Source organism: Lemur catta, chromosome 16 (genome assembly GCF_020740605.2).
Source record: "Lemur catta isolate mLemCat1 chromosome 16, mLemCat1.pri, whole genome shotgun sequence".
Classification (NCBI taxonomy): domain Eukaryota; kingdom Metazoa; phylum Chordata; class Mammalia; order Primates; family Lemuridae; genus Lemur; species Lemur catta.
The window spans coordinates 55,354,130-55,642,487 of record NC_059143.1 but is presented as its reverse complement, the minus strand read 5'-3'; the positions used below and the strand labels follow the sequence as shown (position 1 = coordinate 55,642,487).

Below are 288,358 nucleotides of genomic sequence, written 5' to 3'. Positions count from 1 at the left end.
ACAGAGCGGCCGCCTGGAAGTGGCAGCTGTTTTCTGATGACGCCATTTAGAAAGCTCCAAGTGCCTTTGCAGCGGTGCTGTATAGAAGCTGCAGAAGCTTGGCAATGTAAGAAACATCTCACTGTGCGCCTGCCCCTCACAGCACCGAGTGATCCGCACCGCGGTGCCTTTCTCCATTTTTAGTTTGTATGTGTGAAGAAAAATGAAAACGTGTCACCGGGGGCCCTGCCGGCACCGTCCGGTGACTCACACGCGTGTGCATTTGAGGTCTCGGTTTCCTGGCAGAGACCCAGGCTGGGCTGGGCTCCGGGAGAGGCCGCGGGCGGCTGTGGTATGAACGCACATTCAATCATCTTACATTTAACTTAATTTTTTTGGCATGAAGAATTATAAATATGATGTGCTTCACATATGTGGTTCCAAATTAGGTTAGTGAGCCAGCGGCTGTCTCAGGGATGGATAGTGTTGAGACGGAGCAGAGGAAAACACGCGACTACCACGCCTCCCTGGAATCCTCCTCCCAGGAATCCTCCTCCCAGGTCTGCACCGCACAGCGCTGAGGACAGAGACCTGCATGAAAACCCGGACACACGTCGGTGGCAACATCACTCACAAGCCACAGGGACCGGCCGGACGCCGTCAAAAGACAGTGACTCCAGGCCTCGGAACGTGGTCTGTGGCAGGAAGGAATGAAGCCTGGACACAGGCCGCAACTCGGGGACCCGAGAACAAACGCTAAGGGCAGGCGCCAGACACAGGGCCATGTGCTCACGCTTCCAGCACACGCAACATGCAGCGCGGGGAGAGAGACACACGGCTCATCGGTGGTCCCGGGACGGGGAGGGAGGAACAGCCATAGTGGGTGTGGGGTTTTCTTTTGGGGTGATAAAAATATTTTGGAACTAGATATAGGTGGTGTTCACACAACCTGTACTGCTGAATCTCGTGCTTTAAAATAGTTAATTTCACCTTACTGAATTTCACAATTACAAAACCCAAACAGCTGACGGAGGACTTCTCTCCAAGACGTCCTTTTATCTCAGCTTCAGCTCAGCTTCCTTCCCACAGTCTCTGCTCTGCAAACACTGAGTCCAGCGCAGCTTATTTATTTCAACACGGGGCGTCTTTCACGACAATATTCTGTCAGCACTGAGAACAGCCTGTGTGTGCTGCCACTGCTGGGGACACTGTCCCCGGAGGCCTGGGAGCGTGGCCGGGCGTGTCCGGGGCAGCAGTGCTCCTGGGAGGGCCGGGGAGCAGTGGGCTGCAGCCCCGGCTGTTCACGCCATGAGACGCCCTAAGACACAGAGTCGGGCCTCACACGCTGGCCTCGTGCGGCTGCCCTGGGTTATGAGGAGAAATCTAATATTTTCAGATTTCTTTTCATCCCACACAGTCTCAGATTCGGGGGTGAAGCAAACATGGTCTCAGGATGAGTGTCGGAAAACGCGTCTGTCCCCCCGTGACTTCTGCGGCCGAGGACAGTGTCTCCAAGAGAGGCCAGTGAGCACCGGGAGGTGCCCGGCCCGCCATGGTGAGGCTGGCGTCCCTCTTAGCTTTCCAGAAGGACGCACTCACAGCTCCTCCCGACGGCAAAACCTCCTCAGAAATCAGCGACCGGGTGCATTTCCCTTATTACCCAAACCTACCCAACAGGCACAGTAACTCAGTAAATCTGGTCATTCACAGAAGCGCAAATTCTTTTGCATAAACCATCCATCACTTTATAAATTTATATTTTTGGGATTGAGAGAAACAGGGGTTTAAAAAACTCACTTTGAAGCTAAGAGCTTCCGGCAAACTCTTGGTGGCAGAAATCGGCAGCCCAGGCTGTTCTCGGCAGAGGAGGTGATGGGCCCCCCACTCCTCCAGGTCTGACTCTCCGGTGTCTGCAGGACCCCGGCCGGGCCCAGCCACTCACACCCGGGGCTGGTGGCACCTCCCTGCTATCACGGCACTTCCCTGCACGCCGCGAGGGCCCCACCACTGAGCCCTCCTCAAACACCGCCAGGTGCAGAAACTTGGTGGATTGGCACCACCTGCCAACGGTGATGACGATTTCCTTAGCACTTCAGCTCAACCTGCAAACCTCTTAGCAAAAGAAACGGGAATTCTTGCATTTTATAAAGTCCTAAAAGAAAAACACTGTTTCTGAGAGATAAGAAGGACGATGCCCGTGAGGCTGCAGGTCTCACACTTGACTCGCGAAAGGCCGGAGACTCTCTTCCCAGCGCGAGGAGAGAGCTGGGCGGGGCGACGCCCGCGGCCCAGCACACACATTCTCTTGCCCACGGGATCTCCCATCGCGTGTGAGTATGTGTGTGGCCAAAGCCTCACCCAGGATATTTCTCGGAGCAAAAATACTTGGCATAAGCAAAAGTTCCTTCTCCACCTGGATGGATGAACGTTTCCGAAGCGCTTTGTTTAGACAAGGGCCTGGGAACTGCCACACACTCGCCCGCTTCCACGGCAGGTTTTCCTTCCAGTGGGAGAGGAAGAGGAGCTGCCGGCAGGGTGCGCTTCCGTGCTCAGCGGCCGTGCCAGCGGCACAGACTCACCCACCTCCAGCACCTCCCCGGACGATCACGAGTGCGCACAAAAGAAAACACGCTTAAGAACAAAGGAGACTTTTCTGCGCCTGCCACGAACCACTCTCAGACCGGGCTGTCCAGCAGGAAAGTGCTGCTTTATTGGGTCTGCTTCTAACTACAGAGACAGCCGACATGACACCGGACCTCCCCTGGCGTGACAGCCACGGAGAGGTGTCCCATGCAACTCCTACGGTGCTAAGTACCGGGCATATGTACACGCCACCACACGCCTTCAGCTCTTCACAGTTATGTGCAAGTGTTACAGACATGGCTTTCAGTTTTTGTTTCTTTCTGTGAGTTAAAAAAGTAAGACATCATCATACAGAAGAGTGTCTGATACAGAATTCTTCCCGCGGAGCGTCCTGTCCTGACTGCTCGGTGACTGGTGGCCGCGGCCCCCCGCCGCCGCTGCCGCAGTGCAGGCATGTTCCACCAGGGGGCATCAGCTGCTAAGGCACAGTTATTAGACGTGTTTAATTAAACCATGCTTTTTGGTTACATGAAATAATAGGTCACTGCTAGTCATAACGTGTAATAAGCGGTTAATTGTACAAAATGCAGTAGTCAAGCCTACACTAAGCTATCTATTAACAGTAACTAATCTGGAAACATTCTATACACTGCTGCATATTAAAACGTTGTTTTTGGTAATTGTTTTCTTAGATGAAGCAGAGCGCTATAAGGCTTCTGTGAACTAATCATCTTACAACTGAACAAATATATTACACTCCTTCTGTGACGTTATTTACAGTTACTTCCCGTCTGGCCGTGTGGTCAGCTACGGCTGTTCGGACGCACCTCTCCTGGCTTTGTGAGGTGCTCGTCTGACCCGTGAGACGAGAACATGCACAGCTGTCCGGGGATGGGGACACACCTCGCAGGGGGGAGCTAGGAAGCCAGGTGTGGGGTCCTAGATGCACTTTCCAGAATGATGCTGGTTATTGCTGATGTGGAAGCCCTCGCTGGGCAGTCATCACCACCTCTGTCCCTCATTGTTCAAACCTAAGTATGTCTATATGTGCACATACATGCAAATGCAAGACCCAGCCTGTGACAGAGTTCCTTGTCTGTCCAGTAACCTAGCTTGTGCTATTCAACTTACTTGTGCTATGTTCGAAGCCAGATTAAAAACAAAGATCCTAGCATGCTACTATTAACAATCCTGCAGTCTTAGGAACAAGTATATTATGAAAGAGCTGAGATGACAGGTCGGAAGGTTTCCAAAATGTACCGGGTGAGGTGCAAGATTGTATGTTACAGCCCAGGAAAAGCTGAAAAAAGTAAGAAACTTATATTAGGTTTCTCTGACCACCCTTAGCTCAACAGTATTCTCCGAATTCATACAACGGACAACAATTCACAATGAAAATGTCCTGACAGCTTCTGCTCCTACACACATTCTCACGGCAGCAAGTTCAATGCACAATTCCACGAAGCCCTGAGGGCTGGTTAAATAAGGCACTTCCAGTGTTGAACTCCAGGGGTGCCAGGAGGGTGGCTCAGGGTCAGACTGTGTGTCCAAACGTCTGTGAAAGGCACGTGCTCCGCCACCTTCTGTGGCCACACCCTGCCGGCCACCCTCCGGCGTCTCGAGATGACTTTTCCTTCAGGAGATGCAATGGTCTTCCGCCTCGTCCCGCCTCCCAGCAGACAGCTGCTCCTCTGTACACAGAACCTAAACCCTCGGCTCCAGCAGGCAGGCAGTTGGAAGCTCTGAGTGGTACCAGGTGTGTGTTCCATTTCTTTAGACAAAAGTCTCTGCTGAAGCTCAACTTCCGCATTGAACTGTGCGAACTCCAGCGCGGCAGCTACGAATGGGTGTTGGCGCTGGAGAGGTCATTCCGTATGATTTCATTTACTGCAAGAAAACACAAGTTGAGAGAGTGTTAGGGAAGCAGGACTCTACGGCCAAACACCCGTCCGTGACACAGACACGCTAAGGAGTTACGCTCGGCCGTGACGCGGCATCTCCCAGGGGAGCCTCGCTCCGCTCCCTGCTTGGTTCCTGCCCGCGAACCGGAGCCAGTGCCACCCGCTCCCCAGCGCCTGGCCACCCCGGTGCAGGACCCAGCAGTCCCGAGAGTGACCGTGTCTTCCGCAGCACGGTGCGGACGGGTCTCTGACGGTGCGGTGGTCCCCTGCCCACGCCCAGGCGCCGCCCGCGGCCACAGTGCTCGTCTGCTGCAGGGCAGGAGTCCACACGCTGACTTCTCCAGAAGTTTGCAAAACAGACAAACCAGCACGACAGCGTCTCTGAGGCCGCCCCGTGGCTGGGAGAGACGGAGGGTCTTCCTTCCCTCCCATCTCCCTACGGGGGCTCGCGTCACGGGGCCCCCCACACTGGCGACGTCCACTATCAGCCTGCGATTCTGGCAGGCGGGGAGGAAATGGGAGGACTCGCAGTGAGCTCCTCTCCCCCCACCCCTGCTTCCAGCCGCCACCTGACCGGCCCTGAGATACGGGAAATGTCACCAGGCAGGCTGTCACCACGTCCCGTTTTCCTAACAGAGTCTGACGTCACGGAACTGCCCGGCTTCCCTTTGCCATGGGCTGGGGCGCCCTGCGCCCAGATAAATTCCACGTGTTTCTGCAAAGGCCCCGGCCTGTCTCAGGGCAGCTTCCTGGAGCAATTAGTGGGTGTGCATTTCATCACCCCCCTCCTGGCCCTCAATTCCCTTTCAACAACCCCCATTTTTAAGAATAACAATAATAACATGCAGTCGGGGGAACCAGGAACTGTGTCATGGGAGCCGACAGCAGGATGCACCGGACGGAGCTCCAGAGGGAGCCTGGCTGGCACGGCAAACGCCTGGACCACGCGCTCGCCCAGAGGCGCCCTGGCCAGACCCAGCCGGCTGTTTCTCCCCACTGTGGCACCCACAGAGGACAAGGGGTCCTGGCTCTTCACAAAGGCCAAGGGGCACACGCGGCTTCCAGCCAGCTTCCTCAGGGGCAGCGCTGAGTCCCCGCCCGTCGTGGGACTGGCTGTTGAGCGCAGGACGCGGCTCAGAGGCGCTCGGGCTCCCTCCCTCCCCAGACACTGACAAGGAGACGAGGCCCAGGTGCTCACAGGCTGTGCTGGCCGAGCGCTCAGGACTCGACTTGTCCCTGGAGTGCACGCGGGCAGCGCCTTAGCTCCGGGCACTTTCCATGACAGTCGGCGGCAGCTGCTCGGCCCCTGCACAGCCCTGAGAAACCCTCAGCGCAGGTGCCGTGGAGGAGACAGGGAGGCGCTCTGCCCTGCGCAGTGCGAGCCGCCACCCTGCCTGAGAGCCACAGGCCGAGCGTGGCCCTCTCGGGCCTTCACTGCTGTGTGGGGCTGGGTTCTGCGGGCACAGGCAGGAGCGGCCGGGAATGGGAGCAGGTAGAACTCCGCTTTCGAACTGGACGGGCTTAGGCCTCTGAAAGAGGCACATGTCTAACTCACACTTTGCCACATCAAAGAACATTCTGACAAAGAAAAATCATTGAATCTAGAGATTCTGTAAGGTCTTAGCTGGGAAGGCTACAATCAGGGCTACTCCATACCAAGCCAAGAGGGTTTTCACATCCTCAGAGGAGCTGCAGAGCATACAGCAGGGAGGCCGTCCTCTGCTAAAGAGGCCGCACGCACACTCGGGACAACACCCTGCCACGAGGCACAGCACCGCACCTGTGCCCCTCTCGACAGCTGGCAGGCGGGGTCCGGCTGGGCTGCAGGGGTCCGTGCCAGGGTTAGGTTGCCGGAGGAGGAGGACGCTCACAGGAGCACCCCCTGCGCCCCTGGTCAGCACGCGTTCGCAGACTGGGCCCTGCACAGGCACCCGGACCCCGACCACAAGGGCGGGAGAAATGGCAGGACTCAGGACACCAGAGGAAACCAAGCGCGTTACGACGACTCTGGCCATCCCCATTTGAGTATCAACAATGAATGACTACCAAAAACACATTCTACTACCACCTGGGACAGGTGGGAAGCAGTGTGAGGCGTAACAACAGTGGATAGAGGGAGGTTGTCGGGTATTAATGATGTGATGAAAGGTCTGAGGTAACAACGATGTACGGAGGGAGGTCTGAGGAAATGACAATGGATACAGGGAAGTCTGAGGTACTAATGATGGGATGGGGGAAATCTGAGGTACTAATGATGGGATGGGGGAAATCTGAGGTACTAATGATGGGATGGGGGGGTCTGAGGTAATAATGATGGGATGGGGGAAATCTGAGGTACTAATGATGGGATGGGGGAAATCTGAGGTACTAATGATGGGATGGGGGGGTCTGAGGTACTAATGATGGGATGGGGGAAATCTGAGGTACTAATGATGGGATGGGGGAGGTCTGAGGTACTAATGATGGGATGGGGGAGGTCTGAGGTACTAATGATGGGATGGGGGAGGTCTGAGGTAATAATGATGGGGGGGTCTGAGGTAATAAGGATGGGATGGGGGAAGTCTGAGGGTAATATTGATGAATGGAGGGAGGTCTGAGGTAAAAGTGATGGAATGAAGAAGGTCTGAGGTAATGATGATGGGATGGGAGTGGTCTGAGGGTAATTATGATAGAATTGGAGGGAGGTGTGAGGGTAATCATGATGGGTTGCAGGGAGGTCTGAGGTAATAATGATGGATGGAGGGAGGTCTGAGGTAATGATGGAGGTTGGAAGAAAATCTGAGTGTACTAGTGGTGGACAGAGGGAGGTCTGAGATAATTATAATGCATGTAGGGAGGTATGAGGAACTAATGATGGGTTGGAGGGACACGTGAGGTAATAATGATGAAATCAAGGGAGGTCTGAGTTTAATAATAATGGGATGGAGGGACTCTGAGGTAATAATGATGGTCGGAGGGAAAGCTGAGGATACTAACGGTGTACGGAGGGAGGTCTGAGATAATAATGATGCATGTAGGGAGGTATGAGGTGCTAATGATAGAATGCAGGGAGGTGTGAGGGTAATAATGATGGGATGGAGGGAGGTCTGAGAATAATGATGGAAGGGAGGAAGTCTGAGGGCAATAATGAAATGGAGGGAAGTCTGAGGGTAATATGATGGGATGAAAGGAGTTGTACGTGTAATAATGATGTGATGGAGGGAGATCTGAGGTGATATTTATGGAGGGATGTTTCAGAGTTATAATGATGGATAGAGGGAGGTCTGATTGTAACAATGATGGGATGGAGGGAGGTCTGAGGGTAATAATGATGGGATGAAGTAGGTCTGAGGGTAATAATGATGGAATTGGAGGGAGGTCTGAGGGCAATAATGATGGAGGGAGGGAGCTCTGAGGGTAATCGTGATGGGTTGGAGGGAGGTCTGAGGGTAATCATGATGGAATGAAGCAGGTCTGAGGATAATGATAGAATTGGAGGGAGCTCTGAGGGTGATAACGATGGGAAGGAGGGAGGTTTAAGGGTAATAATGATCGGAGGGAGGGAGGTCTGAGGGTAATAATGATGGACTGAGGGATGTCTGAGGTAATAATGATGGAAGGAGCAGGTCTGAAGTTAATAATGATGGGACAGAGAGAGGTCTGAGGGCAATAATGATGGGGTGGTGGGAGGTCTGTCTGAAGTAATAATGATGGGATGAAACAGGTCTGAGGTTAATAATGACGGGACGTAGGAAGGTCTCGGTAATAATGATGGGATGAAGCAGGTCTGGGGTTAATAATGATGGGATCAAGGCAGGTTTGAGGGTAATAATTATGGGACGGAGGAAGGTCTGAGGGTAATAATGATGGGATGGAGGTAGGTATGAAGGTGATGATGATGAACTGCAGGGAGGCCTGGGGTAATAATGATGGGATCAAGGGAGGTACAGGTTTAATAATGATGGGATGGAAGGAGGTTTGAAGTGATGATTATGGATGGAGGGATGTCTCAATGTTATAATGATGGATGGAGGAAGGTCTGATTGTAACAATGATGGGATGGAGGGAGGTCTGACGGTAATGATGGAACTGGAGCAAGGTCTGAGGGTGATCATGATGTGATGGAGGGAAGTCTGAGGTTAATAATGATGGAACTGGAGCAAGGTCTGAGGGTAATGATGATGGGATGGAGGGAGGTCTGAAGGTAATAATGATGGAATGAGGGAGTTGTGAGTTAATAATGATGGGATAAAGCAGGTCTGAGGTTAAAAATGGTGGGGTGGTGGGACATCTAAGGGTAATAGTGATGGGATTGAGGAAGCCTGAGGTAATAATGATGGAAGGAGGCAGGTCTGAGGTAATTATGATGGATATAGGAAGGTCTGAGAATAATAACAATTGAGGGAGGCCTGAGATTATAACTACTGTTGTAGGCTGGTCTGAGGTACCAATGATGGCATGGGGGAAGTCTGAAGTACTAATATTAGGATGGGGGGAGGTCTTAGGTTATAATGATGAAAGGAGGGAGGTCTGAGGTAATGATGATGGAATTGGAGGGAGGTCTGTGGGCAATAATGGTGGAAGGAAGGATGTTTGAGGTGATAATGATGAATGGAGTGAGGTCTCAGGGCAATAATGATAAAAGGAGGGAGTTCTGAGGTAATGGTGGGTCCAGGAAGGTCTGAGGTAATAAAGATGGGATGGAGGGAGTTCTGAGGTAATAATTATCAGATGGGGGAGGTCTGAGTGTAATAGTGATGGAATGGTTGGAGGGTTTAGAGCAATAATGATGGTAGGGAAAGTTCTGAGGGTAATAATGATGGAGGAGTGAGGTCTGAGAGTAATAATGGTGAATGGACTGAGGTGTTAGGTAGTAATTACGGATGGAGGGTGGTATGAAGGTAATAATCATAGCACAGAGTGAGGTCTGGGGGTATTAATGATCGGATGGAAGGAAGACTGAGGGTAACAATGATGGATGGATGGAGTGTTAGGTGTTGGGGCTGAGTGATGTTCTGTGCAGGGCAGGATGCCTGATGTCATAGTTAGTAGATGTCCCGTGTTAGTAGCAAAGTGGTGAGAATCCTCTAGTTAGTCATGGTGGTCCTGACCACAGGCAAACAACATCTGCCTGTGAAGGTGAAAGGGGAAGAACAGCAGCATGGGCTTCCCCCGCAGCCCACGGGCACCTGAGCTTCCCGGGGAGAGCCCCGGTGGGTGGCTGGGAAATCACTCAGCATGTCCCCAGCCCTCCAGGGTCACCTTGGTGGCCATGCCATGCACCACACAGGTTCTCTGCTTCTCCGTCTGTTTTGGGGCTGTTACTGAAAGCTGGGAGCACCAGCCGCCCCCCACTGCTGTCAGGGCGTTCCAGGTGAGACACCATGTGGTGCCCCAACACCGAGGGCTGCAGAGCTGGGGGGCAGGAGCGCTCTCCTCCCAGCCTCACAACGTTCAGATGTTGCAGGGACGTCCAGCACGAGCCCTGACACCACCTCTCACGCCCTGGGGGAGCTTCCCTAAGTCCCCCGTGACAGCAGCTGACAGAACGCGAAGACACGAGCACGACACCACCGCACGATGGCGATACCCACACAACTGTGTGCACAACTGAAGGCGGTGCCGCCACACGACCGTGCAAGGGACGGCGCTTCACGCAGCTGTCTGCACACCACGGCTGGCACAGCAGTAAAGCCGCACTCTGCCCGCACGGTTGGCGCCACACCCGGCATGAAAGCCACGTGTGCTTGGCAGGGAAGGCTGCAGGGCACTGCTGAGGGGCAGGTCTCAGGCCGCGTGGCCACCGGGCGGAGGGCGAACACAGGCCGGGCGCCCTGCTCCTTCCCCTCGACCACTTCTCTGCCATGAGGTCACGGCTCCGAGGCCGTGTGCGGGTTATCTGGGGGTGGCTTTCTCTCTCCGGGACGGCGGCATCTACAGTTTCCCACACCGTCTTCTCTCTGCTGATAATTTCCATCTTCTTATTCAGCTTTTCCACCGACACACGCTGTTTCCTTTAGAGAAGTATTTTGAACTCAGGTAACATGTGGCCTTCATGACTCGTCAGAGACCCGAAAGAGGAACCTTTGCCCTGCTCGGCGTCAGATGTCCCTGCAACAGGATGTGGTGAGCTGTTATACCACAGCTTAATTTAATAAGAAGGGTTTTTTCCCTTATATTTGATTTTTCTCTAAAATGCTCCTAAGATGGAAACTATTGTTTTTTTCTAACACTCGTGGTTGGCAGTGTGAATCCTTGTTTTGATCCGGGATGTGTGCGTGTGCAGGGTGCGTACGTGCACCCCTGTCCCCCACATCTGCACCCCCACAATCACACCCACCGCTATGCACATATCTGGAATTGAGTGAAATGGGAAATCAGTATTTTTAAAAATATAAAAACTAAGAAGTACATAGCACAGGCAATGGCTTGTCACCTATATGCCATTACCTGTAACTTTCCTAACACTACAGGTGACCTCTCAGCGATTCACGAATGCACCACGCAAATGAAATTGTAATGAGAAATGTTCCTTTCTAAAGTAAAATATTTGTACTTTCACATAATCAGTTTCTTCTTTTTGATCATCGCATTATAGTGAAATATCTACAGTTCATCTCTTAGGTTTCACTCATGGGTTTTTATATGACTATACCGTGAAGAATGCAAACCAAAGGACCGGGAGAGTTTGAATATTCTTTCTTCTATCTTCCCTCTCTCAAAGTCCAGCTTTTAAGCAACGTTTCCCCACATTTCTGAATTCTTGGTTCCTGAGAGCAATTAAGGATCTCAGACTTTAAGGCATGAGCAAACTACTTATTCACCCAACATTCACTCGGCACTGCGTGGCTTCTGAAGCACCTGCTCACACGCTGCGTGTGGTCCATGTGCGGTGCCGGGAGGGGGTACAGGCCGGTGTTGTAATTGCCAGTTTGTCCACGGAGAGATCACGGAAGGCCCAGAAAGTGGGAACAGCCACCCACGGTCCTGGAGCTGATGGGATGAGGCCAAGAGTGAACTGGGCTTGGGGCCAGCCCCACCCTGCACCTGCTCTGCCAACCGCCCCCTGGCCCTTCCGGACTGGTGCCTGGGGGTCCCCCTGGCAAATGGGGAGTAAGACGTGGCAGGGCTGGGCGGGACCCCTGGCTGGTGCCTGGGAGGGAGCAGGGATGTGGGACATGAGGACTCTGGCCCTGCCCGGCAGCCCCCCGCACTGAGCTCCCGCCCTCCGTCCTGCAGTTTACCCACCGCCCATCCCTCGTCTCTGTCCTCACGGCTTCCGCCTGCCAGGCACTCGGTGCTCACGGTTTGGTGTCACTGAAAGGAGGAAAGATTAAGGGGTGTATTTTTTGCTACTTTCCTTTTCTGTGGTGTGCCTCTCTTAAAACAAAGCAAAACACCAGCACACACACCCCCTCCACACAAACGTGGCATTCTCCTGTTTTGACTAAATGACTATTTTTTCAGTCATTTCTCCTATACTAGCTTTCATGTGCTTTAAAAATCCCTTCACAGGGGAGGGGGCTGAGGAGAATGAAGCCACCAAAGGCACCGCACGGGTCCGGGTGGCAGCAAGGACAGAGGGCAGTGGGCACCCCCTTCGCTCTGAGACAAGCTGCAAAACAGGCCAACTGATCTTCAAAGGCCAGAGGGTTTTGCTGATATTATCTCAGAAATTTCATTCAAGAATCCCAGCAGCACGTAGGTAATTCTAAGGCTCTCATGTGAAAAGGGCTGGCGGAGGCTTCCGGCGAAGGCCCCAGGCCTGAGGGGGCTCCAGCAGCTTGGGTCCCTTTGCAGACCCGCTGTCAGAGTGGCACCTCCGTCGCCTGTCAGAACGTCTCCCCTCCGGGCTGCGGCCCCCGGCCTGCGCTTCCGGCCGGCTCTGCTGTGGCCTGGCCCACGGAGCTCGGCCTGGGATCCCCCCATCGACGACCCTGCTCCCCACCCAGGTGCAGAAGTGTCAGTGACAGTAACAGCAGGGACCCTCCACAAAGTGATAGCACTGTCACTTCAGCTGCCACAGGAAGGGATAACTACAGACGCAAAGCCCAGGACGTCTGCGGTCAGAATTAAAACACGAACAAACACAGAAGAAAGAGCAATTCCTCCAAAGGTGGCAGAAATGACACAGAATCTCTAGGTGGTGTTTGCTTTAGAAACTGCCTGACTCTATTTCCCAGGACAGCCCCACTGAAGCCAACATCTCTGAGGGTTTTCCGACTTTTCTCAGACTGAAACTCCACCTTCCTGCCACATTGTTCAAGCTGTGGCTCACAAGTTTGTGAGCCGCTGCCGATGGGGCAGCTGGTGGAGGCTCTGAGCCCGTTTTCTGCAAGACGGAACGGGAGGGCTCTGCCCGGACCCCACAGAATAAAAAGGGAGCATGGGCTCTGGTCCTCCCGTCCTGCCACTGAGTCCTCCGGGGCCCTGGTCCTCCCGTCCTGCCACTGAGTCCTCCGGGGCCCTGGTCCTCCCGTCCTGCCCCCGAGTCCTCCGGGGCCCTGGTCCTCCCGTCCTGCCACTGAGTCCTCCGGGGCCCTGGTCCTCCCGTCCTGCCACTGAGTCCTCCGGGGCCCTGGTCCTCCCGTCCTGCCCCCGAGTCCTCCGGGGCCCTGGTCCTCCCGTCCTGCCCCCGAGTCCTCCGGGGCCTGGCAAGCCCTCCCCCCGCTGGGCCTGGAGGCAGAGTCTGTGATGGGGCTTGACTGGACCCCTTCTTGCTCTGCGAGTTGGGGGAGAAGCCAGCTACTGCACATCAATCCCACCAGGGAAACAAGCTGCCTCCGGCACAGGTGCACCCCCACCTGGTCCAGAGGCCCCCAACATGCTCGAGTGACAGCTGAGTTCCAGGGGTGACAAAACATGCCACCTGCGGGGCGACCTGCACAGCTCCCTGGGGAGACGGGTTTCTTCCTGGCCTCGTTCTGAAGACGGATCAGAGCGGTTGGGAGCCGGCCAGTCCCCACATGGAGCCCAGCTCACCGCACAGTGCCGGGGAGTGCGGTGCTGCCGGATGGGCCCCGGGTGCCGAGTGGCAGCTTCTGGGGGGACCCGAGGCTCTCCCAGGTCCATGTCCTATTCAGCAGAACTACGTGCTAAAAAAAGTCCATCAACCCAATACTCTTAGATGCTCTGAGTCAACCTTCTCATAAAAGAAAGATACGCGCATGGCCACTAGCACTTCCTGGTGAACTTTCAGTTTCCAGACTGTCGGGGAAGACGACGGAGTCATGGCGGCCGAGGGGTCTGAGGCTCACGCGCAGCCCCGGGGCAGCACCGGCCGACAATGGCTCTTCTTCACACGGCAGCTTCCAAATTTCCTGCAACGTGCGTGCATTCCTGTCGTTACCAGAGAAATAATCTGCATGGGGTTTTCAAGTTAATGCAAACACTAGCTTTGCCTTTCCCCTCTGTCACAGAGGACCAACCATGCCTCTCGCCGGACGCAGCCACGAGTGTCGACCAGCAAAACAGGGGAAAAATCTGTTCCGACACAGCTGAGCTGCCTCTGCTGGTCACCCAGGCGCCGGGGGCCTGAGGGGTCGGCTCCGACCCTTTCCCACGGCAGGACCCGTCCTGCCGAGCGTGGGTGGCCACCGGCCCACGTCAGGCGCACTGGGCTGGGTGGCCTCCTGCAGGCTGCAGGGAAGCAAAGAACCAGGAGGGGCAGCCCTAGAATTTTCTTAGGAACCAGATTTGAGCTTACCAAGTAAGAAATATGGTTCAGCAATGTTAACCCAAACCCACTATTTAATCCTTGTATTAAAAAGTTAAATTAACTGGGATAAAACCATACTTTGCAAAAAAATACTTTGAGTCAATTTTTAAAAGACACGTTTGTTGGTCTAGGTACCTACTAGCTTAATTGCATACAACACAGTTAAAAGCATCTTCCTCTTTTCCAACAGGTATGTCAGTTCCAATAAGGAAACCAACTGTACCATGACTTTTAACTCTAAATATTTATCTGCAACTGCTTAGCAAACTGGCCAGGGGGACACAGTAATTTTTTCATCTCTGGTATCAGAACACACTATAACGTCGCTCTTTAATAAACACAACTGTCATTTTCCTTTAAACCAAAGCAGTATGGTTTAAGGGGCTTGGTGGTTCCACTACAGGGGTCCAGCCAGGATTCTGTCCCTGTCACCTTGTCCCGCAGCCACGCCCCACACTGTGTCACGTCCCACCGATTCTCCCCCGAGCTCACAGGTCACACGGCACCAGTACCCACGTGGTGCAGAGGCAGCTGGAACTCGCCTGTACCGCTCTCTGAGACAGAAAAGCGCATACTCCTTACGGATGACAAGTCCTCAAAACTATTATATTAAGGGAAAGCCAAAATAACTTTTTGAAGAGCAAAATAAAACAAGCAGGGCATTCTTTCCAGTCCTATAAAGAAACGATAATTATAAAAAGTATTTGCTTAACCTTCCCGGGAAACACACCTTTAGCTACGGTTGGTCTTGTCACCTAAGAGGACGGTAATTTGGGCAGACACAAGTACAGCCAGAAACATCTCAGGCCAAATCCTGTTCTTAAATAACTAACTTCTAAGAAGTAACCAAACTATGGTTGCCGTACTAACTTTTACAGCATCTAATAATTCTTGGGATAAGAAAGCCATTTGACGGTGGTTGAAAATCCTAATGAACATATAGATTTTCAATGCTGTGACTTTCGTTATGAAGGGTTATGATAGATGTATTTGCTCACTCTTTTGTGGTTTCAATGAATTGCTGAGTACATAGCTTTCAATTTTTCCATTTGATATACACATTTAGACTTATTTGGTTCTTACTCAGGTATTGTAGTAGATGTGAGCTAAGCACATAAAAATAGATCAAAGCCACAAATTAGAGATAAGAAAATACGAAGCAGAGAAGAAATGCTTTTGTTCCACTGTGAGCACATTCGTTCTGATGCAGAGACGGCTCGGGGTGAGCGTCAAGAGGCTGCCTCTTGTGCGTGGGCTTTCTGGCTTCTAGAGAAGAGGCCACCTTTAGAAAGTGCCACACATGCGTCCCCTTCACAAGTCCACGTGGATCTGGCAGTGCTGTCTGTCCGCCATGGCCTCGCTGGGCTGCCCTGGCACTGCCAGGAGCTGCCCGGGACACGGGTGGGAACAGCAGAGATGCCACCACGAGGTGCCACAGCACCGTGACTCTGAAAGTGCAGAGCCGCAACACCCAAATCCTGCCTCACTTTCTGATTGTTTTCAAGGATGCTCTGTGAGGCAGTGGAAAATAACAGTTTCTCAAGTTTCACTAAAAAGTAAGTTTTCGTGTTACCTTGGGTGTCCTGGACCTGCTTCAGCTTTCACTTATTTTTACCTTTTTATCATAACAAGCCGCTGCCACAGGGCCTGCTATTTTTGGAAGGAGAGGACGGGGCAGTCGGGGGGAGTGACAACAAGTCACGGCTTTAATGACACCCGGCCTTCCGTCTGGATGTGGGGCCGGCCGAGCGCGGTTACGCGGCGTCAGCAATTCGGCCGAGCAACGTTTGTGCCGAAGCTCCCACTTCCGTATTTAGCCGCAGGCCCGCGAACAGCGCAAACGCCCAGTGGAAACTCCCGCCGCGGGCACTGGGCCGCCCCCCGGACGGAGCGGCGTGTGCCCGCCAGGATCACGAGCGCCAGCAGGCATTTTCCCAGCGCTCTCTGCGTGCCCCACATTCAAACAGAATTTACAGAATTGAAAAAGTAAAAGATTGTAAAGCCCCTCTGCATTAAAATAAAATAAATGGACAGCGAGAAGAATGACCAGTGTGGGTCTGGTGGAGTTTGCTCCTCCGTCCGCGGCTGCCGTCTGGGCGCGGGCAGGGCCTCCTCCTTTGCAGGGCGGCCGAGCGCCCCCAGCTGCCCCCAGCCACGGGTGTCCCGCACACAGGTGCCAGGTGGCAGCGAGGCCACCCACTGCCGCGCTTGTGGGACAGGGACCTGCTTCCCACCCCAGAACTACCAGCAACTTGGTCAGGTGTGAAAATCGCACTGCGACCCTGTAAGAAAATGGCTGCCTATAGAAAGGTGTGCGCATCTGAGGTCTGTAGGGGTGAAAGGTCGGGGATTTGATTTTTAAACACCTGTCAGCAAGGACAACTAAAAGGGCACAGTGGGTGAGCGTGGCCGCGCGAGGGGCTGAGTGGGCAGCACGTCTGTGGGAACCCCTCACGCTACTGCTCCACTCTGCACACGGGAATGTTCACGCCACCTGCAGAACAGGGACCCGGGCCCAGGGAGAGCTGGGGACCAGCAGGCTCTGGGGTGGGACACGCGCCCCCAGAAGGGACTGAGGATCGGCCCACAAAGGACACATGGGCCCTGCACACGCTGGGGCTGTCCTGGACCTGGGCATCCTCTCGGCCTCCACGGACCACCGCTGGCGTCACCTGGCGTGTGGCAGGATGCGGGCGGAGGCTCCCAACTGGGTGGAGCCCCAGGAACGGCCGAGAAGCCGGGGTTAGCTGGGGACCAGCCCGACACCCAGAGAAACAGATGAGGTCGCCTCTAAAACGGCTTCTCTGGTGCTGCTGCATTTCGGACACGTCTACGTCCTGGGGATGGGAACCCCGATCCCCCCACCGTCACAACACTCTAGGATCAGCACTCAAGTCTTTAACAAGTAATTTCATACAACTTTTAAAAAAACCGAAGACATAATAGCAAAAGTTTAGGGGCAGCACGGAGACTCTCAGGAGTGCCGTGGGGTGACGTGGCCTGGGGGTGACGTGGCCTGGGGGTGATGTGGTACTGGGGGCAACGTGGCCTGGGGGTGACGTGGCCTGGGGGTGACATGGTACTGGGGGTGATGTGGCACTAGGGGTGACGTGCCATGGGGTGACCTGGTACTGGGGGTGACGTGGCACTGGGGGCGACGTGGTACTGGGGGTGACGTGGCACTAGGGGTGACGTGCCGTGGGGTGATGTGGCACTGGGGACTCGGGTATGGAACTGAGTGGGAAGCGGACAGAGAACAATGCCGCGGCAGCCGGGTCTGGGTGTTGCCGGTCACACAGGCCTGCAGGTGTGGGGCAGCTGTCACCTGGCTCTCCTGAGGCTCGTGTCCCCTTGTGTCCCCTCAGAGCTGGCACAGCGGCTGGGGTGGGGGACAGGAATTAAAATAACACCCTCAGAGATCTCCGATTCCACTGTCAGTGTCGGCAGTGACACGGGTCTAACGTGCTGTTAGGCCATGACATAACTGTGCACCATCGCCAGGCCCGGATGCTGGGCAGGGGTCGGGGGGGCAGTTGTGTCGGGGGGACCCACGGTCCGGACCCCACCCCGGTGTCCACACACAGTATCTGCCAGTTCAGGGACACAGTGACTCTGAGTCTGTCCCCGAGGCACGCAGGGAGCACAAGCCCCCCAGACCCTCCCCAACCAAGGGTGACAGAGAACTTGAGAGAGGGGTGAGACGTGGCCCCCACGTGCCCCAGGGCCATGCTCTGCTCCAGGGCACAGGGCCACAGCCTCTCCCGCTGGAGGACAGTCAGAGCAACACGAGCTGAGAGCCAGGGACGGTCTCGGATCTGCTGGGGCCACAGACACCGCCGCTCCCGCGGTGCCCAGCCGGGAGATGCCGTCCCCTTCGGAAGGCTGTCTAGAAACACCCAGAGCCAGCAGACCCTCGGGGCAGGGGCCTGTGGGTGCGGGAGGGTGGGCTTTGTGCTGGTGGGTAACTGAGAACTAGCCTGACGTTCAGGAGGCGGAAGAGGTTCAGGGCCAGGCGGGGCCCAGGCTTCCGCGGCAGTGAACGTTTTCCTAGAGCAGTCCACGGCATCCAAACGCGCGGTGCGGCCCCTCAGGCCACACTGTGTCCCCCTGCCGCCCCCGCCTGCCCCCGTTCCCGCCAACACTGAGGGCCGCTCCCCGGGCTCCCTCTCCTGGCCCAGCTGTGGCCCCGCAAAGCCCCGACAGGGACCTGGCCCCCAGAGGCCTGCCCCCTGCAAGGGCCCTGCCGCACCTGGTGCCGGCTCAGGCCCCACAGACAGCTGCGGGCTCTCTGCCGGGTCCCCTCCTGTCCTGCCTCCCCCACTGCTCCCGGAGCCCCCAGTCAAGTCCCGAGTCCTGCCAACGCCCCCGTGGGTCCTGGACGCCCGTCCATCCACTGCCTGGCCACTGCCGCTCCCAGGTGCAGATGCCACCTGCTCTCACGGGGTCACCTCCGCATCTTGCCACCTGGCTCCCTGGGGCCTATCCTGAGTCCCACTCATGAGCTCCGTGTTCTGCAGCCGGAGCAGGCGTTTCCGGAGCGGCGTCCGAGCCCCACAGCCCTGTCCTGCAGGGCCAGGCCTCCTCCCGCCTGCGCCGTGTAGGCCGCACCGTGACGCTGTCCCCCACGCCGCAGCACCTGTGTCCTCCCGGCTCTCAGCATCCACCCCCCAGGGGCGGTGAGGCCGCCCGAGGGTTGCCGTTACCAACGGGCATGGATGACAGCGCTGCCAACGGCAGAACCTGTTTCTTTACTCTGTGGAGACCCGACTAGAAACCCACAGGGGCGGAAGGAAAGCGTGTTTGTGACCAGCCGAGGGGCTCAGCTGCTGCCCCAACTCCCAACCCCGAAAGCGGCCGGATGACGGAGGGCGATGGTCAGGAGAGCAGGTGGGCGGGACGCGCCTGGTCCTCAGGACACACCGACCCGTGAGGAAAACCTCGAGATTGAATTTCGGTATTGATTATCCAATTACTGATCCTTACCGCGGCCGTTCCAGCACTGCGCGTAATGAGCCATTCATCAGCCGGGCTCAGGTGCCAGGAGGCTGCGAGCGGCAGGAAGGGCCGTGGTCTCTGCACCCGCGCGTGACCGCGGCCCCGGGCCTGCATCGGGTGGGCAGCGCCGCCCTCGCGCAAGACACGCTGACTGCGCGGCCCACGCGCCCCCCGCTGCTGCGACGCCAGGCCGTGCTGCGTGACCGCGGCTTCCGAGACCCCGTGCAGCCCCCTCCTGGGACCGGCCATTTCTGACGGCAGGCAGCGGGGCAGGCAGGAGGAGGGTGCGGCGGGGCGGGGCACGCTCTGTGGGACGTGGCCGTGTCCCCGTGCGCCTGCTGTGTCCTGCAGGAAGTTCTCTGCCCAGCAGACCCGGGACCCGGCCTGGACGCACCTCGCCTGCGGTGGCTCCGCCTCCCCCGCTGCGTTTCCCGGGGAGACCAAGCACAGCGAGAGACCGCCCCAGACGCAGCCCACCTTTGTTCCCCTGAGAAGTGCTGCCGGATGACCCGAGGCCCCCGAGCCCTGCTGGTGCCCTGTGTTCAGCCTGTGACCGATCGGGCCACCTGGACTGTCTTTGCGCGGGTGACATCGCTGCCTCGGTCTAAACTGGTCCCCTGCAGCTCCTGAGGGGTCGGGGGGTCGGATCCCTCGCGCACCACCCGGGGCAAAGCAGCCTGTGGGGACCGGCGGGTTCATGCTGCCTTGTGACCGTCTGGGCGAGCTCGGAGCCGGCTCTGCTCCAACAGACGCAGTTCTGGGCTCCAAGCACCCGCCGCGCAGGGCGCAGGGAGATTCCCGCCCAGCAATTTGCATATTGTCTTGTGTTTGTTGAATTTCTTCCCTTTGGGGGGCCATGAGCTCTCTGTTTGGAAAATTAAGCATTAATTCCTTCTCTGTTTACCTAATTTGGTTTCTTAAGAGGGCTTAAAATATGTCTTCAGAAAAAAGACCAAATATGTAGACAACAAGCTATTTAGAGATGTTTGTTCACAGTAATTGCTAACTCGGAGGGAAGATGAAAGACGCTGTAGCTGCATCGGCACCTTCGCTGCACTTCAGGGTGAATCCTGGCCCATTTCCCTAACGGAGCGCGAGGAAGTCAGCGCAGACAGAGGCTGGGACAGGCTCTCCGGGAGCCAGCGGGTGTCCGGCCCCACGCTGAGACGTGCAGCTCACCCGTGTGCAGACCGAGGGCTTGTGTACAGACAGCACACTCGTGTGCAGACCATGCTTAGACGTGTCATCAGAACACTGTCCTGATCACGTGGAAATCACCGACATCAAGAAAGTGATCGAACTGGGTGAAAAGGAGCCCAGCGGAGACACGGTGTAGGGCAGGGCCGGAGGGCCACAGCCCAGCCACGCCCGTCTCCAGGGGCTCGTCACACTAATCAACAGTCTAGTTTCCATCCACCGTTCTCTGCGATGCTTCAGTCCTACGGCGTCACGGCAGGAAGCCGCACGGAGGACGGAAAGCTGGCGTCTGATCCCGGGGAAATCACCCTTTCCGTCTCAGCCAGAGAAAGAGAAACATTAAAAATCAAACATTACAGCTGACAGTGATGAGAGACAAGGTGGGGGGGGACAGCGACACAGAGGCAGAGAGGGGGGAGGACGTGGGGCACAGCCCCCCTGTTCCCAGCCGCGCCGGAGTTTGGACAAAGTCCTGGAGGACAGGCAGACTTGTGACTTGTGCTTTTAACTTTTCTTTTACCCCAGCACAGACAGGCTTTAACAGACACTTTTGAGCTCTTTTCTTACATTAAAATGCATGAAAAAGCGCCTGTGTGCCACACCCACCCTCCCACACACGCCGCCCCCGGCCTCCCCTCCGGCCTCTGCCAAGAGGAAATGGCTCGCTGCAGCCCGACCCGGGAATCCCAGAAACCCGTCTGAGAGGCACTTCCACGGAGCTGCTCAGCTCCGTTCTGACTTTTATTACAATGTCAACAAGAGTTTAATTTGTTTTAAAGTTTAGGTTCTTAAATCTAAGTGATGGATGGATGGCGGTTTACGCACGGCTGGCAGCAGCCACTGTGGGAGAGCAAGGAGACGCTGAGTGTCACTCTGGGCAGGCCGCTCCCGACCAAGCTCCTGTGGGGGGTAATCGAAGGGACCCGTCCTGAACGTGGCTTCTCGCGGAAAACCACGCGCACACGCTGATCGTGCCACTGATGCTGGGAACACCTAGAGAGGGAGCAAGAAGCCAGACCCCAGGGGTCTTCAGCTACTGACCCCCAAGACCTCTTGTCACCCACGCCGGGGAGGGCTGTCCCCTGGGCTCTGAGAAGATGAGCCGGGAAGGGCCACCTGGCTGTGTGCAGAGCAGGCTGGCGCCGGCCTCGCCACACGGGGCAGAGGCTCCCTCCCGAGGCTGCCCCCGCTGTCCTTGCTGGGTGGCCTTCTGGGCCCGGCGAGGTCGCTGGCGCGGGCTCGGGACCTCACTGCACAGGCAGAGCGAGGGCTCCACGGCCCAGGTGACAGGCCCCTCTGGCTGGTGCGCTCTGGGGCACATGCCGCCTGGTGCACACGGCCACACTGGCCACGGCCCCCCCACCCCTTGCCACCAGACGCCCCCTGCCACCCCCTTTCCTCCTGCCCCAGCCCAAACTGGCTCTGAGGGGCCAGGGCCGAGACTCAGCCGTCCTGAGGCTGCAAGCGTGGCTGTGTCCAGGCCTGCTTCCTGCCGTGTCTGAAACTGCAGCAGCTGGGCGGCCTGATAGAGCCCTCGGTGGCACTGCGCCCTGGGGGGAGGCAGGTGATAACACCCCGCTCGGACCCCCCACAGCCGCAGCTCCCCGGTGGCAGCATCTGCCCACTTAGCACAGGAACACGGGGGCCAGGAGCACGGCCCCCCGTCCCGCGTCAGACCCGGAGGGGCTGGGGTCCCCAGGGCCTGGCAGGCGGGTGTTCAGAGGGGGCCACGCTTTCCTTGTCCTTTAACAGGAACAAGTGTCCAGCTATAGTTGGGGGGAGGGAAGAACCTGTTTCAAAATTCAGACTGGAAAGGGTAGGAGGATTCTCCAAATTCCATGCCTGACCCCGAGTCACATAACCGAGCACCACCCGCTCCTGGTCAGAAACACGCAGGCCGCGTTCCTGCCAAACGGCAGCGCGGACGGGAGCTCACGGCACTGTCTGTGTTTCCAAAACTAATCCTCAATGTAGCTAAACAGCAATTCACTGGGAAGCTTGCATATTTCATTCCCTAAGAGAAATCTGCCGTCAGCGCCGTGTCCTCGTCATATAAAAATAGAACCAGAAATTCCTCCTCACACTCCCTGGGGGAAGCTGTCCAGGGACCGAGCGTGGAGGGGCACACGCGAGCCTGGAGCTCTGGAAGCCTCGTGTCTCTGGTCTCGGGCATTTCAGACCCGGTTGGGCCGACACTGAACTGCACCGGGCCCCACACCTGCGTGGGCAGAAGTTCCTGCAGCTGCGCCAGAGCCGGGCGGCCCTGAGAGGAAGTGACCGGACCCCGCACACACTGCAGCCGCGGTGGCCAGGGAAAGGCCGAGACCCCAGGACGGAAGATCCAGGTGACAAACCTCTGGGCGCCTTTTCTGGGGACACAGGAACCGCCCATCTGGGCGGCTGCAACGTGTAGCTCACGGAAAACCCGGCCCGGAGCAGGCCCGCTTCCTCCGAAACTGCGGCCTTCCTCCCGCGTCGTGGCTGACGGCATTCCTGTGCTGCACCAGACTCACAAACCTACAGCCAGCGTCTGTCCCACCAGTCTCTTTTCTGGCGTTGACAAAACGCTTGGCGCTCACTGTGAGAAAAGTACACAGGGCGCTGTGCTGCCAGACCCTCCCAGCCCCCTTAACGTGCAGCTTTCTGAGGCCATATGTCACATAACACGCAATCCTCCCATTTCGAGACAATTCCGTGATTTTTTGGTGCTTTTACCAAGTTGAGTCTTAGAACATTCCATCGCCCCTGGAAGGTCCCTCTGCCAGTCACGGGGACCACTGTCCCAACCTCCTCCCTGCAGGCCGTTCCCCAACTCGAGAGCTTGGCCTCCCCGGGCTCTTCACACACAGGCAGACGCGGTTCCACGGTGCTTCGCGGACAGCACGCGTCGCACACGTCGGAGTTTGTGGCAACCGAGTCAGGCAGGTTTCTCGGCAGCACCACTTCCCAGCAGCCCATGCTCACTCCGTCCCGCGTCACATTTTGGTAATTCTCACAGGATTTCAAACTTTCTCATTATTATCATATCTGTACTGGTGACCTGTGATCAGTGATCTTTGGTGCTATGTTGTGACTGTTTCGCGTGCCACGAACGGTGCCCGTGTGAGACGGAGAACTCAGTGGTAAGTGCTGTGTGCTCTGCTGCTCCACTGATCGGCCGTCCCCCTTCTCCCTCCCCCTGCTCGGGCCTCCCTGTTCCCTGAGACACAGCAGTATCGAAATTAGTCCTATTAATAACCCCACAGTGGCCTCTAAGTGTCCAAGTGGAAGGAAGGGTCACAGGCCTCTCACTTTAAATCAAAAGCTAGAAATGATTAAGCTTAGTGAGGAAGGAATGTTGAAAGCCAAGATAGACCAAAAGCTAGGCCTTTTGTATCAAACCGTAGCCAAGTTGTGAGTGCAAAGGAAAAGCTCTTGAAGGAGATTAAAAGTGCTCCTCCAGTGAACGCACAGATGGTAAGAAGGTGAAACAGCCTCATTGCTGATGTGGGGAAGGTTTGAGTGGTCTGGACAGAAGATCAAACCAGCCACCACATTCCCTTAAGCCAAAGCCTAATCCAGAGCAAGGCCCTGACTCTCTTCACTTCTGCAAAGGCCAAGAGAGGTGAGGAAGCTGCAGGAGAAAAGTCTGACACCAGCAGAGGCTGGTTCATGAGGTTTAAGGAAAGAAGCCGTCTCCACAACACGAAAGTGCAGGTGCAGCAGCAGGTGCTGATGTAGCCGCTGCAGCAAGTTGTCTAGAAGATGTAGCCGAGGTCACCGATGAAGGTGGCTACGCTGAACAACTTGTAGTGTGGACGCAACAGCCTCATCCTGGAAGAAGATGCCATCCAGGACAGTCACAGCTGGAGAGGAGAAGTCGATGCCTGGCTTCAGAGCGTCACAGGCCAGGCTGACTCTCTTGTTAGGGGCCGATGCAGCTGTGACTTTAAGGTGAAGCCAGTGCTCATTCGCCATCCTGAAAGTCCTAGGGCCCTAAACCTACTCTGCCTGTGCTCTAGAAATGGAACAGCAAAGCCTGGGTGACAGCACACCTGTTTACAGCATGGTTTGCTGAATATTTTAAGCCCACTGTTGAGACTTGCTCTGGAAAAGAGATTCCTTTCGAATATTCCTGCTTATTGACAAGGCACCTTGTCACCCAAGAGCTGTGGTGGAGACGTACAAGGAGATGAATGCTGTTCTCATGCCTGGTAACACAACGCACACTCTACAGCCCGCGGATCAAGAGTAATTTCGACTTTCAAGTCTTACTATTTCAGAAAGACATTTTGTAAGGCTAGAGCTGCCATGGACAGTGATTCCTCTGTTGGGTCTGGGCAAAGTCAGTTGAGCACCCTCTGGAAAGGACTCACCATTCAAGATGCCATTAAGAACATCTGTGATTCACAGGAGGTCAAAATATCAACATTCACAGGAGTCTGGAAGAAGTTCATTCCAGCCCTCATGGACGACTTTGAGGGCCTCATGACTTCAGTGGAGGAAGTCACTGCAGATGTGGTGGAAACAGCAAGAGAACTCGCATAAAAGTGGAGCCTGGAGGTGTGACCGAATTGCTGCAATCTCAGGGTAACACTTGAATGGATGAGGAGTTGCTTCTTATGGATGAGCAAAGAAAGTGGTTTCTTGGGATGGAACCTATTCCTGGTGAAGATGCTGTGAACACTGTTGAAATCACAGGATTTAGAATGTTCCATAAACTTAGTTGGTAGAGCAGCAGCAGGGTCTGAGGGGACTGAGTCCACTTCTGAAAGAAGTTCTACTGTGGGTAAAATGCTCTCAAACAGCATCGCGTGCTACAGAGAAATCTTTTGTGAAAGGAAGAGTCAATCGATGTGGCAGATTTCACTGTTGTCTTATTTTAAGAAACTGCCGCAGCCGCCCCCACCTGCAGCAGCCACCACCCCGGTCAGTCAGCACCACCCACATCGAGGAAGACCCTCCACCTGCAAGATTAGTATTTGCTCAAGGCTCAGGTGATTGTTAGTATTTTTTAACAATAATGTATTTTCAAATTAAGGTATATACATTGTTTTCTTAGCCATAATGCTGTTGCACACTTAATATATTGACTACAGTATAGGGTAAACATACCTGACCTTTATATGCAGAAGGAAACCAAAAAATTCCTGTGACTTGCTTTATTATGGTGGTCTAGAACCGAGCAGTCTCTCAGTGTCCCTGAGGTGTGCCCGTCCAGACAACCTGAACTAGCTGTGGTGGTTTCCCACGTGCATGGTCTGGGAGGTGCCAGAGTCCTGGTGTCTGAATTCATCAGTGAAGCTCTCTGGGCCTGGGTATTTCTGTGTGGGACTATTTTAAATTATTAATTCATTTTCTTTGCCTGACATAAGCCTATTCATATTTTTCTATTTCTTCTCAAGTCAGTGTAGGTAATCTGTATCTTCCTAAGAATATTTCCATTTCATCTAGGTTGTCAAATTTGTTGGCATAAGGTTATTTATAGTATTCCTTTATGATTCTTTCCATTTCTGAGGGCTCAGTGGTAATATCACCTCTTTCATCCCTAATCTTTCTTGGTCAATTCTGTCAGTTTTTGTTTCATGTATAATGGGGTTTTGTAAAAATATGTTTACAGCTGTTATCATCATCCTGTTCAACGTATCAATTTTGTAACGATAAAAGGGGACATTACCACTGACCTTTGTCTCTAGCAACATTTTTTGTCTTAAAGTTTACTTTGTCTGATAGTAGTACAGCTACGCCAGATCTCTTCTGATCATTATTTTCATGATTATCTCTTTTCTATCCTCGTACTTTCAACCTATTTGTGCCTTGAAATCTAAAATATTTTTTAGACAGCATATAGCTGGACTCATTTCATTTTGTTTTTTAAATCTAGTCTCATAAACTCTACTTATTTTATTGGAGTGTTTAGTCCATTTACATTTAATTATCAACGTGGTAAGATTTATTTTTGCCATTTTGCTATTCCTTTGCTACATGCCCTGAGCAATTTTTGCTGCTGTTGGTTGTTGTTCTTCATTACTGCCGTCTTTTGTGTTACATGTATATTTTCTAGCATATGATGTAAATGAATTTTTTGTCTTTTATTATATCTATACAGTTGTTTTCTTAGTGGTTCCTTTGGAGATTATAATATACATCTCACTCAAAACAATCCATGTCAGACTAATACTTAGTTTGGATAACATATGGGACCTTTGCTTTGATATAACTTCCTTCCCTACCCTTTTGCGTTATCGCCATAGAAATGACGTCTTTGTAGACGATAAGCCCATCCGCACAGTTCTGTAATCACTGTCTGCCGCAGTTTTCTTTTACACCAGTTAGAAGCAGCAGCGTTTGCAGCATATTTGTGTCTTTTTTGTTGCGCTAAGTAATCACTTCCACGGCGCCTTTTATTTCTTTGTGTGGGTCTGAGTCACCCTCAGCCTGGGGGACTCCCTGTAGCATTTCTCACAGGTCAGCTTCACTGGCAACAAATTCCGTGTCTCTGTTGATCTGAGCGTGACCTCCTTCCTCCTCCATCTTTGAAGGCTGGTTTTGTCGCATGCGGGGTTCTTGGCCGACAGGCGTCTTCCTTCAGCGTTTTGAACGTGCCGCCCGCCACCTCCCGGCACCCACGGCTCCCACGAGAGGTCAGGTTCCCACGAGAGATCAGCCGCCCGTCTCACGGAGGTGTCTGCGCATCGGGGCAGCTGCTTTTCGGGACCGTTTGGCTGTGATGTGTCTGCGTGTGAACTGCTTTTAATTCACCCTATTTGAATTTTGTTGACTTTTTGGATGCACAGAATAACTTTTTGATCAAATTTGGGACGTTTTTGGCTATTACTTCTTCAAATATTTTTTCTACCCTCTGTCCCTGTGCTCTCCTGACGTCCGTCACGCCCGTCTGGTGCTTCACGATGTCCCCGAGGCTGTCATCTTTCTTCTTTCTGTTCCTCAGACCGAACAGTCCCCCGACTTGTCTTCAAGGCTGTTTAACCTTTCTCTGCCAGCTCAAAGATGCTGTTCGCCCCTCTAATGAACTGTTCATTTCAGTTGTTGTACTTTTCAACTCCAGAGTTTCTACTTGGCTCTTTTTAAAAAAAAAATTTTTTTGTCTCATTAATAGTCTCTATTTTGTAAGACATGTTTGTCGTACTTTGCTGTAATTCTTTAAATATAGTTTCCTTTGGTTCTTTGAATGTATTTATAATAGCTGATTTAAAGCCTCTGCTGCTCCATCCATCTTGTGAGCCGCTCAGTAGCTGTGGGTTTTTCCCTGTGCACGGGGCACATGTGCACATGTGGGGGGGGGCACATGTCCATGTCTGTGCACATGTGTGGGGCATGTGTGGTGCATGTGAGCACATCTGTGCACATGTGTAGACGCTCTGGTTCAGAGCTAGGCAGGACAGACAACGTGTTGTAGCAACTCTGGAATAAACCCCCACCCCTCCCAATAGGATCTGTCATTGCTTCTGGCCCCACCTTTGTGCTTATTTGATTAGTGACTTTCCTGGACTAATTCTGCAGCTTACTCCTTGCCGTGTGTGGACACCGAGTTCTCTGTTCTCCTTCCTAAAAGACATCTTGTTTCTATTTTAAGCTGGGCTTCCTAGGGCTCACCCTCAGGCTAGCAGAGTTTAAAAGTCCGTGAGTATTAGTCAGGAGGTTTTCTTAAATCCTTCAGCTGTCGAGCAAGTCTTCCACCTTTCACCTTCCACCTTTCACCCAGGACATGTGTGTGAGGGCCTCGGGCCCACCTTCCAGCAGCAGCAGCCGTGGCTTTCCCTCTGCCCGTGTGTGGCTCCAGGGTCAGCCAGGTGAGTGACCAGGGAGGGCCCTCTCGATGCCCAGGAATATGCCAGGACTTCAAAGTCCCTGGTGGTCCCGGCTCCCGTGGCCCCAGCTGAGTTCACAGCCCCGGGGAGGCTGCGATGACCGTGACGGCAGGCAGCTGCGGGTGTTTCCAGCACTCCTGGGAACGGGCTTCTCCGGGAGCCTCACGACTGGTCACGGTACCCGCTGCGCTTTGGGGATGGGCTTTTGCACAGTCTGCAGCGCTGTCGGCTGTTCATGTTACTCCACCGAGCTGGGACGGGGAGGAAACAGCTCCAAGTCAAAACACTACAATCCCCTTTTCTTATCAAGGGGATTGTTTTTGTTTGTTTTTGAAAAAATGCTTTTCAATTTGTTCTGTCCTTTTAGTTAACTTCCAGATTTTGAAATGGTTGATTTGATAGCTTTACCAGTATTTCTGTTGCTTTTGGGGGAGAGCTGCTTCCCTGAGGTCCTCTCCATCGTTTCGGAAGGCCCGCCTCTCCTCTGATCCTTCTGAGGTTATCGAAAGGGCCTCAGTTCATACTCGGAAACTCTGATGAAAAAGAAAATACGTACCATGGTCCTCTTTGGCTTGCAAGGCAAACTCGTATTTAAAAGGTAGAATATTTGGGTAGGAATCTTTTCTCATCACATCACTAATGGGAAAAAAATAATCAGTAGTATATTGAGAATGATTTTAAAAAAAAAAGGAGAAGAAGCAGTCAGCAGCGGAGCTCGGCCTGGGCCGTGGGCTGCGGCTGAGCTCCGGGTTCTGCAGCTTGGCAGCTGCGCCGTGAGCCAGTCAAGCAGCAGTTCTCTCCCAGCCTCCGCTCTCTGCGTGTGAGGAGAGGTCAGCGGGCAGCTTTTCCTTCCCTCGGGACTGTCGGAGGGCGAATTCCCCTCGGAAAGCCCGAGGCCGTGTGCCAGGGGCGCGGCCCACTGCTGCCACCGGGTTTCTGTCTGTCGGCGATGGCCCGTCCCGGTGGATCGGGAATGACTTTTTCAGCACTGGGGCAGAGGTAGGTGATCACTGCAGCCCCAGTCGTGCATGTCCGTCTGCGCTGGGCTTGGCGGACATCCGCAAGTCCGTCACTCCCTGCTCCGCAGGAATCCCCGGGCGAGAACACGGGTTTGTCTCAGGAAGACACTGAGAAGCAGCCGTGCCCAAGCCAGCCCCAGGGGCAGGGGAGCCCAGTGGCTGGCGCAAGCGACGAGGCCCTGGCCGCTCTGACAAGAACCGTTTTCTGGCAGACGCAGGCAGAGCCCCCGCGGCCCCGTCCCCTTGTGCCCAGAGAGGTGCCGGCTGTGACAGGCCCTTGGCAGCAGGGCTCTCCGCACGTGGCTGTCGCGCTGTAGCTTCGTGCTCCAGACACGGCTCAGAAGCGTGTCACCTGCTGGCTCACAGGTCAGGTATCTGCAGAGAGGCTCCCTCCTACGTAGGAAGCCCTTGGAAACGTGTCAGCTTTAGAGAGAGAAACGCACGGCGGCAGGACAGTGAGACGACCGGGTGGGAAACGCAGACGATGCCACTTAAGGTATTTCCGTAAAGACTTTAACCTGTTTTCAAGAGGAAAACTGAGTGTATCCACACAACTGGCATTTCCATAACGAGACACTCATGCACCGACACCGCGCTGTTCCACAGAGCTCGCTGTGAGGAGCGACGCAGTGTCACAGACACGCCCCATGTCCCTGGACGCTGGGTCACCTCGGAGTGTCGGTTCTGGTGTCTTTGCTTCTGCTGGTCGTGACTTCCCTCTGGCACCAAACACACCCAAAAGGTGTTTCTAGCTCTGCCCTTCGCTTCCCTTCCACCCCACCCCTACTTCCTTCCCTCGAATCAATAATTTCAAACAACTCTCTGTTTAAAGGGGAAACGAGCTAAGACCCATTTTGAAGGAGTAAAAGGCAGAAGGTTAATAATAGCTGGAAACAATACCACTGAATTTCCCCTCTAAGTTGACAGAAAATAATCGGACTGTGGAAGGGTATTTTCATCAGAAACAGCGTGTAACAAAGCATTCCACGTTCACACCTAACGTCTACACCAGGCAACTGACAATGGTGCCAGAGCCCAGCAGACACAGGGACGCCCCGTCTGTGAGCTGCACATGCCCCGGTCAAGGCCTGTCCTCCTGCCTCAGCCTCCCTGCCCGGGTGGGTGGAGGCTGCCCCAAAGCCACAGGTCACCCCAGCCCGTCGTGCAGCCGAGGGCCTGAGCACCGTGCAGGCTGCAGCCGGCAGACCCAGCACCCTGTGGACCTCGCAGTCAGCCTGCGTTTCCGTGTCTTCCTCTACTGAGGGGCAGGTCACGGCTGTGCCCGAGTTCAGCAGTGACAGGTTTTCGATGTGCTGACGCTTTCCCACCAACAGTCTCTCTGGTGGTCACGGGCCGACACTCGGGTTGGATCTACACGAGAGAAAACATCTAGACAAACACTGACACGCTTAAGCCGGCGTCTGCACACTTGTCTGACGCGCTGCTGGGGCCTGGGACAGGCTGCCGCGGCTCCCCTGGGAACCAGCAGTCAGAGTCTTGCCCCGTGAGCAACGGCTCAGCCTGGCGCTGGGGCCTCACTGACGCCAGGAGCTCCTTCCTCAGGGGCCCCGGGGAAACCTGCTCTCCGGCCTCCTCGCCGACGGCAGGCCCCGCGCGGGGTGATCTGCCTGCCTCGCCGCCCGCGGCAGGCCCCCCGCACTGAGGGCCGAGCTCAGCGAATCGTCGGCGCGGCTGAGCTCACTCCCTGTCTGTCACGGGGTAGCCCCGTCCACAGCGTCAACGACTCCGCGGCTTTGACGGCTGTGGTGCAGACTCCTTCAATCATCATTAGCAGTGGGGAAGGCCTCAGCCCTGGGCGTGGGGCCAGCTTAGTAAAACTTTCCATGAGGGAAGCTTTTTGTTCTCTCCGGAGCAGTCGGCTCAGGAAGGGGCGGGAGAGGGAGCCGCTCACCCCCCAGACTCGGGGCAGACACGCTCCGGGCCGCCGCGTCTACCTGCTTGTTGTTTTAATGACATCTAGACTCTGGAAACCAGGAGCTCGTGAGGAACTGAAAGGCCTGATTGTGTCTGTGGCCAGCCCAGCGCCGCGGGGCAGTCGCCTCCCTGCAGGGCTCGCAGGAGCCGCTGCCCGAGTGCAGAGCGGCCGGCCGGCACGGGCACGCGTGAGCACCAGGGCAGATGCCACGCGCCTCAGTGACGTTTCAGAAGACACGTACTGCAAGGTGCGTGGAACGAGACCGTGTGCACATGCGTGTGCATGCATGTGTGCATGCACGTGTGTGTGTGTGTGTGTGTGTACACGTGTGCATGTGTGTGCGCCTAAGCTGCCCAGATATGTGCCCGAGAGGATCTGGAGCCAGAGGGCATCACCCAGTTTGGGTCCCACAGTGAGCAGAGAAGTGGTACTGTAACAACAGCTCATGCACAACTTTATAGCATGTTTTTACAATCTACATTTAAAATAACACGAGGTCCAGAAAAATAGTATTTTTAAAAACGCCCCTCTGTGGTTCTGCCGTGCTTGAGGAGTCTAAACCGAAACCTAAATCTTATGAAGACTGTTGGAACAAAGAAGGAAATTCACGTGTGGGGCAAGCACTTTTGAGACAAACTTAAGAGTAGAAATAACTGAAAAACAAAGGAATCCAAAAAAGGAAAAAACCTGGGATTCATTTTTCATTTCGAGGCGTGAATTCCGTGAGAAAACGGAAGTCTGGGAAGCGCCTCCCCTTTTAGCTCATTCGCCGGCCTGATCGGGGGCCCACGGCACACGCCGTTCCACGCACACTGCCCCGCAGACCCGTGACGTGCACACGCTACCGACTATTGCCTTTTCCACGCTACATCCCAGAAAACCAAATCGAAACCCAATTAGAAGAAATGAAAGGCCAGCGCACACAATAGATTCTGACTCCCCCGGGCCTGGCGGTCGCCGGCTTCGCCGTGAGCGAGAAGCCCCGGCCTGCGCCGCCTCCGCGCTGTTCAGACCAAGGAGCCGAAACCCCGAACCGCCCGCGTGGACGCTGCAGCCGGCGGTGCTGAGGGCCGTGGGGTTCGGCCAGGCCGGGTCCCTGTGGCGTCCTTGGTGGTGCCATGTGCTGCGCCACGCCGGGGGGACCCCCAGCCTGTCCCCGCCCTGGAGGTGCCCGTCTGTCACGTTCCCTGCCCGGATCCTGGGAGGCTGGAGACTGAATCTGCCCCGTGCCCGTCTCGGCCCTGGGGTCTGGTCACCAGCACATGACATGGGGCACAGGACTGCGCGGGGAGCCCCACTCACAGATGCCGTTGAGGGGGGTCCACAGCCACACACCGCACCCCCCTCAGCGCCCGGCACCGACCCTCAACCCCTGCTGTGTGAACGCACAACTCTGAGTCTCTCTTTTTACCCACTAAGGAGCCAGAAATGTGTGGAGTTTCCTTTTGCTTCAGTCTTTGCTGCTGTTTCCATGTCCCCGGGTGCCAGGGCGAGCGCTCCTCCCGGCAACGGGGCCTGTTTCCCACGCGGGACACAGCGCAGGGGACGGCAGAGGCTGCAGGGCCTCCCTTGTCCTGAAGACGGGAAACCGGTCAGGATGGTGCTGAGACCCCCCCCCAGTGAAGCTGGCTTTGCTGACGGATGAGCTGCGTGGTGAGTGGGCAGGGGAGGTGGGGAAGCCGCAGTGGGAAGTGGGGTGGCGGGGTGTGGCCCCTCCCAAGGTCCTGCCGTGATCATGTTCTGGGACATTCTCCATGTGCAGGGACAAGCGGAGCCCCGGGGCAGCCCCATCAGCGCCCCCCGGGCCTGTGCGGACTGGGATGCCAGCCTTGGACACACCGAGGGTCACTAACGTCCCCCGGAACCTCCCTCTGGGGTGAGCAGGGGCTCCGATGTTGTCTCTGAACCAGGGAGGACACTGGAACGGGGGCCGGCGAAGGATGAGACCCCGGGTCTGGCTCGAGCTGTCCAAGCCCTGCAAACATACTCTAAGCTCCGGCCCACTCCTGCCGTGAGCCCACCCCGCTGTCCCCACCAAGCAGATGCCAGCACGGGTCCCCACACGCCCTCTGGGTAGGGCCCCACCTTCTCCAGGCAGGACGCCCTGCCCCAGTCCCCACCCCATGGACGCCACAGCCTGTGTCCTGCTCCGAGGACCTGGGCGGCAGAGGTGGCTCTGGCCGTGTCCACTCCTCACGAGGACGACGTGCGGGGGCTGCAGGCCGCAGCCGTCCCACGGCCACAGTGAAGGCAGAGCAAGCACTCGGGTGGGCTCTGCCCAGGCGGGACAGAGGCCTGGGGCGTGTCTGCACCCCAGCCGCCCCCTCCACAGCCCCCCGGGCAGGGAGTCACCTGCTGTGCAGGGAGCCCCCGGCCCCATCCAGAGCCCTCCGGGGAGGCCTGGCCTGCGAGACGCCCCCGTCTCCCTCCCTCTGGGACGAGCCCCCCCACATGCGGCCGAGGACCCGCCCCACCCGCCTCCGAAGGGCCCTTCACCCCCTGGGGACAGGAGATTAGGGCCACGTCTGCACAGGGCCACAGCTAACTCGACTCATCTGCTTGAAGCTTCAGCGTGTGGTTAGCCGGGTGCCACCTGCATCCGCCTGTGCAGGCAGCGTGGAAACAGCGGGTGCCCGTGGACACGCTCCCGGCTCCACAGGGGCCTCGCCCGGCTGCCCGGATCCCCCAGTGGCAGCGCCTGGATCTCACGGCTGACACTGGAAAGGCTTCGGTCACAGCCGGTCCAGGGTTGTGCAAACTTAACGGAAACAGGTTTGTAAGCTGCTCCCACAATGGAGGCAAAGTCTCACGCGTGAAGGGACCGGCCTTGGGTCTCTTGAGGACGTGAGTGGACATGATGCCTCCTGGCCCGGGGCTGGGCGGCGGGGAGGCTGCAGCCGGATGCCGAGGCTGCCTCTTCTCCGGCAGCACAGAGCCACCAGGACTCTGGGACACGGACGCGACTCTGCAGCTCCCAGTGGGAAGACGACCGGGGCCCGAGAGCCAAGGAGGAGGTTTGGGGAGGAAGGACGGGGCCCGGCCAGGAGGCGGCCTCACCGCGGTGGGAGGTCGGGAGTGCGCACGGGGCTGTCCGCAGGCGTCTGGAGACCAGGGCCCCCAGGACGTGGGCCGGAGCCTTCCTGAAGGGGCTGGGCAAGGGTCTCGGCCTCCAGGCCCCCGCGGCCAGCCCAGCAGGTGGGGAGGGCCCCGAGGGTGAGGCAGAGCCGGGTGCCTGGACAGACGCTCCAGCCTCAGCTGGCCTGTGCCCACCCCGGGGGCACACACAGCAGAGTGAGCCACCCGTCTGCCTCCCCACGCCCACGCACGCCGGGCAGGCAGGCCCGGCACGGTGTCACATGCATGCCGCTCGGGTGGGCGCCTGGCCTGCGTCTCAGCAACGCGTGGCCAGTCGGCCCCGGGCCCAGCTCGCTCAGCCCGACCTGGGGACCGAGCTCTTGCCACAGCCCAGGGCACCGGGCTCGAGGCTGGCACTCCTGGGGCTGAGTCACTCACACACGTCTTCCTCAGACAGCTGCGGCCTCCAGTTAGGGAACAGCAGGGAAGCCTCCGGCGGGCCCTGTCCCCTCCTGGGTGGACGGAGGTCCTGGCCCTGAACCAGGGCCGTCCTCAGGCTCACGAGGAGCTCCCCAGGTGGCCACGCCCCAGCCAGAGTGACGCGGGGACCGGGCACAGAGCACGTGCGGCAGCCACCTCTGGGCGCTCTTGCCAAAGGGTCCCCCAAAACTAAAGGGCCGCTTGGAACACGAGGAAAACTTAACGTTTACGCGACCACTGCAGTGGCAGGAAAGCCAATGGCCGGAGCTGTCACTCTAATGGAGGCGTCAGGGAAAACTGCCCAACGATGCCCACCGCCCAGGCAAACAGCCCATGCAGGGCAGGGACACTGAGTCGCCGCTGGTGAGGTCACCAGGCTTGGTCACGGGTCTGAGCAATCCTGTGGCTGGGCGGCCGGGACTGTGTCCACAGTGCGTGATTCAAACGCGGACGGTGTCCTGTTACCACCCGCAGGATGGCAGCAGCGCTGGGAGGCGCCTGGTCTACGTGGCCACGGACATCCACGGGCCTCCCCTTCCAGCATCCCCGTGCAAGCCTCATCCGTGGGCCTCCACACTGACCGGCCGCTGCACCTGGGCTGGCATCGCAGCCGACGGCCCCCCTCGCGCTCTGCCCACGGAGCTCCTGGCGGGGCCGCCACAGCACCTAACACGTGTGTAGCTGCACAGAGCACAGCGAACCACCTTCAGCTGAGCCGTCACCCAAGCACTGTTCCCCAGACTCGAGAGGCTCTTACGTGCCGTGAACCGAGGACCTGGCTGGGCTGACACTCGAGGACACAGGACTTTCTGACCTCACGCCAAGGAGCTCTCTGTCCAGCGTTAGCACACCTGGGCACCCGCGTTTGGGCCTGAGGCCACCCGGACGGGTCTCACGGAGAGTCAGAGCCAAAGACCAGCCCTTGCTGACCAGAGCCGCACTCCAGTGGCAACGCCACTGGCTCACACGCGTGCTGCCAGGACACCCCAAGCACCGTGCCCTGCATGCACGTCAAGCCGGCTCCCGCGGTCAGCTCACCCGCACGCCTCTCCTCCAAGAGCTCTGGGCGGCGGTGCCGGCTGGGCGCGGCGCTGGGCGGCGGGCACTTACCGTCATCCAGGTACAACTGGTCCAAGTCCTCGGGTTCCCGCTTGACCGTTACAGGAATAAGGGCCAAATTACGGCCACTGTCCTCACGCACCTCTGGCAGGGACCGTGGCCGGGCGGTCGGAGACGCGTCCCTTTGGACCTTCGGCAGGGGGTGCTGCTGGCGGCCCATCGCGGGCAGGTGCGCCGGGCTGCAGGGCTGCAAGCAGGGTGGCTCCTGGGTGGCGGGCGGAGGCGGGGCGGGGGGGCTGTCGGGACAGAGCGTGCGCTGCCGACCCAGGGGGCAGCTGCTGCTGGGACGAGGACTCACCTGCGGCTGCGGCACGGCGGGCGGCGGCTGCTGGGGGGAGCCCGGGTGCACGGCCAGGGGTCTCGACACGTCCTGAGCGGCGGGGACCTCTCCAGCCGGCTGCGCAAGTCCCAGGTGACAGTGGGCTGGGCCGGCGATGCCCTTGCTGTAGGCGGCGGAAGAAAGGTCGTGCAGCTTGGGGCTCGCACTCCGCGGCGAGGGTATCATGGCGCTTCTCTGCGGGCAGAGCGGGAACCCGGCCACGAGGCAGGAGCTGGGGTCGGGCGGGGCGGCCAGCGCCTGGCTGTAGTACGGTCGCGGGAGGGGACTTAGCCCCTGGCTCGCCGGTCCACAGGCTGCAGCGGGCTCGTAATCGTCAGACGGCTCTGTTTTTATAACGGGAACTGCGTGGAGAGAGAAAAAGTTAAGTCAACAGGGTTGCAGATGGTCGAGGGGCCGGGCTGCGTCTGGGACGCCCTCGGCAAGACAAACAGCATCTCGACGGTCCCACGTGGGCCCGGCCCTCCCCCCAGTGAAAGAGCAGCGTGAGTCACGGCTCCGCGGAGCGGCAGCTGGTTCTAATACTGCGGAGCCTGTTTTCCTTGGACTCCGCGCCAGCACTGACACGCCGTGAACCCCGTCTGCAAACGGCAGCGGCGTCTGGGCCCAGGGGCCTGCGGATTTGCAGTCATCAAAGCGAAATCGTAGCCTGGGTGCACCACTGCGTCTCGGCTACCGACGCTCTGTGGCTAACGTCTGCGCGTTTGGTGAACTTGAACACAGCAAGGTGGCCCCTGGCGGTCAGTCAAACCCGGCTGAGGAGATCAATGACTGTTGCCCCCGAAGAGAAGCCGTCAGTCAGGACAGAAGCACAGCGGGTCTGCGTGGGCCAGAATGTCCGCCGCCCCCTGCCTGCCTCCTGGACGGGTGGCCCACGCGGAGCCGCCAGGCCCCCGGCAGCCCCGGGCGGAACTCGGAGCTGTCTGCTGTTTCTAGACCTTTCTCCCATCCATCCCTCGAAAGCTGAGGGCACAGGAGGAGCCTGGGGCAGACGCTGCCTCCGTGGCTTGCACCGGCCCATCCTCACTCTCCGCCAGAGCCCGCCTGCCTCCGGGCCTCAGTTTCCACAGCACTGTCAGGAAGACACGGGCAGCGGTGCCAGGGCGGGGGCCCTCCGGGGACCCCACAGAGATCCTGCCCCCGCTCCATGCCAGGCTGTCGTCTCGGCCCCCGCGCCGCTGAGAAGACGTCTACATGTTTGAGTGACGCTGAGAGCAACGCACAGCAGACGCGGCTGCCTCCACACCGCCGTGCGGGTGACTGTCCTCAGACGCCTCCAGCCGCATCTGCGCCTCTCCGTGCGCTGCACGCAGTGGGTTCCGGCAGCCACAGGAGGAAAAGTGCCCCCGTCACAGCCCTGGGACCTACGTGTGGCCCTGGCACAAACGCACGTCCGTGCGTCGGGTCCCCACTGTGGCCCAGGGCGCCCGACAGCTGTGACCGCTCAGATGGATCTTCCTGAAGCTCGGCCTGGGCCAGGGCCTGTGCCGTGGCCGCTGACGCCCCGTCCCGGAAGCCGAGTGAGCTGGGACAGGTCGTCCGCTTGCTGGCGAAGGCTCCTTCCCCCAGACGCGGGTGTCACTGGGGACTGGACCAGACAGGGCCCGTCCTGGCGGAAAATCTGCTTGGAGTCTCCCTGCAGAGACGCTGCCGGGGGCTCCCAGGGACTGCTCTGTTGTTTCCACGCTGGCATTCCCGGCCCCGTTTTCACCACTCACTCGCATCTGCGACGCGTCCTCCCTGCAGGCCGAGCGTCAGGGCACCAGCACGCCACCATGGGGGCCGACCGTGTGCCTGTTCAGGAAGCTCCTTCTCCCACCCAGGGTGTGGCCACACCTGGCTGGGCCCCGCCACGGCTGAGGGTCCCTCCCGGCGTCCTGCTCTCCCCCCGGGGCCAGTGTCCCTGCTCTCGGCAAGGACAGGTCCGGCCGCAGCCTGGTGAGCGCCGGCAGGAGGCCACTGAGCGCGAGGGCAGCGCAGACACGTGGCTGGTCTGTGTCGTGGGCACGCTGACCGCCCGCCATTGCTGCCGTCCCGGAGTGGGTGCCGCGTCCCCGCCAGGGCAGACCTGCCTCTCGTGCCCGCCAGGGCTCTGGAAGACGGAATAGGGTCACTCAGGAATTGTACCCCAAAACACAGCCCACGAGACGCCACGGACCCCTGGCCACCCAGGGGTGACGTAACGGTTTGGCCACCACACGGTGACGCCAGGCAGGTGCCATCTGGAGCTGGCACTGACGCTGTCTCTGGGCGGAGCTGCAGGGCAGAGACGGCGGCAGGTGAGGGTGCCGTGGCGTCGGGAAGAGTGCCACGTGGCCCACACTCTCCCGTGGGCCACCCCAGCCAGCTACGGAGGGAGGGGCCCAGAGAGCCGGCCGGGCCACGGTGGCCACCTTGGCGTGGGACAGCCCCCGCTCCAGCCTGCAAGTGCAGACTGCTCGTGGCTCACTCGGGCACAGCCCTGAGGTCACAGCCCTGAGGTCACCCTGCGCTCGCCAGGGGCATCCATCCATCTTGCAGCCCGGATGTCACCGTCTCCCCCAGCCCAGAGCGGGTTCCTGCCGTGAGGATGCCACGGGCGGCCGCAGCCTCCGACACAGGCCTCCCTCTGCAGCCCGTCTGCTGCGGGGCTCTGGTCCCCACGCTGCCCGCCCTGGGGCGGACGCGCCTTTTTGGTGAAGTCTCTGGATGCGTCTGGGTCTGTCAGCCCCGAGCCAGATGCCAGACGCCCTCGGGAGCAGTGTGCACGGCCCCCACCTGCACCCCGCCATGCCCTTCAGCGCGGGTACAGCCTCCTCTGTCCCCCAGCTTGGGCTCCGAGGTCCAGGCACCAGCCTGCAGTTGGGGACGGTTTCCCAGCAACCAGCCCAGCGCTATGGAGGGAGGGACGCTGCCTCCCGCCCGGCACTCCGCAGTGGCCCTGCCGCCTTCTGGCTCCGCCCTGGTCCCTGACGGGGCAGCCGGGCAGGTCCCGAGGGACGAGGGGCCACTGACAGGATGAGCTGGGACGTTTAGGGATGGTGCGGCCTGGCCCACCGCAGAGGGGAGACGTGGGGGAGACCTTTCCTCTCCCCCAGGCCCTGAGCTCTGCGGCCTCCCTGCTACAGAGAAAACCAGAAAACACAAAAAACACCTTCAGAAACTAAAGCTCCACACCCGCCGGTCCCCGGCACACGGTGACAGCCGTGTCTGGACCTCAGTTTGTGCGGAGCTCGGAGAAAGGGCCCCTGCTCCACACCAGCCACGCGAGCCGCCCACTTTCTGCGCGTGGGGAGGTGAGGGTGCGCCCTGTGCACGGGCGGGGGGCCCTGCATCTCTCGGTGGGGAGGGGCACAGGCCGGTCTGTGGCCACTGGCAGGGGACAAGGGGTGTCACCGGGCGTCACTGGCCGCTGTGGCCGGGCGTAGCTGCGCGTCAGCGGCAGACGCTGTCAGCGCTGCGGCAAGGGGTGCGGGAGGCTGGGAGCCGAGGTGTGTCCCCCCCCCACCCCCCAGCACCCAGGCACTCTGCTCTCGACCCGCAGGGCTGCGTGTGCGGCTTCAGGCCAGCGCGGGACCCTTGCCAGGGTGCGAGGGGACGGCTGGCACAGCGAGGAGAGGCACCGTTACGTAGCCCTAACACTGAAGGAAAACCCCAAACGGGGCCTGACCTCACACGTCTGCACACGGACGTGGGCTCACGGCGAGGTCGGAGGGGCGCGTTTCTGTCGGCGCCTGCGTCTCGCGACCGTGCAGGCACGTGCCCGCCCTGCTGTGCCCACCAGACTCCGCACACCCGGGAACAACATGGAGCTCACAGAGCAAAACCCAGAGCGGGAACGTCGGCAACCTCACAACTGGGGTTTGGAGAGAGAAAAGCAGCAACCCGAAAATAGCTGAGAATTGGCCGAGGCTTCCAGACTAACTGTCCCACCCCCGCCCGCAAAGCACCACCGACACTGCGACGTGGCCCTGGGACTTGGAGCTGGTGGCTCTGACCGGGGGATGGGGGAGCTGAGCCTGGTGGGAACCGTCCGAGCAGGACCCCAAGACACGGATGGGGACTCGGGCCGGGAGGCCACCGCAGCGTCCCACACAGCCCCAGAACTGCGGAAGGCGGCCGAGGACACCACACTCAACACGAGGCCTGAGGTCCAGTTTCCATCGGTCCCTTTATTTATCTCAAGAACCAGGTATCCAGAGCCGCCGTGCACTGGGCTGCTCGACGCCCGCGGCAGCCTGGGGTCTCTGCGCGGGAGCTCAGTTGGTGACAGCAGCCCGCGGGGCCGGGCAGGCACCTGGGGCCTGTGGCGCTGGAGAAAATGTCCGGAGAGGAGAGACGGGGGCCGCAGGGAGGCAGGGCCAGGCGGGAAGTCCCCAGCTGCAGGTGGGCTGTGTCCGGGCGGGTGGCGGCCGGACGGTGGGGCTGGATCCAGCGAGACGTCCACTCGGAGGACGGAGGCAGGAGGCTGCCGGGGACCCGGGCACCACGGGGCTGGTGGGGCTGGCCGGCGGCCGGCGGGTGCTGGCGGGTGTGACAGGAGCAGGCGGCAGCAGGGGCTCGGCCTCGGGGGCTCCACTCCCACCCGGGAAGGGCTTTGCAGGCCACACCCAGGCCCCTCTGCCTCCCACACGGGGACGAGGCAGGGACGGCCGCGTGCCAAGTCAACGGGAGAGACGCTGCTGCTCGAGCTATGTTACACGCTGCTCTAGAAAGCCATCTTCCTCTATGAGGCCTAGGTTTTCTCTAAAACATTCAATTTTTGGTCAACCATGCGTGAAGTTTAATTAGGACACAATCACTACATTTCCAAAAAAGACTAAGTATCTTCTTTTGTGAGCTACGTCAGCCCATCCTCATCGCAGGGATGGACAGGACGCATGGCGTGTGAGTGACACGGACCACATGGATCCCAGACACGAGACCTGCCCTACGTGCACATGCGTGGAGGCCACACGTCATTTCCATGGCTATCTCACAGACACGGTCACGGCGTGATCACGTGCAGCAAAATCCTAGTACTCAGACCGTGAAAGGCACTTCCAGTACTTTTCTGATAAAACAGTCAACCTAACAGTTTAATACAAACACAGCTACTCTAGAGCTTTCTTATTCTCTAGTCTACTGTAAATGCCATTTCCATGTAAGGAAAACTAAAACCTAAGAGAAACATCTTGATTTTACTAAGGTAACAAAGTGGCTAGTTTTGTGATTCGTTTTTAGTGTGTAATTTCCCTCTTAAACTACATGCATCTCAATTTTTTTTTTAAAAAGCAACAATGTAAACAGATTGTTGACACAGCAGAGCTTACCCAAAATACAATAAAATTCAGGGTGACAACGGATTCTGTCCCATCTGAACGCGTGCCCTGCACACCAGGACAGCAGCGTGTGCCCAGGCGGAAGCTCCGGACGCCGTCGAGACAACTTTCTTTTCTACTGGTTTACACAGTGAACTAACACACTTAAAGGTATTTTCTTTCTGAAAACAGCCTCACAAGTTAGAAAGGTAAGCTGGGGCTTGGAGTGAAGGCGCCATCCCCAAAACCCGTGACGAGCAGCGGGGTGAGCAAAAGGCACTTCAGCCCGAACGCCCGGGGCTGCGGGAGACGAGATCGGGCGTCAGTGTGAGCACCAGGTCACCGTGCTCCGGAGGGTCACACCGGCACAGCCGTGAGGCTTCACAGCAAAGGCTGATTTCCAAAGGCACCTGCAAAACAGCTGCGACTACCTGCGTCTTCCCCCCGGACAGCTGCAGAATTGAACACACACCCAGACTCCTGCGTCTGCGAGTGCCGAACAGCCACGCTGTCCCCGCGGTGGCCACGTATGTGCAGGGGGCCAGAAAAGTGACCAGGGATGAACCAATGTGCAGCACCCCCCACGGTAGTAAACGGAATACACAGAAAGCTTCACTTTTTTTCTTCTTCTTTTTTTTTTTTTTTTTTTTTAGGGAACTGATGACTCGGCCTCACGAGCAGCGCATCACACGGTGCAAACACACAACACGACCGCGCTGCCTGACGGTGACAGCGCCTGTCACTTCCGCACTTTTCAGAAAAAGCAGCCCACGTGCCCGGGCTCAGCGCTTAGAGCCAGAAAGGCGGCATTACCGTTGGCGGGAAGGTAGGTGAAGTGCTGGTGTTGGCTCCTCTTCCTCTTCCCGTTGCAGACGTAGAAGCTGACTTGGACGGGGCTGGTGATCCTCTGATTGCGGAACGGCGGGATCTCGACCACCAGAGAGTTCTGGAATGAAATGTCGGACAGGAAGACGACAGTTAGCGTCCCTCCAATGAGAAATGCTCTGCACAAGGGCAGCCGTGCAGACGGCCCCTCTGCCCAGTGTCACCCGCCAGGTTTCCCGCACGGGAACTGCCAGCCCCCACGTGACTGCCAGGTGCGGCTGCGTGTGACACCTGCACACGTGTGAGCGGCCGGGCTCTGTCCCGTGTGCTCACAGGGAGAGCCGAGCTATCTCCTTGCCATGTGGAAAGAAATCTAGAGACGAGAAACTGCACATGTGGGGGGAGCGTCCGCCCGACAGCGGAGGCCACTGCGTGGTCCTCAGGAGACCACAGGCAACTGCGGGAAGCCCCACGCGGCTGAGGCGTTGACGGCCGCGCCTCCACGGCAGGAGCACCTGCTCAGGTGGCAGCAGAGCAGCAGCAGGGGGTGCCCCTTGGGGACACTGTCTGCCACACTCGACAGTGGTCAACACCCCGGGCCAGACACGAACTCAGGCCACCCGAGGAGACCCTCGGTGGCAGGAGCAGCTGAGACAAAGGCACAGACAGAGCAGCACTGCTGATATAAGAAAACGGGCACGGTGCCGTGTGGGAAAGTCTCAGGCTGGGCTGGGGACACCTGACCCCCGCGTCCCTCTGGGCCGCACGGACGCTGGGCCCCAAACAGATCCCAGGGATTGGGTGCAGCACACCACAGGCGCACGCACAGCCACCAAGTTTCCTTCATGTTTTTTTAATCATCTGATTTCAGTTTAACAAGTAGGGAAAATGTATAAGAAAAATCCATTGTATTACTTCTGTTGCAGTAATCAATTGTAGCTTGTTACTCAGTCTAATAGCAAAATTGATTAAATCATGTCAATAACAGAATCTCAGGTGTTAAACAGAAAACTCAAGGTAACTGCAGATGAGGAAACCGAGGCAGGGGAGCTGCTGCTGTCTGCTGGGGGCCCCACGCCCCGGCCCCAGACCACACGTCTGCCAGGTGATGAGTGTCCCCTGCGTTGTCACCTGCATCTCGTCTGGAAGAGGCCACGAGCTCAGGCATCCTCTGCCCAAGCCCTCAGCCCTCGCCCAGGACAGTGGGAGGTACAGAGCCCTCGCACCGAGGAGGGCACGGTGAGCTCACCCCCAGGGCCATGCTCCGGCTGCCCCCGCCCGCGGGTCTGACCGGGACCTGCAGCCGTCCCCGAGGCACAGTCCCCATGTGTTCGTGGACGGAGAGGAAGATGCTTCCTCTGAGGTTGGGCCACGGGGGCAGGGGCGCTGCGGCCACAACTGCGCCGGCAGGTGAAGGAGGGTGACCTCGGCGGGAGAGGAAGTAACAGAGGAGACAGGAAGGAAACATCCTGCTGAAGCCGGGATGGACGTAAACACGAGCCGCGTCGACACAAGCGGCTGGGACAAGGGCGGCGGGAAGCCCAGGGGGACAGGCTCCAAGCCATGGGGTTGGCTTTTGTAAATCCCACGTGACCAGCGGGCCACAGCTGATCCACTTCGACTCTCAAAGCAGACAAAGTAATAACTAAAACGCCATCTCCATGGGAGCCCTGCTAGTTAAACACACAGACAAGGAAGAGATAAGAAAGATGCAGAAGAAAACGAAGTGACAGGGAACCCTGTCCCTACAGGAAAGGGTTAGTGTGGCACCAGCACACCCACGGGACTTGCTCTAAGATGCCCCCGTTACGGCAGCACACGGATTGCAGACACAGCACACCCCGCTCTGTTCAAGAACATCTGCAGGCCCGGCGCGGTGGCTCACGCCTGTCATCCTAGCACTCTGGGAGGCCGAGGCGGGTGGATCGCTCAAGGTCAGGAGTTCGAGACCAGCCTGAGCAGAAGCGAGACCCCGTCTCTACTGAAAATAGAAAGAAATTATATGGACAACTAAAAATATATAGAAAAAATTAGCTGGGCATGGTGGCACATGCCCGTAGTCCCAGCTACTCAGGAGGCTGAGGCAGGAGGATCGCTTGAGCCCAGGAGTTGGAGGTTGCTGTGAGCTAGGCTGATGCCATGGCACTCTAGCCCGGACAACAGAGTGAGACTCTGTCTCAAAACAACAACAAAAAAAACCAAACACCAACGTTTGCAACATGACATCATGTGTGTACAAACGCTAATGTTGGTTGTATCTAAATAGTGAGACTAAACTAGGTTTTATTTATTTTTGAAAATACTTTTTTATACTTCCCAAATTTCTACAATGAATTTGAAATTCCTTTATAATTAGAAAAAATATATATGAAAGTAGACTTCATTTAAGAGATAACAACAAAATTGTAAACTTAAAATATATGACCTTTCACATGTACTATTAAGTTTCTTTTAAAACCTCCGTTTAACTATTAAGCTGCCTATAAAATATGCAATTGTTAAAAGTGAAAAAGAACATGCCAGCTTGGCTGGAATCATTTTCAATCCAGAAAGGTCCATGGTTTCTCCTGACCCCTTCTCCTGCCCTGGGGGCAGGGCGGGCAGGCGGCCGGGCAGCCTGGCTCTTACGACCTCTGCCCTGCGTCCAGCGCACAAGGGGACAGGCACAGCCTCAGGGGGCCCCGGAGAGAGCCACGGTCAAGGGAGGGCGAGAGCTGAGTCCACAGACCCCCCCACTGGTGGGAGAGGACTCAGCACCAACACCCACGAACTGATGGCGCCGGTGCCCTGGGCACCTCGGGCCACGCAGCCTGGGCGCCGTGAACGCCCTGGCCAAGGCGGTGCCACCACCCGGCCTCTCAGGCCAGGCCTTCACCTGGAGCTTCTCAGGTGGAGGGCGGACAATGGCCTCTCAGAGGGAGCTGGGAGCCGGGCTCTGGGGGCGGCCGGGCACTCCTGGAGGTGACTCACTCACCTCCCAGCACAGGCCGTGCCCCGGGGCCAGGGAGGACTCCCCGCCTGACACCGTCTGCAAAGGCTCCCGTGAATGGAAAAGGGCGGGAGATGGCGGGCGGAAGATGCTTCTCCCTGATAGAGCACAGGGAGGCAGGTCCCGCAGCAAACGTGAGTCAGACGCCCGAGCCCAGAGGGCACTACGCCGGCACCGCCCTCCGTGGGAGCCACCTCCCCTCCACCAAGATGAGAGGCCCCCGAAGGCCTCAGCAAGACTGCGTCCCCCAAACCCCTCCACCGCACTCCATGCCCAGCATGTAAAGGTGGCCCGAGAGGAAACACTGAGTTTCTGAATACCTGAACGTCCGCTCGCACACCCTGGGCACAGGCAGGAGCCTCCCCCGCTGCCCCAGGCGCACGAGAACCGTCCAGACGCCCCGGCAGCGCTCGGGGACGAGCCACAGGGCCTGGGAGAACCCTGGATGTCTTCAAAGACCTGCCGCCAGCGTGTTGTATTTGATATTGGCCTAAAGATTCCTATTTTTCTAGGACTAAATAGAACACTGAAAAAATATTCCATGGTAGATACTAACACAACTCTATCAATAATCACTCAGAACATCAACGGGCTAAATATACAACTGCAAGACAGGGACTGTCAGAGCGGATCGAAAGCAAGACCCAAGTAGATATTGTCTCCAAGAAACCACTTTACATACAAAGATGGATTAAAAGTAACAGGATGACAAAGTTACACCAAGCCCACGGGCACGAGCAAGTGGGAGTAGCTACAGTCATCTCAGACCACAAACAGTCTCCATAGTAACCAAACCCAGAAACAGTAACTATTGTCAGGTGCCCACCACGTGTGAATGCCACCGAGGACGCTGGGGCAGGGGGCCTGGGGCCAGCGACAGCCGTGACTCGCATAGACGAGCCCACAGGCTCCGGAGGAATCAGGTCAATGACCTGAGAGGCACAACCAGGTTTGTCCCCAGGTCTGTGTCACACCCAGCACGAGTGCCTGCTCAGTGACTGGAGCCCGCCAGGGACGCTGCCGAGGCCGTGTTGCGCTACGCCGCGGGTCGGGTCAGCCCGGCCGCCCAGGAGGCTCAGGCCCGTGTGGGGACAACAGCCCCTGCCGGGCGCCCGCCCTGGGGTGCTCCCGCCCGGCCGTGGGACTCAGGCTGAGACGGCGTCCTGGCCTCTGTGAAAAGCTCCTCCTGCGAGCTCCGTGCCTGCAGGGCCACTGCCCCGTCCTAGTCCCCCACCTGGTCCCCCACCACGACAGCACCTGCTTCACTGCACGCTTTACAGCTGTGTTTTATCACTTGTCCTTTCACTCTCTTTTCATTAGTTGTTAGTTTAACAAGCGGAGCCCCGGCCCGAGGGCCCGAGGGCCACTCACCGGCTTGCACAGGTCTCGGTCGGTCTTGGCCTCCATCTCCCAGACGTGGTGCCCGTCTGCAAGAGAGCACAGGAGACCCCGTTACCCTGCGCGGTGGGCAACGCCACCCCAAAATCTCCCCCACCCGGTCACGGCAGGCCCAGGGCGGGACAGTCCTCAGGAATCCACCCCGGACCATGTCCCCAAGCCCCTCAGTGGCCTCACACGAACCACAGGGCTTCTGGCCCCGTCTCTCCAGGACACAGGGACATAACTGAGACACAGCAAAAGCGGCTGTGCGGCGCCCGAGCCCCAGTGCCCATCACCCCCTGCCCTCCCACGCCAGCCTCCCGGGAACCGTGCGGGAGGACACACGTGCACGTGAGAGCCCGCCCAGGACGCCACGGTGCTGCTGGGCAAAGGCCCTGAGCTGCTGGGAGCAGAAGCCTCTGGGATGAGAGGCCCCGCCCGGCCCTGCCTCTGCTTGGAGCTGCCGGGCAAATAAACAGCCCTTCTCTGCACCTCTGGCCACATCGGCTGCAGAAATGCAAAACACACGGTATTTTTAACCTGGCCCAGTGGCCATTTGCATGTTGAAAAAAACGAAAAGGCTCCAGAGGGGCCGTGAAAGGACTTATTGTTCTCCTGCCCGTGTCTGCGAGTCCCTCTGGACAGCACAGCGTCTGGGCCTGGCCTGGGTGACAACCTGGACTAACAGAGCTTGCTCTCCTGCAGACGTCTCTGCCTCCCTGTCACCGTCCCCCGGATATAGTCTGTTCCCCATGTGGACGACAGGGCTCCGTACTTAGCTTCTGCTTACGCTGCACTTTCAAAGGAGAAACGTGTCTGTTACAAACCCCAAATTATCGACAAATTAGACAAAATCTTCTTTTTCTTCCTCATGGGGGTGGACAGCGGGTGCAGGACCGAGGCGGGGGTTGGGGGAGTCACGCTGGCCCTGGACGCCCCAGGTCCCAGCACAAACCACCCACCAGATGGACCCACACGGATGAACGCAGACTGGATGAGAGGTCAGCAGCCTTCTCTCCTCTAGCAAAAAAATAACCGGAAACTGAGAACACACTGAGTTGCTCTTCATGGGACCCGAGTTCTGCAGAGCAGCGACCCCGGGGCAGGGCTGGTGGTGGTGGTGCAGGGAACAGCCCCGCCCGGGTCACCAAGGTCAGAGCTGCTCCTTGCAACTCGTCTTCTGAAGTTTCAGCAGCACAAAGCCCGTCTTCCCCCCCACGCCCAGCTGGAGGCCTTAACCCCGAGCTGCGGCTGTGTGGTCTCCCCGGCATGGAGGCCGAGGCCACAGCTGGACACCCAGGAGGAGCGGTGCAGGATGCGGAGGCTTCGCTGCCAGAAAGGGAGGGTGCGGCCGGCCCGGCGCTCAGGGAGGGGGAGGCGGGGGGCGCTCGAGCCCAGAGCCGGGGGCTGCAGTGAGCTGGGGCTGCGCTCGGCCTGCGGGACAGAGACGGAGCCTGTCTCTGAGGAAGGACCAGCCAGTGCGCTGGGGGAACTGAGGCACCCGAAGGGCCGGGTACTGTGCATTTAACAAACCCTGAGGAGGAGACGCCATTCCCACAGTGCAGGTGGAACAGCCCGGCTCTGTCCTGACGTCTGGTGACAGGGAGGAACCCACCCGGCTCCAGGAGGAGCAGGTGCCTGCAGCTTCAGACAAAGGGAGGCAGGCTCGGGGCAGCGTGGGGGCCACCGTCTGCGGGACTGTGCACGGGGACGTCTCTGACCCCGAGAGGGAGCCCCGTGGGTTGCCCGTCTGCACTCCACACAGCTCACACCTCTCACAACACGTCAGTCAGGCGACTTCATGCAGAGCCGAGCAGACATGTCCAGACACTGCACTGAAAGTGTGACGTTTTGGACCCACCACAATGGCGTGTCACTTTCAGAGCCCCCGGCCACCCAGGCAGGGGGTGGAGACCCCCCACGGCCCGACACTGGGGGGCTTTGCAGCCTGCGGGGCAGACACTCGGCTATTCTCTCTGCCCGGGGACCGCAGGCGAACTGCCGCCTCTCCAAGGCCAACGCGTATTCACGGGAAAGGCCCAGCCCCAGCTGCTCCACACGGCTGTAACCGCACGCGGTCGGGAGGTCACGAAAGCCGTCCGTTCCTCCAACTCTGGCGGGAACAGCGTGAGCGGCCGCTCCGTCATGGGAGGCTGAGGACGCTGCCAGGTCCGCGGACAGACTCCCCCGTCCCCAAAGTGCCTGTGCCACACGCAGGGCGGCCTCGCCGTGCGAAACTCGGCTCTGGCCGGGAGACGCCGCCCTGAAAGGGCCTTTGTGTTTCGGGCTTATCAGGAGCTGCCGGGATTCTCAGTAGGAAACCGTGCCCAAGTCCAGAAGTAAAAATATTCCAAATCACCAGGGAACTCCCTGCAGCGTGAGTCATCGGAAAGGCTTCCCCGCCACACCCCGAAGGTTTCCACGCCGACGGCCGCGGGGCTGGAGCAGCCTGCACAGGCCGCGCTGCTGCCTTGGCTGAGCCACCGTTTCCGTGCAGGGAGCAGCGGCGGGTCCCTCCCTTCCACGCCGCGTCTGCGTCCACGTCGGCGCCACTGACCGGGCATTAGCACCCACTAAGCGGAGTGGCCGGACGGCCACACAGGTCAAAGGGCAGAACTGGAAGGCAGTGCACGGTCAGGAGGAGCCGAGCGGTGTTCAGGCTGCCCACGCCGGGCCCCGCCAGGGAGGAGGCTCCCTCGGTCCGAGCCGCACTGGGCCAGGCCGCAGCCACGCAGACCTGTCCCCGCCTCGGGCTGCCTGCTGCCTTGGGAGCGTGCTGTGGCGTCCGCGCACAGACGTCCGGGCCGAGCCTGCGCCCGACGCGGGAAGAGCCCAGAGCAGCAGACGCAGCCCCGACGCCTCCAAGCCACGCCCCCGGCGGGGACGGAGCAAGAGCTGCTGCTGGGGCGCAGCACAGGGCCTGGCCGGGCTGCAGGGTCTGGACGTGATTCTCAGAGGCGGATCCCGAGACCCCAGGGCGGGGAGCACCTCTGCACCCCCCACCCCCGCCCCCTGCACCGCCAGCCTCGTCCTGCCCCGCAGGGGACTCCCGCGTGAGCCGAAGCCATCAGCCGCGCGGAGATCGGCCCACAGCTCCTGCGGGTCGGACACGGAGCAGCTCGACTCCGGGGCATGTGCGCACGGAGCGCACGGGAACTCGCACGCAAGTGTGCGCACGGCTCTACGCGTGACAGCCAGCACAGGTGGCCAGCCCAGGCGTCCGTCAACAGGTGAGGGGACACAAGGTCCCGGATGTTCCGCAGCCACCAAGAGGGACGATCGGCTGCACGCGCCACACGCGGTGCTCCCCGCGGGGCCTCCCGGGAGACCTGAGTCCGCGCGACGCCATGCGTTAAGAGGCTGGGGGGGGGGCCCTGGCGACCAGATGGGAGAAGCCGCCGTCCCAGCTCCAGCTGACCCGCAGGTTGCGGTGGCCACAGACACGACTGCCAGCAAGCCCAGCGGAAGAACCGCCCGCTGCGTGTCGCCAGCGAACGACGCAGCTGTTGCTTCCCCAGTCCGAAACTGTTGTCTGCCATCAGCTGTGCACCCACGTCCCTGATGCAAGGCTGTCTCCACCCTGGGGGCTCCCGCACAGCGCAGGGAAGGGCCTGGGGGGGCATCACCATCCTCTGGTAGGAGTAGAGCTGCACAGCAGTGACCCCACCCACCTGCCTCGCCGCCCACCTGATCCGCTACCCGCCCCGCCACCCAACCCACCACCTCCTGGGAGCAGAGGCTGCCATGGCCACGGCGGCAATCGGCTCCCACTCGCCAAAAGCAGCCCGTGAGGTGGGTGCAGAGCTGTGCCCTGGCCCTGCCTGGGGAGCTCCTGCCTGAGCCGCTGCGGGGGAGACAGTGGTGCCACCCCCAGGTGCCCCGACACCCAGTCCCCAGCCCTGGGCAGGGCGGCTGTGCCCTCGCAGTCCGAGTCTCTGGGCGCCACGGACCAGAGCAGGGGGGGTGGCCCGGTGGGGATGCAGAGCAAGGGCGGCACGGAGGAGCGGTGGGCGCAGAGGTGCTGCCTGGGCAGAAGGAACCGCGGACGCCGAGCCATCGGCACAGGCCCCGCCCGCGAGCCAGAGCCTGGGCGAGCGAGACCCGGCGGCCCTGGGAGGCAGAGGGCAGGGCAAGGCGTCACCGACTCTCCCCACAGCTGAGACTCCGGAGGTTAAACCTTCAAAATTAGCCCCTCTAGGGAAGGGAGCCAGGCAGTGCAAAGTCCTTTCACTGTCACCACCCTCGGCTCAGCGTCCTCCACAATTCAAAACGCACTTTCCAATCATGCGCGCGATTACACAGGCAAGCCCTTTAAGCCCACGCGGACTGAAGCACTCAAGTCTCCTGCGAACACACAAAATCAAGCCCCATTACGAAGGCTGAATGCCGCAGCGGCTTCCCGCGATCAGAGTAAGTACAGGGCTGGCCGCTTTCAGGGAACTCCAGCTGGGGACGGCAAACAGGAAAAGGCCACAGATGCCACCTTCTGGGGGCCGCGCCTCGCTGCCCTGGGGGGAGCAGCGTCAGGAACCCAGTTCCAAACACACCACTCCACACGGTCTGCACGGAGAGTGAGGGCCACGCACCCCCACCTGCCCTCGGTCGGGGGCCACGCCGGGTCCCCTGCGCCGCACACCTGCGTCTGACGTGCCTTTGCTGGAACCCAAACGTCAGCAAGCGCGACGCTGCCTCTCCGCCTGAGCACACAGCCCACGAGGTCCCACCACCCACACGTGGCTGCCCAGACCGGGCTGCTGGTCGGCGTCTGAGCGGAGCTGACCTGGAGCTGCACCCTGTTCACAAGCCCCCCTCAAGCAGGACAGCGGCCCCATGGGGGACTCAGGACCACAGACGCCACGGCCTCACGGGGGACACGGACCACAGACGCCACGGCCTCACGGGGGACACGGGCCACAGACGCCACGGCCTCACGGGGGACTCAGGACCACAGACGCCACGGCCTCACGGGGGACACGGACCACAGACGCCACGGCCTCACGGGGGACACGGACCACAGACGCCACGGCCTCACGGGGGACTCAGGACCACAGACGCCACGGCCTCACGGGGGACTCAGGACCACAGACGCCACGGCAACACGGGGGACACGGACCACAGACGCCACGGCCTCACGGGGGACACGGACCACAGACGCCACGGCCTCACGGGGGACACGGACCACAGACGCCACGGCCTCATGGGGGACTCAGGACCACAGACGCCACGGCCTCACGGGGGACTCAGGACCACAGACGCCACGGCCTCACGGGGGACACGGACCACAGACGCCACGGCCTCATGGGGGACTCAGGACCACAGACGCCACGGCCTCACGGGGGACTCAGGACCACAGACGCCACGGCCTCACGGGGGACTCAGGACCACAGACGCCGTGGCCTCACGGGGGACTCAGGACCACAGACGCCGTGGCCTCATGGGGGACTCAGGACCACAGACGCCACGGCCTCACGGGGGACACGGACCACAGACGCCACGGCCTCATGGGGGACTCAGGACCACAGACGCCACAGCCCCACGGGGGACACGGACCACAGACGCCGCGGCCTCACGGGGGACTCAGGACCACAGACGCCGCGGCCTCACGGGGGACTCAGGACCACAGACGCCACGGCCTCACGGGGGACTCAGGACCACAGACGCCACGGCCTCACGGGGGACAGGGACCACAGACGCCGTGGCCCCAGGAAAACAACATTCGTCAGGACGGGCCGCTTGCCTCCCCTCCAGAGGCCCTGGGGTGGCTCCAGGATGGGCGGCGTGGGCACAAGGCCACGCTGAGACTGGCAGAGGTGAGGTGGCTCGTCACTTCCCAGGGACTCCTGGGGTGACCTGGGCTCTCCACAGGGCCTGCGGGCACAGAGGTCACTCGCAAGAGAGCCCTGTAGCACCTGGGCCCTGGTGCCCATGCGGGATGCTGAGGGGAGCAGAAGGGCTGTGTACTGCCCACCCCCGGCGCCCGCTAACCGGCTGTGCCTGGCGCTCTCGGCCGGCTCTGAGGAGCAGCCGCCACCCAGGCGCACATACCGGGCAGAGGACCCACAACAAAGCCGGCACCGGCCTATCACAGACGCCCCGGTGCCCCCACTATAGGCAGCTTCCGTGCCGGCGTCACGTCTGCGAGAACGGGCCCCGGGCGGCCCAGGAACATGGCCGCCCACCTGTTCCCTCAGCGGCACACGTGGGGGCACTGCCCACTCACACTGAGCTCCCCGCGGTCACACGCGGGCCCTGCCTCGCCCAACCCCGGGCCGGCACACGCGGGCAGCGTGGGAGTGGCTGGCTGCGCTCGCCAGCCAGGACCCGCCTGTGGTCTGTTCCCAAGTGTGTACCTGGAGCTTTCTCCACGAAAATGACCTTGGAGTCTTGCAGGAAGTTGTGCCCGGACAGGACCATCTTCTTCCCGCCCATGACCGGGTAGCTGTCGGCGCTCTGCTTCTCCACCAGGGGCAGCTCCTGGGCCGAGCGCTGGGCTGCGTCAGAAGGACACGGTCAGTGAGCGGCGCCACCCCGCCGGCCCCGCCTGCCTGGCCACCCGTGTCCCCCGCAGGGCCCGAGAGCCGACCCCGGAAGACGAGCACCACGAGATGCTCCTCTACTCGCACACGAGACCGAAGTGCAGAACACACTTGGGCCTGAGGGTTTTCAACAGCGTTTGGAAGAAACAGTCACAATACGCTCCTGAATGGGATTCAGCCATTTTTACCCCAAACCACAGGAATTACAAACAGGTGGAGGTGAGCCACGTGCTGGGACAGCTCTCCTCACTGCTTTGCAGATGCCACGCTCTCCACAAATGGAAGGTCTGTGCACACCTACATACAGCACGCGAGTGTGCACCTACTTACAGCACTGGAGCGTGCGTCTACATACAGCACTAGAGTATGCATCTACTTATAGCACTCCAGTGCACACCTACATACAGCACTCAAGTGTGCACCTACCTACAGCACTGGAGCGTGCATCTACATACAGCACTGGAGTATGCATCTACTTACAGCACTCGAGTGCACATCTACATACAGCACTCCAGTGTGCATCTACTTACAGCACTGGAGCGTGCATCTACATACAGCACTAGAGTATGTATCTACTTACAGCACTCCAGTGCACATCTACATACAGCACTCGAGTGTGCATCTACTTATGGCACTTCAGCATGAGTCTACTTACAGCACTCGATTGGGTTTGAAGCGACCTGGAGAGACAGCGTCCTGCCGCTGGGCTGTGGGATGTGGACCCGGAAAACCAGCCTCACTCTGGTGTTCTTCCTCCCAATGTCTGTCTCTCCTTTTCGCAGTTCAATGTCAGAGTTTCTGAGTTTCAGGATTCCAGCACAGTCAATGCTGCCCGAAACAAAAGTCCACAACTTTCTATTAATCACTGACACACGACACCGAAGGTCCCACCCCACCCACCCCTCCGGCCCTCACCCCGGACCCGGACCTGGGCTTTTAGGTGTCATATAATTTCATTTAACTTAATAATTTCATAGAATGTTATTTAAAATGACTCCACTAAAATAGCCTGTGCATAAATTCTCAACAGAGTAACAACCACTGGTTTTCCTTCCTGGAGAAGCTACGGGAGGAGAGGAGGACACAGGCTCGAGAGCGACTACCACCCTTAGGTGACCTGGGACCGGCATTTCAGCACACGCCGGGCGGGCCCTGGGCACACCACACACGGCTGCACAGGACAATGCGGTGGCATCACCACCCCCTGCTGCCCAGTGGGCACAGGCCCATCCTCTCGAACCCCGACCATACCTGGGGCCTCGGGAAACGTGGGTGACAGCTCGCAAAACAAACCCCACGGTTTGGGATGGATTCAGAGAAATCCACGAGATGCTAACATGGAGAGAAAGCTCCCCTTCTGTGCCGGGCTCGGGCTCTGACAGGTATGCAAACCCCACACAAGGTCCTCGGCCACACGGCCCCACCCCTGCCTCATCTGCGGGGTCCCCGCCAGCGTGGCCCAGAGCAGGCCTGGCTCCCGGGACCTCCGCACACACTGCTGGGGACGCCGCCAGGGCTGGCTCCACCTCCACACACACGTCACCTCCCGGCTCCAACGTCCCGGACACTCAGCACAGAGCCACGTTTGCCTCCGCAAGGCGGCCTCAGCTTCGCCCCTGGCCCTTAAAGTCAAAATGCCACCCACACGTACCCCTGCTCTAATGTTTCAATTGTGCGTTTTAGCCGTTGCTCTGACGTGCACTGCCGTGTTCAGAAACAAACGTGTCACGTCTGGGAGCCGAGTACAGGCCTGGAGGGCGGGATTCACCGCTGGGTCACTGAGGTGTCTGTCTTACGTGGCAGCACACAGCGGCCGAAGCCCCACAGAGACAAACCTACTGTCAGAGCATGGCTGACGTCCCTGGGAGCAGCCTGGCTGGCCGGGCCGGGCCGGGGCGGGGCGGGGGCAGGGCGCGCCCACCCCAGGGCACTTACGTGGCCCGCATGTTGTTCTCCGGCAGCAGCGGGATCTCCAGGACCTTGGTGCTGCAGAGCACGGCCTCGTGGCTGGTGGTCGACACCGTCTTCCCCGTGATCCGGTGCACCTGGTAGAAGGCGTGTGGCCGCAGCAGGCGGTCGTCCGCCGTCCCGATGAACAGCTGGAGCGTGAGCGGCTCGTTCTCCAAGTAGCCGTGCAGCTGGCGGGAGAACAGAAACCCCGTGACCACCGGGAGCACAGACGGCGGGGAATCGAGAAACCTCCACACGCACACGCCAACTCGGAGCGCGAGACAGGTGGCGGCGAGACCTGGCCACCCCCTCGTTCCTCTGCAAGGTGACGCTGGTGTCTTACTGGACGTGCGCCGGGCGACACCTCCTCACCCCACGGCCCCGGGCACTGGGGTTGTGGTTTGAACACTCCTGTCGCTCACTTTCCAACGCACACACAAAACACATGTGCACACACACACTGACCCTCCTGGGTGCAAATGTGTGCGCCTGTGTGCACACTCTCATGCCTGTACACGCATGCACGCAATGCACACATGTGCATGCACACTGCACACGCCCACACCAGCGCCCACCACAGCCAGAGACGCTCCCCCAGGACAGGCAGGTAGGAAGAGCGTTTGTGGCTCTTCCGGCAAAGTCCGTCTCCCCAGTCTGGCGCTGTCTCCTCAGGCAGCTCCTTCCCCACCTGCATCGTGAGCAGCTGTGGGAAGAGAGACCCGCCGGCACAGGGGCCGCCGCAGGAGGGGCTTCACCGCCAGTCAGAACGCGGAGCCCACGAGAGCCACCCGCAGGGAACCCAGACACGGCCCCCCGGGGACGGCGCCCATCTGCCTGCGCTCGGCCTGGCCCCGGGTGGTGTGCGGCATCCACTCCTGAGCAGACACCAGGCCACCTCTGGACCCACACCTGCGCCCGTGGCGAGACGCCACCTTCCCGCCAGGCTGGGGCCCCTCGGCCTCCAGGAGCCCTGCAGCTCACCGCTGGTCGGTGGCTGCCACCCCCAGGGACACGCACGCAGACATGAGGATGCAGAAGTGGCCCCAGTTCCCGACTGTGGATGCACATGTGCACGTGTGTGCCGACACAAACACGCCTCGCACGTGTTCCGGAACACAGGAGCCAAGTGGGCAGACTTTCTCTCCGGGCGTGATTTCCACATGAGGGCCCCGTCTCCATCTTCCTGTCTCTGACGTGGTCCAGGGCACCTTCGGGCCTGGCGGGGCACAGACCCCACACGCAGCCCCGTCGGCCACGAGCCTCCCTCGCTTCGAAGCGGTCGTTGCCAACACCGTGTGATTCTGCAGGAACGCACCCTGCCCCTTTCGAACGACACGCTCTTCTCCACGAAGCAGCGTTTATGGGGATGGGACAGCGAGAGCCGCCATCCGGTCACTCAACCCGGGAGTGCGGGGTCCGTCTCTCCCGACTCCCTGAGCTCACTGGGAACCTTCACACTAGACTCAAGCGAACACTTTTATAACGGGAAACGTAAGAAGAAAGCTATAACAGGTAAATTTTGCCACTCGGTATTCCATATTCTGAAATTTGATACGTAGAAATTTAATTTACATAAAAATATGTAAATAAGTCTGACCAAAATCACCTCTTGGGCGGGCGAGGCACCTGCCCCCGACGCCCGTGCCCCCGCCCGGCTGGGCTCAGGTAACGTTTCAATGACCTGAAATCCCCCCGGGATGCGGGCTGTTCTGACGGGGTGTGGACTGCAGGGAATTTGGGGTATAACTATCTTTTTAGAAAATGCCATTTCAGTGAAAATGCGAATATTTAAGGTTTAACCTGGGAGGTAAACATCTATTATTTAAAACGCGAAGCTCATTTTACGAAAAGTGATTTAAAATACTTCACGTGTTCTGCTGTGCGGGTTCTGTGCCTCTGGCACGTTTTAGCATCTGTCAAAACGACACTTATAAAATCACCTGTCATGACAATGACCTCTCTTTGCTTCAGCCTGAGCTAAACAATGTGCATTATTCCACTTTCCAGGCAGCAGGGCGAGTGCGTTTCCACGCCTCACAACGTTTGTTTTTAGCTCCGTGCTTACCTCAGCACCCACACGGCGGGCGGGCGGGCGCGGGCCGGCCCAGTTTATTCGGGGCTGGAATTCCGTTAACATGTGCACGCATGCACACGCGTGGAGGGAAGCGGGGAATGAACAAAGCCAGTTAAGTGGTGGAATTCTCACCCTCCACCTGGTCATTCCCGGTTGCACACACGGGCTGAGCAGACGAGACGCCGCTCAGGAACCGACGGAAGGGAAATGACACGTTTAAGGCCCAGAAGTGAAACTTGCGTTTTTCACAAAGCCTCGGGGAAGTGCAGGGAGGGAAAAATCCGGGTCACTCCCGCCCTCTCGCTGTGTCAAGCTAAGGGACCATGTGGTGTCGACCTGTCACAGGGGACACGTTCAGCCCCGAGTCCTCCCAGCCCGCGCCTGGTGAGCCGCCTTGGCCCGCAGACCCACAGGGCCGGTCAGGAACAGCCGGGCCACTGCGTCACCTTTCAGCGGCCTATGAATTATTCACACAGACCCGCTCCTGCCACCGTGAGATCCTATCAGCAAGTTGTTCTGGTAACTTGGTAAACGGAGCTGACTCCCTTAGCCGGGTCGGGGATCAGACTCCAGCCTCGAGCCGCACGTGCCCCGAGGGGGGACGGCTGCAGGGGCCGCAGAGGGGGCCGGGGCTTGGTCCGTCCCCCACCATGAGCACATGAGGACACTGGCCCCCGGGACAGGGGGCCTGGGCGTCGGGTGCAAAGCTGGGCCCTAGAGGGCAGGAGAGGAGAACAGGGGCACGTCGTAAACACCAAGAGTGAAATAAGCAGCTGGGAGTCTCCTCTGAGGTGGGCTCCGGGCTCCCCCAGGGACTGGGCTCCACTGCGGTGACAAACACGCTGCAGGGACACAGGCCTGTTCCTGGAGGGGGCGGAAAACGTGCTTATCTCTCGACAGTACATTTTTCAAACACGAGAAAACGCCGACTGGCTAACGGTGGCTCCGAGTGGGGAAGGCCCACGGCGCCGACCCACCGACCACGGTGGCCCGGGATCCAGCCCTTTTCCCGACTCATCAGTGATCCGTGGCCTCCCCTGCGAGCCCTTCCCGGCCAGCGCGACACGAGGCATCTCTGGAAAGGGAGGACAGGGCTGGGGTGCCGAAGGACACGCAAAATAACCCAACGGCACAGAGGACTGTGGTCACTGAGCTTCCATGGCAACCGAGAGTTTTCTGTTTCACTGTTTCCTAATCACGTGCAAGTTCTATTCTTACCCAATTTGTGGTCCACCAGCCGAAAGAGAAAACAAAACCCGTTTTCACCTCCCGACCTCACCCCTGCACAGACACGAGCTCCCTTCGCCACGGACTCATCAGACTCTCTGGACGCCGACTTCTCACCACGGTGGGTGCTGGGGGGTCCTGGCGTTTCTGCGCGGGGGACCGTCCCCCTCGAGTCTCCGCTGTGGGCTGTCTGTCCCGCCACACACGTTGCCGGCCGGTCCTGTGTGACCACGCTGAGACCACGCTGAGCCGCGCCGACCGTTGATGTCGAATAATTTTCAGGAAATTGTTAAAGACGTTGTAAATTACTCTTTCAAGTGTCACAAATCCTCCGCAACCTCTCCATCCTTTCCGCGTCGTCTGCGTGGACGGACTAATGCCGCGCCCTGTGCCGGGGTGGAGGGCTCCGGGCTGCCTGACTGGGGACAGGTGCCGCCCACACTGCAGCCCGGTGGTGGGGCCCTCGCGGGTGGGCTGGGCCATTGTTCCTCAAGTGCTCTGTTTCCATCCTTTAAACCTTCCCCGTCGAGCAGCGAGGCGCCTGCACTCAGCGGGAACCGGCCAGAGAGGGCAGCAAGTGCCTGCGGCTGTTTAGCCAACTACGCACAGGCGCAATCAGACCTTCCCCACCTGGCAAGGCCGCAACGTTAAATGTCAAGCGGCTGCCTTGCCGGCACACCGCCGGCCTCCCCTCGCATCATGCAGCCGACAAGGCAGGAATTAGCTGCCGTCGTGCACAGGCACAAACACCAGCTCAGCACGCCCACGACGCCGCTGGGTCCACAGCCCGGACTGTCACGAGGCAAACAGGCCTTGGTCTCCACGGCCACCTGCCCTCGAAACCTTCCTGCTTCTCCAAACGGAGTAACACGGAGACACGGGGCCGAGCTGAGTTGCCCTGCGGCGTGGGGACGCGGAAACTGTCCCCAGCGCCCAGGCCGCAGCCCGCACAGGCGTCTGAGGCTCGGCATTGACAGCCAGACACGGGGAACGCCTGGCATCACGGACAGCAGCCCGGACGGCACAGCCAGCCTGCGGGGACAGGGGCCGGGCTGAGGGACAGACGCCGCCCATCCACATGGCTGCCAAGGTGCCGCCTGGCCACAGCCACGCCACACTCCTGCCACGGGTCACGTCCCCCAGTCAGTGCGAACCTGGCCAGGGAGCAGCACCCAGAGCCACCCCTGGGAGCCGGGCCCAGAGGGGACGTGGTGGGCGCAGGTGCCCCATGCCCAGTGCCTCCCCTTCGGGGTACCCATGGCGTCCCCTGTGCCCCACGCTGACCCTGCACCCGGCTCTGGGATCCGGCAGGGCTGGGGGGCCCCAGCGGCTGGAGAAACAGCCCAGAGGTGCGAAGGCTTCGGGGAGTCTCAGAAGAACAGACCACCCCGATACCCGCGCCGCGCAAGCCCCAAAGCGCGAGAGCCGACCCAGCTGCAGGAAGGGCCGCTCCAGGCCGCGCGTGTCCAGGCCAGGCCGGGCCCTGACCACAGTTTGCAAAAGGTAACTTTTAAAACAGGGAAAAGCTGCTGCTCGCAGTTGCCTTTCGGCACAGAAACACCGCGGGGCTCGCAGAGTCAGCGCGCGGCAGCCCTGATACCTGCACGACGGGGTGTCCTCCGGCCGACGCCTTCACGGCCCCCCGGCTGCCTTCTGTCTCGTAGTGGGCTCGGTGGTGGGACTTCGGCTGCACCTCGATGCGAAGCTCGTAGGGCCCCGAGTGGGATGGCAGCTGCCAGTCCAGGGCCGGCAGGGACGGGCTGAAACGACACACAGCGGGTTAGAAGTGCAGACACAGCCGTGCCACGCTCTGGGCATGGCCCCCTCCACCACCTCACGCGTGGACCGTACGGCGACGAGGATGACCTCCCCACACGAGAGACGGGGAAGTCGCGGACGGCACGTGGCTGCGGCACCCAGACCCGCGGTCACGGCCCCGTCAGTGCTTCGTCACCGAGACGGAAACGATTTCCAAGCACGGCCTTAAAATACCTCCCTTCCTGCGTGACAGCCTCCTACAAACTCTTTAATCTGCCCAACAAGACAGGTTCCAGAACTTTTCAAAGTCAAAAAGGCCGGTCTAAGAACCAGGAAGCCCTAATCTCTCCTTGCCGTTAACCAGCTCGTGGCGGGTCTGGGGGACGGTTTGCAGCCATCGCGCCGCACACGCCGCACGCACACGTGTGAGCCGGTTTATCGTGCCTCACGGGGCAGAGCGACACGGCCAAGCAGGTAGCAGGTGCAGGGCCCTGTGCCCAGAGCACCCTCACAGGCGGGGTCCTGGCTGAAACCCGACCCGTGGGACCCCCAGGACCCCCGACAGCTCGCACCCCGGGTCCTCCTTCAAAAAGCTAAAGGCTTAACGTGAAAGGTAAAGGGAAACCCTGCAGGGTCCTGGGGCGTCACTGTCTCCACCAGGCGGCACTCAGGCTCTGGCCCTCCCTGGACGGCAGCGAGCGGCTCGTTGCGGCATCTCGGGTGGGACGCGGGACCTTGGGGACTTGGGGAAGGGGAGAGGCGGCAGGGCTCTTCCGTGAGATTATCCAACACTTCAGATCTCAATGCTCAACTTGAAAATCTGAGCGTAAAGCCATGAAGACTGAGATTACTTTATCCCGTCCAGAAACACAGACGGGCGTAAGGCCCCCTTCTCCCGTGCATGGCTAGTGACAGACACACCACATGCACCCACGTCCACAGCCACCCTCTCGGGTCCCCACCGGCAGCTCCGGGCTGGTCTTTCTGGTCAGAACCGCAAAGCTCGTCTTCCACGTCTTGACCGTGAGCTCTGCCACCCTGGAAACAAACTGTGTCCGCAGGAAGCTGCGGCTGCCGCAGACTCTGCAGCCAGGTGGGAAGGAGACGCCAGCCAAAGCCACGTCCTCACAAAGCACGTGGCTCCGCGTCTGCATCCGTCCTGCGGCTCCCCGGGTCCCGTGCACAGTGCGGGTCTCATGCCGACAGCGCAGCACCAGGGTCTGGGTGCGGCCCTGTGGTCCACACAGCCTGGGGTCCGCACAGCCTGGGGTCCACACAGCCTGGGGTCCACGGAGCCTGGGGTCCGCACAGCCTGGGGTCCGCACAGCCTGGGTCCGCACAGCCTGGGGTCCGCACAGCCTGGGTCCGCACAGCCTGGGTCCACACAGCCTGGGGTCCACAGAGCCTGTGGTCCGCACAGCCTGGGGTCCGCACAGCCTGGGCCTGACGCCCAGCTCTGTGGGTCGTGGCCTGGAGGCCCAGGACAAGTGACCTGACTGTGCCTTGGCTGCATCCGTGGGCGGGTGGCCATCCAGAGACCCGAGCTTCCTCGGCTGCAGAGCGTCGCTGGACACGGACGGGGCGTGGACTCTTCCCACGGCACAGAAAGGCCCCGCCCTGACGGCGCCCGTAACCACCCGACTCTGGACACGGGACACAGGTGCCACGAGACTCCTCCCACCCCACTGGCAGCACACGGGTCCTGAGCAGGGTGGGGCCAGGGTCACGGTGCGCACCATGGAACATCCATCCTGGGTCGCGGGACCCCCGTTCGTCCTCATCCTTTCAGAGCCTCCTCTGGACCATCTGGCGCCTGGGAGCAGCCGAAGTCGCCACCGTCGCGAACATCAATGCGCCTGCAGACAGGCTGTGCTCACCTCCGACACGCGGACCTGCCTGGTCTGGCAGCCGGTCGAGAGTCTCCCAGGCGCTGACTCCAAGCAGGGCTCCCCGTCGACAGCAGAGAAGGTCACGAGGACCTGCCTGCACCCACAGGGCCTGGGAGGGCTTGTGAGGAAGCCTGTTGAGCCCTGAACTACAGGAGGAGATGCCAGAGCGGTCTGGACTCGCGCTGCCCTCACCCGCGTCCCAGATGGCCACGAGAGCCCGGGGAAGCTGTTCCCTAAACCGCGAATGTCTGGACGGTCCGGCTTGGCCGCCAGAGCCTGGAGAAGGCCCCTCACCCCAAGGCCTGGGGGCCACGAGAGCCGGAACCTTCACTGACCCCCTGCCCAGCGCCACGCCCGCAGAGACCAGGGTCCCGGGAGCAAAACCGCTGTCCACATTCCAAGGAAATTACCTAACGAGGCTGGGAGGGGGTTTGTGTTTGGAGAAAGAGAAGACAGAGGTTTCCTTGTTACTGGTCCACAGGCTTATTTAATCTCATTCCAAATTAAGACGAACTCTGAAATGTTCGCATAATTTATACAACACAAGAGGGGTTTCATCAGACCTTTCGTAGCTAACACTTCTGCGTAGCATAAAAATTACTGATATTCCTAATATCTTCAATATCGAAGCCAAAAACCTAAAACAAACAATGTCTGAAATACACTTAGTTGAACACATAGCTATTTTGGATCATCCGAACCAAAGAGACTCTAAGTAAAAATTGATCACTAAGCCTATTTTGCCCCTTGGAAATTTTACTTCTTTTTAAGGACTTAAACCAAAAAAGCAATGTTCCACGTATAGGAATTTAACTCAACAAACGTGCTGTAAATGTTACAAAGAGACTCATGTTAAAATGCTTCTGCCTTTCCAAAACTGGTTTCTTTTTACCTGTAAATTCCTCCTACCATTGTCCCTTTAAAGGCAAATTCAGGCCGGGTGTGGTGACTCACACCTGTCATCCCAGCACTTTGGGAGGCCGGGGCAGGAGGGTCACTTGAGCCCGGGAGGTGGAGGCTGCAGTGAGCTGTGATGACGCCACAGCCTCCAGCCTGGGGGACAGGGTGAGACCCTGCCTCTAAAAAATAGAACAAAAACTTTTAAGACATAAAGGTGAATTCAGAGATTACGCTAGCTGCAAGTAGCTAATAGAACCTCGAAAGGTGAAACTGTCCATGAGCCTGTTCTAGAAGGAAAAAAGGACGCTTGCACGGACAGCCCCGAGGGAGAGGCGTGTGGACCACAGCACGTGCTCGATGGGACCTGGCTGAGGGATCGAACAGTGAAGGAAAAATCATTTAAACTGTAGTTTCTTTAGGTTAATACCAAAATCTCCAAAAGCCACCATCTGAGAACTGCCATTTAGAAACAACCCCATGGAAACGGGCATCTCCTAACAACACTCGAGCCAGCGGCACCCGGGTTGGCATCACCGTCCCCGCTGGAAGGAGCAAGGTGGGCAGGAAACCCCGCATCTTCCTGGAGAGACTGTGGCCTTCACTCGATGCTGGGACAAACAGCTCAAACCCTGGCGCTGTCACTGGGCGGTTCTAGCCAGACCCCCGACTTCCACGCCAGCTCCCCAAGCTGCGACGGCAGAAGCATCTTCCATTGAACTCGAAAATAACCTAAACTACGGAATTCTGTCAAATACTTTTATAGTTGCAGAAGCATTTTAACTTCTTCACCTTCAGCAAGACTTCAGTGTCGTTCCCTGAAGCCCCGCGGGCCATCAGGGCTCCCACAGCCGTGGCAAGACGGGCCCTGGGCACAGCTCACGAGGAGGCTCCTCCCGGCGCTGGGCCAGGACTGACGAGCAGCCGCCCACAGGGAGGGCGGCCGGCTGTGCCGCGACAGGTTCTCCACCCCGAACTCCGCAGGTGACTGAAACCACGGCCCTCCAGCTGCGCACCCCGCTGACGTCACCGTGCCTGCCGGAGCCCCTCACGTGCGCGGACCGAGAGGTGTCCGTGGGGAAGGAAGCCTGGCCCCTGCGTCTCACCGGCACAATAACCCAGCAGCGCATTCCTGCCGTGGCTTCCAGCTGCCCCGGAGCAGCGGCTGATGAGATCGCGTGGAAACCTATCTCGAGGGACCAGGAAACACATTTTGATGTGGAACCAAAACAGTGGGAAAGGTTAAGGGCAAACCGCTGGAGACAGCCCGCGCGTTCCCAAGCCTTGTTTGTTTGTACAGCGCACAGGAATGTCAGCACAGCACGGCTCACCAGGGTGCTCTGTCACCAGGAGATAAAGGTAGCAGAGCCATTTGGCTGCAGAATTACTGCTGAAACTCCCAAGCACAGGAAAAACACAGCAGCCTGCTTCCAACTACCGAATCAAAGGCAGGTCCGGCACGGACAGAGAGGAAATGCCAAAGTGGACGCACCGCGGGTCCCGAGGACCCCGCTGCGGAGCAGGCCAGGCAGGGACCTGTGACAGGCTCCCTCTGAAAGCCACCCACGCTGGCGCTGGGCCACAAACAGGCCTCAGGGCTGAGCTGTGTCCCCCAGACCCGACCGGACGTGGGGCCCTGGCCCCAGCGTGGCCGTCTGTGCACGGGGTCTTCACCGTTTCCCAGCTCAGAGGTCAGAGCAGGCCTGACACACAGGACCAGCGTCCGTGTAAAAGGGACGTTCAGACAGAGACAGGCACGCAGGGGGGACAACGTGAAGAGACACGGACAGGCAGCGGCGGGAACAGACCCCAGCCTGAGGGAGCCCCTGGCAGCCTTTCCTGCCGACAACGCCCCGTCCAACGGCAGCTCCGCAGCCCAGGAAGCAGCACGTGGGTTCCCCGACGTCACTCGACTTCCCAGGAAACTGTTCCCACCTCTGGGGACAGCTACGCCCGGTGGCATCACCCTGTCCTCGACCCGTTTGAATAGAGGGATAGTGACCTTTGCTGCCCATGAAATGATGGCCGTGAAACCGAGCAGGCACCTGCCTGTGCTTCAGAGTCAGCTTTAAAATATGACTTTTACTTAAACAAAAATTACAGTGACAACACGACAAGCATAAACAGTTCTTAAATTTTTCAAATGCCACCAAGTGGATTTTTCAAGCTCCTGTGTTTATGAATTAAATGCAGGTCCTGAGACAGATTTGTTCTGACGGTGACTGTGCCTTTCCCACCTCGCGGTGCCGGGAGCGGAGGCCAGAGTGGGCGGGAGGCACCAGCGCCGGCCAGGAAGGTCGGAGCCACCCTGCCCTCCGCGGCCTCGGCCGGCTGCGGCTCCAGAGTCTCTCGTCCTGCCCCTTTGCCACCAGCTCCCGCGGGGTCAGCTGGGCTCGGTCACAGCCTGGAGCTGAGCCTCCACGGGCAGCTCTGACCCCGGACCCCCCTGGACCCAGCAAGGCTTCGGAGTAGCCGCGGGAGGGGCGGAGAGGGGCACAGTGAGGCAGGGGCACACCCGCCCTGCCGCCCAGCCTGGCTCCACACAGCCTGTGACAAACGGGAGCAGGAAGGACAGAACCCGGCGGTGACCGGGCCTGGGCTGCCCCAGGGGGCTGGGAGCGGCCACAGCCCTGACGTCACAGGCCGTACAGACCCGGGGCAGCGAGCGCCTTGCAGGGAGTGCGAGGCCCATGTGGGGAAACTGCGTATTAAACGTGACAACACCAGGCAGGGCAGGGGGACCCGGCGAGGGCAGCGGCCCCTGCACCGTCTGGAAGACCAGCAGCCACGGACCAGAGAGCAGGAGCTGCCTGTGCCCGCCCCCCGGCTGCCAGCGCCGGCGCCTCCCGGGAGGACGCGGCTGTGTTGTTCTGGAAAAGCAGCAAGTCGGCTGCCCCGGGGAATTGCTGAGCCCAAGTCCCATCTGCGGTGACGGCAATTAAGACGCGAGAGGCGGCGCGGAGCCTGTCTGTGCCGCTGAGGAGGCAGCTGTGCACCTGTCTGTGGACCCGTCACGGGCAGAACGTGCCCCAGAAGCCACATGCCGCAGCCCAACCCCAGCGGCTGCCAGCGCGACCTCACGGGAAACAGGGACCGTGCAGAGATCAGGCTAAAACGAGGCCGGAGCGGCGGCCCCCACCCAACAGAGCCGGCAACGGCACAGGAGGGAAACCTGGGGACAGATGGACGGCGAAGGCTGCACGAGGACGAAGGCAGAGACTGAGACCCTTCTGCGGGCCAAGAACACCAAGGATTTACCACAAGGCACCGGGACCTCCGGGCGTGGCCTGGGACAGACCCTCGCACACAGCCCCAAGAGGGCCCCGAGGAAACCCTGTCCTGACTTTCGGCCTCCACAGCCACAGGGGAGCCCCCGTCCGGTGCCTGAGCCCGGCCGCCGGCCGCCCTGCCCCACCCGGCTCACCTCAGGTATGGCGCGGGCGTCAGGGACTTGGGCTTCGCCCACTGGTACGGGTGCTGCGGCACGGACAGGTACTGGTCGCAGAAGCCGCCCTTCCGGATGTGCTGGAAGGAGAAGTCCTCGGGCGGGAAGTCGGTCGCGGGCGGCGTGGGGCCCAGGTCCTCCCCGGCCGGCTCCACCTTGAGCGCCACCGAGGGCGAGGGCTCCAGGCCGGTCTTGCGGGACTTGACGGGGACGCCGTCGCCCAGGTCCAGGCTGCTGTCGGTGGTCAGGGCGTTGATGGCCGCCACGATGGCCGAGCTGGTGTACTGCGTGGTGCTGCCCAACCACGTGTCGTCCGTCACGCTGACGCGGGGGGAGCCGTGCGGGGACGGCGTGGGAGAGTGGTGGGGCGAGCAGGGGGCCCGGCCGTTGAGGCTGTACTTGCGCTTGTTGCAGGGCGAGGCGGGCCTGGAGCTGCGGGCTCCCAGCCAGCTGTCCTCCGTGACGCTGGCGCGTGGCGAGGTGGACGGGGAGTGTCTCGGGGAGCCCAGCAGGGTGCAGGCCCCCAGCCCGCGGGGAAAGCCCTCCTCGGGGTCCGTGGTCTTGGGGGACACGCAGGGAGACTGCCAGGGGGACGTCTGGGGGGACGTGTACGGGTACGAGTAGTTGGACTCGTAGGAGGAGGCCTCGGAGTTACAGCTGCGGGAGGACAGGCTGCTGGCCGGGCTGAGGCACGCGGGGTCCCGGTAGGCCTCCAGGCCGGGCAGGCTCAGCGTGGCCGTGGACGGGGACCGCTTGGCGCCGGGGATGACGTCCTCCACCTCCACGTCATGGAAAAACTGGCCGCTGTTGTGGTGCAGGCCCAGGTACGAGGTGATCTCGATGCGAGGGCTCTCCAGGGCCGGGGCCCCGTCAGGCCTGATGCCGCCGGCAGAGAGGAAGTACCCCGAGGACGCGCTGTCCACGGCTGCCCCGTACCCCGCGGAGTGACTCGCTGCTGGCATGGCCGAGATGCCCGCAGCGGCGGTCTGCAGGTCGTGACACGCGGCTGGCAGCGAGGGGTGCCCCGTGGGGAGCGGCAGGGCAGAGCCGATGCTGGGGGGTGCATAGCTGTAGTGCTCTGGAAGGAGAAAGGAGACGGCATGAGGACACGGTGCCTGGGGGCACAGTCCCACGCGGTGCAGCCCTGGGACCCGGGGCATCGCCACCCACCAGCCCCACCCCGTAGCTGCCGCCTCTGCCCCAGAGAGAGGCCTCTGCAATGTCCTGAGATCACATGGCCCAACAGCTCAGAGTGACAGCCCCCGTCCTACCTGGCCGGCAAGGTCCCCAGGGCCCCCCAACACTTCCGCTGCTGCAATGTCCCCCCCCAGACAGCTGCACAGCAGGTCCCCTCACTGTTTTCTGCTCTTCCTCAAATGTTGGCTTTCCTGGCCACACTAGCTTACTTTCAGTCCCCTAACCCAGCCTTGGGGAAACCTCTCTAGTTTATTTTTCCTCCTTAACATGTATCACAGTCTAACACTGTATATTGCCTTCATTCATCTCACCCATCATCTCTTTGATCAGCAGAAACCAAGTTCCACAAGAGCAGGAAATTTTGCCAGCCTTAGTCTAGTCTGGTTTACTGCTGTCTTCAGAACCTAGGACTGTGCCTGGCACATAACATGTGTTCAATTTGTTTAATGGATGGAAAGATGATGGATGAATGGATGGATGGATGAAGGATGGACAGTGGATGATGGATGATGGATGATGGATGATGAATGGATGGATGATGGACGGATGGTAGATGGATGCATGATGGATAGATGGTGGATGGATGGATGGATGATGGATGGTGGATGGACGGTGGATGGATGATGGATGGCAGGTGGATGGATGGATGGTTGATTGATGGATGATGGATGGTGGATAGATGGATGGACGGTGGATAGATGGATGGATGGATAGATGGTAGATGGACAGATGATGGATGGATAGACGGACGGATGGTGGATGGATGGATGATGGATGGTGGATGGACGATGGATGGATGGATGATGGACGGATGGATGGTGGACGGATGGGTGGTGGATGGATGGATGATGAATGGATGGATGGTGGAGGGATCAATGATGGACGAGGGAGGGAGAGAGGGATGTGTTTTAGGTACAGAGACCTAGACATGTAATGGATTTTCATAGGCTAATCCCTGCCAAGGTGCCCCAATCACCACCTACAAAGAAAACCCCTCAAGGAGTGATGAAAACATGGATTCTGGGATCTCTCTCATGGAGACAGCTCATGGCCTAGGAATCCATCTCTGAGGACAAACGCACGGCTAAATTTAAGAATCATGCGTTAATTACACCTCAATAAAATGTTTTTAAATTATTAGTGTAATTAGAAATTTTAATAAGAAAAACGGGCTTCTGGATTTCTGATTTGAAAAGAGTTTTTATAACATCTTGGAACCTCATCATCACATGCCTGGAAACGAGTATTCCAAGGTCTCTGAATAATGGAAACGGCATGTGGAAACCCTATCTCCGTCTCGGGTTCACGTCTGCTGGCCTGAGGATGCTCTGCTCGAGGACAGAGCTGCCTTCTGCCGTGTGCCGGTTCAGACACTGGCAAGGACGAACCCCGCAAAAACCAAGGGTCTCGAGGTACCAGTGCAAAAGCCACCACATTTACTAACAGAAACAGTCCTCGCCCCCCCAGCAGGGGAATCCATGTCTGTTGTTACGTATTTCCAGAAGGAGCCACCCAACCGCCCTCTCTGGTGATCCGGTCGGTTAGAATCTTTGCTGGCGAAGTTCACGCTTTCATCTCTGCTGCTCCCCACATGGCCTTTCCTCCAAGGGCGGCTCGGGCCCCTGCCCGGGAGCCCAGTGAGAGGACACCGTTGCCCCCCACCTCAGAGGGCCCCGGCTGCCCTCTAGAAATTCCAGACATGCTGGGGGAGGCAGAGCCTGACGGGGAGAAGGAAACACAACAGAGGGAATCGGAAGTGCTGCTGGAGCTGAGTCCCGCTCGGACACCTGCAGGCCACGACGGGCCCCTCCAGCTCAGAGGGAAACCAGGCCGGTGGTGGCGTGGTGACCACTCAGGAAGCCAAGCACTGCGGTGACCACTCAGGAAGGCACCTGCTGGGCCGCTGGCTTGTCTAGGACCCTCGTTCTACGTGAAGCATAAAAGCAACCTAACATTCAGTCAAGGCCGAACTGCCGTTTGAAACAAATGGTGGCCCTGGAAGACCAGAAGGCGGCGGGCGGGGCTGGCAGGAACAGGGAATCCAGCAGCTCCCACGTGCCCAGCAGGCGCTTCCGGGGCCCTTCCCACCTCCCGCCGTCCACGCCCCAAGGGAAGGCACCTGCGGGTGAGGAACGTGCAGGTCCCGGACTTCCTTTCCCCAGTTATAAGAGTCTTTCTTTCTGAGACTCAGCTGCCCCCCACAGCCAAACTACATGCGTGGGCAGGAAGGTCACTTTGAAGGATTTTTTAAATAAACCCTAACAATGAGCACAGCAAGTCCTGGGCCCCCACCCCAAGACTCAGCGCCTGGGCCAGTGGCAAGACCCAGCGCTGCCGGGGCCGGCACCAGAGGCGTGAGCGCCACAGTTGGAAGGTTCTAGATGAAGTGAGGCAGCAGGTCCGACAGCGTCCGTGTAAAGTCACCTTTGGGGCTGCGGCAGGAACGGGGTCCACGGAAAAGGGCCCAGGGGGTGGCAGAGACTGGCAGGGCCGGCCGTGCACCAAGTCCAGCGAGCGCAGGGGCACTCGTGGCGGGACACGGTCTGACCCCAGGGTGTCCCGAACGTGCCTCAGTGCAGCCTGGCTCAGTGAGGAAGGAAAACACACAAAGCCTTTATTAAAATGCAAAAATGATTCACCTAAGCACAAGTTTTCAACAATCACAAAATGAAGGCTTAGATGCCTAAACCTCAGCCAGGGTCTGCAGGAGAGCCGTCTGCGATGAGCCGGCGCCTTCCCCGTTCAGACCAGCAGACATGGGGCCCCGAGGGCCCGGGGGGCCTCTGCCCCTCACGAGCACCAGGTGCTGCTCCCGCCTCCCCACCCCTCCCTCCCAGCTGTCACTCAGTTGGGTGTCATCATCCACCTAGACTGTATTCAAATCTGATTTAACTATTCAAAAGGATTGCATTTACATGGAATGAAAATATTTCCAGTAACTTTCTGAACGATTCTGAAATGTTCGGGCTGATCTATACCACGTCCAATGCCACCATGGAGCTCAGCGCCCATCAGGGTCACCCACTGCTGGCGGGACCTGGCTGCGTGCCAAGGAGGGCTCACCGAATCATCACAGCACAGGTGAGCAGAAAACAAAGAGCACAAAGTTATCTAACGTAGCAGAAGGCAGTGAAGCGGGGCCTGTCTTCCAAAGGCATCACCCCCTCCCCTGAGCCCTCCAGTCGCACTGGGCCCTGCTCTCCCTGTCCCGCTCTGCACGAACACCTGGCCAGGGGCACACCCACCCACGGGAGCAGGTGCGAGCCGGCCGGCCAGCGGGGCGTGTCCTGGCTCCCAGGCTGGCCAGGCCCCCTTGGCCTCCGCAAAGCCAACAAGCCAGAGCGTCAGACCTACTGTCTCTTTCTGAGGCATAATTTGCTCCAGAACACACAGGTTTCTTAGTTCTGAACTACCACGCACGTCAGTGGACAAGCTGCAGAGGAGCAGGACCCTGCGGCTGAGCTCGCCCCCCAGGCCCGCGGGCACCTGCCCTTCCCTGGGCGTGTTGAGACGGGGCCGCTCACCGGCTCTGCCTGCACAGGCGGGCTGGGGACGCGCCTGCCTCGGTTTCCAGCAAGAAACACCATCTCTGGCCACGGCCAGAGCTCTCGTCCTTCACAGACTCTGAGAAATGGCCCATCACAAATGATTTTTCATCTTCACTTTAAGGAACATCCCTTTAGCATTTGCTGGGGCGGAACCACAGGACGGGAGGCTGGAAATAGAACCAGGCCACGTGGGCCGGCCAGGCCCGTCCTCCCGACGCCACGCCGCCTCCTCCCAGACGGCAGCGGAGGCCGCCCAGGCCGGGCGAGAGTGCAACTCCGCGTGTGTTGGAAATAAAACAAAGCAAAGCACAGCAATAAAAGCCAAGACCTTGCTGCCGCCTCAGCGCGCTGGGCAGAGCGCTCCAGCTGGACGGCCGGGGTCAGGCCCCGCGGCGTGACAGACAGCAACAGCTTCGAGACGCCGCTCACACAACAATCTGACAGCGAGAAAGATTTATAAAGGTGAACAGAATGGTCTCGTCGCAGCAACAAACAAACAACGTTTAACGCTCCGTGAGCAAGCCCTCCTTCCCACACCTGGGCCCGGCCCCGCACTCACTCCTCCAGGAGGTTCCGGAACATTCCCCCAGCCCAAGTGCACACCACTTAAAGCACCACTTTCCAGTTCTCTGTTTTCAAGCAGTGAAAACATATGCAAGTTGTTCATTACTAGCCAAGGTCTTCCGGTGAAACACGTGACAAAACTGAAGCCCCCTGACCGTGCGGACGCCGTCCTTCGCCGACACAGTCCCGCAGCGTGAGGGCAGTGGCTGCGAGTGTCACAACGGCAAAGCTTTCCCCAAAGCGCGGCCGGAAGGAACTCCACGCTGTCCCGAGGCCGCCCCCGCCACCGTTTCCTGCTGCAGCCACCACCAGCCACCTCCCGGGCCGTCCTGGGGAGAAGTCGTCACTACTTGGTGAAAACCGACTCGAGAATAAAAAGTCCTCCGGAACTTCGTCTCTGAAGAGATCCCTTTTCCACATGTGAACCATTAAGTGCCACCAGCCATGCCCCGGAAGGCAAGTGGGCAGACGCGTCTCGCGGAGGTTTGGAAGGCAGCCCTGACGCCGGGGCAGCTCCAGCCGGAGACCCAGAGGCCTCGGCCAATTTTCTCCCGAGTTGCCACGGCGACGGCACTGGCAGGGCCAGGCTGGCCAAAATAACTTAGAAAACAGGAGCCCTGGGGCGGGAAGCGGGGCACGCCCGCCTCCCAGCTGATGAGCAGAGCAGCTATTTCCTGAGCCCTGAGCACCCCCCCCCAGGGTAGCCCATGGCCTGGCCACCCCTGGGTGGGGACAGGAAGATGCCAGGCACCCGCGGCTCAGACATCACCCCCTTCCTGCCCAGAGCAAATTATTTTAAAATTCTCTTTTTGCTCTCCCAACAAATAGTCATAGAATATCTATTATTTACACCTGCTGAGCACTTTGGAAACAAAGACTCCGTCCCTGCCTCAAAGAGCCTCCTTGAGACAGGCGACCATGAGAAGAGGGGGTGCCCTGAGCCACAAGGAGGGGCCAAGGGCCTGGGACCACCCGCCTGGGGTGAGCTCCCCCTCCACAGACGGCCTCCACGTCCTTTTGGAGAAAGTGTGAATTTTTGTGCTCAGTACAGTCCATAAAATTCAGTATTCCCTTGCTTTGCAATCGACCTCAGCCCCTTCAATTAATCATTCATTTATTTATATCCAGGCTCACTCATTATATGCACATATGCAATGCTTTCTAGCAGCTTCTCTGGGGCACCATGAAAAGGGGAGGACCCTTCCCAGCTCGAGCCTCCCCTCGCAGAGCTACCTCCTGCTGCCTGAGATGCCACCCCCGGCCCCAAAGCCCAAAACACTGGGCTCCAGGTGCCAGCCCTGGAGGTCAACACCACTGTGACCTCGGGGTGGAGACGCACCTGCAGAGCGAGCCTGGAAGGCAGCTGGGGGGCCTCAGCCTGCCCGTCCACGGAGAGAGCCCCCTGCTCCAGGCGGGACGAGCTTCCCCCTCGAGCAGCTCCGGGAGGCAGCGCCGGCCTGTGCGGGGGACTCTGTCCCGGACCCACTGGAGTCCCCACATCTGAGGCCGACAGGAACGGTGCCAACTGCGGCACCCACCCAAACCGGCCTCCTGCGCTCTGCCCTGGAAGAGCCCGTGGTGACTGTTCGGCTAGAATCATGTGTCCAAAACCACCACAGAAAGGTGCTGGTGACAGCCACTCACGTACAGCTGCTGTTTTGCACAGTGACATGCACGTGGAGACAGAGGTGGCCCTTGTCACCAAGCACTCGCTGAGCCTCTGCCCTGAGCCAGACACAGCGCCTGGCACGGCGCAGCCCCGCCACCGAGGCCCTGGCATGCCCCGGCCATGCTCCTGCCTCCTTGGAGGCCGTCACCAGCGGGCTAGAGCGGCTGGCTGGACACCCTCCCCCAAGTGGCCTGTGCCGTGTCTGCCGCGAGCTGCCCAGACCAGAGCACGGCCCCGGGTTCCACCCCCACCTCTGGCAGGGCCACAGTTATCCACTGGGTGCGCAGCAAGGGGGTGCATGGGGCCCCACGGGGTCTATGAGGGGCCTTCAAAGATGGCCCAGCATTCGCGGGAGCCGACACCTGTCTGGGACCAGCTTCCACACGTGGAAAGGTCTCGAGTGGGGTCCTTCCACGGTTCAGTTCTACCAGTGGCATCTGCCAAGTGAGCCACGAGCAGGCCGAGTGCCCCGGGGAAGCCCTTCTGCTGGGACAGGCTCCTACCGGTGGCCGGGCACAACAGACGGCGCCTGCAGGGCCAGGTGCCCCCTTCAGCCACGCAACTGCCCCCTCGCCTGCCCTGGTGTCCACCGGGACCCCCACCCAGGTACGACAGGAAGAGGGGGAGTGTCCTCCCAGGGAGACGTGCAGGGAGGAGGGGGCCGTGAACACCAGGCACCGGCCCGGCTGGAACATCCTTCTCTTCTCAAAAACGAACCAGACATTAGACTTTTAAAGGGGGGCTTGTGAACGCTGTGATCAACACGAAAGCGGACGGTCCCTCCCGGCCAAGGTCCTACCCCTTCCCACACTGCGTCCCCACGGGGCCAGGACAGAAAGACCGTGAGGACTGGGACGAAAGGCTACAGTACGGGGGGCAGGCTCTGATCTGTCGGGGGCGCCTGTGGTTCAGAACAGAAGGAAACTGGCGCTAGGGGTGGGCTCTGGGGTGACCTCTCCCAGGGCCTGGCCGAAGGTCCCAACTGGCTCTGCCACCAGTACTCAGTGGCTCTCTCATTATTCAAGAGTGCCAACTGGGGGGGAGGCAGTAGTTCACTTGCTATTTGGCTGTTTAACTGGAACCTTTACTTTTGACATAGAAGAGAAAATGAAAGAAAGGAAAGGCCCCGGGTCATGGCAGGTTGGGTGTGAACTTGAAAACTAGAGCCGCTTCACAGGAGTCTCAAACCCGAGTCCCTGCTGGCGAGCTGCCCGGGTGTCAGGGCCAGGGCACGAGCAGGGGGCTGGGCTCCCCGAGGGGCCGCTTCCTACTGCCCTCTGGCACTGCTGCTGACCATCTGTCCCCAGACGACAATGTCCAAGTCCTGTGCCTTGGACACTCACACGGGCCACCCTGGAAAGGAGGGGCGTCCTCCCGCACCGGGAACTCTCTCCGAGGGACCCGCTGCTGTCTGGTGCCAGCAAGCCCACGGTGCGGGCCAGGTGAGCCACCTGCATCCAAAGCGGGCTGAGCCCACAGGTGGCCTCTCCGCCCCCCGGAGCGCGTCACTAACGTCGTGTGTTTGTGCCAGTCCCGCCGCGCCCAGGGCGCCCGCACGGAGCCTGGGGTCGAGGGCCTGACTCGGGCCGGGCGCAGGACGGGACGAGGGATGCGGGGGCGCCCGGGCCCGAGAGGCGGGAGGGGGCGGCGCAGGCCGGGGCCCCCACTCCACGACCCCGACCTGGACCCGGGGCGCGCCCCAGACGCCCCCGTCCCCAGATCCCCAAGTTCCCCGGCCCCGCACCCCCAAATCCCGGAGTCCCCAGACCCCTGCGCCCCCCCCCCCGTCCCCGCGCCCCTCCCGGCCGGCCTGACCCACCTTGGGCGGCCGCGGCGGCGCCCTCGTCGCCCTGGTTAAACTCGAAGAGGAAATCGAAGTCGAACTCCTGGTCCTCCAGCCCCGTCATGTCGGGGCCGGGTCCCGTCGGGGTCCGTCCGGCCCGGGGCTCCCTGCGCCCGGCGCTCGGCGGCGCGTCCTCCGCGCGACGTGACCCCCAGCCCGGCCGGCCCCGCCCCTCCCCCTCCCCGCCGGGCCCCGCCCGCCCCTCCCCCTCCCGCGAGCCCCGCCCGCCCCTCCCCCTCCCGCGAGCCCCGCCCCGTCCCGCCCCTCCCCCTCCCCGCGCCCCGCCCCGCCCCCCGCGGCGTTTCCGGGTTTACATAAACAAGCGGCTCGCGGCCGCCGGCTTCCGAGTTTTAAATAAACGGCCCCGGAGCCGAGCGCTGCCTGCGGCTCGTGCCGCCCCCGCCCCGGGCCCCCCGCGAGCGAGACCCGGGCCCCGAGCTCTGCGGAGCGGCCCGCCACCGCGGGACCGGGCGGGCAGAGACCGACAGGCCTGCCCTAGGGCGCGGGATTTGCTTAAAGTTAAAAAAAGCATTTCTACCCTGCGGGGCCTCCTCCCGCAGCAGTGAGGCTTCGCCCCGCGTGGCTGCGCGGTGCGCCACGCGCACGTCCCGCCAGGCCGGCCGAAGCCGCAGAGCCTGGCGAGGGGCCGGCTCCCCCCAGCCGCAGAGCAGGAACTGCACAACTTCAGGAAACTCTGGAAATGCCATTTTCCAGCCCACGTCGCTAAAGACATTACCCGAAGGTGCCAGGAAAATGGAAGGTTTTCCGCAGTTTCCAGAGCTCCGCGCTCTGCACGAAGTAGCTCCGCTGCCCACAGGCCGTCCAGGTTCTCTGCGGCGGACCTGACTCGCAGGCCTGGCTTTAGAGGCCACCCTGAGTCTGCGACCCCCGCCACGTCAGTCCCGGCCCGCGACAGCACATGTGCACACCACGGCCCGCAGCGGACCTGCCGGTCCCGTGAGCAATGCCGAGCACAGGAAGGCGCGGGTAGCGGCAGAACAACCCCCTGCCCAGCGGTCACACAGCCGGCTGGGCCTCTGACCCCAGGCCAGCCCTTTCCTGCTTCTCCCAGCTGTTGGCTCTAACTTTCCCCAAGGTCTTGGCACCAGGTACAACCAACATCTGGGATTCCGTGAGCACGGTGGCCAAGTGTACGCGGCTGAGGTTCCGGCGAGGGAGGGGTACAAGTGTCAGTGTTGGCAACTGCTGGAATCAGAAGTGTCCTCCCTCCTCCTGCCCCAGGGCACTGCCTGTCCGGAATCGGTAACCTGCCGCCCCCGAGGCTCCTCCTGTGACCCTTTTGAAACGGCCGGGTTTCTCTAGTGATAAACTATAGTTCGGTTTGGCCTGATTTAGTTTCTAATAATAGTGCTCGCTTTGAGATGTATGTTGGAGGGTTGTTTTGTTTTAGTTTGCTTTTTTTGCTGACCTTCGGGCAAATGGAAGTTCTGTTTTCTGGTGAGAATCCCCAACATTTCATTTTCTCTCTCTCTTTTTTTGGTAATCTTGGCCACATTTTCATCCCCACCGAAAAATCACACACAAATAACCGCCCTTATCATCTGTTTAGACTAGAACTTCTTGCTGAACTGCCCCAGAGAATGTGGGTCTACACTTCCCTCCGTGCACACAGGCCACCAGATTCCTGGGCCTCCCAGAACGAGGGTTCAGGACTGTTTTGTCAGAAGGCTGGACTGGGCCCCTCCCACTTTCAGTTCCCACCAAGGGAGTCAGACCCGAGTGGCTCCAAACCAAACGTGCCCCTTGCACCTCTTCGGAGCACCTCCCGCGCCTGCCTGCCTTCCTGTAGCTGGTTTGGAGCTCCTGGTCTGGACTCGAATTTGCCAATTCAACAAACACTCTCGATGGGCGCGTTGGGCCTGGCTGCTTCCTCCTGGTGCTGAGGGGACTTTAATGGGATGCAGAACTCCAGCGCTGGGTGTGACAAAGCAGGGTGCCCCAGCCTTGGCATTTTCTAATCTGGATTAGGACACAACGCCATGAAGTTAAGTGGCTGAGAACAGGGTGAGCTTTGTTCCCGTGGAGCCCGGGCTTTCTGTCTGCAGTGGCTGTGGCTGGGTGGCTGCCTACAGACAGCCTTTCTCTGCACTGTCCAGGGGAGCAAGCACCGGCACCTACTGGGCTTCCACCCGGATCTCACTGACCTGGAGGGATGTGCCGGGCCTACTTACTCAGGAAGGACACATCTTTCCCGTAGCCCTCAGCAGCGGCAGACATTGAAGCATTCTTGCCCCCAGAGGTCGGCCTGTCTACGTAAAGGATTAGGTCATACTTTCTGGTTAGCCCAATTTTGTAGTCCTTATAAAATATGCCAATGCCGGTTAGCGAAAGGGCCTCACTGCCTGTGTACTGCCTCGCAGCTGGGCCGTTTTCAAACTTATTTTCTTAACTAGGAAACATTGAAAAGAAAAAAACCACTACGCTCATCATGTTTTTACCTCTTGAAAGAGATAAAAAGATTCCTCATTACAGGATGGAACACTCTTCAAGGAAAGAAATCCAAACTTTGAAAAACCTTCATTTTTTTCACAGCAGTGGTAAGAAATATGCGGGGAAATGTGTCCAAGGATTTAAAATCAAAATCCCAGCAAAAAGTCTCTCTAAACCTTTCTAATAGCAAGAGCTCATGGTGTAAACAATAAAAGGTGCCTGATGCGTGAACATTTGAGTATTTCTCAAAAGTGGATGAAGTGGCAGATAGAGAAGCAACATCGATGGGCCTCCCGGGCCCACAGTTCAGAGTCAGGCAGGCGGGCAGGGCCCAGGGCGCACGGCCTGTGCTGGGTCCGCTCCCCTGGGCTGAGGTGGCCTAGAGCTGCAGCTGTCGCAAGGCGAGAATCGTGGAGGAAAGGCAGCATTTCGGGTCAAGTGCGCGTCAGGATGTCCGCCCTCACACAACACAGGACTGGCAAGCTTGCCAGCTTACTTTAAATAATTTAAGTAAAACACTTTAGAGCTGACAAGGAATTTGAAAAGGTGTCCCCCCATTTCCACCAAGCATTTGCCACTCTAATCCCTAACTGGGAGACTAACCATCTCTTCACAGTGAATTTTCAGACACCTGCAGGAGCCACCTCGGTGGTCTGTTGCTGAGGGGGGTCTTTTACGGAGGTGCGGCCAGAGGGCTGGGAACCAGCGGCTGCGCTGCCCACGGGCTCAGCCTGTGGCCACTGCCACTGCGCACTGCCGGGTGGGGGACACAGGCTTACGCCATCTTTTTACAACCGAGCAGCAGCTTGAAACTTGGCGGCCCCTTTTCAAGCTTTCCTGAAACACCCTCCCGGGCTGGAACTCTCGTCTACCCGACGGCAGAACGGCTCCAATTAGGGGCTGTGCTGGGACCGCGCGCTCCGTCGCTTTTGGTGCTGCCCGCCCGAGAGCTCCGCGCGGAGCGGCTGAGGGGCTCCCCCCTGGAGCCGGCCAGGTGCGCACGGCCCCGCGGGAGCGCAGCTGGAGCCCCATCTGGGGGCGTAGGGCCCCCAACCCGCACTAGTCCCCGCACCAAAGGGTGGCCTTGCCTCACTTGGGGAGGCATCCTGCACTCCCAAAGAAACCTCGCTTCACCCCCAACTGTCCTTTGTGGTTCTGACGACCCTAACCTCTCTCGGTCCCCAAATCTCTAGCTTTTGAGCCGTTTTTACGCCGGATCCGCGGAAAGACTGCCCCAGCCACTTCCAAGTTCGCGCACTCAGCGCCAGAGAAGAGGAGACACCTATTGGCAAGAGCGCGCTCGGAATCAGGGCTGCTCCGGGGAAACACCCGGGGACACACTCCCCGGTCTGCGCCGCGCCCGGCCGCCCGCGCCCCTCCCCGCGAGCAGACCCCGGCCCAGTCCCTCGCCTCGTGGAACCGGGACGCCGCCGCGCGGGAGCAGGGGCGCGGGCCGGGGGCGAGGGCGCGGCCCGGGCTGTCGGGGACCGGGGGACCCCAGGGAGCGGCGGCCGCGCCGGGCTTACCTTCTTCTGCCGACTTCATGGTGCCGCCGGCGGGCGGCGCGGGCCCCAAAGTTTCTCCGCTCCCGAAGGCTGCAGCCTGAGGGCCGAGTGGAAACTTGGAAGGGACTGGAAAGCTGGTACTTGGCATCCACGCGGCGGCGGCGGCGGAGGAGGAGCGGCCGGGGAGGAGCAGGAGGCGCAGCAGCGGGCGCCCCGCGCCGCCACCCGGGCTGGTTCCCCGGGAAGCCGGACCTCTGCCCGGCGGACACGCGCCCGGCCCGGCTCAGCGCCTCGCGCCCCGGGGAAATGTCATTGAGGGGCGTGTGCGCGCGTGGCAGGCCCGTCTGCGGCCCTGGGACGCGAGCGGGTGGCGGGGGCTCGGAGGGGTGCGCCCGCGCCCCTGTACCCGCGCCCGGCCGCTGCGACCCGCGCGGTGCCGCTGCCGGCGAGTTCGGAGTCTGAGTCTCGCTCTGACGCAGGGCCGCGCGCTGCCTCCGGCCTTTTTAAAGCTGGAAAACACCTCCCCCGCCTCCCGCCCGCCCGGCAGCTCCCGCGCCCCCTCCCTGCCGTGACATCACGCCCCTGCCCGCCCGAGCCAGCGCGGGGCCCGGGGGACAAGTCTCCGAGCGCTCGCCGGGCGGGCGGGGCGCGCGGGCAGGGAAGGGGCGCACGAGGGGGGACAGGGGCGCGGGGGGGGGGTCAGGCGGGGCGCACGAGGGGGGACAGAGGCGCGGGCAGGGGAGGGGCGCACGAGGGGGGACAGAGGCGCGGGGGGGTAGGGCGGGCCGCGCGGGGGGGGACAGTGGCGCGGGGGGGGGTCGGGCGGGGAGTGTCTGCAGGGGAGGGGCGCACGAGGGGGAAACGGGCGCCGGGGGGGAGGGCGGGGGCACGCGGGCAGGAGAGGGGCGCACGAGGGGGGACAGAGGCGCAGGGGGGCGTCGGGAAGGGCGCACGAGGCCGGCGGGGAGCGCGGGCAGGGGAGGGGCGCACGAGGGGGGCCTGGACGCGGGGTGGCTGGGGGTCAGCGGGGGCGCACGAGGGGAAAGAAGGGCGAACGGGCCAGACCGGACGCCGGGGTCCACGCGGGTGTCCTGAGAGAGTCACACTCGCTTTAATGAGGGCGGGGGGCGGGGGCCAGGGAGGGGTGCGGAGAAAGCCCTGCATGCTGAAGTCATTATGTGAAATCGCAGGCTTCCCCCGCTGTGGAAAAGCGCTCCACTGGCAGGCTCTAGAAAGGAAATTCCCATCCCGCTAAATTACTAACAGATTGCTTGGCCGTCCCGGGACGTCGAGTTATTGTCCTTTTTACTCTGTAAATATCTGCGCGACCCGGATCGCCCATCGCAGGGCGGGCGCGGGGAGGTGGCGGAGCCGCGCTCACCTGCCGCGGCCCCGCGCGCCCCTGGGCCGGGCCAGGGTTCCCGCGGGCGGGAGCGCGGGTGCGGGGACGCCTGCGCCGACGTCGCGTTTCCTTTCCACCGTCCTCCCGCTCGCGCCGCGTCGCCGCGGGTGCGGCTGGGCTGCCAGAGCGAGGCGGTTTTCCTTGCTGGCCCTGGAGCAGGGATTGAGTGTTGGGGCGGTAGCACGTCTGGTGCACAGAAGTCGTAAATCTGCCACTGCGCGGCACCCTGTGTGACTTAGCGCGGAGTCGCGTCTGCGCGGGGCTCGGGAGGCCCGAAGGCCCGGGTCTGCCGCGCCGGTGCTGCCTGAGCCCCTGGGCCGGCGCGCTGCGCTCGCCCGTTGGGCAGACGCCAGGCAGCACGAGGGTGCCCGCCTCGCGCTGTCGCTTTTGGTTCGTGCCCGCGGCGTCGACTCAACACAACTGAACTCCCTTCTTTTCGGCCGCAGGACTCAGCCCGCAGAGGCCCTGGGGCGTGGGGTGGCGGGGGCCGGCTCGCCCCGGGGGCTCAGAGCCACCCTCGGGCGCTCCCACCTACAGCCCCTCCCGCGCCGAGAACCCGCCGGTGCGTGGAGAGGAGGGGACCCCGCGAGGATGCGGGGGCGGCGGGGGGGCCGAGGGAGGGGGCGCTTCCCGCGAGAGTGGCGGCCGCTGGGGGGCGCCAAGGCCGCGCGCCGTCGCCCCTGCGGTCCCTTCCCGAGTCGCCACGGAGAGTAGAGTCCTGGTGTGCCCGGACCCGGGTGCCAGGATTTTGCCGGAGAGTTTCCGTCCCCCGCCCCCTTTCCCCCCGGGACCCTCGGGCGGGGCTGCCCGCGGCGCGGGAGGGGCCGGAGCTGGGGAGGGCTGCCCGCTGCGGACGCTCTTCCTCCTGCTCCCGCTCCTCCTCTTCCTCCTCTGCCTCCTCCTCTCCAATAAGTAATTTTTCACCCCGTCCAGAAAAGCTCTCTTTTCCTGTCTGCCCCAGAGCTCTCCTGATCCCCCGCCCGGGTGACGGAGTCCCCGGTCTGTTTCCCTCTGTTTAATGCCGTTGCCGGGACCACGGTGGCCGCGCGCCAGGGCGCAGCAGTTCTGGAGGCGGCGGCCCCGCGCGCCAGCCCGGCCTGTGCGCCCCGGCCCCGCGGCCACCGCGCGCCCGGCCACCGCGCGCCGCCGCCTTCCTCTTCCTCCTGCCTCCTCGCGAGGTTTGTTTATAGCTGCCACTAGGAGAGACGTTACACGGGTTTTATTTTAAGAATTGGTGATGACTAACAAAGTTAAAAGGAGCTTAGGACAGAAAACAAGACTATTTTTAGATTACTGTTGTTTCTGTGGATTATTGGAGCAAATGCACCTATAGAAGCTTGCCATTTTAGAAGTCCCTCTGGGTGCCAGACCCTTCCTCCTGGAGCGCACTTGGGTTCTCCTTCGCCCGCCCCGCGTTTTCCCGAGGCTCGCGGGCAGCGGTGCCGCCCCGGTTCCCTGCCCCTGCTGTGTAAGCGCCACTGCTGTGGGGACACCCCGCGCCGGTGGGCGTTCCCAGCGCTGGCCGGGCCGGAGCTGCCCGAGGCTGAACGCGGGGTCCCCCTGCCCGGGGCCCGGGACCCGCCCGCCCTCCGCGAGGCTGGCGGGGGAGGGCAGGTGCGCCCCCCTTTCTTCCCTTTGGGGAACCGCATGCCCAATGCCACTTCTTGCTCGTGAAAATCACTTAACACGACTGCAGTTAAATGTGAGTATTGTATGCTGTTCCCGCCAAATCTGCATTCGGAGCTATGGCCACTTCAGAACCTCTCTCAGCTGGGAGCGTCTGACTCAGCCGCTCCAAACAGCCGGTGCGGGTTCACCCCCCGCAGCTCCTGCTACAGCGGGGAGGAGCCCGCGGCTGCCCAGAGGTGCCGGGAAGTGGGCCTGGGCTAGCCGGCGCTTAGCCAGGGTCTGGGAAATAGGGTTAAATTAACAATCCAAGTTGTGGAAAAGGTTATTTACTTGTAAATAAACTGCTGAATTTTTTTAAAAAGCCAGTAGGAGTGAATGTCACAGACGTGGCTGGAGGTAAGAAAGAAGGTGCTGGCCACACACCTGTATCAGCACCTTCAGACTTTCCTTTCTAAAGTTTGGGGTATTCCTGGAGACCCATAAATCTGGAGTTAAGAGATCTACACTGTGATTTACGTGTAAAATATCTCAACTGCCCATTCCCTGCGATGCCAGCAGGGCCTTCTCCAGTGGTCTCCCTGCCTGGACTCTGTCCGACCACCCATTTCATACCCCACCCCCAGGTCTAAAAACTCAGATCATCAGTCAATTGGCCAGTCACCTCCCCTCCCCTGGGCACGTGCCCAAGGCATTAGGATCAGGGCCAAACTGCTCAGCGTGCCACCTGATGTCCTTCACGATCCACGTCCCCTGCCTGGAGTGGCCACAAAGGAGACTCCTCACCGGACACACACACCTCTGAGACTTCGGAGACGCCCCCCCAACTGCATTTAGTCGCTCACCACGTGCTTACTGGACCCCAGAGCCTTCCTCCAACCCACCGTCCTCCCTGTACCCAGGGTGCTGTGACAAGCCTTTGTTTACCTCCCCTTCATGCAGTGGTTAAAAGAGAGTTTGTTTTATGGCCTGGAATATGCTCTATGCGAGAGGATGTCCCTGTGCACCTGGGAGGGACAGGTACTCTGCTGTGTGGGGTGCAGAGTCCTACAGATGTCCGGTAGGTCTAACTGGCTGTTGTTCACATGTCCTGTTTCTCGTTGGTCATCTGTCTGGCTGTTCCAGCCCTCACTATAAGTGGGGCACCGAAGTCCCCACTCTATTGTAGAAGTCCATTTCTGCTTTCATTCTGTGAATTTTTGCTTCATGTATTTTAGACCTCTGTTATCAGGAGCATATATGTTTACAATTGTTGTATCTTTCACATGAATTATCCCTTTTATCATTATGAAACACTCCTCTTTATCTCTAATAATACATTTTCTTTTAAAGTAGGTTTTGTCTAACGTTAGTACAACTAGTTCCAGCTTTCCTTTAGTTGCTTTTGCACAATAGTCCTTTTCCATCATTTTGGTTTATGTGCCTTTGAGTCTAAAGTGCGTCTCCTGTAAACAGCATAAACTTGGATCATGTTTTTTATTCATTCTGACAATCACTGCTTTTTGATTGGATTGTTAAACCATTTACATTTAGTGCTGTTACTGATATAGTGGCATTTACATCTGCCACTTTACTTTTTGTTTTCTATTTTTCTCATGTCTTTTTTCCCCTCTGTTCCTCCTTTCTTTGCACTCAGTTAATATCTTCTAATGTAGAGGGTTTTTTTGTTTTTTTTTTTTTTTACTTTTTTGTCTTTTAGTTATTTCTTTAGTGGTTGTTCTAGTGTTTGCCATATACATCACAATCAGCTTCAGATTTACATTAGCTGATTTCCAGTGATACACAGAGACACTATCCCTACCGTGGCTGTATTCCTGCTTCCTCCTTTTCATGGCTTGATGTTCTGCAGTGGTACAGACAGCAAGTTGCACCCAGCGATAGTTGTGACAGTCCTGATGTTACCACCTGGCCCAGCACAGCTTTGCTCCCGCCACTTCCTTTGTATTGTCACTGGCAACACATTATACACATATTACATTTCTGTAGTTGTAGGCTCAACATTTCATTATAGACACATTATTTTACACAATTGCTTTTTAAATCAGAAGAAGAAAGGAGAAAATGTACATTTATATTGTCTTATAAAATTACATAATTACCTTTACTGGCATTGTTTTTTTTTCCTGTGCGTTCAAATTGCTGTCTAGGGTTTCTGGGCTCCAGGCTGAGGACCTTCCCTCAGAATTTTTTGTAAGGTGGATATGGTAGCAAGGAATTTCTCAGTTTTTCCTCACCTGGGAAAGTCTTTAGTTCACCTTCATTTTTGAAAGAGCTCTGCTGAGTATAGGATTTTTGGTCGACAGGTTTTTGTTTTTTTTCCTTTGAGCACATTGGCTGCTACCCCCCTGCTTTCTGGCTTCCGTAGGAGTCAGAGGTTACACTTATTGGGGTTCCTTTGTAAGTGACAAATCATTTTATTCTTTCTGCTTTTGAGATTTTTCCTTTGTCTTTGACTTTCACCATTTTTATTATAATGTGTCAGTTTGTGAGTCTCTTAGAGCTTACCCTACTTGGAGCTTCCTCAAATGTAGGTTACTGTTTTTCAATGGATTTGTGACATTTTCAGCCATTATTTCTTTTCATATTTTTTCATCTCTTTTCTCTCTTTCCTTCTGGTACAGCCATCCTGTGCATGTTAGTGCCCTTGACAACGTCCTCTGTCCCTCATTTCTCTAAGGCTCTCTTTAGTTTTCTTCATTCTGTTTTCTATGATAGGTTTGCATAATCTCCATTGATCTTCCTTTAAGTTCACTAATTCTTTCTTCTGCCAGTTCAAATCCATCGTTGAGCCCTCTGGTAAATTATTCACTGCAGCTGTGCCTTTCAACCCCGAATTCCCACTCATTGGTTGATAGCCTCTACCTGATGTGACATTGTCATCACACCTTCTTTTACTTCTTTAATTAAGATTTTTAGTTCTGTGAACAGATAATGAATATTTAGAAATCCTCTGATGTTGAATCCAACATCTGGTCATTCTCACAGGCAGTTTCCGTTGTCTGTTTTGTTTTCTGGTTGTAATGTATGGATTATGCTTTTGTGTTTCTTTGCACAATTCACTATATTTTGTTGGAAACTGTCCATTTTAGACAACATATTTTAGCAAATCTGGGTACGAGTTGCCCCATATGGGGCTTGTTCTTGTTATTTGCTTATCGGTTCAGTGACTTCCTGGATTACTATGGGGAGGTCTGTGTCCCCCCAGCCCCGCCCCACATATGACATGTTGTTCCTTGGTAGGTGCAGCTGGGCTGTGTCCAGAGTCACCTGGGATGACGGGATTTTGGTGGGCATCTTCCTCTCTGCCTGATCATGGCAGCTGTTGGATTGGACGACTGTATTGTTTTCAACTACGTCCAGGCCACAAATTGCTCTGCAAACTAATCCCACCAATTTGTGCCTGCTTTGAAGGAACGGTGTCTGAGGTCCACGTCTGATATTTGTGTCGGCCTCAGGAGGTCCCCTCGTGTTCTGTTCCCCAGTTCTCTCCTGGATGTGAGCCAGCCGCAGTCCAGACCACAGAGCGTCAGACGTGTGACTCTGCCCCTGCTGTGAGTCCTGTTCCTGAGAGCCTGGCAGGTGACCTTCCCGTCGTGTTCTGCTGCAAACGAAGTCAGTTCCTCTGGGAAGACGTCAGGCGCTCTCTCTCTCTCTCTCTCTCTCTCTCTCTCTCTCTGTCTCTCTCTCTCTCACTTTCTGCTTCTGCCTCCAGGAGAAACCTCTGAGCCAGGGGCTGGGACAGCAGTGAGCTTCAGTCCAAGTGACACCCCCTCCAGGAGCTGAGGTCCCATCGGCTCCGCTCCAGGCCTGGAATCACCCGTGAGCCTGCGCCCCACGCAGAGCAGGGATGGGAAGACTAGGGAGCCCCCACCCCTCCCCCAGCCTCAGCAACAGGCAGGTGGGGACGGTGAGGGACACTGTTCTTGCCCCCCAGGGCTGAAACTCTCTGTCTGGCAGCTGGGGGGGCTCTGTCTTCGGCCGCCGCGGACACACCTGAGCGGAGTCCCGCCTCGCTGAGCTGGGAGGGGAGGAGGGGGGGTTTTGGTTCAGTTACCACAGACTTCTTACCAAATATTCATAGATATTTTTCGATAGATGTTTCTTTACTTGCTGTTTGCCCTTTCGGACCATTTCCGGAGACTTTAATTAAATGGTTGGGGTTTTCAAACCCACGGCGCCAGTGTCCCAGGGGTGTCAGCTGAGCTCACTCTCAGCCAGACCCCAAACTCCCAGGGCCGGGCGCGGGCCCAGCCCCCACACCTGCGAGAGCAAGGACACACTCACCTTGTGGCGAGGGTCGGAGGGTCGCCGGCCTGCGTCAGTGACGGCCCCTACTGGGAGCTTGGTACATTGTAACTGTTGTTTCAGAGCAGTGCTGCCGTGGGCTGGATCGCGTCCTCCAGAAAGAGACCATGAAGCCCTAACCTCTGGCACCTGTGAACGTGACCTGACTTGGAAAGAGGGTCTTCCAGCTGTAACTGGGCGAGACGAGGTCACCATGGAGCCCAGCGGTGGCTGCTGGCTCACGAGGAGACACAGATGATGAGGTGTCATGTGACGTTGCTGGCTCGGTTGGGGTGAAGCCGAGGAGCAGCGGGGAGAGGCAGGACGGACCCTGCTTGCAGGCTCTGGACGAGCCCAGCCCGGCTGACCCTCAGTTTGTTTGAGCTGCCAGTGTGTGCTCACCCACTGTGGCAGTGTGGACGCTGGGCAAACCCCACGTGGCCCGCGGCTCCATCTGGGCCTCGAGAAACATGCTAAGCAAGAAGAATGTCCGTTTTTACCTTGATTTCTGTTGGAAGACACAAAGTGGGCTGTGCTGACATTCCCGTAGAATGTGCGGGTGTGTGTGCAGGTGAGAATACCGCGTGAGCTTCGTGCCGGGTGGGAGACGTGGCCCCGGCCGACCACAGGTTCCTGGAGGTCTGACCGTCGCACTGAGCTTTGTCTCTAGGAAGTCAGGCTGCTCTTTTTATTTTCCTTTTTGATGCTAAATTACTTTCATTTTTCACACGTGCACAGCATTCTGGACGGCAGAGCGGGCGGAGGAGGGAGGCCGCGCTCCCGCCGCCGACCGCCTGGCTGGAGGGAGCAGAACCCCCAGACGTGGGCCTGAGCCACAGCTCGGGTTCACCGAGCTTCCCAAACTATTTTTAAAGTGCTTTGGTTCAATAAAGCTCTAAACAAGTTTTGCCAGGCACTTTTTCCATTAATTTTTAAACTGGAGTGAATTTCAAGGGAGATTTAATCCATGTGTTTCTGATTCATTTACACTTAACTCATCGAGAAGTTGGGCTGGAACCTTTTGAAGTCCAAGAAGACGGGCGGCTTTTTATGCGCCTGCTTGAGCCGCTTTTGCTTCTTAGAAACAGGAAGTGGCGTCTTGCCAAAGTGTAAATGAACGTAAACTCCTCAACAATGATGTTGTTTCAAATCTCAGGCCCCACAAGCGCAGGGCGGTCCCCGGCCCCCCGGGGTTGCTGGCCTGCAACACTGCACCCCTCGCGGAGTTGGGCAGGGGCTCACACAGCCCCCCGGGCTCTGTCTTTAAATTGTGGTGAAATACACGTAACACAAAATTTACCATCTTGAACACTTTTTTAAGCACACAGTTTGGTGGCATCAAGCGCATTCACGTTGTTTGGTGACTGTCACCACCGTCCGTCCCAGAGCTCTCTCGTCCTCCCAAACTGATGCTCCGTCCCATGAAACACTAACTCCCCCCACCCAGCGCCCGGTGGCCGCCTTGCTCTTTCTGTCTGTGAGTCTGATGACTCCAGGCCCTCCTGGGAGTGGAGCCACACGAGGTCTGTCCTCTGACTGTCCCCAGGGGCCGTCCGTGTCGTGGCCCATGCTAGGAGCCCTTCCCCCGTGGGGCTGGGGGCTGCTCCGCCCTGGGGTGCCCACCCAGCCGTCAGGGACACAGGGCTGCCTTCAGCTCTGGCTGCTGTGAACAGAACCTCATTCTGTCCCTTCCCTGCGCACCTCGGCACAGAACCGCCCGGTCACACGGTGATTCTGCATTTAGCTTTCTGAGGAGCGGCGGCTGCCGGGCTTTCAGGTGGCGTCCTCGTGGCCGGCACGGGGCAGCCTCGCACGGACGCCCCCTCCCTAGGTGAAGCTTTGGCTTTGGCCTCTGACCCCGGCGGGGAGTGTGGAGGGGTCGGCTCAGGGGGTCCTGTCCTGACAACACGATGGCAGTGGCAGCGTGGCTGGAAGAATGCGGTTCCACCCAGGCCCTCGGGGGCAGGGCCCCACCTGGGTGCTGGGAGGCCCAGCCGGTGCACACGCTGCCTGTGGGTGGCCCTGTTGCCGCCCCATCCCTCTCTCTCACAGCACCCGCCAGCAGGTGCCTGTTCACCTCCGGGGGACGCAGGGCTTCGGTCCTCGTCACTCTCACTGTGTCCTATCGGTGCAGGGCAAACACAGTGTCCCCACACGTCACACGTCCACACATGCAGTGGGTCAGGCCTGGTGGCCCTCCTGGACACTGTGACGGGTCCTGGGCCACCGGGCACGGAGCTGAGACACGGCCCGGCCAGCCTGGGCGTGGGCAGCGGCACACGCTTGCGGCCGGCTGCGCGAGGGGTGGGCAGCCCTGACTCTGGGGCGGCTCCTGGGAACCAGCTCTGTGGATGGGGTGCAGGTGACAATGGCCCCCGTCTGGTGGCGAGTGCTGGGTGTCCATGGGGCGAGGGGTCTCGGAGCCCACGGTGTTGTGACGGGGCGAGAGAGGACGCAGGGCCCGGGTGGGAGAGAGCAGCCGCTACGGGCAGGGCACCAGGAAGGGTTTTCCAACGGCCCCTGTGCTTAGGTTTTGGCATTTTGGGGTCCCTCCACCCCACCCTGGGAGGTCTCCCATACCCTCTAAACCCAACTCTTGGCTCCAGGACTTACCTCTTGCTGCCAGGCGGGCACCTTCTGGCACTTTCCGGCTTCTCCCTGCTCACCCCAGGCCGTCCTTAGCAGCTTCTGGTAGCTCCATCCCATGAAGTCTGAGTTCCAGAGCTCCGTGGGTTTCCGGAATGTGCAGCCTCACTTCTTAGCCGGGTCGGCTCCTGGCCACAGCCCCCACGACCCCACCCCCCGTGGGTGCCCGACTCCTGGGTTTCAAGGTCTCCGAGCGCACAGAATCCGGAGACTATCTGATCTCTGACCCCCAAGATCCCAGAGCCAGGTTGGCCCAGTGGCTGCATTTCTTGTCTTCTAGCACCCCCTTCTGGAAACTGCTGAGGTTACACCTGTTCCCGGTGGCGCCAGCACAGGCTGGTGATGGAGGCTGGACGCCGGGGAGAGCCGGGCGCTGGGGGGTGGCAGGGTGGGGGAGCAGCCTCTGCCTGTCTCAGTGCCCCCGTGCTCAGGGGCCGGGCAGCTCCGGACACCAGCTCTTCAGGACACCGAGCGGCCTCTGGCAGGACACGTCCCCCCCAGGAGTGACCCCAGCCCTGCGCACCTGTCACCGACCAGCACCCCTGGGTCAGGACAGAGAGGGGGTGCCGGCCAGACGCCCAGGGCGGGGCAGGGGGCCTGGTGGAGGGGGGCCCAGTGTGCCTGCCCAGGACGGCCGTGGGCCCTCCCAGCGCCGGGAAGCCGGCTGGGGACCGGGGAGCCTGGTGTGATTTCTGCAGCTTTTCTGGAGGTCTAAAGTCACCCCAAGATAAGAGGTTTTCATGAAGGACGTACAGGCCAGTCCCTGCCAAGGGGGGCCCAGAGGCTAGGCCCCTTTCTGGAGCCCCCAGGTCCAGCCTGTGCAGGGGGCAGCTCCTGAGCGGGATTGGGGTGCTTGTTTGGCCGCGTGGGGGGCTCTCAGCGGCTCTGACCCCAGAGCAGGCCGTGGGGACCCTGAGGTGGGGAGAGCAGGGGGAACAGGCAGGGCTGTGGGGGTGGGGGGCTGTGGGGGACCGGGAGGGGGACGGCTGTGGGGGGCCCTCCGGCTCTCCCTGCCCCACCCCCAGGAGCCGGCCAGGTGAGGTGTCCTCCTGCCCACGGGGAGACGTGGCTGAGGTCGGGCCTGGGCCTTTCCCAGTCAGCCCCGAGCAGGGGAGCGGACCAGCCGCAGGTCGTCCCCATGGACCTGAATGCAACTCCCTGCTGCCCAGCGACCTCGGTGGTCCCCGATACCCCTCGTGGCAGACGGTGCTGGGCCACAGGGAGCCTTGGTAGGGGGAAAGCAGGAGGGGCCCCTCGGCTGTGCCCATCGTCCGAGACCTCGGCCCCCCAGTCCCCCGGCCCTGCGTCTCCCAGGCCCAGCCCCGGCCCGCTCCCCAGGCCCCCGGGAGCGACAGGGGTTCCCCAATGCCGGGCCTCGGAAGCTGGGGTGAGGACGGCCGTCTGAGGGCTGGGCCCAGGGGCCCAAGTGCCCGGCCTCAGGGCCACACCAGGGGCCTCCTCCAGGGGCTGAGACCACCGAGCAGGTCTCTTCCGAGTGGCAGCTGCATGTCCACGCCCCGCTAGACGCGCTGCGGTGGGCAGGGGAGGGATTCTAGGCGGCAGCTCCTGCAGGAGCGTCCTGGCCGCTGGACACAGAGCCCACGAGAGACTTTGCAAGAGGGCAGCAGGCGACTGTCCCCAGAGACACCCTCCCCGCGGCAGGCGGCACCCACAGCAGGGGAGGTGCTGGTGCTGCCCCCCCAGACCTTCTCCCCGTCTGTCCTCAGCTCACTTCCTCCTTATCACAGTTTAAAACTCTGCAGTTGGATTAACTGTGGATTGACAGAACGTTGCGAGGAGGTGTGGGGACCTGAGGGGCTGTCACCCAGCCTCCCCTTCCGTCCTGCGTCAGCCCAGTGTGCAGACGGCCCTGGCGCACCTGCCTGGGCTCCACGGTGTCCCGCCAGCACCACGCCCGCCACGGCCCCAGCAGCCGCATCACCCGGTGTCACTGGCTTGGAGTTTTTCTGTCTTCACCAGCCTGTTAACAGCCAGAGGTTCACAGCTGCCGACATTCTGTGTCACCGTCACCAACCCCGTCCTCCCCGTCCTCCGCATCCTGCTCTCTGTGGGCTTATTTTGCTCTCTCTCTTCTGGCTTTGACTTTAGACCTTTTCCGCTCAGTATAAGCATCTCAATCTGTAAACTTTCCTCAAGCACTGCTTTCACTGCATGTCCAACTTTGACAAATCTTCACTATCGTTCAGTTGAAATCGTTCATAATTTCTCTGATCGTTTTTCCTGGATGCGTGGGTTCCTCAGAAGTGCACTGTCCGCCTTCCCGCTGCTCCGGTTGTCCACGTGACCCTGTGCACCCGGCCTCGGGGGCACCGCGCAGAGCTGGGGGTGGGAGGCCAGCGGCGGCTCTCTGGACCAGCCTCAGCCCTGGACAGCTGTCATTCTGCCGTGCCCCCCCCCAATCCACTGCACCCACTTTCCACCCTGACTTCTGCCCTCCCAGGTTCCCCATCTCCCAGGGCACTGCCCCCCACCCCGTCACCCTCCGCAGCTTCTGTCCTGTATAAGCTGCTTCTCCATCGGGCCGCCTCGGCCTTTGGAAGTCTCGGTGCCTCCCTGAGACGTGGAGGGCAGACGGTGCGGTCTGGCCTCTCTCGTGGACGGGACGACCCCCAGGCCTTGGCGGTGGGGCTGCAGGAGACGGGCCCTGCTCTGCCACAGGTGGGGACGGGCACCCAGCTTGCCTGGTCCACACTGCTGGGGTCTTTCTGCTGCTGCCTCTTTGCTAGGCCCTAACCAAGGCAGGAGGGATCAGGTGGTCTCTTCCGCAGTCGATTCCGGCTTCCTGGGTGTGGGGTGCAGGCTTTGGACGCGCAGCGCGGCCCTTTCTGACTCAGGTACTGGACGAGAAGGCCGCTGTGCGCACCTGGTCTGTGGCTCATCAGTCTGTCTGAGTCGTACCCAAGTGCTGTTTCCAAAGGTTCACGCCCGTGTCTCTGAGGTCCAGTTCATTGCAGCTCTGCCCGCCAACTTCACGGGTGGGAAGTTTACGAACACGTCATGTGAAGGTGAGCAGCTGTCGGGCTGCACTTGGACCCCGGAAGGTGTCTTGAACCCGGTGCCCCTAATCCAAACTGTGCTTCCAGAGGACGGACAAAGGCATCATGAAGCTCCGACCAGCCAGAGCCAGCGACTCCGGGACAGTAACTGCACACACAGGGGAAAACCCGCCTGGCAACCTCCGCGGACGCCTGACGTTCCAGACAAGCTGAAGCAGCGACACCGTGTGGGCAAAGTGGGGAATGTCCTCTGGCCCCGCGTCCATCTGGAAGTTCACAATGCTCCAGCAACCAAAAGTCAGCCTGGTAGGCAAGCTGGATTCAAAAGGCATTGGTCAGAACTTTCGGGGAGACATAAGCTGTTGCTTTAATTGGGGGTGCGGATTTCTCCGTGGACAGTGGCTGGGGATGGGGGAGCCGGGGCAGGCGCCACCAGGTCCCCAGCTTGTCGTGCAATTCCCTCGGAGCACTGTGGAGCAGCCCCACAGCCTGGGTGCCAGGGCCACACTCGATGGGCAGCCACGCTGGGCCACACGGACACACACCACCTGGCACAGAGCTGTGGCATCCTGTTGTAGAAAACCGGAAGAGACGCTTCCAACAGCTGGCGCTGCTGTGGGCGGCAACTTGGGACCTGGAATAAGACCCCCGGGTGCAGCTCAGCACGAGAACACCCGCTCCTGCCCCCCAGCAACTCCCAACCCAACAGAAGCACAGACATCATCACAGCTTGGCAAGGAAGCGCTTTTTCTAGCCCAACGTCGATTCCTGTGTGTTTCTAACCAAGGAAACCAGAAAACCTGCCACGAGGCGAGGGCGACATCCCAGTGACTTGAGTGTCACGGGACAGCTGACTCCCGTACAGGGAGACGGAGTCTGCGTGTGGTTTCACAGCTGTGAGAAGGACGGAGGTTTGGAAACACAGGCACGACCAGCAGTGCCCGGGGACGGCTCACGCTCACAGCTGCGGTGGACTCACGTCCAGAAACGCTGCCGTTTGTTCAGCTTGTCTCTAGTGTGTGTGAGGTGAACGGATTTGTTTGCAAGGACTCAAGCACGTGTGAATTTCTGCAGGAGGTGAAATGTGAACAGAAAGAGAAGAGGGTGGGGGAGGGCGGGGCGCGGACGCGACACCCCGCGGACGGCAAGTGCAGACCTGGCCCCGAAAGCATCTAGACTTTATTGTGTTTGGGCAGGAACGACTCTCCCGCTAGAACACCAGAGAAAGAACTACTTGACCAGTAGGAAACTGCAGAAATTAAGCCTTCGCTTCGACTCTCAGGACTCCAGAGCAAGACAGACCCCTCACAGCAGCAGTGACATACTCAGGGCTCATTTGCAATAGAAACTCAAGCTGCTTCGAAGTGGAAATTAAGTTTTGAAACACAATAAAAAGGAGAAGTGGTGAGGCCCCGAGGGCTCAGGAGGCCAGCTTGCAGTAGCTGGGCGGGGACAGCTTGCGCTTCAGGTACTTGAGCACGTACAGCGGGAGGCAGCTGACCACGGTGATCGCCGACACTTTCCACAGGAAGGTCACGGTGGTGATAAAGGCAACGTCTGTTGGCAAAAAACAGAGGAGAAAATGTAGGTGCCACCCAGGCAGGCTCCGGGCCCTTGCGGGCACAGCCGCGGCCCTGCCCGGGCGGAGAGCATCGCCGAGCACCCCACACACCCGCAGGCCCGCTCTGCCTGTGTCGGCGCAGCTAGCTCTCTCACTGGAATAAATGAAACCAAAGCACTAGAATGCGATACGGGTGACGATTAATGTTGCCAAGTACCACGTGGCGGCCAGACAGCGCTCTGTGACAACTGGCTGGCCTCTATTCAAGGGGGGGCCGACTCACGGGGGCCACAGGCAGGAGGGGCGCCTGCCCGGCCCAGGCCCTCCTGCAGCTGTGCGGGCCGCGCGCTCCAGCCAGAGCCGTGTTGCTGGGGACGGGGCCACGCAACCCCCTGGTGAGAAGACGCACGTGACCTGACACGCACATGGTTCGACTCTACACGCGGTGGAAAACCCTTTAGCATGTTGTCAGAGGATGGGATAAAAAGATCCACTTCTCAGGAATTACAGGTTTGTACAGAAAGCAGCGATGTAGGGAGGACACCCAATCTCCGTACGGCGTTTGAGCCACCGAGTCCTAAGTCACAGGCGTGAGAGGAGTGGGTGCCGCCCACACGCAGACCCAGGCCGCGCTCCGGGGCCCTGGGGACAGTCGCGGCACGTCACAGATGAGCTGCAGGAAGGTTTTCGTTCTTGAGAGTTAAGCACCTTTATCGCTACTGCTTTGCCGCATGTCCATACCTTTGCAAGAAACAACTTCACCTGCCTAAGAAAGCTCCGCCTGCAGCGGCTCCGAGACAGCACAGGGCAAGTGGGCGAAGGTGGAGCCGTGGGGACGCTGCACGTGCCGAGCTGCACGAGGAGGGAAACCCCCTCAAAGCACCCGAGGCGGCAGGCGCGGTGCGTCTGCGACTGTGGCCCTGACCTCGGCTTTGCGGCCTGTCCCCAGGGGGCCTCCCACGTGACCCGGACCCCGCGGCTGGGGCAGTGCACGTGGGGTTCACGCCCACTCCCTGCAGGGCTCGGCCCGGGGCCTGGCAGCGAGCGCAGACCTGCAGGGGAGCCTCCCGCGCACGCAGGGCCCGTGGGGTGCGCTCGGGCTCGCCGGGGGCAGAGGACGCCACCAGGCACGTCCCACGGCTTTTCTTTTACTGGAGACGTGGAAAATCTCTCAGACCAGGCAGGGCTGCCCCACGCTCGCCGGCAGCCAGTGACTGTTTCCGGGCAGTGCGGGGTGTGGACAGGACACCCAGGCTCGGCCGCGCCGGAGACCCGAGCGAGACCAGGTGCCACGCGAGCCTGGGGCCGTGCGGCCCCAGCAGTCTCACCTGGCACATTCCTTCTCTTCTCTCTGCTCTGGTTTTGCAATCCTTGAGAGAGAAGTCACACGCCGGCTATTGGCCACACCAGGCAGTTTAGGGACCCTGAGGAGCGACACTGTTTGGGGGGTTCTCAAACTCTGGCTGGCCAAGGGCGCAGGCTGGGGAAGAGGGAGCCGGTCTGAGGAAGGAGCCAAGCGGGGAGGCCGGAGCGCCCGGGGGAGGCTCAGAGGGTGAGGCCCACACAGCTTTGGCTCCAGCAGTTCCCTCCCCCGAGGGCATGGCGGTGCGGGGGTGGGGGCGACTGTTCTGCCTCCTCCTGGGGTCTTGAACTCTGGGGAGGAGGAGTCAGGACGCAGCGACACTGGCCATCTGGGCTGCTGTGATGTGGTGACCAAGTGAGGACGTGGCTCCCACGTGCTGGGTGCTCCGCTCTGGTCCAGCAGGTGGCTCTCTGCGGGGACGGGAGGCTCAGGGAGGCGGAGGCCGCCCGCCAGTGGGGCTGGGGGTGGTGCGAGGACAGCCACACACCTGGGGCCTCGACCTTCCCTCTGCTGAGCGCGCAGGGGCAGCAGAGAGGAGCGTGAGCAGCAGGGCGTTGGCCCGGCGGGTGCTGGTGACCCCGGGCACTGCCCTTCCTCAGAGCGCCTGCACAGCGCCTCGGCTACGAGCAAGGGACCAACTGCACAGCTCTTCCGGGAAGACTTCTTGAAAATACACACACTTTACTATCTTTTAAAAAGCCAAGATGGGGAAAACCTTAACTTTATAAATTATTGCAAACAGTTTTATCTTTCCACAAAAGTAAGCTTTTGTGCTGTGACACTCTGATACGGGTTTTACTGTGAGCCACAATTTAAGACGATGTATTAAGTAACGGTAAAAAATGTTTAAAAACCACTAACAGACAACGATTCAAAAAAGAATTCCAAGGCAACTTACCAAAGTACTCGTTTAGGAAGATGAGCGAGGCCACGTAGCAGCCCAGACTGAGGAACTCGGCCAGGACCATCAGCCAGTGCCACGTGCGGACGGTCAGCGCCACCATGAGCAGCTCGGTGAGGACCAGCGCCGTGAAGGAGATTGCCACCACATGCACGAACTCCGACTCGAAGAGCAGCAGGGCCCCGTACATGAGGATGCCGCCTGCAAGACAGCGGGCGGGGGCCACACGGACGCCCTCTGACGCACGCAAGCGACCACGGGAACAGCTCCCTCCTCAAGGACATCAAAATGGGGGGCCGCGTGCACACACTTCATTTAAACTCCAGTATCACGCTGGGTGAGTCGGGAATACCAAGGCGAGGCTCACAACCTTCTTAGTACCCGGAGGACAAGCCCAGCTCGACTCTGATTCGCGGGAATAATTGTTTCACGTAGTGCACCTGGTCTACCTGCTCACCGCACTGCTGCCAATGCCCACGTGTCTGGACCCCAGACAGAGGTGGGCACAGAACCCACATCCCCAGTCTCGCCAGCGCCCACGAAGGGAACCACTGTGCAGAGGTACAGTGTGCTGAGTGCTTGTTGACATTTTAACCTAACAGGTCAGCTCTTAGGTGACAAGCATTTATTAAAAAAAAAAAAACCAACCCACATCACTGGAACGTGAACTTAAGAGATAAACAGAAAGCAGTACTTCACTCCCAATGAAATTTTAAGCTGCTGGAATTGAACCTAGAGGTGAGAACAATATTGCTGAAAGAAAACAAGAAGCTCTTCAGTTTTGTGCCACCAGGGCCCATCTTACCTTGGTAAACACTGATTAACACCCAGATGAGGAAGGTCTTGAAGGACAAGGATCTGCCCTAGGGAGAGGGGACGGCTTGGTTAACAGAGCACACCCGACTCCGGTGTCTGCGAGAAGCTGGGCGTGAGGGGCTCCTGCAGACCCCAGGCCCCAGCCCACCCGCCACCCGGGCCCCTGGGCTGCCGGCGGGCACCACGGGGGTGCCCTGCAGAGGCCCTGCTGGGGACACCTGGGTTAGAGGTCACTGTTCTCTTTTGTTTGATCTTCCCAGTAGCCTAGGAGACAACGGATATAAACAAACATCTCAGTGAACTAGGGGATAAGGACTCTCTTTGTAAAAGTAATTTTGTTAAAAATAATTTCCCTTTACTTCTTTATTTCTTGGTAACAAGTATGTATACGTTTACTTTTTAGTTTCTCCAGATCAAAAAATACAAAGGGTAACAGCTCTTCAGTGAGGACAGCCCACCCTGACTACAGTAGAAATTACATCCCTTAAATCCTTTCTGGGAAAGATGTCACATAAACAAATCCCACACCGACAAACATAATGGATTCTTGAGTAATAACTTTTGCTTTTTAAAACTTAAGACAGGTTACTAGGGATGGGCCAGGACAGAATTCTGGTCCGTGGTCTCGTCTTAACACTCCTGAGGACATTCGTAATCCAGGACGGAGACTGAGTCATTAATCACCTGCACCCACTTGTTGGTGCCAAAGATTTGCTAAGGATGATGCAAGTGTTGACGGAAAAAACAAATTCTGCCACAATATTTAAAGAGGTTTATTCTGAGCCCAATATGCGTGACCATGGCCTGGGGGCTCGATCGCAGGAGTCCTGAGGAAGTTCGCGCAAGGCGGCAGGTGGCCGTCTGGTTTCACAGGAACCGCAGGTGAGACCGTAAACCAACACCTGGAAGGTACGTGTTGGTTCAGCCTGAAAAGGCGGGAAATCTCTAAGTGGGGCCATGGGTCACAGGTGGGTTTTCGGGACTGTTCGGTTGGCAGCTGGTTGAAAGTGACGCTTTGAACACCTGGAGCTGGCAGAAGATGCCCGTGTTCAGACGGGGGCTGCTGGGATGCCATAGCCACGACGAGGGGTCTGTCCCGTGCTGCGACTCCAGAGTGTGTGGACAGTAAGCCGCTTCATAGCGGGCTGATAAAAACCCATTAATGACACTCTACGGTTTGTAGGGCATGACTCATCAGGCCTTTAGGAATTTAGGGACGAGAACAAAAAGGTCAGAGTTCAGTCCTCCCGTGTCAGGACGAGCCAGTGGAGACAGCACCAGCACCTGCCTTTCCGCCGACCTTCCCGGTGCCGGGCGGCGTCAGGTGCGCAGAGCGGACACCGTTTCCACTTACGGATGAAGAAACGTGGGACGTCCGCCTGTTCCTCACGTCCACGCCGCAGGCTGGTGGTGCTAAGACGCGCAACCGACCAGCGCCCCAGGTTCTGCATTTGGGCTGGGGCTTCCCTCCCCCCAGAGTTCCTGGAGGACTGTGGACAGGCAGATAGATCTCAGAGTCACGAGGCAACTGAAAGAGCCACAAAGGAAAGAGGGAGCTTCGCGGAGCTCGGTGGCACCTGAAGACACGGCAGGGATGCGGGAGGCCAGCGCGGCGGAGCGAGGCCCATCTGCGTCCACGCTGCCCGGAGTCCGCTGAGCACGTCTGACGCTCCCACCCTGACAGAGAGGTGCTGCGCCCGCACCTCCCACGTCGGGGAAATGGAGTCACACGTCTGAGTTGGCTTCTCCCGCACAGCGAGACGCATGTAAGAATTAGCGGTGTTCTGGCAATGGACGGCTCTTCCCGCCCACCGTGGAGCCTGGCAGGAGCAGGGACTCGGCCTCCGTCTGTGGCCCCCGACCGAGGACTGGCGGACGGCTCCCACGCCCAGCCTGCGTCTGATGCTGGGCGGTCGCAGCTGGTGCCGCAGCCCAGACCGCCCTGGGGACGCGCACAGGGCACAGGGCACTTCGCCAGAGTCCTGCAGCTTCAATAAGGAAAAACAACTAAATTTTACCAACTTTAGGGCTCAGTACTTTGGTGCTACTTTGTTTTCAAAGGATCTGAAGTGTATTAAATTTAAAAAAAAAAAATAGATGCTAAAGATAAAAAGTGCAGATTTTTGGATCTTAGAGAAAATAAGTGACTGAATTTCTGTCAAAAAACATAGGAATTGGGCCGGGCGCGGTGGCTCACGCCTGTAATCCTAGCTCTGGGAGGCCGAGGCGGGTGGATCGCTCGAGGTCAGGAGTTCGAGACCAGCCTGAGCAAGAGTGAGACCCCGTCTCTACTAAAAATAGAAAGAAATTATCTGGCCAACTAAAAAATATATATACAAAAAAATTAGCCGGGCATGGTGGCTCATGCCTGTAGTCCCAGCTACTAGGGAGGCTGAGGCAGTAGGATCGCTTAAGCCCAGGAGTCTGAGGTTGCTGTGAGCTAGGCTGATGCCACGGCACTCACTCTAGCCCGGGCAACAAAGTGACACTCTGTCTCAAAAAAAAAAAAAAAAAAAAACAAAAAAAAAAAACATAGGAATGGTGTCCTGACCCTAAGACATTCTACGCTGTGATCACCTTAACGAAAGTGGAAAGCGAACACTGTCCAGAGACACTCCTCAAGCCTGAGCGTGACGCCCCCTGTTCTGGTGACGCAGCTCGTGATGGGGAACCAGACCCACGGTGACAGCCGCAGCCGACCAGCGGCTCTGCCGGACACTCCTGTCCCTCGAGTAACTCAGACATCTCTGTGACACTCGCGACCCATAAACACTCCTGTCACTCGAGCAACTCAGACATCCCCGCGCAGAGATGCTGGCAGGTCCAATCAAACCCTGGAAAACGGCAGAAACGCACCAGCGCCGTCCTCCGATGTGAGATGGTGGCTGCGGCATCGCGGCCCTGCAGCGAGGGGACCAGTAGCCTGTGGCCCGCGCCACAGCGGGTGACGAGGCCTTGGGAACTGTGCCTCTGCCCCGGCACTGACTGCCCGGCTTCAGGGCAGCTCACCTCGTGCCACGTTCCTCTGTGAGAAGCCTGTTCCTCCCCACGCGTGTGCGGGGGCACTCGAGAGAGCGTGTGTTGGTCTCTGGACACGAGGCGGCACCGGAGCTGCCAAACTTCTTCGTCTCCAGCAGCGTCCTGCAGCCTCCGATCTCGGATCCTGCCCTGCGCTGTCCCAACGGCCTCCCCACCTGGGAGCCCAAAGTCCCTCTGCTGGTTGGGTGACCCCTCCCAGTAGGCACAGTGGCATCAGCATCACGGTAACGCTCGATGGTTACACTGTGTCCTTTGTCACACTGGTGAACTGGCTTTACTTGTCCTGATTATAAAAGTAATGGGCATTTTGTATTTTTTCAAGGAATTATAAAGTCTTTATTTCATCAGATTGTTACGGTGACATGATGAAATACAAAAGTTAGCATGACCTACCCAGTACCTCTCTGGCTAGTTAGTAGTTAGCTGGACTACAGTCTAGTTTGTTAGTTGGTGGTTAGCTGGATTAGAGGCTAGTTTGTTAGTAGGTGGTTAGCTGGATTAGAGGCTAGTTTCTTTAACACCCAATCCAATTCTTTCTTTGCCATACAACACTGCTACAGCTTTAAAAATCTGAGTTGATAATTTCAGATCATCAACTGCAAATCTAAATTTAGCTGAGGGTCAGTGGTTTGTTCCCAGTGTTGGTTCAGAGAGACGAGCCGCGCAGAGCAGTCCATACCACAACCTGCACCTGGAGAGCTGAGACTTCCCACCCCGCGTCCCTCCTTATATTGTCCATGCTGTGAAAAATATACTTTCATAAAAAATAAACAAATCCTCCTTTAGGAATATTTTGACCTTAACAGAGCACAGTTTTAAAACAAACAAACAAATCCTCTGCAGCTGCAGGTTCAGGGAGTTTCCTGGGGTGGGTTTTCCTCAGAGGCGTCGCCCTGTTAGCACACGTGGGTCTCAGGCAGAGACATCGCGCTGGTCATCTCTCAGTCCCCAGTACGGAGAGGTTTTGGAAAGGGTAGGAACCCCTACCCAGCGAACCCGTGATGTCCAGTCTGGGACGCTGCAGTCTGCAGCCAACACGCGGACGCTGCTCTTAAAGCAAGAGTGACAACGCTGCTGGTGGAACCGCAGCCAATAGGCCCCTCACACAGAGGCCAGGACGTAAGCTCTTCCCAGACATCTGGGAAGCTCAGTGGTCTGTTTGCTAAATTCAAAAAAGGTCCATAAAGGGTTTAGAGAATCCTTTAAAATTCTAAATGTATATATGACATTAGAGCTTTACTGCAAACATGAGAAATTCTTTTCCCCTGGGATGTTTTCCTCTTTTTGAAGTTTAGCTCAAAGGGAACAATGTAAAAAATAATTAGGAGACATAAAAAACTGTGGAAGGACAGACAATAATTACTCAGAAGATGCTTGGAAATGCCTCCCGACTGGCCTTTCCCACACCCGAAAGCCCCGGAGCGTGTGCTCGCTGGGCCCGGCCACCCGCCCTCGGGCTGTACCTTGGTGAGGTCCTTGTACAGCTCCGGGTACAGCATGGCCATCTCCGGCTTCACGTCTTGATCCAGCACCAGGGAGAACACTGGGAACATGGTGTACACGGTCGCGTACCTTAGGGACCACGAGGAGAGCTAGTCTGAAAAACTGCTCTGATACAACTGTGAACATACCTCTGAAGTCAGAGGTCTACATTTCAGAAACAAAAACAGCAGAGACGTCCTTTGGTCCCTTTACCCAGTTCCCCCCAAAGGTAACATCTTAAAAACTGGGCACAATGTCACCACCCAGACTGACGCCCGCAGCCCACAGAGGACCCTCCCGCCAGCCTCCTCCCTGCCCCCGGCAACCACGTTATCTGTTCATCTTTCTAATTTCTGTCCTTTAGAGGACATTATATAAATGGGATCACATCGTAGGTAATCTTTAGGGATTGGATTTTCTCACTCAGCGTAGCGCTGAGATTCATCCAGGTTTCTGCCGTATCAATAGCTCATTTTCTTGCTTTCCTGCACGGGCCTTCACGGTGTGTGAATGAAGTTTATCTAGCCATTCACTCATTCACTGACCTACATCTGGGATAGTCTCAGTTTTTAATTATTATGAATAAAATTGCTATTAACATTCACTGCACAGATTTCTTGAAGTTTTCATTTATTTTGGACGGGAGTGCCAACTGGGACAACGTAACCACTGCGGCATATGGTAGCAGTATGTTCAGCATTTTTAAAGGAACTAACAAAATGTTTTTCAGATGTCAGGATTTACATTCCTGCTAGCAATACACAGATACGCAGTTTCCCTGAACCTTCACCGTAACGTGGTGCTGTCACACCTACGTCAGCAAACCTGCCGGGGAGGGGCACCACGGGGCTGGGGGCTTCCTGGGCTGAGGCGAGGACGGCGAGACGCCGGGTGCTGGTCCAGCCCAGGGAGCGCCGTGCGAGGCGGCCAGAGCACTGCGAAGACCCGAAGGCGGGGGAAGGGAGGGTGCACCCCCGATGGCAGGGCCGCGGAGGCCCAGGAGCTGGCTCCAGTGTGCGGCAGCAGAACCGGCCTCTGCTGCCCCGATGGCAGCTCCAGGACTGACAGGGCAGCTACCGTGATCTCGACTTGGGAAGCGGATGACTTAAAACCTAACACATGCACAGACTCATTGACCCCTGGATTCTGCTAAAATGTGTAGGACTTCTTGGGGTTCAGGGAGCTGTCAGACGAAAGGCACTTAGAACTCTGACTTAGCACGGCTGACCCGGGCGGGGCTGGTGTGAACGCCTGGGCCCTCCCGGCAGCACGCAGGCGTTTGCGGCCTCTGCCTCCCCAGGGGGGAGGGGGACGCACGAGTGTTCGGCGCTGGAGCATCAGTGCTGACGCGGCTGCTGCCACGGAACTTCCTGGGCCCTCGGCAGGGCAGGGCCTGGTCTCAGGGGTCGGTGAGGACGCGGCAGAGGAGCAGCGGCCTCCGTTCGCGCCCGCCACACGCTGACAGTCACACTGTCTTGATTTCTGGGCACAGCCAGAAGCGAAGAGGAGAGCTACATTCTAGGCCACTCACTTTCCGTGGAAAGTTCCGTTTCACAGGTTCAGGGGCAAACAGCCGAGCTCTCATTACAGACCACATGCCCGCACACGTGTGTCCTTTTCTAAGCTATCTGAGTGGAGATCCTTGGGAACGAGGTTTCGTGACCGGCAGGCGGGTCCTGGAGCATGCCACGTCACACCCAAATTTAGGGAAACATCCAGCACTTTCTGTGCTGCCCTCTGCCCCTGACTGGTGGCCCCATCGTCATTACGCAGCCCTTGAAGGGTCCACGGTGGCCGCTGGCTCAGGCCCTCCCCTTGTCACCGAGCTTCGGCCCTACACAAGTCCCAGGTCCTGACCCCGGTTACGGCTCCCAACAGCAACAAGACCCAGCGAGCGTCAGCAGCCGTCACGGGGAACAAGCACACCAGTGCCGTCCCCAGTGTCCCCTGGGAACTTGGCTCTCATGGCAGTGACATTCACTCCCGGCACTGGCTGCGCACACGACGATTCGGCAACAACATTCTGTGCATCTTCTCAAAATAACACAGCGCTCCCGGCACGGCGAGGACGCGGTCTCACTCACCCCACCATGAGGAATCCCTGGTACAGAGGCACCGAGGCGAAGTAGAAGACGGAGGAGAACACGGCCTTGAAGAGAGAACACCGCAGTTATGCGTGAGCGCCGGCCACGGCCGTGTCACCAACACCCCATCACACCGCCATCCCACCCGCCATGCCGCAGCCACACACTCCCCCCGAGCGTGAGGTGGCACCTGCATGGTGGAGATGACCAGGCCCCTGTGCATGACCAGCTGGCCCAGCGCCGCCGACCGCTTGTAGCTGTTGCGCCCGTGCACCACGAGCAGCCTGCCGAGGTGCCGGAACTGCGTGATGGAGAAGTCGGCCGCCAGCGAGGCCTGCATCCCCTCCTGCAACGAGACATGGGCGCCGCTCAGACCCCGCGGGTGAGGGGAGCCGCACGCTGACGCCAGGTTTCAGCTCAGCCTCGACTAAGAGAGGGCTGAAATTCTCTCTGCACAACTGCGGCAGCTTCAGCTAACCCAGGTGTGAGGCCACGGCGCAGGCAGCCAGCATGCACCTGCCCGGGCGCTATGGCCTGAGTGCAGGGCAGGGGCTCACCAGCAGCTCAGCCAGTGGCCGGGGTGTCCCAGCTCGGGCAGAGGCAGAGCTGGTGGCCTTGGAGACCGTCCTGTAACCTTGGGCTTGTTCAAAACAATTCTCCCAACCTCAGTTTTCTCACATTTTAAAAACCAATCCATCTCCTATTTCCCAGAGGTGTTTCAAGTTTTACAGAATACAGTTGCCAAGGAAAAAGCCGAGCTCGACGGTGCTGACCGTCCAGGCCTTCCTGGCACGTCTTTATGGGAGTGACCATGGGAGCGGGAGGGGACTGTCATCCAGGCTGGCGTGAAGCAAACCTCAACCCGCAGCTTGGTGGCCAGGACACGTGGACACTGGGCCGAGTGTAAGCAGGAGGGGGCGCTGGGTGGGGCCCCAGAAAGCTTTGCTGGAGGATGCGGCTGGAGCTCAGCCGTGTCTCCACGTGCCACCCCGGCAGCAGGGACGCGGGGCACTCTGGCGGTGACTGCGTGTCGGGAGGGTGAGCACCCGCCGAGTGGAGCACGGGGCCACTCGCCTGTGATTCGGTGCAGCTCCGAGCCTCGCACAGACCGGGCTCTTCAACACATGCTGTCCAGGCACACGGCCGTGCGTGCTCACGCGTGTGCGTGCCTGAACACACACTGACTGTGTGCTGCCCACTGGGACGCACGTACCTTTCCCTCGATCCCAATCCCGCAGTCTGCCGCCTGGATCATGCTCACGTCGTTTCCCCCGTCACCTGGGAAGATGAGAAGTTGTGAAATTAAAGCACCCGTCCGCCGTCCCATGGCTTTCTTTTTCCCAGTACAGGCTTTTAAGAAATTTCCAGTAATGTTGATGAAATCACCCTAGCTTCAGAGCTGGCGTGTACTTCTGTCTGTAAACCTCAGGATATCAGCTCTTCTTAAAATGTCACTGTTGACAGGGGACGTGGCACTTCCCACGTCCCGAGTGGAGGCCGGGGCTGTGGGCGGGGGCGGGGGGGGCTCACCGATGGCGCAGGTGCGTCTCCCCGTGTGCTGCTGCAGCAGCGTGACGATGCGCGCCTTCTGTGTGGGCGAGCAGCGGCAGCACACCACGGCCGGGCACTGGCAGGCCAGCTCTACCAGCTCGTGCTCGTAGTACTTCAGGCACACCTGCGGGAGAGCACTGCGCGTGAGTCGGGGACACCTGCGGGAGAGCACTGCGCCTGAGTCGGGCACACCTGCGGGAGAGCACTGCGCGTGAGTCGGGCACACCTGCGGGAGAGCACTGCGCGTGAGTCGGGCACACCTGCGGGAGAGCACTGCGCGTGAGTCGGGCACACCTGCGGGAGAGCACTGTGTGTGAGTCAGGGACACCTGTGGGGACAGGCACTTCAGGTTGCAGGTACCACTGCTGTGACAGGGAGAACCATCTAGAAGTCAGAGACAGGCAAAGCGCTGATGAGAAGCCCTGGGTCCGCTGGCATGGACGGACAGACACACGCGGCAGCGGGGCAGCCTCACCTCCAGAGAGTCCCCGGAGATGACCAGCGCACAGTCCTGCCTCCTCCTCAGCGCGTTCAGCTCCAGGTGGGCCTCGCCCCGACTGGTGACCTCCAGGGAGGGAGAAAAAGCGGCCAAGTTAAAACGCGGTCTCAGCTAGAGGCAGAGAGAGGACATTACTTGCAGAATCACAGTAAGATGTTCTAGACCCATTTATTACCTAAAAACTAAAGGTGCATTACGTATTTAGACCTGTAACAAGGCCCTTTCAAATTTCTCTTACAGTGCTGGGTACATCTAGCTGCTTATTTACACAAATTGTTTTCCGATTTGCGGCAGCTGAGAGCAGGAAACACCCACTGTAAAGTGCAGTGAAAATATCACCTTTTCCTGAGTGACTAATTACCATCGTGTAGCTGGGAAGGGTCATTGGCTTTGATGAACACATTCCCTGAAGATACAGCAATAACAGTCAAGAATGTTCTAGTAGTCCATGAGGCAGCGACTTAACTGAGCAAAGGGCCAGAGGTGGCTGGTGCAGGGGACCGTGCTGCTGAAAGCCGCAGACACAGGACACGGGCGGGTCCCCAGGGCCACGGCCCGACACACGGAGGGCCAAGCCCAGGGCGGGCGGCTCTTCGTGGCCATACATCAGGTAAGAGAACAATCACCTCCGATCGAGGTTTTAAATACAGCTCTTTCCCTAATATGTCAGATGATATGACATGCTTCCATAAAATTGCTTCTGTTGTCTCTGCCATGGGTTTCAACTTACTCTATTAGTTTTTGTTTAGCATTGAAAGAATTAAAAAAAAAATCTAAGAGTAAAATTAAGTCATAATCTTGAAATATCACTAATTTTAGAATGAAAACATTTCACAAACCAGTGTACTAGTTTTTGACATTCTTCCTGTGGAGATTTTATGGGGCATGAAAGAAATGATATATTACGAGAATGAAATAAATTAAAGCTTCATGTGGTTCAAATTAACAATTTCAGACTTATCTTTAAATAGGTAGGTTTTATTGTGAAAAATTTAATTTGTAGTGCTATAATACTGAAAAGTCAACAAAAATTGATCTGAAGTTTTATCAGAAGCATTAATAATTTAATTGCAAATAGTAGTCTGCAGGGCCTAATTTGCGATTCCGATGCTTCAAAACAAACTACATTTACATGTAAATTATATTCAAATAACTATTTCTGTAGGTGCAAGTGCTTCATTTAGAACCGACACAGACATATGATGTCTGCTCACTCACCATCAATCAAGACCCAAGAAATTTTTATTTTTTGTTTGAATTAAATTTAGTTATAACTAATACAGTAAACACATAAATTTAGATCATTTCTATTAATTTTCTTTGAGCTAATTAAGGAAGAGCATTTACTCTGAAAATGGCAGTAGATTAAAAACATATTCTCATTTTGTATTTAGAGCTTGTTTCACAAAAGCAGCTCTGGACACATGTAATGTGTGTAGCTGACAGAAAAATGTAATTTTTTCAATCAATGTACATCTTATGAATTGAATAGAAAATGACTGCAGTATGTCTATTTTAAAATACATAGTAATAAATAACAATAACAGTACAACAAAATAGTTTTAAAATTTTAGAGCTTGTTCACTTTATCAAAAAGCAGCTTTTGCTCACGTTTAATATTTTTAACTAATAGAAATCTACTTTAACATATTTTATAAATTGAGTTAGAAATCAGTTATACTTTTTAAAAAGATACTTAGTAATTAATAAATAACTGCATATACCTTCTCACAGAAACAACAGACTTTAACAGGAGACAAAACACTCAACAATTCTAAGTGACGCACGCACACACTCACTTGTCTGAAAACATGAATGTCTTGCGATCTGGACACCAAGTGGGAGCTCTTGGCAATGCACGTGGCCGTCTCGAGCTTGTCGCCCGTCAGCATCCAGATCTGGGAGACAGGTCAGACAGGTGAACGTCAACAGCACAGTGACACTTTCATCCCCTACACGTGTCCGTCTCGAACAGACGCCGGCACACCCCCGCCCGCGGTGGCGCCAGGCAAGCATCCACCGGCAGGTAGGTGCGCAGACAGAACGTGGTCTGTCCACACGATGCAACCATGCTCAGCCTCCAAGAGGGAGAATGTTCTGACACAGGACCCCACGCGGACGAGCCTTGGGGATGTTACACTCAGTGAAATCAGCCACAAAAGGACAAATCCTGAGATTCCACCCCCAGGAGGCCCCAGGCGTCAGATTCATGGGACAGAGGGGCGGCGGCGGCGATGCCAGGGGCAGGGCGTGTGCAGCGGGTGCAGCGTCAGCTGGGAGATGGACAACTGGAGACGGACGGGGTGATGCCACGCAGCGCCGTGGACGTGCCCACAGCCGCTCAACTGTACGCTCAGAAACGGCTCAGATGGCGTATCTGGACTTGCTCAGCTGAAACAAGAACGGGCACAGTGATGCCCGGACACAGCAGCCGAGACCTGGAGGTGACGAATGACACCGCTCGGCAATGGCGGGCCTCGTCTGACAGGAACGGCTGCGTGTGTCAAGCCTGGGTCTCCGCCGCCTCTGCGACACACACACACACACACACACAGGCCTGCACAGGGCACGCGGCCACGGCCACGGAGCTGGCAGGATCATGGAGACCTTCACTTCGACGTGCTGGCTTTTCAGTTGGAAACTGAGGCTCAGATGGGTAAATGGCCCACACTTAAGCCAAAAGTTGCTTATATCAAATAACACAACTTTTCTATTAAGATCCTACAAACACATGCACATATTATATGTGTCTATGTCCCTAGACTATAAAGAAGGTAAAATATCAGGGTACTTAATATATAACAGGGTATTTTATATAACAACAATCTTCCAGTAATATTCTCATTATTGTCTGATACATTTAGTCTTATGTGTCATATACAAATACGCATATCTGGAAACAGGAAACAGAAAGAAACGTATATGTATCCTGATTATTTGCTTAGGTGCAATCTGAAGGGCTCGTCTCAATGTCTGAAGATTTGTGATTTTCATCTATTTGACACATTTATATTCATGTTCCTGGACCCAAGATTCCGACCCGTGACTACGACCCAGGTGAACAGGAACGAGCACGGCTGCGGGCACCCAGCGAACAGCACCGTCCGGGTTCAGGGCAGCGTCTGAAGCCAGATTTTATTACGTGAAGAGATAAAAGGGGCCTGATCCTTTAGGAAGTAAATGTAAAGAATAAGGAGAAATCAAGAAAGTCTTAAATAGTTTAGCAAAGAATTAACATATTAGGTTATTAAGTACGAAAGGTCCGATTTCCTTAAGCACTGAGTTTGACAGTTGGTATCTCTGACACTTCTTGTTCCATTTCTGTTGGAACAAGACCGTGCAGCCTTGGTCTTTCACCCCTGGTTTGCTTGTGATTATCATTCCTATGTTACAGAGCAATTTTTGTGAAATCATAGGGAAGTCAAAAATTCCCTGGTGGAACCAATGGTGTGCTTGAAATATCAGCGAAGTGTTTGGGAAGGATGCGGCTAAGCAATGGTTTGAGAAGTTCCATTCTGGTGATTTTCATCTTGAAAATGAGCCACGTGGGACCTGAGTGAGACCAAGGTGGATAATGCTGAGCTGAAAGCTGCAGTGGAAGCGAATCCATCTCAACCTACACATGAGTTAGCAGGAAGGTTTGACGTTACTATTCCAACAATATTGGATCACTTGAAACAAACCGGCAAGGTAAAGAAGCTGGGTAGATGGCTCCGCATGAATTAAACGAGCATCAGAAGAGAAAACATCTTGAAGCTTGCCTTTCTTTGCTGTCACGACATAAACCATTTCATAGAACCATTTCTATACTGTATTGCCAAGTGTGATGAAAAATGGGTTCTTTTTGACAATTGCAAATGTTGGCACAATGGCTGGATCAAGATGAAGTGCTGAAACGCAGTCCAAAACTGAATGTTCATCAAGAAAAAGCGAATGGCGTCTGCTTGGTGGTCAGTGCTGGCACCATCCACTGCAGCCTCACGAGACCGGGTCAGTCGATGACAGCGGATTCTACTGCAGCCAATCGGATGGAATGAGGAGGATGCTTGCGACTAAGCAGCTGAGACTGGGCAACAGAGACAGGTAAATCCTCTTGCAAGACAACACTCGACCACATGTCGCACAAACAACGCTGCTCAAACTACAGCAGCTGGACTTGGAAACTCTGTCATCCACCGTATTCACCAGACCTTGCACCAAGTGACTCCCACTTCTTCCAGGCTTTGGACCACTTCTTGCAGGGAAAAATATTCAATTCTCAACACGCTGTGGGAAATAAAACACCTTTTGTGATGTGATCGCCACTTGCTCTCCAGGCTTCTTTGCTGCTGGCACAAACAAGCTACCGTTCAGATGGCAAAACTGTGTCCATAGTTTAGGTGCATACTTGGATGAATTGTACTGCTTCTTGTTTCAGATATAACAAACTTTTGATTCAAAATCAGACATTTCATATTTAATGACCTAATAAATACCCAAATCTTTACACAAGGAACATTCACTACTTTAATATACTGATAATCTAGCATGTATAATTAAGAAATAGATTGAAGTTTATTAAAAACTACACTAAAATGAATAAGTCATCTGCTTCTAATTAATCACATTTCTTTATTCATTTTTTGGTTCTACAATACAATCAGGGTTAGGTAATTAAAACATTCTGAATATGAATTGCTCTCTTGTAATTTTTAATTCCTATCTGAACCACTTCTCTGAATCAGATACAGCCTGGCGACACCCCTGCTGCTGCCACCTGGCGCTGCCACCGTCCCCCGCTCTCTGTGCCTGTGCGGAGTCCTGGACAGCAAGCAGTAGACGCCTGCTTCCCGTGTATGTCACATCATCATTACAACCTGCGGGATGTACTTTTGATTTGAAGTTAGGCCCAGCTTTGCTTTCCAACGTTTTCCTTCAGGTTTTTTTCTTTCTTTTGAGACAGGGTCTTGCTGTGTCCCCTGGGTAGAGCACAGTGGCGTCGTCACAGCTCCCTGCAGCCTCCAACTGAGGGGCTCAAGGGATCCCCCCGCCTCGGCCTCCCAGAGTGCTGCGATCACAGGCGGGAGCCACCGCGCCTGGCCTTTCTTTCGCTTTTGTCTCTTTAATCGAGCAATATAGAAAATTTTCTTTTAAAACCAAGTTATGCTTTTTTCCATTCTCAAAATTTTTGTAGAGCCCCCAGTCCTTGAGGCAGCACTAAAATAATTTTCCTAACAAATCTGTAACTGGACTTTTCGCCGCAGCGAGAACACGTGAGGTAGGGAAGTCGTCTGCGGAGAGACAAAACCACCACAAGTGCTCGTCTCCCTGCACGTGGGGAGGACGCGTCCGTGAGAGACGGCAGGGAGCAGGAGGGGCGAGGAGCAGGAGGGGGCCGGGGAGCAGGGGGGGCCGGAGAGCAGGAGGGGGCCGGGGAGCAGGGGGGGCCGGAGAGCAGGAGGGGGCGGGGAGCAGGAGGGGCCGGGGAGCAGGACGGGCCGGGGAGCAGGAGGGGCCGGGGAGCGGGGGGGGGGCCGGGGAGCGGGGGGGCCGGGGAGCAGGAGGGGCCGGGGAGCAGGGGGGGGCGGGGAGCAGGGGGGGCCGGGGAGCAGGGGGGGGCGGGGAGCAGGGGGGGCCGGGGAGCAGGAGGGTGCAGAGGAGAGTCTGTGGCAGCACAGGGCCCCGGCTCCCCGAGGACAGGGGAGGGCAGCTCTGTCCCCAGGCTGCCTCGTGTCCAGGAGCCACGGAGCGTCACAGACCACACTGCCCAGGACCAAGCACAGTTTGCGTGACGGGAGCGTGTGCGCATTCGCAGCGAGCGCAGGTACCTTGATCCCCGCGTTGCGCAGCATCTCCAGCGTGGGCCGCACGTCCGCCTGCAGCTGGTCCTCGACCCCCGTGAGGCACAGCAGCTCCATCTCCCGCTCCAGGCTCTCGACCACCGCGGCCACCTTGAGCGTCCTGTCGTGGAGACTCAGCTTGGCCTGACTGTATCGGCTCTGCGGACAGAGACGCCGTGTGTACATGCGTGTGCGTGCTGTGTATGCTCCACACGGATGGACTCTATCACCTCTGCAGAGATGCCGTGTGTACACACGTGTGCTCCACACGGATGGACTGTATCACCTCTGCAGAGATGCCGTGTGTATACACATGTGCACACTGTGTGTGCTCCACACAGATGGACTGTATCACCTCTGTGGACAGAGATGCCGTGTGTACATGCATGTGCTCCACACGGATGGACTGTACCACCTCTGCAGAGACGCCATGTGTACACACGTGTGCGCACTGTGTGCGCTCCACACGGATGGACTGTATCACCTCTGCAGACAGATGTGTGTACATGCGTGTGCACGCTGTGTGCACTCCACACGGATGGACTGTATCGGCTCTGCGGACAGAGATGCCTAAGTGTACACGCGTGTGCTCCACACGGATGGACTGTATCACCTCTGTGGACAAAGGCGCCGTGTGTACCCGCATGAGTGCTCTGTGAGTGTGCTCACCTCTGCGGACAGAGATGCTTAAGTGTACACAAGTGTGCTCCACACGGATGAACTGCATCACCTCTGCGGACAGAGATGCCTAAGTGTACACGCGTGTGCTCCACACGGATGGACTGTATCACCTCTGCGGACAGAGACACCGTGTGTACCCGCGTGAGTGCTCTGTGAGTGTGCTCAGCGTGGCTGCTGTCATCGCTCAGGACTCGGGTACCTGAAAAGTCACAACACTAAGGACATTCTGGGCTGGTTGGCTCTGTGGCCCCCTCCCCCGCAGACTGCAGGAAGGTGGGGACACACAGCCGGCAGAGGGTCCGGCCAGGCCCTGTCCAGGTGAAGCTGCCTCTGCCCCTAGGCTGTAGTGACACGGACTCACAATTTTGCACGGAGACAGCGAAAACTCACGTTAGCCGCAGAAGCAAGTGCTCGGGGGGAGGGACGTCACCCACCATGGGACGCCTGGGAGCCGGCTCACCTCGAAGTCCTGGTACTGCTCCTCTGTCAGCGACCTCTTGGCAACCACGAGCGTCCGCAGCCCTTCCCGAGCCATGTTCCCGCACTGCAAAGGAGAGGCTGTCACAGGCGGGTCGCACAGCGCCCTGACCCTGCATGAGGGGCCGGCGCCGCGCTCTGGGGACCACCGTGGCCATGTGCTCATGTGTCCCACAGACAGCACTGAGTGTCCACGGACAGAGTCGGGAGAGAGGTGAACGTAAGATGCAGATGACACAGTAGCTGTTCCTGAGACGGAAGCTAAGCGTGATCACTGAAGCGACACACGGCACTAGACGAGCGCTGACTTTATATAAAACTTACTTTAATCTCCCAACTCAGATGAGTGGGGGCGAGAGGAGGAGGAGGGCTCACCAGGAGTGGAGGTTAAGACCAGGGATTTAAAACCAGAAAGCTGAGACTGGAAACTGTTTCTGTAGGTTCTACCCCAGCGCTCTTGGGCAAAACACCTCATCTTTCTGCTCCTTGGTTTCCTCATTGGCAGAAACGAGTTAATAACAGCATTGTCCTGAGACTAACAGCTAACGTGAGTTCTTAATTCGCATTTCCCCTGCCAGAGGTGGGTCCCTGAGGGCCGCTGTGCCATGGAAGGACAGGCATGGGGCAGTGCTGAAGACCACGTGCTGGGACACAGGCCAAACCCCAAAGCTCACGTGCCCTGCCCCGTGGTCAGTCTCAGGGCAGGGACAGCGAGCCCGGCCCAAGTCCTAGGACTTGATTTACATTTTAAAACAAGAAGTGGAAATACATTCAGTATGTACAGTCACCAAAGGCATCAAAATAATACTAGGTTACTAAGCACGAAGAGTCCAATTTCCTTAAGTACTAAGTTTGACAGTTGATATCTCTGACATTTCACTTTGACACTGTTTTTTTCTATTGTGAAGGTGCATCCTTGTTCTTTCAAATGCATGCTTTGGCTTGTGATTATCTACCGAATTTTTTTTTTTAGAACAATTTTTATAAAACCATGGATAAGTCAAACATCTGTGTTATTTTTTAATATGAGTTCCATCGTGGAACCAATGCAGTGCCGACAGCTCGAAATATCAACTAAGTCTTTGGGAAGGATGTGGCTAATGAACGCACAGTACGTGGAGGGTCTGAGAAGTTCCGTTCTGGAGATTTTCATCTTGAAAATGAGCCACGTGGGCGACCACGGTGGTAATGATGAGCTGAAAGCTGTAGTGGAAGCGAATCCATCTCAACCTACGTGTGAACAAGCAGCAAAGCTTGACATTACTATTCCAACAATATTGGACCGTTTGAAACAAAGAGGCAAGGTAAAGAAGCTGGATAGATGGTTCCGCGTTAATTAAATGAGCCTCAGAAGAGAAATCGTCCTGAAACTTGCCTTTCTTTGCCGTCATGACATAAAGGCGAACGATTTCTACACTGTATCGTTATATGTGATGAAAAATGGATTATTTTTGACAATCACAAGCATTTGGCACAATGGTTGGATAAAGATGAAGTGCCGAAACGCAGTCCAAAACCGAATATTCATCAAGAAAAAGCTAATGGTGTCTGTTTCATGGTCCAGCGCTGGTGTCATCCACTACAGCCTCCTGAAACCTGGCCAATTACAGCGGATTCTACTACAGCCAATTGGACGAAATGATGAGGATGATTGTGACTAAGCAGCCACGATTGGGCAATAGAGACAGGACGATCCTCTTGCAAGACAACACTCTACACATCACACAAACAACGCTGCTCAAACTACAGAGGTTGGACTTGGAAACTCTCTGTCATCCACCTTGCACCAACTGACTCCCACTTCTTCCAGGCTTTGGGCCACTTCTTGCAGGGAAAAAAGTTCAATTCTCAACAAGCTGTGAAAACCAAAACCCCTTTTGTGATTCCATCTCCACTCGCTCTCCAGGCTTCCTCGCTGCTCGCACAAACAAGCTACCATTACGATGGCAAAACTGTGTTGCCAGTTTAGGTGTGTACTTTGATTAATTGTACTGCTCCTTGTTTGAGATATAATAACTACACTTTTGATTTGAAATCGGACACTTCATATTGGTTCTAATGAAATGCCATTTCCCCACCAGAGGTAAAAATCCGGCAGTGTCACCTGGTGGCGGACTGGACAGGCTCTCAGGATCAGGGCCGCCGGCGGTGCTGGAGCAAACGCGTTTGGAGCTAATGACAATGTTCCCCAACTTAAACCACACGAGCTCTACTCCCGGAAGTTTAACCTGTGTTTGCAAAAGCACACCACGACGTCCATACACGGTCGAGACCTGCCACGGTGCTTACGTGGACGGGGTCCGGCCTTAAAACACGGGGGGAGCACATTGCTACATCACTCACTGCCCCTGGGGTTCCCACCCGCACACCCACATGGCCAGACGGCACGTGCAGGGCTGCCGGAGCCAGTCCCAAGCCTTCCTGGGCTGTCCTCTCACGTGCACCGTGAACATGGTCCCTCCTGCATGGGTTGTGGGATGCGACAAGGGACCAGAGGGAGGCCAGGAAGGGCGGCCTGCAGAGGAGTGAGAGAGTGCATTCCCGAGACTCGGGCCGTCCTCCTGGGTACAGGGCAGCGCCGGCAGAGAAGGCGCAGGGCAAGCGAGGCAGATGGGGGCCGGAGGGGCAAGGGTGGGTCTCCTGGGGGCTGCAGACAAGAAGAGGGACCCACGTGTGGGACGGGAGGGTGCTGGGCTCCGTGACAGCAAAGGGAGGACAGGTGTCAGGGACCGCTCCTCGGGGAGCAGCCCTGGAGCACCTCTGCTGTGTCCAACAGGGCAGGGGCGCAGAGGCCGTGTGGGGCCTGCTGCACTGGGGACAGAGACACAGGAAGTTCTGAGGGTTACCAGGAGGTGCCGAGGGAAGCATGCCTAAGCTTTAAAGCTGGTATTTATAAATAATAAATTAAAAAAAATGTAATGAACATTAAGCTTCACTGTCTGAACTGCCAATTTCTGAAACTGACAGTTTCTGCTCATCAAGAATGATGTCCCTCGAAATGGTCTCGCGGGGACTCCCACCTGTGGACGAGGCTGCTCTCTGCCCGCAAGGTCCCGGGGACGACCTGTCTCAGTGCTCTTCACCCGGTTCCCTTTGACTCCCTCCCAGGTTTCAAATCTTGGAGAATCACTCAGATTTTAATGTTTCTAGAGCTCCCGTCTCCAGATGTTTGGCCTGTTTTTGCATCTGTGGTTGACAACGCAGAGAAATCAGTGGTGACCACGTCTTCCTCGAAATTCCCAGAACGTTCGCAGCCCAGGCCAGACGCTCCTAGCTCCAGTCTAGGGGCCCCGAGACAAGGCAGTTCTTGGACCGAGACCCAGCAGACGCGGTGCTATGCCTGTCACCATGCTGTCACCTGTTGTCACCATGACACACAGGGAGAACAGTCTTCTAAAGGTAATTTTAGCAACTTCAAGGGGGAGAGAACTCTGTGATAGCTAGAGAATAAACAAGCAAAAACATTATCTCCAACATACATTTAAAAATGTAAAGTTGATAATGGGAGCACATACTTAAGGCAAATACATTCTGAACAAATTAATTAGCTACTATTTTTAATGAAAAGAAAATCAAACACCAGTAAACCTGGTTACGCAACGTTACGACTGAATATTGAAGAGTCCAATGTTAGGCAAAGGGATGCAGGTGCACTCCGACGAAGGCTCCCGAAACCCCCTGTGGGGATGCACGCGCAGAGAAGCAGGGACCGGCCCCGACCCTGCACTGTCCAGGGAAAGCCCCGGTAGCGACCGGCCACCACTGTGCCACCAGCAAACCCACCGGGATGCACAAACACGCACACCCTGGCCCGTCACCCCACCGTCTCTCTAGGGCAAAAGTGAGCCCTCTAGGGGGATATCCAACCTTATAAAGCCAATTTACTACATTTGGTGATAAAAGGTTAACCTGCAGGAAAATAAAAATTATTCATATTTTTTGAATATTCCTTTTTAATTCACCCAGCCTACTGGATGTGATGCTTGCTGCCAAACCTGAGGCTGCAGGGGACAGCAGGAAGAGCTCGGGGAGAGCCCGGGCCCAGCGCCCTGAGTCCCACCCTGCACACCCCCCAGCCGTGTGTCCTCCCCAGTCCCCTCCTTCGGGAAATGGACAGTGAGCTTCGCAGGGTCAAGGGTCACAGGAGACGACGGAGGTGACGATCGCTGCAATTACAGAGGCGAGGCTGCGATCCCATTATGCCTCTGTGCTTCCCAGTCTTGACCACAGCTGACCCTGGGACAGCACAGTCTGACCTGCACGGGGCCGACACGGGGACTCTCTTCCGCCTCTGCCACCCAGAGACAGCAACACCACTCCTCCCCGCCCCGCTCCCCCTCTACGTGAAGATGAGGAGGGGAAGACCTTTCTGATGATCCAATTTCATTAAAGAATCGTAAATATATTTTCTCTTCTTTGTGCTTTTCTTTTCTGCAGCCTACTTCCTTGTAAGAAGATAATACATAATACATATAACACACAAAATATGTGCTCATCAACTGTTATAGCTAAGACTTCCGGTCAACAGGAAGCTATTACTGGTCAGAGGTTGTATGAAGAGTTCTGACTGCAGGGGGTGGGCCCTCCAACCCCTGTGCTGTGCAGGGGTCAACCGCACCTGTTTCCTTGGTAACACTGTGTCTAGGGCCTAACGCAAGTTTGTGTCTGGGGGGAGGGAGGCCACTCACTGCAACCCTTCACCCGTCCAGAACGGCACTGCTGTGAGTCTATTCACAGACGTACATGTTCTTACCTTTCCAGTTTTCAAAAATTGGCCCTTACTGTTATATGATGTGAAAAGTTTTGTGTTTTTTTTTTAAACATGTGGAGGGCAAAAGTTTATAGCCAAGAATCCAATTCTGGGGAGCTTGCTTAAAACAAAATAATTCCCTATAAACTCAGACTCTGAGAACCTGCTGTTTTATTTATTTCTTGTAGCAAAGTAAAAGGCTTTCAGACTATAATAGTATTCTACAAAGACATCGGTGAAGGGTCAAAAGATTTACCTATGGAAAGAAAATACAATGTTGAGAAAATAAATGTACACAGGATTTTTAATAAAGTTATCTTTGTGAAAAACAATCTGACATTATCTGTCTGTCGCAAGACATTTATTGATTTGACCTCATAACGCTAAATAAATTAAACAAGTATCTTACAATTAATTGTACATCATTATGACCAAAAGTAATTTTTATGGCATTTTACTAGGTCTTCAGGGAGTTTAATTTATTCACGTCCATGATTAAATCAAAGAGCCTCGAAGGAAGTATTGATTCATATTGCCAATACCACCGTGAGCACCGGGGCCGTGGCTGCTGAGCTGACGTGCGTTGCCGAGGTCTGAGGGCCGGACGAGGGACAAGTGGGCACCAACACTGACATGCACAGTAGACAGTTATAACGATTTTAGTTTTACTCTGAAATGAACTACCAATTAATACATAAACTTAGCAATAAATAACATAGCCTCCTGAGGCTAACTACAAATCATATTTATTTAGGGAGAAATTAATGAAATATAGGATTGCTTATATTTGTGTTTTATTTCTATTTTAAGTGAATCTTATGTACCAATTAGCATTAGATTGAAATTCTAATTAAAATCTCTTTGCAAATATTTAGGTTACAAATGAAATTTATTAAAATATAACTTTGGTTATATATACAATGTTAGTTCAGAATTCTATAGTGAATGATTGATGCTATGTTTTTCACTATTATAAATAAGGACCTATTTATATATATCTACAGGTATCTACACACAAAACAAAAATAGTTATTTAATGGAAAGAAAGCTATTTATGATTAAACAGGACTCCTATCTTTTCTGCTTTATGAAATTGAAAAGAACTGTAAGCATTTAAAATAATTCAGTGGAAAAAATGATGCTGTCTTTGGCAACTTGTCAGTGTCTGGTTTGAAATTACGATGGCTCAACTTACTCCAACAATACCAGTGTCTACAAAGTGGGGAAAGGATCTATTTTTCAGTCATCTGTTCAATCAGTTTTATAGAAACATTGTGTGCAACGTTACAAAGTAACTCACTCACCTCCTCTTCCAGCCAGTCGTTGTACTGGACGATGGAGGACGTGGCGACGTCCGCACCTTTCATGTAAAACGTGATTTCTGCCGTGGACTCGTCCTGCAAGAGAACGGAAACACACACGGCACATCCAGGCTGCGCCACTCACAGCAGGTCGCTGCTGCCCGGTGGCACCGCAGGAGGAAGCCGCCCTCAGGGAGCGCAGCCGTGCCAGCCGCCCCGCGCCTTCCTCTCCGAGGACGTGCCCGCTGTCCAGTGCTCCTGCAGCCTGGCACCGGGAACAGCTGTGCTCACGTGTTTGAAATAACATTTGCTAATGGGTATATGACTTGAGCTAATTCTCTTAAATTTTGATAGTGTGACTGAATGCTTCACTGTTTAGTCAACGTCCAAGACATATTTTTGGAACATGCTAAAAAATATTCATAGAGGTGCATCTCAGCAACTGCAATGGCCACGAGCCACTGTTAAGGTAAAATCTCTGGCATGCGGCTTTCACCAAAAACAGCACAGCTTTTGAGTTGATTTCAAAGACTAACAGATCACACCTTTTACTGACTCCACCTCAGTCATCTTAGGAAAGCTGTTTCATCTCACTAGAACCACATTAGCTTCCCAGCCGTCAATTATTAGTTCAGATTTTTGTTTTTTGAAAAACTGTAACAAGCATAGCCATGTGAGCAAATATGTAACTTTTAACTTTCCTTGTGGGAAAATTTCTTATCTGCCCTAAAATAGTGCAGGGGAAGCACTGAGTGGCCCGCCCGCCCGCCCGTGGCAACCCCTGCACAGACAAGCGGCCGCAGCAGGTACCCTGACGATGACCCCCATCCGCTTGCTCTCCGAGGTGAACGGGAACATCTGCAGGATGTGGAAGGTGAGGATCTGGCCGCCAGGTGTCTTCAGCTGCATGGAGGCGAGGTCCCTGCTGACTAGGGTGAGGCCCACGCTCTCCGTCCACTGCACCAGGGCCACCTGCGGGAGACCAGCAACGTGTGAGGCCACCCGTAGCCTCGGGAAAGCAGCCCAGGAGCAAGGCGGAGGTCAGAGCGCTTGCCAAGGCGACAGATACAAGAAAACGCACAGCACCGAGGGGGTTTTGTTTTGGGGGCCACGTCAAGTATGGACTTTTTTGAACAACATTTTTATAGGTGAACAATAAGCAATATGTCTTTGGTATTAATTTTTAAAATAGAGGTCATTACGGATCATAAAGTCTTTTCTTTACAGTATGTGTTTACTAGCTCCCTAGGGCCAGACGGCTCTTGGTCCAGGACCTGCATGCGGTGGCCGTCCTGCGGGCAGAGCAGTGGGTCACAGCAGGTGTCAAGGTTCTTCCCACCTGATTCTAGGGACTCCACGAAAGCACCAACAATGCAAATCTCACGTGATCCTGATTTTACTTCTAAAATTAGAGGTGAACTGGTGACTGATCAACTCTATAGTCAATACATCTCCAGGCCACACCTGCAACTCCACAGGAGACAGGACAGCCGGGGAGAGCGGCCTGGGGTCCGGCCCGGCTGCGAGGGGCAGCTCTGTGGCCAGGTCTTGGTCCACTCCCTGGGAAGGGGACCGTGCGCTCGCCGGTCGTCCTGAGGCTGAAATGACATTAGCGTGTTCCCTGGTATCTCTCGGGTGTTCAAAAATAGGAGCTATTCTTATTTATAATCATTTATTAAAATTTAAAAATCATAAGTGGAAAAATAACTTCTAAAGTTAATAATTTATGAATTGTATTTTATGATAAGTGTTTTCTAAAAAAGGTTTATCTTTAAAAGCAACCTCATTACAACACATCAGTTAAAACATGAAAACCAATCCTATTAGGTGGTTAAAGAAACATCACCCAGTGAGAACATACATTGTAACATACTCCCACTACTACAGAGTCGCCAGACAGAACAGCCCAACACAACAGCCGTCCTCCGTGGTCTCCCCTGGACAGGGCCCCTCAGGCCGCTCCTGCTGACACCTCCAGGCCAGCGCCCGGAACCTACTGCCGGCACAGTCCCCAGGTGGGCGGAGCCCACTCCTGCCTTCAACTTTAACCACCATGTACATTCTTAGAATTTTATCTTGGGTTTTGAGAACTAAAATCACTTCAAGAACATTTTAAATTCTGTCTAGTTTCCAGGATATTTTTGTTGTTGTTGTTGTTTTGGGATTTTTTTTTTTTTTTTGAGACAGAGTCTCACTCAGTGGTGTCACTATAGCTCTGTGCAACCTCAAATGCCTGACATCAAGCGATCCTCCCGCCTCAGCCTCCCGGAGTGCTGGGATCGATCACCTGAGCCACCGTGCCTGGCCCACGATATTATTAATTCAATCTTTGTGTCTTCTGAAAGCTCACGAGAGGGTAAGTTTACACTCAGAGAAACTCTGCAGCAAAGCTGTCAACAGCTCTAGTTCTGCGGCCGGCTGCTCACGCAGGTCTTGGTGCTGGGTGAGCAGCTGCAGCCCTGCAAGCCCAGGTCTTGGTGCTGGGTGAGCAGCTGCAGCCCTGCAAGCCCAGGTCTCGGTGCTGGGTGAGCAGCTGCAGCCCTGCAAGCCCTGTGTCCTCATCCCCAGCACAGCACTGATGGAGGCCACCGAGCATCACTGTGGGGGCGCGAGACGCAACATCTGCAGCCCCCCCACGGCGGATCCATGCTGACAATAAAGCGTGAGGGTCTTGTCTTTACTATTCTCCCAGGAGCCCCTCACACTCACTCTCTTGGGCAGACCAACAATCACTTTTAACATCTGATTTTCTAAGTCATTCCACACAAATACCACTACAGAATACTTCCAGTGCGATGTTTCCAGTGTCCGAGGCAGCGGCGCCGTGCAGAGGAGGGTGCGTGTAGGGAGAAGGCAGAAAAACTTAGAACTGAACATTCTCTGGGACGACAGAGACGTTCTGTGGACTGGGGAGTCCCGGGACCACAGCGTTCGATCCCCTGTGCCTGGCAGATGGGAGACGCTCTGTCCCTCCCTCTGATGGCTGTCCCGGGCTCCCCTGAACTGGACACACGTCTGCAGGTTTGTTCTAGAGAAGTCTACAATGGACACTGCTGGCCTCTTCTCTGCTGGGTGACATGAATTTACTCCCCAGCGTTGGCGAGGATCTCACAGACAAGCAGGCCTGAGGCTTTAGCATGATAGAGACACATACATATTTACACAGTTTTAAATGACCACAGCATTAAATCACACGTAGTCAAGGCATCAGGATACAAATTTACCTCAAAAATTTCTGATACCTTAAAAAGTTTACATAGTAAAGTTAGCCTACTTGATCTAAACAAATTGATAAACAGCAGCATCATAATAGCCGGGGACTTCAACACCCCACTGACAGAATGCGACAGATCCTCCAAGCAGAAAACAAAAAAAGGAAACAATGGACTTAAACAGGACTCTAGAACAAATGGGCTTAACATTTACAGAACATTCTATCCCTGAACTACTTAATGTAAGTTCTTCTCATTTGCTCATGGAACACTCTCTAAGATTGATCATATCCTGGGACACAAAACAAGTTTCAACAGATTTAGGAAAAGAGAAATTATACCAAGTGTTTCCTCAGACCACAGTGGAATACAATTAGAAATAAATTCCAACAGAAACACTCAACTCTACAAGAGGACAAGGAAATTAAACAACCTACTACTGAACAATTCATGGGTCAAAGAGGAATTTAAGAAAGAAATCAAAAGATTCTTTGAACTAAATGACAAAGGGGATATAAGTTATCAAAATCTGTGGGATTCAGCAAAAGCAATCCTAAGAGGACAATTCATAGCTGTAAATGCTCACAACCAAAAGACAGAAAGATCACAAATCAATAATCTAATGAATCAGGGTCAAGGAATTAGAAAAGGAAGAATAAAGTAATCCCAAACCCAGCAGAAGAAAAGAAATAACTAAGGTCAGAGCAGAACTAAATGAAATCAACAATAAAAGAATTACACTGCAAAAGAATTACACTGAAAGTTAATGGAACAAAAAGTTGGTTCTTTGAAAAGATAAACAAAACCAACAGGCCTCTTGTTAGACTAACTAGAAGTAGAAAACAAAGGATTCTAATAAGCTGAATCAGAAATAAAAAAGGAGATATTATAACTGATACCACAGAAATACAAAATATCATCTCTGAATACTGTAAAAATCTCTATGCACATAAAACTTGAAAAGGTTGAAGAAATGGACAAATTCTTGGAAACACACAACCTCCCTAGGCTCAATCAGGAAGAATTAAAACTCCTGAACATACCAATATAAAGTAACGAAATTGAAGCAGCAATAAAAAACCTTCCAACAAAAAATAGTCCTGGACCAGATGGTTTCACACTCGAATTTTACCAGACCTACAACGAACTGGTACCTATACTGCAGAAATAATTCCATAGTATCGAGAAGGAAGGAATCTTCCCCAACTTGTTTTATGAAGCCAACATCACCTTGATACTAAAGCCAGGAAAGGACACAACAAAAAAGAAACTACAGACCAATATGCCTGATGAATACAGATGTAAAAATTTTCAATAAAATCCTAGCAAACCTAATTCTGCTGCAGATCAAAAAAATAATCCAGCATGACCAGGTGGGCTTCATCCAGAGATGCAAGAATGGTTCAACATATGCAAATCTATAAATGTAATTCACAACATAAACAGAAGCAAAAGCAAGAACCATATGATCCTCTCAATAGATGCCAAAAAAGCATTTGACAAAATCCAGCACACTTCTATGATAAGAACTCTTAACAAAATAGGCATGGATGGAACCTACCTGAATATTATAAAAGCGGTATGTGACAAACCCACAGCCAACATCATACTGCATGGGGAAAAATTGAGAGCACTGCCCCTTAGAACTGGAACCAGGCAGGTTGCCCACTGTCACCACTTCTATTCACCATAGCACCGGAAGTCCTGGCCAGAGCAATCAGGCAAGAGAAGGAAATCAAAGGTATCCAAATGGGGAAAGAAGAAGTCAAACTATCACTCTTTGCGATGATATGATCTTATATCAAGAAAACCCCAAAGACTCTGCCAAGAGACTCCTGAAACTGATAAATAAATTCAGCAAAGTCTCAGGTTACAAAATCAACATACACACATCAGTAGCATTCTTATATACCAACACATCAAAGACTCAATACCTTTCACAATAGCAACAAAGAAAATAAAATACCTAGGAATATATCTAACCAGGAAGGTGAAAGAACTCTACAGGGAGAACTACAAAACAGAGGAAGGAAATCACAGATGATGGAAACAAATGGAAATCAAGCAGGTGGGAGAATGGAGGAGGCGATGGGTAAATTCACACCTAAGGGGTGCGATGCACACTCCCTGAGTGGTGGGCACAGTTATAACATTGACTCAAACTGTACAAAAGCAATACATGTAATCAAAATGTTTGCACCCCCATAATATTGTGAAATTAAGAAAAAAAGATGTAATTGTATAGAAGTATTATTACTTTGCTATGAGAAACACTATGAAGTTAATTAGTTTTCACACTTAGGGGAAAAGCAGCATCCAGTGCTATTAATTAGCCCTGCTTGTGAGGCCAGGCAGCCGGTGGGGGATCTGCAGGACACCTGCACACACTCAGCAGAGGGCTGGGTGGGCCCCGGCCCCGGTGCTGGCTGGAGATCACAGTCCAGGAGCAAGTCTGGCCCTGTTTCTTTTCTGCTTAATACCTGCTTCTGTGGGTGGCCTGAAAAATTAAAAGGTGCCCTTTTAATGGGTGAGATCACATTTGAAAATGTGTTCAACAGGCCGGAATACTAAATTTAAAGAGATAAGGTAAAACATAAAACAAGAAGAAATCAAAGGTCCAGAATTTCTGCTATGTTTCTGGCTGGCCGGACCCTGTTGGAAGTCTTGCGTTCAGTTTTGCTGAACTTGGAGAGGAGGCTGTCCAGCAGACGCCAAGGACTTCAACACTGGAGGCTCCCCTCTCTCAGCACGTAATTGATGCCTCTCTCTTTTGTAGAAAGTAAATGAAATCAGCAAATTCTGATTCTTGCCTATGTTGGTTAAGTACCTTAGTGAGATCTCTGTGCCCTCCTCCCAGAAGACAGGTTACACAGAGCAACAAATCCAGTGCTTAACGCCTGTCAAATACTGTGAGAAACTACAGTCCATTTGGATTTTTTCTTTTTTTTCCTTACCACATTGTGATTTGAGAGCGACTGCAGTCTAGAGATTGTCTGCTTACCGTGTTTGTGTTCTGTTAGACAGCAGCGAGGACGTGCCCACTGAGGACAGCTGCGACCCAGCCAGCACTGAGGCCTGGCTTGGACGCTGTCCTGCTCAGCTGTGCGGAGAGGACCCCCCGTGAGGACAGTGAGCTGGTCTAGGGCACTGGTCCACGCAGTGACAGTGGCACACACGGACACCCCTGTTGCGCTACATGGCCCTGAGGACACCACAGCACCGGGGCTCTGCGCGCATGGTAAATGTCAAGACGGTGCGTCACCAACGGAGCCTGAATTAGAACTCTCGCTCTCTGCCTCTCTCTGGCCTGAAGAACACGGAGAGTGTAGACTCACGCTGCAGATAATACAGTACTATAATTTAGAGCATCAGCAATATGCTCTACATCATGGTACTAAAAAAAGAGACGTGGAAGCCAACAGAAATGGCACATCCAAAGGCAGCAGAGTAACACTCCTGCAACACAGTTTCAAATGTGAAACGAAAGTAAAGCTCTAAGATGTTTTTCCCAATAAAACTTCTCTATAAGCTGCAAATGATCCAATACGCACTAGGTTAATTTTCAATTTACACAGTGAAAGGTTATTATTACATTTTGACCTGTAAATTGTATCCTTCCGCGAACACCCTATCATCTGGTGGTGCCCCGCCGCAGTCAGGACTGGGCTTTCTATATTTGGTGACTCGCATCTGTGTATTATTCAGCTCACGCTTGGCTTCACACCCCATCTGAGCACCTAGCCCGGCACTCCATCCGATTGCTTTCAGTCAGTAACCACGCTGAGGATTAACTCTGTATAATGTCAACCAGAAAAAAGAATATTCACGTTTTTCATAAGAGACAGATGCTTTAATTACTGTCCTCATGTAACTTGCTTATTCTTGGCCAGAATTCTTTTCATAATATAAAAATAAAGATTTTTGGATTAGTCCTATAAACAAACTACAAAGGAAAATAATTTGGATGAGGACATGCAGTACTTTCAGAATATTCGCTGCTAAAGTCACACCTCGGTGTTTAGCTCCACGTACAGCCCCTGGTCTTCCTCATCGAAGTCAGACAAATCTAGAGGCACTGAAGGAACAAATGATTTCCATGGACACCAGCAGATCTCCCAGGGGGCCTGACCCTCGGCACCTCTTCCCATGGTTTAGGGCAGAGTTGGGGGGTTTGGCTGGGTGAAGGAAACTTTCTTTGTATATTTGAAATATATTAGTGGTGTTCTTTTTAGAAGGTTCTTAGAATAACTTACATCTAGTGATATCAAATGTAGAAATTAAAGGAAAGAAAATTTCAAAGGCATTGACTGGTTGAGTCTATTTTCTACCTAAAGATGTTTAAGAAATTATGTATACTTTTCTAAAGTACGTAAGCTCTCTAGTAATGTACAACAAACAGCATCCCTAGAAACTGTGATAAGACTCTTCACGTAATGAGTGCAGGAAGTCAGGAGGTTATGCGTTGCCAGCCAGCTTGAAGCCCTGTACAGCTCTGGCAAAAGCTATTATTGAAACTCCTCCATCCGACTTCAGGGTCCTTCTGTACAAGCAAGATTGGGGTTTCGCTTCCGACAACAGGACACGGTTATGAAGACGGACAGCACCTGGCCCAGCGTCAAGTCCACACGAAACAGACCCGTTCTCTGACTCCTCCCGGCCCAGCCTGGATCTCCATGTCCCTTGTCTGCCTGCAGTGCCTGCCACGTCTCCAGAAGGTGCCACCAACTGCCGGATCAGAGTACTGTGTCCTCAGCCTGGTCACCTGCCTCCTGGCCAGCACGCTTGGCGTCACGGCGCTCACCGCCATTCCCGCGTCCAGGTCAGGCCGCCCTCCGCTGGCTCCTTGCCCACCAGCTGGGCACCCGGAGGCAGGACCATGGCTACTGTGTCCATGGATGGACACTCAGGAATGAGAACAGCAGCACATTTCTTGAACCAATGAAAACTAAAAACCTCTTATTTAAAGTAACTCAAAAGTGGAAAGTTGAGAGAGTTCTCCACATGAGCCAAGACGTGAACGGGACACACTCCCAGCACCCTTGTATCAGGGCAGCTGCTCAGAGCAATCTGGGCTCTGAATTTTAAAAATGTCTCTCTCTCCCTGGAAGTTGCTAGTTTGCCTTTAAAGGATTCCTTTGCATACAGAATGCCAACCACCTAAAAGCAGCAGGAAGTAATTAAACCAACGGCTGCTACTGCACGTGGGGCCCTCCCGACGCAGAGACCCCAACTGCCGCAGGGTCGCACCACCAGCAGCTTCACTCGCGCAGAGCGTCATGCACGCAGCACGCCACGGCCCCTTCAATCCCCACTGACACGCCACGGCCTCGTCAATCCCCAGTGACATGCCACGGCCTCGTCAATCCCCAGTGACACGCCATGGCCCCTTCAATCCCCAGTGACATGCCACGGCCCCTTCAATCCCCAGCGACACGCCACGGCCTCGTCAATCCCCACTGACACACCACGGCCCCTTCAATCCCCACTGACACACCACGGCCTCGTCAATCCCCAGCGACACGCCACGGCCCCTTCAATCCCCACTGACACACCACGGCCCCTTCAATCCCCACTGACACACCACGGCCTCGTCAATCCCCACTGACACACCACGGCCCCTTCAATCCCCAGCGACACGCCACGGCCCCTTCAATCCCCAGTGACACGCCACGGCCCCTTCAATCCCCAGCGACACGCCACGGCCTCGTCAATCCCCAGTGACACACCTCGGCCTCGTCAATCCCCAGTGACACGCCACGGCCCCTTCAATCCCCAGCGACACGCCACGGCCTCGTCAATCCCCAGTGACACGCCACGGCCTCGTCAATCCCCAGTGACATGCCACGGCCCCTTCAATCCCCAGTGACACGCCATGGCCCCTTCAATCCCCAGCGACTAGAGCCAAAGTTCTGGCAGGAAATCACGTTACAATACTGTCCAAATATCCTTCAGGTCAGTTTCCTTAGACCTTTTCGTGCTGCCTACATAGATGCGGAAACAGGGTACGTGATCCCTGTGCAGAGAGCAGTTTTACTTGTCTCTTAAATCCAGCAGTCTTCACCAAGCCTGTTGCACCAAGACTGCTCCTGTCGCACAGAAGTGACTAAGAAAGACAAATCTGAGGGATTTTCATCATTTAAACAGAGAAAAGAAACTACTAGGTGTTTGGTTCTTCTTTCTTTTAAAGTAGGGGAGGAAATAACGAAAAAGATGGTGAAATGGAAACCACTGCTCGTGGGCAGCGCTGATGCCTCCCCTGATTTGACGGGCTGAGTGTTTCCTCTTTCTGCTCACCTTTAAGTTCATCCACACAGGTAAGGACATTTTATTCTCATATTTTAAACACTTCTGGAGGCAAGTCTGCACATTTTTAAAGAGAGACCTCACTATCAGCAGTGCTCAGGTCTGTCCGCTTCTCAGCTTTCACTCTTCAGTCCCAGACGTGAGTCTGCAGCTCCCCGGAGTTGCCCGACGCTCTTCCCCGCTTCCCCCCAGAGCAGAGCCCCCCGGGACCCCCTCCAGGGGCCCAACCGGGTCTGCGGAAGACGGAGATTCGCGTGGGCGCTCACCAGACGCCGCGTGGCTGGTTGGATGAAACGTGCTCCAGAAGGCACTTCTCGCCCCTGTTGTGACGATACTTCAATTTCACAAGGACAAGAGTTAAGGGGAAACAACACCACCCAGAACTTCCACCCAGTTCTACAACGGAGACGTTACTGAACGACCCACAGCGAGATCTGAAATCACAAGATAAATACTAAATCGAATGCTAGGTATTATCAAGAGGAAAACTGCTTAAATCACAATTGTAAAATAATTACAAAAAAACGACAAAGCGCTTTTAAAAAACTCTGAACTTTCATTTGGCAGTTTTCTGTAGGCTTTTTCAAATCATTGATAAAATCTGAGCAAACAGCAGGTTATTTTATTAAACTTAAATCCACACTTTATTCAGATTTCCTCAGTTTCCACCTCGGGTCCTCTTTCTGTCCTGGGACCCCATCCTGGGTCCCTCAGCCCCTCTTGGCAGTGACGGTTTCTCAAACTTCCATTATTTCTGGTGATGCTGAGAGGTTCGAGTCCTGGACAGGTATTTGCAGAACATCCTTGATCTGAGCTGTGTGACGTTTCTCCCCTGACGAGACAGGGTGACAGGTTTGGGAGGAAGCACCACTCTACTACGTCACACCACGGTCCACACCGTCAACACGCCTGCCCAGCACAGACGTGGCCCGGCCACCTGGCTGAGGTGGTGTTTGTCAGGTATCTCCAACGTAAAGTTATTCTTTTATTTGCCCCTTTTAATGTTAATCTCTTTGGGAGGAAGTCACGAGGTGTAGCCTGTACCTAAGAATGAGGAATCGTATGTCTCATCCTTGAAGGAAAAGTAGCTACGTAAGTTATTCTTTTGCACAGAATTCTTCTGCATGGAGATTTGTCCACACTTTCCCATTATTTATGTCAGTACGGACACACGGATACTTGTCCTGTACTTCAGGTTATAATTTAGTGTTACTTTACTTACATTGTTGCTTAGATTTTTCCAGCTTTAGCCACTGGGAGCTTCTTCAGTTGGCTCCTATGCCCCCTGGACATGCCTCCCTCACTGTGCTGGGCCTTTGTTTGTTTGCTTTGTGTTCTGAGCACTTCCTCGCTTTCTGGCCCTCGCAGACGCTCCAGGCTCATCCCGTGCACTTCCCGCCTCAGCTCTGGCGTGGCCGTTTCTCCTCGAGCACAGGGCGTGTTCCGCCCTACACAGGCCAAGTCGCCACTCACCGGACGGTCTTACGCCCTCTTCCTGTGCTCTGGCGGTTACTTACCCCACCGTCGGCAGCACAGCCCGGGGCTCCCCCAGGTGGCACACGGACGGGACTGGCACCTGTCCTCCAAGGACCTCAGCGGGATTTCACACCATTTGCGTCGGTGGCCTCTTGACTTGTGGCTATGGTTACCATGTATCTTAATCCTTTTTCTAGATTAAACTACAAAAATCATTATTTTTATGGTATTGTACAGTCAACAATCATACCTCTTTTTGGTGATGCAGTTGTTCAAATCTTTTGCCAATGTTTAAATTCGGTTGTTTTCTCGTTATTGAGAATTCTTTGTGCATTCAGTTCACCAGCTACTTAGCAGGCACGTATTTTGGAAACGTTTTCTAAAAGTCTGTGAGGTTTGTCTTCATTTTCTTAACAGTATCTTTTGAAGAACATAAGAGTTTTACTCTGAAGTCCAATTTATCAATATTTTCTTTTAGAATTTGTGCTTTTTGTGTCCTAAAAAATTGTTGCCTAATTCAAGACATGCAGATTTCTATGTTTTTATTCCCAGAAATTTTATACTTTTAGGTTTTACATTTATGCCTGTGACTAATCTGAGTTACTTTTTGCATAAGGTCAGCATATGTATCTGATGCTGGCACAGGCTCTCATCTTGCACGTCACCGTCCAATCGTCACAGACTCTGTTTGTCTAAAGAACCATCCTCTCTGCGCTGAATTCCCGTGGCATCTCCATAAAAAAGTCAGTTGACATCTTGATAATAAAATGGCTCAAATCCACGAACACAATATACTGCTCGTACTTAGACACTTTGATTTCTCTTTACTGTTTTATAGCTTTCAGTATTCAAATCCTGCACATATTTTGTTCGATCTATACTTATTTCACAGGGATTTTTTTGCTGCTTTGTATGGCGTATTTTAAAATTTCAATTTCTAATTGCTCATTGCTGGTACCTAGATATACAAGTAATTTCTGCATGTGGGCACAGGAATGCTCGAGCTTGGCAAACTCACTCTTCAAAGCCTTGTAGTCTTTTTGCAGAGTCTTTGAACTTTCTGTGGAGGCAGTGATGCCATCTATGAAAAAAGAAAGTGTCTGATTCCTTCCTTTCCGGGTGGTGCGCCTTCTGTCTCCCCTCTCCTGCCCTGCTGTCCTGGTGGGGAACTGGGCACAACAGCTGGGACAGCTCTGAGGAGACAGGACATCACTGTCTTGTCCCACACACTAGAAAAATTTACCTGGTTTTTCTGCAGTAAGTATCGTGTTAACTGTAGGATTTTCCATAGATGCCCCTTATGAATTTGAAGAAGTTTCCTTTTATTCCTAGTTTAGTGAGAGTTTCTGTAAAAACCAGAAATGGATGTTTGATTTCCCAGTTTCTTCTTCCCCTGAATCGAATGAGATGATCCCAGAGGCTTCCCCGCAATCTGCCGCTGAAGCAAACCACGCGGGCTGATTTGCGGCTGCCAAACCGACGCTGCACTCTCGATAAGCCCCCTCCATCTGCTTGTATTAACAGACTTTTGCCTCATGTTCATCACTGATATTGGTTTGTAGTTTTTGTTAAATGCCTTTGCCTGATTTTGTAACAGGTTAAAATCTGAAATGAGTTATTAAATGAGTTGAGAAGTGTTCCTTTCTCTGTCATTTTTTGGGAAGACTTTGTATAGTATTGGCATTATTTCCTCATTAAATATTTGACAGAATTTACTCCTAAAGCTACCTGGGCCTGGAGTTTCTCTGTAGGAAGGTTTTTAAATTAAAAACCTGAGATAGCTTTGGAACATTTCGGTGAGTACTAGAGAACTGGCCTGGAAGAGACCTGAAGTCACTAACACACAGACGCAGCCCTGTTCTCCTAGGACAGGTAAACAAGACTGAAAATGGCAAGTGGCTTCTCCAAAGCCATCTAGAACTAGAAATTTCTGACTCCTGGCCCAGTGTTCTTTTGAGGAGGTTCTTTTGTGCTAGTAAAATGTAGATTCACAGAATATCTTCATGTAAAAATGTGCACCTGCTTCTAAATTTATTTAAAAAATGTACATTTGAACATATACATTTAGTGAAAAAATTGTAACACAAATTAACTTTTTAAACAGACCAATTACTTAGGAAGAAGAGAAGGAGTGTGCAAAGGATTTCTGATTCTGCAGATGTGGGCTCAGTAGGTCTGGGGGAGGTGAGACGCCAGTGGGTTTAGAACTTCTCTGATATCTCTGACAGGCAGCCAACTGCTCGGAACAACTAATCTGACACCAAAATCTAAACAAAATCAAAAATCTTCATTGTCTCAAATATTCTGTGCACTCTTTGCTCATTAATGATATGAGGGCATCTCTCTCAGAAGTTATTCAAAGAAATAAATGAGTAACTGCAGTAAGTTATAAATGTTAGCTATTATTGTTCCTATGACACATTTCTGGACAGGTTCATGATTAAACACTTTTATTGCTGTTTCTCTGTGGATGGAACATGCTGTCAGTGTAACAAGGTGCTGCTACGTAAGGAAGTTGGTACTAATGTATCTCTACTGGGACAACTTGCTGAAGTCTCACGAATTCTACGGCTCTGTAGATGACTCTTGGTTTTTTAGATAATCATGAGTTAAGTGGTAATTTTTAATATTATTTTAATAATTATCTCTTTCCCAGAGGGCAGTGTCAAGTGGCCTTGGTGACAGCAGACGTCCTCACTCTCTGCTTCGATGGCAGTGACCACAGACTCCACTGGTGAGACGCGACACTGGCACATGCGTCGTGTAAGGAAGGAAACTTTCTACTCTGAATTTAGTATTATCAGATACTTTGGCACCAGTTTGTTTCAATCAGAAATGAGGACTGAATTTTAATTTAAATGTCTTTTCTCAAAGTCTCTAATAACTTCTGACTTATAGATACAAAGCCAGATTAATGTATTTTCTAATATTAAATCATTCTTGCATTCCTAGGATAAATGCCACTCGGTCATGGTGTATTATTCCTTTAATATACTGAGAAGTTTGACTTGACATTACTTTTTAGGATTTCTATATCTCTATTCATAAGATTTGCATGTACATTTTTTTTTCTTTTTTTGAGATAGAGTCTTGCTCTGTTGCCCAGGCTGGAGTACAGTGGTGTCATCATAGCTCACAGCAACCTCAAACTCCTGGGCTCAAGCGATCCTCCTGCCTCAGCCTCCCAAGTAGCTGGGACTACAGGAGTGCACCACCATGTCCAGCTAATTTTTCTACTTTTAGTAGAGACAGGGTCTCGCTCTTGCTCAGGCTGGTCTCAAACTGCTGACCTCAAGCAATCCTCCCGCCTTGGCCTTCAATTTCTTTTTATTACATATCTACTTATGGTGTCTTGGTCAGATATATATATGTATCTTACATATATTTTTTGCCAATAATTTTTCCATTATTCTTTCAAAGAATCAGCTTTTGAATTACTGCTTTCTCAAACACTGCTCTTCATGTTTTCCTTTATCTTCCTTCCTCCCTCTTATTTAGATTCCCTCCCCCTGAAGCACATGGCCCCTGGCCCGACCCGCACGCACTGGCCTACTCTGAACAGGGCGGCTTCCATCCTGCTTCCCCCACTTGCTGTCCGCCAACACAGGTGGGAGGTGGCGGCTATTTCACATGAAGACCTCTTTGGGTCACTGCCTTCTTCGCCATGGCTGCTTTTGGGTCATTGTTCTCTACACGTGATCAGACTGTATTCGAAACGGGGTAGCTCTAGCAGGACATGCTAGAGAGAAAGCTGCTGGTGGTGGAACTCGCCAGGTGTGTGGCTCAGAAGTGGCTCAGGTGCGGCCACGGCCCTCACATCCAGGTGGGGGCGCAGAGGCGACACCTTCTCTGCCTTCCCCGGTGCGACCAGGGGGTGGCGCAGGGACCCGGGGACGCCTCACACACCGCTGGCCTGGGGGTCCTGGGACTTGTCTCTCTCCGGGTGGGGGCTCTCTAACAACAGAGTTCCCAGTGCTGTCGCTAGAGTTGACCTTTTTAAGCAATTTCATCAGGATTCAAATAAAACATCAGGAGAGCAGTTTATCAAATATTCCTAATGTGCTTCTATATTAATATGGAATAAATTACTGTCTGACATTATCATAGGAAATTACCCCTGAGATATTTGTCTCTGAAATGTAAAAAGATAGCCCAGAATTTAAAGTCTTGGTATATTTCAAATGATTATTTGACTACTGAGCTTTTAGAAATTTTTAATAATGTGATTATTGCCAATAATACAAAGGTAGAAAATAATTAAAATGTCACTGTAAAAAATACATTTAAGTGGGAGCCTAAACCCGATCTCATCTGCAGGCTACTCAGCAACACACTGGAGTGACCTTGTCACACACAGACGGTTTGTCTACACGGTCACACTTCTCCACGCTGAGTGACCACTATGGGAAAATATATCCAAGAGTAATGTCGTATCAGAGAAAATAAAATATGGGGCAATTCTTATTATTAATAATTCTCTATAATTCCATTATTCAGAAATTTCTGTGCTATTATCCTTGAAAGGCTTGGAAAATTTTCCCTTTATGATATTAACAATTATACATACGTAGCTGTTAGCTATACTCTACACATTTTTACCGTGTATTTTATAAATCAAAATTTAATCGACATTTCACCATTTTTGATTGTGGTTATTATGATCATTTTTCTAATTTAATAGAATTCTTAACATAAAATGTAATTTGATCATCCGGAAAAACTGCTAATCAATATTCACAGACAGGCTACGTAGTATTTATTCTCTACTGGTCTTGAAGGTCACTGAGTGAAGGCCTCACGTCACTGACAATGATCTGCTCCTCACAAACATATCGACAAACACCACACTTAGTCTCGCTTCAGCAGGCACACACAGCACAGTGAGTTAAAGAACACAGCACGCCATGCACATTAGCGCTTACTTCTGCAAATCCAAAAGCAATGCTGTTAAGAACATAATGTTCCTCTATTTTTAAATAATCCACTTGTGATTTGTCATTAATTCTAGCTGATTCTTGCACGCGGATGCCAGAGTGAGGCGATGGTAGCTATGTTTTGAAACAGCACTGACACAGAGAACTTACCAGCGTGAGAGAAGGAAGCCACAGAGGAAGAATGGACTAGTGCACAGTTGGTTAGAAGAGTGAGCGTCGTTAAGAGTCACGGCCAGTCTTTCTGGAGACGGAGGGCCTCAAGGTCTCTGTCACACTGTGCCTTAACCACTGGAGCCGATGGCCTTTGCGCTCGAGGCTCTGCCTCTGTGACAACTGCCCACACCAGCAGCTGCGCTGGACACAGGCTTACACACCAGAGAGGCTGCATTTTAATTCTGTGCAGGAATTTCCAGGGAGCATTTAACATTTTGCTCAGCGGGAGTTTGCCACGCTGAGCCTGCAGAGTCAGAGTAACAGGCAAGCAGAACATTCCACTCTCTTAGAGAAAATGAAATATTGATCACGTATCATAAGAAACAATGACTGGGGCGTAAGTGGGCCCCACATTGTGAATACAAATTCAGTTATTTCCACGTTGCCATCACCACCACTTTCTGCCCCTTCGAGTAGCACCAGACACAGCACAGCTGGCACATCACTCCAAGCATTCAGTGCGTACACCTCACAGGACCTTCACGGATTTAAAATTAATTCCCCCAGAATTCCATTATTTGTATAATAAAAATTCATCTATGCACACATGTAGGTAAGATAAAAGATCTTTTCTGCTTTCAGGAAAGTGAAAATTAAGAATGATTACACTGTGAAGAACAGCAACTGCGGTACCCGAGACTCAAAAACTAGGGCATCGTACTTAATAAACTGCATTTTTTCTGCAGACAGAGATGACACAAGCACCACCCCGGAGCAGGGTAGAAGAGCCAGTGCCAGTGCACGCGTGCAGAGCTCGCCGGGTTCCTCAGACGATCACGCTGCTTATTAACCACATGTGTTGCGATAGGTCAAAGCTGAGGTTAAACAGAAAACATCAATTGAACCATTTCCCTAAGTAGAGCTCCAGGGTGCAATATTCCAAACACTTTATTCAATAAAAAATGCTTTTCGAACGGTACTTTGGTGATTGAGAGACATGGCCATCATCCATCACCCTCACTGCAGCGAAGTTCAATAAGCTAAATGAGGAACCAGTTAGATGATTTTCCTGAGGCTTCAGGGATTTGCAAACATTACATCAATAGAGCTCTTTAAAAATTATGATGAAGTCTATTGTTTTCATTTTCAGATTTAAAGTATGTGTTAGGGATTTTTTAAAGGTTATTTAATGTTCTGCTACTTTTAATCATTGTCCAGTGTCCAAAGTAAGATGAAATCATAAAATCAAAAAATTTAAATATAAAATTAGCAGTTTCTATGTTATAATTTGTCTAAATTTGAATCCGCGCCGTGAGCACCTACTAGGCTTTCCACCCAAACAAAAGTCTTGGTGATCTCTGAGCCAATGAAATCTCTCTAATATGAATTCCTAATCTAAGATTCAAAGTGTTATAACTTATGTAAAAACGTAAAGATAAAAAATCCCATATACTCTCAACAAAATTTGTATCTATTTTTGGCCGGTAATAAGATATATATATAGTATTTTTAAAACTTTCAATAAAATTTTCCTGGTTTAAGAAAAATCTCTGGTCTAAGTTTCCCAATGTTATGACTGGAAAATAATTCTTTTTTTTTTTTTTTTTCCCTTCTCCTCCTCCCTCAATAATTCTTTTAAAACATATAATCATATGGAATTTTGGGGAATCTCTAGAACGCTATAACAGCAGAAACAATGTGCTCGGCCCTCCTTTGCAGGAAGGAAGACTGGCTTGCTGCCCTTCCAAAGGCAGTCACCGCCGGCCTCTGCGTGCCCCAAAGCCCACGCTAGAATACTAAGAAGATGACAGTTTATAAATCCTAACTATTCATCTTGTCAGGGTTTGATCCCCAAATTTGCTTATAATTGTTGAATCGTGCCTTTTCTCTTAAATATCCTATTAATAAACTTAAAACTGTGAGACACATACACACACACACACTGATTCCAAAAGTAGGACTGTGCTTGGCTAGGAGACTTTTACAAACTTACTGAACATAATCTATAAACCTAACAGTGTGGACAATGAAGGCCTGAGAAGTCTCGCCCACCGGGACCTGCGCTGAGAAGCGGTGCGCCGAGAGCGGATGCGCGCGGCAAGATGCAGCCCCCTGCCCACGGTTCCCCAGGTTCCCTCTGTCCTCCACACGGCAATTAGGTTCTATTCCGGAGCTTCTCAGAACTTGCCAACACTTCACAACTAATCCCAGCTTTCACAGACGATGTCGATGTTTTTTCAAGAGAGAGAAGTGGCCACATGGTTCACAAGAAGGAACTTAAGTTCCTCCTCCTAATTTCATTTTGTACCAAAAGGGCAGACACCTTTGCTCAACAGTGGAAGCTCGCTCCTGCGTGACCTTCCAGTGATGCGGGTTTAAAGACCACACTCCCATGGACTCGACTTCAGGTGTCTGCCGCACCACCCTCCCTCCTCCTGCCCTGACCAGGGGCCCCCATCACCTTTCCCGAGATCCACCCAGCCAGCCACGCCCAGTGACGAGTGAACGTGGACCTGCAGTGGGGACGGAGCCCACACAGAAGACAAATGGGGAGCCCAGTGGAGCCAGTGGCCAGCACCAGCGGAGCACCAGGACAGACAGACAGCTGAGGACGGTGACACAGCTTCACACCAAGCTTGGCTCAGCCTTCTCTGTTGAATAAAGCTTTAAAATTAAGCTTGTTTTCCAGACAGTATACCAGTGATTTATGCTTGGTACATTTAGGGTTCCTTCTCACAGTAAAGTCAGAAAAAGGTGCCCGAGGTCACAGGTGCCACGGGAAGCTCTATTCCCTGCCACCCGCGAAGCTCACTGAGGGCCACCAGACCCCGAAGTGCGGAACAGACCTGCACAGTGGTGGCAGGCTGTCCCACCCTGGCTTGTCACACTCTGGCCTTTGCCTCCAACCACAAAAGTCAGGCAAAAGCAGAGATTTATGAGACTTGGTGGTTCTCAACTGTAGGTGCAAATTTTTGGATTTTCAAAGTAGAGAAAAGTCCAGCCCCACATCAGACCAGGACCCGAGGTGCTAGGATGTATGGAAAGACGAGTACTTAAAAAAAGGAAAAGGAAAAAGCCCTACAAGTCTAGCTGATGTGCAGACAGGTGTAGAAGCCACTTGCTCACATGTGATTCTCTCTCTCCGTAGGGAAGTGGTTCCCACCCGTGTGCCCTGACACGCGGTGTGCCTTCGGGAGACGTGATCCCAGCAGCCTGTACCACATCAGGACGTGGTCACAGCCAACTTTCACGACAGAAGATGAGTTGTGACCCGGGCTGAGCCTGAGCCTCAGGCAGAGCCCTTCCCCTCCTGGAGGCTGGCCCAGAGGCTCCTGCGTCCAGGCAGCGGTCAGGTGACAGCTGCTTGCCTCCCTGAGTGTCCCCCATACCTGCAGGCAGCATAGCTCCTCCTCAGGGCTCAACACACACGTGCGCACTTACTTCCATCTTCTCTGAGCACAGGTGTGCTCCAGGCACCACCCACGAGGCTCCTTTCCTAACGTTTTAAACTCACTGCTGTATATTCTGACTTCTTACTAAGGACCCAGGCTTTGCACTGTGCGTTACCACGGCACTCACACCCGCTGACACCATCTCCTCATTGCTGCTGTGTTCACCCTATTTCCACACTTCTATGGCAAGGGCTTTATTTCCGCTGCAAAACGTCTTGCCAAGATGATACGCCCCTTACACCTCTCAGCTCTCCTCCTTCCTCTCTGGCTCCACCCGCCCTGCCTGCCCACCACTGCTCAGCAACTCTGGGCTTTGTGCTTACATTCCTGTCATTTAGCGGCTTTCAAATCCATCTACTAACAAATGGAACTGGTGCAATAATTCTTTCCCCTCCCCCTCCTCTCTTTCTTTTTTAAAAACAGGGTCTCACTCTGTCACCCAGGCTGCAGTGCAGTGGCACCATCTTAGCTCACTGCAGCCTCAAACTCCTGGGCTCAAGCGATCCTCCTGCCTCAGCCTCCTGAGTTGCTGGGACTACAGGCACCACCACCCCTGGATAATTTTTACCATTGTTTTGTAGAGGTGGGGTCTTATCATGTTGCCCAGGCTGGTAATACCCTAATACTTCCTAAGATCTAAATTTTAGTTTTCTTAACCTATGACTTTTATTAGTCTTTGTCATGAATCTTGACATTTTTCTCATTCTACATTCACGAAATCTATACTCACTCTGCATCTTCTTTTTTAAAACAGCCTTACTGAGATACAATTCACATACCATACAATTTACCCATTTAAAGTGCATAATTCAACAGACTTTAGCATATTCACAGTTGTGTAACCGTTACATAAGCAATTAAAACATTTTGTTCCCCTAAAGAGAAATCTCATATCCTTTAGCTATCACTCCTTAGCCCCTGGCAACCAGGAACCTACTCTCTGTCTCTACAGAATTGTCTGCTCTGGACACTTCATGGAAACGGAACCACACGTATGTAGCCTTCATGTCTGGCTTCTTTCACTGAGCGTGACGTTTTTAAGGGTCATCCACGTTATAGCACGTGTCAGCGTGTCATACCTTTTCACACCTGGATAGTGTCCCACGTGCGTGGAATGACCACGTTTTGTTTGGGTCACCTCCACCTCCTGGCCACACTGCTGACACGAACCTCGTGCACAGGTCTCTGAGGACGTGCGATTTTGTTCTCCCGGGTGTACACCTGGGAGTGGCCTCGGGCCACGTGGCAGCTCCACGTCCCACTGTCTGAGGGGCCCCCAGCCTACTTCCGAAAGCGCTGCACCTTAGACCCCAGCTGTGTGTGCGGGCTCTGACCCCACGCCCTCTCCAATACTTGCCTCAGTCCCCCTCTTCCGTTCCTGCCACCTCAGGGGTGTCAAGGTGCCTCTCGTGTCTTGCCTGTGACGCTATTACAGAGAAAAGGTTTTTCCTCTTTTGCAATATGCCTGTTAACCAGCATCACCAGACTCCTCCCTCTGAAACATTAGGTTTAATTTTTTTTTTTTTTATTTTGATGGAAGGTACTTTTCCCCCCGATTGTGTATGTGACCCAGTTTTACAAGTACTTGAGTAAGCCAGTTTGTCTACACGGCTCCCACCACTGGTTTCACCACTTCACAGAACTACCCTGAGAGGACAGTGTATACAAAACTGCATATAAAATACACTAAGGCTGTACAGTAATTGGAAAATTTAATAATAAATTTTACTGATCTAAAAATCAAAGAATGATATAAAGTTGAAATGACTGATTCACCATATTTAAGGTTTTACCATTTGTGTTGATTTTTAAAATTATTTACATCCTGATTCTCTTTGGAAATAGATACACTGTATCTAAATTCTGGCAAAGTGAGTGGAAATTCAATACGCAAACCTGATGATTCATTTGGAGATAAGAAAAAATTGGATGATGCAGCCTGTGGTAACAGCCCCAGTCTCAGCAGTTTTGTGAAAATCCAGCTTTGACACAAAATAGTTTATGAAATGGGTAAAACTCTGATTTTTTTTCTCATGCTATTTCCTGTAACCGTGTCTTAGACACCCTGAGACGGCTGACACATTCAGACCCAATGTCCCCGTCTCAAAGGCCCGAGCTACGCCAGGGTCACACGCTGGATCGAGCAGGGCGGCTCTCCAACCCACAGCTACACCCTGCACTACACACTCCAGCCCAGGCCCCCTCTGTACCCCCGAGCGAGCAAGTGCCCCCCGAGATCCCCCGGCTCTGCGCCGGGACTGACCTCATCGGGACTGGAGGCCTGGTAGGTGCGGTTCTCGTCGCTGAAGTCCCGGTCGGCCTCGGCAACCTCGGTCTCCCCAGTGACACCGGCCCAGGACTCGTACACGGGAGTCACGTTGTGACACAGTGCGATGGCCTTCACAGCCTCGTGGATTCGACTGCTGACGCTTTTCCTGACTTTGGGAGCTGAAGATGGGCCTTTTCTTGGTGGAGGTGAACTGGCGTTGTTTCCAGCAGCTTGAGAATGTATCTTTAAAATGTGGAATGTCACAGTCAAAGATAAAGCAAAGAGAACTACCGTCATTTACAATGGAATTATTAACACATCTAGGTTGCTGGGGGTAACAAAGTGGCTTGATTTGATTCTGATTATCTTCCATATAGCACTGATTAATATGAGTTAAGTTTTTATCCTAGCACTACAAAGTGTTTTGATTATTTCCAAGTTGTACAATATACCAAAATATTTCCATAATACTTAAAATCTGATCATTTCTTTTTAATATTAGTATATTTACTTCAACCAAGGCATCAACTTGCTAGATCCTTAATCATTCTTGTTTATTACTTCTAGAAACAGAGTAAGCTAAAGAACAAACTGGAATGGTACCCACACACCTGCCGTCAGCTTTCCTTAAAACCACTTCACAAGAAACGGTGTGAAGGTAAGAGCAGGACGACAGTTTAAGAATCTTCCCTCAACACCATAGATTAATCCAGCTTTCCACTCTGGATGTGGACTAACTGGGGAGACAACGATCAAACACAACACAGCTGCACTCAGAGGAAGGGCGATCCCGCATCATAGTTCACGACCACGGTCTCTTGAAGCTGCTACCCCAGTGCTGACGTGTGAGTTCTCAGACTCGGCTCTCTTGAGAGACTGCGTCTCCACCACGGAAGGGGCGGCTTTTTCTTACTAACCTCCTGCTTGGGGGGATGGCAGAGGACACACCCCGATCCCAGCACGACTGTCAAACATTTCCTAGTTAACTTCAGAGTAACTCGTGACAAACCTCCCTGGAAACCGAGGCTCTCACGTCTGGACTGGGTGCAGAGCCGACGAGCCGTGAACCTCCTGCCCTTCCAACGGCAGCGCGGCCTGGAGCCGCCTCCGCGGGCACCCAGCCCACTTGCACCTGCTCACGTGCCGCGCTACGGCAGTGCATGAACTCAGCAGATGCCCTCCTCTGAAGTATGCTGTGTCTACTGACACCTGTGTACCTTGATTTCACACAAATTCCGTAAGGATCATGCCCATATCACCAAATGCTTCCAGTGGGGCAGTGTAGTCAGGTTGTACAAGGCTGTGCTGTGCAGTGGACCCACTTGACCTGTCATCTCAGCAATAAAACAGCACAAATGAGGAGTCCAACCCATGTCACATAGAAGGACTGTCTGATCAGCTGACAGCTTTTAGTAAAAATGATCTTTGAAAGTCCTCCTAGATGGAAATAAATATTAAATATTTGTTGTGTTTATAGGATAATTCTTTATCTTTTCTGCTTTTAATCTTTTCCTAGTAAAATAACTTACTTGGAGCTATTAAAATCACATTCATTGATAACACGAATTAAATGTTTAAAACTCAGATGTTGTCTAGTACTATTTCAATCTAGACATAGATTCCTAAGAAGTTATGTTCCTTCCCCTTTTTAGATTTTTCTTTTGTTAATAAATATTCTAAGTCACAAAATACTCTGTACCTAAATAGGTTATAACCAGATTAATAAAGTGCTTGGTTGTGTGTGTATGAACATTACATATGATAAATACATACACATGTAAGACGTTTTTCCTTTGACAGTATCTCAAAAGTAAAGTATATGCCAGCCTGTTAACAATTATAGAAGGGGTTTTCAAAAAACGGAATACAATGTAGACAGTGGAATTCTGCTCTTGAATTCTGTCAAGAGTAGAAAACCTGTAATGAGAAAGTGTCATTCAGTCTAGTCTGTGGAAAATCAAGTCTGAAACAAATTCTTGTCAACACAAAAAGTCTACCAGACTCTGTAGCTGAAGTCACACGCGTGACCCTCTGGGAGCCGGGGCAGCAGCACTGTGAGCCACAGCCACCGGGCTGAGCTACCTACGCTGCTGAGCCTGCTAGGCCTGTGCTCGTCATCACGCGGATTACTATACTCAAACCAATCAACAAGCAGGCAGGAAGAAAAGCCTAAGAAAGTGATAATTCCTGACAGACTACAGTTTGTACACTGGCATTTTAAATAGATGCCCTTAGATTACTAGGTTTGGTTATACTGGATCAGCAACTTCAAATTACGACAAGTAAAAAGATATCCAAATGAATGAGACACAAACGCTATTTGGGGCTGGGGCTGCGCCCACCCTCTGTCCGGTCTACACCTGCCCTGTGCACACTCGGGGGCTCAGGTGTCTGCGTCAGAAGCCTGGGACGTCGGGGCGAGGCAGGGCCAGGGACCACTCTGCAGAGCCTGCTGTCTGTAAACCTGCGGCACCTGATACGAGCTCTGGGCTCAATCCTCATGTTAAAAGCAAATACAGGTTGAGTATCCCTAATCTAAAAATCCAAACTCTGAAATGTTCCAAAATCCAAAACTTTCTGAAAATCAACATGACATTAAAAAAAAAAAAAAAAGAGAGACTCACTGGAGCATTTTGAAATTCAGGGATGCTCAACCAGTAAACACAACACAAATGTGCTGCAACCTGACAGAATCTGAAACCTGACACACTTCTGGTCCCGAGCATTTGGAAAAGGGATACTCGACCTGCAATTCCTGATCTCAAAACCTCAGACAGCTCTTGTGAGTCCCCAGTGAAAAAAAGACAAGATTTAGGTGATGTTTAAAACAAAGAGGAGTCCTTATTAGAGATACATAATAAATATTTACAGATAAAATAATGTGATATTTGAGCTTCACATCGAAATGACATGGCGAGAGAACAGCTATAAAGGAAACAAAATCAACCACATGCTGGTTACGTGGAAGCCGTGGGGCAGGTTATGGGGTTCAGGACACTATGCCACCTACTTTTGTTTATTGAAAAAGGTGAAAAGTAAAGAATTTATCTTTAAAAATGTGAGAAAGTTTTATTAATTATGAAGAAAAATGGAGAGATTGTTAGGAAACAATTTGATGCAGTGTTCTGAATATTCTTCAAAATTCTATGGTTACTGAATACTTTTTTACAAATAATTCACTAAGAAAACGTAGTGTGAATAACTGACTTCAGCTCATTGTGCCTTCTCGGATCACACCAATGTGGAAATGCTTACTAGAAACTGTTTCCTGCCGACTACAGCAGCAGGGTGGAGGTAACCCATGCACCTCACTTACAGACCAGCACAGCCCAGGCTCAGCTCAGCCCGTGGTGCTGCTGCTTCCGAGAGAAGGAAACCGACTTGCCTGAGAGTAAGAACTCGAGAGGTGGCTTTGGATCTCATCCATCGTGTCGGTCCCATAGGACACGGTGCCCAGATGGAGCCGCTTAAATATCATCTCATTCCGGGTAAGGGTCCCTGCAACAACCGTAACAGCAGCAAGTGAATGAACACAGGTAGCCCACCAGGATCCTGCTGCTCCATCTGCCCTTTCCCAGCTGGGGAGGCCCTGCTGCCCCCCTCCACGCACAGCTGGGGAGGCCCTGCTCCCGCCCCCATCATGCACAGCTGGGAAGGCCCTGATCCCCTCCCCAACGCACAGCTGGGAGGCCCTGCTGCCCCCCCCCCCCGCCCACGCACAGCTGGGAGGCCCTGCTCCCCCAACCACGCACAGCTGGGATGTGTTGCCAGGTGACAGAGTAGCTGAAGAGTGGCAGCTGCTACTGTTTCACTTTAATGGCGAGGACCAGAAGTTTTCTTCCTAGCATGTCAGTTTCTCTTGTAACAACTTTTATTAATCAGGAGGGCTCTAGTACATGAAGAAAGTCTAATCCTGCCTTTCAGCTCAGATTTGATACAAATGCAACTTCTGCCTGTTCTGAAAGAGGCAGACATAAAACTAGAAAACTGAGTCACCATCTTTGTAACTGTAATACTCAACACTGCCTGATAAAGACATCAACTAGCCCCAAATTAGGGTGTCCATTGGTTTTTTTAAAAGCCTATTCTGAAAAATTATTTTTAGCTGAATAGAAAGGGAAATTCTGGATGTGTTTAACCCTTAGCATATATTTACATTACCTGGAATGACAGGAGGTTTGTGAAAGAGGGTTTTTCAAGATCTGCCGGAGACTCCCGGCTGCCCATGCTCAACGCCAGCCAGCCCCCCAGACACACCAGCTCCCATGTTGCCACAGTCTGAATAAACTGGCAACTCGGCTGGGCACAGTGGCTCACGCCTGTAATCCTAGCCCTTTGGGAGGCCGAGGTGGGAGGATCACTTGAGGCCAGGAGTTCAAGACCAGCCTGAGCAACATAGCCAGACCCGTCTCTACTAAAAATAGAAAAATCAGCTGGGTGTGCTGGTAGTGCCTGTAGTCCCAGCTACCAGGAGGCTGAGGCGGGAGGATCACTTGAGCCCAGGAGTTTGAGGCTGCACCCCAGCCTGTGCTAGTGACAACGTCTCATTTAAAAAAAAAAAAAAAGGCAATTCCTGTATTCGTGAGGCAAAAACTCACTAAATAAGGCATCCCTGCATGCTGGGCTTCAGCAGATAAAGCTGGGTTCAGACCCTGCCTGGGACTGCGGGCTGTGAGCCTTCACAGAGTCTCTGTGTCTGTGCAAACACCTCCTACCCTGCACGGCGCGGGGAAGAAATGTAGCAAGTACCACGATAACATACTAAGTATCAATGTATCCGTCTGTCCATTGTTTGTACAAACACATTGTACAGATACATTGTTTGTAGAACACAAACAAGAGTTAGGGATCCTCTTGTGGAGAACCATATGGCGTAAGGGAAGACATGCAGGAAACGCTTCTGCTCTGAGAGGCAGGAAGGCAGCCACAGGGCACCGGCACGCGCCAGGCAGGGCCGCCCACAGCCGGTGCCAGGCCGGGGCTGGAGGACTCCCATGGATTTACAGGGGGCGGCTGTGTGGGGAGCCGTGGAGTGGTCACCGTGAGGGGGAGAGCCTGTGTCACCTCAGGAGGTCACCATGAGGTGAGGAGAGCCTGTGTCACCCCTCAGGAGGTCACTGAGGTGAGGAGAGCCTGTGTCACGTCAGGAGGACACTGTGAGGGGGAGAGCCCATGTCTCCTCAGGAGGACACTGTGACAGGGAGAGCCTGTGTCACCTCATGAAGGGCCGTGGAGCCAGGCTTTTGAGTTCTGGGCTCATTCTGGTGGGTCCCCCACATGGTGACGTTGTGCCTGGAACGCTGTTCTCGGGGAGCAGTGGTGGGGTCACGCGCGGAGGCAGGGAGCATTAGGAAGGTTGAGGTGAGGAATGACGCAGCAGCAGGCGTCAAGGCAGAAAGAAGAGGCAAATTCACGAATTCTTACAAGCGTGGAGAGAACCCTGGACTTCAGAACCGCGCGGGGCTCTGAGTCTGAGGCAGCCGAGCGCAGGCCCGGCCGCGCCTCTGCCCGGGCGGCCGCGGGAATAGGAAGTGGGGGTGCAGGGGCCTGGGGCGGGCAGACAGACGTGAGGAGGAGAAATGGTCGCATCTGTGTTCGGGGGCCTGGGAGCAGGGCCCATCCCGGAAGGCTGGGGACAGATGTTTGTGGCCGTGCCCTCCGGCCTTTGCAGAGCACATCATGCCTGCGTGACACACTTTGGTGATCACGCTCTACTGTGCTGTGCCCACGTGCACCCCCTCCTCCTGCACCACAGGCCCGAGCTGACGGAAGCGGGGCTCTGCAGGGTGTCGGGCGCAACAAGAAACCACCGACATCTTAATGGTGTTTATAGCTCGTGTAGTATTTTTAAAAACCCAGTGAAAAAACTCTCATGGCAATCTACTGAGTAGGGAAGGCAAACACTTACCCGTTTTATATGTAAGTAAATAAGGTGAACTTCAGAGAATTGCCAAACTGTTAGAAAACTGGTGAGACAAGAACTCAGATCCTTTGATTATAAATTGTGTGTCTCAGACCATGCCAAGCTGCCTCAATCTGACACTTGCTAACTATTGTAACAGCTGAATGTATGTGCTGTGCTGACACTGCGGAAGAAGCTGAAAGCTTGACCCCAAAGGACTAGATACAGCTAAGGTCACTAGGTATGTTAGAAAAAAAGGGATTAATCACTTCTAGAAAGGTTGTTTTGGGCTATGTCTGATACATGTTATTTTACATTTCAATAGGTTTTAAAATTGTCAAGAAAAATAATCATAACATTTAAGCTCTTTACATTAAAATAAATGTGAACAATATGATATTCATCATTCCATAGCTGAAACTTTCAGGAAAAAAATCTACAAGACAGGGATGAATAAAAACCCAAAACCGGCCGGGCGCGGTGGCTCACGCCTGTAATCCCAGCACTCTGGGAGGCCGAGGCGGGCGGATTGCTCGAGGTCAGAAGTTTGAGACCGGCCTGAGCAAGAGCGAGACCCCGTCTCTACTAAAAATAGAAAGAAATTATCTGGCCAACTAAAATATATATAGAAAAAAAAAATTAGCCAGGCATAGTGGCGCATGCCTGTAGTCCCAGCTACTCGGGAGGCTGAGGCAAGAGGATCGCTTGAGCCCAGGAGTTTGAGGTTGCTGTGAGCTAGGCTGACACCATGGCACTCACTCTAGCCAGCGCAACAAAGTGACACTTTTTCTCAAAAAAAAAAAAACCCGAAAACCTAGTCAGGGAAGCAGGAGAGAGCTTGAGTTGAGTGACACTGTACTTCTGGGAAACTTGTTACCAGAATTAGTGCTTGGGAATGTACCAATGTAATCAACCACTTTTGTTATACGAAGCGTGTATCCCAGAGAAGGAGCAGTCCTGGTGGCCAGGGGCCCCATCTCCCCAGCACACGCTCTCTCACCTACCCAGCGAGGGCAGGTGCCTGAATGGTTGTAGACCTTCCAGCTAGAGCATTCTACAATTTGACACTTAGCTCTAAAAATCAGCATGTTAACAATAAACTCTGTACCAGCCATTTTCACATATGTTACTACCTCCCAGCCCCCAGAGCAGCACGGCCTGGGTGGGGCACCACGTTCGGGGCCAGGCCCGGCTCAGGCAGGGCGCACACACACACACGCTGCACAGCACGGCTCGTGCTGCAGCTGCAATCTGGCAGGGGACTGTGTCTGCGCTTTGGGTATGTGAAATGCTAGACAATCATGATGTAATTATAGTTCTCTAGTTTAAAAAATAACAACTACCAGAAATATCAATGTAATGATGGTAAACAGTTAGGTCAACGTGCTTTTACATGGGACACATTCTAGTTAAAAGAAAAAACATTATACTGAAAAGAAATGTGACTGTTTTCCCTCTAGTCAAAATTCTTACCTAAGACCTTTGTCATATTTGCCAATCTGAGAATAGTTTTTTGTTTTTATTATTTCTCTTTTTGTTTTGAAATAATTACAGATTCACAGTTGCACAGGTACTACAGAGAGGTCCCTTGTACCCTTTCCCAGTGTCCCCCAACGGCTGCATCTTATACAATTAAGTACAACACCAAACCAGGACAGTAGCCTCGGCACAGTGTGCGCATATGGTTCTCCGTCATTTGTTCACATGGCATCTGGGTAACCCCTGCTGCAACGAGGATCAGAACCGCCGCATCAGCACGGAGAGCTCCCTGCGCTGTCCTGGTGGCCACAGCCACTCCCAACCCCCCACCCTGACCCCGGCAACCACTAATCACGTCTCCTTTCCTATAATTTTAATTTCAAGAATATTATATAACTGAAATTACTCAACATGTGACCTTCTGAAATTGTTTTATTTTTCCACTCAGTGCAATACCTTTGAGATCCATCCAAGTAGTTGCAAGTGTCAATAGTTCATTTCCTTTTATTGCTGAGTAGTGGTGTTCCACAGTACAGTAAAGTTTAATTTGTTTCACCACTCACCTGTTGAGGGACATTTTTAGTGTTTCCAGTTTTTGGCTGTTACAAATCATGCTGCTAAAAACAATCATGTGTAAGTTTTTTTGTGGTCATAAGTTTTTATTTCTCTGGGATAAATGCCCAGGAGTGTGACTGCTTACATAAGTATATGTTTAGGTTCTTAAGAAACTGCCAAACTATTTTCCAGACTTGCTCCATCTTCTCACATTCCTAGCAGCAATATGGGAGAGATCCTGTTTTCTGGCATCCTCACCAGCGTTTGATGTTCCTTTTTCACTTCAGCGGTTCTGACTGGTGTGCGCTGAGATCTCACTGTGGCTAACGGCGCTGGTCTTTTCACATACTTACGTTCTGTCTGCATAACCTCTCTGGCGCAACGCCTGTTCCTGGGTTCTCCAGCCGGTTCCACTGTGCCTGTGCCCCAGCACCATGCAGTCCCGACGCTGCAGCTACTTCTGGGTTCTCCTGTTCACTGATCTGTGGGCCTTGCCCCCCAGTACCATACATCTTGATGGCTGCAGCTTAACATCTCAAAATCTGGTATTGAGTCCTCCAACTTTATTCTTCTTTGTCAAAATTGTTTCAGCTATTCTGTTCCTTTGCCTTAAAAGTAAAATTGGAAATAATGTCATCTACATCTTCAGAAAAATCTTGATAGAAGGTAAATTAAAGCTGTATGTCAATTTGAGAAGTGACATTTTTACTGTGTTGAGACTTTCAGTCCATGAACAAAATAACTCTCTCAGCTTATTTAGATCTTAATTTCGTTCAACAGTGTTTTGTAGTATTTGGCATATAAGTCCCATACATTTCTTATACGGTTTACAACTAAGTGTTTCTTTTAAAGAATTATTTGCTGAGACTTTGTTTTCACTTGGTTCAAGTGTGTGCACAATTGTTCACTGACGCCTTTTACGATGGATTCTTTAAGATTCCTGTCGGGCATTTCCAGCATGTGGGCCCTGTGCCGCCCGCCGTCTTTCCTGATCTGACGGGTGACCCTGGTTTAGGCCTGGGCCTGGGATCTCCTGGATCCTCCGCTTCAGCAGCCTCCTCTGACACAGGCGAGGGAGGGCAGGTGGGGCCGCCTCGTCACTGCTGGGGGTGGGCTTCCCCGCTGAACCCGATTCCTGGGGGGGACCGCCTCGCCGCTGCCAGCCCGGCTGGGAGGGCTAGGGGTACCTCAGTGACCACTCCTGCAGTGGCCTCCTATTGCTGGGCCTCTCCTGACCCAGCCAGAGGGGAGGGTGGACTCAGGCTCCCCCGACTGCTCCCTCCCTGGCCAGGTTGCCGGCGGCGGCCCTCATGGCAGCCTGGTGAGGGTAGAGGTCTGAGGTCCCCTCTGGTCTCCACTGGCAGGGCCGGGGCACAGCGTCTCCTGTGTTGTTTGGCTGGAGTCAAAGTGCAGAAGTTCCCTGTCTTGCCAGGCTACCCCTCCAGCACTGGGTGCAGTGCAAGGGAGCTCACTGCTATGTGGGTCCCCACGCCTCTGCCACCTCCTGCCACCTTGTGCCATCTCTGTGTTTATGTGTGTTCTGTAGAGCACATCCACTCTACTAGTCTGGAATTGGAAGCCCTAGATTTTAAATTTTAAATTTTCAAAAAATTTTAATGCTCGTTTACCCTTACAACACCCTCGGGTTACTCAGTTTGACATATAACCTTTCCCGCCTTTCCCTGTAAGGGCAGGACAGTAATGGAGACGTATGTAAATACATTATTTATAAACCAAGAGGGAATTTCTTCTCCGCACCCAATTCTTTCCCTTGACAACACATGGGGACACACTTTGAGGCTGACTCTGTGTATGATGTGAGGTAGGGGTCTCATCACATCTCTTGCACAGGTGGATGTCCATTTGCCCACCATCACTTGTTGAAAAGACTATTCTCTCCCCACACAGTTATCTTGGCACCCGTGTTGAAAACCAACTGATCATGAATGTCAGGGTTTATCTGTGGCCTCTCACTGCTATTCCACCAATCTACGTATCTGTCCTTCTGCCAGTACCACGCTGTCTTAATCACTGTAGCTTTGTATCAAGTTTTGAAATTAGGAACTGCGATTCTTTTAACTTTCTTCATTTTCAAGGTTGTTTTAAGCTATACTGGGTCCCCAGTGTCTCCATATGAATTTTAGGATCAGTCTGCCGATTCATGAAAAGAAGGTTGTGGATCAATTTGAAAAGTATTGTTGCCATCTTAACACTATGAAGAATTTCTTTGATGCCACTGTAAATGGAATTGTTTTATTAATTCTATTTTTTGATACTTGTTAGTGTATAGAAATATAATTCATTCTTATATGTTGATCTTGTGTCCGACAACCTTACCAAACTCTTTTGTTAACAGATTTTTAGGTGACTCCCAGAATTTCCTACATACAAGACCCTGTTGCACATGGACAGTTTCTTCTCCTTCACGATGTGGATTCCTTCTAGATCTCGCCTCATTGCCTTGAACCTTGGATGTTCACAGCAGCGTTACTTGTAATAGGCAAAAACTAGAAACAACCCAAATGTCCGTCAACTCATGAATGGGCAAATAAGATATGGTCTATCCATACAATGAAACACTATTTGGCAACAGGAAGAAATAATGTACCGATACATGCTACAGTACGAATGCACCTGAAAGACAGTACGCCAACTGAAAGACCCAGACAAAAAGGATCACACGCTGTACAACGCATTCGTGTGCAATGTCCACGACAGGAAGCCACTAGGGGCTGCCTGCGGCTATGGGTGGGGGAGGGGAGTGATGGGGTGTGAACAGGTTGTTTTCTGGGGTGACAAGAATGTTTTAAACTTAGATTGTGGTGAGAGTTACGTAATAGTTATGCCAGATGCTAACAGTGCTACACCCTGACAGTTTGTCATTTGAATCAAACAAATTTGTGATAATAACTCTGCATCCTCGCAAATATCTGAGTTGCTAACAAATCATGTTATGAGCACTTTGGTTTTGTTATTTTGCCATTTGAATAAATGTATTCACACCTTGGGTTAAAGAAACTGGAATATTTGTTCAGATAACCCTTTACGTGAGTGGTACATACAATTTCTTCAAACATTAAGATGAATCTTGAAAATATTCTTTAAATTTCAATATTTTTTTATTCATAACTTACTAAATTGAGACTTTTTTAAACCTCTGGTATTACAGTAGATAATATAGCAAGACTAAATCAGTTTATTAAAAGAGTCTGTCATACAAAATTATTTCTACAACTTTTCTTGTCTTAGTACAGCAAAAATTAAAATTCCCCCAAACTGGGAACTTTGACAAAGAGAGGCACTAGAGCAATCAGACAGTGACGGAGCCATCCCACCAGAAAGAATCACAGTAGACTACGTTACGATGTAATTCTTTTGACAAGAAAACATCTTTTGACAAAAGGTTCATGATTTCTGGAAAAAAATGCTATAGTTCTTTAATAATTAAAAAAAAGGCTTTTTGGACTGCAATGAGCAAAGCAGGCAAAGAGAAAACTAATCTCTAAGGAAGAAGTCCTGCAGGCCTCATTCTCAGAGTGGCAGCAGATGTGACTCGGAGCTGAGCGGGAGATGCTGCTATCGGAGCAGACGCAGGGTGTCCTGGCCGGTGTCCCTGCACTGTGACCTGGCATCGCGGCTCAGCTCTACCACACTGTAAGCAGAGCAAGCAATTTTAATACATACACAGAGGTGACTCTGTCTGCAGTCACCCACAGTGACGACATTTCTTGTAAAGATTCTAGTTAGGCAAAGTAATAGCCATGAGTGATAAATGGTTATATCAAAACACAAACTTACGTAGATCTTGCAATGAAGGAATGGAAACAAAACTTCTCAAGTGTTTAGACTGATTTACGAAACTTTAAAGTACGCTTTGGTTTTTAACAATATTTGACATTATTTAAAGTAAAGTCCCCTGTATATTTGCTGTAAATCAGGCTTTCTCGAATGATCATGAGTCCCAGTACCGTATGCATGTGTTCCAGTACTGCATGTTTTAAGTATCTCAGTTGGTCCAAATGTCCCCAAAATGTTAATTATAGCACTCATATCCAGGGACACACATTAGTAAGTAGCTATTCCAGTGAGGCTGTTCACATTTGTTATTTCTGAATACCCCAGTTATTATCATGCAGAAGAGACTACAGTTGTCCTTTGGTTTCAAGGATATGGAAAAACACTTCTAAATCTTACCTGTGAAATCTGCAAACCTTGTATGTCTAACTAGCCCACCTGGCCTGCTGTGCTACCCCTACACACCATGAAAACAGCACTTCTTCACAACGCTATCCTGTGAGACTTACATGGGATCCAAGTCAGAACATGGCATTTCGGGTAATGGATGCTATAATTAAAATGTGAGTCCCAAAAAACCTGTTGTTTTGGTGGGTGTTTTTAGTAATGGCTTTGTTCTATATGAAGATAAAACTCCTAACAAAGGAATTAATGTATTTCTTTAATAGGCTGCACCCTAAGTTTTAAAATTTATGAGTTCTCTGCAGCATTGTTCTTTAAACAATGGCACTGTCAAATGCAACCAGTGAGAAGATTAAAGTTCTCCCAGCAGATTAAGTACAAATTATCTGCCCTCCTGTTTCAGCATCATTTGTTCATTTATCACATAACGTCTAGTATTTCTGGTCAGTGTCAATATGCTCTGCATCCTTGCAGTTAACAGATGTCTGCTCTTGTCGAATGAATTACTTTATGTTTCACGCACTGGTGGCCGCAGATGTGTCACTATAGCAACATCATTAATTTCGGATCTTACCGGAAACGTGCACTCCAATCAAACCTAATTATACCACATTGCTTTCTTGTCCACAAGAAGGAAAGTATAATGCAATTATTGGGATACTTCATTTTCTATTCTGCTGCAGCAAATGAGAGCGCCACTGCGATGGACGCTTCTGTCAAAAAGCTTACAGACGAGGTACAAACCCAATTTGCAATCACGCGAAGGACCCCTTACAATTATGTCCACAACGTGAGGCTCCTTAGACAACTGCACATTCTTAATCATTTCAGTCGAAACTCAGGGCACTGAGATGTTTGCAAACTGCCTTCGGCTCCTACACTCTACCTGGTACTGAAAATCCAACTTCTGCAAGCTAACAAGAACCAACCACTTTAGGGAACCTCTGCTATGACAAGGCCGCCAAGGTGACTGTGAGAGCCTGACCAACTTCTAATTTACGGACTGAGGGGCGAATGAAGAGCAGGATTTATATGACTAAACTACGGGATGCAAAATAGAAAGGACCTAATTATTTAAGTTCCTGGAATAAAACTACCAAGTAGCAGTGAACACACGCACTGGGTTTGTGAGGATGCTGAAGGTCTCACGAAAGCAGGGGTGTGAGCCCAGCTGTTTTCACACTGGATGGTGATTTGAAAGTCTCTGTTTGCCTGACTGTGTGGCCTACAGCTGAGTGACAAACCACCATGGAACTCTAATGGCTGACAAGGTGTTTATGTCTCTCAGGGGGTTAAAGGACTTGTCTACGGTCACACATACGGGGCAGCCAGGATGCAACTCGGGTCTCACTCCAGAGCCCACCTTCTCTCCATCTGACAACGTGAAACACATGAACCTCCAGGCCTGCCCTGGGGTGCTGCGGTTCAGTTCCAGACCATGCGAGAAAGCCAGTATCACAATGAAGCCATTATCACAATCAAGCGAGTCATGGGAACGTTTTGGTTTCCCAGTGTCAGGGGTTATAACCGTGTTCCCAGTTATGTTTACACAACACTGCAGTCTATTAAGTGTGCAATACAGTTATGTCTAAAAACACAATGTATACATCTTAATTAAAAATCACTTTATTGCTAAAAAATGCTGACAATCATCTGAGCCTTCAGCAAGTCACCATCTTTTTGCAGGTGGAGGGTCTTGCATCGATGTTGGTGGTGCTGACTGACCAACCTGGGGGTTGCTGAAGTCTGGGGCAGCTGTGGCAATTTCTTAAAATAACAGTGAAATTTGCCACATCTATTGACTCTTCCTTTCACAAAAGATTTCTCTGTAGCATGCAATGCTGTTTGAGAGCATTTTACCCACAGTAGAATTTCTTTTAAAAGTGGAGTCAAACCCTGTTGCTGCTCTATCAACTAAGTTTATGGAACATTCTAAATCCTTTGTTGTCATTTCAACAGTGTTCACAGCATCTTCACCAGGAATAGGTTCCATCCCAAGAAACCACTCTTTGCTCATCCATAAGAAGCAACTCCTCATCCATTCAAGTGTTATCCTGAGATTGCAGCAATTCAGTCACGCCTCAGGCTCCACATCTAATTCGAGTTCTCTTGCTGTTTCCACCACATCTGCAGTGACTTCCTCCACTGAAGGCTTGAAGCCCTCAAAGTCATCCATGAGGGCTGGAATGAACTTCTTCCAAACTCTTATGAATGTTGGCATTTTGACCTTCTCCCATCAATCAATGGTGAGTCCTTTCCAGAAGGTTTTCAATTTACTGTGCCCAGATCCATCAGCAGCATCACTGTCTATGGCAGCTCTAGCCTTATGAAATGTCATTCTGAAATAGTAAGACTTGAAAGTCAAAATGACTCTTTGATCCGTGGGCTGCAGAATGGGTGTTGGGTCAGCAGACATGAAAACAATAACCCCCTTGTACATCTCCATCGGAGCTCTGGGGTGACCAGGTGCTTGGTCAAGGAGCAGTATTATTTTGAAAGGACTCTTTTTTTCTTAGCAGCAGGTTTCAACAGTGGGCTTAAAATATTCAATAAGCCATGCTGTAAACACATGGACTGACATCCAGGCTTTGTTTTTCCATTTCTAGGGCACAGGCAGAGTAGAGTCAGCATCATTCTTGAGGGCCCGAGGACTTTCAGGATGGTGAATGAGCACTGACCGCAATGTCAAGTCACAGCTGCGTGAGGCCGGAACAAGAGAGTCAGCCTGGCCTTTGAAGCTCTGAAGCCAGGCATCGACTTCTCCTCTCCAGCTATGACAATCCTAGATGGCAGTTTGTTTTTCATGCTTTAGTTTTATATTTTATTTCTGTTTCTTGTCTTACTGCAATGGCTGCAGCTTCTATAATGTTAAATAACAGTGTTGTCAGCTGATTTCTGTCTTCTTTCTGACTACAGTAAGAATTTTTCTAATATTTAATTGTTAAAAATGATGTTGAATTTTGTTTGAGACATATTTTCTTTACCATGTTATACAAGTATTCCTTTCTTTCTTATTCACTAAGAATTACTCGGGATTTAACCCATAAATCAATAAATCAGGGAGGAGTTTCTACCCTCAGATATAACTTTTATTATAGTACTAGATTCAATTTGTTTGCCTTTTTTTAATATGTTATAGATTGATATGAGTTCTCTTATTAAAAAAAAGGAAAAAAAATGCAATAAGGACAGATAGAAATTTGGGCATAGACCTTCAGGGTGGGATAAATAGTTTGTAGTAAAGCTCTTTAGAAGAATGTGATTATTAAATATCAAATTCATACATCTTATTGTCATTTTCTTCTAATGGCTCACAAATATCATTCTATAATAAGCAAACATAAAATGTTTGGTCTTAACAAGCTACTAGAGAAGCGTTATAAAGGTAGTTAAAAAAAACTATAAGGTTGTAAAAAATTTAAAATACAGAAATATATCACTTGAAGCTCCAAAAATTTAACATTTTGATACTTCTTATGATACTGTGTATACTATAAGATGAAGTTGTAAGAAATTTTCAAGAGCAGAGTTTTCCAGACTCTTAGAATTCAACATTCTAACACACACGTCTATACACACACACACATATATAAACATACCGTGATCATTTCTGACTAAGTGAATACTTGCTTCCTTCCAAGGCGAACACAGTACCTGTTTTGTCTGTCAGCAAATACACCAGGCGCCCCAGCTCCTCTGGGATGGTGCTGGTCCGGACGACTGTGCCGGGAATGTTCTCGTCTTTCATGATCATCCACCCGTATGCTGCTTTGCCCATGTCCAGGTTCACACGCAAACTGCCAAACAGAACCCACTGCAGTCATTACTGTGATCCAGACCTGCGCAGGAAGTTCACTCGTGGTTTCCATGTAAACGCATTTATTTATAAATGTTATCTTTAATTTTATATGGAAATAGATAACATTGGATTTTAGAATTTGAAATCAATGAATTTGATAACATTTAAGTCAACAAACATTTTCGCACCCCAGATAATGTTTGCAGGTGACAGAAAAAGGGGCAAGTTGCATTCTGTCCTTCAACACCATTCACAATGCTCCATGGAACAAGAAAGGAGACTGCCGTGAGCACGCACGCAGGGACGGAGCACGCACGCAGGGACGGAGCACGCAGACGCAGGGACGGAGCACGCACACGCAGGGACGGAGCACGCACACGCAGGGACGGAGCACACACGCAGGGACGGAGCGCACACACACGCAGGGACGGAGCATGCACACGCAGGGACGGAGCACGCACACGCAGGGATGGAGCACGCACACGCAGGGATGGAGCACACACGCAGGGACGGAGCACGCACACGCAGGGACGGAGCACACACGCAGGGACGGAGCACGCACACGCAGGGATGGAGCATGCACACGCAGGGATGGAGCGCACACACACGCAGGGACGGAGCACGCACACGCAGGGACGGAGCACACACGCAGGGACGGAGCACGCACACGCAGGGACGGAGCACGCACACGCAGGGACGGAGCACACACGCAGGGACGGAGCACACACGCAGGGACGGAGCACGCACACGCAGGGACAGAGCACTCACGCAGGGACGGAGCACGCACACGCAGGGACGGAGCACGCACACGCAGGGACGGAGCACACACGCAGGGATGGAGCACGCACACGCAGGGACGGAGCACGCACTCAGGGGACCAGGCAGGGTCTCCCTGAGAATGAGCATGTGAAACGGGTCTTAAGGTTCATCCTCTCATCTTACGACTGTTAACTGACTGTCTCTTGTGTTTCAAGTGCTAAACTAGAAAACAGAAAAACAAACAGGATATACTACGATAAACAAAAAGGCTTCTGCTACTACGCATTGAACTTTTTAGTTCTTTTTAAATTTTCACAACTTAAGCCTGCATAGTAGAACTGAAATTTAAAACACACATGATGGGTCATCTTATTGGGGACAATTCTGCCACCATCTCATGAAGGACTGGAACACACGGCCTTGGGGCGCCTCTGAGGCCCCTAACTCTCACGCAGTGACGTAAGAACATACACGCAGAGACCACCACTGTGGGAGGGGCTCAGCTCTTTGCATACAGCAACTCAACAATGTTCAGCTGTGTCTAATTCTGCCAAGAAAGCACACAGGATGTACTTAAGCTATGGAGTGAAACTGCTGATTTTCAACCAGTTTTGACCTACGAAAATGGAAATTCATATGCTTCAACCTACTAGTAAGTACACACTTGGAAAATAATCTTTAGGAATCACAGTCAGTGAAGAAAGTCTATATATAAGTTAAATAAAATGAAATAAGTTATCTGTCCATAAAGTTCACACCTTAAAGATTACACGAACTATACTAGTCAGAAAGAAAATCTTTGACCATTACACGGACTTTTTAAACGAGCCCCTCACCATCTTTTGGCTATCTATAATCCTGTTAGAATAGGGAGACAAACCCACCGAAAACAACCCCCCTAAATGAAGAGGATGCTCCCAGCAGGACACAGCTCCCCAGAGCGTCCACTGGGGCGGGCTGGCCGCCGCTGCCTGCAGCCCAGAGCCTCCAGGGGCTTTCCATTAACAACCAGGGTAGGGAGGAGACCCCCTCCTGTCACAGCTGTGGTGACGAGGGAATGAGCCACTGCGGTTAGGCACCCAGAGGCGTGCCTGACAGGCAGGAAAGGTGCAAGAAACACTTGGGACATTCCTGCAAAAGGTTACTAAACAGCAATGTGTTTCGGAAGAGTGCGAGGTTTGAAGAAGGAAAAGAAAAAACATTTACACAGACTCTTCTTTGATCTGGGCTTTGGAGAAAGATTCTTATGAATCAGAAACATGAAGTGAAAGTCATGGGCCACTTAGCTGAAACGGTGAGGGCCCCAGCGCACAGCCCAGGGGCGGCGTGTTTGGAAGGGGGTCTAACATCCCGGTAAACTCTCCAGCTCTCATTCTTTGGTTCAGAGATCTGTACTTTGGATAAACATGACCTTTTGTCTGCGTTGTGTTCCTTCACATTTTGGTTGAACTGTTTTGGAAAATGTCAGCCTGTTTCGGCTACTGTAATGCAAGTGGTTTCTGTCCTCAGCTGGGCAGGAGTCTCTGGAGCTCTTAGCTCGGTCCCGGCCTCAAGGCAGTGAAACCAAAGGAGCATCGTCAAGATGCTGTTCTCTTCAAATCATGAATGATTTACAGTGTAATAAAATAATTTCTATTATTATAGACTTGTAAGAAGTTATTATTTCATGGAATATTATATGACAAATAATTGCGACTGAAATATTTTAGGCTGAATACAAATACCCTTTGAAGATTGTATAAAGCAGTAGCTACTCATGAAAAACAGGAAAGAGACCACATACAGGGTGATAAAAGTAAGTAGAACTACTACAGAAAGCAAGTTTACAATTTACCAGTGAATATCCACTAAATAAATTGTGGCCATGATACTCCACAGGGAGAAGATCAACATGCACAGTGATACATGTTGTACACTTTGATCACATGTTAATACAGCAGTTCCCTTTTTAATGTTAAATATCTCTAAGATGCTCAAACTTCAAACACTAAGTTGGCAGAGTAATTATCATCACTATATCTCATTTTCTTTTTGGTAACATTCTAATTTTATAGAGTGTTGAAGCCCAGACTCTCCCAGCCATAAGGCACTATACTATGACATGACTTGTGACCCTCCCAATATAGACTCTGAGCATGCTATCTTGAGAAGAATAACAGAAATAGATTATAAAGTAATACATACCAGATATATTTTCAGCTCATTATATTGCTAATTTAGCAACTGTGAAATTGTTACTAAGAGACCTATTCCAGACAAGTGGAAAAAATATTTGTAATTTCAAATGGATACCTGAACCAGGAGGTAATTATGACATTTACTGCCATGTAGTAAGAAAAATGAAATCAGTTAGCTTAAATAATTAGTGTTCAGGAATGTCATGAACAGGAACCTGTATGGATCTGCTAATGCTTCAGAAAAAGGTATGAGGTTCCAGGCTATGAGATTCTCTGACTGACAGCTTCTTGCTGCACAAACGTCCAAACCTCCTGCTACACCAATGTCTGAGGAGGTCACTTGGACTTTGAATAACTCTGAAGTGTATTTTCCTAAAATATACAATGTGATCTCATTTGGGCCCCACCACGCTACATTTAAGCTCTAATTTGTTTCAATTAAACCTGCAGCAGTGATCACTGCCAGGTGGACCCAGTCCCCTCAGGGAACGAATCTACCTGAAGTAATTCACACGCATTCCTCCATAAGTGAGACTTATTTTTAGATTCTAAACCGAGCAAAAGAAAATAGAAGTCATTTTAATCAGAAGTTTTATCAGAAGTAATTAAAACCATTTCCTGTAAACTATAAGTCTGAAAGGACACAGAGGCCATTTTATCTGAATTTCTCCTAACATTTTAAATTATGTGATATCTTTCAATTTTTCATGACATGCCATGGACACAGATGATGGCACCAAAACATATTCATCAGTGGAATCCACCCAGCACCACCCATGGTGAGACACTACTCGAGCCTCCAGGGCTAGCTCAGACCTGTCCGTGGGCTTCAGACTGGTACGTCCCTGTTGCCTGTGAGACGTCTCACCTGGACTCAGCAGACACACACACAGACGAGGTCAACTTTCCCACCTCCTCTCCTTCCTGTGCCAAACAGAACAGAAGCAAACACCTGTACTCTTTCTCAGGGAGGAGGGACATCTCCATCCTAGTGAACGCGAGACCCGCCCACCAACACAGGCAACAGCAGGATCCCCTCCGGTTCCTCTTCCTGCCACTGTCTAAATCCAAGCTGTCATGAACCCCAGCCGACTCAGGCTCCTAAATCCCGCCTTGCAAGCTTCGCGGGAAGGAAGCACGGGTAACTGCATTTTACAGGTTTCATGTCAGGTCTGGCTTGTATTGGTTCCTAATTTTCAAACTTGCTAGTTCATGATCTTAGACTCACAACAGATTCAGATTTGATCTTTCTGAGCTGCGGCAACAACACGTGCAGAATGCCATGCACTGGCAAGGTCACTGCAGGAGCAGCAACGACACGGAACAGGAGGTGACAGAGCGGCAGTGGGCGGGCAGGCGGTGAGAGGGACGGTCACTGGTCTGAACAGCCCGAGGTTTCAGAGGAAATGCAGACCCTGAGCCGCGGCAGAAAGGGGTGGTGGAGGGGAGCACGTCTGTACGGCACCCAAGGGAAGTGGGTCATCAGCAAGGCCTCTCAGGTACGTCACAAATGCACATGTCATACGTGCTCCGTCACTAGAATGAAGGCGGAGACGGACCCCAACGTGTGAGAGTTACATTTGATTTGTATCCGACGCAACAGATAGAAGGACAAACAAAATGTGGTCTCAGGTTCTAAGACAGGAAATCTAGTAAGTTATAAAGAGTAGTTTAAATTGATATAAGCAAAATTCTAAATCATATTATAAAGTTTCTGAGTGACGTGGGAGGACTGCGGATTTGGTTTAGGAAAAGTAAATCGAGCACCAGTGTTCAAGATGGGCCGAGCCCGAGAAAGCCAGGCGACAGCAGGCGAGCCAGGAGGCGCGTGGGACAAGGGACTCAGGGACTCGGCTGTGCACCCGCAGCTGCGAGGGTCCCTGGGTGCAGCGAACTCACGCCTCTGCTCAGACTGACGCCAGCCCCAAGACTGAAGGCTGTGGCTGGGAAGGGGGGGCTTCCTCAGCACCCAGGCTGGTGCCGGCTTCCACACGGGGAGCTGGGAAACGCAGCAGGGAGACAAAGGGAGTTTCACTGCCTGAGCAACCTGAGGACGCCATCTGAAAAAGTACCCGGCTGGTCGAGAAGGAATCAAAATTGGGAACTCAAGATTGCGGAAAGGTTAGCACCGAAATTAATGACAAATGCACAGGTAAACAGACGTGGGCACCACCCTAAAAGTATGGCCAAAGTTACTTCTTAAAAATAAGATTTCAATAGTAAAGGGAAATAACCATATGAAATTAGGGTTTGTACATTCAGATGGAAGGAAGAAATATTAGGAAATACAAAGGAGAAAAGAAGAAAGCAAATGAATATTAAAATTCCTCATTATGAATAAGTAAAGTTACAAGTTGTTCTTTGGTCCTTGACTTGATAACTGAAGAAATCAAGGTGTAAGTATGTATTTGATAAAGTAAAACAGTAATAAATTTTAAAAGTTTTGTAATTTCCTAACAAGTTGAAAAGATAAAACACTGAGTACAGCAACACTACAAACACAGACGTGTGCACACACAGGACCCACACGGATGCAGGAGTGGAGTCAAACGCTCCGTGTCAGTACTGTGACAGGCAGCGGTCCCCAACCTTTGGCACCAGGGACTGGTTTCACAGAAGACAGTTTTCCACTGATGGGAGGTGGAGCGCAGGGTGACAAACAGCAGAGCTTCGCTGGCTCGCCAGCCGCCCACCTGCTGCGCAGCCCCCACCTTCCTCAGCTTCAAGGAAGACAGTTTTCCACAGCATAGGTGGGGCTGGTCCGCCCCCTGGGGGTTGGGGACCACAGGAGAGAGATAAATATTCCTACAAAAGGGCTAGCACTTCTTTTAGTTTGAAAATAAAGAAGTACCGATTTAGGTAATTTAAGAGGTATATCTTAAAATAAAATGTCTCTAAAAGGCTAAGCATAAAGGAATGGCAGAAATAAGGTAAACTACCCAAATCAAGAAAGCGGAGCTGCCCCCTGCCCAGGTGGACCACTGAAGAGAAAGTTCCAGCATGTGTGGATGGTCTCAGAGAAGGCAGAGGAGACTTTAAAATCACTTTCCTTTCCGGTTCCTTATTTCCCTTTGGATTTAGCTCAGTAATTCCTCCCTATCTACTGAGTCCTTTATCTCTTTTAAGAATTAAAAAAATTACCTGTGTAATTAAACAGGTAGAGCATGAGCCTGAAGCCTCTTGTACCATCTGTGCAATTCGGAGGACGGAACAGAGCCAGAGGGAAGCAGAGTCCACAGGTGGAGGGAAAAGCCGGGAAGGGCATGTAGGCCCCACGTGCTGGACACCAAGGCTGGCTGCTCTGACTGGTCCCTGCATCTGTCCGGTACCATGATAAGCTGCCCCGTGAGCTTATACTCAGTTACTTCAAAAACTGCAACTGCAGGTCTTTCGTGTAAAAAATACCATAGCCAAATTAAAAGGCAAATGAGATAGTAAATATATTTGCATATAAGGAAGAGCTACTAATTATATTAAAACCCAACACAATTGATACAAGAAGATAAATATAACAAAAGCCAAACGAAGAAAGGGCGTGAAGGAGCAAACTGACGCTGGTCATGCGTCATTTCATACGCAACTGCATGGCACAGGAAACACATCTGAAACTAAACGTGGAGAGGGAGAATGGGCCAAAGCAGTGGCCGGTATCAGTGCGAGAACGCACACTCACAACTCCCCAAGTCCAGGCCTGGAAGCGCAGCCTCTACGCTGCACGCAAGCTTCGTAGACCAGGGCGGCAGTGTGGGACAGGGGCCTGTGTGCTCTTCCCCCTACTCCCCAGCGACACCGCTGGGCATAACTAGGCACACCATCAAAACAGACAGCTGCCTGGTACACGATTAACTCACATTCAGACTTTATTGGGGCTTTCCCAGTTTCCACATGCATTGCCTCGGTTTGATGATTCCCACAGACAGATTCGCAAAACCACATTTCCACCAGGATGCAGAGTTCCGCCACCAAGAGGAGATGCCCTTGGTACACACCCTCCTGCACCTACTCCTGGCCACCACCGATTTATTCTCTGTCACTAAACTTTGTATTTAAGAATGTTATAGAAAGTAACCATACAGCATGTAACCTTTTGAGATTTGGTTTTTACACTCAGCAGAATGCCTCCTGTAGTCTGAATGTTCATGTCCACCCAGTGCAATGGTGCTAAGTCTCATCACCCTTGGCAGGGGATGAGGCTCTGCCCTCAGGGTGGGACCAGCACTTTATGACAGGGCTGGGGGGAACTAGCTGTGTGAGGACACAGCACTTATCCCCACCAAAGGACACAGCGAGAGGCACCATCTGGGAAGCAGAGCCCAGGCCCTCCCCTGACATCAAATCTGAGGGTGCCTTGATCTTGGACTTCCCAGCCCTGAGAACTGTGAGCAATACATTTCTGCTCCTTATAAATTACCCAGTGTCAGGTATTTTGTTACAGCAGCACAAATGGACTGTGGCAATGTTCAAGTCATGGCATGTATCAGTGACAGATAACACTCACTGTAGAGATGTACTACTGTCTCTTTACTCATGTGACTTTTTATTTTGAAAGCTTGCATTTCCTACATTTTCTATGCTAAAGTTGCACTTTGTCTTTAGAAGAAAGCTTGCTGCATTCTCAAGGATAAGGCTCACCACATTTGGGACCTTAAAATTTTAGGCTTGGAAAGTATTACCATGGAAATTAATCAGAAATTTTTATTCAAATGTGTACAGCTTCCTCTGTATAAGAATTCCAGGAAATTTCTGTGATCTGACAGGCTATTTTAGTTGAACCAAGGCTCCCAGTGAAAACAATAAAAAATACTGTATAAAATATTTTTTTTAATTCTTAAAAAAGATAAAGGATTCACTGGATAGGAATTTCTGAGCTAAATCCAAAGGGAAATAAGGAATCCAGAAAGGAAAGTGATTATAAAGTCTCCTCTAACCCAAGACCACCTGCCCATCCCCACAGGTTGGAACTTTCTTTGCAATGGTTCACCTGGGCAGGGAGCAAAAATAAATACCCAGAACCATCAAAAGGGAACCAAATAAGAGGCACTCCTTCCCACAATAAGCTGGAAGGACTACACCCTCAAATCAAGGGAAAACCAGAAGTCAACGAGCCTGCACGTGGAGTTGAAGCCAAGTTCCAATGTCCTATATGATCCTGCGACTCTGATTCTTGACCACAGATGAAGATGCTCCAAGACAGAGGGTCCCTCCGAGTACACGGCAGAAGCAAGTGCACGTCTTGGGAAAATGTACGTTCATCTGTGTTCTCAAATGATTCCCATAATTAGGTTTTCAAATACAATTACCCAAAACACCTACCATAACAACAAATACCACCACCTATCAAAACAAGACACCATGATCCAGAGCCAGAAGACCAAAATACGAGAGAAGACAACTGACAAAGGTATCAGATATTATACATATAGATGCACACTATAGCACAACTGCATGCATAAAAAATTTAGAAAAATATTTGCATGGAATAGGGAACTATAAAAATGAAATAATGTGATAAAGAAACCAAATAGAATTTTTAGAACTAAAAATATCAATAATTGATTTTAAGAAATCAATTGGTTTAACAGCTGATTAGATACTGCCAAAGATAGAATTAGTGATTTGGAAGACAGGTCAGTGGGAATGATACAGAATGAAGCATGGAGGCAAAAAAAGGTAGAAAATACAAAAGTAAGAACAGCAGAAACAAAAGATGTGATGAGGTTACCTACCAAACACTGAATTGATATTCCCAAAAGAGAGGAGACAGAATGGGGAAAAGGCAGCATTTGAAGAGATGATGACTGATTTTCTAGAATGAATGAAAGAAACCTATCTACAGATTTGAGAAGCCCAATGTTGTTCAGGGTTTCTATCAATTAAAGATAGAAGTGCCCTACAAACAAGCAGGAATAAAACTCCCTACAGGCCTTTCACACTGTATAACAGAAGCTGTCTTGAAAGCAACATTCCAGAACTGAGGAAATCAATTACTGAGAGCAAAGAAGAGAAACTTAGGAATTCCTAAGAAAAGATGTGTTTGCTCTGTGGAGATGGGGTTGGTGACTTGTGCTGGTGGCCAGAGGAGCATGAGAGCGGCAGGCCACCGCCAACCCACAGTGCCAGGGCCCTGCCCTTCCTCTGCCCAGATACGGCCCCACATGGGGCCTCACCAGGTGGGCCGCAGCTCCAAGAGCACCACGTCAGAGAAGCCCCTTTCTCCTAAGGCCCACGAGGTCCTCTCCGTCCCAGTGCCCTGCTTTATTTTAGGAGCAGTGTTTACCACGACACCAACGTCTCATCTGACTGGAGGTGCTTGTGTCTGCCCCCCCGTCAGGAAACGGGCCAGGGTGCCGGACCTGGCGGCCCACTCGCCTGGATCAGCAGTGCCTGCGCGCTGGCTGCCGACCACTCCCTGACCACGTGCCACCTGTATTCTCTCTTCTCCTTAATGTATAAATAAAAAAAAAAAATGAGTCTGGATGTGAATCATAAGAATTATATTTTCTAAGTCTTATTCCAAACATAACCATTAAGGTCATTCTTCTATAAATTAAATTTCCATTGCTCAAAGTCCTTACTACTCTTAGAAGAAAGACTGGTCATGGGTCTGTAAGATGACTCGGTAGAAGCACCTGTTGCTGCGGGGCAGTGCCGGGAAGCCTGCGGCCCAGAGGCTACCACAAGCACCGACTGCAGCGGAAAGCAGGGTGGCAGGACAAACGTCAAATGCTGACTGGAAAGAGCACGTTTGCAGACGGGAGTGGAGCGGTCATCAGAGTTAGAATATTTCAAAGTCCTTGGATTGTGTGAAAGGAAAGGAAAGATAAAGCCTAATTTTAAACTTTATTAAAGAGTGCATATTAAATGTGGAAGATTTCTAGGGAAACCACAAGAATAGAAATGCAGGGTATTACTTCCAAGTTAATAGAAAAAAAAAGGAATTTAAAAAACTCACAAAGATGCAAGAAAAGAAAAATAAATATAGTAATGGGACAAATCAAAAGCACAAATAAGGCACCATAAATTAATGCAAATATGTGATTAATCACAATAAATGTAAAATAGAGACTGTATTTCAGAAACCAGAGCGCCTGCTACGTGCTGTTGATATGAGATTTCCATTCTTCAGGAAGACGAGAGCAATTCTACACCTGCAAGCATCTAAGAACACAGGCTCACAACATACAAAAGGGAGAGGGACAAATCTATCACCATGGTGAGAAACATACACACTCTCAGTAACCAAAAGTTAATGAGATTAAAAAAACAAACAGTAAGCATATAGATGACATTAGAAATTAAAATAAATAAGATAGATCTAATAGACATCTATAGGACAATTCACTCAAGAGAATACATATATTTTTCAAGTACACATGGAATATTTATCAAATTGGCTACTTACCAATCCATAAGCACAAAGTAGTAATAACACAAATAAAGTGTTACAAGGCTCTGGAAGCAAATTTTGGAAGAATCCCAAAAATGTTTTGTGTGTGAAGCTCTGATAAAAATGAGTCCACAGCCCAATATGACCCAGAAGGATGTATTTCAGAAGTGCCTATCAACATATTTTTTCCATGTTAAAAAAACTATTCTACCCCTGGCTGAAAAGAAGAGGCCCGGCTCTCACAGAGCTTCGTGTGAGAAGACAGGGACAGTCAATCGACAAGACAAGGATCAGCAGGGATCTGCACAGAACCGAGAGGCTGATGTGACAGCAAGTGACTGGCTGTTTCTGGGTCTGCACTGAGCAGGGCAGGCCTCTCGAGGGCTATTTGGGGTACAATCTGAGTGACAAGAGGGGACTGCGCATGGAGGGCACAGCTGAGGTGGGACGCGGTGTGGCATGCAGGGACAGCTGCAGGGGGGCGGAGAGAGGGGAATCTGGGCCCCACCAGGTGAGATCCCTGAGCAGGGGGAAGCAGCCGTCTTTGGGTCAGCATTAAGGCGCGAGGAGAGTCCACCCCATGTGAGTCTAATGGCATAGCAGGGACAGCTGGCACTGGTTTGTGCTCTCTGGGCAAGGCCGGCCCCCGCCAGCCAGCGGCAAGGCAGACAGGGGATCCCCAGGGCTCCCCACAGAGCGTGTGGCCGGTGTACGTAGGTGACTGCCTGGCGGGACAGGACCATGTGCACGGATCCCCAAGGACAGACTGCAGCTCCAATTTCATGACATAAGTAAACAAAAGAGACGTCACCCTTTAGGGAAACTTTTAGAAGAAGCTGGTTTATAAATAAAGAGATGTCTTTCTCTTCAAAGTGGTTACATCGTTGAGCCTAAGCACTCTACACTGTTTCGTTTCACCCTGTGTCATAAACGGCGGCTGTTCCAGACTCATCCTTCATCCATAACTCACCAGGCTTTAGTTGTTCACTCACATGAAAATTTTCAATCATATATATTAAGGATATCTTTTTAAAATAACATTTTTGCAAATATCTTTAAATGGATTTGTGTATATATCATAAATATTAGTCTTTAAATTAAATAGGCATCTAATATTAACTATTAATATATTATTGTTTATAACCCAGTCTTCAGTTATGACATGGGTTATCGTTTTGAAAAATAGTTCATATTAAAACACTACCTTTTCCAATATTTTATCTAACTTGACAGATATATTAGATCCTCTTTTAAAAACAGGCAACTTTAGAACATCAACGCCTGCACACAGAGCCAAGGGCACTGGAAATAAACAGTCTACGGCCAACAGATGAAGTTATTCTGCTGGATTCAGGTTTAGGTTTTACCAGAAAATATCTTCCAACTGTTAAAGATTTTATTATCAATACATTCATAAGGAAAAGTATCAGATCTTGAGATCATTCTATCAAAATTGATTATGTCTCCCCAAAACCATGTTTCTACAGAAAGATTCTTCAGAATTCCTAGCTCCTACCTATTTAGCTTTGTTTGGATAATTTCTTTCACATTTAGAAAGATAAATTTCAATAAAATCCTAGTCAGTGAAACCAGACATTTGTTTTAATTTTTAGACCTACCTTATGGGAATGATGTAGGAAAAGAGAAGAAGGAACCGAAAAAGATTGCGGTACCATGGGCCTACAAATCCTTGTAAGGTTACCATGACAACTGAGAGAGCAACTAATGCCAAAAATAGTGCCTTCGTCAGCTGATTGAGTTCAAGGTCCAATAGACCAACCTGAAAAAAAAAATCCAAAAACCATAAAATTAATGCCTGTACAAACTAACCACAATGTCCTTAGTATTATACATTAGAATACATGATAATGGCAACACAAGAAAAAATTTAAGGATTTTTCTTATATTAGTCTTGATTATAATGAAATACAAGAATGTATTAACTTCACTTTTTTCTGAAAAACCTCTTACAGATTCAGACAGAATTTCTGGAAATGAGCCACGAGCCCCAGCGCATTCCAGAAAGGGTGTGTGGACAGGACATGAGGCCCTGAAGCCAGGGTGGCCAGGCACAGCCAGCGCTGACTGTCTCCGGAGCACACAAAACGACAGGCGGGAGGCGCGTGCTGGCAGCCCGCTCAGGGCCCAGCCCTGCAATGGAGCTCTTTCTTTCTGATTCTGACCGCGTGCCCTGGGAGACCCTCGCCCCGTGACTGATGCTAAGCATCCCTGCGCACTGCCCTCTGAGGGTTTTATGCACCCAAGAACAGGGTGGCATGAGAGTCAGCCCCGCCTACCAGGAAGCTCTCTCTTTTGATGAAGGAAAAAAGCAATAGTCAGCTTATAATGAAAACCTTTTTAATTTGCACAGATGCTACGTGTTAGGCTTTTCCAGTAGTAGGCTGTGCTCAAATTCATCCTGCGGATCACTTACGAGCTAAGCAAACTGCGAGGGAACATTACATCCATGAGAATTAGTTCATTTTTGGTTGTGTTCTGTAAAGGATCTCCAGAAAGTGAGAACCTGTAACCCAACTGCGCTCATTTGAAGAGTCAAAAGAACACAGCTCTTCTGAAGCACGTAAGTCCCACTCGAGCTCCAGTGAGCTCCGTGAACTGCTTCTCTGCTCAGTTTCATCCCAGAAAGCCGACAGTGCAGAACAGCGTGGGCGGGGGGAGGTGGGGGCTGCAGATCCAGACACCCCCAGCAGCTGGGATCCCGGATTCTAATCTAGGCTGCTCAAACACTGACTCTGCTGCCACAGCCTCAGCTTGCTCATCGCACAACTGGGATTTTAACAGCGTGTCCAGCAGGACTCTGGGGTGAAATGGGGGAGCAGAGCACAGGGAGCAGAGCACAGGGAGCAAAGCACAGGGAGCACAGTGCAGAGAGCAGAGCAGTGAGTGCAGCAAAGGGAGCACAGTGCAGGAGCACAGCACAGCGCAGGGAGCACAGCGCAGGGAGCACAGTGCAGTGAGTGCAGCACAGGGAGCACAATGAAGGAGCACGGCACAGCGCAGGGAGCAGGGAGCACAGTGCAGGAGCACAGCACAGGGAGCACAATGAAGGAGCACGGCACAGCGCAGGGAGCACAGTACAGTGAGCGCAGTGCAGGAAGCACAGCCCCTTGCGAGGCAGCAGGCCTCACGTGCCCACACTGCTATGCTTACTGAAAATGTGGGTTTAAGTCCAGTTTCTGTATTGGTAACTATGGGACTTTGGGGAACATCCTGAAACTCCCAGGCGCATTTCCTGTCTGTGCAGGGTGCTGTCACGTCCTGGGGGCCTGGCGGGTCTCAGGGGAGGTGACTTGATGTCTGGGGCAAGGCCACTGCCCTCAGCATGTATTAACTGCTTATTTCTGAGTTATGTGACATTAACAGAAGACTAAATCCTACCAGGTTAGTTATCTACCTGCCACCTGAATTTCTCCCGAATCTGGTACAGCTTTTGAAAAGGAGTAAAGAAAACATGATTGCCAAAACCCTGATTAAAAAAAAGTTTGAGGATTACTGAGCTAAAAAATAACTTGGTTTATTTTGCAGAGCCTTTTGAAAGTCTGTAACTTTGGCCAATAGAAAGTTAGCCTTTTTTCATAATTCTTATATTTAGTTTACATCTGGTTTTGATTGATATTTGTTGCAAACTCTCATGAGATCATTAGAACCTGCCATCAGAAAGAAAAAATAAAACTTCGTCAGGAAGTCCATTAAGCACAGCTGTGAAGAAAACTCAACTAATTAAACAAATTTAAGTGTCTACTACATTTTGTACTAAACTCTAAGGTTATGAAAATGAGTTAACTCTGAGATTTTATTTACAAGAAACAGCCAACCTAGTAGGAAAAATAAGATGAGGGCCAGCGAAGTCCGTTACGAGAGAAAACCATAAAAGAGAAAGTTCCTTCCCTAGGCAGGCCTATGATTTGAAGCAGCACTGCCGCTGGTCCGCAGTCAGGAAGCGGGACCCGCGCCCAAGCCCAGCGGAGCTGCGGGACGGGCGGGACGGGCTGTCCTCCCGCTGTCCCGCTGTCTGCAGCGTGGCCTCACTCGGCCACGGCCTTACGCGAGCTCCTGAGAAAATTTAACCTAAATCTAAGTATCAGCTCCATGTGGAGCAGCCACTCAGTGCCGCTGTGACAGTGAGGCACGTGGCTCGCCACGGAAGCTCTTTCTCGACACGGCGACCCAGCAGCGCGGGCAGACCGACCCGACAGCCGGGCGCACACCCCGCACACCCCCGCTCCACGCACGGACGCCCGCGGATCGCCGCCTAGCGAGAGAGCACGGGGGAAACTGTCCTCAGGAACGTCCTCGAGCCCCCCTGTCCTGGTGTCGCAACAGCACCAGTGCAACCTGCCACCCCCCATGACGGTCCGGAAGGAACCGTACCGAACCGGTTCTGAAGATGCCCGGCTGCGGCCGGACGTGGGCTGCACCTTCCCCGGACGGGGCGGCCGATTTATCCGCTCCGTGTGAAAGCAGCACAACGAGGACAAATATCATGCAATTTCCGCTGCTTCAACTACCACAGAGTTTATGCTTGAATTATTGAGAAAAATAGGTTTTTGGATTAAAATGAAGAAAAATTAAGCCAGGGAAGTAGAGCATGTTTCAAAGCCCAGATCCTTTTGCTGTGACAAAGGCGGTCTAAGTTTCAGGCCTCACTGAGGACCAGATGAAGTCATTATTCATTCAGTCAGGGAAAAAAGACTCAATTACCTCAACCTAAAGATGCTATCAATGAATGCAAAGTGCATATTTTACTCTATTCATCCAAATCCCATTAAAAAGTGAAAGGAATGATTTAATCTGGCCCTCCAGAGTTGGTCTTTTTTTGTAATAAAATAAAGAATCACTGTCTCGCAAAATGCATAACCGCTACCTCACACTTTCCCTGCATCATAGCCGTGAAAGACTGTAAAACCAGGACAAAAACACTAAGAAATGAATACAACGTTTCCTTTGAAAAAATGCCACATATAGGATGGAAACATTAAAAGCAGCCCCTGCACACTGACATGCAGATAATTCGAAGCATCAACACCTTTCTAATTGACGAAGACAGATGTGGTCCACTGCTTGACGAGTGAATGTAACAGTTCTGAAGCCAACTAGAAGTTGTCTTCTCCCAGCTCCTTTTAATTTAAAGAAGAACAATAAAAGTTTTACAGAGTAAAATGCCACTTTCCAGGCATGGGCTGTTCCCTGCATTCTTTCAGGTTCCTGCAGGTAGCCTTCTTTGAACTGTGACTACTCTTCGTGGAAGAGAATTGTGACCAAGCCACAGTATACAGCATGTTTGCGTGTGTGTGGTCAATTCTAACAAAGCAGTAAGATGAAAAGATATAGTTCAACAACTTTTTTTAAATCCACTTTCAATTAATAATCTTTTTATATTTGATTTCTCTGAAACACCCTTAAAAGTTTCTCCAGCTCATCTAAAATACAATCTGGACTCTTAAAAGCTATTTAACATAAAAACTAGTTAACCTACAAAGTTACAGATTCTATAAAGACAGTGGTAACTTTAGTTTTGATGTGAATGTCTTCCGTCTTTAAAAAATCTCTTAAAATACTTGGACAGAGCAGATAACTTTTGCTATGATTGCAAATCTTTTCACCCACAAAATATATTATTTATCACTTGAAATAATTATGATTGTATAAGAAAAGGTAAATTAAGTACACTGGGAAGTCATTTTCAACATTTATTGTAATTTCCTATATTAGTAAAGCAAATTTTCTCCTACTTGTCATAATATTTGTTTTATCTGAAACAACTGTGATAACAAAATTAAATACGCTACTGGAAATTTTAATCTCCAAGGGAAAATTTGTGCATAATGTCTAAGACAACCACAACGGCTCTGCAAAGGGGCTGTTCTAGGATAATGAACACAATAATTGCCTGTATAATCTAAAATGCTACTAATGGCAACGATCACAAACCCATTTAGCTCCTCTTTAATTTATGTACCAAGTTTTAAATAGCTAATGGTTCTCAGTAAAATAATGGTTTATACCAACAATAAAGGGTAAATACGGTATTCTCCTGCTTAATCAAGAAAAAAATCTGTCAGGGTTTTTTTATTTAAAATGAACGCATGGATGAATGAGAATCGGACCCTATCTCAGGGACACAGCACCACTGCGACGCACAGCAAAGTTACAACTCTCGCCATCCTCCCAAGTCCCCCAGTGATCAGTGCACACCGCAAGTGGGAACAAAAGTCCAGTGTTAGATAATCTTAGTTCCCATCGATGGCCGAGTGATACCTGGGCAGCGCTGGCTGCTGGCGACATCACCTTGGATTAACAGCACATAAACATCAAGATACTTTGCCAATCTTTTAAAGCTCACGTGTACTGACTCGTTACATGAAGTATTTAGGACAGTAAAATAATAAAATAGAAAAATTCAAAGAGCTGATTTAAATTCTTGCAGAAAACTAAATGTTATTTAACTTGTCCTGTATTTTCCCTGTGAATACAGCACAATTTGAAAAAGAGAAAAGCCCTTAAATCATTCAATACTACTCTACACGGGCAGAAGTTACACACAAAAGACTACTTAAGGAAAAAAACTGTCAATGTTACTTATCTCAGCCAAACTATTTATGGATCAATTCTTTATCATTCAGAATTTGGACTGTGAGTACAAAATTGATAAAGGGCTATGCTGTAGCTTAATGGAAATTCCTATTAAAAGCAAATTCCTTTTAAATATCTCTGAAACAAATAAGCCCTATATTTTCCACTTCTAGGAGAATCTTAAGAAACAAGAAAAAAGGTAATATCCAGACTTTCATTTGTATTTCTGTATTTCAAATAAACAAAACTCAGACACTAAATCTAAGTCCTAAATCTTAACAGCAGCAATTTTTTCCATTATGGAGTTTTAACTAAAAGTATTAGTTTTAAAAAAATGATGTTATATACTCTTTTTTCCTTCTCAAATTTATTTACTCATTTTTGGGCAGGCACTACTGAGTGGTAAGTGCTCCCAGCACACGCAGGCTGCCGTGGCACTGCAGGCACGTCAGAGCCATCGCTGTTCATCGCCTCAGTGATCTGCCGGATGAGGCGGCTTCCCTGTGGCCATTAGAGTCTGTCGGCTCAATAATCTGTGCTTTAAAAATCCCTAAATCAAAATCTTTATTTACACAACTGACATTTTAAAGTTAACTCTGAAAGAATATTTCGATGCTTACTATATAGTTATCACACAGAATATTTTTCTTTGAATATTTAACATTTTTAAAAAAGAGGGTCATTATATTCTTTATACAGACAAAAAAAAAAAGTTTAGTACAAGGATCAACTACAAATCAAGGAAATAAAACCACTTTTGATACCAGTATACGAAAGGTAACTGGGAGACAATGAGGATTCCCGGCAAAACCTCACACCCAGTTCACACCCAGTTCATGCTGCACCACTCGCCCCCTGCTGTGCAGAACAAGTTTGAAGGGGGCTTTGCAAGTGAGAATGAGGCTGTCTTCTCAAACCCTGGGCCCTCTGGATCACCTGGGAAATTCTGATGCTGGCTCTAGCACTTCCTAGGACACATATCCACTCCCAAGAATATTTTTTATAATTGTCCCTAATGCCAGAAAGTAGATCATCTAGGAACACATGTATGCGTGCACACACACACCCTCAGGTTTCTCTGCAAATTTGTGTTGACTTTATAGTTCATGCAGGACAATTCTGTCCTGCCAGTTACTGTCTGACAGTCTTTACTGATATTAGAACCTTTATTAAAGTATAATTCTTATATCAAAAGCCAGCAAATGCAAAGCAATACAGTTGCTTAAAATGTTAGTAAGTTAAAATTTTTATTTATTATAAATTATTACAAATATTCTCAACTTGTGACATGCCAAAGCCACATTTAAAACAAAAATGAGTATGTGAAAACATGCAGAACGGTCTAGACACTATTTAAAAATTTAACTTTTACTCTTTGTACACAAATCACATTAAAACCTAGTACTAAATGTTAAGACAAACCCATACATTTTCTAATGTACATTATTTCTGGTCTTATTTTACAATGTCCGTGCAGTTTACTTGGAAGTCAGGGACAGAAGGACGCTAAAACCTAAACCACGCCCGTTGCAGCACTGCCCGGAAGGCCGCCCCGTGCACAGCAGTCCATGCCCGCCCGCGGCGGCGGGGGGCGGCGCGCGAGCACCAGGCCTGCGCTGCGGGCGCGCGGCCGGCAGAGGGAGCGCGAGGCCGGCGCGAGCCCAAAGCCGCCCCTCGGCGGGCGGGGCGGCCCATCCCGACTTTCACGTCCCGCACCGCTGCGGGGGGAGGGCTCCGCACGAAAACCTACGCCACCGAAACGTCGCGTTTAAAGACCGGACATCCAAAACGCCGCAGAATCAGGACGGTGGTCCGATGCTAGGGCTTTTTGGAGATTTAGAGCTAAAAACCAAGGTGATGCCACTGTTAACACCAGTTTACTTAATGATTCCAATATCCTGAATATATTTACCTTTTTTGTCTTAACAACATAGGAAGCTATCAATTTTAAATGGTTTTGCCAAGACCACCCACCAATTTAAAATAATTACTTCAATAACCAAAGCTCTCCACTGACACCAGAAACCTGAACATTAAACATCAGTCGTGTAAGTGAAATTTGAGTTCAGGCATTTGGTTGTTAATTTAGTTTAATTACATAAACAGTTTATGTTGGTAATTTTATATTTATTTTAACAGACATTTTACAAATAGCATTAACCTTTTCTCTAATGTTTACTATCTAACATACTACCCATGAGTTTAGGGGTAGGAATGTTCTCATTGTGTTCAAAAAAAAAAAAAAAAGCTCTGACACACACTGGTGACAGCAGACCACTCGCACCAGCCACGCGCTGCAGGCTGCCAGGAACTCGGCTTCATGCTCCTTAAAAGGTGTTCCAGGGCCCCACACTCTGCAGAATTCTTCGCCTCGCCCCAGGAACATAAAAAATAGACTTTTGTTCTAATTATCTCTAAGTGGTACTGATATTACAAAAGAAAGGCTCTCACTAGGACTCTTAAAACTTTAACAGGCATAGAAAGAAAGGGAAGACCATGGCTTTCCGTAAAACTATTTAAAAGGTGGAGTAGTCAACTCCTTTCATTTTTTTAGTCTATTTTTAACAGTTCACAGTGAAGAGACTGTACCATTTAGACATTTTTCTTCTGGGAGGTGTGTGCAAGTGTGTGTCTTTCTATTTTCCTCTGAATGAGGGAAATTCTTATTTTAAATACCTTGTGGGGGTGAGTGGGTAGAAACACTCCTAAAATATGCTCTTAAATATTCACAAATATAATAATTTATAAAATATATTCTTGAATAGAAAATAATCTTGTATTTTTAAATAGATTGATAATACTACTACAATTTAGGGCTCCACTAAAGCTTGTGCAGGAGACTGGTAAACATGTGGATGGGCCTTGTGATGTCACAGCATTCCAAAATTCCAAGCACAGGTCTGTCTTCCCTTCAGGGAGCTTTCATCTGATACCCGTCTAGTGTTTGGATGTGAGGTACTGAAGGAATTATTCCTGCGAGTGGCCTGGAAAGGTGAGCCCACAGACTGAGGGAAAGGGCTGGGATCATTCCTGTTCACAAGCAGGGCGACTGTCTGCCAATCCTTGAGCGCAGGAGGGCCAGGGATGGCCTGACACCAGCTATCGGCCCAGTCCTTTCTCCATGGGGGGCCTGCCTGGTGCACAGTCATGAGAATTGTTGTTTCTATAAAGAAAATGCACAGAATGAGGGGAAAAACCACTTTTCCACATGCTTATTTTCCTTATTAAATTTTAGAAAAAAGCTGGGCGTGGTGGCTCACACCTGAAATGCCAGCATTTTGGGGAGGCCAAGGCCAGAGGATTGCTTGAGCCTTGAGTTTTGAGTTCAAGACCTAGGCAACAAAGTGAGACCCTTGACTCATTTCTGCAAAAAATTAAAAAAAAAAAAATAGCTGGGTGTGGTGTGTGCCTGGAGTGCTGGGCACTCTGGGGGCAGAGACAGGAGGACGGCTTGAGCCCAGAGATTTGAGGCTGCCGTGAACTATGACTGCACTCCAGCTGGGGTGACAGTGTGAGACCCTGTCTTAAAAAAATACATTTAGAAAAAGGAATGGTTAATTTTTTAGTATTAAACAAAGTCGTTATTTTTATAATTAAAACTTTAATTTCCAACTGAGATTCTCTTCTTAAGAGGTAATGATACAGTTGAATTTCTATAATAAAGTCATAAATTTGTTCAGTGAATAACTTCAAAATGTTGCCATCTAAATTCTTTCCTTGGCATACCAACAAGTATAACATATTTAATGGTTTGTGCATGGGAATTTACTAAACATTAGTTTAAAATGCGTTATACGATAGTTGGATTCCAGAAAGTCTGGTTTCATTAAGAACTACTTCAAATACTAAACGTAGCATTTGAAGTTGCTAATTTTAAGTAACGGTAACTTAGGAACAACAAAATGACAATTCCTTAATGTTGAATTGCTCACCTGTGGCCGTTTTCACCATCCTGATCATCTGCACACAGCTCCATCACAATCAGCAAGGAGAAGAACCCTCACAGGCCCCTGGTGACAGGGACAGGCCGTCCCTGTGCCTAGCCACAGTCTCCTGCAACGTTTCTTCTCGTAAAAGATGTGGGATTTATGGACCACTGATGGTCTCCACCCCATTCTCCAGCTTTCTGGCACCTATGGCTACAGAAAACCACTCGAGAGTCTTTGTAAATCAAGAGCCATTAGCTGTCTTGACAAGATATATGACTAAGATATTTGCTAGAATCAAAACTACAATCATTATTTCACTTAGTTCATTCAATTCCCTTGCAATTAAATGCCTATCACCTATATATATTAAAAATACATGTGAAGAGACATGAAATGCTGACCAGTGTTTGAAACACCTCAGAATGACTATCATCTTGAACAAATTCACTAGGCTTTGTCTATTTTCTGTCCTGCCCACACATCAGCTTAACTAGCTACTAACCAGAAGTTAATAATAGCTAAATATTTTAATCTTAAAGCAGCATAGCAGAATGGCAGAAACAGAACAGCAAAGAAAGAGAAAAAGAATGAAGGGAAGTTATATTGGTCTAAAAGATGTGAATCACTTAATTTTCAAAATCCCATAGTTCTTTTTCTTTGCAATCTTTTGTTTGTAAGGAAAATGGAACTTCATAGATTTGCTGAAAATTTCAAATGATAAGGATAATATAGTTAAATAAACTTTTCATCTTGTTTAATCACCCTTTTATTATTAAAACTGTCTATTGAAGAGGTTTATTACTGGTATCTTGGCAAAATGCAACACTACTTTAAGCCATCTAAAATTCTGTGTTGCTTTATGTCTTCAGAGACATTTTATGAACCATTTCATACTTAACGGCTTGTGAGCAATCCCAGACTTGGGAACTGTGTGAAAAGTGGCTCGATTGACAGATAAAGTGAAAAGGTCTGTATTAATTTCCAAATAAAGAAATGCATGGCGTGGTATCTCACGATGATTATACTCTGAAGTACCAATTAGAACGCATCAGAAACTAGAGCAAGTTGACACTCTACAATAAAGCAAATAATTTCCAGTTGGAGGGGCAGAAAATGTTAATATGCAATGTTCAAGACTACAAGAATCTTTGTAAAAGGAAGTAGCTAATAAGGTTTAATGATGCATGTCAGGAAGCCACAGTATGTAGGGAAACACAGCTGGCTTCATTTTGTAAACTATTTGATATACACATCTTCCTCGTTTGCGGTTATCAGCTGTGCAGTGCCACAGGGGACAGTTTAGACTTCAAATCAGGGTATTCTTCTTGTTCTCTAAATTACAAGTAAAATACATTAATATAATATGGTGCTATAGGCTAGTGCCCTGACTAAAGCTTATCAGCTTACGAAAGAGGATTAAAGAAGTCTTCTGTAAAATGTCGTGGAAACAATCTTGCCAGCCTAAATAGGCTACTAAGCACCAGAACCATTAAAACAAATCATAAAAGAGACAAAACACTTGGATTTAGGGAATTAATAACCCTCACAAAATGGTCACCATTTTTCATACGTTAGGTATTAAAACACAAATTAAGTCAAAATGCTTCTGAAACCCTGAAACCGTGAGGCCCACGACTACGCTTCCTCTGCAGGGTGTGCACGGCGGGAGGGGGGGCGCATCCCGCTCGCACCACCCTGTGCCGAGGGACGCAACGTGCAGGTGACAGCAATTAGCAGCAGATGACAGCAGCAGTCTGAGTCTGCACCAGATGGCAGTGAGGGTCACTGGGAGCCAGCAGACCTGCCACAAGGAAGCCCTGTGCTAGGCCACTGTCAGACTCAATAGCTCTTAGAAACATTAATTATTCAAGCACCAGAAGACAACTGCTGGGTCACAACACTAATATCCAAATGCTGTTAAGGCACTTAGAGCGCACTTATTTTAAATGTAATTACACATTAGCTGTTAAAAACAAGTATGCCGCATAAGGATGAAAAGGTCGCCCTAAAACTGAAAGAGCTAAAATTCTAGTAATCAGTGTATTCTCTTATAGCAAAACACAGTCAACAGGTTCTAACTCTGGATGAATGTGGCTTGTAGTTAAGGCTAGAAACAGCCACTGTCCAGTGGAATCTGCACTGAAACCTCATCGGCACCCCGGCTGTTACTGAAGGCCCCAGAGCCAGGGAAAAATGACACTTATCGAGATCAAAGGGCAGATAAGCTGTAGCTTTGCGAGCTACAGAGGATCTAAGAAAAGCCTCAAAATCCCAGGGTGGCTTGTCAAGGCTGCCTGCTCCAAAACAAAGTACCGGGACACTGTGCAGGGCCGGGGCAGCGCAGGGCAGTAAGACCACAGAGCGGCCCTGGCCTTCCTACAGGGCCTCGAGGGTACAGGCAGGAAAAACGCAGTAAAAATGCTTGAGACAACCAAGAAATAAATGCAGAACTACTATATGCCAACAAGATTAACTCCACATTAATAACTAACACATAAAGTGGCCCAATTTTTGGTTTAAATTTTAAACTAATTTATAACCGATTCATTTCTTTTTCCCTTATGGCTGCAGCAACTTACAAGCTAATAGCCCTTACGGTTCGTAGGTGCTTCTGCATAACATCTGTTATCCAACCTTCCAACTCCCTCAGATATTACCATTTCTCTCCTCCTCCCAGGATGGGCGCTGAGCCAAGAACATGCGGCAGCCTGGAGACAGCGTGGAGCCCGGCCCGACGTCAGTCCCGCTTCTCAGCCGATGCCGAGGAGCCGGAGCCTGCCCTATGCGCTGGAAACGGTATTATTTTCATGCTCATAATCACGTCTTTGGTTGGACTCTCCATCAACTACTCAAACTTCCATTCGTTTCAAGGAATGAAGACTGGAGGAATCTTCTCTATGAAAATGTTTTCCTTTACTATTTTTTATTTAAATGTGGTAAAAACTTGCTCCGCTGGCATCGATCACTGCACGCTGAGAAAGAGCCAACTAAATAACTAACTGTGTTGTACCCAAACGGCCGGCCAAGGCAGCACACTGAGGGGGCACTTAGAACAGCGAAGTAGCTGAACACAGACAGCCGCACCTTCCTCCACCCGCGTCATGTCCAGCCTTCCCAGCCTGCGCAACACTCTCCGCTGCACACCAGCTGGGCGTGGGTCTCACGCTCTGAGAAGGGGCTGAGTGAGGGACCGTGGCCTGGGGGTAGGCAAGAAGGGTGCCCTGCTGGCTGCTCAGGACACGGTGGGCCAGGCTGTCCCCTGTCCATGCAGAAGTGCTCAGCCTCCGGGGACCGTCTCCCAGGCCCCGTCTCTGTTCACAGGTCCCTCCATCAGCATCTCTTAGAGCCAGAATGTCGGGTTGAGAATTAACTGCCTTACAGAAAAAGCTCTCAAGAAAACAGCAAGGTTAGAAACACACTCCTTAAAGGATAATCATACAACTCACAAGACAAAAATTGTAAATAGTAAAAGAAATGGCACTCAGGTGCCAGAACAAGCCCAGGTGCTCAGCTCACTCAAACGAGATGCGCTGCAGGTGAGCTGTTTGACAGAATGGTGACAATGGCATCACGATGACCAGAGCTAGAGGGAAGAAATTCTCCAAAGACACCATTAAGTCCCTGGGACACCGTCCCCCCATCTCGCTGTCCCCGAGCGACTCCCACTCGGGGGCCCGCGCGACTCCCTGGGGAGCCTGGCTTTGTGAGCACGGTCTCCATGCACAAGCGGGTGCACTCACGGTGTCCGCACGACACCGATCATCGAATCTGGTTTGTTTTAAATGCGAGACCTCTGTTGTCATTTCAGTATGCAGTGCTGTCATGAACTGGGGGTGGTGGGGATGGGAGCCGGGGGTGGGCCGCAGCCTGCCTGGCGCCTGCTGGCACCCACGAGGCCTCCCCGTCCAGGCTCCAGCTCCCCCCAAGTGATTCCTGAAGCTCTTTCCCCTCAGATCTGAGCACATCTGTTCTCTGCCAGAGACGCTGACCCACCCCTGCCGACCAGGCTGTGCACAGGCTCTGCCCACCCTTAGCACTGAGACACTGCCCTCCCCCCTCCCCCAGCTGCGTGCAGGCTCTGGACGGGCTCCATGGGCCGGGGCTCCCCTGAACCTGCCCACCTGAGCGTGCGTTGGACACACAAACTGCCGAGGCACACAGAACATGCCAGCTGCTTCACTCTTCTTGTTCTTACTGACGGGATGAAGGTGCACATGCTTCTCCTCTAACAAGACTTCACCTTTACTTCTGAGTCTACCACTTAATTTGAAATCCAAGCAAAAGTGCTTCTGTACAATCACCTATTCTGGCATTGTAGACCTTTCCCTCCTTTGAAATCCATTCAGTTAGAAAGAGGCAGCTTCCCCCAGCGGGAAATCATGCTAACGCCTGGCCCTGGCACCCACCACACATCACACTTGCTGCCCTTCCCTAGCTCGTGAGCTGGGCAGGAGTGAGGACATGTGAAGTCCAGGGCCACGGACAGGCAGGGAGTCTGCAGGCTGTCCAGAGCTACTGCACAGAGCGGTGCCTGCCTTCACTGCTGTGCGTGACAGCAGAAAGGGCTGGCTCAGGTTGACTGTGGCCGGCCAGCTGAACGGGTAGTCGCCCTTGTGAAGCGTGCTGGCGTGGCCTGCTCCCCAGATCTCATCATCCAACTGCGTCTGGTTCAGAGGAGCAGCGGCCCACACTGCTCCTACGCAGGAGCCCCAGTGCGGTGTCCCCAGTGCCCCTGTACCCATCACACCCAGTCACAGCCCCCACATGCGGACAGGAGCCAACGACCCCGTCGCCTGGAGGTGACGTCATGACTGACTACAGCAGTCATGAGACGACTGTGGGGTCAGTGGCCACAGCCAGGCAGGGTGATCTCAAGATGACAGTGTCCAAGAATGCAAACTGCATGAATTCAGGATTTATACTGGCAAACAATTTGGAAATAAACTGCTTTACTGCCACTTAAAAATAAAAAGAAATGCATCACCAAAAAGAAATTTTATTTTTATATAGCAGCAAACAGAAAATAAAATTTCAAATCAGTAACAATTGAAACAATATCAAAAAATTTCAAATACCCAGAAATAAACTGAACAAAATGTATATAAAACATCTATAGAGAAAAATCATAAAATATTATGGAAAAATAAATAAAGGAATACACAATATTCATTGATTAAAAGAATAAATATAGGCCAGGCACAGTGGCTTGCACCTGTAATCCCAGCACTTTGGGAGGCCAAGACAAGAGGCTCACTTGAGCCCAGGAGTCTGAGACCAGCCTGAGGAAGAGCAAGACCCCATCTCTACTAAAAATAGAAAAATTAGCTGGGTGTGGTGGTGGACGCCTGCAGTCCCAGCTATTCAGCAGGTTGAGGCAGGAGGATCACTTGAGCCTAAGAATTGGAGGCTGCAGTGAGCTATGATCACCACGGCACGCTAGCCTAGGCGACAGAGCAAGACTTTGTCTCAAAAAAAAAAACTCACAAAAAGAACAAACAAAAAAACCTCACAATATTATAAAAATTCTCTTCAAAGATCTATCAAGATTCATGCAATCCCAAACTAACTCCTACAGTAATTAAAAATTATTGGCAGAGGAGAAAGAGATTAGCAGGCCAATGAAAGAGAAGGTTCCAGATGTATCCCACCGTGCCTGGACACACGACTCATGAATTCACCAGCACTGCAGCGGAAGAGGACGGCCTTCCAACACCTGCTTATGGGTCCATCAGATACTAGTATGTGTACGGGGGAAAAATGCAAACTGGGTCCCCACTTCGCATCATACACAAACACCACTCTAGATGTTTGGAGACCTAACTGAGAAAGGTAAAATTTCACAAGACAGTATCTTCATGACCTACAGTAGAGAACGATTTCTTAAACCATAAAAAGAAAAGACTGACCAACCGGATTACAGTGGAACTAGGGACTGCTGTTCACCAGCACACCGTGAGGAGCTGAGCAAGCAGCGACTGAGAAGACAGTGCGCGGAGCACCTGCAGAGTGCTCAGCTCACGTGCAGGGTGCACGGAAAACCAAACAGGAGGAACAAGACTGACAATCCAGTGGGAAAATGGATTTATTCATTCTTAAAACTAATACACAGGTGTGTCTTTCCTGAGCAATGTGAATTTCATTTTCTAAGACAGATTCAGATCTTGAGCTCCTTTTATTCTTTAGTGCACTAAACTCAGCTTTAAGACAAAAATAGGACATGTGGTTACAACCCAGCATGTCATACATCCTTAAAATGATTTAAAGCATTAAATGAAATTACGCAACTAACAAGGATACTTTCGCATCCCAAAGAATTATTTATTTTTGTTTCAGTTACTTAGCACTCATAAATAATCTGTAAAATTGTTGTGATTTTTTTTTTAGCCAGAAAGCTAAGGTTTAGAATGTATCTTGAAAGAAGACTGACCCTGATGGAAGAACTCGACTGTCCCATGTGACTGCGTCTGGCAGCGAGCTGGGCCGAGGACACAGCACTGGTGTGCCATCGTCTGTCGCCGTCTCAGAGACGGGCAGATGCATCAGCTGGGCTTGAAATTAAACCTTGGAAGAAATCGTTTTTCTTTATATTGTTTGGAATTAAAAACATATTAAATTGATCCATTATGAAAATTCTTTCTATTGTGTGTCTCAGACCATGTCTGTATCTTAAGGCTATGAAACAATTTTTATAATGTAATAACAAAACAAATTATTGACTTTAACTTAAGAAACCTGTTGCTTGAATGACTAAATATTCAACCAAAACAAAACAAATCCCTCTGTAAAGTGTATCGTACACAAACTGTTGATTTCCACAGGTTAATGAACTTTATATAGTAAGGTGGTATTTTTACTGGTTTCCATTTCTAATTTTTATGTCTTTGTGTTAGTGGCAGAGTGGGCGTGATGCAGTTTTAGCAAGAACATGATTTAGGGGCACAGCGAGTGTGAATTATCCACATTACCGCAATGAAATAAAAACTCTGCATTTTGCATCAGCACCAATAGCAAAGTCCACAGAAATGTGGCTACGTGGCGTAGAAATCTAGACCTAGTTCTTACGTCTGTTCATTAACTTTGAGGTTACTTAATCTGGAACATTAATTAAAAAAAAAAAAAGCTAGTATCTGTGATGCCAGCATACGAAGTCACAAAAAATAAATGATTATTTATTAAGGGTTTAATACGTACAAAATATAGACTAAGAGACAGAAGACAAATGTATCTATGATGAATTCCCACTTTTGATTATAATCTTTTCAAAGACAGTATTTATAATCCCCAAGCAATAACAGATGCAACAGGCAATCACCTTAAATGAAGGTTACCTTAGTTACTGAAAAACAAATTCATAAAAAGAAGGTAACACACATTTCAATGATCTCTTCACTCAGGTTTATGGTGACAGCAATTTGGTGGTTGTGGAGGATTAGGACACAGAGTCCACATTTAGAATTTTGTTTCAGCACCTGCATTTATCCAGTAAATTCTACAGATAGACAAAGGACCACACAGTGAGTTCAACCTGCTATGCCGGCACAGTAGTCTCGTAAAACAGATGTGCAAAAAATTCTGCTCAGCACGCAAAACTTAACATTACAAGAGAATCTGAGATATTTTGATCACACTTTCTCTTCAAACAATATAAGACAAACGCTGCTCCATATTTATCTAAAAGGCTCTTTTTAGAGGTGATGATTTAAGAGGCTCAAATAAGTCTTTCCTAGAGCCACTCAATGATGAATTCATCTGTTCAGCCAATCAGCATTTACTGACTAGCTAATATGTTTGCAGTAACACACCACGAGCTTGGGTTGAAGTATACAAAATGCACAAATTCGTGGTTGTAGCCCTCAAGAAATGAAATAAAAATTTCAAAAACTGGAGAATAGGCACTTAAATGTGTCCACGTCTTGCTGTCTAAACACAGTACACAGGATGTGCCCGAGCAGAGTGGCCAAGGCACCCTGAGAAGGCACGACCCGGGTGCAGGATGGTGGTCCACCCACAGTGAGGGGCAAAGGTGGTCTCTGCAGGATGCTGCACTCAACAAGGGTGTAGACAGGGGTGCATGCTGGTTCCTCAAATAAGGAAATGCATTAGGGATAACGGTAGACAGGTTTCCCACATTGGGGAAGGAGTTAATACAAAAAAAGAAAATCAGAAGTATCTATCTCTGTGTACTTGAATTACAAGTGGAAGTGTATCTGAACTCATGGTGTTCAATATGCAAATATATAAAAATAAGTACAGACTTAAATGTGTACGCACATCCTTTCATTATCCATCCATCCATCCATCCATGCAGCACCCACCCACCCATCCATCCACCCCTGAATCCATCCACTCGTCCATCTACACATCCATCCACCCCTGAATCCATCCACTCGTCCATCTACACATCCATCCACCCCTGAATCCATCCACTCGTCCATCTACACATCCATCCACCCCTGAATCCATCCACTCGTCCATCTACACATCCATCCACCCCTGAATCCATCCACTCGTCCATCTACACATCCATCCACCCCTGAATCCATCCACTCGTCCATCTACACATCCATCCACCCCTGAATCCATCCACTCGTCCATCTACACATCCATCCAACCCTCAATCCATCCACTCACCCACCCACCCATCCACCCCTCAATCCATCCACTCGTCCATCTACACATCCATCTACCCCTCAATCCATCCACTCATCCATCTACACATGCATCCACCCCTCAATCCATCCACTTGTCCACCCACCCACCCATCCGCCCCTCAATCTATCCAGTCATCCACATATCCGTGCACCATCCATTCACATGTCACCCATCCATCACCTCCCCCCGACCCTTTCACACACATGTATGTGCTGCCTCACTCCATCCACATCTCAATAGGAATGAGCATGCCCAGCTGCCAGATTGACTTCTAAATATCATGTTTTGCTCAAAGGAACCCAGGGCTGATCCCAGGGCTCGAACAAAGAAATTGCATCTTATTGTGGAAGAAAGAACAAAAAATACTTTAAAGGGATGGGCTCATGATAATAGGACACAGAGCCAGCTTAAAAAGCTCCCATAGGCCAAAGGGGGAAAATTAGAGTGTAAATAAATGTAACAGATGATAACGCCCAGAATGATGAGAAAAGCACAAGTCACATACATGACCACACAGGAAGCACGGCACCTGGAATGGAGGTGCTCAAACACGTGGGCTCCTTTCACACCTGCTCCATCCCCTGCAGGACCAGGTCACTGCATCGCCCTGCAGGCCACTTCCAACTATCTCCTTTCAGCTGCTCATTCTGGCTGTCCAACACCTACTACGTGTGAGTGGTGCTGGATCCAGGAATGAGCAAGGCACAGCTCCTCCACCAGGGATTTTACAATAAAATGTTGTTGAAAAGAGAGACTCCCTACCCTGGGCTGACTCGTTGTTTTGACCAGTGTTTACTGAGCATGCACTCTGGGAAGGACACCAGAAACACCAGGATCAACAGGCAGAGTCCTCGTTGAGAAGATATCATTTTAGTGGAAGAGGCAAACAACTGGTGACACAGGTACTTAGTGACATCTCTCCTGGGAGCTCCAACAGAGAGGCAGGGTGCTCTGCGGGCGGCCAGGGAGGGAAGACTACTCCGCGTGGCAGAGCGCCAGGAGTGAGGAGAAGCACAGCCACGGTCAGCATGTGAGGAAGGAGATGCAGTGCTTGCCTGAGGAGCCAGAAATCCTCTCCACAGCATTAGGCAGAGAATTGACCACGTCAAATCTGCATTTCACAAACATCACTGGCTGTGACGTGCAGAGCAACATGAAGGGGTGTGGAGAGGGAAGCTGGAGGAAAGCAGCTGTTGCAGGTGTTTGGGTGAGAGAGTCTGACAGTCTGGACACGCACCACGAGCTCTGATCAGGCTGCTGAGGAGGGCGCTGATGGATTTGAGAGGTTTTAGTTAATGCAGTTTTAAAAAAGAGTCGCAGGACAGTGACCCGTCCTACCACTGTGGGGTCATGTTTCCTGGAGACGTGTGGGGAGTCTCTGCACACGGGCTGGCACGTGCTGGGACCGGGCTGCCCCTGCTCCCAGTGGGAAGGCTGCACTTGCTGGGCCTTCCCACCCCATCAGTGGCTTCCTGGCCACGGCCATGAGCCCAGGGACAAGTGCCCATCTGGCCTGCCCGGGGCTGAGCACTAGTGCTCTCCTGAATGACCAAGGCGCTCTCTAAGGAGGGAGGGTAACAGTGGGCGCACAGAGTGGGGCTGGGGCGATGAGAACACCAGGGAGCTCCCTTCTAGCTGACTGCTGGCTTAGAGTTGTCCCCAGAAAAGTCTGCTCTGGAAAACACAGCATAAGCATGACCTGTTTATGACATGGGGTGACCAGGAAGGAACCCTGTCGCATCAGGATGGGGCACTGCCATGACACAGAGACCCACCCAAGGATGGTGGCTCACAGAAGCTCCTCAGGAAGGTGAGGTTTGCTCGGGAGACGCACGATCTCACTTCTCCACCTTCATCAACAACACAGCCATCCATCTGGGCCCTTTCATTCCAGCCCACGCAGGGTCTGAAAGCCGCCTCTCATTCTCAATCCCACTGGACATTCCAGACCACCTCGTCAGAAATGCTTAAGAATAACCAGGTAGTAAGAAATACTTATTTTTGCAGGAAATGTCATGGAAAATTACCATCACAAGGTCCTAACAGGCCTGTCACAAATTTCTAACAGTTTCTATGGCTTCAGGGAAAGGAATCAAGGAGTCCAAAACATAAAGACAATTATGAAAATACCCGCTTCTTGAATGAGTTATACTTCTCTACATTTTGATGATGAGAATTGAGCTGTACTGCTTAGAAATGATGGAATACTGTCCAATATAGTTCTTATTTAATATGTAACACATGATTAGTGAACGCTTCTTATTCAGAACTTTATGTAACACTAAGTCTTTTTAGTAATACAAAGCACTGACTTTAAATAATAAATATTCTTGTGTTTCCTATTTAGAGCACCTGCTTTATAATCCAATTCCTATTTAAAAGAAATTTAGGGACAAAATCCAGATTTTCTAGTTTAAATATTTGCTATACTCTGATAAAGCATTATGTCCCAGATGTTATCATTAGGATTGCTTTTCAACATTTAGCATTTTGCTTCTTGACTGCTTTCCTGAAATTATAAGTTTATTTATGTTCACACTGCCGATGAAGAAATGCAACTTCTAACTGTGAGCAGCTGTATGGTCAAAGTGTGCCGGCTCTGCAAGCGAGGCGTGCGCTGGCACGACCCAAAGAGCCACCCCGGGTCTCGTCTCTGTGCTCCTGGATCGCTTCATGGTAGGTTTGTTCTCTAGCTAATCTTTTCCTGGTGAGGCACTGAAACACTATGATTTGTTAATATTAGTAACAGTTATCCAAAAAAAGTATTCCAAGAGTCTTTTTATCTCTGTAGACTGACTGTAATACTATATTCTACAACATGTAGCTCTTCTGTGAAGCACATGGGCACATTTTAAATAAGTATTTAAACTCCAAATATTTTATTACTCAAGAAGGCAACTATTAGAAAAATTAAGGGGTACTATGATTATATGAAATCAAAAGAGAAAAATAAGTTATTCTATTATAATATCTTAATATAAATATAACTTTTTAAATATTAATAAACTATCCTTTTTAAAAGAAGAAAGCTATTCTCCAAAACTGCCTTGATATTTCAACAGGCAAAATACTCCACGGCTGACTCTGTTTTATTCTACGATCTGAAAATCATCTTGACAACCCCGATAACAGGCAGCAGCTCTAATTCATACCACGGCTCATGTCGCCTGTCTCTGCAACCAGACATCTGAAAGCATCTTTTTATGAGAAACACAAATCAATATACTCAAGAGATTATAAGAGCTGCTTACAGCAATTGGTATTATCATTTCATCCTGGATGTTTCTGGTCTGAGGAACTTACTATTATGGGTGGCGTGAAAATGGCAACGTGTCACAATTGCTTTTTCTTAATCTCTGTAAGAATTTTTTCCCTCTTAAATATGCTCAAGCCTCATCTCATTAAATATGTTGGAGGCTAAGTTTTATAAAGCGGTCCATTACTCAAGTTGTAGTCCCTGTAATTTAAACTTTCGCCAAATATTATAATTGCTTAGTAATAATTTGTTCAAAGTTCTAAAATAAATTTTTCAAACTGTGAGTAGACCCCATCTCTTACATCTGTCTTCAGTGAGTACTGTGATGAGGTAAAATATTCTAATCTTCAAATTTAAGAATTTTGTTTAATCTTAGAATTTCCTTCCATCTAACAAAATTTTTAGGATTTACTCTTAATCTTTATATCAGGATAAAACATGCTACATTTAAAAAATTCTAATAAACTCCTGTTACAGGCATAAAGCTGTATTTTTCAATTATATAAAATTATCTGCACAGATTGTAAGAAACAATTTCAGAGACAAATCCAAAAGAATGAATGAAAGTGGGACATTTGTCAGAGTTACTAAATTTAGTTCTACCTTAACAAATTTATATATAGGATTTTTTTTAAATCTTAGATTTTTAGTGACCATTAGGGAAGGGACATAAAAACTGGAGCGGAGGCTCTCAGTCTTTCCCGTGCGCCCCCAGTTTCTGATTCAGGAAGTCTGAGGGGGCAGAATGTGAATTTCAGGATGGGGGCCCGAAAGGCAGCCCTGATGCAAACGTGTCCCGCTCAGCTGCAGCACAGAAACAAGAGCCGAGAGACAAGTGCCTCTGTTTTTATCTTTTAAAATGCGTATTTAGGGATAAAGTGGCATGACCTGTGAAACCATGGGAAAGATCAAATAGGCAGGGGACATCTGCTGGCCTGGGCTTGGGGACATGAGTGATCATGTCATTCTCCCCAGTTTTCTATATGTTTGAAATTTTTCATAGTAAGTTTTTTTTTTTGTATGTTTGTTTGTTTGTTTTTAAAAAAAAAAAGGAGCTAAAGAAGAAGAAGTGTCCAAAATGAAGACCAAATGGAAAACTGGCCAAAAAAGTTTTGGGACATTAGCTGAGGAGAATAGCTAGTTTAAATATACATTTTATCAAGTAACTAATAAAATCAGTTAAACACCTGACATCCATCTGCTTAACTCTGGGAGGGCATTTTTACAAGTACAAACACTGGTCCTCAGGGAGCCGCAGCTGCTGGGACAGGAAGCTGTGCCTGTCCGGGAGGGCCTGGGCCCACGCGGGCGTCTGCGAGGGCAGTGGGCACACACCCCGCACCTCCTCTCAGGCCGGGAGCTCTGCTGGGGGAGGGCTGTGCACACACGAGCCCGAGAGGCGAAGGCCCATCACAGGCCGAGGGCCCCCTCGGACCCCCACACGTCAACGATAGCTGACCACGTGCTCAGAGCCCAGTCGCGGCCCGGCGCTGCTAGCCAAACAGCAACACACTGGAAAAGATCTGCTCCCTCAACCATGCTTTGTAACAATGACTGTTTGGATTACTTTCTGTTATTTTTAAAGGAATTAGATCCCAGCAATTTCCTAACGTAGGGCTGCACCTACAGCAGAAGGCAACATCAAACGACGCTCAGATGACGCTGCAGCCCTCGGCGCAAGCAGCCCAGGAGGGCACGGAGGGGAGGAGGGCACAGAGGCGGAGGGACGTGGTGCGAGCGCGTGAAGTCTTGGCCTCTCCCACTGGAAGCAGCCCTCTCAAGAAAAGGATTCTCTCTTTCTCGTTGTTGTACCGTGGAATAAAGAAGATAAATCAATAAATACAGTATTTGTTAAACTGAATTTGTACTGTAAGTGACCTGTAAGCAATTGAGGAATACGAGACTGTTAACATGTCTCCTTAAAAGAGCAGTTACTGGACAAAACTAGAATATGTGAAATAATGGTGTATTTGCCTTCACATACTATCTTCCACAGTGGCTAGAAAACATGCTTTTTTAAAGAAGGAAATACTGCTCTCCAAAACATCACACACAGGTTTGTAATTCTGGATACTACAGCGTCTACAGCGCCTCTGAACTTCAACACCTCATTTTTACTGCCGTGCTCTGAACCTCGCCCCAATGACTCCTCTGCGTCCCACGTGACTTGGCCACACACGGCCTCCTGGCTGCTGCCTCCCATCCTGACCAGGCGCCCAGCCCTGCCCCTTACCTTGCCACACACCCAGCTGCCAGCCTACAGCTCTGGAGGAACCTCAGCCCCTGTGCTTCTGCTTCGGGGCTCCTCCAATCAGCCTGGGAAAAGCCATGCCCTCGTGACTGGCCCCATTACAAATTCATGGTTCCCAACAACAGCAATGCCCTGCCCATTACTCAGCAGTCTATGAGCCTAAATTGTTAGGCTATAACCCTTCTCAATACTTTTAGGAACTATTTCAAACCCTTCCCACGTTCTGCATCAATTTCACTACCTCACTGCTGTTACGATTAACTTTTTTTTCTTATATCAAGTATTGACTTTACTGTAGCATTTTTTTAATCTTAGGAACTCAAAGCAATTTTGCAAATTTGCATGGACCTGTTACATACACTGTAATGAAGTAGGAAATAAAATATGAAAGGAAAGAAAAAAGGAGGGGAGGGAGGAGAAGGGAAGGGAAGAGACAGGCAGCCCCATAACGATACAATCTTTTAAGTAATCTTATCTTTGTATGTTTAAGTTGCTACCAGATGCCCACTAAACTCATTCTTCCACAGAATTAGTATCTTTCTTCTTTATAAAGTAAGACCCCCTATTCTTTTACTGAAAGCATTAATAGTTTCGTGATATTGGTTTTTCTTACCAGAAAAAAACCAATAAAATCTTTTCCCTTATAGTATCACTGGTCAATTTCTCATCACCGTTCTTCCACTGTGGCTCAGGCTCTGGGCCAGAGTCACACTCGGGCTTCCCGTCCCTAACCCATGGCCCTGGCTCCCTCAACACAACACCCTCCCTTCCCCAGGAGTCCCACCCCCAAAAATCTACTGCAGCAGTTCTAATTTTATTGATATTTTCCTGATTGCTTAATCTAACTAACCTTTTTTCCTTTTTCACCCCAAACGATCTCCACAGTCCCCAACACACTGCTGACTACAACCACCTTCTGAAATGCTGTCCCCATTCAATGTCCTTTTCCCGATTTCACCTCCTCTGCTTCAGCCCGGAACTACTGGCATCCTTCAGGGTTCTGCGAGGTTCCTCCTTGTGTACTACGTAAAATCTCGTTGTGGGTATCACAGATGCTGCTTGTTAAATATTGCCAATTCTCTCTCCTGCTCATGGGGCAGAACTGCACTTCCCTGACTCCTGGAATGTAGTTGAGGCCATTTAATTGGTCTGGCGATGAAATGTGACCTACATTGCTCCTGGCAGAAGCCCTAAGAATCAGTCAGTATTATGATTTGCCAGGTCAGTGTGTCTCATCCCAGTGGTCACAGAAGTACGTTCCAAGGTGGGTTCCTGAGGGACCATGACAAAGTAGGTAGCTGCCAGCTTGCATGAGACACGTCACGCAAGGAAAAGATCCCAGTACTAAGCCGCAGTGTGGTTTACCCACAGCATGACTTAGCCTACCTTGGCTGATAACCACTACTCATTCAAAAATACGTATTTCCAGCTCAAATTACTCTGATGATAATGAACTCCAAAATTAAATTTCAATTGACCAGTGTTATCAATCAATGTCTCCATATACGTTCTCTGCATTAGACAGCTATCAGAATTGAGTGCTAGGAATATTTTTGTTTACTTGAAAAAATTCAATGAAACTCAGGTGATGATTAGTTTTCCCTTTTAAATGTATTACTGTTTTGTTGCACCAGCTTTCTTCGAAGCACAGGAGTTTGCTGGTTTACTAAGCAACAGAAGAACACTAAGATGTAGTTTTCAGAAAATAAAGTCTTACAAACAGTAAACAATTTCTGTTTCCCTTTCTCTATTTAGGAACAAATATATAATCTTTTTCATTTAACATGTATCATTATCAATACCTCCCCTGGATGAATTGCATCTGTTACTTTCTGTCCTATATTTATAGCATACTTGAAAACTTTTTCTGAATTTTATTCTTATTCAACACTCAAAAGACTGAATTACTTTGCAAATGTATACATTTCATTTCTCTCTTAGGTTATTCCTTAATTAAAAAAATTTAAATACCAAGTCCAAGGAAGACCTCCTTGGGGCTTCACCACACACAGTGCGTGGGCTGCTATGCTGACACCTCCCCACTCGACACCCTCCCATCTCCCCCAAGATGCAGCCAGGAGTGCACCATTCTCCTTTGGGGTTGCCGTGTGGTCTTGAGACACATGCATGTGAAGTTTTAGGTAAGTACCCAGCACGAGGTAAATGCTCTCTACGCCTGAGCTACCGCCATTATCATGATTTTTGACTGGAAGGGGAGGACCAAACACTTAGTAAGTGCCAGGAAGGTGCCAGCCACTGGAAGAACACTGTTATACCAGGCTGCAAAGCTAACAAGGCAAGTAGCCAAGGATTTAAATCCAGTTCTGTAGGACTCCAAAGACACCTCTTCTATTACAAGATGTAGTCTGCTAACACCAAGGAAACTGAGAAGGCTATTATTAAAAAAAAAAAAAAAAAAGACGAGGAAGAAGAAGGAGAGAGGAAGAGGAGGAAGGAAAGAAGAGAAGGGAGAGAAAGAATGCACAAAGAGTGGAAACTGGTAGAATTCCTAGGATTCATGGTAGCTAGATAGTACAGAACCAGCACCTTGTTCAAACCAGTTACAAAGTAACTACTTCCTGATTATTATGCCTTTGAAAATATTTCATCTTAAAGAAAAATGGTAAGAATTACAGACAACATTGAGCATCCGTCATGTGGGAAGTTCTTTTCTGAGAGCAATGCGCGCAGTATCTTGTTCCCAACAAGCACGTGGACGTACTGCTCCCATTTTACAGACAAGACGCTGGTGCTGCCTTTACCCGCTGCCCAAGGGAGGCAGCGAGGCAGCAGCGCAGCCTGGCTTCCACGCCTGGCAGTGAAACCCCAGTGGAGAATTCCTAACGGGGACCAGAAACTGCAGAGGTCACTTACATAACTTGGAATCAAAACCCCAAGTAAAGAGCACAAATGAGCCCAAAATAAAAGATTTATAGAGGAAAAAAATAATGAAGTGGAGACTAAATCACAGGAAAAACGATAGGTTAAACTAAAGAATAAGGCAGCTAAAAAAAAGAGTCATATTAAAAGGCAGTATGGCTTTTAAGATTTTAAAATTAGTATTTAAAATTAAATTTACCCTCAAATGTTATCATAAATATAAAAGCAAAAAGGTTAAGAAAATAAAACAGCTGTGCGTGGTGGCTCATGCTGGTAATCCTAGCACTTTGGGAGGCCGAGGTGAAAGAATCTGTTGAGACCAGGAGTTCAAGACCAGTCTGGGCAACACAGCAAGAGGCCATCTCTACAAAAAATTAAAAAACTAGCCAGGCATGATGGTGTGTACCTGTAGCCCCAACTACTCGGGAGGCTGAGGCAGGAGGTTGCTTGAGCTCAGGAGTTTGAGATTACAGTGAGCTGTAATGATGCCACTGCACTCTAGCCCAGGAAACACGGTGAGACAGGACAGGACAGGAAGGAAGAAGGAAGGCAGGAAGGGAGGAAGGAAGGAGGGAAGGAAGGCAGGCAGGCAGGCAGGAAGGGAGGAAGGAAGGGAGGAAAAGGGAAAGAAAGAAACCCTAAAACTTGTATGTACATTAGATTATTTTAGTTTTGCTCACTTAAGGAAAAAAATCACTGTACTTCTCCGAAAATATATATAAATGCTTATGTGATTCTAAATCTGTCAATAATTAGTTTAATAATTTGTTTTAAAATAATTTTAGCTCTATTGTATAATTATTGACTTGGATACATTTGCTACTCAGAGTAAATTGTAATTTAAATCTAAAGAGATAATTTTTCTCATCACAATTAGAATTTATACTGAAATAGTAACACTTTTCTTTCACATTAGCAAATCTATGTCACACGTAGACATCTGGAGTCCTCCCAGAGACGCTCCTGACTCTCCGTGCACACGGAGAGGACACTTCCCAGCTTGCACCTGATCAAAAAGCAGACAGCAGACACACTGAACTGCAAACGGCCCCAGCATTTAAAGGGTTGGTATGCTTTCCTAACTTTTGAAGAGTTAACTATTTTTTACATAGTATTTGGCCGAAAAAATGGAATACCTCGTCCTAACCATATCTTTTCAAAAAATTATTTCCTCTCTATTGCTCTGTAATCAAATTTCCAGCAAAAGACAACCTTTCCTATTAATTCCTCACAGAGCGAGCACAAATTCATGCAACGATTTTTGTTCTACTTAAATACACACAGATCTTTCAAATAAAAATAAATAAAATTAATAATTAGAAAGAGCTTCTCATTAACCGCTTATTAGCACATACTGTGACTTCAACATATAAAATTGATCATCCAAATACTATATAACTATTGAGAATTCACATTTTGTTATGATTTAACTTGTACATGTTGACTGCATAAATAACAATTTTAGGAATATAGTCAATTTAGGAATATAAACAAGTACTCTTTAAAACTAAAATCTGGTTTTCAATGTTTCTTCTGAAATGGAAATAAACTGGTTTAACAATATAACTAACATTCAAATTAAATACTATAAAAACATTAATAGAGATTCCTTTGTTTTAAAAATGAACCATAAACATAAAGAATACAAATTGTAAAATAAATAGATTGAAGGAATTAGACAGCTACAATTAACTGTCAATTACATATCTAACAACGAAAATGTGAGACATATATAAAACTCTGATTAGCCGAGAAGATACTTTCAGAAATTCTTCAGTATGAGAATGCTGTGATATAAACACAGAGAACTCAGATCCTAAATCGCCAACATTACTGAAATTCTATTTTCATGCTATATATTAAGCTAACATGAATGAGCTGTCAGAACTATGCAGACTTTCTTACTGAAAGGAAAAAGCGAGTTCATTAGCGCAGTTGCTCCTTCATCTAGCCTACCTTATTTTTTGGATTGGATGTGTTCATAACACTTCGAGTCTCTTTTCCAGTATAAATGACAACACCTATTACAGTACCTGCAAAAACACGAAAGTGGTCCTTATAGAAATACTTTAAAGGTTAGCAAAGAGGTAACACTTTCTAATTAATCGTTTTGATGGAAAATATTACACTATTTGATTTTATATAAATGCATACAACACTGTATTTAATTTGGCTAGCTGAGGAAAATCTAATCTCAACTTTTAAAATGAACTTTGAAAAAGTCAAATGATTTGTTAAGCAATACAAATTCACCTACATATAATATTAGAAAATGTACTAATATTCTTTTCACTGACAACAAAAAGAATGAAATTGGCCCTTCACTAATGTCTACTATATTACTGAAGTTACACTAAGAGAGGCTATGCTCTTAACCGGTCAAACTCAATATTCGACCTTCATACCAAGATGGTACCCACTGAACCAGATTCTTTTACCACGAGTAGACTTCCACTGCAAAGACCACAGTATTACTAAGTATCCGTAAGAGTCTTTGCTAGTATTTCAGAGTGTATACTTAATTAACAATAGAAATGTTATAAAAACAATGTTGATTTTACATTTAGAAGCTACTAATCTCTTTTATTCATGTCTCTGAAAGTTAGGTTTTCTAATTTTACAAGTCAAGAAGATATAATAATTTTTAAACTTATAAAGAATAATAAAATACCCTTAAGAATGACCTATAGATTACAAAGGCTAAGAGGTTCTCATCTCTGGAATGTCAAAATTAAAAACCATGGAAGTCTCCTTTTGCAATTACAGCTATGCATAATTTATATTCCTAATTTTCATCCTTAATGTTTATAAAATTTGAAGGTAAGGAACACAAGGTAAGAAAGACAATATAATACATAACTGCAATTACCATTACAGAATTAACTATAATAATTATACAAAAACTCTTTGATTTCACACTAATACATAAAACTTAGTGAGCGCTGAGTCAGAACCTTTGGGATGAACGATATGGACTGTCTCTTGGCTTTCTGTGACCACACGTATGTTGCATATCACATATGTCACATAACTTACACCTCTCACTTCAGAAAGCTCAGGAGGATGGAAGGTGCTAAGGTATTCCTCGTCAGTGGTATCTGAAAAGGTCACATATTTTTCTTCTTTAATTATGTGGCCCTGGGAAAGTGGGGAGGCTTCAGCTTGCAGAGTTCATGACAGGCACTGCCAGCCTACACCTGGGATACAAGCTCGTCCGGCTAGACAAATACTCTTTGGCATTGTCCATACAAACTTCCTAGATGAGATGGCTGCACTCAGTATACATAAAAATATTAAATACATATAATAGTATGAAAAGTTTTCAAAGACTTGTGTCATACAAAACTTTGTCAGTGAAGCAAAATACTAAATATGACCTTATTAATATTTCTACGTTGCCAATCAAAATATAAAAGCACCACTAATGTTGAATAATTATAATGATGTAACAAGGCAAATTGCATAAAATTAATTTATGCTTTAACATTAGCTGAATGACAAAGTCCCAAAGGAGCCTACACAATAATCAATTAAGCTAGAATCCCTTGCCTTAAAAGCAGATTCATGAGCCATGTGGATTTCTCGGTTGGCATTACAATTTACAGTACCCAAATTAAATGTGGGAAATGACAAGACATACAATAAGCCTGTAACACAATTTCTGATCCCATATTTGCATAATCTGTCAAAATTTGCTAAAGCCTCTCAAATGTATTCTCCCATTTGATTCTCACCAAAAATGAGTACGTAAAAAAATGAGTATGTACTATAATTAGATTAAATGTATTCTGAGTCTGTCCCACTTTTTAATACCCAAAATTACTAAAATCAGAACAGGAATATTTGGAACATATTCCATGCTCTTTAACAAAGGGTAGGAATTTATAGACTAGCACAAGCTAAAAGACTGAGTAAACCGTGTATTAATATATAGGGTACAAACAAATAGAGGAAGGATGTTACTGCTGATCTTGAAGCGAGATGAGAGCGCAACACATCACGCTCATCCTCAGCCACGTCAGATGACGGAGGGCACAATACGACAAACACAAAGTCATGCAAAGATTCCCAGTAAATAACATAGTTCGATGGGAGAACTTCAAAACTTAATTTATACTTTAAGTATCAAATTAAGCTCCCTCCCACTGGCTCAAACTTGGGAAGCTTCTTTTTCAGAAAGATATAAATTCAGGAATATGCTGGTGTGTTAAAATCACAACCACCACAAGAAAGAAATTCTCAGTGGGCAGGCACCGTCTCACCGATGCCCTAAAGGTGAAGATGATATAACATTCAAATCAAATAAAAAATTTCGTTCAATTTATATTGACAAAATATCTTAAAAGATTTATGAGCACTTACTGTTTACAGCTAGTGATTATGTTTGTCTGATCCATATTTGCACACCTCAAATTGACTATAGTTAACTAAAAATCAATACAAAAACATTCAGGTGCTTTGGGTCCAAACAGGGCATAAGTACGATGACATCCCCTCTTACACTCCACTGAGTCAGGGACCAGGGCTCTGAGACCCAGCCCATGTCTGCAGAGGTCTCGGCGGCTGCAGTCTGAAAGTCAGCACAGGGTCCAGTTTCATTTCACACGAGTGGAACAGCAATTAATCTCTTAGCTATTACCTGACTCCCTTGTCACAAGCTATAGAGAAAATTTCATATAAAATCCTACCAACATCTAATTAACAGTATAGCTGCATTTTAAACAAACTTTCCAAATGCAAAATAAGAAAAAAAATGCTAACAAGGTCAAATTTGGGGAAAAAAGATATTTTCCTTTATATAAAAATTTCAAACTTATAACTACAAAATATAATTCAGTAAGTCAAACTAATTAGTTTACTTATTATTAAATATTTTAAAGAGTGAGCCTACCACAACATTTTCAGTTGCTATTTTTAAACTCCTGATATGATACTATGTTTAAATTGCAGATTATCAACCAATCCTCACAAATTCAAAATTAATTAAGACTATTCACAGAAAATTTTATACATACAAAATATACACCCTAGATCCCTTTAACAAAATAATTAATAGCTTTAAACTATCGGGTCAAAAAGATAATAAAATGCTTACTTAAAATTTACTCAATTAAAAAAAAAGCAAATATGTATTTATGGGTGTACGAGAGATGTACAAAGAGCTACCTGTCAATCAAAGTGCTACCAAGTGTCAGTCACGCACCCAGTGCTTGCTAGGCCCTGGGGGAGAGGCAGACGGGGCCACGCACGCCAAGCTCCGGCACTGACCGCAGCTCTCACGTGCGGCTCTGGGAAAGCGGGCGGGAGGCCCAGAGGGACACACAGCGGGCACCGTGGACGGGCACAGACCAGGCAGCAGGTCCCAGGAAAACTGACAGAGACAACAGAGTGAGCCTTGGGAGGTCAAAACCTCACCAAGGCTGGGACACAGAGAGAACAGAGGTGACCTCTACTGATGTCCAAACTCCACACAGCCAGGCACACAGAGTGACAATCGAGACCTGCATCTACTCCGAGGTCCACACGGCCAGACACAGAGAGACAGGGGAGACCTGCGCCCAGCCTGTGGTCCCCACAACCAGACACACAGAGACACAGAGGAGACCTGTGCCCAGCCTGGGGTCTCCACGACCAGACACACACAGAGACAGGGGAGACCTGCGCCCAGCCTGGGGTCCCCACGACCAGAGCGTGTCCCGCCCGTCCTGCCTGAACACTGCTGACAGCCCTGCCTCGGAGGGCTTGGCTCCTCCCAGGTTCTGGGAGCTCAGTGTCAGGGACGCTCCCGCTTAGGCTCATCACTATAAAACACGGTGCTTCTCCAGGCCCTGAATCTGCCTTCTGGAGAAACACCGCCTTCTGTATCAACAGAGGTGACGGAGCCGCATGGCACCGCAAGCCCTGCGACCTCCCGCCGGCCAGCCCTCGTCCAGGGTGTCTGTCTGTGTGAACTCAGGTGCTGTGACAGAGGAGGAACCAAGCTCACGTCCCCTTAACAGCCAACTTGAATTCAACTGAGATTTAACTGTTAAGTTTTACGATTAAAGAGAATTCTCAACTTGTAATCAATTATAATTACAAAGAAGATTAAGAGCCCTTGGGTTAGTCCTGGAGATCTTAAAGCCTTTCAAACACTCCTCAGCAAATGGCAGTGTGGAAATATACAGAATTCGGTAATTGTTCAAAGATAAGTATGTTTTAAAAGATCCGAAATTAAAGACAAAGCTTGCATTTTAAAGATGTCCCACAAGCTAACATTAAGGGCACCACAGTTCACCCTCATGGATGGCTTCGATAGAGCCATCTACACTCTGAGAAGATAGGCCACCTGGAAAACCAAAGGCCACGTGGCAAAGAGGACGAAACTGGGCTACGGTATGGCCCACATGTGACAAGGCCTACTCAGTGTCTGTGTGGCCAGGCACACAGGTGGCTGCTGCGCTTGCCAAGGCCAGCAAGTGACCTGAGCCAGGAGAGAAGCTACACGGGATGTCTCAGCAGCCTCTGGCTCGGGCTGCTCCTGTCTCTCTGAGGAGACAGAACACAAACCAATAGCACTGCGGGTCAGAAACACATTCTAACATGTTCAAAAGGATCTAGGAAACAAAAGATCAATAAAACGTATTTAAAAAAGAGAATCTTCTACTATCTTCATGAATGATCCTTAATAACAAATAAGATGGAAACAGAATAAAGCAGGTAGAAACAGAAAATTTAAACTTTCTAACAGTGTATATGAGCTTCTTATAAATTATTATACGTGTTTTCCTACAAACTACTCAGAGCCGAGTGCTGACGGGCGACAGGCTTTAGGGAAGGCGGCTGGCCCCCGGCCTGGCCCAGGCGCACTCTGGCTGGGACGGGCAGGGATGAGGAGCCTGCGGACGGCAGTCCGCGGTGCAGGGGCCAGGCCCGCAGAACAGCCCTCGCAGGACTGCTGGCAGGCGGGGGCAACACACGCCTCCAGGAGCAACGTGGACACAACGAAACACGCGGAGTGAACAGGCCTCAGGGCACGACTCTTGTCTTCCCTGCCTGAAAGTGCACCCGCTGCAGTGTGAAGATCCTTCCCCAGGTCCACACAGCCCAGGCCCTGCGTGTCCACCTGTGAGGGGTCTTCAAGGTGTGAACCCCCTCCTGAGGTCCAGAGCCCAGGGCCTGCGTGCCCACCTGTGAGGGGTCTTCAAGGTGTGAACCCCCTCCTGAGGTCCAGAGCCCAGGGCCTGCGTGCCCACCTGTGAGGGGTCTTCAAGGTGTGAACCCCCTCCTGAGGTCCAGAGCCCAGGGCCTGCGTGCCCACCTGTGAGGGGTCTTCAAGGTGTGAACCCCTCCTGAAGTCCAGAGCCCAGGGCCTGGCCAGTCCACCTTTGTTGTCTCCTCATGGAGCATCATCCTAACTTCTCTATTTTGAGAAATTTTTAAAATATGTAAATATAAATAATAACAAAAGCCCACATAATTGAAACCTATCAAAACTGTCATATTTGCTACCAAGTTTATTTTAGTGATACAAACACTAGGATAAAATTAAATCCCCTTTCATATTCTACCTGCTGAAAGGCAAACACGGAGGCGTCTGCCGTGCGGTTTCACATGCACATGGGCCTGTGTCTGATAACTCCTTCCCCCTGGCCAGGCACACTGTCCCTTGGACCCTTCTCCTCCTCAGGGTCCTGGGTCCCTCTCAGCACTGTGCCTTCTGCCAAGAGTCCTCCTCGGCCCTTCCTGCCACCCGCCTCACCCGGCTCACACCTGCACAGTCTTTCAGTCCATTTAAATGTTTCCACCTCAGAAGGCCTTCCCTAGCCCTTGTCCACACAGGTTCTTGACTTGCACATTTTTTGTAGGTGTCTGATGTCACAGTATCGATCAGCACTTTCGTGATACTGGGCACAGTAAAATCACCTGGGCCTTTTCTGGATGTCTTGTCACTAAACCATGAACTCGCTGAGGACGAGACCCACAACGACTCTGTTCCGGACGGCACTGCCAACGCCTGGTGCAGAACAGTCCCCCCCACAGTCCACAGGGGGAGCAGTGCATCTGGGGAGAGAAGGGCTACGAGCCTGTGCAGTGCTGACAAGCCCCCTCCACTCCTGGGTCCCTGTCACGCTGGTGCCCTCTCTGGGGGGGTCCCTGCTGCTCAACTTTGCCCCCAGCAGCATCGGCAGTGTCAACTGACACTAAGTTCTAGCAGGTGACAATCATTCACATTTTCAATACCTTCCCTAGAAAGTTACTTTTTAAACAGTCAGAACTTAAGCATCTCCCCCCTCAACCACCAGGAACACTGAGTCCACGGCCTGCCTGGCCTCCCTCACCCCTCCCTGTCCCAGTCACTCAAACACATGCTCCTCCTCACCTAAAATCGCCACTGGTGCCCCCAGGACTGCTGTGCACCTCTAAGGCACACTGACAAGTTTGTTGAGAAACGTCCAAACCCAGCAAAGTGCTCTGTGCTCCTACACGCAGGCTGCACTTCCCTGCCTGCTCCAGGCCTCGCAGGGCAAGTGCAGGGGCTGTCCCCCTGCACGGGCCTCACCGCACACTCCCAGGGCCACCCCAACGTGCAGAATGGCAGTCTGTGTAGAGCAAGGTCCCTAAGTATTTCAGGGCATTTTGAAAACACATGTTTGGAGTCCCTGGACAAACCAAGCATCATCTGTTTGTGAGAATTCACACTCAAAGCAGGAGACTTTCTTACCTGATGCAACAACGGTGCTTGCCCACAAGGTATTTTCTATGCTGAGACTTTCATGAATGGGTGGGTCACTGTCTTCCTGTTCAAGGAGAGAAAAATGAAAACAAAACTGGTAAATTAGTGATTTTTTTTTATTATTCATACTTTAAAAGTCCACAGTGTTAAAAACATGTCCACAGCCGGACCCAGCTGAGCTGCAGTGAAAAGGCTCCGCAAAACGGGAGGGGGAAGGGGGGAAATGTAGCAAATTAAAACCACAAGTTGAAAGACCACCTCTAATCCATTGATTACTTTTAATATAAACAAAGTGATTTTAAATTTTCATGAAAATACTATATGTTCTATCTATCTATGTATCCATCTATCTATCTATCTATGTTTAGGGACAGGGTCTTCCTCTGTTGCCCAGGCTGCTCTGGAACCCCGGACTCAAGTGAGCCTCGCGAGCAGCTGGGACGACAGGTGCGCCACCACACCCAGCTTGTTCTAATATTTTAAGAGTAAAACTGCATCTTCAAATATGTGGTTTAATAACACTTTAGCACTGCTAGACAAGCAGAAACATTGGCCCAGAAATCACCAAAAATCAACTATTCAACATTTATTTTGTAAGCGTGGAAGAATTTTCTCCCTTTACCATTTGTTAAAGATAAGGGCTATGCGCCGGGCGCGGTGGCTCACGCCTATAATCCCAACACTCTCGGAGGCCGAGGCGGGTGGATCGCTCGAGGTCACGAGTTCGAGACCAGCCTGAGCAAGAGCGAGACCCTGTCTCTACTAAAAACAGAAAAAAATTATCTGGCCAACTAAAATATACATATATAGAAAAAATTAGCCAGGCATGGTGGTGCATGCCTGTAGTCCCAGCTACTCGGGAGGCTGAGGCAGGAGGATCGCTTGAGCCCAGGAGTTTGAGGTTGCTGTGAGCTAGGCTGATGCCACGGCACTCACTCTAGCCCAGGCAACAGAGTGAGACTCTGTCTTAAAAAAAAAAAAAAAAAGATAAGGGCTATGCTTTCCAAATGTGTATATACTCATGACAGAAAAAAATGCTTCTGTGAATACTGCTGTGAAACATATATATACACACATATATGCAAAGAAAAATGTCTTTTCTCTTAAATTCCTCTTTAAAAATATGTCATTATTTTGTTGGATATTGTTCATTAAAACAAAACTCAAATATAAGCTGAATGTTGCTGGTTATGTATACAGATAACAAACATGGCCATACGGCAACATCACAACAGCAATTTACATAGTCTACCTTCATTTTTAATGTTCATTTTCAGAGACAAAAGTTACAATTTAAAATCTCAGAACTTTTCATCTTATTCTAAAGTCACAACCCATACTTGGTTACGGAAGCCGTGCCAGAATGAGGGACTGCGAACACCCACAGCCCCGCTCCTCACAGCAGCAGCGTGGGGAAGCCGTCCCGCCTGCTGGGAGTCTCCTTTAAAATACTGTCACGCCAGAGAACTGCATTTTATTATAAACTGATAATTTGCTATCAGGATATATTTGAAGATATCAAAGAAATCAAAATTAGGAAGGAAGGTAAGAAACTGAAAACATATTTTCCAAAATAATCTGTGTGTGAGAAAGGGGTCTGTGCTGCCAGTGTCTCCTTTCCATTCACTCATCGAACCCCCTTCAGTGATGTGAGCTCTGGCCACTTTGACAGCCACGTGGAAGACATTTGATATCTGATTCTCTCATTTACTTGTGAGGCACAGAATCTAAACCAATTCTACAGTTTCCAAACTATTACTATTTCCCCTAACACTGCAAATATTTAGAAAATAAAGTGTTTTCAGAAATAAAGTTCAATTTCAGAAGGAGTTTTGGCCCCAGCTGCCCTGTATGCCTCAGACAGCGAGACCCGCAGTCCGGACCCAGCCTGTGTTCCAGTTGCCATGCTCAGCCCAGTCACTCGGGCCCACGTGGTCACCAACACACCTCTGGACTGCTGTAAAGGGAAGGCCACCGCTGGGCCTGGAGACTTCCCTTAGCGTCTCAGGGTCTGTGAGTATGACAACTGTGATGCCAGTAAGTGCTTAAACACAGGTAGGCTGCTATTTCTTTAAAAAAAATCAATTCAAGAATATAGAGGGGTACTTAATTAAACCGTGCCTTGGTTACACCATCTGCAAATAGGGGCCTTCATTCGGCTCACTCAAGCGCGCACTCAGTCAGCGTCTGAATACATGAGAAGCCTTACATTAGAAACTATGACTGTAAAGAAGAATTACGACACAGCCTTTCACCTAAGAAGTTCATGGTTTTAATGCAAGAGCTAAACATGTACAAAAAAAAAATTACAAAACAGCGTACCAACATCACAGTAGGCAGGAGGGAAACAGCAGCCGAGAAAAGGGACACAAGTCCTCCTGGTGACGGAGCCCACAGGGGTCTGAAAGGGCAGGAGCTGCAGGGCACAGCCTAGACCAGGGAACCTGTCTGGGCACACCCTGCTGCCGGCACGAGACCCACTGTCTCTGCAGGCCGGCACACGTTCTCATTTTACCGTCCTTAGGAATTGCTTCTTACGGTTAGTTTATCAAGTAAAACAAGGTACACACTTTGCTGCATTTAGTAGTTTCAATGTAAAAAAATCTACTGATACTTAAGCTGCATCAATATGCACCATACTAAGGAAATGTTATTTTTAAGTGGAAAAACTAAGAATTATATTATGCCAATGTAAATATGTATGCTTGTGGGAAAAAACTTGAAGAGTCAAAAAAATAATATCAGTATTTATATTAGGATGGCAGTGCCACAAAAGTATTACACCATTAACCATTTTACTTATGTACATAGTTTTATACTAATGGTAATGATATATTTATAAATTTCTAAATATACTGGAATCAAATTAAACTCTTCCACAGTAGCCAACACACCATCATTACAGTCTTTAAAATACATAAGAATATCAAGCACTTTGTTTTCCAATCCTGTTGTTTCTTCCACAGAAAATGCCAGGCATTTTGTTCCCTTTGTTTATAACTAAAGTAGCTATTCAAGGTAAAGGGATAAAAATTGTCTAAAGCAGAAACAAATAATCCAGAAAAGGTGAGTTTTCCCTTTGACTTCATGGTTTTACAGAACCAAGAAAAATCAACTTTTAGAAAAGTGAGTAGCCTCCCATTACACTAATTTTGTACTTGAACTGAAACGACCAATTTCTGATTCATTCGCATAGATGGTCTTACGAGTCTAATTCTGATAAATACCATTGGAAAGACAGTAAAATCCGTATGTCCTCACCTCCTTTTCCCTAACAAGGTATATCCCTCTAACCATGTGTTGGTCTAGCAATTCTAGCTACAATCCAGCAAACTGAGCACATAACTGGCATAAATAAGCCAATCATTTAAGGTATGGAGCAAATAAAGTTATTCACTAAAATAAACCCTGAATTATTTTCACTGTGTCAAAGCAATGTAAATGCTTGTTTACCCACAGGACTGCAAGCTACGTGACGTCCCATCACAGAACAGGCGCTCAGCCCCGGCTAGTAAATGAACAAATGCAAGAATAAGCAAACCTGGAACTCTTCCTCTCATTTCCACAGGCACCAGGCCCTGTGCGGTGGCCCTGAGTCCGGTCCATGGTCTGCTGCCACCCCGAGCCTCCTCCCTGTGTGGCGTGGGAGGCAAGTGCCCCTTCAGCCCCGCCCACAGCTTAGCACCCGCACTCAGCACCCACATACAAGCTCACACCATTTCCTCCCTTGAAACTCTTCCTAGGGTTTCCCTTAATGTGAAAGTTTAAAAATTATTAATGCATGCAAATATTTTAGTGCATAGTATTTTCCCCTTACGTTGAACTCCAAGAAAAATAAGAGCATTAAAAAAATATAAAAAGTTTATAAGGCTTTCTGAACTGCAAATAAAAGATTCTATACAATTTAGTTTTAGAAATTTAAGTTGGTTCCCCTATTGCTTTCCCATGCCCATTTAATCAGTGAATGCTTTTGTCTATTTCTGACACAATGGTGTGTGGAAGGACACACAGTATCTCTGCGTTCTCCTTCCAATTCTGCAATAGCAAGGATGGACTTTGAACATTAAGCATTTCTCTAATAAGAAGAAAATTATTCTAAAAGACAGTTCTTTACCAATCTCATGAAGTACAGAATAAAGATTGGGAAGATGGGAAAGAAATTATCTCTAAATAACCTTCTCTTTTGGTTTCCTTCTCCTTAGTGTTATATAGTTTGAAAAGATAAAATCTGCTGGGTGAGGGGAAAAGGGAAGAATGCAAAATGTTATAATTTCAAGCTGGTTTCTCAACAGTATACCCCATTTTGCAAACAAAAGAGGTTTTCGTTTCAAAAGAGGAGTATTTTGATTGAAAAAGACAAGAACAATGATAAGTATGCTATGATTTGCAAAGAAATTACAACAGAAAATACATTATAAAAAGACTAAATGGGAATATGATGTTAAAGGACTACGAATACTGCTAATACTCCCAAACTGGCTAGAATTTCAAACTCCAAACTTCCAAGAGAAGACCTATGTCTTGAACAGTAAGTGACATTAATGATATCGGGAACAATGACATGAATCATTTATATAATGCAAAACGCTACACAGTCGGCAATTCAGGTTACCGGACGCTGTCCTGGGGAAGCAGAAGCAGGCACGGTTCACAACACACCTGCCTGCAGCAGACTCTGCACAGGCCAGCCAGCCTCGGGTCAGTCTGCTCTAATTCTTACTTAAGTAACTAAGTTCATACCAAAAAAATTCATTTTCTCTGATGTCTACTGTACTATAAAAAAAGGAAAAGAAGCAGCTATCACTTCTTAACTGTTTGGTTGATAAATCTGAATCATTAAAGTGAACTCCATTTTCCAGTTACAAAACTACCTTTTTCTTCTTTTTCAAAAAATGCACAAAAAAGATTTGTCTTAAACAATCCATAAGTCAAGATTGACATATTTAAAGTGAGGTAAACAAAACCCTATTAGAAAATGTCAAATAAAGGCAATGAAAGGCCATTTATTTGAATGACACTCATTAAGAACTTGCCATAATTCATACAAGGTCCGGTCCTCTGTCTGCTCCAACCTGGACCCTCCATGTCCCCTTCTGCGCTCACCTGGATGCTCTGAACCCCATCTCTGCTCCAACCTGGACCCTCCACGTCCCCTTCTGTGCTCACCTGAATGCTCCGAACCCCGTCTCTGCTCCAACCTGGACCCTCCACGTCCCCTTCTGTGCTCACCTGAATGCTCCGAACCCCGTCTCTGCTCCAACCTGGACCCTCCACGTCCCTGTCTGCGCTTACCTGGACGCTCCGAACCCCGTCTCTGCTCTACCTGGGTGGCCCCCGCCTCGGCAGAAAGAGCTCAGACACAGAACCACCAACGGCACAACTGCTACACTGTTTGTCTCCTGCTGTCTCTGCAGGGAAACTCAAGTTCTAAATGTCAGTTCACAGTGCCCCACAACCGCCCTAAGACGGTATCTTTGCTTCAGTCTGAAACACCCATCGTGACCCAGAGCTAAAGTTCTAGATGCTTCCAGGTGATATTAACCCTCCCTGAATGACAGGAAAAGGCAAGATAAAATATAGGTACAAAATACAAATATAAGATGATCTAGGGTTTTTTGTTTGTGTTAGGAAAGAAAGAAATGGAAGGACTGAGCACAGAAAACTGCCTGTTGTGTTTATGCTGCAGACAAGTTCGACTCTCCTCGTCACAGTGCCAACACGTGGCCACCTGACAGGGACGAGCACCCCAGCCCAGAGGGCACTGCCGCAGACCTCCCGACTGGGAACCTGGGCCTGCCCCAGTCCCACTCACCGCCACCCAGCCACTGCACCTGTGTGAGCCTCGCGGCGGACGTTCGCAGGACTGGTGCCCATGCAGGAAAAGGGACGACGGCCAACACTTCCAGAGTCCCTGTGTGTGTGATGACTGCTCTGAGATGGAAGAGTCAGAAGTACAAGTGGTGAAGCCACAGTTGAGTCCCAGAGTTAAAGAGGTGCTTATATTGAAGGAAACTGTGTGTTAACTATTTGCAGCTTCCCCTGATCTAAAGAAGAAAATACAGCAAAGCTGTGGTGGTACCTAAAAATTGAAGAAATTCAAGAATATACTATTTTCTGTTAAGCAAGGCAGCCTTGAGGAAATATAAAATGCGCACAATCTGTAGCACTAGACAAAGACTGGAAAGGTCAGTTCTAACAACGGACTAGCAGTCTCTCTTCTGAGTGCAACCAGACCGCTGACTCCTCACCTGAGGGACTACCAGACTGCTCTGCACCCGGACTGTGCTGCATGCCACACAGGAGAGGAAGAGACAGGCCTTGCCGCCCCAGGGCATCAACTGCTGACAGTAATTTTCAAAATCATGACTCACAAGAATACAAAATGAATACTTTTCAAAGATTTTCTTTAATGTATTAATTAAAGGAGGCACCAGTAAAACTGTTCAGACTAGTTCAAATGAGAATTGACCCTACACAGACTTACATTCTCTACCTACAGCATTCACGTGCACTGCTGTGAACTGGACTCACGGCTACTGCCGTCAGCCTCCCACAACTGAGCCTCTGCCCACAATGCTCACAGCCACAAACCCTCACTGGCTGGGCGTCTTCCCACCGACTCGCTCCAGGGTCTGGCAGAAGCCGGCACATCGGTTCCTTTTCTTTTTCTCCTTCCTCTTCAGCTCTGTGTGTGCGTACAAGGCATGTATAGACACCAAAAACACGTACACAAGTAGACCTACCTACGCCTGTAGCACCGTTTTTTTTGTTTTGTTTTGTTTTGTTTTTTGAGATAATGTCTTACTCTGTCACCTGGGCTAGAGTACAGTGGTGCAATCATAGCTCACTGCAGCCTCCAACTCCTAGACTCAAGCGATTCTCCTGCCTCAGCCTCCCAAGCAGCTGGGGCTACAGGTGTGTACAGCCTCACTGCACCCACGTACTCGGCCACACACACCCCTCCGATGCAGGCGCTGCAGCCAGGGTTCCCAGCAGGGATGTGCTGCTCACTTCATGTACTTCCACACACCATCTAGCAAACGTGTCCAACGTTTAGGAAGTCATAAGCAATATACATTAGAAAGGAATGAGAAAGAAAAGGAAAGGAAAGGAAAGGAAGAAAGAAATAATATTCCAAATTCTTAATTGTGGATACATTATTAACTTTTGAGCATACTAAGGGCACCTCTTTGTAACACTTATTCTCATCTGTTGCCTTTAGTAAGAACATGCTGTTTTCATAATAAGTATTTTTATAAAAACACAAAAAGATGAATGTGTTTCAGAACTCATTCCATGGCACTTGTTACCAGGACATGCTTCCTCCTGTGTTTCCGAGAACATCTTACAACCACTTGTGTGCGGCACTCACAGCAACAAGCAGCTGCAAGGTGCTATCCCTCCCCGCACAGGACCCTAAGACCTCGCAGGTGTCCTTACTGCACATCCCCACGTCTGCACACGAACTGGCCCCTGACCCACGCTCTGTAAATGCTTTCTCAAGTGGTGACAACTCTTTGCCAATCCTTGCATGTGACCAAGAGCGAAACAAAGGAGACTGCACCAACAAACATCTTTTAAAAATAACTGCAGCAATTGAAAACAAACTACAGCCGTAAATTAAAATCCCTCATTCTAAAGCATTTATATCAGTTACAAGCTGTTAAAATCAGAAGTGACTAAGTCCTTCACACTCTATTAGTCAGGACTGGAGGGGCTTCAAGCTTTGGCAAAACTTCGTAATAATGAAAAGTATGTGGCATAAAATGGGCATATGTATGTAAAGAAATGTACATGCACACAGACACACACATACACACATATATATATTCATACATCCAGTTAGCAAAAAGTTAGACATGATGTGGATACCACAGGGTACCAACTATCCAGTCAAAACTGAAATAGTTAAATTACTTCGTTTTTCTGACTCATAATATTTTAGAAGATAAAGATCTTATCAATAGCAAATATGCTAAAAAATTAGAAAAACTACACTGAATGTATCCAAAAAACATATCTGATACAGGAAAATTTAAGCAGTTGAAACATTATGTAGGTTTTCCCTTTCTAGTTAGAAAGGAAATTCGAACTGTTTGACCTTATTCTTGATTGAATTACTCTCTCAAAGGGCTGCTACTTCTAACGTGCACACACAATGGATATATTCATACTGAACAAGAGATTGAACTTACCCTGGTAAATGTGCCTTCAAAACTATGGATATCCAGTTGTGGCTTCTGAGCATAAACGTAAGCATTGATAGAAAAAAGGTCCTGAAATACAGAACATTTGAATTAATTACAATGTTATAATTTAGTAAAATTACTTCAAAAATTTTCAATTGCTAATTTATATTTTTCATATATTATTTACCAAAAGTAATCATTGATATTCTTAGATTTTATGTGCCAACACCAAGAATTAGGATGGAAGATGACTGAAAAACAAAATATTTAAGCTCAACAGGGGCGTGATTTTGATTCTAACAGAACAGCACTGCTTCACATCAGGGATATGGCGAAACCTCTTGGGAGATGCTCGTGAAACATGTACCTCAGAGGGCTCTGCCCAAGGTTCCTGCAGTTCCACAAGACGCACAGAGAGGGACGTCTGATTATGTCACTGAATCTGTGCAGCACTCCAGTGGTCCTTTCAGAAGGTGGCGGAGTGGTTGCTGGCCTCCTCATGCTCCCTACACAGGGCTCTTTCTCAATAGATCTCTTCTGCCAGTGGGACTGATGGGTTGTTTATCATGCTCAATCACTTTTAAGAAAACATTTTTTTAAGAGATGCCGTCTCACTCTGTCACCCAGGCTGGACTGCAGCGGTGCAATCATAGCTCACTGCAACCTCAAACTCCTAGGTTCAAGCAATCCTCCTGCCTCAGCCTCCCAAGTTGCTGAGACTACAGGTATGTGCCACGACATCTGGTTAATTTTTTTTATTTTTTGTAGAGATGATGTCTTGTTATGTTGCCCAGGCTGGTCTTAAACTCCTGGCCTCAGGCAATCCTCCTGCCTCAGCCTCCCAAAGTCGTGGGATTACAAGCGTGAACCACTGTGCCCAGCCTAAGAAAATACTCTTTTAACAGAGAACACATAATGGTCTAAAATTGATAGGGCCTCTTTCATTTCTAAAAGACATATATACTACTTTTACATTTATTTCCTACTTTAACCTACATGAGTCAGGAACATACAAATTTATAAACTGCTTAGAGTTCCTTGAAGAACAAGTGAGAAGTACTTGGTGCTAGTAAAAATGGGAATCATGACAATTCTGAAGGAGACATCCTATTTGCAGGGCAACAAAATCCTCCAAGAAAACTGACCGAACAGTTTTAGCGCACTCCATTCACTAAGCAGCCTTAAAAGGAAATCAAAGACTCAATAGAAAAAAAAAGGAAGAAATGGTGTGAACTATCTTCAACCTTTATTATTCCTGCTTCCTTTTAAAAGGAGACCTTCTGAGCTTTAGATGAGCACGTAGCTTGCCACCTAAAGAGTATGTTTCTCAGCCGTCTCTGCAGCTGGTTATGACCATGTGACTGATTCCAGCCAGCAAACATGAGAAGAAACAGACGCCCCTTTGGGCTGCAAGCACCCTGCAGGCCCATCCTTCCCTCTCCTGCAGCCAGCGTGGGGCTGGGAAGAGGGGCAGCCACTGGGACCCATTCTGCAAAGTCACATCTGGAAGACGACAAAGCTGCCCTACCAGCCTTAGACCACCCACCTCTGGGGTGCTGACAGTGAAAAACTCTCTTGATTTGGGGTCACATTTCAAGTCACATTTAGTACAGGAAACATAAACCAACTCAGATCTTCTAGCACTGCGGTCCCCACCCCCCAGGCTGCACACCAGTACCAGTCCCGTGCCTGTTAGGGACTGGGCTGCACGGCAGGGGTGAGTGGTGGGTGAGCGAGCATAGCTTCATGTGTATTTCACGAGCATCACTGCTTGAGCTCCGCCTCCTGTCAGATCAGCGGCAACATCAGATTCTCACAGGAGCCAGAACCCTACTGTAAACTACACATGGAGGGATCTAGGTTGTGGCTCCTTATGAGAATCTAAAGCCTGATGATCTGAGGTGGAGCTGAGGCGCTGATGCTAGGGCTGGGGAGCAGCTGCAAATACAGATTATCGTCAGCAGAGAGGTTTGACTGCACAATAAATGTAATGTGCTCGAATCATCCCGAAAACCACCTCTCACCCTTAGTCCATGGAAAAACTGTCTTCAATGAAACTGGTCCCTGGTGCCCAAAAGGCTGGGGACCACTGTAATCTAGCAGAAAGTGATTTAATATACAGAAAGAGATTCTTCCAAAATCAGAGGAAGGGATGAAGCTCATAACTGAACCTCCAAAAATTACTCTCAGAATGTTACCAAAATGATCTTCCATTGAACATACCAAGGCAAGGATCTCGTCTGAGCCACACCAAAGCAGCAGTGACACCAGGGTGTGGAGATCGCTGTTCGCACAGCCACTGCCACCAAGCCCTGAGCTGCAGAGTAGCAGAAGGAACTCGGATGTCCATAAGGACACCTGCCCGCAGGAAACACCCGTGGGCAGAAAGGTAACTCCTCCTCACTCCTGCCCCGCAAAGCTAACTTACACACCTTCAAGGGACTCTGGGAAGTACATGCAAATTCGTTTTCAAGTTTCTAAAGAACAGAGGCTGGAAGAGGGTGGAACAAAGGTTGAACACACCAGTTCCCCACAGTGGAGCTGTTATTGCAGCCTAAACTATATATTAACTAACAAAAATTTATTTTCAAAGTTAATTAAGTCAAGATAGTTTACACAAGAAGAAATACATTGTATAATAACTTGAGACTCATGAATCTACTGCTAGAATGTTTAATAAGCAGCCAAACACCTAGAGATAAGGCAAGTTTAAGAATTGCTTATCATTTAAATATTACACTGTCGCAGTGATTTTCAAAACATGAAATTTTCCTATAGTAGACTGCCTTTTGATACATGAAAATAAAGAACATGGCAACAAGCTCATTTCTATGTGCTCATGAGCATTTAGAGGAATGCATTTCATCTAATATAGCAGACATCAAACGACTGAATAATGGCACAATAATGAGAATGTCATTCGAAGCTTTTCACGATAATTTAAAAATCATTCTGAAGTTTTCAATAATGTAGAAAAGCCTCTGCTATTAGGTCAAGGGCAACATTTGTTCACATTACTTAAAGGTCATTAAAATACATCCTTAATCATAACATGTGGTTCATTACAAATAAAATTGCCTTTTGTTCAATAAAACTAATTAAATGTAAATGGTATTGTTTACTGCTCTATGGATCTTTTGAAATAAATCAGCATGTCATGATTTATTGAAAATTACTGTGGCTTCGTGGTTGTTAATAAATTGGCTTGATCACAAAAGCTAGAAACGTATTTCCAGACGTCCACGGTGCCTGGAAACTGTGCCCCCTCCACAGCTACGACGTGAACGACCACATCTGGCTCACGGGCACCGTGGCACAGTCACTCTCACACGACTTGTCCGACTGTAGTTCTCTGATCCAGTGAGTGCTCTGAGACAACAGCAGAGCTGGTGCAAGTCACTCTCAGTCGTGCCCTCGGTTCCCCAGGACAAGCTCTCAGGTTCACTGGTTTACTTATCCGGGTGTCACCACGCACACAGTCTGACGCAACACGACCAGGACACAACAGCAGCTCGTGACGCAGAATAGCCCCACATCCACAACACGAGAGACACAAAGCTGCAGTGAGTGACACTGATGGGTTTAAGCTATCAAATGAAAAACTGAATTGCCCTGCCTCTGTCCATAATGAAACCAGAGCTTTCTTCTCTACGGAAAAAAACATCTACATATATGCCAAATTATATGAAGCTACAAATTGAAATTAATTAATGAATCAGAAATTCAGTTAAACTTGCCTTTGTTCCAGAATATACTACTTTTTATGGTAATATCAAAAATTAAAATGTTTTCATTTACCACACAGTCATGTCACTTAAATGTGTACTGGCCATAAAATTTTAAAAGTAGCATTATATGAATTGTATAACTCTGTAAATATTTTAAAGTTCACTGATAGTGTATATATATCTGTCAGGGATAAAAGAAAAAAGCATCATTATTGACATGTTCTGTAATCACAGCAAAAAGATTATTCAAAGTTACAGATAACAGTAGAGTGAAATTTTAACTAGCAAGGTATAATTTACATGTACAAAGTGCACATGCCTGAAGTGTAAGCCTTCACGTGTTCTACGCACATGCCCGTGGCCATATGAACATGTCCATCACCCCCTGCAGCACCCTGGCCCCCTGCAGCCCCTGGCCCTCCCTCCACTCCTGGCCTCCATCAACTGACCGACGTGCTTTCCTAGACGTTTTTATTAATGGGTATCTTGTTTGGTTGGTTTATGTTTGGCTTTTCTTTCAGACAAATTCTTTCTAATATAATATTTTGATTCTGTACTTTCTTTTCTACTACACTTGGCAAAATTAAATCTATTACAAAGTTATCATTGGTCTGGCTGACCCCACACTGCCTACAGCCAGTGTACCCCAAAATTCTCACAAGGCTCTTCCAGGGAAGACAGGGTGGGGCTGCCATCTACGTGTGACAGCATACCAAAGCCCTCTCGGTCACTCAAGGATTCACAGTCTCTCTCTCCCCCCTTTAATCCTGGAATGATTACTTGAGGATGCACATTGGAAACAGAGAACAGCACACAAGGAGCAAATACCGAGAAACAGCAGCACTAACCCAGTAATAAGGTCAAAACACGTTAGAAAGTCAACAGGCTACAAGAATGTCTCCACGATAAAACTTAACTCATACTAACAAACAGTATGAGCATATGTTAGACGTCTTAAGTAGTAATGAAACTCACTGCTTTATTTTGCAACGTAAGAAAGAAAAGAAAAGTAGGAAACACTGGGAGGCAGTGAGGGTGTGCAAGAGCTGAGGACAGCGGCAGCGACACAGGAAACTCGGCTGCGGCGAGGCAGCCTTTGCCCGGGTCACTGCACACAGCAAGAAAGAACCTACTCGACCTCCACTCCACAGCTCTCGCCTAGTCACACAGAGTTTGTGATGTTATTAAACATCCCTCTCCACGGGTCTCTGTGCATCATGCAGAACTGCAGGGAATGATATTCTAATCATTATAACACTATAAATGCAAATGACCAGTCTCTCACTTTTAGACTCCACCTACTCACAAACACTTAAAGTGCTTAAAAGGATAAAAGAATACTGGCAGGAGAATAGCCTTCCAGGTGCAACACCAAACCTATAAGCATGAAGGAAAACATATATATATTTACCTAAATAAAGTTTAAAACATTTATATGGCAAAAGACTGGGAGAATATCTTTGCAACGTGGACTGGACAAAGGTATGCAGAAATAAGCACACTCGTGCCTGTATATTGACAGTGAAAAACTGTGCAACCATCTGAGGGCCATTTTAAATTTGTGCAAAAACAGTAAGTAGTTACAACCACAATGAGATATCACTACACACTTGCCCGAATGACTAAAATAAAAAATGGTGCCAATACCAAATTTGGCGAGGATACAGAGAAACCAGATCCCGCACCCACTGCTGGTGAGACGGCTCACGCTGCAGCCAGTCTGAGGACAGCCTGCCCCCCCCCCACGAGGTAGGAATCGCTGCGTGCACATGTCCTGCACAGGCCCAGGGTAGCAAAGTGCTGCACCCCCGACTTGTGACCTATGTCACAGCTGCACAGGCTCCCCAGCCCTGTGAAGGGGGCAGAGTCAGCTGATCCATGGGGAGGAGATAAAACCAAGCCCAAACTCTAATCTACTCATCAGCTGGTCCAATGAAACTGCCTTCCTCACCAACCATAAGAAATGTCAGTTGTGGTAACTCCGAACATATGCATTATACGTAGCATCCTACAGAACCTAACAACAACCACGGAACATCAAGAATTAACAAACCATGAAAACAAATCATCTGACTGACATGCTCCCCGCTCTGACTGAGAAACCCTGATCCTGAGCAGGAGCCTGGGCAACATCTGACCTGGGGACTGATGGAGACTCTGTGATCAACAGAGATAACAGAGAGAGAGAAATAGTTCTATGTGTCTAAAAGGGAGAAAATTAAAAATAGGATACAGCTTGCATATATCTGGTTTTATCAATTTGAAAAATACTACACACACACACAAGCACACGTGTAACTTTTAATTGGCAAGGAGAGGGGCAAACCACCAAATAAAAAATATAAATTTCTAATAAGCATGGAGGAAAATTTCAATCCTATTAGTAAGTAATCCAAGAATTACAAATTAAAACAATGAACTGTCCACATTTTCTCTATCAAACTAAGATTTTTTTCTTCAATACTTATTTTAAATATTTTTAAAAATAACGTCTAGTAACCATACATTGCACATAACACCATGTTTTTGCACATCTCTTCCTGTGATAATTTGGAAATTCCAGAAGCCTAAAATTGTGATATCCTTCTACCAAACAATTCTACTTGTAAGAATTTATCTGAAACCTAAAGACTCGGTGTTTAGGTCCCTTCTCTTAACGTTTACACACTTCATCTACAGAGTGGAGCAGGCGCTGCTCACCTGTCCATCCCGCACCCCACGAAGATGGCGGCAGAGGCTGCTAAATGAGCTCAGTCTCCTTCGCCAGCTCAGGCCTTTGGGAACCATGGCCTGTGGTCCAAATCTAGCCTGGACTCATTCTGTGTGGCCCTCAAGGTAAAAATGTGTTTTTCATTTTCAAAGAGTTGCCAAAAAAAAAACCCAAAAAACCGAGGAGGGAGAGCAAGAACACAGAGCACAGTGGCTATTGGTGGACACAGCATGTGGTCCACAGTGTCCCCTGACGGTGAACAAATGGACAGGGACGGAATAAGCAAACTCTCACTAGTGTCCAAATGGTTCAGGGAAAGATATAAAAACATATAAAGGAATGAATTTCAACCTAGGGACCACCTAAAATATAGGCAACACTAAAATACTTCAATAATCAAAATATCTGTGACTCTTACATGTCAAATACATTTAGTTTCCAAAAAGTCCAGTACACACAGGAATGAGGAGGCTCCTGCTATTCATGGTCATTGACTGCAAACTGCATGCGAGGTAAACAGCTATTCCTACCCTAACTCAACCAAACCAAGGAATGTGTATCCGATTTTCCTTCCCTTAACAAACAACTGCTTGAGTCAAAGGTCACTCAGGGACAATCTCAGTATTTCCTTACTCAGCGTTGAGTATCAACAAATCATATAAGAAAAGGCTTCTCACATTCAGATCAATACTATACACTAACTGACATAAAATCAGCGCCAGTGCCCGCAACTAAGGTTTTGTTTAAAAAAAAAAAAAAAAAAAGATGCGTACCAGTTTAGGTTAGGAGACTCTCAACACTTGTGAAAGATCTGTTTTAGACATCATGGAAAATACAGAAATCTATAAATACTGTTCTCTCCAACCTCACCCCTTTTGTATTCTCCAGGTACAAAGAAAAACTCAGCAAAGGTGAAACAAGAATTCTGAAAGTGTCTCTCTCCTTCCTCCCCTGGTTTAAGCACAGAGTAACACCTCACTCCCCCTCATCAAGGAGGGCGCGCTACCTTTCACAAAGCTGAAGTAACAGGCTAGTCTCAAAGACTAGGCTAAACCATGTCTGACTTCTAGTTTCCCAAAACAGTACCTTAACTAGCTTATTAGGGAGTAAACCAGTTAGCAAGAATGGACTCACCTATTCCCTGCTGAAAGTTCTCTAAGTGTCAAGCCAATAGGAACATTCAAAACCACCTAAAACCAATTATGTGCTAAAACACCACAGAAATTATTCTGGCATAATTTTCAGTGACCTTTCCTGAGAAATAAAAAAGTTGTAAAACAAATTCTCAATGCATTAAAGAAACTGGCTGGTATAAACAGAAATGCATGTACTACCCACAAGTTGCCACTAAAAATGAAACGATGACACAGGCCGACGCTGCTCACCCCCAGAGCCGGCAGACGCTGCGTGCAGCTCACAGCCACCTTCAGCTTCCAGTCGGTTTCACCATCTAGTTGATCCGTTCGAATAAAGCACGAACCTGAAAAGGAGAAAAGAAAAATTTATCACTCTTAAATTAAATCGTGTTATCCCTGACCTGCAGTGTCACCGAAGCACAGTATCTCGACGTATGGTTTGTGTCCCACTCACAAATGATGTATCTAGATATTCCCAGGAACAAAAATCCCTAAAAGCCTTTATTTGAGATGATATTACTTGATTCACAGAACACTGGTGCTGAAAAGATAATGGTCATTAAATATTTTAATCACATTTCCTAGTTGGTGTTCTTGCCTATTGAGGGTTAACAGTGATTCGTCTTTTACTTTAGAAAGACTGCATTGATCATTTCTACCTTAATTCATATTCAATAATGACAAATAAGTACATACACAAAAAAATTAAGAGTAGGTGATATTATCTTGCTAATAAAATAATCAGATTTGCCACCATAAAACACGTTCCATAATAAAAGCAAAGCTAAAATGCTAAAATCCAGGTAAGTGCTATTACATACTCACAAGCTTATCAAATTTTAAAAATGGAAAAATATTAAATTACAAAAATCCATTTACCCTTTGACCATGCTATCATCCCACTCCTCATAAACTATTCTAAAGACAGAAAGCAAATTCACAAAATGATATATGCACAAAAGTATTCATTACAACACTGTTTATAACAAAAGGTTATTATAAAACAAAAGGGAACTAATGATTAGAGAACTAGCTGAATAAAACAGAGCACATGCAGCAGTAAAAAAAAAGTAAAAAATTAAAGAAACATAAGACAACTTCAATACACTACTATGGAAAGATTTCTAGGATATATATTGCTAAATGAAGAAAGCCAGGTGCAGAACATCATATATATAAAACAACACATTATAGTTAAGAACAAAGGAGAGGGGGAGAGAATTCATGTATGTGCAGGCATCTCTCTCTTCGTGTGTAACTGTGTGTGGGTGTGTGTTTACATGTGTGTGGGTATGTGTTTACATGTGTGTGGGTGTGCATCTATGTAACTATTTGTGTGCATGTGGTGCATGTGTATTTGTGTGCATGTATATCTGTTGTGTGTATCTCTATGTGTATCTGTGTGCACTTTGTGTGTTCACATATCTGTGTGTGCACATTTGTGTACTTATCTGTATATTTGTGTACATTTGTATCTGTGTGCAAGTGCTTGTATCTGTGTGTTTCTGTGTGTGCCTGTGTTTTTGTGTATGTATCTGTGTGTACATACATCTTTATGTGTCTATGAGCGTATCTATGTATCCGTGTGTATATCTGTGTGCATGCATGTGTATCTGTGCATGCAAGTATACCTATGTGTGCATATTTGTGGGTGTGCACACATATCTTTGTGTCTACAAGTGTGTCTGTGTGTGTGCATGTGTACCTGTGCCTGTGTTTCCCTGTGTGTACATATCTGTGTGTGCTTGTGTGTGCATAATACCTACAGAGGGAGGGAGGGAGCAGGAGGGACAGAAATAGGGGCATGACAGAGGTAAATTTCCTCAGTTTTCATCTTGCCTTTTATATCCCAGACTAGTTACTGAAGAACCTGGCCACCCACAAACACCAACAAGCACAGATAAAACAGTCCCAAGAAACATCTACACTCTCTAGCCGAAGGGAAAACCTAGTTAAGAAAGAAAACTTCTAGATGATTACCACCCTATTCCAGCAAAACCCACAGAAAAGGCTGTGACCCTCCCCCCAGTACCTCCAACAATGGCACAGTGAGGAGCAACATTTGCACCTTCCACAGTGAGAGGTGCCCCTGCCCCTCTGGGTGGAGTTACAGAGGTCAATGGAGAACCTGAATTTCCAACCCCATTTGGCAAAACAGAGGCAGTGCCCCTTCCCCGCTACCCAAGTGGTGCAGTGTCCATGGAGGCCTGCTAAAATACAATATTTTTAAAAGATACAGATTCTCATAATACTCAAGATGCCCAGATTAAAAAAAAGAAAACACTCAAATCATAAAAGGAACAGGGAATATCTCAAATTGAATAGGAAAAGATAATCACAGACCCCAACATCAAAAAAACTCAGATGTAAGAATTATCTGACAATGTTTTTAAAGCGGCCATAATAAAAATGTTTCAGTAATAAAATATAAACGCACTTGAAGGAAATGTAAAAAAAAAAAAAAAAAAATCTCAGCAGGAAAATGTAATATATAAAGAAAAATCGAATGGAATTTCCTTATTGAAAAAATAAAATAACCAGAAAAAATACTCAATGGATGGGATAGACATCAGAATGGAAAGGGCAGTGAACTTGAAACAGAACAAAAGAAATTACCCAATATAAACAATAGAGAGAAAATACAACAAAATTAACAAGAGCCTCAAGAACCTGTGGGAGTAAAAAAAAAAGAACTAGCATTTGTGTGACTGGAAATCAGAAAAAAAAGAGAAAGAGGGTAGGGCTGAAAAAAATACTTGTAGATATAATGGCAGAACATTTCCCAAATTTGGCAAAAGACATAAATCCACAAATTCAAGAAGCTGAGCAAACTCCAAACAGGATAAGCCCAAAAAAAAAAAAAAAAAAAAATCCATGCAAAGACATCAAAATCAAACTTCTGAAAACTAAAGACAAAAAAAAAAAAACAACAAAAAACCAAAAAACCCACAATCTTTAAAGTGAAACGAAAGAAATGACACTGTACCCACAGGAGAGAATAATCAGAGTGCCCGCAGAAAACATGAAGGCCGAGAAAATGGCATAGCATCTTCAAGTTCTGAAAGAACAGAACTGTCAGCTGAGATTCTATGCCCAGGGAAAATATCCTTCTGGAATGAAAAGAACACAGATACCCTCAAGTGTGGGAAAACTAAGAGAATTTGCTTCTGGCAGACCAACCCTAAAAGAACAGCTAAAGAAACTTCTCTAAATAGAAAGAAAATGGGAAAAGAAATGATCTTGAAACATCAGGAAGGACAAATGGGCAACAAAAAGAGAAAAATACAGATAAACATAATAGATTTTCCTTCTTGAGTTTTCTCAATTGTGTTTGACAGATGATGCAGAAATTACCGCATTGATGTGGGTATTAATATGTGGAGAGGAAACATTTAAGACAACCATATTATAAATAGAGGAGGAAAAGGCACATAAACAGATGAGTGGTTTCTACATTTCACTCAGATTGGAAAAATTTCAACATCAATACATACACATACATAAGATATATGTATGTATGTATATACGTATCTAGAGTAAAAACAATATAGATAAATCAAAACATAATTCTAACAAATGTTCAAGAACCCATAAGAAGTCAGGAATAACAAAACAGAGAGATGAAAAATGGAGAGAACAAAGAAAAAACAAAAAAACTGGCAGACTTGAGCCATAACATGTCAAAAATTCCATAAAGAACAAATGGTCTGAGTACATAAATTAAAACCAGAGGTTGGCAAACTGTTTAAAAAAAAAATAATAATAACAAAAAAACACAACTATATGCAAGAAACTCATTGCAAATAAACAAGATAAGTATGTTGAATACACATGTGTTCAAGTAAAAGGAAGAAAAAATATACACTATCTGAACACTACTCCAACAAAGTAGGAATGGCTGTATTAATCAGATCAAGCAGACTTCAGAACAAAGAAAATTCGCAAGGACAAAGAAGAAAATTACAAGATGATAAGGTGGTCGATCGGCAAGAAGATACAGCAATCCCAAATGGGTACACACCAAACTGACCTGCAGAACATGTGACCCAAAACCTGACTGACTGGAAGGAGAAACGGGGCTTGAACATCCTTCTCTCAACAGTTGATAGAACGAGACAGAAAGTCAGTATGGATATAGAAGACCACAGCACTACCCACCAATAGGATCATTTTTGGAATTTTCCACTCAGTGACAACAGAAAACACATTCTTACAAGAGCCAGAATACTCCGGAAAAAGAAGTCTCCAGACCAAAATGTTAACACCAAGTCCACACAATCTCTTCCAGGAAATAAAAAAGCAAATATTTCCTATTTTATGTAGTGACTATTATACTGATACCACAAGAGAAAACAGTACCAGAAAACTACAGAAAAATATCTATAATAAATACAGACACAGAAACCCAACAAAATATTAGCATAAATAATGCAACAATATGTAAAAAGAACTATAATAAGAAAAGTAACTTAAAATGAACTAGATTCTGGACTCTACATGACACACTGTGAAATGTCAACGGCATTCATTTTGCTCTAAGTTTGTTTTCTATTATACAGAGTACCAACAGGCGAGAAATCTCCAGAGTCTCTTAAATTTCTAAGATTCTGTGTTTCTAAAAGTGAAACCCCGCTCTTCAAGTGGGCACAGGGTTTCTATAAACTTATAGAACACTGTAAAGAATATAAATGCCCTTTAAGGAAAAACGACATGCTTCGTGTTAAATAATTATGTGCCATTTTTAAACTTAGGGAAAACAATGACATCTTATTTTTCTCAAGTACAGTTAAAACTAATAATTCTCAGTAACTGATGTGATTTAAAAAGAGAAAGAATTAACTATAGCAAAATCAGAAGTATGTCCAACTTGACTTGTCTTACAAGAATTCTATCTAATAATTTTTTAACAGGAAGCACTAACTACAACTGACACCAGATAAGGCTCAGCAAAAATGGATTATTAAATTGGTCTGCTTATATCCTATTGCAGACTGATTATGAATACTTGACTTTATTTTGTATAATTGACAAGAGTTGACAGGAAAGGACAGACTTAATGACAATCAAATCAAGACCAAGTAGAGTATGTGTCACACAGGAGCGCAGCATCAAGTGGAGATGAGGTAACTAACTGATGGGACTTAGTGACACAGAGCACACGTGTCATGCAGCACAGTGAGTTACCTCGTGTGTTAGCAGATTGCATGGGACAGCTCACAAATCCAACAGCTCTGAAGACATGGGCTACAGCACATGCCCAACAACAAAAAAAAAACAACAGACATTGACTTTGCATTTATAATACCAGATCGTTTGCCATTAAACTTAATTTTTAAATCATTTATATGACTTAATGACTCTGCATGAAATTTTTAAGCTAGTGGCAAGATGAATAGTACTTGAGAGACAACGTGGATGAGTACAGTGTCATGCACCTGCCCCTTGTCCCACTGCCAAATGAGCCCTGAACTACTGCAGTATGTCCCAACCACTTAAACTGTATTGCCCCCACTTAGGAGAGAGACGAAAAAAATATTGGCATTTATAAGAGATTGATGGAAATTAGTTCTAAAGCATTAATTTCTCTTAATACCACTAAAAGAACTATGTGCACTCAGTAGATATTTGATCTGAATTAAGAAACTGATGAACCAATTGATTAATTGGAATTGAAGCCATCAGTCACCAGATCCATCAACAGCTTCATTTACGTTCTAAACAATCAGCTCACAGCCCAGCAGAATACGCTGTGTGGACACAGTAGATACGCGGCCACCGAGCAACCCGCCACGCTCTGCTGACACACACCTAGCTGCTACTGTCAAAGCCTGAACATGCTGCATATATTCAGGATTCTATATTGGCTAAGATTTGAAGATTTTTATTATAATAAATAGTGTATTGTAAGTTTTTTTTGAACTGAAACTGAAAAGCAATAAAAGAATTTAAACAGTATCAGTAGAATGCACAAAAAAACTTGTGAACTTGTGCAGTCTTCTAAAAACAATAAGAAAACTTAAAATAATTACTTAAAATCACACAAACAGAATTTCTAAAGCTAAGAATTCTTGATGGAAAGCAATATTATAACAAATTTTACACATCTCGAAAGCTATTTGGTCCACCTTATAAAGAGAAGGTAAATAGCATGAAAGAACAATCATTTCTTAATTAATATCTGCGTATAAGTAATTATTGTTTTTTTTTTTTTTTTGAGACAGAGTCTCGCTTTGTTGCCTGGGCTAGAGTGAGTGCCGTGGCATCAGCCTAGCTCACAGCAACCTCAAACTCCTGGGCTTCAGCGATCCTACTGCCTCAGCCTCCCGGGTAGCTGGGACTACAGGCATGTGCCACCATGCCCGGCTAATTTTTTTTTTATATATATATATTTTAGTTGGTCAGATAATGTCTTTCTATTTTTTTAGTAGGGGGGGGGTCTCGCTCTTGCTCAGGCTGGTCTCGAACTCCTGACCTTGAGCAATCCACCTGCCTCGGCCTCCCAGAGTGCTAGGATTACAGGTGTGAGCCACCGCTCCCGGCCTATTATTGTCATTTTAACAATGTAAATTTAACAGAAAAAAATAATAAAATTAATAAAACTGAGGAATATATAGACTCGCAGGTTAAAACAAACTACAGCAAGGTCTTCCCTTGGATCCATCAATAATCCCCCCTGGGATATGTGTGCATCGTGCATGTTTTTCTGTGGGACAAGGTGATAATTCTGAAGGTTTTCAAAGGGACCCAAGACCCTCAAAACACGAAGTGTCTCTCCACTGCAGAGAGTATTCTCCCCACCAGAGGCAACACAAGGCAAAATCCGAGGGAGCATCACTCATCTTAGGCTCACACACCATAGAGCTTCCCATCGGCCTCCCAGCCTCGTCTTCCATTCAGGCTCTGCTCTTTTTCTGCCACCACATGACGCAGGAAAGAACTCCCGGAGGTGCTATCCGCCACTTAATCTTAAGCAAGGCGTTTATAGTCTCCAGCCCTCAGGTTCCTATGAAAGGACATTTCTAACCATCTTCCAGCTTTCAAGTGCTGAATTTTGTTCAAAATTATACCTTCTAATGCAATCTACATAATCCTTTTTTCCTGTTTTAGACGGAGTCTCACTTGGTCACTGGGTAGAGTGCAGTGGCATCATCATAGCTCACTGCAACCTCAAACTCCAAGCTCAAGTGATCCTCCTGCCTCAGCCTCCCAGAGTGCTAGGAATACAGGCATAAGTCACTGAGCCTGGCCAATAATCCTCTCCTTTTAACTAATTACCCAAAACCATTTCCGTATTTGAAATAATATTTTTAATCTTACATATATTTCTACCACAATCATTAAAAGGGCAATTAATATAATAACATCTCCCAAATTCAAACATTTTGTTATTCATCATACTGAATACATTTGGAAAACAGGACAAACACCTCATAAATAAACAGGTGATGTCCACAGGGATAGCAGTGTAAAAACCTCTGAAACACACTTCTCCATAACTGCAAATGAGAATGCTAACAAAAATTGTCAAAAGCAACTTTTTCAAAACTCTGGAAAATAACCAAAGATTTCAACAACTCCAGGAGCATTTATTCAAGGAAAACACTAAACTAGCTAAGAGTGAACAGTGTTAGTTTACAATCCCTGGGGCAACCACCAACAAAGTCCTTTTTAGAATACATAATAATAATAATAGAAATGACAGGAGAAATTAAAATAGTACACCAGAAAATATTTATTTAAAACAAAAGAAGGAAGTAATGGAGCAAGAGAGACACGCCCAAAAAATATCATAAGACACAAAAACATAAAATGGCAAACGTAACTCCTGCCTTATCAGTAATTACATGAAATAGAAATGGATTAAAGTCCCCAATCAAAAGACAGACTGACAAAGCACTATCCCATTAAACTCTCTTGAGTGTGCCACCCACCTCCCACCAGGACCTGACGTAGCAACACGATCAGCATATGATGATAGTTAAGCCAGTCTCTGAGGAAGAACATGTAGAGCACACACACAGGCGTGTCTGCTACAGATGCCTGAGGAACACCATTTAAATCTCACACACAGAAAGAGGATGTTGGGTGCCAAGCAAAGAACAGAGAAGGGACGGTACCTGGACAACTCTGTGTGGCAACAGTTAGTGTTGGGTACATAGGAAATGGTAAACAGTAATTGGCTGAATTGATTAATAAAAACAGCAATCAAATTTTAAGCAACATCATCAATTAATTAGATCTCAATATGAATTTGAATGAAAATATCCATTGGATATAAAGGTTCCAATAGGATTCATTTTAAGCAAATATACAGTAAATATCTTTTTAAACACCAACAATTAAATGTGATTTAGAAATGAATGAATTCAATAAATTATTAATCAGAGAGAAACTTTCATGAGCATAAATTTTACTTTTACCTTTTAAAATAAAAATTAAACTGCCAAAATACTAAGTGATCAGTAATGTAAAAAAAATAAACATACCTGCTTTTTCTGAAGTCCTAAGAAACACCATGTCTGATGGAATTCTTTGATTCTGCAGAGTAATACGAAATATTAATTATCTATATGCAGACTTATAAATTAACACAATTCCATTCAACAGTAGAAATAACCAGTAAAAACTAATGTCAGAATTAAAATTTTGCTGAAATAACATTTATAAATTGTATATCAAAAATTAATATTTTAATTCATATTTTACTTGAACCTCTAAGATTTTTGTTTCCCATTAGTGAGCCATGTAAACAACATTCAGTAATGACTTAAAAAAGTCTTCAGTCTGAAAAATGTTAAATGCAGCCATTTCCGTGGCCTCTGCTGTTCCTTCACTCACACACCCCACAGCAGTGAGTGCCTCATAAAAAACTGCTCCTCCCTATTAGACTAAATGGCCCCGGAAAGAAAGGAACGTGGTCTTCCGATGCCCAACACAAAGCAGAGCTCACTCTAAATATTAATAAAGCACCACCAAATAAACGTGAATGAATGAATGAATGTACGACTGAGCAAACAAACAAACAAAAACCCCACAACTTTGAGTAGATATTCTTTTATGACACAGAAAAGAAAAAAACTCAAAGGGATTTTAACTAATAAACACTTTCGCAAATGACTATTTATACATTTAATCCTTTAATCATTACCACTAGTAAGTCTATCAAATGGGAAAGCTGTATCAACGTAAAGAAAAACTTTATAATTGTAATAAGAATACTTCACATAATTTCATGAATTATGTATGGTTTTTGAGACCTAAGAATTTATCTACACATGATAAAGAAATGGACTATTTGTCAGCTGACAAGTAATAAAAACAAATATAAGTTATAAAGCTATGTTGTTGGACGGAGCTGTTTCTTTCTAGCACTAAAAAGGAGGAGACTAATTAGGATCTAAAGGCCACTTAGGTCAAGGAAGAAATCACAACAGACACAGGAAAATGAGGGGAACAGCCAAAATCAGGAGAATGTTTACCAGAAAATACACACAATTAAGTGCATACAACAGAAAAGGTGTCAGCTAAAACTAAAGAATCAAAGACTACATAACCATTTGAAACAAAAGAAAACACAGTCAGTGAACCCCTCAAAAATGCAAAGCACAAGGATGTAAGCAAATGTAAGAGCAAAAATTAACAGCACAGAAAATAAACACACACACATACACACACACACACACACACACACAACAGCAAGAAAGTATTTTTTTTAATATTTTAAAATACACCCATTTCAGTAATAATAGAATAAAACTATTAACAATAAAAGATGTACAAGACCTCTACACAAAAACTATAAAACATTACTGAGAGTATCTATCTTGGTGTAATATTATCTTAACTAGTTTAATCTTCCAGTGTTTTTAAGTTGTAGAGTTAATTCTCACATTTGGTCATTCTTGACCTTTGTATTTCCCTGTATACATGAAAAATACCTTGTCAATTCCCACCCAAAAAAACATGCTAAGATTTTTGTTGGATTTCTGTTGAATATTTGGGCATTGGACATCTTTGTACATTCTAATTTCTGAACAAAATATGTCCTATTTATAGACTTTTAGAATCTGCTTGTCAATTTCAATAAAGAAGTTAGCTGGAATTCTGGGAGGGCTAACACTAAATCTGTAAATCAATTTAGGGAGTACAGCCTTTTTAACAATATTAATACTTAAAACTATGACCATGTGTTTCAACGATATTTGGTAGTTTTTCAAAGCACAAGTTTTGCACTTCTTTCATTAAATTTATTCTTAAGGTTTTTTTGATGCTATTGTAAATTTTTGCCATAATTTTCAGACCATTACTTTTTATGCCCTTATTCTGTCTTACTTGCTAAGAAGCACTCATAAACAAACTAGACAATTTCAAACAATTATTGGATACTTTTCATTTTTCCTTCCTCTGGAGACACAGAGCAACATGACAGCAGGAGCCTTGTGTCATCTGAACATGACATACCGTGAGGTATGGACGTACAGCAGTTTGTCTGAACATCACATACCGTGGTATGGACATACAGCAATGTATCTGAACATGACATACTGTGGGGTATGGACGTACAGCAGTTTGTGTGAACATGACATACTGTGGGGTATGGACATACAACAGTTTATCTGAACATGACACACTGTGGGGTATGGACATACAACAGTTTATCTGAACATGACGTACTGTGGGGTATGGACATACAACAGTTTATCTGAACATGACATACTGTGGGGTATGGACATACAACAGTTTATCTGAACATGACATACCATGGTATAGACGTACAGCAGTTTATCTGAACGTGACACACTGTGGGGTATGGACGTACAGCAGTTTATCTGAACATGACATACTGTGGGGTATGGACATACAGCAGTTTATCTGAACATTACATACCATGGTATGTAACCAGGATGTGTACTTCTCTTTATAAACTGCTGACACCAATTTCCAAATTTTTAAAAAGATTTTTGTGTATATTTTCATGAGGAATACTAGTCTGTAGCTTTGTTACATTGTCTGTCGTCTGGCGTTGGGATAAAGATAATCCTGACCTCATAAAATAAGTTGGATAGTGTTCCATCCTCAACTGTTTTCTAGAAATGACTATGGAACAGTGATACCAAGTCCCCTTTAAAGGGTTCAAGGAATCCTCCAATGAGAATGTCTGGACCCTGATACTTCCTTCTCAGAGCTTTCAAATTACTAATTCAACTTCTTTACTGGTTACAGGACTATTCACATTGTCCATTCCATTGCAACTGAGTTTTTATGGTTTATGGTTTCAGAATTGGTCCGTTTCATCTACCCATGCATGTATTTACGACTGCAAAGCCGGTGGTATATTTTGTAATTACCTTTTTGATGGCTGCAGGGTCTACAGCAAAAGCTCCTATTTCATTACTGATATTGGTGACTTGTGACATCACTTTTTATTTGGATCTGTCTTGGTAGAGGTTTATCAATTTTATCAATTTATTTAGATGAACCAGCTTCTACTTTCATAGATTTTCTGTCTTGTCTTCCTATTTTCAGTTTCATTATCTTCTACGCTGTGTTACTTCTTTCTTTCTGCACATCTTGGTTTAACTTTGCTCGTTTTCTCCTGATGTTTTGCGGCAGGAGTTCAGGCGATGGAGCCGAGACCTCCGCCAGCCCCTCTGCAGGCAGGCAGTGCCCCAGAGTCCCTCCCAGTGACGCCCTACACACGCCACGTACTTCAGAATGTCATATTTTCATTTTCATCCAGTTGCACGTATTTTTTGTTTCCTTGAGAAGTACTACTTGTCCCATAAATTAATTCAAGGTGTGCTATTTACATTCCATGTGTTTTAGAGTTTTCCCGTTACTGATTACTAATTTGATTCGATTATGGTGAGCGAACACACTGGATGATTTTGATTCTTTTCAGTTTGTTGTGGTTTGTTTCACAGCGCAGTACATGGTCTATCTTGGAGAATGTTCTATGGGCACTGGAACGAATGTGTTCTCTCCTCCTGACAGGGACAGTTGTCTGTGCACGTCAGCCAGGTCCCGCTGGCTCATTCTGTGCAGATCTTCTGATCACTGCCGAGTTTCTGTTGGTTTCTTCTATCCAATTTGAGAGGATGACGTTGAACCACCTACCCGTGAGTTTGTCTACTTTTTCCAGCTCCAATAGTTTTGATTCACATATTTCGTGGATCTGTTGTTTAATGGGTTCCATCATCCTGAAGGATTAATCCCATTACTGTTATGTAACACTCCTCTGTCTCTAGTAACTCTCTTCCCTCTGAAGTACACTTTCTTTGACGTTAATATAGCTCCTCCTACTTTTGTTTGATTAATTTTACGTGGTACACTTTTTCCCACATTTTTACTTTCATCCTATCATGTCACTGAATTTGAAGTGACTTTCTTGCAAACAACACAGAGTTGGGTCTCATTTTTTTTTTAACCCACTCTGCCTGTCTCTTGACTACTGTATTTTGACAGTTCACAATAAAGGTAATTACTGATATGTTAGAATGTAAGTCTGCACTGCATGTTCTCTTTGTATTAAATATTTAGAGACATATAGAGACATAGCATTCTGTTGCTCGGGCTAAAGTGCATAGCTCATCACAGCCTTGAACTCCTGGGCGTAAGCGATCTGCCCACCTTGGCCTCCCAAGTCACTGGGACTACAGGCATGAGCCACCAAGCCTGGCCCCGAGTCTGCATTTTATTATTTGCTTCCCGTTGGTTTCCTCTGATATTCTCTGTTTCTAATTTTTTCCTTCCTATGTATTACCTAAGCCCTTTTTAGGATTCCATCTTAGTTTATTTACAGCATCTCAGAGTGTATGTCTTTACACATTTTTTTAATGTTTGTTCTGGGTATTACAATATGCACTGTAATATTTATTAAGCTGTATTACCTCAGAAAAATAAGATAAAATGTTCTTTCTCCCCAGCTGCAGAACAAGCAAACACTCTCCTCTTCCCGAAGCTAGTTCTGACCGAGAGGTGACGGAGGACCCACAGCGGTGTTGGCCTTGGTCCCGCTCTGGTTCTGCCCCAGGGAGCCTTTCCAAACTCAGACTTCAGAGACTGTGCTGGGACCTGTGCAACCTGCAACTTCTAAACCTCTGCTCCTATGCTGTCACCTTACTTGGTATGTTGCTCAATTAATAACATTTAAATTGACACGTTTGTACAAAAACTTAGATACTTCTAAGGTTTCCACGGTAAGCCAGGGGACAAACTTTGGCATTTTCTTTCTTTTCCCTGTATGCACAAAGGTATGACAAAACCTTGACGCGAAATGGATTTTTATTAAAACAGTTTCACAGCCTTTATTTATATTAAACTCTAGAATAATCTAGCACATTGTAACATTCTACAACTATCTGTTTATACGGTTGCTATCACATAATGCTTATTTTTCAATATAAGATCACTTTTTTGGAAAAAATGAAAAACAATGAACTCTTCCAAATGGTTCTTTAAAAAACAAAGTCCTTAAAATTGGGCCTAAATCAGAAGAGTTGAAGCTCATGGTTTTCCATCTGACACGCACTTACGGAAAACACATTAAACATGTACAAGTTAATGAACCTAAAGGAACTGGATCTAAGGATAATTTTGTTGCCGAATGCTAGTATCAGAGCAACATGAAATATAACAAATATAATTTTTAAAACATACACATAAGGAAGTAAACTTCATGATTAATGATTGATAACAGGATTCATTTATTCAGTATTTGAGAACCTGCATGTGTCAGACAATAAATTTAAAAATAAATAAATAAATGAGTAAAAACCCTAAACAAATTAACAAGAATTAACGAACAAAAAAGGGAATTCACATCACTCTCTCACTTAAATTCTTATATAGACTTATCAAATCAAGAAGAAAATATTTAATGAAAACATTTAACATAAAATGAGGCTTTTCCATACTCCTAGCATGACATGGAAAACACTTCAAGTAACCTAGTTTGTCTTCAAAAATATCAACTCTACATACATCAAATCTTACACAAGGATGTTAGGATTTAAAATATGTGTCTCAAACAATTTCCTTCAAATTCAAGTTACTTTCGGTCAGGCTAAATGTTAATAATTGTTATGTATAGTTCTCAAATATATCAAAAATTAAAAATGCATCAACCTTTTCCACTATGATGAGGTCTCCAACTTGAATGTCTGAACTCTTAACTTGCACTTGACCTTAAAAAAAAAGAAGAAATATAGTCAACTTAAGGAAACAACAGCATAGCAAGAGTTCAACTCTCAACTGAAAAATAATTACTTCAGAAATAACTTTGGGGGAAAAAAACACTTCAGAAATTTCTCTATACTTACACTTTCAAAATAAATTCCAGATAGACATCACTAATAATTAACTTCTTAGTAAACTTCCAAGCACAAATAATTAACTATTTCCCACTAAAAACACAAAGCAAGAATTTCTTCATGGTAATTTTAGAGATTCCAGGGGGAATGTTCTTCCCATACTTTCTCATTGTTTCAGTTCTCAGGTTACCAATCTTCAGAAATATTACTAAATAATTTGAGGATTGAGACTTATTTAATAATAACATGGAGATACAACAATCCTTACAAATACCATTAATTAGCATATAACTGACAGAAAAAAGAAATAAAGCAAATGATATATAAAATCACCCTCTACGAGTAGCTTTATCAACACAGGACAGGACTGAAAACTGGTATCGAAAGTTTTACTGCTAAAAATTATTCTTCCACATGAGGACATATTAAATTATCTACATAATATCTAATGTGGAATAGTTGTCTGTGGAGTTTCATGTATAATATACTTAAATATCTAAAAATATTAATATAACAAGTATGATGCAGAGTAGGCGAACATTAGATAATCTGAGACATCCTTAGGAGGTGACAAAACGAGGGTAAATTCACCTGCTCCCTCGTCTCTGCACCCCCCACTCTCTCTCAGCACTGCCAACAGCCTCTGTGGCGACTGCTCTAACACAGGACAATGTCCACTCCTTTTACATTCGGTTTCTTCTGATGGCTACTTCTCAAAAGCAAACATTACCAGTCATTACACTGACTTTTAGTTTTTTGTGAAAGGCAATCAGCTAGACAGACAGGGAGGGGCCAGACTGTGGGTGGGGTCCAGGTGTGCACAGACAGGGAGGGCCTGACTGTGGATGGGATCCAGGTGCGGACAGACAGGGAGGGCCTGACTGTGGATGGGGTCCAGGTGTGGACAGACAGGGAGGGGCCTGACTGTGGATGGGATCCAGGTGTGCACAGACAGGGAGGGCCTGACTGTGGATGGGATCCAGGTGTGCACAGACAGGGAGGGCCTGACTGTGGGTGGGGTCCAGGTGTGCACAGACAGGGAGGGCCTGACTGTGGATGGGATCCAGGTGTGCACAGACAGGGAGGGCCTGACTGTGGATGGGATCCAGGTGTGCACAGACAGGGAGGGCCTGACTGTGGATGGGGTCCAGGTGTGGACAGACAGGGAGGGCCTGACTGTGGATGGGATCCAGGTGTGCACAGACAGGGAGGGCCTGACTGTGGATGGGATCCAGGTGCGGACAGATAGGGAGGGCCTGACTGTGGATGGATCCAGGTGTGGACAGACAGGGAGGGGCCTGACTGTGGATGGGGTCCAGGTGTGGACAGACAGGGAGGGGCCTGACTGTGGATGGGGTCCAGGTGTGCACAGATAGGGAGGGCCTGACTGTGGATGGGGTCCAGGTGTGGACAGATAGGGAGGGGCCTGACTGTGGATGGGGTCCAGGTGTGCACAGACAGGGAGGGGCCTGACTGTAGGCTAAGGGGCACCTAGGCCACAGGAGCAAAAACCGAAACCAGTCTGTGGAGAACACAAGACCCTCAGAAAAGAGCCACATCTCAACGAAAGCAAGAGGGCACTTTCAGAGAGAATGGGTTTACGTGATGAAGGAATCGGAATCTGGAGGCACAATGAACAAGGGCAAGGGTGAGAATAAAGACATACAACATCTCGTGGGGACTAACATGCAGAGTCTGAAGGATGACCTGAAGCTGCAGCGGATGCGTGCACGCGCGCACACACACACACAAGCCACGGTAAGGTAGTCCCGATGTGCACAGGGCCGAGTGTGCTCAGGCTGAGACTGACCTGTCTGGGGAGGCAGGTGGTTACCTGCATTGTTGGATTCTACCTGAACTGGGTGAAGGGAGGGCAGGGCACAGGCTAATCAACCCTGTGCTCCGGGCTGCTCCCTGACCTCTGTGCAGGAAGCCAAGGAGGTCCCGGGAGGCAGGACTGACTCTGAGCACACGGCCCCTCTGCCCTCACACATGCTGGGGATGAAAGTGTGAGCAGAACTGACGAAGCCCACCTGCACGGAACTTACGTTGTAGTGAGATTAAGGAAGGCAGAGTGAAATAAAATACATCAACAAATGAACTGTATAAATTACAGTCTAGGAAATAAGAAGAAAAGAAATACTAAAGTCTGGGGAAATGATTATAAAGTATCTTGCAGAAAATACCAAATTTTTGCTCTTAATTTGTTAGCAATAACTAAAATAATTTAAGATATTCAGGTTATACACAACCAATTCTTTTTCTTAATATTCTATCAGTAAAAAGTGAATTAGACAGCTTTAGGAAGAATATTGAAATAACGAATTATGTCATGATAAAAAAAACATTTAAAGATAAAACACTGAATGTTATTCACTAAATTATATTTAGCCAACCACTTCCCCTCTAAAATTATCTCACTAACTAAAATAGTCTTTACCATCTGTGTAATTACCAGCAGAGTCCAGAAGCTGCCAGAAGCAGCTACCCATACAGACTCTACAGCCCACCGATGCACACATCTCTTGCCTAAAGCAACATGCAGAACTGAACACAGAAATAAGTATCAACAGTAATTCACTGCATCCACAAGATACAGAATTTTCAGGAAATTACAATGGTTTGAAAAATCTAATAAGTATCTCATATGTTAAATATTTTATCAACTCCCAGATACAAATGAAAAGTATATAGTGTTACCAGAGCAAGGGCACACTTCAAAATCTTGGTTAGGTCCTCTGTTTGCATAAGGGAAATTTCTAACCTTTGTTTTCTGTAGTTAGATATCCTTCTTAAATTTCTACCAAAGGTTAACACACAAAATACTATTAACATGAGTGGTCATAATTAACAGCGTCTAAGACTCTCAATCACTCACAGCAGACAACGTACAAAAATGCAGGCTCCCTCTCAGAGGCCTGCACACGTGTGCAAACCCAGCATGCTACGTGGACCTGCTTGGCCACATGGGTGACCAGAAGGTCAGAAGAGAAATCGTCTCGAAGCCTATTGTCACGACATAAAGGCGAACCATTTCTACACTGTATTGTTACGTGTGATGAAAAATGGATTGATTCTTTTTGACAATCGCAGGTATCCAGCACAATGGCTGGATAAAGATGAAGTGCCAAAACACAGTCCAAAACCGAATATTCATCACAAAAAGCTACTGGTGTCTGTTTGGCGGTCCAGGGCTGGCATCATCCACTACAGCCTCCTGAAACCTGGTCAATCAGTTACAGCGGATGTCTACTGCAACCAACTGCACGAAATGATGAGGATGCTTGCGACTGGTCAACAGAGACTGGTATACATCTAAGGTGGAATAAAAACAACGTTCATGCAAAGCTGGTACACGAATGTTTATGGCAGCATTATTCCAACCGTCACAAAGTAGAAACAACGCAAACATCCATGAGTGGATGAACAAAATGTGCCATGCCACGCAGCGGAATGTAATCTGGCAGCAAAAAGAAACAAAGTCTGATAAATGCTACTCCAGGATGGACTCCGAAAACATGCCAGGTGAAAGCAGCTGGTGACAGAAGACCAGCTACCACACGATGCCATTTAAACAGAACGTCCAGGGTAGGCAAAACCAGAGACAGAGAGTGAACCAGGGGGCCTGAGCCTGGGGTGAGGGAGGGAGGGGCAACAATCACGGTTTCTTCCGAGAACATTAAAAACGTTCTCAATTTAGATGATGGTGATGGTAACACCATCTTGTATGAAATACCAAAAACGCTGAATTGTATGCTTCAGGGGGATGAATTTTATGTTTTGTGAAATACAGCCCAATAAGCTGTTAAAAATAATTTTTGAAGGGATTATTTCAAGTAAATAGTCATTGTACATGTCCACTTACACACAGAAAATACAAAATCCACTGTACACATCATTTTCGAACAGACACTGGGATTACTACGAATGACCATTTAGTCTTTCAGTATCGCCCTCACCGCCGAGATCTCAGTCACTGTTTACTGTCACACGCCTGTCTGCAATGGTCTCCCCCTTCTCTTCTCAGTATGTTGCTGCTTTTCCATGGTACAGACTAGAAAGTTGTATGAACAGGCTTTTTAAGAACATAAATTAAACAAGGGTTAAAGGTGCATTCATCAGTTACCAGACTGGGTCAGGACAGCTATTTCTTGTGCTCAAAGGGCTTTTTACTGAAGTGTAGTTTAATGCCAAGGTATAGACAGGTGATCTTTGCAAGTGTGTTTAAAATATAATACGAAGATAGATTTTAGATAAAGTGATACTATGCTTCACAGAAAATGTACATACACCAGTTGGGTTTTCAGTCTCAGCACTGTAATAGAACACATTGTACAATTATCTATCGATGTATATCCATGTGTGTTTGTGTATATGCATGTATATAAAGATATAAATATAAATGTATTATATACATATAAATCAAGTATCTAGAGAATGAACAAAATGAATAAAAATCTACCCTGAAATTGCATGCATTATATAAGAAAATTAGATACAATGTACAATCACATAATATTATTGTCAATAACAGAATTAAGACATGTTTTCTTTCATTTGTAATGCTAACTCTAAAATGATGGTCACATTAAGCAAACGTGAAACAGGATTAGAAGCGTCTTGCTGACCTCTTACTGTGAGCTTGCTATATAGTTGTGCATTTACTTCCTTGTCTCGCTGAAAACGCCGAAATTCATCAACTGCTTCCCGCATGATAATAACGGCCAAGACAAATCCCTATAAAACAAAATAAGGAATTTTAGAAAACTAAATTTTAATAAAAAAGTAAGAAAAATTTCTTTATTATTCAGTTTTACTTTTTTCCTTCAATTTATATTACTCTCTAAAACATAATAAGTGAAAACAAAGACAAAAAGCAACAACAAAATGTTACAAAAGGAATATAACTCAATGTAAAAGATTTACAACTCTTAGTATACCCAAGAAAAAATTTTTAAATCCACATCATAAGAACTTCAAGCTATACCTCAGAAAATACTCAGTAACCCCAAAAAAGAAATTAATGATTTTCAACAAACCCATGAATTATATTTAGAATACTTAGGCATTCAAATATCAAATTAACAATGACTTACATAAAAATCTTACACTTAATTTCTGCACTTCAGTTTTTCTAATAGAATAAAAGCCAGGTAGGAACACAAAACAATTCCCAGATACGATACCGTACCGATCAATTTTCCTACACAGTGCATTATGAATTGCACGGAGGGGCACAGCTAGTGTCTTCACCTCCCTTTTTAAGTAAAATTCTGAATAGATTAATTTGATACTAAGTAAATGTTTATCTACTTGTAGTCTACTATGAAACCTGTCACACCACTACCATGTGGCCAGCGTCCACCTTCTCAATAGGCTGCACAGGTATTTTCTGACATGCTGCAGAAATATTCTCCCAGTCACTCTCCCCATGAGTAAATGAAAAACCTCTTCAACAGGTGAAGACCTTGCTCCAGTCTACACTGTAAGTAACAGAACACTGGATGAATTTCCACTGAAAGGACAATAATCGTTTTTATTCTGGCTTTTTTCCTTCTGTATAACCAGCAGGCTAAATTAAGTGTGCTGGTGGAGAATATGGTTCTTGTATTTACTGAAACGGTATTTTTCCCAAACACACTATTTTAAAAGCCCTTAAAATGGCACGATTTAGCCGTGTGCCCCTCTAGCCTCCCACTCAGCGTCAGCCCCGCGGCCTGTGCTCAGCCCTGCTGCTGTCTCTCTCTGGCAGTCCTCTCGGGCCTCCTCACCGGGAACGTCTCCAGGTCACCCTCCAGCCAGTGCTGCGCCTCCCAGGGCTCTGTGCCCAGCCCTCCCTGCACACACCAAGTCCCCTCACCTGGTCCTTCACCACTCCAGTGAAACTGCCCTCAAGTAAGGTGGGCCACCTAGACACGCTCACATCTGTGCACAGCCACCACTCACCAGCCCCTCTCCCTTCCCAGTTCTCTGCCCCTGGGTGTCCTGGACGCCACACGCCCTTCTGCACATGTCACCTGAGGGATCCTCCAGGCATCCACCACCATCGCCATTAATAATGCTGCCCTCCAACTGCTCATGCTGCTCCTCACGCCTCTCCAGGTCACCCTCTACCACCACACGAGTCACCAACCCCAGCCTCACTGCCCTCAAAATCATCCTCCAGGGGTGGGAAACCCTCGACAGCTCCCCACCACTTACGCTCCTTTCACTGAAATGCAACGCTCCCTCCAGCCCCCAGCCCTAGGAATGGACAGATCTCTAGCCTTGCCTCCACTCACCACTGCTGTACCCACAACACCCAGGACCTGCTGCTAATCTCCCAAACACCACGATGTCTCTCATCTGACCTTTGAGGTTATCGGAAACACTGTCTCGAGAAGCATCCCAAAGCCAACTCTTGGACTCACTGAGAAAGAAGTTGTGACAAATTGGCGATGTGCCCCACTCCACAAAGATGGCAGATGTGGTACCTGTGCCACGTATTTGCTATAGTCCCCACTGAAGACAACTGCCGATGGCAAAGTAAGACCCTCACCTGGGTCCTCTACAGGGAGCCTGGGCGGCAGAGCTCAGGCTGTGATGCAGGGCCTGGTTCCTAACAGGTGGCGGTTGGGGGCCGCAGCTTTAGCACATACTGTATTCGTTTTTTGCAATAATGGTTTTGTTGATACATAACTCACATGCCATAAAATGAATGATTTTCAAGTCTACAATTCATTGCTTTTAGTACGTTCAAAGAGTTGTGAAACCACCACCAACCATCTAATTTTAGAATATTTTCTTCAGCCCAAAAAGAAACCCTGTACCCATCAGCAGTCACCCCCAACTAGCTCCTTCTCCCAGCCTTTGGCAACAACTACTTTCAATCTCTAGGGATTGGCCTGTTCTGGGTGATATGGTAACTCTATGTTTAGTATTTTGAGGAACTGCCAAACTGTTCTCCAAAGCGGTTGTACCACTTTACAATACCATAGTAAGGAATGAGGGCTCCAACTGCTCCTCATCCTCACTGAGGCCTGTTACCGCCTGCCCATCTCCATGGGTGTGAAGCAGTGTCCTCCAGGTTTAATTTTCATTCCCCTAACGGCTAATGATGCTGAGCAACTTTTCACGTGCTTATTGGCCATTTGTGTATCTTCTTTGGCTAAATATTTCGATCCTTCACCCACTTTTTCTCTGTTATGTGTTTTTGCTGTTGAGTTGTAAGAGCTTTTTATTTGTTCTGGATACAAACACTTTGTCGGTATGTGATTTACAAACATGATCTTGCAAATATTTTCTCCCATTTTGAGTTATCTTTTTACTTTCTTGACGGCATCCTCTGATGCAAAAAAGTTTATTTCAGTAAAATCCAATTTACCTATTTTTTCTCTTGTCATTTGGGCTTTTGGTGTCCAAGGTCACAGAGACATACCTCTTTGTTTTCTTCTAGGAGTCTTACATAGTTTTAGCTCTTATGTTTAGGTCTATGACCCACTTTAATTTACATTTTGTGTACAATGTGAGGCAAAGGCCTAACTTCGTTCTTTTGCATGTGGATCCCCAATTGTCCCAGCATCATTTCTTGAAAAGACTACTCTTTCTCCATTGAACTGTCTTGGTATGCTTGTTGAAAACCAATTTCATCTGTATAACCTATCTTTTTTTTTTTTTTTTTTTTTTGAGACAGAGTCTCGCTCTGTTGCCCAGGCTAGAGTGCCGTGGCATCAGCCTAGCTCACAGCAACCTCAAACTCCTGGGCTTAAGCAATCCTACTGCCTCAGCCTCCCGAGTAGCTGGGACTACAGGCATGTGCCACCATGCCCGGCTAATTTTTTTCTATATATATTTTTAGTTGGCCAGATAATTTCTATTTTTTAGTAGAGACGGAGTCTCACTATTGCTCAGGCTGGTCTCGAACTCCTGACCTCCAGCGATCCACCTGCCTCGGCCTCCCAGAGTGCTAGGATTACAGGCGTGAGCCACCGTGACCAGTCTATATAACCTATCTTTATGTCAATGCCACACTATCTTGATTCTGTAGTTTGGAGTTTCAGCTTTGAAATGGGAAAGTGTGAGTCCTCCAACCTTGGTCTACTTTTTCTATGATGTCCTTGCTACTGTGTCCCTTGCATTTTCCTATCAATTTTAGGAAAAGCTTGTCACCTCCTGTTAAAAAAAAAAAAAAAAAAAAAAGCCAGCTGGGGCTCTGATAGGGATCAGTGTGAATCAGTGCGGCAGTGCGCTGCCACCTTAACAATACCAAGTCATTCAGCTCGTGAACAGGAGATGACCTCCCATTTATTCAGACCTTCTTTAATTTTTTTCAAAACTGTTTTGTAGTTTTCAGTACATAATCTCGCACTTCAGCTAAATTTATTCCTAAGTATTTTTTTCTTTCTGATGCTATTACAAACAGAATTGTTATCCTAGTTTCATTTTCAGATGGTCATTGCTAGTGTATAGAAATACAAATGATTTCTGTATATTTATCCTGCATCCTATAATCTTGCTAACTCATCCCTTAGTTCCAGTATGTGTGTGTGCAGAACCCTTAGGCTTCCTGTATACAAGACCGTGCCACCTGTGGATAAAGCAGACAGATTTTCCCTTCCTTTCCATCTAGTTGCCTTTAGTTCCTTTTTCTTGCCTAAGTGCCCTATTTATTAACCTTCAGTGCGGTGGTGGAGGAGAAGGTATGGCAGCAGACGCCCCTGCTCCTGATCTTAAGGAAGAAGCGTTCAGCCTTTTACCATTGAGTGATGTTAGTTGAGTGAAGTACAAAATTTTAAGAACAAAAGGGATTTTTCCATCATGATAAAATGTGTCCACAATGAGTGAAAAATATACTATAGGGAATCAGACCCAGTTTCTCCAAAGTTGATAACTTGTCATGATCAAATAGCAATGAAATAAAAGTGGTTATCAGAGAACTTATTAGTTAGACACAAGTAAGAACCTCAATACAAATTATTTTATTAGAACCAGAGTTACCAAAGGAAAAACAAAGAAATATGAAAAGCCAAACCAACAGATACCCCCCAAAAAAGTATTAAGAAAGTTGGTATTATCAAAAGGCTTAAAATTTGCACTTGCTTAACCAGTTTCACTTCTAGAAACTTATCCTAAAGGAAAAAATCTAGGATCCCTGTATGAATACGAAAAATTAGAAATAATCTGAGTGTCCACAAATAAAAAATTCATAGTATAGTCACATGATGAAATACTCTTTTCCTAGATTCAAAGATGTCACTGGTTTTGAGACACATCACATATTATTCTAGTAATAGTCTTGGTTGGAAAGACGATACCACTGTAAATATACATATTGTTTATAAGTCACACCTCAATTTCGGTAACATGAAAAATATGCATCTTCAAATCCCAAAACACACTTCTCTACAGCCATTGCCATGTAAGAGAGTATTTACGTTACAGACTCATGTTCATGATGTAGAAGTAATTTCTTAAAGTTCTACTTGTGACTAACTCACCTAACAGACAAGAGCATGAGAGGATTACCAAGCATATTTTATTTATATACTGCAGACAGTATTTTAAAGGAGTGGTTTTTAATCAGATAAGCATATCATAATCACCTGAGAAAATTTTTTAACACAGAATTGCTCAGGCCCTATTTGAAACTGTATCTTTACCTCTAATCTCCAGGGAACAATACCCACACATATGTGTTATTTAAAGGTGACTCTAATTTTCACCCCTTTAGGCCTGTGATTTAAAGACTGCAGAAGTTAACTCTGAATTCATTAAGAAGTGATAAAGCACAAAGATGTGCTAGTTCCTGGTGGTTCTAAGAACTCAAGGAGTGAGTGAAAATAAGTTTCCACTTGTAATGGAGTAGTATTAGAGAAGACGGAATAAAGATTAGGTCCCAATTTCTAAAAACAGGAGTTAGGCACTCTTAGGAGGAAGCAGAAACCTGTCCCAGGCAAGGGGTGCTGGAGTGCACAGGCTGCTTCACCGCCCACTTCCCAATCTAGGTTTATCTGAGTGACAGCCGCCAGAAGGTGTCACCACCATCTCCAGCACCCAGGGACAGCCGTGCTAGACAGCCCAGAATGTGAGGAAAGCGATGCTGATGCCACTACTTCCTTCTCAACCACCACAGTCTACAATAAATGGGCCTCGACCTTAACAGTTTAAATCCTCTGAGTTCTTAACTGGGTCACCACAGACAGGTGGCTCATGGAAGACAGGGGTAAGCAAATCTCACCGCAGGAGAGCTGGGTCTTCCCACTACCTAGTACCAACCAGGTCACAGATTTAAGCTCTAGCTCCCTAGAAAAACCAAAACTGGAAACAAGAAAGGCTACACTAAAACACTGCCACGCCCTGCCAATAGCAGTACCTGTGCGTGAGCCTACAAGTTGGACTAGACAGCGTGGCGCTCATGTGGCCTCGCCACAGCCTGTCTCACTTCTCTGGATAACCCAGAGGCACGTGGAACAAATACGCAACTAATATACATTTTTGTAAAAAGAGAAAAAAATCCACTGGTACATTATCAATTTACCTTAGAGGGTTCATCATATACCACCATACACTTTTGCAAATATCTTAAATGAGTACCTCCAATGTAGAGGTTAAATTCAGACACAGAGAATAAAGAACTCTACTGAAGTGACACAGCTCACTAGCAGTGGTGACTCCGGAAGGCAGGTTCCAAGTAATGGGTTTTGGTTTTCCTTCTTAGACTTCACCTACACCCCCAACGCAGAGACACTCAGGAAAAAGAACGGATTTTAAAATCAGACTGAAAAATCAGAGTCCTCATAGATTGATCTCTCACCTACACAGGCCATCTGGTTGCCAATTACGTATTAACAAAGTACCAGGAAGATATTTCACATGGAAGATACAGGGTTAAAAACCCTCAGAGCCAGATTTTCCATCTAAAAATTTTTTGCATGGACAGATGTATTACACCTTACTAATTTTGATAGAAGCATTACAATCTGTTTTGTTACTATGATTAATTACACCAGCTTTGCCTTGAAGAACTGTTCTGAAGGCTGAACAATATGAAGGTGACCGTCATTCTGACATGATAATGCAATGAAATCACTTTCCAGTTTACTCTTCTATTACATGGGAAAATATAGCACAAATTAGTTCAGAGCTAAAACTAATAAATAATGTTAATATTTACTGGAGTAACTGAAAAAGATGATTAATTAAGCTATCACTGTTTTCAAAAATATCTCAATTTTAGTTAGAGTAGAGGGTATAATCTTGAAGGAACTTGTCTTTAAAATTAGTGGACAACAGAAATAAGATTTTTGAACCACCAACTGTAAACATAAAACCACCATCTGGTTTTATGCTTCAGTAGCAGGTTTTTGGCTAGGAGAAATTTGGAAATGTTAACCGATACCTTGTTTTGAACAACCTTACAGAACCTTAGAAGGTAGGCAGAGAAAAGATGTCAAAAACGTAAGTGTGTCTATAAAGACCACAAGCTATTATAGGCCCATGGACATAATGGGGTTAAAATAAACTGGTAGAGAAAACGCAAGAACCCAAGAGTTTATGAAAAAATCCTTGTTTAAGATTTCCTTTGGTTAAAAAAAGAGGTACCTATATATATTTATTTCTATTTTAGAATCTGCATTCTTTTAAATAACTTCCTTTAAAGGAATTTCTTTAACTTTAGTATATGTTTAAAAGTTGTTTAATTTTTACTCGATTAATAAAAAGATCTATATTTGATATCTAGATTTTCAAAGACTTTTAAAAATTTCTGAGGTGAGTCTAGATCAAAGATCCAATATACCCTGAGCTTCCTGGATTTGAAAGTGAGCAGACTTTGCTAAACCAAAGGTTAAAATGCATATAAATGGCACAAGCATACGCGCTATTTGCCATTTGTTATCTGAGAGAAGGCATCAATTGTGGCTGTTGCCAAACGAAGGAACAAAAGAAAATCATTTTACAAAACAGATAAATTTCTGAAATCTAACGGTATGATACTCAGAATATGAGAATTCATCTGTGTGTGACAGAAGGCAACATAAGCATTACTCAAATGGAAAAAAAAAGAGCTTTTCACTTCTCTTTATAACACTTAAAACACAATCACAGTAGAATTACATATCCTTCATATGATTATTGAAGTAGTTTATTGAGGCACTTAATACAATTAAAGTTAATTCTTATGAGTCAAAAAAAAAAATGAAAAAGTACTTCAAAAAACCTGAGGGTGAAAATTCAATCTAAGCACTTAAAATTGAAGGTAGAACTGGAAACAAGTGCTCATGTGAAAAATAGGGAAAGTAGGGAAATGTTTTATTGTGTAGGTGAATAGACATGTGTAAAAACACACACAATTCATTAAGGTATGGCCCAGATAATCAATTTTGTCACCATGTCATATAAAATTATTCGTAAAGAACCATCTAAAAGATATTTTCTTTGGTTAAAGCTAGTAAAGGCAAGAGCAAAATACAAACAAATACATTTTACTTTAGAATTTTTAGGAAGAATTATATTCCCAGACTATCATTGCTTTAAGTTAAAATAAATTTTAATCCAAGATGCAAATAATATTTAAGTGGTAAATACAACTATTAAAGCTATGAACAGAAAGGTGGGCATGGTGGCACAAGCCTGTAGTCCCAGCTACTCAGGAGGCTGAGGCAGGAGGATCTCTTGAGCTCAGGATTTTGTAACCAGCCTGGGAAACATGAGACCTCATCTCTTTAAAAATAAAAAAATTTAAAAAAAGCTATGAATAGAAAAAAGAGGCTAGAAATAAACACATTAAAATCATAAACATGATTATGTTTTTAGTATTAGCAAGAATTTTCATGTTTCTATAATGTATATTGATTTTATTAGAAAATGAAAAAATCAGCAGCACTTTTAAACTGAGACTTCTATGGAGTTTACAGCCTGTAGAATTTTTTACGCATGTGCATAAGGAACCATGAACATTCAAATTGTTCATTACAATAAAGTTTTTAATAGTAAAAAATTAGAAACAACCCTAAAACCTTCTTTCCAAGGAGCACAGACAGATCAGTTGTGATATATTCACACAATGAAATATTAATACTTTAGGGAAGTGAAAAACAGATGAAGTAGACATTTATGTGTCCATATGGATCAATTTTGTAAACCAATATAAAGCCCAAAAAGTATATTGCAATAGGATATGCAGATTAAGATAATCTTTATAAAAATTTTCAAAACATGTAAAGCAATACTGCCTGTTTCAATGATACATATGTAAGTGGTAAAATTAAGAAGAGATACACAGCAATTACACTCTCACATTCAGAACAGAGGTTCCCTCCAATGGGTGAAGACAGGAGAAAAGAACAGTTGCCTGCGTCCCTCCCCATGCCCACCTCGCTTCCACAGCAACATCCAGATCCCAGCTGCATACAATTCAGCGTTTCTTCTCTGCGTGAACACACGCAGTACATACACAAAAACGTGGCTTCCTATCCCACGAGAGCCCTGGAGGGGCTGGCCTCCCACCCCTCTGACCTGCTTTCCAAGCACTGTCCCTCGTCCACAGACTCGAGCAGGACGACCTCCTCACACCCCGCAGCAGACCAAGCACAGCCCAAGACCTTGTGCAATTGCTGTTTCCCTGCCTGCAGCTGTCGCCCCTGTTGTGCACGTGGCCGATGTCTTACCGCACAGATGTCAGGGAGGCCGCCTTTGACCACCCTCCCTAAAATGCCCCCATCGCCCTCCACTCTTTGTCCCGCTTTACACCTGGCATTAGGAATCTATTTACGTGCTGTCTCCTCCCCCAGAATGTAAGTTCTAGGATAGAATTTTGCCGATCTTGTTCACTGTTGGATCAACCTTGTCTAGACTAGCGCTGGACACGAAGGAGCTGTATTACAAAAGACTTGTGCATTTCATTCTATACATACTTTGACTCACTTTTATTTATTCTAATATACATCTTCAATGTTATTAAATACTTTTTCTAAACATCATTTTTAAAGCTACACAGTATTCCGACATGTGCACAGGATATAGCATGGTTTAAACAAACCACTGCTGGGACATTTGACTTTTTAAATAATTTTTGTCATCAAAAATAATAAGGGACACTACTTAGACTCTGTGATCAATCATTTCTTTAGGATAAATTCCTCAAAAATGCTGAATCCATTTTTAAGATCTTTGATCTATATTACTAAACGACCCTCCAAAATGGCGGCACAGGTGTGTGTCTACACTAACAGTGGATGAAAAGGCAACACAGGCCCGTGTCCACACTGACAGTGGATAAGAACCACAGTGTTACAGCTTCACCATGCTCACACCAATGTCTCTTTCAATCTCATTAATTTAATACGTAAAAAATATATTCATTTATCCAGTAATTTTGTATTTATATGCATATAAATATATATTTAGAAAGTAACACATAAAGTTACTTTCTCTGTGTTGATTATTGTGTTGGTGGGGGAAAAAAGTTACTTTCATTCCTCAAATCCGCCTTACCATAAAGCGACGTGAAAGGGAGTCAAAAGCTAGTCTTCAGCAGGACTTCACTAATGAATCAACAGGAGAGGCTGCAGGGCCTGTCCTGTAAACAGGGCTCCCCAGCCTCACCTGGGGGTCTGGTAAGGGTGGGGCCAACATGGCCAGAGAGACTGCCCAGTTCTCCCATTCACGAGGCCATGCTTATGTGGCCCCCAACTGCACTGCTCTTCTTCCACTGTCAACGAAAAAGAAGCCAAACTCTGTAAAATAACTTAAACAGGTTTATTCTGAGCCAAATTTGAGGAGCATGGCTGGAGCCGAGCCCAAGAAGCCTTGAGCAAGTGGACTTGCTATGGTTGGGTGAGTTTGGTCTTACATGTTTAAAGGAGACAGGAATTATAAGTAAAGTCATGCAATGTGCACGTTGGTTTGGCCCAAAAAGGTGGGACATCGCAAAGCAGGGGCTTACATGTTATAGGTGGGTTTAAAGACTCTTTGATTTGTGGACAGGTGCAGGGGCTCACACTTGTAATCCTAGCACTCTGGGAGGCTGAGGTGGGAGGATTGCTTGAGCTTAGGAGTTCAAGACCAGCCTGAGCAAGAGTGAGACCCCCATCTCTGCTAAAAATAGAAAAAATTAGCCAGGTGTGGTAGCATACGCTTGTAGTCCCAGCTACTCAGGAGGCTGAGGCCAGAGGATCCCTTGAGCCCAGCCAGGAGTTTGAAGTTGCTGTGAGCTAGGATGAGCCACTGTACCTTACCGGAGGCGATAGGTGAGACTTTGTCTCCAAAAAAAAAAGTAAACTGAGCCCCCCCTTCTCACTCCCCCTCTTTGAAAAATAAAAATAAAAAAATAATAAAGACTCTTTGATTTGTAATTGGTTAAAGAAATGAAGCTTTATCTAAAGGCTAGGAATGTTTTAAGACAAGGAAGTCTGTTGTTAATCAGAGACAAGTCACTGGCCCCCTACCCAGACTCAAGCGATTTGTTATGTAAATTGAGGACTCCCAGGTGTGGTTTAAGCTTTGTCTTGCATAGCCTTAGGCCTGTTAATGAGTGACAAGGGATATCTCCAAGGGAGGAGGCCATGATGAGGCTTGTCTGAACTCCCTTTCTCTAGGCTAGCAATTCAGTTTTAGGGTATCCCCTTGGCCAAGAGGAGGAGGTCCATTCAGTCAGCTGCAGGGAGCTTAAGATTTTATTTTAGTTCACAACACTGAAGGAATCCTTTCATTCCCTGTGTTTCCTGCCCAGATACTCTGGCCATCTGCCTAAAAGGGAGCAAAGCAAAAAAGGAAGCAGTACAATTTTGTAGGTGAAAGGAAGAAAGAAGACACACATCTCATCTGCACAAGCTGAAAAGTAATGAAACCTATCAACAAACGGCATGAAACTATAAAGACAACGCATGTTTAAAACAGAAATATTCAATGCTAAGTAGCAATGGCCTTTCAAAGAACTTTATACACTGAGGTGCCAACCAGCAATCGCCTGTACACCATTGGGACACTTTAGAATCCTCCTCACTGGTCAGGGTGTTCAGAGAGGAACTCCCCAGAACCCACAACACCCAGGTCATTCCCGACAGGTCAGTCAGCAGACCCGCCGCCCTTGGGTTGGTGCAGGATGCCCAATCAAAACCCCTCCCCACAGCCAGGGGGCTTCAGGACCTCTCACAATGACTGCTGGGCAGGGTTCAAAAGGACTGAAGCCACAGCACCCAGTACGCTCTTTTAACACAGGTTCAATGACACACAGCAACAATATCACGTTTTAAAAATCTGGTCAATTTATCTCTTAACCATCTCAACTCTTACAACTACTTCTAAATGCTTAATAATTTAACTTAATTTTAAAAATCTTTTCTTTTACCAGAGGAGCCCAGTAGGTGTAGAGATAGCCTATTTTCAATGCTGGTACAAACTGTGAGCAGGATACTACCAGAAAATAGAGATTCAAGAAAAACTTGAATTGTTCGTATAAAACCTAAAAAGGAAAAGAGAAAATTAACACAATCCCTTCAAGGAAAAATTTTAATACCCAAATTCCATAGTTAAAATTAGCTCCACATATAACCACATTTCCATCAAATAGTGAAAATATGCTCTAATTCACAGGAAATTTATTGATTTTGACACTGGCTTCCTAATAACTACTCCATACATAAAGAGAGGCAATGTTACCCCCAAATTATATGTGAAATAAACAGAAAAATAAGATAATTAAATGTCTAACACTGTCTCTTGATGAAATATTCCAATTTTCCACACTCATCTATAAATCTTTCCATGCATATCAAAGCAAATAAAATAGCAAAACCTTCCCAAGGTAAGCAAGTCAGTAAATACACATCATGATAACAACTTAGAAAATCTTACAATGGAAAGAAAAATCACATCAACCTTATATTTATGAAATGGTAAAAAATAACAGCCACTTTTTTTTAACATGGACATTTGGGTAGCTTTACAAAGACTGAGTGAACAAGCACACGTGCACAGGTGTGACTTCATGAGACAGACTGCCTTAATGCCTGTATTTACTTCCCTCAAAACATTAAAAATGGTAAAATACAAAAACATGTAATTACAGATCAACTTTCAGAAAGACAACTATCTACTTATTCTTTACAGTCTTTTAGTAGTTGATCTGTAATAGTATTTTCAAATATAAAATAAATTTCATCATTCAATAAAATTTTAGAAATGCCAATACTAAAAGTTATTGGTTTTGTTTTTTAATTCAAGTGGCTATCTTTAGGAAAGAAAACCCAAGATACAGTATATTAATAGATTTCTATTTACAAATGCCTCAAATTATTAGACTTAAATAGAAAGTCAAAATGGAACAAAACTTATGTTTATAGGTGAGAATAATTCAAATACCACACTAAAATTACGAACTTGCAAACCTGCAACTTGCACATCAAAAATTTCCTTGGATGTCATTTTGTAAGCAACTTGGAAGGCTTCGAAGGGATGGAAATTTCAACAAGAGCAGAGCAATGGGTTAGGTACTTAAAGAGTCTGGAACCATAGTTTTTAGATAATGAGGTTATCTGCATCGTTATACAGTTATGTTTGTGACTAAAAAAAATCGGTTACATTGATAACATGTTTATATTTACAATCATGTTCAATTGATGTCTAAAAATGTTTTGAATTATTTCATAAATCAATCTCAGCAGGAAAGAAAGCTCTTTTTCCTTAGTGATTTCTTTAAAATCTCAGTTAGCATAAATTATATCTATTAGCAATTCAGAAATTGCTATTCATGGTAAAAATGGCATAGAATTCCTACTGTGTAATTACCAAATGTTTCTAAAATACTACATTTTAGCTGAAAAGACTAATTTCAGAGACAATCTAAGAAAAAAAATCATGCACACGGTAATCATTGTATAGTCACGTCAACAGGTATTTTCAGGATACAGCCAATCTGGGCAGGCTGAGCATTTACACTGATCAAAGTTAAGCTGCACTGCTGGCTGGAAACCACTGTAATCAGTACTTTGCTGTCTACTGAATGAACTTGGTGACCTTTAGGAAAATGTACACTGCTTAGCCAACCTGTGAGTACTTCATAATTTAAACCTAAGCAGAAAACAGTGGTTTCATTCAATAAAGATGAGAATATTTATCTGGCTGACAGATTTACATTTTACTATCCTGACAAAAGATCAGTCTTTTAATTACAGAGCTACCAGTTCTGTGTGTTTTAATAAAGAAGCATATTAGATATTAAGCATTTGCCAATCACTGAATGGACGGGGAGGGCAGGAGAGGGGGAATCAATGCTCAATACAAAGTTAGCATGATCAGTAAATTAAAATACACAAGATAAAGCAGGCCTCGTTCCTTGTAATCAAGAGCTTTTCTTGCAAACAGAATAAAAGCCAATACCTAAAACACGTCAAGCACCTTGATATAGAAATATAGTCAATACCAGCTTCTTTTGCATATTATACTGACTATATTTCTATATCAAAGATAAATAAATCTGTCTTTTAAAATATGGAATGACATACGAAAAGCAAAAATTATTCAACTATTCCAAACACAGACTCAGTTTTATAATTAAGCAGTAATATCACTAATAACAAAAATGTAATAAAATATTTAAACTTCAGTATTTAAATTTAGCAGACTACCTAATTAAAGATAATCAACGATATAACAATATAACAAGGACTCAGATTTATAATGTGAAGTGGCAAATACTATAGATATTTTATTACTGTGTCATTGTTGTGTAAAAAACTGTTTAACTTTCTTTGTAAAGTTGCTTGGCAGGCTTTAAATATTACATTCCACTTTTCCCTCCAAACAAAATCCAGCCAAACAAAATTTATAACTTATTTTCTGATAATTTCACTTAGCTTTACTTATTTCTATACTATTATATTTCTACAATAATATAAATAAATATGATGTTTGTCAAGAGCTAAAGGCAATAATCAAATTGCAAGTTTTCTTGAGTTGAGCTCTATGACGTGGCCATCAAAACACACAAGTTGTTCAACAAGGATCTCAAACGTGATGGTGCAAGAAAGCAAGGACACCAATTGGAAATGACACAGTTAAATGACCGAGTCAGTCTCAACAGGCCTCTTCCTAAAGCAAAGGATGCTGCAACCTCACACACAACCATCTTCAAGGACTTAATGGTCTTACCCCAGGTATAAAGGTAAACACATTGTATTTTTGATTTTTTATAGAATTCCTGGGATGTTTTTCTTCACACTTTTCAGGACATCCAAGCCACACTGTGCGAGCTTTCAGTTCTTTCTTTCTTTGACAAATATTTATCAGCCAATCACAGCAACTGCATGAAACAAAAGATACATATTGTGTATGATTTTTTTAACAAGTGAAACTAATTCTACATATTTAGAGTCAAGATTGTTTCTGTATTTACCAGACACTAATGGCATCCCTCATGCCAATCTGTGGAGTTTTTATTAAAATAGGTCAGTTACATAAATTTGACATAAAAATACTGTCTTATATAAATGTACAATGGCTTCTACAGTCCCAGAGTTATCTTCCTGTTTAGACACTCTTATTGCCAGAATAAAGCCATTAACATTCTAAAGCAGTCAATGTTACACGCTAAGAAAAGGTATAGTTACAGGTTATTGGTAATTCTCAATATACCACTCAGTGATTTGATGATAAAGGGCCTTAGATAGCAATTCATCCAGAACGTGGGTCCCTCTCTTCTCTGAAGTAATCACTTTTTTCCCACTTTTAAAAAATGACTTTTTCAGTATTACCTAATATGATATTAAGACTTAGGGGTTAATTCAATATTTTAAAAGGACACTGATGTTTAATGTGATATCCTAATGATAAAAACAGCTTGATTGTATTTCCCCATAGCTATCTTCACCTATGCAATGAATATTTTAATTCTAAATTTACAATGGTGTCAGGGTTCCAAGAGCACAAACTCTTCCCCTTCCTGGCCATCCAAACCATGATTTGGAGTAGAGAGTATAAAGTTCCTAGTGAGATAACTTTTCTTAAATTACCTCAGAAAATGACCAAAAAAAGTATCAAATTAATCACTATCATGCACAAAATAATCACGAATTTAAACTTCAGTATTAAAAATTTGGTTGAATTCAAATTTCCAAAATGTAGAAAAAGACACAGAATGGTTTATTAAGAGAAGTTGTTAAATCTCACCTTCTGAACGTATTCAAGGCTACAACAGAAAGCCAGCTGTGTAAGTCAGAAATTCTTTACTTTTGTGACAAAGTAAACTTAAAAGTAACACCTGTAATCTCAGTACTTTGGGAGGCTGAGGCAGGAGGATCGCTTGAGCCCAGGAGTTCGACACCAGCCTGGGCAAAGAGGGAAACCCCAGCTCCACAAAAAAATAAAAACAATTAGCTGAGCCTGGTGGAATGCCCGGTAGTCCCAGCTACTGAGGAAGCTGAGGCAGGAGGATGGCTTGAGGCCAGGAGTTACAGACCAGCCTGGGCAATCTAGTGAGAGCCCATCTCTACAGAAAATTAAAGTTAGCCAAGTGTGGTGGCATATGCTTATAGTGCTAGCTACTCGGGAGGCTGAAGCAGGAGGATCGCTTGAGTCCACCAGCTTGAGGCTGCAGTGAGCTATGATTGCACCACTGCACTCTAGCCTGGGCAACAGAGTGAGACCCTGTCTCAAAAAAAAAAGTTACTGTGAAATTTTACATGAAAAGGATAACGCAAGGTATGATTATTAAATGAGGCTGACATATCAGAACACCTCAGAATCACTGTGTCATCCACGTTGGGGGGCTACTTCTTAACTCCAATCATACTGACATAATGTTGTAGAAATCACTTTACAAACACTGAAAACCCAGAGACGTGTTACTTCTAACCTCCCACGGCAGTATTCCATATGACAGAGTATGTGTGCATGTGCACACCTGTGTGTGCGTCAACTGGAATTAGCACTGTCCCTACTGAATATCCACCTTATTCTTGGCTGTGCTGGGAAGATCTTCACTCCGAAAGGACAGAAGCCAGCGCTTGGAAGGGGCCCGTCCCTCAAGAGTGGGCACGTGCTGTGGCACCCCTAGACTGCCCAGCGCTGCCCCTTGAGAAGTTCCCCCTCTGGGGCTGACACAATGCCTAGGGCCCGGCCACGCAGCTCAGCACCAGCCATCTCACCCAGCTCCAGCCGGAGCAAAGAAAGACCCGACTCTGAAACAACATAAATTCTTAGCACTGTCATCATCGCTTTTTTTTTTTTTTTTTTTTTTTTTTTGAGACAGAGTCTCACTTTGTTGCCCGGGCTAGAGTGAGTGCCGTGGCATCAGCCTAGCTCACAGCAACCTCAGACTCCTGGGCTTAAGCGATCCTACTGCCTCAGCCTCCCGAGTAGCTGGGACTACAGGCATGAGCCACCATGCCCGGCTAATTTTTTTGTATATATATTTTTAGTTGGCCAGATAATTTCTTTCTATTTTTAGTAGAGACGGGGTCTCACTCTTGCTCAGGCTGGTCTCGAACTCCTGACCTCGAGCGATCCACCCGCCTCGGCCTCCCAGAGCTAGGATTACAGGCGTGAGCCACCGCGCCCGGCCTCATCATCGCTTTTTAACAATAAATCCAAACATCTCCACATTGAAAGCGTATTTTCAAGTCCCCAACAGTTACAAATCAGGGTGTTATTAAAGTGATGTAAGACTGTGAAATAAGTCTTTCCACCATTACTGTTTTTTGCTGGGAGAGGAAAGAAGGCTGGTAAAGAAGATCTCAACAAAATGCTGACAATATTCGTCTTGTCTATGCTTGAATGAGACAAAAATAAGACTTGAAATAAAATATAAGAAGCTTCAAACGACTGCTTCCAACCCTCCTGTTGCTTTTACTGTGCAGCCTCAACCCCCGCCCAAGGCCCCCTCCCTCCACCCCTCCATGCTGTGCCCACACAGACCTCTCCCCCACTCCGAGTCACTACGCCCAGGGCACAGGACTCCTGGGCACTCCTTCCCTAGTTCTCCCTGCAGCAGCTAAACTGTCAATCTCTTACGTGGTGACAGCGCGCACTCCTACTGCTGTGAAAATCCTACCATTGCATTGCGCAAGTTACAATGGGATTCCTTGACTGCAGGTTCATCATCATCCCAGACACCTGCAACTAAACTGTATCCATGCCAAGCTCTCACATTTTACATGTGAGAAAACTGTTGGCCAGACAGGTGAGTGGCTTCTCTAAGACTAAACAACTAGTTAATGGCAGAGTTGAACCCAGACCCTGGATCTGAAGCCCACATCAATATGCCCCACCATATTAACAACAGCCAACTCTTCCTCACTTTCATAGACCACCTTTCCTCAGCCTAGGACACAGCACAGCAGCCGTTCCGTAGATGACGGGAGTAACTGAACAATGTTTGAGCAGGCAACAAAACTCAATGGCAAAAACATGGACTTTAAAGGCAGGAGACAACTGCCAGCAAGTGCCCCTGGGGCAGCCTGTTGGTCTGAGTCTCTGCTTGCTCACCTGTCAAGTGCTGACACACAGTAGGAAACCCTGGGCACATGCCGCCCGTGGAGGCGGCCTTCCAGGAGCCCTGCCTGTGTGGGTGCCTCCCAACATCCATTCACAAGGCACCATCCTGACCCACTAGCTCTGGCACAAAGAGCATCCAGGCCTGTACTGTCCAACAGCACATGCACTGGCCACATGTGGCTATTTTAACTTCAATTAAAATTTTATAAAATTAAGAATCCAGTTCCTCAGTCACACCAGCCACATCTCAAGGGCTCAACAGCCACCTTGGCTAGTGGCTCCCCTACTGGGCCTCCCAGATATAGAATGCTCCACCGTTACAGTGAGTGCCACTGAACAGCACTGGCATAAACCAAGCACACTTTGAGCAGGTGCCACAGGTGAGATGCAGGCTCCGTACAGAATCGCTTCTCTTCAGCAATTCACATGTAGCAAAAACTCCTCAGGACTGTATTCAGATATGAATTTTTGTTCTGCAACAAATACTTATCTGATCTGTTTTGATATACAAAAGTCAGACAAATCTAAGATCAAAGCGAGGATACGCAAAGCTAAGTATCTGAAAAGATGCATATAAAATTTAGGAAATGTGCTTATCTGATATTAACATATTCTTCTACAGAAACGCTATAAATGCAAAACCACTATGTGCATAACATGAGCATAAACAACAGCTAGAACAGAAACCTTAAGGTCAACACCACTGTCAGCACCTACCTGGACTCACGCCTCACTGCCCTGGGTCCCTCTGTAAACACTAGCTATCTGCTGCTACAAACACACACATTCAACATTTTATTCATTTTCTCTCTAGATAAATAGATAAATCTAAGATTCCTTGTATAGATAAATCTAAGATTCCTTGAGTTCCATGACATAATTAAGTTATTCATATTCCTGTGCTACTAACACCTATAATTATAACAAATGAAAGTGTTATTACTAATTACGTCACTACATACAGACAGAATCAAGTAGCAGATAGGGGCCACACCACGTCACACGGAATGAGCACACTCACAACAGGCTTGATGTCTGAAGAGCCTGGGGGCTGTACCAGAGCCGCCCTGGGTTATGCAGACAGAAGACAGGTGACTTCAATGCTAAGATGCATAAACCCCAAAGATAAAGAAAATACTTACACAAAAAAAGTATGCGTAAGCCTTACTGAGTTGTAGATCCCAGGAGGAAAATAAACTGTGGGGAATTTTTGAGGGCAAAGTACTGTGAGTGAAACATACTGGCAAATATTGAGAATCCAGAGGGAGAAGTAAAGAAAAGTCCTTGGCAGAAAATAACCGGGAGCTTTACTTGATCACATGTCTGTGTGTGCTAAATACTTTCTGAAGTATTGATTATTCAGAACAAACTTTGCCACTTACACATAAACTGCTTTACATCATGTCCAACTGAAACTAAATCCAATAGTACACGAATTACATGTTTTTTAAAATGTTTTAGGATTAGTATTTTTTTCACAAAACGTCTCTATAATCAAAGCAGTACTCTAATATTAAATAAAGCATTTTAATATATCAAGATCCTGTCTCCTAAAATTTTAACTGGCCATAATTAAATAATTCCCATAATTTAGATAGCCTCCTTTCCTCTCATCCAAAAAAACTGGACAATTATTACATCCCACAGGTACCTTTGGTCACCATGCTAAAAGCAGCACAGCACTCACCCTCTGGAAAGAGGGGCACTGCCCCAGGCTGCTGCACCCCACGTACTTTACAGACTGGCTACTGAGAACCAGGAATACCCTGGCATTTGACAGCTCCCTTCCTTCACATGGAAATGCCATGCAGCTGCTCCACCTTCCTGGGGACAAAGTAATTTTTGACAAGTAGTGAAATGTCCATCTCATGAGAAAGACACCAAGCCGGATCAGAGAACTACACCTACCAACATGCCTCACAACGACTTACAGGAAGTGTACTCATTCACACGAAAGAAATTCAAAGTTTTAAAAGACAAGAGTCCAGAAAAATTTTTTCAAAGTGTCCAAGTTGGAATTTTTGCCAAATAATAAAAACAAGAAAGCAGGTCTTAAGGCTTAAAGAAATTACAGCCTACTCACTCACTCCCTTAAGAATAATAATTTTAGGCTGGGCACGGTGGCTCAAGCCTGCAATCCTAGCACTCTGGGAGGCAGAGGTGGGAGGATCGCTTGAGCTCAGGAGATCCAGACCAGCCTGAGCAAGAGCAAGACCCTGTTTCTATTCAAAAAGAAAAAAAAAAATTATAGAAAAAAAAATTAAATAAAAAAAAATAATTTTAAAATAACCCTTACTACTCACAGGGTCTACAAATAGAAATATACTGAAATATGTACAACTCATTAATATTACTTAAAATCTACCTGTATTGCAATATTTACTAACATTTTCCTCCTGCACTTAAACTAATTTACATACCTTCTATACTCTGAGCCACCATCTAGTAATGTTAATGACACTGAATTTTATAATGCCTGGTATGTAGGAAATTTAAAAAGTAGCAAACATTCACAACTGAAAATTTATAAGAAATAAAGAAATAAGACCAATCTGGTTGCTAAACGTCCAATTTGGCTCTCTAAGGTGCGGTTTTTAATTTCCATAACAATTCCTCAGTGTAGCAGATGCCTGCTGAACAGGGACACTGTGACACTCTCAGGGTGCTTTTCAGGCCCACGGCAGGGAGACATTCAGTGCCCCCCACACCGATTAAAGCCTGCCAAGTGGCCCAGCTAGGTTTCTCCACATGGTCACAATTCATTAACATAAAGACTTTACAGACACATCAGACACGTTAAGTTGTTCTAACGCTCCCGAAACATGGGTGTTTTTGCTGCTACCATCTATGTTTTCAAGCATAATATATTCTTGACATTTTCCTTAAGAAAAGGAGTATATCACAAGTAAAATCCAAAATTTAGCTGTCATGTTCTACTTGTTAAAATCCAGTAACGTATTGAGCACTATGTTGAGACCGAGAACACTACGGTCCGCGATTCTTGCCGACTGACTGGCCCAGCCGCAGCGACGCCTGCACTCTTCCCGTCACCCGGCGACTGTCCACACACCCGAGAGCCCCCACCCCTGGACGCGGACGCCACCTCCTCAGCCCAGGGGTCTTCAGCACTGCACCCCGGGGGCGGAAGGCCAGGCGTCTACCACACTCGGCTCTTCCACTTCAGAGCCTCCGAACTGGATCTGTTCACGCCTCCTTCGGGCCGCGCTCCTCGTCCTCACGGCTTTCCCAGGCCAGGGAGCAACAGGAGGGGCTCTGGGTCACCAGTCAGGCCGTGGTCCGCTCTCTGGGCCGGCTCTTTCCCGTCACGGGAGGGGCTCCGGGTGGACAGAGGCGAGGACAGCCCCCTCCCCGAGAAGCGCTCACCCATGGGCCGGCTCCCGCACCGCCCTCACACCGGCGGGGTCGCCCCGCCGCCCTCCGGGCTCCCCGCCGCCGTGGGTCACTCGGGCTCTGCCTGGTGGGCAGAAAAATGTGCCACGTTCAATACAAATTCATGATTATTGATGTTCCTTTGCTGATTATAGATGATCTCTAGCAAAGCGTGACCAAACTTTCCCATTTTCCAGTCCTTACCTGTCCCCTAACTGTGCCCTCACTACTCAAAGGACCCCATGCTCCCAAATAAGAATGAAAGGCATCTTCACCACCATCTTTTCACTCCTCTCGTTTTTCCTCCTGCCAATAGGATGGATATTATTCTTCCTTTCCAAAGCCATCCTCCGTCCCACTTCCTCTGCTCGTCACAGGGCCGCACCACACGTCCCGATGCGACTTCCTCCCCGCCCCCCCCCCCCACGACCAGGACTCCCGGACGGACAGCTCCAGAGCCCGCGCCCGGGTCTGCCGGGGGGTCTCTATCAGACCAACCCTCCTGCCAACGCTTTGCTTTGCTTTTCAGTATAAGACAGGTTTCCAAAAAGAAAACTACAGTTTTAGATGAGGAGTATCTCTAAAAACCCCACAGCTCACATCACACTTAAGGGTGTGACACTGACAGCTCCCCACTGGGACGGGATGGGGTCAGGGCACCCCTCCTCACCACTGCTCTTCCACACAACGCTGCACGTGTGGCCAGTGCCACAGAGCAAGCAGAGAAAGACAAAGGGCACGTGTATCATGAAGAAATAACACCATCGCTACATGCAGACCATACGACTGTCTAGGGAGAAGATTATAAGGAATCTACAAAAACACTCAGCACAAATATTAATAAGTGAGTTCAGCAAGGTTGTAGGGTAAGAGGTAAACATAAAAAACTATTTCTACACGCTAGCAATGAACATGTAGAAATTAAAATTTAAATTACCACAGCAAGTACAATCACTCAAAAAAAAAATTAAATACCTAGGAGTAAATCTAACATTTGCATGCTGAGAACTGAAACATTGGCAAGATCAAAATGTATCTAAATAAATGGAAAGAGGCACCATGTTTACGATCTAAAAGACTCAACATGGTAGAGATATTAATTCCCCCAAATTAATATATAGGTACAACATAGTTCCTTTAAAAAAAATTCCCAATAAGTATTTTGTAGATATGGACAAAATTATTTGAAAATTTCTTTGGAAGCCAGGCATGGTGGCGCACACTATTGAGGAGGCTGAGGCGGGAGGATCACTTGAGGCCAGGAGTTTGAAGCTGCAGTCAGCTATAATTGCACCACTGCACTCCAGCCTGGGTGATAGAATGAGACACCACCTCTAAAAAAATAAAAATTAAAAATGAATAAAAATTTTTAACAATTTCTATGGAAAGGCAAAAGAACTAACAGCTCAAAAAATTTTGAAAAAGAATGATAAAGCAGGAGGAAACAGTCTACCCCATTTTGAGACTTACCATAAAGCTATAGTGCACCACACCGTGTGGTATTGGCAACGGAGAGACACATGGATAATTCTGCCCAGAGAACAGAACAGAGACCCCAGAGAGCCCCACTCACATACTACCGACTGCTGACAAAGGCACAAAAGCAATTCAATGGAAAAAGGACAGTCTTTTCAACAAATGATGCTGGAACATTTGGATATACTTTGGCAAAAATATGGACTTCACCCTAAACCTTCCATCTTATTAAAAAAAATTAACTCAAAAAAGATCCAAATGCAAAATGTAAAACTGTAAAACTTTTAGAAGAAAATCTTCAAGACATAGGGCTTGGTATAATTCTTAGATGTGACACCAAAAACACAACCCACAAAAGTAGTAAATTGGACCTCATCAAAATTAAAGACTTTCCTGAGTCTGCCAAGGACTATGAAAAGATGAGAAGACGAGATACAGAGCAGAAGAAAGTATTTCCCGACTATACATCTGACAAAGGACCCACAGGGAGAATACATAAGGAACTCTTAAAACTCAACAGGAAAGGCTGGTCCACAAGTAGCAAGTTATCTCAACTGACTATTCAGTCAGTTACAAATTGAACTCCTTGTTCTACTATTTCCCGCTTCTCACTACTGTACTTGACTAGTCTTTAAAAAAAAAAATTAAAAAACTTCAACAGGGAAAAAAAAATCAAACAATTCAACTAGAAAGGGAACAAATAGAAAGAGACATTTATTTACTAAAGAGGATTTATGAATGACAAATAAGACGTTCAACCTCACCAGTCATTAGGAAAATGCAAATTATGACAATGAGCTATTACTACATATCTATTGGAACAGCTAAAATAAAAAATAGTGACAAAACCAAATGTTGGCAAGCATGAAGAGAAACTGGATGTCTCAAACACTGCTAGTACAAATTTAAGATGGTACAGCCCCTCTGGGAAATAGTTTGGCAGTTTCTTTAAAAACTAAGCATATACTTACCACACAACCCATCAATCGGACTTTTGGACATTTCTTTCAGAGAAACAAAAACTTACGTCCACACACACACACACACACACAAAAACCTGTACACAGTGTCCATAGTGGCTTTATTTGTAATATCCAAAACCTTGAAACTACCTAAATGTCCTGCAATAAACAGGGGAATGATTACACAAACTGTGGTCCATCCATATCATGGAACACTAGTCAGCAACACAAATGAACCACTGATACATAAGGACTTGGATAAGGGTCAAAAGCATTATACTCACGGAAACAGGCCAACCTCAAAATATTACACAATTCAAACATCACATCAATATGGGAAATAAAAATAAAATTTTTTAAAGTATGTGTTGAATAATTTCAGTTTTACAACATTCTTGAAATTAAAATTAAAATGGAGATTTTAATTCTTCAAATTAAAATGGAGAACTGATTTGTGGTTACCAGGGTCAGGGTGGGGGACCAGGAGTGGATGTGACCACTGGGACAGCACAGGGAGCTCCCTGTGCTCATGGAACAGTTCTGCATTTTGGTTGCAGCAGTGGTTACACAGCTGTCATGTGAAAAAATGACAAGAGAACCATAGGCACACATTGTACCAAGGGCACTGTCTGGGTTCGATATTGTGCTATAGTTGTATAAGATATAGCCATTGGGGGAAACTGGGTAAAGGGTACAAGGGTCTCCTCTAGACTACTACTTTCTGCAATTTCCTATAAATCTAGAATTATTTCAAAAATAAGTTTCTTAAAAATTAGGTAACAGATGACAATGACATATCATTCAAACACTAATCAAAGAAAGTTGGTGTAGTTTTACTGGTTAGACCAAATAAGCCTTCACAGAAGAAATTAAAGTGGGACAGTGAATGACAATAAAAGGTCAATCCAATAGGAAGTTAATCATCCTAAATTAGCATCATCTACTAACATACCCTAAAAAATATATAAAGCAAAAACTGGCATAATTAAAGGAAGTAGACACATCCACAGTGACGTTTAGAAATTAATGAAGTCTCTCAGTAACTAATCAAATAAGCAAACCATGAATAGTGATAAAGAAGATTTGAACTAGACAATTAACAAATATGACTTCATTGATACAGAGCAAGGCACTCAACAAATGAAAAATACAAATTATTTTCAAATACACAAAATTCACTACAAATTATCCATATTATGAACCATAAAGCAAGTCTCAATACATTACAAAGACTGAAATTTAAAAACAAAATTATAAGTATGTTCTCTGGCCACCATGGAAGATAAAAATTAATTACAAAAAAGATAACTAGAAAAACTCGTGTTTGGAAATTAGACAATACAGTTCCAAATCAAATGTGAATTAATGTAGAAATGACGACGGAAGTTAGAAAATATTTTGAATGTTATGATTATGAAATGCCATCTGTAAATATATCTATTATTACAAAGGGAAAAGGTAGAATATGGGTGACCTGAGCATTCATCTTAGGAAGCTAGTAAAAGAAAAGCAAATTAAAGTCAAAAAGTGTAAGAGACAAAATAAAGACCAGAAATCAAAAAAGTGGGACGCAAACACCCCGTGAGAGACACAGCATCACTTACAGTATTCCACAATGTTAAACCTGAGTCTAATAAGTGAGGAAACATCAAACAAAACAAATTTGAAACATTCTATAAAATAACTGTCATTATTCTTCAAAAATGTTAATGGAATGAAAGACGAAGAAACACTAAACTATTCTAGATTTAAGGAGGCTAAACAGCTGTGCCACCTAAATGCGACACGTGACCACACCCCGTGCCACAGAAAACAAAGGACATTATTGGAACAATAGACAACACTGAATATAAACTTAAAGTAGATATAAAGCATCAATGTTTAATTTCCTGAATTTGATAACTGTACTATAGTTACATAAGAAAATACCTTTTCCTTAAGAAATACATACTGAAGAATTAAAATGTAAAGAGGAATGAAGTAATCAACGTAGTCTGAAATGACTAAGTCATAGAAAGCTATAGAAAGAATGATAAAATAAATGTGTCAAAATGTTAAAAAAAATTTGGTGAATCTGAGTGAAAGTTTTACAGGAGTTCTCTATACAGTTCTTGTAAGTTTCCTGTCAGTTTGAATTTATTTCAAGATGAAAGTTTAAAAGAAAATAGACAAAAAAGAAGACAACACTAGAAGTTGGCTCTTTGAAAAAAATAAAACTGATAATCTCCTATCAAGATTAATTTTTAAAGATACATAAATACTAATATCAGGAATCGTTAAAAAGTGCCATCACCACAGATCTCATACATTAGCTAGATCACAAGATACTACGAATAAACTTTACGCCAACGTGAATTTGAAAACAGATAAATCCCTTGAAAACATAACCATCATAAATGACAAAAAACAAAGTCTGAAGTCTTATATCTGTTAAAAAATTAATTCCACAATTAAATATGTATCCACAAAGACTACACCAGGAATGTTAGAATATTGGCTACTTAACCCAGAACATGTTTTAAGTAAGCCATAGATCCGTATCATTAATTAGTAACACAAGTCAGCAATTTTTGAAACATTGTTTAGCCAGGAAATTCTTTCTTCATATGAAGCTTACAGTACATAAAGAAGATAAAGACAGCCTTCCTTTGAAGGAAAGCTGAATGGGGAATTGCTCAGCCTCATACCCATATTCCATGTTGCTAATCTCAAAGGGACTCCACAGCACTCAATTTGCATACCACCTCACCAGCTGACCCAGAAATCAAATCAGTTACAGAAACATCTTTTTGTTAAACTTCTAAAAGGATAATGAAAAGGATGATGAACAAGATACTTTTCAACAAGTATTTATCTTTCTTTTATGGATAAAAAGATATAAATTCATAATGGCTACAAAGGTATGGACTATAAACCTTGAACAGCAGAAAGACTGTAAAAGCTGTCATTTATCTGACACCTTCTGCTCAAGTCCTGAGGCTCAGTTGGTTGTACCCTCTTCCTGCCTGCCCCACAGTGGGCAAGGTGTCTCAGATCTATGTGCCAGACGCCAGTCAAAAGTGAATTGTACGAGTTTATCTCAACCACCAGGAAACCTGTTTGAAATATAAGGACTTCTTGTCTTGGTATTTTGCTGATTAAATTAACAGAAGAATTTTATTCCAAGTCAAAGCATTAAAGGTGGTGAATAATACACATAACTATAATGTTATTAAATTGCATTTTATAGGCCCCTGTCTTTCTTTTTGGATGAGAAAGGGACATCATAAATGCTGATACAGTGACCGGAATTAATTCTACCATGCATTAACTATAAAATCACTAATTTTCTCCAGGATTTAACCATTAAAACTTCTCATACAATATACTAATGACTTTGGCTTTCCCTCCTTTAAGATTATCATTGTTTGGTTTTACTTAATGTTATCAATACTCTCCATGATATCATTTGTACAGTGTATTCCTGCGTTTTTATATCTCTATGTAGCCACATATCTAATAAGTACCACTACATTGGAATCTAAGCCCGCACAAATCCTAGCACGCGAGGAAATGGGGCAGCAGTGGACAACGCACCTGGCACAGAGGAGTCTCCACCCACCGCAGACAAACCACTCCAGTCCTCTTCTTCTCTGCATCACCCTAGCTCGCGGCAGCGTGTGGTAATCACTCTCGTCGTTCTCAAAGCCTTCTTCAGACATCATCAGGGGCATCTCATCCAAATGGGCAGACTCATCTTCCAGCTGGTACCTAGTTAAAGGTGAGAGAGGAGTGCTGAGACAGGCCAAGCAGTCTTCAGTGTAAGTGCTTCATCTAGGACAACATCTGCCTGCCCTAGTATTACTAATCACACATTCTTTTCCTCAAACTAACCTGCCTTCCGCTGAGGCCAACCATTAATAAATGACACTGCATAGCGATACTACTTTCTTTTGCAAAAACATAAACTGGGTGAGGTAAACGGGTAAGGAAAAGGCTGCCCAGGGAGGCCTGCCTCAGCCAAAGAGGCCTCAACCACCCATGCTGTGAGAGTAACCCTCGAAGCACCTTTCTCAGGGATGCGCAGCTGGACAGCACAACCCATACTACCTAATTCCATAAGAGGAAAGAAAAAACCAATCATCTGAAATATTACTGTCAGCAAAAAAAATGCAACTCCAAGTAATGTCTAAACACTCTACGTTACACAACTTTACAGTCATCAAGCAAAGCTCTAAAGTGACTTTTCACAATATGTTGCTGTCTATATACCCAAAGGTATGAACACTGCCCCTTGGTCTGTGGTCAGAGTTGACATATAGAGGAATGATGCTATGACCCATTTATTCTCTGCTATTGCCTTTACTAAAACTTTCCCTTCAACAAAAGTAAATCTCAACAACCAGCACTCTTTCAGAGCTCAACACTCCTCTCCTGATTCCAAAAAACAGGCAGCCTACCAGCAACACCATTCATCTTATCTTTCCTCAATCACAAACATAATTTATCTTTAAAAAATGAAAACTTACCTTTTTGAGAACAATTTGTCACAAACTATAATGGTGATTCAACAAGTGGTATCTTACTTAATTTTACATCAAGGGTTTGTGGGAGGTACTGTCTTGATGCAAAAACAAGAAAGCAGACTTCTGGGTTCCTGCGGGACGATGGCAGTCACTTAGGCTGCAATCTCCCCTCTCGGTCTCTAAGCTCCATATAGAAGACAAAACCAACTAGAACCAACAACTAAACATAACCAAGGGACTGAGAACAGACAATCCTTAATTTACACGTAAAGGGGGAAATAAGTGTTCTGAACAACAAAGCCAGTCCCAGATCATAGCCAGGTAGCCTGCAGAGAGCAAGACAAGGGCCCTAGTAGCACAGAACACAGACAAAAATCACAGCCAGGACGTCTGCCCCGAGAACCAGAGGTCTGAGATCTCAGCGCTGGTTCCTGGGAGTATGAAGGCAGCAGAGCAAGGCAGCCTTGCAGCTTGCTAGCAAAGCACCACTGTCCGGACCGGAGCCCACTGGAGAAGAAGGATGCAGCCCTTGGAAGGCCTGGTGGTGAGGGGAGTTCTTCAGAAACAAAAGATGAGGAAACAGAGGAATCAAACACGTAAGCGGGCAATTCTAAAGCACTCTGCAAAAGTGCAATTTAGAGATAGATCAGTATTATGGAAGACTTTTTTCTTGTTACAGCGTACCCACAGTGAGTCTCCAAGAACTCGATCATGTAGTTCTTACTGCCTGGAAGACTCACAGAGACAAGCACATCACGAAAACTACGGACAGGACCCACAGGCCAAAAGGCACGACAGACGTGGGAATAACTTATTTACACAGGTGCACGTACACAATGGCGAGGTGCACTCCTGCCATGGGCAATGGGACGATGTTTCTGATTATCACCTAGTGTACTTGCATCCCTATTAATTCTTCTTCCATGCAGACCTCCAGCCAACGAGGCAGAGGTGAGCACTGTTTCAAGAGAAGAGCAGCTCAGCTTCAGGCATCTACAATAGGCTCTTGAAGCCCAAATTAGAGTTTTGTCAAAGCCAAGACTCCATGTGCCCCACACACAGGACACAGAGAGCACTAAGGAACAGAAACCCTCCCTGTCCTGTCCAGCCCAGCCCAGCCCCAGCCCCAGCCCCAGCCCAGGGGCTCTGACGAGGCAGCGTTTCTCTTCTTTCTCTCCTCTGTTGGTCTCTCCAGGCAGCGTGAGGAGGACAGAGAAGATACGATCCTCATTCTCTCTTTTCCCTCACAGCTTGGACCCAAGACCTGCCCCCATCATGTGGACCTTAGCAACACAGGGCTTAAACTGAGGAAAACCCTGACTTTCAAGCATAAAACTGAGAAAAGACACTCCTGGAAGTTGCAGATGTAGGATAAACCAAAGTGGAGAGAGCTGGACAAGGGACTATTATTTTGACATTTCTTTATAATTTTTTTCTTTTTTTTGTACAGATAAAGTCTCACTCTGTCCCCCAGGCTGGATGCAGTGGCGCCATCATAACTCACTGTAACCTCCAACTCCTGGGCTCAAGGGATCTTCCTGCCTCGGCCTCCCAGGTAGCTAGGACTGCAAGTATGTGCCACCACACCAGTTAATTTTTGTATTTTTTTGTAGAAATGGAGTCTCACTGTGTTGCCCAGGCTGGCCTCAAACTCCTGGCCTCAAGCGATCCTCCTGCCTCGGTCTCCCAAAGTGCTGGGATTACAAGCATGAGCCACTGCACCTGGCCTATTTTGACATTTCTTGAGAAAGAGAAAACCCTTTCATCTGAGCAGCATGAGCCCCTTCAAATTATCAGAACCAGAAAGGCATTTCAATTGTGACAGCAGGCTCTTCTCACTCCCCTAGAGCTAAATAATTACCTCTTGAAGCCACCTGCTATGCAAGTTCTAGCCTAACTTACACCAACTAGCCATAAAATGCCACACACCCTGTAGTTCAACAAGGCATGCCAATCACTAGCCAGTGTTCTTTCTGTAAACCAATGGGAATTCCTGATGAACAACTTTGTAAACACCCTCTCTCCTGATTTGTCCTTTTTTCCTTTAAAAACTTGAGCCTCTCTTTTGCTCTCCTGAGCACTCCCCAAGGCAACCTAGAAGGGAGTCCTGGGCTGCAGGCCTCAGGCTTTGCATTTGCATAAACTCTCTTTAAACTAGATTCTGATCTTTTTGATCATTTTAGGTTGACATTCTATGTTTACAATTTCTTACAAAGAACAGTGGGGAAAATGTATTCAAGGGAAAAAAATTTAAAGATCAAAATAGATGTCTTCTATCTGTTGTTTCTTGAACCCAAAGCTTCTCCACCTTTTTTCCTGCCTTTTTCTCTAACACTGATCATCTGGACACTTGTCATCGTCATCATCATTACTATCTTCTTTCTCTCGACCTCGTCATTCCCACAAGCCAACATTTGGGAAATGAAGGCATTAAGAAGGTGGGACGATGATGAACGACTCCAGATAATCAAGGCTGGGAACAGACCAACACCGCTAGAAGGATTTCCACTCTGCTCTGAGCTTAAAGTAGGAAACTTCAGACCTTAAAATATATTTTCCATAGCATATAATGAGCTTTATACCTGCAGTTAGCTATCATTTTAGTCCTTCAGGGAATTGTGTGTATGTGAATGTTGGGGTATAGAAAACAATTCCCAAAAATGTGGCATTTCAGCATGCTGAGTGCTTTGAAAATTCAAAGGCCTCAGAAATGAGCCTCAGAACCAAGACCTCCCAGCTTCTGACCTTTCCCCACCTCTCTGCCTCCCTGATCCTCTTCCAAGAAGCACCAAAGAAGGACTCTCTGGAATTTCCTCATCAGACTAAGAGACCTTCTTTCCAAAAGAAATTCAAGTGTCTTAAGATTCCCTCCTTAGGCATCTCATCAAATGACCAGTAGAGACCAACCAGAGAAGAGACTGGAGTGTCACACAGACTTTCACCTGCTCTTCTGAAGGCAGCATCACGACACTAAGGGGCCTTAATCTGCATAATAACAAAGACCATCACTTACTAACCACTGTCTGAGCACTGGGCCTGTGCCCCATGTCCCTTTCCCCTATAATGAGGGCATGTAAGCCTCAATCAGCTAGGCCCTCTCTGAGTTCCTATTTTATATGACGCCCATGCACACACATGCAAGGAACGAACGTGTTAGGCTTTTCCCGTTAACTTGTTTTTTTGTTATAAGGGTGTGAACCTCTACTACAGAGAAGAAAGTCGTCACTCCCTTTCCACTCATACATGTATGTGCACCACTTGTGTGTGAGTGTATGTGCATCTGTGTGCATACAGGTGGGTGTGTGTGCACACGTGTGTACGTGTGTGGTGCTGGTGCCAGGTAATACTGTGCCTACTGGGATTCTGCGACTAGGTCAGAAGGCTTCATGACACTGTGCTTGAAACACGTGCCCGGCTGTCAAGAAACCCCACACGAGTGGAATTCAATGGAGGGAAGAAATCCTTCTAAGAGGCGGCCAATGCTAAACTGCCACCCAAGTTTCTCTATCGCCTTTTTAACATCTCGTGACTGCAAAATTCTGCAGCAAGTGGACTTACCAGGAAACCGAGTCACCCTCTTCGGGACCACTGTCGTAACATGCAGTCTGTCACTGAAGCAACTGTCATCACACGGTGCTGACTGCAGCACACTTCCACCTGCAGCTGGTGAATGAGCTGCAGGTGGGCCCCTGGCATTGTGCCGACTGTTCTGTCCCCAACCACCGTTAACCTGTGTTTCTATCTCGTGTCAAAGGGAGAAGTGTGGTCACAGGAAGAGAAGAGAGCAGGGTGATGAGCCTGGAAGTGAAGGGGGGTCTTCCTTAGATCATCAGGGAGCCGGGTCTCAAGAGGCAACACCTGGAAGAAAAGCAGCCACCCTTGGAAGGTCTAGGAAGGCTGGCTGACTGACCGGCACCCTGGAGGAGCCAGCAAAGAGCACGGGCAGGACACTGCCAGCTGGGGGAGGACACCAAATGCAGCTGGGAGGGGGCAGGGACAGGGGACACAGCAACAGTTAAACAGGAAGGAGTTTAACTTAGGTTTTGAACCTGGGAATAATTTTTATTTTTGAAAAGGACTTTTAAAATATGTACATTCAAACATGAAGAGAACACGTCTTGCTTACCAAATGGAAAAAATTCTTAACACTTATTTTCACCCCTCTTTTGAACACCCTACCCCACCAATCAAAATGATACTCATTTTAGCATCTCCATACAACCCCCTACAAACAACTCTGACACCATCACAGAGCACCAATATACAAGTTACATTTTAAATGATTTCGGCAAAAAATTACATGATCTGTGAAGTAAAAGGCCTAAAAAAAATTATTTTTCCCCTCGAAAAGTCCTTTTTTCTTACTTCTCTGTATAAGATCACTTCTTTTAAAACAGTCAACTAGACAATGAATATTTATATAAAATGCAATTAAAATTCAAAACACCACCTAAATATAATACACAAAATGTGATTTTCATCTTTTTCATTAAGTTCGTTTGGCGACTGTGTCGAATTTTAGCAAAAGTCACAGTCTTACCAAGTTTATTGCTGGAAAAGTAGTATGAGTTCTGAAGGAAAATGAACATAAGCAACATCATGTTTAGTAATCCGACTTCAGACATGGAGCCTTTGAACTGGCGAGCAATTTATTCCATTTCCAAAGCAATTTCCTATTGTACTGAAAATTTTACCTCAGTATTTAAAAACAGTAAGATAATGAATAATGGATTTTTTTCCCCAGACAGGATAAGCACAGAATCTTAAGTGTCTTTGTTACCGGGTGTCATACACACTTAATTGGTTTGTCACTCAAGAAAAATCAACGTTTCCAGCAATTAAGTATAATTCTGGAAACATATTTTTAAAATGAGTAAAAACAATGTGAACAAAGACGACAGAACGAATGATACCAAACCCAAGAGTACTGCCATGCTAAGGAATGAGGACAGCTATCTGAACTGCTGCCAAAGGTTTAAAAAAATTAGGAACTTTCAACCAAACACTCAAGGACTGGAAGGCACATAATATACATACACCTAAGTAAAAGCAGATCAGTAACTTGCTTAAAACTCACATTTTATCTTGAAGTATCTAACAGCCTTAGTGTTTCCATTTTGATGAGACACATTTATGAGAAACCAACTGATATTAAAGTGAGCAATAACTTAAAAACATGCCTACTGCTCAAACTCCCTTTAAGAAAAATAAAGATTTTCCCCTTGCCTGCATGTTAATAAAGTAGAAAAACAAAGCAACAAAACTAAGTGCTACAAAGAAATGTGCACACTTCCTTCACCAAATACAGCTACCAAGTTCAACTGTGTCACTGATGAGTCATTAGTAAGCAGCAAATTATATGAACTAATTAAGAAATTGGGACTCTCCCTCCGACAAAAGCACAGTAGACAACGAGTGCTACAGTTTCAATGCTTTTGTCCCCTCCAAATTCATGGGTTGGAAGCTTAACCCAATGCAACAGTGTTGGGAGGTGGAACCTAATGGGAAGTGCTGGGCATGAGGGCTCCACTGTCACGTGGATCAATGCCATTATAAATAGGGCTTGTGACAGTGGATTCACTCTCTCCTGCTCCTCCACCATGTGAGGACAACACAGCAAGATGGCTTCACCAGATGCCAGCACCTCAATCTTGGACCTCCCAGCTTCCAGAACTGTGAAAAATAAATTTCTTTTCTTTATAACTTACTTAGTCTCAGGTGTTCTGTGATAGCAGAGCAAAACAGACTAAGACAATGGTGAAACAGACTTTTAAAAAATAGCGATAAATATGTAAGACTAAAGGAATAGTGCCTGAAAAACGTTCCTCAACCTTAGCAAAAACAAAAGGAAAATGAAACAGTCCCTTGAGCTGAGAAATGATTTCCCCATAGGATTAATGATTTCTGAAACGCTCTGTAAGGAAACTGAATGCCAATGTCCTGAAAGAAGAAGTTACACTGCTATACATAAATTGAGACACACTACTGAATTAGAGTTAATGGTACAATATCCAATATTATGTAAAGGCAAATCCAGAAATTTGAAGCCATCCGGCCAGTCAGCTCAGAACACACAGTCCAGGTGCCTAAACTGTGATGCCCCTACTATCAACTCTATGTTCGTGCTAACCCTGCCAGTTGTAGAAAAATTAAGTGAAACATTTCTATTCTGGCAGGTATAAAAAAATTCTTATACTTGGGAAAACTACGGATCCCTTTTAAAGGAAATTCTTAAAGACTCCTAAGATGTCTCTGATTCCAAGGAACCCTGGGTCTGGGCAATTAGATAAATACTGTCTTAAGAATCTGAACCTTAAAAACCAAGCTTTTTAACTGTGAACGACCACAACAAAGTTTCATTTCTACAACTAGTAAAATATTTATTAGACTATCATAATTGCAAAATTTTAAGAGTCATAGAAAATTATGTGTAGACCATCAGAATGAGAAACCCAGCATTAAAAAAAATGTGTGCTGTCTCTACTAAGAAACACCAGTATTTTACAGATAATCAGACAATATCCATCTATTCTCAGAATGAGTCTCTCCATTCCCCGCCCCCAACACCTGTATCCGTAGATTTCTTTTATTATGGATATAGCTAACATAGAATTTACCATTTTAACTATTTTTAAGCTTATTTTTGACTTAATATATATCACTAAAATCATACTTTGAAATTGTGAAGTGAATGAAGTTTATTTCAAAATTATTTTTGTAATATTTGTTTTGAGAAATGTGTGCTGTATAATAAATGCAATTAAAAACTTTTTTTAAAAAGTAATTTAGTGTATTATATTTACTAAAAACAAAATTTTATATTATGAGTCTTACATCTGCCCAGATTGGCAACTGAAAGCTAAATAGTTGGCCCAAAGTTCTTAAGCCTCAACTGAACACAAGAAAGGAGCCGAGGAAGGCTCATCCCACCCCCTCACCCCCATGGAACAGGAGTACCACTACAACATCAGGAGAGCCCAGCACCACCAGCAAGAGACTGATAAGGGGCCAGGGGAAGTCTCCTTCCCTGGGGCCTAAGATGCACCTCTCCCACCAGGGCACACTGGGGCATGCAGGCAGCACCAGTGAGGGAAAATCCCTTTTTCCCCCCTCCCACAGCACCAGCAGAGACCAGTAAGAGCCCCAGTGGTACCACATAAACCAAGCAGACCAAAGATCACAGCACAAAGACTTTGAAAATTAAACTGCCATTAGAACCACAGCCCACAAATGTAGGCCAGGACCTATGGAATAAGTCTAAGCAGGACAGCTACACACTAAAATAAAAGATAAAAATAGGACTTAGCTGCTCCTGACATAACATACAAAATGCCCAAGATACAACTGGAAACCATTCATCATATCAAGAGCCAGAATTCACAACTGAAATACAAAATACAGTCAAATGACACCAACACTGAGATAACTCAAATACTGGAATTCTATGACAAGCATTTTAAAGCAGCAGGCATAAAAATTTCTCTTGAAACAAACAGAAATTATAAAACTGAAAAATACAGTAATAGAAATAAAACATTACAGGATTGGATCAGTAGTAGAGTGGAGACAACAGTGCACAGAATTAGGGAACTTCCAGGGGTAGGGAACCTGTAACCTCCCTCTTTAAAAGGATTTGTTCTGTAAAATTTGGATTCAGTCAAAAGGCTGCACTCAAGGATCCAGAAGGCCACATGTGGCCTCGAGGCCACAGGTTCCCCACAGTCTGAACAATACACAGAAGAGACTGAGGGGGAAAAAAGAGCCCAACAAAATTACGTAACACCAACATAAGATCCAACTTTTTTGTCACTGGAAATCCAAATGGAGTGGAAAAAGAGAGTGGGAACAAAAGAATAGCTGAAGAAATGATGGCTAAAAACTCCCTAAATTTGGTGAAAGACAAAAAAATCAACAGATTCAAGAAGCTTAATGAACACCAAACAAGATAAACCCAAAGAAATCCATAAGACATATCATAATTAAACTTCTGAAAACTAAAGACAAAGTAAAAACTTGAAAGCAGCCAGAGAGAAATGACACATTATCTATAGGGGAACACCATTTGAGTGACAGCGGATTCCTAATCAGAAAGCATGGAGGAAAGAAGGAAGTAGGCACAAGATTTTTCAAGTACTAACAAAAGAGCTGTTAACCAAGAATTCCATATTCAACAATACCATCCATCAAGAATGAAAGGGAAATAACATTCTCAGAAGAAAAAATTTTAATATTGGTTACAGGAAGTTCTTTAAACAGAAAGAAACAATAAAGAGAGAATTCTGCAACATCAAGAAGGAAGATAGAAAAAGGAGAGATGGGTACATGCAATAGACTATCCTTATCATGAGTTTTATAAAACACATTCAATGACTGAAACAAAAATTGTAACACACCATCTGAGCCTCAGAACATGATATTTAAAGTGGGAACCTACATGAAAGTAGGATTTCCACCCTTTACTGGAAGTGGTAAAATACTGATACCAATACACCACTGTGGTAAGTCACCTATTTGTATTGTAATATCCAGAGCAAACACTATGAAAACTATACAAAGACCTAAACTCAAAAACACTGTACATATATCAAAAAAGTGTCCATGTAACCCAACAGGTGGTAAGAAAAGAAAACCATAGGAGTGAGAATCAAAAGGAACAGAAGACAGATAATAAAATGGCATATTTAAGTTCAAATGTATCAGTAATCATCTCAAATGTAAATGGTCTATCTACACTAATGAAAAGACAGAGATTGGCGGAGTGGTTAAAAAAACATGACCCCACAAGAAATTCACTTCAAATTCAACAACATAGTTAGCTTGAAAGCTAACACCATGGAAACAATCCAAACAACAGATGAGTGGCTAAATTAATCTAACAGAGAAGATTTCAGAGCAAAGAAAATTACCAGAAACAAAGAACATTACATTAACAATAAAAGGAACAATCCACCCAGAAGACGTAAGGATAACTAACAATAGAAGCTAGAATACATGAAGCAAAAACGGATAGATTTGCACTGTGATGGAAACCCACTTTGATTATTTGGCATATTACCAAATAATCAACTAAAACTAACCAGAGAATTTTGAAAGCAATTACTCTTACAGGTAACAGCGAGGAGGAAAGGAGAAATGGTAGCTCTGGAGAACCCACTTCTGGCCATGCACTGAAAAAGGGCACCTGACACAGTTCTCCTGTAATCTTGAAAAAAGCCCTAAGAAAAAATATTATTCACCACTTCACAGAGGAGGAAACTATGGCTGAGTTCAAACAAGTCACCTAAGATCAAACAGCTAGTAAGTAAACGAACCAAGATGCAAATTAGCTCTATAACACAGCTGATCTAAGTTAGTCTCTCAAACAGCCAAAACCAGAAAACTCAAATTCTGAAACCACTGGAAATTGAGTGAAATCTGTGTTTTTTCCTCCATGTATTAAAGTTTAATTGCTTGTACAATTCCTCTGAAATAAAATAAAATTTCACAAACTACAAGGAGCAATACTGTTTTAAAGTTTCTTTTATAAAACATTCCTTTTCTCTGGGTGAGAAATATGAGCCAAATCCAACCTATGGTAATGAACTTCCAATTTAAATAAAAGGTCTGTATGTTTTAATTCTACCACTAAACCGTGGCCCCATTACTCAATTTAATCTTTCTGAATCTCCACTTCTTACTCCTAAAAGCAGAAGTTCTTGCCGGCAAAAAGCACTCTGTACATCCATCCACGTCTAAAAGTGTACTGAGTACACAATCCTGATGTCTCCACTTGGGTTTGTGGAAATGAATCATTTCAAGGTGTAATTTCCAACACTAATTAAAAGTTGTATGCAGTCTTTACCATGCGCACGGCTGCGCAGGAAGTTTCGCACGCGCTCACTCCCGAGACCGCGCAGCCCGGCCCGACGCCGCGCCCGGGGGAGCGGGACCACCCCGACGGCAGCGCCCCTAGCTCGGGGGCCTGGGGGTGCGGGGTGCCGAAAGCGGACACGCGGGGTGCGGGACGCGGAGAGCGGGCAGTGGGGAGCAGCTACGCGGGGTGCGAGACGTGGGGTGTGGGACGCGGGGTGCGAGACGTGGGGTGTGGGACGCGGGGTGTGGGACGCGGAGAGCGGGCAGTGGGGAGCCCGGACGCGGGGTGCGGGGCGTTACCTGCTGTGCCGGGCGGCCCCTGGCCTAGGCCCCGTGGCGTTATAGTAGGCTGCGCGTTTGCGGTTGGCTGCGGCCGCCGCCGCGGCGCTGCGCACCGGGTACAGAGGAATCTGGTCCGCCATGCCCCGGCCGCCGCGCCCGCTCCGCCTCGCTCAGCCTCCTTCCCCGCCTTCCCCGCCCTCCCCTCAGCGCCGCCCCGCGGAGGCGCCGCCTGCCCGCACTACCCGCCCCCGCCGGGCGTCGACGCCCAATGACGTCCCTGAGCGCCCAGAGCGTGAGAAGGCGTGGCGTCCATAGCCTCGCCAAGCGTCGGCGCCCGATGACGTCACCGGGTGGCGAAATCGCAGTGCGGAAGGCGTGGTGTCTCGAGGCCCCGCCTTGCGGAGAGTCCCGGCAATGACGACACGGGCGGAGAAGGCTGCGCGCGGGAGGCGTGGCACTCTAAGGCCTCGCCCCCGTTGCGCCAAACCCGCTGACGTCAGTGAGCGACGGAGGCGCGTTGTGCGTAGTGCGCATGCGTCGCGGGCAGTGCGGCTGGGGGCGGTGTGTGGGTCTGGCGTGTGGTGTGTGGGGGCGCGCGGGGTCCGCGGCTCCGCGGTGCAGGGCGGCGGCGGCGTCTGTTCCGCTTCGTGCTCCGCGGCTTCCCCGCGAGTTCCTGGCGCGCCAGACCCGCTGGCTCCTTCTCACTCCCGCGTTCGCCGCTCCGCACCTGCGCGCTGTGTGCTTGAAGCACGGAGTTGCACGGGAACTTCCAAACTGGACGTTGCCTTCCCGTTGAAACGTACTGTCCATTTTTCAAAAATTAGCGAATATTCTCAATTCGTTGCTCCCACTTTCTGAATGACAGTTGGCTTCTTAGCTGCTTGATACGTGACGTGAAAACACACCACTCCATGGACACTGTCCTCAAAGGATACCCCCACTCAACAACTGACACTTCACACCATCTCCTCACCCGCCCTCAACAACTGACACTGCTCTCACAGGCTTGGCTCTCACAGGGACACACCTGCAGACGCACCCCCGCCCCGCCCTCGGTGGTCCAGCTCTGCAGGCCCGAGAGAGCAGAGGGACTGGGGGTGGGAACCCAGAGCGAAGGCTTTAGAACCTGTGGCTGCCGTGGCTCCTGTGGCCCGTCTGAGCTGGACAGACGGAGGTGCGTCTGGGCTGCTGAAGAGGCTGTGTGTCCAGGCTGGCATCAGAGACTCGGGGGCTGCGCTGCACAGGGCCGCGGGCCTGAAGGGGGCTTCGCTCTGGGTGCAGGGGGGAAACATCTCACAGAGGACTGTGCCCCTGGAGGCCCCGTCCAGGAGGCTCTGCCTAAGGCCAGCGCAACGTCCCAGTGAGGCGCGACAGTGGCTGTTCCCCGCTCTCCAGAGACGTGCAGACCACAGCCACAGATGGACGTGGAAGGGCTGTGGGTTGACCACGTGACCTTGAAGGGCAGGGCCTGGAGAAAGTCTGAGGGATTCCTGGGTCTCCTCTGGCCCCATCCGGGACTTAGTCCGGCTCCCTTCAACAGCCCACGGCCAAGACCCTCCGACTGACTCTACATCGTGGCCAACCTGGGAGGTAAAGCCCTTCCAAGGTGTTCCTGGAAAAGTCAAAAAAACCAAGGGAAGTGTAAAGGAGAAAGGTGAGGTGACAACAGAGGAGACCAGGGTCACAGGCCCCAGGGCACCACCAAAAAGCAGTGGCGGTGGCAGCTCATGCGGCCATGCCAGCTGGCGGCCACAGGGTCACCACCCCTGTGACAGTGCTCTGGGCCTCCTGCTGGCACCCCCCACCCCACGCTGGGCAAACTACACCGTTCTCCAACTGCTGGGCCTGAGAGCAAAACCAAACCACAAACACAAAACCGCGTAAGACAGCAGGTCACACGGGAGAAAGGCGTAGCCCGGGGCAGGAGCAGATTCTGACCCACTTCGGTGCCGTACTGCTGACAGCGAAGCCCCCTCCGTGTGGCGTGATGCCGCCCGGTTGAGCTTTCTCCCCGCGGTCACGGCAGATGCCTGCACGCTGGCGGACACGCGGGGCCGCCCCTGAACGACCCAGAAGGCGCCTTCCCTCCTGGGCCTGCACATCAGTTTCCGACCTTCTCTTGGGCCGTGTCTGCTCGTGTTGCTTGGGTATTTAGTGACGCGCAGCACCGCCCACAGCCTGGAAAGGTTTCAGGTGGATTTGGGCTACTTCTGGGTCTTTTTGCCCTGAGGGTACCACCAAGCACCTCTCATCCCACTCACAGTGAGACGCTTTCACCCATAATACTAGCAATGACTGATTTTCTCGTTCATAATACTTATGTCTCCTATTTTTTTCTGGCCATTATCATGTGACAAACAAACACCTTCTCTTTTGCCTCTCCTGTGACCCGCCACGACGAATCTGCAGTTCACCTGCGAGGATCCTGAAGACATTCTGCATGCTGCATCCCTCACCCTTGCTAGCTAAATCTCCGGGTCAATTTGACCTCCCGTTTCATAACTGATATTACTAATCTTTGAAAATACATCCTGACTGCAGTGGAATCTGGAGTGCCACATCAGACATCTCCTAATTCATAATTTATAGGTGTCTCATTCATAACTGCCTCTTCTTCCATTCCCAAGGCACTGACTGTGCAGGGGAGAGAGGAGCAATTATGTATAATAACTTTATTAGGTACAATTTGCATCCGCCTCTGAAAGGACCGAGCTGTGTGTCTGGGAGCTGCATATTGACACCAGTGCTTATAGTTGACCCTGCCCCATTTGTTCCATGCTCAGCAGTGTCCCTTTCTTCCTGCGAAGGACAGGTGCAATTTGTCACCACACAAATTATACTGTACTTGCTGTTGACATTCTTTTATCAGATAAATTACTTGTACTTATTATGGTGAAGGCAGTTTCCATGAAAATTTCATATTGTGAAAATTTTAGTTTAAGTTGAAACTAAAAGCATTAGAGATCTTTCTGTAATGGACAGAGAAATACAGGTCCTGATTGCGTGTGTCCATGACTATTTTCTAGAATAAACCAAGACTTTGTGTCACTAGTTTGCAGAACAGCTTGAGTGTGTCCTCTGTCCCCGCCGGGCTGCCATCCCATCCCGTGGGGAGGGCGCTGCACACGGCTGGGCACGGGTGCACCCGTCCTCCTCTGTGTGCTGTGGGGGGATGACAAAGCAAAGCCGTAGGTGGGGGACTTGTTTTCTTCTTCAACTGGAAGGGCAGAGAGTGACTTCCAGACACTACCTTCAGCAATGTTTAGGACTTAATCACAAAAAGATCTAGAAAGTGTGTTACTGGTACAACAGATTCACCTTGGAAAGCCAAACACTCTCCATGAGAAGGAAGCACAGATGTGAGGAAAGACAAAAAAACCACTTGTTAATGTGCTTGTTAAAAGAAAGAAAAATTTCATTTTTGTATAAACATAATACATGTTCGTTGTTAGAATTTTTAAACTTTAAGTAAAAAGATTAAAATTATCTAACTTTCCTTTGCCCAGAGATAATTGCTGTAAGCATTTTTGTGTGATTTTCCTCTGTATCTATACATATGTGTACTTTTAATAATAAACATAGACATTTTTATTCCTCTTAAAGGCTGTGAAAGTTCCTAATAGAAAAATATACTTAGTCTTTTCTATAAAATGTCTATGCAGAAATTTAGTTGCATACGTCTGTATGGAGTGTGGGTGTGTGTACGCATATTTCTAATGAGTTGTAACTGATCAAAGATGAATTTTCAGTAAAGATAACATTTTAACCTGTCTTATTTTGTCAGTTGCCCTTTTGGCTCTTTTTAATTTTTTTAAGTAATTTTTTTGGTCTCTAGCACCACTTCAACACTCTGTTTTGTGAGCACGTGGACAGCACGGCCCAGTGGGTGGAGACTGTGTTGGTCTTAAATGCAGGTCACTTACTTAAATGATAGAAGCAGGACGTATTTCCAGCGAGTGCAGTTGTCTGAAGACAACATATCCAATCGAATCAGTCATTTTCCTTTCTCTGTCTTCTGTATTTTAACTTCCTGCACTATTTGAAGTGTCCTACAGTGCTGCCAGGCCAAAACAGTGAGTCTGCTTGAGAACATTTCCATTTGTATTATTTTATTTGAGCTGGAGATTGTATCAGTGATGCCCATTCTCAGGACAAGAGAAAAGCTCCTTGTCCACCATGCACCCACATCCGTGGCTCAGGAAAGGCTGGTGCCCTGCCCACGCCAGGACTCCTTGGTCCGGGAGAGAAGGCCGGGCTGGTTCCTTCTGTGGAGGCAGCACATGAAAGCTCACAGACAGGCTCTCGGGAGTCGTCCTACGTGAGAGAGTTCCTTGCAGGGTCTGGTGCCCAGCCGATGCTCTCCTGACCCTCTGCTTCGCTCCGGGTGCTGTGGCTGCCGCACCCCGGGAGCTGTGAGAGCTCCAGGCCACACGGCTGCGGCTCTGACAAGGTGCGCAGGCGGAGGACAGAGAGGCAGCGAAGGGGCCAAGGTGCCTTGCGTAGGCCGGTGCTACCTGCTAACATCCAGCTGCACTGACTCGGCGGTGGGGCTAACACGCTTCTGTGTTAATTGAAACAGAACACGACAATGCAGAGGACAGGCAGGAGTGTATCTTATCATTCACCAAAGTGTGAATACCACCGTCTTGTTTTCAGTTCCCTTCTAGGAGCAGATGATGACGTGGTTGACTGAGCTCCCTCACCTGTAAAATGGGGACAGTGACACCCACCTCACCAAGCTTTCATGGGAAGCAAAAGAGATAACATACTTTAAGCATTGAGCCTGGTGCCTGACACAAAGTATGCAGTTTAAGGCGGGGCTGTTATTATCTCTCTGTGATGACCCAAAGGCCACTTCCATGCCCCCAGGACTGTCATCAGAAGACACAGCAATGGTCAAGTATGTGGGTTTAGTTACTGATGAGCCATGCTTGTTAGTAACAAAATGCAGGAGCGCCAGGGTGCGCTGCCGGCCTTGCCAGCTGACACAGGGCTGTGTGCCGCGGGAAGCCCAGGGGGACGGGCGGCAGGTTTCTCACCCTTCCCGAGACGAAGGGCAGGGGCAGGCGGTGTGAGGTGCGGGACTGAGCACTAGGTAGGAGCAGATGCAGCTCTGGCACCAGGTGCTCCAGAGTGTTTTCCTCACAGTTCTGTGCTGCGCAGAGAGGGAGAGAGACACGCAAACGCTGCCCAGCACATGTGACAGCCCTGCAGTTCTGCTTTCTCAGACTTGCACAGCTCGTATTGTGTTATCATTTCATTTGCCTATTTAGTACCATAGCAATTTGGATTCAACAGACTTGAAAATGCTTTTGGTGAAAATAGTATAAATCATTTCTTTAAAAAAAAAAAACTTTCCTCAAACTGGGTGAATGACAAGTTAGTATGTTTTCTACACAGCTGAGTATAGACATGTGGTTGATTGATTTAGAGACAGAATCGCAGTACAAGGATAGTGAAAATGTGTTACAAAGGAAATTAGCTGTTGCTATAATACGCAATTTTTCACCTGGGCAATAAATTGATTGTAAAACTGCTTTTATCTTAATTTCTACTGTAAGAAAATAGAACATATCAAATAAATCAGTGATAATATTTTCTTTAGTTAATATATAAGAGTTTAATAAGCCTGAAAAAGTAAAATGATAACCAAAATATATCCAAAATAAAGATTGCTAATAAAATTAATAGCTAGTCAGAAAATAGGCTATTTTCTTGATTTTTTCCCAAGATGGGTTAAAATTTCTCAGATTTTAAAATGTATGTAATAAAAGAGACAGAATATCGTTGAAATGAGATCAACACAGTAAGTTCCCTGCAGCACAGCACTTCAATAGACACACGGTTGAAGCAGGTGGAAACCACGACATTAAAATTGACACGTGTGCTAGTGTGTATGTATACACACTTTAAAGGAAAACAAATACTTAGGGTGTGTCGAGTAAGGCCTGACTGTCGCATGGTCAGAGGCTAAAGGAGATTCTAGAGTCCGTGGTGGGGCACGGAGGCAGGTAGGGCCTGCACTGTTCGTAGTTTGCAGACAAAGCAGGTGAGGCCCCCGTCACGCGTCACACGAGCTGAAGTGCTGGGGGTGTGGCAGGGATGGAATCTTCTCAGAGACCCTTGCTCAGGCATGTCGACAACTTCCAGTGCAGCTTCTTTGCCACTGCTTCTCACTAGGATAGCAATTTAAGTCATAGTGCAAAACGTTTCTCATCATGGATTCACTGCTATTAAAATTACAGTTCAAAATGATCTTTGTCAGACCACATGTTGATGATTCCATTTAGGTGAAATGTCCACAAAAAGCAAATCTATAGAGACAGAAGGTCGATCAGTGTCCACTGGGGCTGGGGTTTGGTGAGTGAATGCTGGTGGGTATGGTGCTTCCTTCTGGGGCGAAGGAAACGTTCTAGAATTAGATAGTAGGTGATGGCTGCACAACTCTATGAATATGTTACAACCATTGAACTGGACACTTTAAATGGGTGACTCCTGTGGTATATAATTTATATCTCAATAAAGACGTAAAAAACATCTTCCTTTTGTCTAACATCTGTAGGGCTCTGATTTACTGTGATGTCATTATTTATTTCAGTGCCATCGACGAGCTCAATGTTTGATCTAATCTCCAGGACGGCTTGTTTACAGCTGAGCAAGTTTACAAGGGGCAAAGTCTAATTTTCATATTAATTGTGTAAAAGCATGTACAGATACATTAACAGTTTCTTTTATGTCAGAATGCAAAAATGTTTCCACTGGCTTTCATTTTTAAAAACTAAAAGGTTTAGTATGTTGCTTTCAGATATTTCACGACAGAAAATGTAATGTTTACTTATCCCAGATGTTGTCAGAGTCTACAATATAAATGTAAATCAGAAAAAAGCAAGGTTACAGTTTCGCATTCTGCTATTATGTGTCAAACAACACATCATTACATTGTCTCGCTTTCTATCTTTGGCTAGCTAATTGTAAATATTCTCAACCGTGCTTTAAGAACCTATTCTTCTATTATATTTATGCCTTGAGTGGAGATGAAGCCAAAAGCAACTGGGGATACTGAGTGGGTTTAGCAAAGCTGCTGGGTGGCCTCCACGAGCTTGTGTCCAGGAGCCATGGGTGATAAACGGGCCTTTGGCTTCATTCCCTTCACTGCCTACCTGTGCGGTCTTTCCCTACCATCCGCAGGTGCGGGGTGGGGGGGGGGCGGGGGCGGTTTCTACAGAGGAAACCTGAGCATGCTACTCCCCATGTCGGGTCCGCTGTGATCAGGGTGCTGCCAGGTGCATCACGTGGCCGACAAGCCCCCCACTCACTAGGCTAGCCGGCCTCTCCTCCTCGGTCCCCCACAGCCACAGGGACCTCAGGGAAGTCCCCGCCCCAGACAGGCTCCTGCACGCCCAGCTGCTGTCCAGATGACCCCTGTCCCTTCAGGGGCCCTCCGAGAACTCTTGCATTCTGGGCAAGGTCCTTCTTAGTGCTTCTACACACCACAAATTGTATGCTTGCATGTATACGAAATGTCCAGAATAAGAGAGAGAGGCAGGACGTAGATTGGGGGCTGCTTCACAGGTACAGGGAGGGAAGTTCTCAGCCCTGGGGGCCCTCGGCCCTGCCGTCCAGGCAGACCAGGCCCTGTGGTGTGACTTGCTGCCTCCTGCCCATCCTTCCTCTTAACATACTCCCGCCTCCTCTCTTCCCAGTCTCGGCTGCAATCCTAACTCAGGTTCCCTCTGGAATGTCTTCACCTTCAGGAACACCCTCGGGCACCCTCTCAAGCAGGCGCAGCTTCCTCCTCTGCACTCCTAGCATTCGTCGGCTTCTCAGATCATACAGTCACATTCATGTTTTGTTATTTGTGCAGTCTTCTTATTCACCCCTTGCAGAAATGCACCGTTGTATTTTCTGGGGACTGCTGTGGTCTCGCCCATAAGTGCATCATAGATATTTGTGAATTGAATTGTGAAATGTTCCCCTCTCTTCCCACAGCCCTGATGGCTGCAGGACGTCTTCAGTCCAGCCCACACCCTTCGAGGGCTGGGGAGCAGCTGTCGCGGCTCCTGCAGGAGACACCCGCCCCACTCGTCCCTCTTTTTTAGAAGAAGAAACACTAGCAACTTTAGCTTTCCAATCACTTTTGGTTTGCTTTGTGAGAGCATACTATAGAGACGTATAGTATTATTAATATGATTTGTAATCACATTTGTTATGTTTTATTAGTACCTTTTTACTGGAAATTTTTGACAATAGCCATCAGAGAGCATGACAAATTTATTTTCAGGCATATTTTAAGGAGTGGTGATACCACTATGAAATTTTGGGAGCTAATACAGTCAGTACGTAAGAGGCAATGACCTGGAGTGTGACATCTGGGTTTTACTCTTTCCTGCCCCATTTATGCTGCGTGGTCTGGAGCAAGTTTCAAACTGTGAGTATCAGCTTCCTTATCCAGAGAGTGGGGATAAAAATAGAACCAACTTCAAAAGGTTTATGTGGGAATTAAATAAGAGAATTCGCATAAGGCAGCCCAGTGCTGACTTGGTTAGCAAAGGCATAATAAGTCCCAGCGATTATCACAACATACTGACTCCATCCCGTTGCTGTGGTCTCCTGCCAGACCTCTCCTCTCCCCGTTCCTTAGCTTAGATGTTTGTGTCGCTGAGTCTCCTGTCACACATCAAGTCTGCCTTACAGGAGACAATAGATTGTGAGACAGGGCATCAGACTGACACTGTAATCACTGGACTACGTCGCTGCTCCGCAAGAACCTTAGAATTATAGTAACACCCGCTCTTATTAGAGGATGCACCAAGCCTTCTCCTCCTCTTCCCTTTATAAAAAGTTGCTAGCACACTTTGTGAATATTTCATTACCTGACTAGCTCACTGATGCTCGGCACTGCTGGAAAGGAGGGAAGCAGAGCTCCCTCCCACCAAAAAAAAAATCTCAAAATAAAAAATCCTCATTAGAGAATATTAATACTCATGAATTAAGAAAAACAAAAGGAGAAATTGCCCGGAATAAATTCCGATCACCCTTTGATTCTGTCCACTGAAACGTATAAATGATTGCCACTTTAACCGGCGCAGGGACCAGAGCGGAGGCTGCAGCGCGCGCCCCGGGCTCCCTTCCCGCGGGCGCTGCCGCCGGGCTCGGGGAGGCGCTCGCCTGTTGTCAGCCAAGAGCGGGAGAACGGGCTCCAGAATCATTTGCCAATGTCACGCAAAAACATAAAATCATACGTTAACGACTCTTTTCTTCCCGAGAGAAAAGACGGTGTCAGGAGATCAGATACACAGAGCAAACCCAGGCACCGGGGCGTCAGCCTCGCGGCGTCAGTCCGCCCGGGAAGCCTCGCCGTGCTGACGACTTCCCGCGAGATCGCGGCGCGAGCCGGGACGCGTGAGCACGTGTTCGCCGGCATCCAGTCAAACGTCTACGGATGGGGATGCGGGTCACGTGAATTCGTATCACATGTTTACACGTCAGTTTTTTTCCCTCATGGTGGGAACGTGACAAGGCCGTTTGAAGAAGCCCATCCCCACACCCTTTCCTGCTGATTTGTTGGCCGGCCCCGTGGGCGCAGCATAAGCGTGTCTCTCGCTTCCCTGTGGAGCCGCCTCATCACGGAGCCCGGGCAAACGCAGTGACCGCAGTGACTCGGACGTAAGTGTCGGCGGCCCCATGGGGTATTTTTGTCACATCCATAGTTCATTTTCCTGAATTCTAAGCTCCAGTTTGCTTTCATCCAGGTCTGTGACCCTATATGGCGTTTACTGATTTATATGACTGACCTAGAGGATTAGAAAGAATGAACATGAGGGAAATTTAAGATTTATGATTTCTACAGAAAAACTGAATTATATAAAAATTTAAAATGCTTTGCTGTAAAGGTCACTATCAAGAAAGTGAAAAGGCAATGCTCAGAATGGGAAAATTATTTGAAAATCCTATGTCTAACTAGGGATTTGTATCCAGAATATATAAAGAACTCTACAACTCAGTGATAAAAAGACAAAACATCCAAATAAAAAATAAGCCAAAGACTTGAATAGACATGTGTCCAAAGAAGACACACAAATGGTCAGCAAGTACATGGGAGGCTTCTCAGCATTGTTGGCCTTAGGGATGTGCCAGTCCAAGCCACAGTGAGGTCCCAGTTCACACCTGCCAGGGCAGCCACCTACCTCATGGCCCCTCCGAGGGTCCAGGGCAGTGTCCAGTGGTAAGTCAGCCGAGTGCTTCTGCAGTGGAACAGCCACAACCAGCAAATACTCACAGTCATTAGGTAGACGTGAGTATGTACATGCATACACATGTGTGCACATGTGTATGTTTTTATATACATGTATGTATGTATATGTGCATATATACAGATGTGTGTGGTATACATGTGTATACAGATTGTCCCAGACCTACAATTTTTCAGCTTTATGATGTGTGACAGTGACATGCATTCAGCAGAAACTGTACCTCAAATCTTTTCCCAGGCTAGTGATGTGCAGTGTAATGCTCTCCCTCGATGCCGGCAGGGGCAGCGGGCTATAGCTCCCAGCCAGCCACGCGATCACAAGCATAAACCACTGATACACCACGGTGTGCTGTGCCGTCAGAGCATTTAGCCCAGCTGTAGGATATCGCAAGGTGCGCTAGGCTAAGCTATGAAGTTCAGTAGGTTAAGTACATCAAATGCATTTTCAACTTGTGATGGGTTTATGGGGAGGTAGCCTCATTGTAAGTTTAGGGGCATCTGTTTATGCACATGTGTGTATTATTTATTGATATGCATGTACATATGTATATGTGTATGTATGTGTGCATATGCATGCATTTATATACATGTGTGCATATATGTATGCGCGTGCATATTGTGTGCATGCACATATGTGTATTTATACATGCATGTGTACATGTGCACCTGTGTACATGTTATGTGTATATACATATGTGTAATTGTATGCACATATGCGTATATATGCGTGTATGTACATATAGGATGTTGTGTGTGTACATATAGGATATATATAGGACACACACACATATACTACAAATAATCTCTCTTTAGTTCTGATCAGATTTACCCTCCAATAAATTACATAACCACTTTGGCTTTCAGAACGTTTCATTCTTCTTAAAGACAGTATGTTGTAGGCCACCTTGGGGAAGGCTCTGTAGTTGCCCCTCTCTGACCTCGGGTGACAGTGTCACAACCTTCTGTTTCTACATCGAGTTGCCCCAACTGTGGAGCACCCTCCTGCTTGGCGGCCTGTCCACACCCACAGAGTCCCCAAGGCAGGGCCACCAGAGGGGTTTGTCCGTCCGCACCCCCAGCCGTGGCCCCTGCACAGCGTGAGGTCTCAGCTCCCCACTGCGCGATCTCACTTCACATAAAAAGGGAAGCAGCGTAATTTGCAGACAACCCCCAACGGGAAACTTGGCAATTTAATTAAAAACAGCTCTTGAGGCCTTAAGTATTTTATGTTTCGTAGTGACAATCTGAAAACCGACAACCTACTGCCAAGGGAGAGCTAGGAAGCTGGGTCATTTTTAGCAGAACTTTTCTGAGAAAATACCAAAATTGTGCTGAATAATTTGATTTGTATCAATAACCCCGTGGCTTTTAGTGAGAAATTAGTATACTCAGTGACATATCAATCTGAGCTTCCTGTCGAAAGGCACTGGCCGGCCACACCAGGCGTGTGATGTGTGCCCTGCCCTGTCCTCGCATGATTCGAATGTTTGTGCTTCGCACGTCACGCTCTGATTTGTTCTTGTGTTTGGTCATAAAGGGAATGTTTCTAGCTAATGGCCCTTTATGTCTTTTGTAATTTTAAGGTTGTTCAAGCTTCTTATAAGTATGCTATTGGATATATTTAGATTTTAGACTATTCTGGATTAAATCCAAACCCATAGTCAACAACCATATCCTCAATTATTTTAAAGAAATTATTTATTTTTAAAGAAAAATAATTTATTTTTAAAGAAAAGATTATTAATATTTTAGAACAGTTTTAGATATAGAAAAATTACAAAGCTTGTTCAGACAATTCCCAAATACCCCATATCCAGTTTTTCTTGTTAACATCTCCCGCCACAGCGTGCATTTGTCACAACTGCTGAGCAAGCCTTGCTCATCTCCCCGGTGTCCTTTCTCCACGTAGAGGTCGTCCAGGAGTCTGTGTGACCTGCAGCCACACGCAGGTTAAGCCTGTCCCCCGTTCCGTGCTCCAAGCACTTGCAGTTTGGGGTCACACCTGTGCCTCGAGTGCGGCCCAGGGATGTGGGGGGATTGAACGTCAGACTGGGGCATGAGCCCGCCCAGCTTCACCCCGCGTGACTGTCTGTGCTTCGCAATCCTCAGGGACCTAGGGCTGAGGGGACTGAAAGCCACTGTACGGTTCTTAGTCTCCCCCATCCCTCCTAGAAAAGAACCGCTCCACTCCAGCCTTCTAGCGTGGCTGCCTCGGAGGTTCCTGCCGCGCCGTCTCTCCGCACAGGTGCGTCTTCCTCCGTCCGTGCCGCGCCAGAAGCGGGTGCACACCTGAGCTCCCCGCCGGCCC

General features: G+C 49.0%; 2 protein-coding genes across 9 annotated transcripts; both read right to left on the bottom strand.

The window, feature by feature from the left end:
- Nucleotides 1-2,625: 2,625 nt before the first annotated feature.
- NFATC1 (nuclear factor of activated T cells 1) lies at nt 2,626-79,705 on the bottom strand. 5 transcript variants are annotated; one of them, XM_045527427.1, is made up of 11 exons: nt 79,177-79,416; nt 66,358-67,456; nt 59,990-60,149; nt 55,074-55,276; nt 53,794-53,966; nt 52,953-53,093; nt 46,594-46,649; nt 42,222-42,354; nt 36,091-36,473; nt 35,784-35,979; nt 2,626-4,449 (listed from the first exon to the last, which is right to left on the bottom strand). In XM_045527427.1, the coding sequence occupies exons 1-11, from the start codon at nt 79,301-79,303 to the stop codon at nt 4,400-4,402; spliced, it is 2,721 nt and encodes a 906-aa protein (XP_045383383.1). In that variant the 5' UTR covers nt 79,304-79,416; the 3' UTR covers nt 2,626-4,399. The 5 variants fall into 5 exon arrangements, with proteins under 5 accessions (XP_045383383.1, XP_045383385.1, XP_045383381.1 ...); XM_045527429.1 differs by lacking the exon at nt 79,177-79,416 and adding an exon at nt 71,683-71,882; XM_045527425.1 differs by having other exon boundaries at nt 35,784-36,473; nt 79,177-79,705.
- Nucleotides 79,706-93,292: 13,587 nt separating this feature from the next.
- On the bottom strand, nt 93,293-275,964 carry ATP9B (ATPase phospholipid transporting 9B (putative)). Of its 4 annotated transcripts, XM_045527695.1 has the most exons (29): nt 275,817-275,964; nt 264,736-264,909; nt 251,990-252,140; nt 249,189-249,302; nt 237,490-237,598; nt 232,677-232,735; nt 227,036-227,087; nt 218,799-218,893; nt 210,982-211,062; nt 202,775-202,850; nt 196,027-196,103; nt 168,128-168,288; nt 156,041-156,183; nt 143,639-143,751; nt 140,248-140,496; nt 119,265-119,426; nt 118,458-118,550; nt 112,387-112,470; nt 111,234-111,404; nt 107,226-107,324; nt 105,403-105,492; nt 104,907-105,051; nt 104,590-104,654; nt 103,567-103,722; nt 103,377-103,441; nt 101,274-101,382; nt 96,761-96,818; nt 95,953-96,156; nt 93,293-93,687 (listed from the first exon to the last, which is right to left on the bottom strand). In XM_045527695.1, the coding sequence occupies exons 1-29, from the start codon at nt 275,936-275,938 to the stop codon at nt 93,551-93,553; spliced, it is 3,414 nt and encodes a 1,137-aa protein (XP_045383651.1). In that variant the 5' UTR covers nt 275,939-275,964; the 3' UTR covers nt 93,293-93,550. The 4 variants fall into 4 exon arrangements, with proteins under 4 accessions (XP_045383651.1, XP_045383652.1, XP_045383653.1 ...); XM_045527696.1 differs by lacking the exon at nt 249,189-249,302; XM_045527697.1 differs by lacking the exons at nt 249,189-249,302; nt 251,990-252,140; nt 275,817-275,964 and having other exon boundaries at nt 264,736-264,813.
- Nucleotides 275,965-288,358: the final 12,394 nt, after the last annotated feature.

Bases quoted from the DNA above. Each gene is read 5' to 3' on its own strand.
- NFATC1 (XM_045527425.1), bottom strand. From the start codon at position 79,303: ATGCCAAGTACCAGCTTTCCAGTCCCTTCCAAGTTTCCACTCGGCCCT. The intron at 60,150-66,357 runs GTGAGCCGGGTG...GTGTCGTTTCAG, and splicing joins ACGCCCGCGCCATACCTGAG to CCCGTCCCTGCCGGCCCTGG. The intron at 53,094-53,793 runs GTAAGTAGACTC...CTTCTGACGCAG, and splicing joins TTCAAACCCAATCGAGTGCT to CCCAGCGCTCGGCCCAGGAG.
- ATP9B (XM_045527695.1), bottom strand. From the start codon at position 275,938: ATGGCGGACCAGATTCCTCTGTACCCGGTGCGCAGCGCCGCGGCGGCG. The intron at 103,723-104,589 runs GTACGTGCGTCC...GTCTCGTTGCAG, and splicing joins GGATTGGGATCGAGGGAAAG to GAGGGGATGCAGGCCTCGCT. The intron at 103,442-103,566 runs GTGCCACCTCAC...TCTCTCTTCAAG, and splicing joins TGGTCATCTCCACCATGCAG to GCCGTGTTCTCCTCCGTCTT.